Raw genomic sequence first — 288,358 nt, forward strand, 5'->3', positions numbered from 1 at the left:
GGGACCACAGGGGCCCTCTATAGCTCCTTACACACTTCACGGTTCTCCTTTGCCCCAGCCGCCCTCACATCACTACACGTATAATACACAGTTCTTCCCTACGTTTTCATCTTACTGAGGACAGGGAGATGCTTTGCTTTGTTCACTGTGTCCAGCTCCAAACTTGAAACTTACTTGATACTCAGCAAATTATGCTTGGATTAGAAAATAACTGGTGAGATGCCCAGTATGTAAAGGTGACAGCCTTCAAGTCTGACGACCTGGGTTCAATCCCCAGAACGCACACAGAGGAAGAACTGACTTCTTCACGTTATCGTCTGACCTCCACATGTGCACTGGTACCTGCACGTGTGCTCACATGTGTATATTTTATAGATAGATAGATAGATAGATGATAGATAGATAGATAGATAGATGATAGAGATAAATGATAGACATAGATAGATAGATGATAGAGATAGATGGTAGATAGATAGATAGATAGATATAGATAGATAGAGATGGATAGATATAGATGATAGGTAGACAGATACAGATAGATACAGATAGATAGATAGATAGATAGATAGATAGATAGATAGATAGATAGATAGATAGATAGATAGATAGATGATAGAGATAGATGGTAGACAGATATAGATATAGATAGATAGATAGATAGATAGATAGATAGATAGATAGATAGATATGGATAGATATAGATGATAGGTAGACAGATATAGATAGATACAGATAGACAGACAGATGGATAGATAGATAGATAGATAGATAGATAGATAGATAGATAGATGATTTTTTTTCTCAAATGGGGCATATGGGGATTATGAAGTTGTCTTCATAAGTTACCTAGTTTCAAGATTTTCTTTCTAGCAACTTAAGCCATGTAAGAGGATGAAGACTTATCAGTGTCCATTGCCTCCTGACCTGGGCAGTTAAGCTTCAGAGCATCCTCACCATTCAGTGCCCATCCTGAAGGCCCCAGCTCCCCACTTGTAATTGATATGCATGAGGAAGGTGTAGACAGTGGGTATCGGATGAATGAGTAATAGAAATTGCCAGAGTTGCCCCTCTGGTCTTATGCTTTGCCAATGTGACTAGGCAAGAAAGGCAAAGAAAGAAAAGAAAGGAAAGAAAAGTCACTATTCTAGTCTGGTCAAGATGTTTTAAAATCTGTCATTGGTCCTTTGGGTTCATAAAATCATACACTGATGTTGTGGTTTGATTGTGTTACCCAGAGTCTAAGTCCGTGCAGTGTTGAGAGGGGGTACCCATAAGAGGTGGTTAAGACATGAAGGCTCTGCCCTCAGATACTGTTGACAAGGGAGTGGGTTGGTTACCATGGAAACTGGTTCCTATCAAAGGAGCTTGCCACCCCCTCCCCATCCCACCTGCCCCTCTCTTCCCATTCCTTCCACCTTCTTTCTTAGGATGACTGAGCAAGAAGGTTCTCTAGAACAACTTGACCAAGGACTTCTCAGTCTCCAGAACCGGAGGAAATAAAATCTGGGTTCTGTATCATTTACCCAGTCTCAGGAATTCTGTTCTAGCCTCACAAAGTCAAGTAAGAGACTTGTTAACTTAATTGTTATCATAGCTTATTGCTCCATGGCCTGGGGCATCAACCTTTGAGCAGCCTCATAACACCATGTTCAAGCAGTCCCCACCCTGATGGCTCATCCTCTAACTAGGTCACTACTTGAAACTGAGACCACATGAGTTTCTGAAGCAATGGTTCCTCCATGTCTTCAAATTTTTTCACTCTTCCTATCCTGTGCAGTGGCTAGTCATTAAATGCCAGAGGGAGATATAAGCAGCTGAGATGGAGGTGACACTTTCTAGGTACTGTCTCTAGGCATGGCTGTGAGTTCTTTACACGTAAAGACAATCTTATCTAACCCTCATAACCAACTTTGGGTTCAAGTTAAACAAGGGGAGTGAGACTTCAGAAACTGGGAAGTAATGTCAGAGTTTAACTCAGGTACAGAGCATGGCATTCAGAACGTGGGTCTTGGGAACGGAACGCTGGTCCTCTGCAAGAACAGGATACACTCTTAACCACAGAGCCATCTCTCCAGCCCCATACTTTAATTTTTTAATTAAACTTGTGCTTCTTGCTATCACTTTATTTGAATATTTCAGAGGCCACAATTGAAACAAAATAAGATTCTAATCTCAGACTCTCTTCAGTATGCTCTGTTAGGAAGAGGGGGTGTGGGAACTCTCACTGGAGAAAGACTGGGGTGCTTATTGTTGGCAAGTATTTGCTTCTCAGAAGATTCATCACATAACTGTTTCAAGTTGCAGATCTTGCTAAATGTTCTACTATTCACTGGGTGTTCCCGGCTCTACCCCAGAGTAAGCTGATGGCTCAATTATCAATAGCTTCATTTTGTAGCTTTAATCACTTCTTATACCTCCCAGCTTTACAGGCTGGGACCTGGGGCAGGGCAGCTACACAACCATTTAGTTCCATGTGAGGTCCCTCTAAGGACTTTAACTGCTGATGGGGTAATGGCTTGGTCTGAAAGGTATAGAATAGCTTCGCCGATATTCAATCCCTCCAGGATGCTATAATAAAATAATATGGACTGTATGGATTATAAACAATAGAAATTTGTTTTTCACAGTTTGTCGTGGTTCACAATCAAGGGCTTAGCAGATTCTGTGCCTGTTAAAAATGCTTCATGGTTCTTAGATGATTTGTCACATGGTAGACAGGACCACTCTTGGATATAATCGCCTATCAACCCCCCACCTCCTCATGTTATCACATGGCTAATTACACTTAGGCATATGAATTTTGGAGGAATACTGTAACACGAATTGCTAAACAGTCTTATTAATAGAAAACTTGGAGCCAGACATTGGAGTGAAAGCTGAAAGATCAGAGAAACAGAACAAGCCAGCCATGTTTTGTTTTTTGTTTTTTGTTTTTTTTTTTTCTTGGTTTTTTGAGACAGGGTTTCTCTGTGTAGCTTTGCGCCTTTCCTGGAACTCACCCTGTAGCCCAGGTTGGCCTCGAACTCACAAAGATCCTCCTGGCTCTGCCTCCCCAGTGCTGTGACTAAAGGTGTGCGCCACCACTGCCCGGCTGCCAGCCACATTCTTACTTTTACGAAATTATCAGCCTCAAGACAGTGAGTTCCTGTTTCCTCTCTCCTTATATACCTTTTTCTGCCCTGCCATCTTACTTCCTGGGATTAAAGGCATGTGTGCCTCCCAAGCAAAGGCATGAGATCTCAAGTGTTGGGATTAAAGGTGTGTGCCATCACGCCTAGCTCTGTTCCCAGTCTGGCCTTGAACTCACAGAGATCCGTCTCTCCTGAGTGATAGGATTAAGGGTGTGTCCTATTACTGTCTGGCCTCCATGTCTAATCTAGTGGCTGGCTCTGTCCTCTGATCCCCAGATAAGTTTTATTGGGGTGCACAATATATCACCACAGAAAACACTCAGAAGAATGACATTCTACCGCTCCATTAGGGAAATCACAATGCCTTTTCATAATGTTACAATCCAATTCTTGGTTTTATTAAACACACAAAGAAAATTTCTGTTTTTATCTATTGTTCATGTACAAACAAATATCATCACTGAAGAAATTCGTAATGAAGACCAATAGTCATCCAGCAGATGTTGGATTTACAGAAACATTCCAAGCGATACAACTGAGAGCCATGCAAACTTCCCCCAGCCCATTATTGTCAGCAGTGCTTATGTTCAGCACTCAGGCTCTCTAGATCCAGCACTTAGGATTTAGGCAGCATCTTGCTGACAAGTGTTTATTAAGGATATAGCATGGGCGTTAGGGAGACTAAAGATTCCCTCAGCCATCTTAGTTCCTACTTAGAATCCCTGTAACAAAAGCAGATTAACAAGAGAGAAACACACACACACACACACACACACACACACACACACACACAGCGCGCGCGCGTATTAGTGTGTAGCACACTAAATATAAAACTTAATATAAAAATGTGTGTGTGCCATATACATATATATCCATACATATAGTGCATGCGCACGGGTGTGAAAATGCACACAATCACAGGGGAACATGAAGAGGGCACGGAGGGTCTTCCTCTCTTGCTCTCTGCCTCATTAGTGTGAGGCAGAGTCTCTCATCAAGCCAGAGACTTGATGTTGTGGCTGCCTGGCCAGCAAGCTCCTGGGATCTGTTCCTCTCTGCTCCTTGAGGCTGGGTTTGTAGTCACCCAAAGCCAGAGCTATCTTTTTTTTTTTTTTGTGGGTGCCTGAGATTCAAACTCGGGTCCTCACGCTTGAACAGCAAGCTCTCTCACCTACTGAGCCCTCCCGTCAGCCCCTGGCATAGCGTCTTCCACAGAGAACAGTAAATCTGTAGGGAGAGAAGAACCGAGGCAGGCCATGGCAGGTTTCCAAAGGTGGGAAACTGTGGCAAGGTGAGCCCGTGTGGGAAACCAAGCACATGGAGGTTCACTTCCAGGTGCCTCCTACACCAGCTCTGGGCTCACGAGTCTCCAATAGTCACCACTAGAGGAGAGTTCGTATCCTCCACTCGTCAAAAAAGCGGAATAGGTGAGCTGTCTCCCTGGTGCTGTTTGATTGCCCTGAGCTCAAAAACAACTAGTATGGCTCATTTTGGTATGTTTTGGTGTGGCATCTCCTGATCTCCTGGAATGCCAAGCAGTGCACTAGCACTGAGGAATTGAGGGTGAACATGGCGAATGTGGTCTTGGCTCTCCGTGTCCATAGAGCTTTGCAGTCTTCTGCTGGCAGAAACAGAAGGGATGGGGTGCAGCGTTGGGGGAACTCCAGGCGGTGGTGTGTAGCACAGTAGAAGAACAAAGGTTAACTGCCCATGAAAAGGAAATTAGGGTATGGTGCAGCAAAATAAACCCCTGCATCATAAAGACTCAAGTGCATGGTGGCTCATGATTTGCTCAGGGAGTAACCTCAGGTGGTTCCAGGTGTTGGGGGTGGGGGAGGGTGGGTTCTTCAGACACTGGGCTTGTGAAGGAAGGCTCTGCCACGGGAAGCTGCAGAGGGCATTAAGGGAGGACCTGTTGGCTCCCTGCCCACCTCCCTCTCCCCGTGACAGATGTATATGAGACTGGCACATTCATTATTTACAGAGGCCAGCAGCTAGGCCCACAGTCCCTAACAACTGCAAAGGAGGCATTGTGTGGGCACACGCCTTTAATTCCAGCATTCCGGATGAAGAGGCAGGTGGATCTTTGAAAATTAGAGGCCAGCCTGGTCCACACAATGAGTTCCAACCAGCCAAGGCTACAGAGTGAGACCCTGCCTCAAATTTTTATTTGTTTATTTACTCGTTTATTTATTAGTCTGTGAACCCTGTAAAAAGACAGCAGCAAATACAGCTACAAAATGCCTTTGAGGGCAAAGAAGCCTCGGCTGCCTCAGCTTTCATGGGCGCCCCATCTGGGACAGCCCAGACAGATGGGTTGATTTCAGTTAAACAATGTAGCTTCAGTTTGTATAAAAAGTCTGTTTTCTTAAAAACTGATCCTTTCTTACTTCTCTGCCTGGTTAAAGGATGGCGGAGAGTGTAGAGAGACACTGGAGCTCTCATAGGCAAGGGGCTGGTGTTTTTCATCTAGAACAATTTATTACCAATAAAGCTTCCTAGCCGGGTTATAATTGGAGGGGGACAGAGGGAATTGTGTGCGTAGTTGTTGTTTGGTAAGGTCCCTAAAAGGGCTAATTGCAATGGGGAAAGTAATTTGGCAAGGAAAAATTATCTTGGCATTTGACTGCATCCTGATTGCCTTGTAAACACACCAGCCAGTTATGTTTGTTAGTGTGGACAGTGGGAGAGATAACATTTCCGGGAGCTGAATACCTTACCTGTGCATCTTGGAGCACACAGAAAGGGGTTGTTGTTGTTGTTTGTATTTTGATTTTCTTCACTGTTGGTAGACAGGGAGCATCTTTTCCTGTTGTCACACTGAATCTTCAAGCTTTTCTTTCTCCTCAAAGGAATGTGCATGTTCACAGTGAGCCTGGTCTGTCTGGGCAATCTAGGCAGCCAGCAGGAAATGGGCACCCAGGAACTTCCGATTTCAAGTGGCTCTGCTCTCTGCCTTCATTGGCCAACTTCCTCATACTAGAGATAAGGAAAGCCCCAATGACCACAAAAGCAAATGCCAGAGCGGAGGCTGACTGAGATGAGGCTGTGCTGTGGCTTTGGAAGTCACACAAGTCTTGTATGAGCTGCCTGCTCGCTGTCTCCAGTCCTTCAAGCCCCAGTCTCCTCGTCTGCAGAGATGATAACACCCAACTCCCAGGGTCCCTGGGGCTCCACTGCTGGGCACTCACTGGGACCCTGATAAATAGTGACTAAGGTTATTAATGTCCATGCCCTAGATCTCTATTCAGTTTTGCAAACAGCACTGAGGAATCTCTGGGCACTTGAACACATGCTTACAACTGGCTTGCTCAAGGGCTGAAAAAGAACCCAGTCCTCACCAGGGAAGGAACAGCTATGGATAGATGTGCTCCAGTGCCCCGCAAAGACCCGCCTCAGGCCAGGACCTTTAGGAGAAGGATCCACACAAGGCAAGATGGCAAGCTAAAGAAACTGTGAGGTTCTGCTTCTCTTCTCTTCCTTCTCAAGCCAAAGCCCACCCCTCAGAGAATGCCGACATCCCCTCCAGAAACTAGAAGTAGTTGAAACATTTATGATATCTCTATGATTCCATAAAGAAGTCATACTGCAGTACTTATAGTAAGACATCCCCATTGGCCTAGGGATGTTGCCCTGTTGGTACAGTGCTTGGTTGGCATGCAGAAACCCCTGGGCCCCATCCTCAGCACCAAATAAACAATGTAGGAGTGTGGGCACTTGGGAGGTGGTGGCAAGGGATCAGGAGTTCAAGGCCAGCCTTGGCTACATATCAAATTAGAGGTAACCTTGGGCTACACGAGACCTTGTCTCAAAAACAAAGCAAGAATCTGAGGAAATGACCCAGTGAATAAAGTACCTGACATGGACATATAGGATGGGAATTTAGACCCCCAGCACCCACAAGAAAGCCGGAAAGAACACAGCAGCCAGGCAGCCCAGCACGGGAGGTGGAGACAGGTGCCCCAGGAAACCTGCAGGTAGTGTAGCCAAGGCAGCAAGCTCTGGGTCCTGCAGGAGAGGCTGCCTGGATAAATGAAGTGGGGTGTGACGGAGGAAGACAGTTCATCAACCTTTGGTCTCCACAGATCTGTGAACATGGGCAAGAGGGCACTGCCATGTAAACACAGGCCAGCCTGAACTACATAGCAAGTTCCAAGGTTTTATGGGCTAAAGAGGAGACCATCAGAAAAGAACAATACAGAACAACAAAACAACACAAAGGGAATGATGGAATCTGGCAAAACTGATTCTAGGCCAGAGTCCATACTGGAACTTTTGACTCCCGCCTGATAGGTAGATTTGGGATGAATCAAACATCTAAATATTAACTTCGGTCTTCGCCCTTTTACTTTCCTGCTGATTAAGATCCAACCATTCAAAATAAGTTGTTCCTTGATTTTTGCACACAGTGTTTTGTTTTGTTTTTAAGACTGGGTCTTCCTGTGGTGCCCAAGTTGGACCCCACTTCTCTATATAGTCAAGGCTAGCCCTGGACTCTCAGCATTTCTACCTCAGGATCCTGAACGGTGGGACCACAAGCATACAACATCTTGCCCAGCTCTTCAATTCTACGGAGTTCTGATAGTGACTCCTAGAGCAGCCCTGTGGTCCACTCAAGTGATTTACTGTGTCCCATTTTGATATTAAAGTACACTATTTTGATTGGGCTGATAGCACAGGCTTATGGCCACAGCAGTCAGGAGGATCAAGAGTTCAAGGTTAGCGTGCACTATAGCAAGACTCTCTCCCCAAACAAACCCAACAACAAATCCAAAACAAAATACTAGCCAATCAATGCGGCAGACAGACAAAAAAAGGCAAGAAGAGGTAAATGAGCAACCAAAGGAGACGTTTCTATGAATTCTAGACACTGGGTTTCCTGTAACGGCAGGAAGAAAGGTATAGCGTGGCCTTAGAGGGAACTCCAAGAGAGGAAGGAGTTGTAATCACTTCCTCTTGTTTCTAGTGATGACTCCACCATTTCTTGTAAATTGCCCCAAACTACAATCATGCTAGAATTAAAAAATCTGGGATAAAATTACATTTAAAATCTTTTATTATCCAATATGTGCAACAACCTAAAACATTTTCCTACATCACAGTTTGGAACCAGCTTCCTCTTTTATAACTTGTCTGATAATTCCCTATTATTAGGCAGTCTAGAAAAAGTGCTTTCTATGGCTCCCAGACAGGTTTATACGATCCTTTATTAAATGCCATCTGCTTTTGCTTCATTAATGTTTTATTAAGGACCATCTGGTTGTCGCTACAAATCATATAGACTCTTGGCTGAGTTGGTTATCACCATCAATAAATTATGTTTTTATTATTAGCAAGAGAACTTAAGCTGAGTAGTGGACTGGGCAGAGGACCAAGAGACCCACGTTCCCAACCTGCCCCCTGCTAGTCTTGTGGCCAGCACAAAACCTTGACCTGTCTGGGTTATGTGGTATTTCACCTCAAAATAGAGGGTCGGACCCGTTCCCCCAGTTACAGCAAACACAGCTCTGTGGGCCAACCACCCAGCAGCTCAGGGAGGGATGCTGTTGGGGAGGCTGGGGCTGCCGGGCTGCTGGGAACTGGTGAACAGACATGGGGAAGGGAAACAGCATCAAGTGGAGCATTCCAGACCGGAAACCAACTGGAGAGATGAGACCACTTCACTGGGAAGGATTCTCAGGACAATAGGATGGTATGGGGCATGGTTTAGGCATTTAAAAACAAACAAACAAACAAAAAAACATTTCTTTTTACTTCTCTTTTTTTACAACTCAGGCTGGCTTCACATTTGCTATGTAGTCAACGATGGCCTTGAACTTCTGATCCTCCTTCTCCACCTCCCAAGAGCTAATATTGTAGCCTCTGCCAGCATGCCCAGATAGATCTTTTCTCTACAGTGTAGAGTCCTGACCATCTTCCTCCCGTTCTTGGTCTTAGCTTGGCAATCTTTGGAAACACTCAGCTCGATCTGGCTAATGGATGGGTCTCTTCAGTGGGTTAAACACACACACACACACACACACACACACACACACACACACACACACACACTTCCTCTCCCTTCTCTCTCTTCCACTTTCCCCCTCCATTGTGTGTGTATGTGTGTGTGTGTGTGTGTGTGTGTACACATGTATGCACACGCAGTGCATACATGTGGAGGTCAGAGGACAACTTTGAGGAGTCACTTCTTTCCTTCCACCATGTAGGTTCTTGGGCTCAAACTCGGTCACCTGACCTGGTGACAGACACCCTTACCCACTGAGCCATCTCTCTGGTCCCAAACATCACTGTTGAATCAAGGTGTGTTTGGCACCGCACGTGGGTAGCAAATGAGACTACACATTGAGGCCTGAGGTCTTTGAGATGAGTCTTTGGTTGGTTACCGAATGAACACATTTTATTTTCTGTCTGTGATAGGAAACCATGGAGATGGAGAGCACTGCCATGGGGCAATCTAGTCTTATTTTAATTACTTATTAAATTACCACCAGTTAAAACATAGGTGAGCTTATACTAAATTCCATATAATAAGTTGTAGTGGATGATATTTTGTTAGCTCCATGGATGGATGAAGATAAGGAAGAAAAACCCACCCGCCACACTCGCTAGATCTTGGTAGGTGCAGATTCTCTCTTGGGCGTGGGGGTGGGAGGTGTGTGCAGCTCAGAGTTCATGTTCTAGTTGGTAAAATGACAACAAGGAGGACGAATAAAGGAAAGACATGGATGGCAATGGCTTGTAAGGAGCTTGGATACATTGCTTAAAACTTAACAAATAAGAATGGGAAAAATCCCAGCCCTTGGGAGGTAAGGTAGATGGAGAGTTCAAGGTCATCCTTGGCTACATAGTCAGCCTTGTACAGCATCATGTACCCAGGACAGTCTGGGTACATGAGACCATGCATCAAGAAAACAACCAAACAAAATCCCTATTCTACTACCATCAAGTAAAAAGCTGACTAAGGATCAGGGCATGGGCTCTGCTGGGAGAGTACTTACCTAGCATGCATGCATCCCTGGGTTCATAAACAGCACATGGTGGCATACATGCCTATGATCCCAGCACTTGGTAGGAGCAGAAAGGTCAAGAGTTCAAGGTGATCTGTGGCTACATAGTAAGTTGGAGGCCAGCATGTACTGTGTGAGACCCTGTCTCAAAAAAAAAAGAAGAAGAAGAAGAAGAAGAAAGGAAGAGAGAGAGAGAGAGAGACAGAGACAGAGAGAGAGGCTGGACAAAGTGAAAAATCATGTTTTCCTTGGGTCTCTTAGGGATCAGAGTTTCCTTGGGTCTCTTAGAGAAGAGGGATCAGTTTCCTTGGGTCTCTTAGAGAAGAGGGATCAGAGAGCAAACCTCTCTCCCAGAAGGACAGACAGACACAGAAAGGCACAGCTATCAGAACGGACACCCCCAGTGGGCATTAGCATGGCTTCGGGAAAGCGTCTGTTGTGATCATCAGTTGCCAAGGCTCAGGGTGCATCCTCCATGAGTTAAAACTTCCCCCACTACTATGATTTTCATTCTAAAATGAACCAGATTCTTTTTAGCAATAGGTTTTTGATACAAGGGCCCATTTCTCCCAGACTGGCTTCAAACTCATGGTGTACCCCATACTGGCCTTTAACCCCTGAATATCCCTGTCTCTGCCTCCTAAGTGCTGGGATTACAGGCCTGAGACACCAAGTCTGACCCCACCGAGGTGTATCCAGAGACTGCCCCAGAACTTCCCCCTTGTGTTGCTAGAGGAGAAAAAAAAAAAGGCATTTTAAAGACACCAGATAAATTTTTTTTTTTTTTTTTTTTTTTTTTTTTTTTTTTTTTTGGTTTTTCGAGACAGGGTTTCTCTGCGTAGCTTTGCGCCTTTCCTGGGACTCACTTGGCAGCCCAGGCTGGCCTCGAACTCACAGAGGTCCGCCTGGCTCTGCCTCCTGAGTGCTGGGATTAAAGGCGTGCGCCACCACAGAAAAGCTATTTTGAGACTGGAAGGATGTCTTAGTGGTTAAGAGCACTTGCTACTCAATCATGAGGACCAGGGTTCTGATCCCAGCTCACATGTCAGGTGGCTCACAAATGTTTGTAGGCCCAGCTCCAAAGGATCTGATGCCATCTTCTGGCCTCAGGTGCTCTTCAGGTACTGACACACACATGTGAGTACACACATAAACAAAACAAAATAAAACATTTGTTAAAAGAAAGCTATTTTACTAGAGCCAAAATCATCGAGGTCTTTTGAAATCACTGCTCAGTTCCATTGCCCCTGGGTCTTCTGCCCTTTTACCCAGGACAGCACCCCAGCTTGCAAGAAAAAACTACCAGGTAAACCAAACTACATCTCTTCCGCTGGCCTACCCTTGAGTTGTCTGCTTCATAACCGGGCAATAGTGAAAAAGGACTGTCCCGAGTTCTGTGCCAGCCATTCCAGGAAATAATTGAAAGTGAGGAGAGAGTTACAGGGACCCCCTTCCTCTTTTCGCCAAGAGACACAGAAGCACAGAGTCATATAAGGACAGGTAATTGCAGCTGCTGTCCGACATGGAGATGAGCTATGAGACTGAGCCCTTAGCCTGTGACGTCTGCACATGCATGGGGGCTGGTATTAAGATGAATTGAATGGTTGAATGCACAGCCACTGGGAGAGAACTGGAGAACAGAACTGGGGTCAGAAACTACCCCAGAAAGAATCCGAGACCGATGCTAGCAGGGGGATGAGACTCTCAGAGCTCAAAGCATGCTGGAGATGAAAGGCCCTGTACAGCCGTGGAGACTGCCTTTGAGGGCTCATTAGAGCACAGGACACAGACATCCTCCACGCTCGTGGATATGTTGATAAAAATGTAAGAGCCACAGAGAGAATAAGCCAGAAGAAATACCCAGAGCAATGGTGACTGAGAAATTCTCAAATTAATGCCGTCAGTTATAAAACCACAGGCCCAGAAATCTTATAGAACACTAAACAGGATAAATGGGGGCTAGGGAATGGCGGGGAGGACACAGAACACAGAAAACACACACATACACATCTAAGGCACGTCAGGATCAGGGGTACATAGAACACAGAAAACACACACACACACACACACACACACACACACACACACACACACACACACACCTAAGGCATGCCATAAGAACACTGCAGAAAGACAAAGATAAATAAACATTCTTTTGGAGTTTTCCTTCGTTTTGAGACGGGGTCTCACTTGCAGCCTTGGCTGTCCTTGAACTCAGAGATCTACCTGCCCCTACCTCCCCAATGCTGGTATTAAAGGCATGCCACCCTAGTTTCATTTCTTCCTGTAATTAAAATACTCAGACAAAACAAATTTAGTAGAGAGAGAATTTATCCCATTTATAATTCTGGGTCACACTCCAGTGTTTCCAGGAAGTCAAGGCAGGAACTTGAAATAGCTGGTCACATGCAGAGTCAGGGACAAGAGAATGAACTCCTGAGAATGAACGCAAGCATGCCTACTACTGGATTATCTGATTCTTACACAGTGCAGGGCCCCAAACCAGGGACGGTAGGTACTGCATCTTCTCTCAACCCAGGCAATCAAGACAACCCCACAGGCTAGCCTTATCTAGACAGTTCCAGGCTGAGATGTCTTCCCAGGCAATTCTAGGGTGTTTCACTTGACTATTAAAACTATCATGTGGCACTTTTATTCTTTCCACTCTGCCTCTTTCTTCCCCCTCCCATTTCAACCAAAAGACTTTCAGTTAAATTCAGATGAGTGTTTGAATTTTTGATAGCACACCAAAGCTGCTTTGGTTTCTTTGTGGTCTGGAACAGGTCCCTTGGTCATTTGAATCTGAGGACTTTGGCCCCACACCTCCAGAATATAACCCTAGTCAGTATTTACAGAACAATACAGGAATATGCCCTTAAAAACTTCAAAATGAGCATGCACATTGTCCTGGGAGATCTAACATGGAGGCTTCATGTTTTCTTGATGTCTAGATAGAGTTAAAACCATCCAGGAAGCCAGTTGGTGACGGTGGCGCACGCCTTTAATTCCAGTACTCAGGAGGCAGAGGCAGGCAGATCTCTGTGAGTTTGAGCCCAGCCTGGTCTACAAAGCAAGTTCCAGGACAGCCAGACTACAGAGAGAAACCTTGTCTCAAAAAAACAAAAACAAAAACTGTCCAGGAGCCTAGAGCTAGCTGAAAGGGGCACAAGAGACTCCCATAACCACATCGGGTGGCTCACACTGGGTTTGAAGCCCCCGCCTTGCTTCCAGGGGCACATGCACATACAAAGAAACACAGGGACACACACACACACACACACACACACACACACACACACACACACACACACACACACACACGCATGCACCCACACACGCACGCACGCATGTACACACCCAAACACAGACATTCACACTGGCAGATAAAAGAGATAAATCTGTTCTCTAAAAGGAGGAGTCTAAAGAGATGGCTCAGCAGTTAAGAGCACTTGCTGCTCTTCCAGAGGACGCAAGTTCAATCCCCAACACCATGGGGGCCAGCTCATAACCGCCTGTAACTCAAGCCCCAAGGGATCCAGTGCCTCTTCTGACCTCCACTGTGTACCTGCACTCAAGTGCACATACACTCACACAGAATCACATGCATACACACAAAAGGAAAATAAAACCTTTATAAAATAAATTTTATAAAAAAGGGAAAAAGCTATGAAGTTGACCTTAACAGATGAAGGATCTAATTGAAGAGGCTTGGATTATTCTGGACAACCATCACGCAGTGTGGAGCTATGTGGTAGGGCACAGACACATGGAACCCTGTGCTCTCGGACCCTGGGTCACTGTCCCAGCTTAGGGGGTCCAGACTCAAGGGAACATGCAAGGCAGAGCTCAGCAGTTAGCCTAAGATGCTCTTTCCCTCATCTTCATTTCTGAGGAATCTGTCCTGTGCATCCTGGAAATGCATCTGTGACTATACAGTTCTCCTATCTGCTTTAAAGACCTCAATTCCATCCGGGCTGATAGCCTTTGGGCTGTGAGGGAATCTGTGTTTACCCTCACATCGCTGATTCAGCTGGGCTCCAGTCCTGCCAGTGATTTAGGCATCTTCAACTCTAACTGGTGACATACCAAGTTAGATTTGACGGCTTAGGATAAAAGTGCCATTATCAGTGCACATTTCAGTCAAAATCCTAAATCCAAATACCCATGACCTTCATTTTAATGTGGCTCATGACTAACTCATTTTAATTGAATTCATATTTGATGTTGACGACAGTTCACATTGTTCGTCCATTTGCCACTTAGTAACTTCCTCTTTTTTGTGTTGGCTTTACATAGCCTCTCAGCTTCAGATACATTATGCATTATCTAGAGAGTTGTCATGGCTAATTAATAGTCTTAATCATGTTGGATTAATGGTCTTAATCATGTTGAACTTCTTAGTACAGACAGACCCCTCTCTGCCCATTCCTCTAAACGATTTTCCTAGTCTTTTGAGACAGGGTCTCAGTGTAGCCCAGGCTGGCCTCAACCTGGCTGTATAGCCAAGGACAACTCGGAACTTCAGATCTTCTTGCCTCAACTTCCTGAGAACTAGGATGAGGTTACTGGTCTGTGCTCTCATGCCTGGTTTTTTGTATCTTTCCTTTTCTCTCCCCCTTCTTTCTATCTTGTTAATTTTGATGGCACTGAGAACTGAACCCAGCACTTAGGAATGCTAGGCAAACACTGCATCACCGTGCCCCACCCCAGCCCTTCTCCCCCTCTTTTAAGAGTCTCTCTGTGTCTTCCAAAATCACCTGGGGTTGGCTGAGTGTTGTACATTACATTGGGCCCTGGTATATACAGGCCCTGAATCTGGGGATTTAACTAGACAAGAACAAGGAATCTGTGGGGAAAAACTGAAAAATTTTCACCTCCATGGAACATAAATAGACTTCTCCTTGTTTGCCCTAAACAACGCAGCATAACTGTCTACACCAAATAGTAGTTGTATTATGTTAGCCATTGTTATTTAAAGCACCTGAGAAAATACATGCAAGCTATCTGCAAATGCTGAGCCAATCTGGATGAGGGACTTGAGCATCCATGATTTTAGAATCTGTGTATACCCTGAAGTCAATGTCCTGTGATAGCAAGAACTGTGTACCATAAGCAATACATCCCTGAACAAATTTTCCTCATTCTATCACCTCTTTCCAAGCACCCTACCAACTAAGCCACGCGCCCAGTTTCCACCCTGCAGCCTTGAAGAAGTATGGGAAAACAGGACTTTTTGAGGGACTCTTTGTGAATGAGGATGGACCGCCAGTGTCCTTCGAACCCTTGATCTTTGTCAGCCCTGGGAACCTCTGCAGTTTCCCAGAAGACCCGGATGCCATAATCGCATCTTCCCTGAGTCCAGCACAATCTCTGTTAGTTGTCCATTCAGCTTTGTCTTTTCCATCTTAAATTCCCTGGGTTCCAGATGTGTGCCTGGGATGCACAGATGTCTTGAAATGGGAGATCAAATGTATGTGAGATCAAAGTGGAGAACAAACCATCCTGCAGGTTTTTTTTTTAATTAAAAAAGTGTGTGTGTGTGTGTGTGTGTGTGTGTGTGTGTGTGTGTGTGTGTGTGTGTGAACATGGGTGCCAATATCTACAGAGGCCAGAATCAGGTGTTCTAGGCAATTGCGGACACCCTATGTAAGTCTTAGGAACATAACTCAGTCTTCTACAAGAGTAGTACGTGCTTGCAATGACCAAGCCATATCTCCAGCTCCCGTTTATGATTTTGAGATAGGGTCTCATGTACCCAGGTTACTTTCAAACTCACCAAATAGCCAAGGATGGCCTTGAACTCCTGCTTCTCTAGTCTCTACCTCCCAATTGCTGGAAACTACAGTGAAGAGGATAAAATTCAAGCTTCTGTACATGTAGGCAAGCACTCTACTAACTGAGCTCCATCCTGAGGCCACCCTGCAGTCTTCAGGAAGAAGGGGACTCTTGGGAATTAGAAGGGACTCCCAGGTCTTTTTCATCCTTCATCTCCCCCATAACTTCATCCCACAGAGCTCTCTATTCCTACCGTTCATTTGCTGCTGAACACCAATGTGCCGAAGTTGGTGTTCCCTCCCTCACCTTTCACCTGGAACCCCCAAACTCACTTGTAGCTTTAAAACTGTGCATCCGCAAACTCGCCCATGCTTACTGTTGTGGTTAAGATGTACAAGGTCCCCCAGAGGCTCATGTGTTTGAACACCTGGTCCCCAGATGGTGGCGCTGTTTCAGAAGACTCTAGAGCTTTCAGGAGGTGGAGCCTCAATGGAGGACGTCAGTCACTAGATGCTGGCTCCATGTTGTGTCTACTCTTTGCTTCCTGACGGCAAGTGAAATGTCACCAGGTGTCACACACTCCTGCCACTATGCCTTCCCCAGCATGGTGGACTATACCCTCAACTGGAAATCCAAAGAAGCTCTCCTTCCATTGGCTTGACAAGTATGGGGTCACAGCAATGGAAAAGTAACTAGTCCAGTTGCTCAGTTTCCTTGGGACAGGTCCAGGCATGGAACCTAGGCCCTGGTTGACCTGTATACAAACAATACCAGGGAAGGCATTCTGTGTGGAAGGTGTCACTGAACCATTGGGGAAACAAGAAACCAAAGCCAGCAGCTATGTCTTGCACACTAGGTGGTCCTGGGAATCCATCTCTCAGGTTTCCTGTTGTTTTGAGCTTAAGATGTTATAGTTCATCAATGAGCACAGCCCCTTTCCTAAGGAACTATAAGGCCAGGCTTTGTGATCATAAAATATTATGTGCTCATTATATCTAGTCCTAAGAAGGCAGATAACTTAGATTCTCAACTTAGGAACATGGAAGAAGCTAAATTTAGATCATCTGCTATGGTTCCACTACATAGTTAGATTACTTTTTTTGTGTGGGGGGTTTTATTGTTTTTTTGACACAGGGTCTCACTATGTGAACCAGGCTGGCCTCCAACTCATCAATATCTGCCTGCCTCTGCCTCTTGAGTGATGGAGTTAAAGGTATGTGCCACCATGCGTAGCGTGCTAGGTAACTTTTTTGTTGTTGTTGTTTTTCGAGACAGGGTTTCTCTGTTGTAGTCCTGGCTGTCCTGGAAGTAACTCTGTAGACCAGGCTGGCCTTGAACTCACTGAGATCCGCCTGCCTCTGCCTCCAAACACTGGAATTAAAGGTGTGCCCCACCACCGCCCAGCTTGTTAGATAACTTTTGGTAAGTGTTATTTGATTAATTTCTAAATTATAAAATGAGGGTAGTTATATAATAGCATTATGGCCCATTTAATTAATTTGAAAAATGAGGCTCAGAAAGACACTTTCCTAGTAATCAGATTGCTATAATGCCAAATGGACACAAACTTGTAAATTGAGTAGAATTCTATGATACTTCAGGGCTGCTGGCCAGGCACATTTGCACAGGTTCCTCATCCCAGCACTTGGGAAATGGGGGAAGGATGGCCAAGTTCAAGGCTAGTCTTGTTGACATGGTGAGTCACAAGCCAGTCTGGGCTATATAGGACCTGTCTCAAAAAATTTATATTAAAGATTGAAAAGAGAGATTGGAAATTCCTGACACAATACTGGCCCCTCCTACTCACCAGTCCCAACTAGTTCTTAGCATCTGTGTTAAGGATGAGTTATGATAAAGACGCGTTGCTAGGGACCGGCCATGGTGGATATGGTTGGGGGGTATTTCTGAGTCCCAGAAACAGGAAGTCTGTGGAAGGGCACAGAGTCATGGTGCATCTACCACCAGGAGCCAGTTTCTGGGTCTAAGTGTTGTTTTAACTTTGTTACAAAAAAAAGTCAAAATGATATCAAAGACTGTAAAAGTCCCCTAAGTCCCTCTGTGTTCTTTTCCCCGTGTCTTGGTTAGCAGTGTGCTGGCCCTCCTGTGCCGTCTACATCCAGGCCCTGGCAGCACCAACAGTGCCATCCTAAATCTTACCCAGTTAATGACCAGGTCTTCAAGACTTCACCGACACTACTGTTTCTTTACTGAAAGACACAATTGCAATCAATGCCTTAGTGGAAAACCCCCACAGCAGCTGAGCCAGGGGCCAGGGGCCTTTGTCTCCCCACTCCAGTCTGATGCAAGGCATGCCCTTCTAGTTCTTAAAAGACCATAAATTCATGTGTGTGCACACTCATGCTATAGTCTGGGTATGAACTGCCTCCCCCATGGGCTCCTGTATGTGAACACTTGGGTCATAACTGGTGGCACTGTTTCAGGAGGTCATGGGACCTCTGGGAGGTGGGACTTGGCTGAATGAGATGAGTTGCCACCTTGGTCCCCATATGCCGTACCTTCCTCACCACAAAGGCCTAAGGGAAAAAAAAAGTCTTTCTTGCCTTAACTTCTATTGGGTATTTATAACAGCAATGAGAAAAGTCACCCATACACCACCTGGTACCAAACCTCAGTCTTTCTCCGCGTCCCCTTCAATGCCGGGACCTCCACTAGCACTGAGGCTGCCCCTTCACAAATGGCCTCAGGACCTCTCTACAGGGACCCCAACCCTGTCACATGGTGCCAAGCCTCAGCTGCTCTCTATGACCCTTTCATGCCTTCAAAACCAATACCCACGCGGGAGTCATACACTTTACCAAGTTCGGCTGTCATCTTGGGGTGCAGCATCGGGCTCCTCTGGACCTCAGTGTCTGTGTTCTGACCCTGAAGATTTCACCTCGGTGATGCTCACTCTGGTTGATCACAGCCTACTTCACAGGCCCCGACTAACCAGCCTCACAAGTCTTGGTGAAACACACATTTCCCTCCAGTGGTGCTGTTTCTCACTGACCACAGCTGATTGGTCAGCCCTGGCAACACACAAACCACGGATTCTAGGTCAGAATACGGTATGTACAGCTCTGGGAGAGTCTCTGCTTCCCTCTGGGACTTCCTAAGCCAGGCCTCCGCTGACTGCATTTCTCTCAGCACACTAATCCTCCAAGCTCCCACAGGACAGCCTATTAAATTTTGAACACTGAGTGACTTTTCCAGATCAAAGACCCAAATACTTCTACAATCCTCCTCCAAAACAACATGAGTGGATCGGTCACAGTAATAGGCTATGATCTTGGTGCCAATTTCTACCCATGACCTAAAGCAATCTGGGGAAGAAAGGCTTATTTCACTTACACGTTCTAACCCATCCCTGAGGGAAGCCAGGGCGGAATTTGAGGCCGGAAGTGGAAGGGCACTGGCTACTCACTGATTGCTGTCTACAGCTTGCTCAGTTTGCTCTCTTATACAACCCAGGAACAACTGCCCGGCATGCACCATGCACAGTAGGCTGGGCCCTTTCTCATCAATTATCCACCAAGGAAATGGCCCACACGCCAGTCTGATGGAGGCCGTTCCTTACCTGATGCTCACTCTTCCCAGATGACTCCAGTTCCTGCAAATGGACACAAAGCAGCCAGCTCACCCGGGGTGGCATTGACCTTTCAGTGGTCTTTCTGTCTCCGTTTCCCAGGAGGATGGGATGTAATTTTCCCATTCCTTATTTTATGTTTTTGCTTTTTGAGACAAGATCTGCCATGTGCCTGAGGCTGTTCTGCTAGTCACTATTTGTGTAGCTAAGGCTGGCCTCAAAGTTCATGGCAATCCTCCTGCCGCAGCCTCTAGAGGCATGTACCACCATCACCATGCCCAGTAAGAATTTCTATTTCTAAAACTAAAGAATGCAGCCATTTTATTGAATTGTTACACTATTTTACAATTATTTAAACTTTAGTTGTTTTAAAAAGTAATTGTGTCCAGGCTTTTCTCATGGAGAACCAGAGGACATCTGGTAATCACATTAGTTGTCCCGCTTCTTACATACAAGAAGTTGTGTAATGGTATACTTTTTTTTTTTTCTGTGATTAAAATTGTCAATAAAAAAAAAAGGAATTGTGTTAGTTATCTTTTCTGCTACTGTGACAGATTATCTGAGGTGCACAGGTTAAAGGAAGCAAGGCCCTGGCTCATGGTCTCAGCTTCAGTCCATGGTCTTTTGAACCCATCACTCTGGGGCCTGCGGTGAAGTTGAAAATTATAGTGAATGAGAGGTACAGAGCAGGGGAAGCCGTTACCTCTCGATAGCCAGGAAGCAGGCAGAAGAGGAGCTGGGGGGGTGTCTCCATATCACCTTCAAGGGCAATGACTTAGCTTCCTTCTACAGGCCTCACTTATAGGGGAGGACCCCCCCCCCCCCCGGAATCGGTACAGGACATGGCCAGACATCAAATTCTCAGCACAAAGGCGATTTGTTGCCCGGAAGGGGCAAGTGTGTGTGTGTGTGTGTGTGTGTGTGTGTGTGGTGTTGCTGCTGCTGCTGCTGCTGCTGCTGCTGCAAACCATCAAGGAAGCAAGAGAGCAAGGGAAGATGTTTTTGCAGGAGTGGGTTTGTAAGGAGGAAAGGGAGGAGTCTGTGCTAGGGCGAGCTGGTCAATCCTGGTCGGACATATTAGCCAAATAATGAAATTTAATCGTTGGACCTTGGTGTTTTTTCCTCAGGAATGAGGCAGTGGCCAAATATGGAGTGGACCTTGGGGTCCACTTTAGGGATGTAATCTATGGTTTTTAGAAGGGGGAGAGGGAGGTGGGGAAAAGGGCAAGGCCTGTGGGGTCTGCTAGAGCCTTTCCTGGTTTCTTGAAGGTCCCCCTCCTTCCCAATAGTGACACAGGCTGGGGACCAGGTCTTCAACAGACACATCTTTGGGGGGCATTTAGGAGGCAAGAAATAACAGTAACCATGCATCTTTATGACTCAGTAAATGAATAAGAATGTTCACCATGAACAGTACGTGGGTTCTGGAGTGTTCCTGGACTATAACATGCTGGTTTCTTTGTCAGCTTAAACTCTTGGATAAATGTGAAGAATGCTAAGTATTTTAATCAATCAACCAAAAAGGCAAAGACATGGGCACTCTGAAATTGCCCACATAAGTGGTCCTTTTTCTTGAGTGCCTGTGATGCTTCAAAGCATGGCCTTGTACATTATCTGAACTCCAAAGCACACAAATCAAGTGACAGGCTTTCAGGGACACTTCAGAGAGCAGGCGCAGGAAGTGTCATCTAGGAAGAGACTTTGGAACTCTGGTTTGTTGTTGTGTTGCTGAAGATTTACTTTATTTACACTTTATGTGTTTGAGTGTTCTACCTGCATACATGTATGTGTACTACATGTGTGACAACTCTGGGTTTTTAAAGACAGCCAGTTACTTCAGATGAGAGCTCTACTGGGCACAGCCAGGGTTCTGGGGGCTCACTGGCTTCTTTGGGGCTAGCCTTGCAGCTCATTCACTAATCAGCAGGACCCTTCCCAGTCAGTACCCGAAAGTGCTTCCCAGAGCTGCCCTGAACACACATCCTAGCAACCATCTAAGCCTAAATGTACTTCCTAGCTTTGATGCAGATCTCAGGGAGCTGATGGTGCCCACTTATTTTGGTTCAAACAATTTGGGGGGGGGGGAGTCAAACTCCATTTTCTCTTAAGAACATGTATTATGAGATTTTTTTAAAGAAGAAAAATCTGCTATGCCTTGAATCTTCTCCAGCTTCCCTCCATCTGTTCTCCTCAAAGGCTGTTTCTAAAAGACTGTGGGGGCTAGTGAGACAGTTCGTGGTCAAGAGTGCTTGCTGCTCTTCCAGGGGACCTGAGATCAGCTCCCAGCGACCTTGTCAGGCAGCTCACAACGGCCATGATTCCAGCTCCAGGGGATGAGACACCCTTTCTGCTCTCTATGGGTGCCCGCACACATGTGCCACACACACACACACCCCATATCATACACACACACACACACACACACACACACACACACACACACGTAAAAATAAAAGGCTGTGATGAGAGTGAGAGATTGGGTTCCAGACGTGATAGACCAGGCAACAGGCTGAAGAAGCCTGGCTGAGGAACTACAGAGCTCATGCTGTGACAAGAAGAAAACGGTCAGCAGGATCTCTGGACCAAAGGCATTTATTTGTGCTGATGCGACAAGGCGTGATGATGTAAACAAAGGGATCCCAAATGCAGTGGTTTAGTCAGGATGGAAGCTTTGTTTGGTTTTTCTCTTTAGCCCTGGGCCCAGTCTCTCTCTCTGGAGTTTTAATACATTGCCTAGAGCTGATAAGGCAGTTCAACAGTTATCTCAGTTTATCCAAGACCACAGAAGCTGGTTAGCAGGGCCCAATGACCTGGGCAGAACATGACGAGTTGTTGGCCTTCAGGGTTGGGCCCCAGGATCCATCTACTTTGTCGGTTTGCCAGCATGAGGTAGCATCCTTACAGACATCCTGGACACCAGGGAGTGGAGATGGGAAGAAAATGCCTGGCTCTTTGATTTTCAATGCACAACCCCGGAGATGCAGATCCCATTTCTCACAACTTTCCAGTCAGAATCTGGTCATATCATTACAACTACTAGTTTGAAAATGTCATAGCTAGATAAGCATGTGCCCAGCCACAGGAGAGACTAGCTTCGAGAGCAGAGCAGCTAGCAAAGGGACAGCAGGCTCCTCCTCGACACTTAACCCTTCTCAACACATCTCCTGAGTGATTCTTCCTGCGTATGTTCTCATATTGTGACCTTCCACCCAAGCCCCAGCTACTGGGCTGGAACTGGTCCTATGACCCAGTGTGCAGGGTTACCAGCATCTGTAGAGATGACCTATACAGAAGCCTGGCCTATTTGAATATGGGCCTTTCCTGAAAGAGTGAAAATGAGCATATTTGTACATTTGGCTAGACAAATGGAAAGGCATGCTGAGGGAAAAGAGGCATTGGAAACCACAAGAATGGACACAATGGGCCAGTAGATGGGAAAGGCCGTTGGGTGGGAAAGTTGTTAGTAAGCACACAATGGCAGATACAGTCAGAGAGGTGTGGTAGAGAGGATTAGTGTGGCCTTGAGGAGGAAAATATGACCTTAATGATAGAAGGGAGTGGAATACAGAACAATCTATGTCTATAAATATCTTCCAGTCTTTGGAGGCTAAGTAGTAAGGTAAGTAACACTCCCTGTGACACCCTTATTTCAGGCCCCAAGTCATGTTTTGCTACTAGCAGTACATGGTGTATGTGACTGTGCATTTCAGTGGCGGCACAGGTGTTCTTTAGATTGGAAAGGAACCCCCATGGAAAACAGTGTCCTAATGAATAAGAACATCTGCCACCTCACACAGCAAGACGTGCAAGAGGGACTGGCAAGATGGCTTAGCAGGTCAAGCCACTTGCTGCTGAGCCCGATTGATAAGCTCAACCCCCGGGACCCATGCAGAAGGTAAGAACCAACCCCGTAGTTTGAGTATACAGTTCACTATGGTGGGGACCATCGTGGAGCAGGGGCTCAAGGCCACTGGTCACCCTGCAGCCACAGTCAGAAAGGAGAGAAGAACGCTACTGCTCAGCTCCCGGTGTCCCCTCCATTCACTCCAAGACCCGAGCCCACAACTAGGTGGGTCTTCCCACCTCAACTAGCCTAACCAGAATTTCCTTCACAGATGTGCCCAGAGACTTGTATCCATGGTGATTATAAATTGACAAGATGAAGCATGCACTTAGTAAGCTTGGAGAGAAGCCTTGAGTCACCTGTAACGTCTCCCTTCCCTGGCGACGACCCCCCACCCCCTGCTCTTCCCTGTCACCGAGACAGCCAGACTTCCTCTAGATCAGTCACCAGTCTCGGGATGCTGCCATCATCTCTCCCTGGACAACGTGAGCGACAGAGCCTTCTGAGCATGTGGCGATGACTGACTTACCTACCAGCTGGCCACCAAAAGGGTGGCTTCTGAAGGTGCAGAAATGTCTAGGGTTAGAAGCATTCTTTGCTCCATAAATGTGTCCCCAAGACTCCATCCCAGCAGCAGCTGGGGCCGCCTTCTGTGCAGCCCTTTTGAAAGCTACTTAGAAACAGCTGGCCAGGAAGCACACACCTGTGGTGTCCATCCTGGGCAACAAAGAGACACTCCATCGAAATCAAAGCTAAGGTCACCTAGTCCCCAGGTTCAATTTCAAAGACACTATAAAACAATATACAGAATCTAGGAAAAGAAACTTGTCCTCAGTAGCATAACAATTTTAGGCAATTGTGTCCCAGCCCCATGGTGGCACTAAAATACTGATCAGCATAGTGCCTGGGCTGTCTAAGTCAGAAATACCTGGGGGAAATTGTGTGTGTGTGTGTGTGTGTGTGTGTGTGTGTGTGTGTGTGTGTGTGTTTATACACACGTGTAAATTACTCCCAGGACTTTAACCAAATTTAAGAATCTTTGTTTGTTTGTTTGTTTTTTCGAGACAGGGTTTCTCCGTGCAGCTTTGGAGCCCATCCTGAAACTCGCTCTGTAGACCAGGCTGGCCTCAAACTCACAGAGATCCGCCTGCCTCTGCCTCCCAAGTGCTGGGATTAAAGGTGTGTGCCACCACCACCTGCTCTTAATTAATGTATCTTTCCTGGTCTATGATTTTAAATGATGGCAATTAAGGAGCCTTTTTTTTTTTTTTTTTAGCTCATTAAAAACATTATACAAATGGTTGGTTTGAGACCCAGGCAGGAATAGCTCTTCCAGACTGTTCTGGGTTGTCTGGCAAAGTGGCACATACCTCAAAACCACCCTTCTGATGGTGTCTCCATTTTGGGAGCTCTAGCTGCCACTGAGGCAGTAATGACTTCCTCCCTTGTTAATCCTCCAGGCTTCACACTTGCTCTGAACCTTCCATCTCTTGACTGGCTTGGGTTGGACTGTGTTCCCTGGAAGGACTTCTGCTATGTATGCAGTGTATGAGAAGAACGCCAGCTGGGGATACAGTCCTGGCTTGCTCATTACTGATGACAGGGAACTACACTGTCGCTAGTATTTTATGGGGATAATGAGAACATGGCTAAAATTGTAAACTAATGGCTTGGTGAGTATGTATTCCTCCAAACTGTCTCCTCAATTGTTGGCATCTTTATGCTTTAATACCATCATGAGCAAACAGTGGCCAGTATCTTACAAAGTTGAGGACGCTCTTCAGATTTCCTTTAGCAACACATTATTCTGAAGGATGCTGGGACACACCACCTTGAACCAAATGAAGTCCCATGAATGCTCAGGGACGTGACTTGGATCGGGAAGATGGATCAGTCACTGTCTGTGTGACGGCACAGGTGTTATCAGCATGCTTCCCTTTCATGTTGTGACACACAGGAAATGCTATTTCCATAGCACAGGAAGTGAGCAGAGCCGGGATCCTGGGACTAGAGGTGACCTCCCCGGAGCTCCTAGTGCTTATTCTAATAGCTGAGGATGACTGGGAAACGTGGGGTGAAGACTACAGTGTTTCCCAAGTTCAGTATCTCAGGATCTGTCACTTTAGATGAGCAGGTGTATTCCTCTAGACAGACTTGAAGAAGATCTTGCTGTCCCCTTCCATCAACTGCCCACAACCAGGAAAGCAAAGACAAAGGTGGCCGTTGGTACAGTCTTTATTCTCAGTCACTGGGTCACTCGGGCAGGGAGACAACAAATTGAAGGGGCTTCTGGGAAGTCAAACAGGTGTGGGCAGCAAGGTACGACTCAGCCTTTACAAATGGTTACGCAGAAGATTTACAAGTATCAATTTTCCCCCCAGAAGCATATCCTCTGGCGGCAACAGAGGAAGATTTAAAAAAAAATTATGAATGGAATAAATGAGTCATTTCTGATTGCTGCATCCCCTAAAACTGGTCTTTAAAACAGACTTGCACTGTAGCCCACCATGATTTGCAGATACTTGTTCAATATGTAGGTTTTCAACAGAGAAAGATAAATACTCAGTCACAGATCGATACAACACAGAAAATTGAACACGTGAAAACAGCTTTAATCTGCTAGCAAAAATAGATTTATGCTGATGTTGATATCAAAACTAAAGGCATTCAGATAAATTCTGCCCACACACTGTAGCTGCTATTCCTAAGATCACGAGAGCAACTCACCGCTCTTATTGGTAGCTAAGAGGACAGTCTCTAATAGCCACAGTCCATCAGAGCTTGTCGTGCACAGTCAGCCTACATTAAAAAGCAAAGTAACCCTTACCTCTATTTTTGGCTTGACATCTTTAAGGGTAGAATAAAATATCTCATCACAAATTGACTCTGGCAAATGCAGATGAAGGACTGTGCTAGAAGGCTGAGCAAATGATTTACTGGAAGTAGTTAAAAATAGGATCTGAGGAAAACATTTAGCCTAAATGAAGTAAACATTAAAAAATTTAGTTTGTGTACTTTTCCTTCAGGAAGCCCCCCAGATGCACTGGAAGACTAGGGGACTGCTGAGGCATTCTTGCTACTTAGTAAGTAACTGTATTTATATCCTAAAGTTAACCTCTGTCTATTTAGTACAAGAACCCCACCACCACCACCACCACCAGTCTAAGGTGTACTGTATCTGTTTAGTGAGTACCAGACTCCCCCTGGTGTCTCAGAGATGCACCACATCTGTTTAGTTAGTACCAGAATCACCCTAGTGCCTTGGAAGCGAACTGCATCTATTTACTTAGTACCAGACTCCCCCTGGGGTCTGGACGGGGAACTGATCTGTTTAGTGAGTACCAGAAACATCCTAGCATCAGGATGTGAACTGCACTGAGGCTTTTATTACCACCTTTGAGGAGGGGAAATACCATCCTTCAAGTACCCAAGGACCTGTGGAGGAAACTGGCCCTTTTCCTTTGTTATCCTGAAGATGCTCATTCCTTAAGAATGTGTTGCAACTTGGGCACTAAAAAAAGGAACACACGAGGTGCAGTGCGTGGTTAGCAGAAGGTTCTACAGCAAGAGACCATCTGTAACTCATCATAAACTTGAACTAGGATCATTAGAATGAGAGAGGCTGAAACAGGAATGTCAAATGGAGCAGTGATTGCTATTATGGATTTGAGAAAGTTAAGAGTCCAGAGACTTAAACTTTACCTTAATTCTTCTCAAACAACACCATAGTTCTGTTTTCCTTATAAAATATGCAAGTCCTACACAAGGTTGGTGGAAGGGCGTGCTAGACAGGATGGAAGGAATGCAGCAGCCTCCTCCCTCCTGCAGAGAGTTAAAATTTAAATACCAAGGCTGTACCTCCAGACCAACTGCATGCCGGAAAGCCCTCATCCAGACACGGGCAGGGACTGAGAAAATTTACATATGGTTCTGGAACATATTTTGTTCATTCCTGTCTCTGATTCAAATAAGGTGACTACAGAGGTGACATAAAGCTAAGAATCACACCATGAGATAATCTAAGAGAATTTTCAAATAAGTGGTACCACAAAGTGGCATCCATTCCGGTGGTATTTTTTTTTGTTTGTTTGTTTTGGTTTTTGTTGTTTTCTTTCTTCTCCTTTGAGCCAGCCTCTGGAGCAGGCCTATTTAACAGTCAATATTATTAAAATTCCACATTTACACTCACATTGTGTACACCAGATTTGTTTCCCCACTGAGAGCCGTTAAATCTACAGCCCACTTCCTCAAGTCTGTGAGCAGAATGTGGATAATGCTTTAAAAGGAACGGAAGAAAAATGGGAACTAAAGAATCGGGCTGTGTCATCCAGCTGCTTAGAAATGGAAATGAGGTTCCCACTGTGTTCATCTTGATGTCTCCATAAAATGGAATAAATGAACCAATATTTAATGAGTTGTTTAAAATGACAGTCACTTGAAGACTCCAGAGACTATTGATTCACTTTCAACACTCCATTGTGAAAACTCTGCGCTGTCCAGTCGGCTACTTGGTATGACACACGTCAGCTCTGTGGGGTTGGTTCTCTCCTTCCACCTTCTATGTGGGTCCTGGGAATTGGACTAAGGCTGCCAGGCTTGTAGAGTAGGTGCCTTTACCTGCTGAGCCGATCTTACCGGCCCCCTCAAATTCTTTCTCTAGAAATCTCTTTACCCTACCATTACACACAATACTTCACAGAATCATTACAGACATGCAAGTCAAAGGCTCAGCAATCAGGCTTTGGTTTCAATGTGCTCTGGGCAGAAGTCAGACTTGTTCTGATAACACAATTCAGCTACTGCACACATTCTATTATCATAACGTGAAGTAAGACATTTACAAGAACAACCGCTTCGTTTTGGTAGCTCCTATCTGAGACAGATGCAGATGTCAGAGTATTATAAACTAGAAGAGAGTAGAGGAGAGAGGTAAAACCTTTGCAGCTTTCTCAGGACGACACAGAAGAGCAATGCTTGATGCTTATCTCTAAGGCAGATGGTCAAATGTCTACACACGGTTGAGAGTACAGATCTTAGTAAGAGGTAGATAACACCAAAGCCACATGGAAGAAGGATGTGCTGGGTTATTTCAACCCACCATGACTGCACTAACATGTCAGAAGGTCACACTGCTGCAGGCTGTTTACTGTATGTCTTGGACTACATGGGAGACTTTCCATCTGAAATAGGGGCTAGAAGGAGGGCTTGTGAGCCGGGGTGGGGCAGGAAGCTGAAAGCAGTTTCTTAAATTGTTAAGGATTCAGCTCTGAGAAAAAATGAAATGCCTTCTGCCTCCCTGGGATGCCATCAGGACACCGAATTATTGGAGATCTCTCTGATTAATCTAAGCAAGTGTGGGTGGGTGGGTGGGGTGGGGTGGGGAGTGTTGTATATAAGGCAACAGAACCACAGGGAGGGAAGGCTTCCCCTTCCAAACGGGCAATGCCCACCTCACATAAAAAAAATATGCATCCCACTAACCTCACACAGACGCTTTAACCACTAAAATGCAAATGAAAATGGTCTTGGTACTTCAGCACCAGCAGATTGTTCTGTATGAGCAATTCAAGAGCTGTCTGAGGCAGAAAGATATCCCAGCTACCAATTAAACCTGGATAGCTGGTGCACGGGCGAGCAACCCCGGGTGTTCTTATTTCTTAATGCACCTGGGAGATAGCTGTTTTCTCCAGTGTGGTTTTATAAGGCATACATTTAATTTTCCCCCTTACCTTTGGGAAATTAGTGTTAAAGCTTCATTTTCTTTAAACCCACGCATTAACATTCAATCTTTCATTTTTATTAAATAGTTTATATATAAAAGGAAATACCGAGGTGTTCTACATTCATATAAACAATCATGATAATACTTGAAATTGTAAAGAAACTTACTGAAGAAAATACATACTTCAGTACTTACACTGCTAAGCTAAGCACAAGTGATCATTCTAGATACTATCTTTTAGACGTACAGACACGAGTGTGCGCTGCTTCCAGAAGCAGATGTGAGGGAAGGACACTAACACATCGCTCTTGGCTTTTTCACCACAAGACGGGATGGTCCAGTCTGGAAAAGCCGAGGTCCTTCCTCAGTTCCAGGTAGGTCCCGTTGCTCACCCAAGAGTCGTCGCTGGACTTCCTGTGAGAGATGAGACAGCTTCTCGAAGACTCTGCTATCACATCCTCCCTTCCCTCCTTCCCCTGCTTCCCACCATCATTCCAGACACATCCACTATTCCCGCTGTTTGGGGATTGGGTATCAGAGTGGGGTCTGCAGGCTGGCAGCCATTTTTTACTTCTGATATTTAAGTTCTTAAGCCTGGAGGCTGGGACGGTGGTGATTCTGAGAGAATATCTCTCTCTCTCTCTCTCTCTCTCTCTCTCTCTCTGTGTGTGTGTGTGTGTGTACACACGTGTCTGTCTGTCCGTCCGTCCGTCCGCCTGTCCTCTGTATGCTGTACATCAAACAGAGCTAGGCTGACAGCCACCACACTGGGAATGACTAAATACTGCACAATCCACTAGGTTGATCAAAGTAAACTTAAGTTAGCAAGAAGCCAAAAAGAGAACAAACCAAAAAAGGAACCGGAACTGGACATCACAACAGTTTGGAGCGGGAACTTTTGGTCTACTTCTCTGGGAAAAGACAACCAAACCTGCTACACAGAGCCACACTCAAAAGGCGTTCAGGACACAGAGCCTAGCATTCTCGGTCAGCCCTGCCTCCCAGCCTGTGTGGGCTCCCGAGGCACTGACGTCAGCTTCATTCTGCCAGAGGAGGCTCCTGCACGTGCCCCCCCACGGCCTTCTCTCCCTTCCACAGCGCTGGGCAGTGCGCTATCCCCTCCATTACACCCCACAGTCTATACTGGAGATGGTTTCCATCCACACAGGAAGATGTGGACCATCCATCTTCACTCTTCCACGGTAAGTCAGCAAACTAAGGCCCGCGGACCCAAGGCGGCCTCCAGAGCAGTTGTGTCTGCAATGCTGGGGGTCAAGTCTAAGGCCTCAGGCATGCTAACTCTTCTCCCACCAAGCCACATGCACACCGTCGAAATACTGCCCTGCCCATTTCTTTAAATATTATCTATGGTTACTTCCTTGATGAACAGCTGGAGTAAGGGACTGCTGAGGCCTTACCGCCTGCCCAGCCAGCAACATCTACCATCTGCTCTTTATAGGCCAACTTGGTGACCTCCGTGATGGGGGTTTCCCACTCCTTTTTAAACAGTGGAGTGATATCCCCTTGTGGGGATGGATGACAGTTCATCTCAGCATTGCCCTGCTGACGGGCAGTTAAGCTGCCATTAACTCCACTAGGAATAAAGCATATGTTCTGGGTGCCATTTTAATCCTTTTTAGAGGCAGGGTTTTGATTTTGTTGTCCTTCTTAACTTGCCTAGGCTGGCCTTGAACTTGCAATCTTCTTGTCTCGGTCTCCAGAGTGGTAGGCTTATATGTCTGTGCCACCAGGACTGACATTCTCAATATTTTAAAAGACAGACGTTTTCCTGCTGCTAGGATTAGTCCCTACAGCCTTCTGGAAACTGCGTCTGTTGCCCATACTGACAAATGAAACCAGACCTATCCCAAACATCAGCAAACCACTGGCTGTAGGTCAGGAGCAGACCTACCAGGAGTGTGCATTCTCTACATAAGCTGCTGCCACAAATCCCTAACCCATGCAGAGTACTGGCCAGGCTGTCAGGAAAGGCGTGGCCCCATCTGGAAGATTCCACTGGGTCCTTCTTCAATCCCCTCTATTCTCTGGGCCTCTGTTTCTCCTCAGTTAAAATAAGGACGGGAGAGAGTAAGGGCTACAAGTGCTCACAGCCCTTTTACAATTTTACGTACATTGTAAACAAGACCCTCTCAACAAATCATCTAGCTGTCTGCCTGTCTATATATCTATCCATCTATTTATCAATATGTCTGTATGTCCGTCCGTCCGTCCATCCATCCATCCATCCATCCATCCATCCATCCATCCATCCATCCATCCATCTTGTCTATCCATCCATCTGTCCATATGTCTGTCTATAGACAGGGTTTCACACTATAGCCCAGGCTAGCCTCACACTCTTACCAATCTTCTTGCCCTCATGCTGGGATTACAAGTATGATTCCAAGCCACCCAGCTCCAGAAAGTTATTTTAAAAGATCAATCAGATGCACAAACGCATCGGAACTGCTGATTCTAGGCATAGGTACTTTGAATTCTACGGTAGGGCGGTCATCAACAGCCTGTCATGTAAAATTCAGCCATGCCGGCAACCAGCCTCAGTTACAGATGTAACAAGATGGCCGGGTGTGAGGAGCAGCTCTGACAGTGTCCTTCTGCAGGGGTTGACTGAGAAACTCGGTGGCGGTGGCGGTACTGCTGAGCCAAGGGAGGAGCAAGGGAGCGGCGAGGGGGCACCAATCCTGTTTCAGGACAGTGACTCTCATGCAGATGCTATTTGTCTGCTGTCTGACCAGCATCCAGAAGGTCTGCAGGACCTCGCCCCCCCCCCCCCCCCCCATGCACAAACCTGAAAAACCGGGGCTGGTGCTCCAAGCTGTTTTCCTCCAAGACCCGCCTCCGCTCCCTCTGCAGCTGCTCGATCCGCTGCTTCTGCACCTCAGCTTCCTCTATGTTCCCTTCTTCTAGAAGCCTGGGCATTGAGGGGAGAGAGCAAGGAACAGTCGCTGAAAAACAACAACCAACCACTTCTCTGCCCAAGGCTGGCCCTTCTTCAGCCCATGATTAGTATTCTGATAGTATTCATGATAGTATTCTGGGCCAGAAGAAGATAAAAATTCTGTGGACGGGTGATCTTTGTAGGGTTCAAAAACTCTATCCAGAGAAACCTGAGCCAGCTTTCTACTTCCCTCAGCCTCCCATGACAGGGAACTCCACACTTTCATTTCTTGGGTACGTTTTTTAAATACAAATACAGAGATTCTTATTCCACTTTAAGGGCATAAATGGTGGCAAGACTGCTTTGCTTTGCTTTACCTTTTACTTAACAACGTGTCTCAGAGAACTTTTCACAGTAGTGCCCAGACACCTTCATTTTTAATAGCTGTATAGTATTCCATTTTGTGTACGTATTTCAAACATGCTCTACATGTAGACGTTGGGTTGTTCCTACTATTTTTGTGTTACATTTAATGTTGCAATGAATGACTTTGGACAACCACCATCTACACATAAGAAAGTGTATCTGTGCAAGGAACTTCTAGACTTAGGAGTGTTGGACAAAAGAGTGAGTCTGTAATTGATATATTATAAAACTACCCTTTATAAGGAATTGAAGCAATTTATATTGCCCCTCTTTATATTATATATTTATATATTTTATAGCATGTTGTCGCCAGCCACAGGTAGTTGTTGGCTTTAATAAGTGCTTTTACTCAGCGAGGCAAAGTCACGAGGCACAACAAAACTCACTTTCAAGAGTTTTATCAGAAGGAGAGGGGAGGAACAAAAGATAGTGTGATCAGGTCTGTGGAAGACAAGTGCAGGGTGGGGGGAGGAGGAGGAGAAGAGGAAAGGGAGGGGTCCATGTCCGCCTCTTATGGATTCCCCTGCACATGCGCATATGGGCTTATGGCACGCATGCGCAGATTGTGTGATCACGCAGCACACGGATTACGTAGGACGCGAGGGATGACTAATCATTTTGCCAGCGCAAATGTGGTCATGTGGCTGGGGAGTGGCCAGTGGCCACGAACACCAACAACAGTGTTTTTTGTTTTTTTTTTTTTTGGCCAATCTAAGGTAATGATGCTGTTTTCACCTGGATTTAAAAATTAGCATTTTAAAGGCGTGCAACACCACCACCTTTAATCCCAGCACTCGGGAGGCAGAGGCAGGTGGATCTCTGTGAGTTCGAGGCCAGCCTGGTCTATAGAGTGAGATCCAGGAAAGGCGCAAAGCTACACAGAGAAACCCTGTCTCAAAAACAAACAAACAAACAAAATAAATAAATAAAATAAAAATTAGCATTTTAAAAATATTATAAGCAAAACTGAATTTCTCTGTATGTTTAAGGAATATCTGAGCCTCTTATCCATGAACTGTTCATTTCCCCAATTCCATCTTCTCCCTACTTAGTGACGTGTTACTGATTTCTAGACCAAATCCATAGTGTAAGATTGTAAATACAGATTTATGTTGATCAATTGGCTTTAAATTTGGTTATATACTCATATTTAAGGCTTAAAAAAAGTTAAATCGAACATAGCAATCTTTCCTTTCATGTGGCCCTTAGATTTTGAGTCTCAATTACAAAAGGCTTGGGGGAGATTCTTCTTTCTGTCTTCCAGAGTAGGAAACTGAGGCTGGGAAAGGGGAAAAACCTTGTCACAGACCATACAACTTACTATAATCATTTCAACTGGAGGGTTAGGAGAGCTAACTAGGAGAGGGTACTTTCACTATTTCAAATAAACATTAAATTCCTTATTACTACACACAGTGAAATTCTTCAAAATAACCCTCCCCTCTTTTCTGCATTTCGATAGAAATGGGGCCCCACAGATGTGTGGAGGATGCCCCACAGGAGGATGGAAGCACAGGCCCCAACCCCTCAGAGACAGATGTTTCAAGCCTCCACTTTGTCCCTGTACACCTGATGGTAGTTCCCACCACAGGCTCCGGGTAGCCAGGCCGTTATGCATACCACTTTTTGTAGATGGTTTTAAATGTCTCTGGAGAGAAAGTTCTTTGAAAAAATCCTTACCTTTGATCTGGTCTAAACCGAGTGTCGGTGGGTGGTAATAAAGACCTTGACAATGGATCCATTTCATTTAACTCTAACGCAAACTGTGTGAAACCGTAATACTGCTCGTAGCCTTTCGGCATGGGATCTGAAAGAGAGACAAACTGCCCGCTCTCATTTGCAATTCATTCCTGTTAGTTAAATTCCTTCACCTTTTTCATCTCTGACTCTGAACTGTTCCATTTCTATTAAAATATTCTGACCAACAAGCAGCTGCCAAGCATTTCTCTACAGATTTTCCTGCCTGAGTTTTCTATCCCAGGGATATGGTCTCTTTGCCTTGGTCCTTTAGTGAATTTATTCAGCGCTGAGGAGCATCTGTACTGTCTGAGCGATCACAGAATGTGTTATTCAAATACACACACCAGGGGCCCAGTGAGATGCCGCTCCAGGCTGAGGAGCTGAGCTCAGAACCTACATGGTGGAGAGAACTGACTCCACAAAGTTGTCCCTTGACTTCCACATTCCCACGGTGGCAGGCATAGCCCTGCATTCATAACATCTCACACACACACACACACACACACACACACACACACACACACACACACACACACACAGTTTTAAAAAATAAACCCACCAGGCCTTTGCTTAACTAGCCAACTCCCGCCGCAGAAGACCCATGTTCCTGCAGAGATGCCGAACTCCCCAGAACTCCACAGCAGCTCACAGTGCTGAACTCCCCAAGGGCTATCAGAACACGCTGTTCTTTCCTTCCCCTGTCGCCTTTCATTTGGCCAAGTCTCAGCCCCTAAAATCTCACATCCCGGTGTTAGAACATAGGTTCTACTTTGCCCTAACTTTGATCTCAGCTAAGAATCAGGTGTTCACCAGTGAGAGCCAATGCAGACTAGGGGAATTCCCAGACAGTCCTAACACTTGCTGGTCACACACACACACATAAAAACGTCCTCCCTGAACACTGCCACAGACCGACTTTTTCCATGTCCCACTGGCAGCTAATCCCACTACCTGTGTACCTTATCTTAAGCTTGCACACAGGAGCCAAGCTCCATGCTGTGCTTACTCTGAGAGCCCGCCCACCAGAGTAAAGATGGGGGTTTCCTTCAGCATGGCCCAGGAGAGCTTGAGGTCCATGTGGAGGCAAAGTCAAGGAAGAATGGTAAGGATGTAACTGCTGTGGAATATTAGTTGAAGATGTGTTACATTCGTTTATGCTGTAGAACATCTGTGTGATGATGCAAACATGTGTTGCATCCCTTTATTTTACACTTGTTTAACTCTGTGAAGCTGTGTTACTGTGCCTGTCTAAAACACCTGATTAGTCTAATAAAGAGCTGAACAGCCAATAGCTAGGGAGGAGAGAGGAAGAGGTGGGGCTGGCAGGCAGAGAGAATAAATGAGGAGAAAGGAGGGGGATCAAGAAGGGGAGATGGAGAGGAGAATGCCAGGAGATAGCCACACAACCACACAGCCACACAGCCAGCTACGGAGTAAGAAGTAAAGAAAGGTATACAGAATAGAGAAAGGTAAAAGCCCAGAGGCAAAAGGTAAGTGGGATAATTTAAGTTAAGAAAAGCTGGCTAGAAACAAGCCAAGTTAATGCCAGGCATTCATAAGTAAGAATATATTGCCATGTATTTATTTGGGAGCTGAGCTGAGTGGTGGGTCCCCAAAGAGCTAAGAGTAAACAACAACAACGACAACAAAAAGCAAAACCCAACTACATTTTGTTGCTCCAACATGAGGCCCGAATTTCCATGTAGGGCCTTAGAAAGCTGAAAAACAAAAACAAAACAAAACAAAAGGACGTGGCTCCTTTAAGAGTTTCTGCCTTACAGCAAGCCCTTGAGCAGCCAGTAAGTTAAAAAAAAAAAAAAAAAAAAAAAGCGCCTAGGTAAAAAATGCCTGGAGTAGTGCAAGCATTGGATTCTAGAACTCTGGGGCATTGAATGCAGTTCTTTTTTTTTTTTTTTTTTTTTTTTTTTTTTTTTTTTTTTGGTTTTTCGAGACAGGGTTTCTCTGTGTAGCTTTGCGCCTTTCCTGGAGCTCACTTGGTAGACCAGGCTGGCCTCGAACTCACAGAGATCCGCCTGGCTCTGCCTCCCAAGTGCTGGGATTAAAGGCGTGCGCCACCACCGCCCGGCCTGAATGCAGTTCTTGACCAACTCAGCCAGACAGGAAGCTTAAGGCTTGGCTTTCAGGGACCTGGGAAGCTGGTGGAACCAGCTGTTAAAGCCACGGTGGAGGTCCTAGCCATGCCACTTAGCAGTTTAAAGGCTTACGTGGTCCAAAAAAGACTAGAGATATCCAGTAAAAGAGGTCCAGATTTAAAAAAAAAAACTCTAAACAGGTTCTAGTGTGTTTTACAATGTGCATAGGTTTAAGAAAGAAAGAAAAAGGATGTAGACAGTCATAGAAAAAAATAGTTTAGAAATGATAAATTCTTTAAGGAGACAGTAAAAATAATATAAAAGAATAAGCCACATAAAGATAAAAAAATACACAGGGAATCTGGATCCTGTATGTTGCTGTACTGACCTTAAATTTGTTGATTGCTGATAAGCAAATGACAGCTAAGAGACGTGGAATTCAAAGAGGGACTGATGAAATAAAGCAGCCTAGACATTTTAAGAATGCCTCAACTTTAAAATGGAACTCAAAAAATATATTGCTTTGGAGAAGACGTTTGGTTTTTATTTCCACAGGAAAGGAGAGGCTGTGGATTCTTTCAGGGTGGATATGGATCAGGTTTGATCATGGAGACCTCCTGAATCTTGACAGGTGATATATATCAACAAAGGTTACCACTGGTCTTCCCAGGACGTGGCCATTGTCTCAATTGTCTCACAGACCCCTAAAAATGCCTTTGCCCACAGACAACAGGAAGCAGTCTGGAGAGCACAATGCCCACATTCACAAGAGATAGGGTGAGTGGGTATTATTTGGTAGGTTATGGATGTTTGTTATCATTTAGGGGAAAATAAGAATATAGGATAAAAGGCAACTATTAATCTCAGATATTTTGCACTGGCATGGATTTTGCTATATTGATACAAATTTAAAGTTTTTTTTTTGTTATATTGGATATATGTTTTTACTCTTGTTTGGGGGGGTACTGTGCTTATGCAGCTCATTTAAAAATGCACTGTATAAGAAATTAGGTTAGTAGTTAATCTATAAAAATCAAACTTATAGTCACATTAGGCATATTTTCAAGGTTAAACAGGTATTTTAGACAGATAGATGATTTTCAAACACTTCAAAGACCTACAGAATGTAGATTTTAGATGTTTAATAACCTAAGGTTTTTCATGATGATGAGACACATCTGTTCCCGGCAGCTACTAATTTACTTCATAAAAGGATGATGGGCATCGAAGAAACTCCATATGGAGTTTGCTTTCATTGTGGCGAAAACACAAGGAAAAGATTGTTGAACTTTGCAAGGCTAAATAGTCCTTCAAAATTCCTTCTTCACAGAAGAGTGTGCCAGATATTCCGCAGGACATAGAGGAACGTGACTGACAAACTTTGCCAATATAAGGTGGGACAGTCCTTCACATTTTCTGCTTCACTGAAAAGTCCGCCAGATATTCTAGGCCTAATAGGCTGAAGATGGATGCCCCAACATCGCAGAGGAACTTTTGGGTGACTGTCCAGGCAGCCAGATGTCTCTGTTATTAGGTAATATTACATCCTTCTGGGGTCTTTGATGGAATTAAAGACTAAATAGTTAGAGTTACAGTTTTCCTTAGTTTATGATAGAAATTAAATTAGGTATAAAATTTTAGAATCACTAAGATAAGATAGATAGTGGAGTATTTTATCTGAATTTGCTAAATACAAATGGACCAAATATTGTAAATGTAATTCTTACTTGATAACTATTTTTGTTGCAAATAGTTTTACTATGTTAAAGTTAAAAATCTTTTATTTTTATTTAGGCAAATAGGGGGAAATGTTGTGGAATATTAGTTGAAGATGTGTTACATTTGTTTATGCTGTGGAACATGTGTTTAATGACACACAAATGTGTTGCATCATTTTATGTTGCGTTTATTTAATTCCGTGAAGCTGTGTTATCGCCAAATGTAACAGTGATCCATGGGCAGCTTTCAGCAAATGAGAGACTGTCCACGTGAACAGTCTGCTATTTGCCTCAAAGCTAGGAAGGCGTTCCGGTTCCACGGCAACCTTTGGGATGGAGGAAGACGTGGCTGCAATTGACAAAGAGACACCGCTGGCCCTATGGTCCCATCTCGTCCTCATGGAACACAAGCCCAAGTTCGGGTGAACTGAGGCTTCCTTGTTACCCACATTTGGCATGGGGATGGGCTGGGACCCACTTCAGGCTGATGTGCTGTTAGGACACACTGGCTGGGAATCCTGGGAAATGCTTCATTCTTGAGGAAAGGGAGGTACAAGATCAAAAGCTCTCTAGTCCTCCCTTTTCCCCCTGCTTGGCATTCGGCTATGAGGTGACCTGATACTGAGTTGTGACAATCATCTTCACACACGGGAGGAAGCACGTGTAGCACAATGTTTTCCCACAGACCCGTGTCTCTGACATGAGTAGGCTGTGGAGATAACAACAGGAAGCTATCGCCTCTCAACTCAGTATTAAATCATGGCATGTAGCCCCATGCCTTAAATGATAAACGGAGTGGTTTTTCTTTTCCCTTCCTCCCAACCCCAATCCCCAACCTTTCTCTCCCTCCCTTAACCAGACTAGACAGAGGTTTAATAAAAGGACTCTGACTTTTCAGTCAGAAGATTAAAGTGTTGCTGGGAGGCTGGGCTTCCATAGCCTTCTTGGCATAGCTTCTCCAGGGGCTGTATCTTCTGGGATACAGTGTGGCTTCTGGGGTTGGGCCAATTGGAGGATCCTGCATGCTTTGGGAAGCCCAGGTCACTGTTTTTCTAGTGACACTTTCCTCTTCATCTTTGCTCAAGAATGACTCTTGCATTTCACAGGCATACTTCACAGGGCTTGTCATACTCCCATGTGTGACAGGAACCTAAGAACCCTTCAGGCCACCCTTGGATTGACAGCAGCTCCTTTCTGAGGTCCTGAGAACCCAGAGCAGAACCTAGCAGTCAAACTAAGATGCTACTGTAAGCATGACAAGGACTGGACAGATGGGCCAGTACTGCTAACCTGCTAACAAGCAGGGGGTAGCCTAGAGCTATGGAGTAGCACTCACCCCTCCCAGCTCCCCTGCCCTGACCCAGACACTCATCCGGTCCATGCCTAGGACCTGGTGGACACTCACTTGCTCTCCAGACACATGTGGACGAGGAGGCACCGCCACAGTAGATGCTCTCATGCCATTTTCCAAACAGCCGGTGCACAGCCTTGCCATCACGGTCGAACACTGTGCCTTCGATCTCGTGGGCATTAGTGCTCCAGTACTTTGCCTACAGTGCAGATGACAATGGTCTGGGTAAGACTCTGGCATTTGCTCATTACAGGTATTGGCTGGGGGGCAGGGAGGGGGGGTAACAAGAGAAAGAACTAAGATAGGGCCCAGTGGTGCTCTTCCACAAGGCAGGCAGGAGGATCGGGAGTTCAAGGTCATCCCCAGCTGCAAATTGAATTTGAGGCTAGCCTGGACTACATGACACCATGTGTAGCTCAAATCCTAAATTGGTCTTAATAAAAACCTGGAGCCAGACATGAGGGTCAATGCTGAAAGATCAGAGAGACAAAGGAACAAGCCACAGCCACCTCTCACCTCACCAACTCCTCAGCGGACAGACTGAGCTCCTGTCTCCTCCCGCCCAGCCATATCACTTCCTGTCTCCACCTCCATAGTGCTGAGATTAAAGGCATGTGCGCCGCTCAAGTACTGGGCGCAAAGGCACGAGATCCCAAGTGCTGGGATGAAAGGTGTGTGCACCACAATCCCTCAGTATGAGCTATTCTAAGAGGCGGTGAGGTGACATCTCACGGGGTTTTTAATTTGCGTTTCCTGGATGACTGATTAGATGAAGATCCATTCATCTATCTGTTTGCACTTTCAGAGATGTCATTCAGGCACTTTGTACCCCTGTTCTAGGAGGCAGGCTCTCTGCCACCGAGCTCTATTTGCCTTTGTTGGACACACTGGCTTATGTGTGTGTGTCCTCGAGCACGCTACGGCACACACGTAGAAATCGGATGACAACTTCCAGGAGTCACTTCTCCTACCACGTAGGTTCTGGAGACCACATTCAGATCCCGAGGCTTGCAGCAAGAGCCTTTAGCCTCGAGCCTGGCTCCTGGCACTTTATCTAGCATTTATTGGTTCATCTGTGTATAGACTGCACTTTATTTTTTGGATGGGCTCTTGCTGTATAGCTCTCACAGTGATCCTCTTGCCTCAGCCGCCTGAGTTCAAGTATTGGTCTTACCAGGGTGCACGACCACACCCAGCTCCCCAGTTATCCACTGTTTTCTTCCAGTTGAGTTCCTTTGTATGTTTTGCATTTTAACACCTTGTCAGATTGCAAATATTTCCTCTTTTGTATGTGGATATCCAGTGATCCCAACAGCATTATTGAAGAAACTGCCCTTTCTCACCATGTCATACTGGGGTTCTTTTTTTGAAATCAATTAAGTGTAAACATGTGGATTTATTTCCAGATTTTCTAGCCTGATCCCATAGCCTGCCTAGGATCTGGATTTAAAAAATACTGTTAGCTATTTAGTAAAATTTACAGTTAATCTCCTATTTGCAGTTTGTAACCCAATAACAAATGTGTGTGTAGGTTATTACTTTTTCTACTTTTGCTTCATGTAACATAGGAACACAAAACGCAGCTCTTAGGCATTTGCCAAGTACCCAGTGCATTAGCTAGTGCTAACTGGCTAGTGTGTTAGCAGCTGCCTCAGGCATGTCACTGTGATTCTAAAGGCTGAGAGTTATTGCTATTACAATTTAAAATGAACTCATAATTCTTTTTACCTGAGGAAAATAGTCATTTGCATACTAGTTAAGGAGGTTGCTTAAAACTGCAGTTTCTACTATTCCCCTTTTCTAGGCCTGTTCCAGCTGCAGGGACCTCCTACAAGCCACTTTCTCAGCATGTATCAGTGGTCTGTGAGGCAACCCTGACTGTGGGTTAGCGTGTGCTCAGCTCTGCTCATGCCAGCCCCTGAGAGCACAGCTCAGCTCAGCCTCGTTGACACAGTACCGCTCTCCAGCCAGCAGAGGGAGTGCCAACTCCCTTGAGGTGATGCTTTGGAAAGCTCTCAAGTACCTGGCCATCCTTAAAGACTGCCAGGGACAGAAGGCATTTCTACATAAATCAAAAGTCCTGGCACTATTTTCAGCTGAAACTGAAGCCATATTTGGAAATTTCGGTGGCATTTCCAGGTCGTTTTCTGCTGGTTCAGTTTCCTTCCTTCACAGCTTTGGTAAAATGCAAAGGGAGGGTGGGATGCAGCAGCGCCACAGAGAAGTGAATGAGAAATTACTGAATGAGTTCTCCAGCCATGTGAAGGTGGCAGGAGAAGAATGGATCCCAGACCCGTCAGTTTATCAGGAAGCAGGGGTCAGACTTTTGCCCTTTACAACAGTCATCAACAAAGCCAATGTTGATGACTGGATGGGAAGCCACAGAGGAGACGGCCATGCCCCACACATGCCTGGCATCTACTCCCAGATTCTTTCAACAACCAAAGCTCATCTCAAATAACTACACCATCTCAAATAACTACATGCATATTTCCTGTAAAGCCGTGTGATGGTGGACACACTGAGTAATCTCAGGACTCAGGGCTGATGCAGGGGGACGGCTCTGAGTTTGAGGCCAGCCTTCTCATTCTTTCTCTGGTCCTGGGTAGATGAGAACAGGTTAGATGGTAGACAAGGGAGTGAACACAGTCCTTTGAGGAGATGTGGACAGCTGGTTTACCTGGATTAGGGGGATACATTCTTGCCTCAGTTGCCTGGTCAACCTCACAGATGTCCCCCATGGATTACAGGTTGTACAGAGAAGAGTGTATAAAGTTGCACTCAGTTTGTGATTTTGATCTTAGTTAAATACAAACATTCTTTGGCAAGGGCTATACCTTAAAGCCACTTTAAGACTCCAATTTGCAGTAAGGCTCATTAAGGAAGGGAATGGCTCAGTTGCCTTTAGCCTACTGGCTATGGGTGGGATAGGACCTCTGTTGGTCTTTTCTGTGTCGAACACACAGATTGCAAGCCCAGTGCCACTTTGAGATCTTTGGCAGCAGTTAACTCTGCAGCTCACACATGACTGAGCCGGTATGATAATGAGTATTCAGAGATGGGTAATTCCTGGGGGGCGCTCATCAACCTAAGACAGAGCACCTGTATGGCCTGGGCAGGCGTCTCCATGACGGGTAAGGTGACCCACTGATGACCCACTGACGTCCCACGCAACCTAAGTCAGAAGCTCAGGGCCTGTAGGGCCCTGGCCCCTGTTTTGGGTAACTATTGCCTTGCTTGCTGATCTTGACCTTGATATCCTCCCTATGCTAATTCCCTGCTGGGTTCCACCCTCCTGAATGCTTAAGGGAAGTTCCTTGTCTGTGTATCCTGCATAATGGGCATTAACAGCTTAGATGCAAGATTGTAAAACATCTGTAGCGAACTTCTGCCCTCCAGGGTTCTCCCATTGTGCTGTAAGCCTGTATTTAAGACCTCTTCCCTCCTTCAATAAACAGCATTTGGCATAAAAAAAAAAAGTACATGAGGTTTTAAGAAGTAAGACGCTTCTAGGAGGGAGAGAAAGGAGTGGGACTCAAATTAAGGAAGTCGGAGAGACCCCACATAGTTGCTTGCACCTGGTTAACCTTTCCATTTGTCTCTGAATGTTCTGAGCCTCAGCTGTTGGCATCAAGGGCCAGTCAGGGCTGTAGGAAGAACAGGACCAACCAGGCCTTTACTCCTTTACTCTTGCAGAGCTGGGGATGGCAAGGAGGAGGGTGAGGAGGGCAGAGAGACAGATGGGTAAAGAAAGAACGAGGAAGCCAACTTCAGTGGTAACAAAACCCTTGAAGAACATCGAATGGGGAAATCGAGTGGATGACAGCATGAGGCGGTAACGTCAGGACCTGGAGGAAGGAGGCCAGTGGGGAGGGAGTGAGGAAAGCAGGGCCGGTGTGCTCAGTGGCTGGAGAGGCAGACAGCAGTGAGAGGGAAGCAGTGAGGGGGGCGGGGGCTGGGGAGGGGTGAGGGTGAGTGTGTGTGCACACGCGTGTATGTGTGTGCACGCACTACGGATGCATGGGCATTCCAAGGGGTGAGAGCTGCCAGGGCTGATGGTGCAGAGCCTTGCGGGCCATTGGCAAACTGCAGACGTCTACTGGAGAGGATGGAAGCCAGTGGAAAGCTTTGTTAAGGGGACGGCTGGTCACGCCTTTCCTCAAAGGGCATAGCTGTCCCCGCCCAAGTCCTCTCTTTCATGACAGAGTCTCCTGTTGTAGTCCAGATTGCTCTCAGACTCACCATTCACAGCCTCAGCCTTTTGAGTACTGCAATTACAGGAACATGCCACCAGGCCTGGCTTCATTTCAGCCATTTATTAATATATATATATATATATATATATATATATATATATATATATATATATATATATATATATATATATATACACACACACACACACACACAGAATGTATAACTGCAGGCCAGTAGAGGGCACCAGATCTCATTACAGATGGTTGTGAGCCACCATGTGGTTGCTGGGAATTGAACTCAGGACCTCTGGAAGAACAGCCAGTGCTCTCAACTGCTGAGCCATCTCTCCATTCCCCAATTTCAGCCATTATTAAATGCATAGCTCAAAAATATGAAGTACTGTCACAATGGTGTACAACTGTCACTACTTTCTAGTTCTAGAACTTTTTCCTTTTCCCAAACAGAAGCTCCAAACCCATGACACACAAACTATCCTGCCCTCCACCCAGTTCCTGATGACCCCTGCTCTGTTTTCTTTCTCTATAAACTTGGCTTTTGGGGTACCCATGTCATTGGGACCCTATGGCATACATCTTTTCACATCTGGTTTATCCACTGAGCATCATGTCTTCACGCATCTTTGTGCCACAGTCTGATGGCATCTTGTAAAGAGTCCCCCAGGCTCTGCACTGAGGGCAGATGGTAGGGGAGGCAGGCAGGGTCGACGTCCCAGTCAAGGGACAGAGTGGAGGACAGCCTGTGCTCTGGGCACCCGGCGCCGCCTCCGCCCTCCAGCCCGGGAGCTGGGCTCCCTCAAGGTACCTTTATGAAGTTCACTTTGCAATGGCAAGAGTCGTCCGTCAGGTTCTTGATGACGATCTCGCCATAGTGCTCGATCCACCGCTGCCCGCTTAAGATGTTGTGGATGCAGGAAGTCACTTTGTTCCACTCAAAGTGATCTCCAAAGCTGGAAGAGAGGAGCGGTCAACGACGGCTCCCGGAAGAGCCGGCCACAGATGCGGCAGGCATCCTACTGCATACAACGGGGCAGGGGACGAATCACTCAGGCCTCAATCGCAGACCCTGCATCAAATAAGGCTCCAAGGGACATGTGAGCTGAGGCTCTTGAGCCAGCAAATTGCCCAACTACGGGAGAGAAAAGGGCAGAAGGGCGCAACTGGGGGGGAAGCCAGGCTCCCACACTTCAACAATTATGCATTATTTACACCCTTTCATGAGAACTTAGGCGTTGCTTACAGAGTTAAATAGCAACTATGAGGAAATAGTAAGCAACATTTTAAGTGCTTTATGCATAACACGTGTCTATCTTCCCACATATCCTATGAGGCAGGTGAGGACACTAGAGACAAGGAAGGTATGGTGGCCTGATCAACAGTCACAGGAGAATGAGGCACAGCAGCACGTGATTCCCCATAGCCTGGCCCCGAATTCTGGATTCACTATCCCTTTGCTTTAAAAACACCTATTGGTGATGCCTGCATCACCAAAGCCATGTCTGTCTCTGAGGGAATTCTGTCAGCGAGGCAGGACCACAATGATAAAGAAAAATGACCCTTTATCTTTTAGGGGAGTAAAAATGAATTTTTAAAAGCTTCTGTGCAGAGAGCTATTGTCTGCAGGGGGCATTTCCACCCAGTGAGAGAGAGAAAACACCAGACTGTGAGCCTGCCACTACCTGAACCCACTGCTAGATGGAGTGAAAAGCATCCTCTCCAAGCCAGGGGCAGGGTGGGCAGCCTGGACAGACCACTAACGTGGACTGCAGGCCTGAGAGCTGACATTCCTAACACAGAGGAACTTACGCTGGCAGCGTCACGTGGGTTGTGCCGATTGGGACGATTTCCATGGATTTACCCCAGAATTTATTTTTCCATCTCACATCTGAAACAAAATCCAAATATCACATGTTCAAGCAAGACAGCTAGAGGACCAGAGGTCTGAGGCTCGACAAATGACAGGTCATCCTATAACCACCACAGAGAAATTAGTTCTAATGGAGACAACTGTTCATGCCCTAGAAATGGGTACCCAACGGGGTCCCCAAAACAGAAGCAGGAAAACCAAGCTGTAAGACAAAGTCCTCTTGAAAGAGTCAACAGCACCAAAGCGAGATGAAGACAAGGTGAAGTCCCACAGACACAGGCTGTCCCAAGGGTGCTGCAGCCTCCAAGAGGCTCGTCAGAAAGGGCCATGTAAGCAGGGCTCTGCAGAATACAAATGAGTCCATGGCGCATAGAGAAATCAGCATTGAGAAAATAAATAGTACTTAAAGGGTCAGAGGTGTAAGAGAGCCGAGTGTGGCTCTGACCTGTAGGTCTGAGGTTATCTAAGGGGACGAGGAGAAAGTCAGGCTGAGGCAACAGTGGGTTCTGCAAGCCTGGCTAAGAAGTCGTCTTTGAGTTGAAAAGAATCAGGGAACCAGTGTAATTAGATAAAAACCTTGCAAAAAATGTCACAGCCGCACAGAGAACCGAGCCTGGGCAGGAGGCGTTTAAAGCGAGGGGTTAGGAGATCGGCTGCTGCGGCTGCTCAGGGGATGAGCAGGAGGAAGCTAGTCAGGCCAACCGCTGTGGGGCAGTGGCTCACGAGGAAAGAAGCAGCACACAGACACAGGCTGAGAAAAGGACGGGACATTTACAAGCGGCGTCAGCTGTCCTGATTTTCGGATGCCACCACCAAGAGAGAAAAGGGAGAGCAAGATGGGAAGCGGGCCCTGTCTAGTGGATGCCCTGAGGCAGAAGAACTGTAAGGGTGAGGGAGGCCGGCAGACGCATGGCTGTGGTCCAGATGAGAGAGGCAAGTGGAGTCCTCTTATGAAAGACTGCAAAGGTGGATTTAAAGGAAGCTATGAGAGCATTAGCTTTAAAAAAAAAAAAAGCTGTTTTTGGAGTGATGAAACTATTTTAAAATTAATTGTGCTAATAAAAAATAAGAGTTATATATTTAAGTGGGTAAACAATACAGTATGTGAGTATTTCTCAATAAAATTGGTAAAACTGAAAAAGGGAGACTTGGAGTTCGGCAAAGATAACAATGCATTGCTAAACTTGTAACACACATAAAATCTCACAAAGGTTGGGGTTACTTTGCCATGTTTCTTACTACATGAAAACTGATATATAACAATGCCAGTTGATGGCAGACTGCAACACCTTAAAGATGTATAATCTCAAGGTAACAACTAAGGTACAAAATAAAGAGCTATAGATATAATCCAACATAAGAGGTAAAATGGGCATACAGAAAAGTATTCAACTAATTCAGAAGACGGCATTAAAAAAAGGAATGAGGGGGAGCAAGGAATAGATTTGACTAATTAGAAAACAAGGCACATTTAAATCACCTACATCTATAATCACAATAAATGTAAACAATCTAAACAACCCAGTTAAAAGGCAGAGAAATGTGAGATGAGATGAGGAAAAGTTGAAGATCCTGCACCAAGGGAACAGGTGGAATCACCCCAAACACAGCGAGCAGGAACGTGTACAACAGAAAGAGCGTCAAGGGACTATTCTGAGAAGGTTCTCTTGTTAAAAACAAAAACGCAAAGTTTTATGAAAACAATAAAGAAGCACTTACAAGGCCAATGAGATTTATCAGGTAGGAGCTAAGGAGCCTTATGAGAAACATTTCCAGAAGGTGTTGTGAGATATTTGATTACACTGTGTAAAGATATATCACTGTAGCCGGGCGGCGGCGGCGGTGGCGGCAGATGCCTTTAATCCCAGCACTCGGGAGGCAGAGGCAGGTGGATCTCTGTGAGTTCAAGGCCAGCCTGGTCTACAGAGTGAGTTCCAGGACAGGCTCCAAAGCTACACAGAGAAACCCTGTCTCAAAAAAAAAAAAAAAATATATCACTGTGATTGGTTAAATAAAAAAACTAAATGGCCAATAGCTAGGCAGGAGGTATAGGTGGGACTTCCAGACAGAGAGAGCTCTGGGAAGAAGAAAGGGGTGGGGGGTCACCAGCTGGATGCAGAGGAAACAGGACATGCAGGAGGAGAGGCAAAAGCCACGATCCACGTAACAGCACACAGATTAATAGAAATAGGTTGATTTAGGTTATAAGTTAGAAACAGGCCTAAGCTAAGGCCAAGCTTTCATAATTAATAAGAAATCTATATGTCATTATTTGGGGGCTGGCAGGACAGAGAAAGACTTGCTACAAGAAGGCTTTGGTGAAAAGCAGCGGAATCTCAGGTGAAGCTTCAATATTTAATAAAAGCATCAATAGCAAAGATTAAAGAAAAGAAACACTTTGCTTCTAACTTTCAACGGGTAAGATCGATTGCATCCATGCAGAGATAAGTGGATAATGGACAGGAGAAAGGGAAGTGTTGCAGTGTGCTCTCGGGTACTTTCAAATCTCACAGAAATATATGCCTATGTTCATGTGTATAAAGACAGCATGAGAACAAAATGGCAACATCACTCCAGGAAATGTTTTTATAAACTGATTAGGGGCTGGGGCACAACTCAGTCGGTAACTGCATACCCAGCATGCATGAGGCCGAGCTCAGTCCTCCATACTGTGTGAACCAGGTGTGGTGGGGCACGCCTGGACGCCCAGCATTTGGAAGGATAAGAAGTTCTGGGTCATCCTAGTCTATACAGTGAATTTGAGGCTAGTTCTGGCTACATGAGTCTCAGTCTTCAACAAACAAAACTTTTTCAAAAAATGGTGTGTGCTCAACTTCTTGAAAACCTGGGATACTCAGTTTCTCTTACTGTACTCCAATCTTCTGAATAAATGAAAACCTAACAAAACTCACTCACGTAGGAGAAACGTGGGGCATTATTTTTAGGACAACTCGCCATCTCCCCCATCTCCAAATGTAAGTTTTAGGAACATTGATTCCAAAACAACCCCACAAATGTAAAGAAGGGCCAAAGCTCAGGGGTAGAAGTGTGCCTGTCTTTCTCAAACCTTTGGGTGATGATCTTGAGAGTAGCAAAAACAAGGCCAGACAAAAGCCAAACAAAGCAAGATGGCAACAACCACACAAAACACAGAGGGAACCTCCAAGCAACCTTAAAAACAAAAACAAGGGGCCAGTGGCAGGGCGGCGGTGGTGCACGCCTTTAGTCCCAGCACTCGGGAGGCAGAGACAGGCGGATCTCTGTGAGTTCAAGGCCAGCCTGGTCTACAGAGTGAGTTCTAGGACAGGCTCCAAAGTCACACAGAGAAACCCTGTCTCGAAACACCAAAACAAACAAACTACAACAACAAAAATACCCAACCAACCAACCAAACAAACAAAAAACCAAGGGGCTGGTGAGATGGCTCAGGCTTATCACCAAGCCTGATGATAGGAGTTCCATCCTTCGGATCCACATGACAGGAGAAAGCCCAGTCTTCTTAGTTATCATCTGATCTCCACATGCCCCCCCCCCCACTAAATAAGTGAAATGAAAGCTCAGTAGGTTAAAAATGTTCATAAAAACAAAGATGAATAAAAGTCAGAGGTGTCAAGTGTAAGTTTGGAAACAGAATTTAAATTTTTAAAAAGCCAGAAGCCCATTGGCTGCCTACACTCTGCTGACCAGCCGGGAATGCCCAACTCCTGCGGTGTGAGGCATTTCCAGACGTTTAGAGAGTAAGATGGAAGAAAGGTTGCATGAACAGGTGACTCGGGTAAAGAGGGAGGACGTCTCTTAACAGGCAAAAAAAAGAAAAAATTGATCTTTGAATTCTGAGCATCCATAATAACAAACGAAATAACATGCTGTCAGTGAGTATGTGGTAAACGTCAATTGCTGTCAGAGGTGGGAGAAGCCAGGGCATCGGGTGGGCAGACTCTATGAAGAGCAGGTCTGGGGACCACCTTTGACCTTGGCAAGCACTGAGCAGTCCCCGGAGAAAATGACAACTTCAGTGCTGAGAGCAGAGGGCAAACGGATCAGCACATACCTTGCCAGAAAACGAAGTTTCCAGACTCGGCGTGGCAGGCGGAGATAGGTGGGTGGTGGCTGACCTGAGGGAGACAAGCACCAAAAACGTAACTTGAGGCAATGCTGTTATGCCTGGAAAGTCATTCCTTTTCCGTGAGCGAGCTGGGACCACAGGAGCTGGAACAAGTGTGTCCTCAAGAGGGCAGGCTTGACATAGCCAGCTCCCCTTTTCTCTGGGTGGGTGGGAAGGAAGCTGGGAATGGAAGCCTCCAGAAGCTTTCCTGGGAGCACGGCCCGCCCAGCCTCAAGTGGTGAGACACAGGCATGATTTGAACAGTATCAAATAAAAAGAGGGGCGCTTGAGGACTGCATTTCCCCAGCCAGCATGGTGACTGACTTGCTATGGAACAACCTGCAAGCATTTTAACTAAGCCGTCAATGTCACCCCTTCCGGGTGCTACATACATACATAAAAAGATGTCCCCCTAGGGCTCAGGAAGCTGAAGCATGAAGTCCAGGCTCTTAAGTCACTGATATGGCCAATCCAAGATAGCGCTTTTTCTTAGTTTTGAAATTTATCCATTCATTTATTATGAATGTGTATTTGTGTGCACACACATACACATGTTTGTGAACCACAGCTCACACGTGGAAGTGTGAGAACAATTTGTGGGAGCCAGTTCTCACCTTCCACTGTGTGAGTTCTAGGGATGGCGCTGAGGTCCTAACTAAGTCTTGGCAGCCTGTGCCCTGACCAGCTGGACCATCTCACTGGCCCCGGAGGTAATTCTTAGAAATAATGTGTCTGTGAAGCAGAGCTAGCTGTAGACCGTAGACACTGAGGAAAGTCCACCAAATGCTAGGGGGGAAATGTGTTGGGACTGTGGAAAAGGCTCAGACCACGAAGCAAGCCATTGCCGTACAAGTATGGGGACTGAAATACAGACCCAGAACCCACATGGGGGGGGGGGGCTAGCTGCGTGCGCTGGCTGGCATTTGTAATCCCAGCGCTACAGCAGAGACAAACAGGTCCTTGAGGCTCACTGTCAGCCAGCCTAGCCTACTTGATGAGTACCAGGCCAGTGAGAGACCCTGCCTCAGTAAAACAACAGAAACATGGCAGATGGTACCTGAAGAACATTTTCTTTTGGCTCCCTACATGCACCTGCTAGCACATGAACACACACACACACACACACACACACACACACACACACACACACACACACACACACACACAGCACATGCTCGCAAATAAAACGTGTTTGTCTATCATCAATATATAAAAGCAATCTTGAATGAATAAGTAATTACATCCTAGAAGGGATGAACCTCGAAACAGAGACTGCCACTGGGGGGCGCCATTGCTTGTTTTACCCATCAATTAAGATGCTCAATACAAAATGGAGGCTGTATTCCATCTCTTCATCTCAGTATCACTCAGGACCCTGTGCTGTTCTCACAGATCAGTGCTCGTTAAAAACAAAAACAAAAACAGCCATGCTGTCAGTACGCTTCCAGAAATTTCTCCGATTTCAATGGCTGTTAGCAGAGGTTATCTTCTATTTGGAATGTCTACTTAAAGCCTTTCCTAGGGACAACATGGAGGCGGAAACCAGAAAGGTCAAGTTTCCTAAACCACAGCATTCAGGGAGTCCACAGAGCAAAACTGAGTATCGGTGGTTTACAGACTTCAGGAAAAAAGAGTTAGGCAGATGAATTGTCCTCAAACCCATCCACTTCACACTCAGCCCTCAGTACTGAGCGCCCTCTGGTACAGGCGCTTGTGTAAGGAGACAGGAGGGGAGAGGGGCTGACAAGTCCACAGCCGCTCACTGACTTCACTCGGGGCTCACCCACGCTGGGGATCCTGCTTTGTAAACCACCCCCTATGTGGAGAGCTGCAGGGCTGAAGGATCCCCAGGCATCCTGCCACAGCCTTAACTGACAGACTGCGGAGCCAGGAAAGCAGAGAAAAGACAGGAATAGCAGCCACACCTTCGGATTACTCAATGAACTGAAATCCGCTATGGGAAGCAGGAGGCGGAACCCTGCTGCGGCTTGACGTGTCTTAGTTCCCGTGTGCTGGCTGACGCCACAAGGCCCCGGCTTTTCTCTGCAGTTTTGGGGAGAAATTTTCACTGTCTTAGGGCCCCAGCTCCTACAGTCAAAGCAACCGTCTGCTTCTGTTTAAAAGTCCAACCACTTGGCGATAGTTTTATCACAAAACGCTCTATCAACCTCCTTTCTCCCATGAGGGGGCTCTCAGAATAGGCTTGCTGAATTTTAAACCACAGGATTGCATACAGTTAAACTGGAATAAGGCTGCCTCCTCCAACCACAGTTCTCTACCTACCTGACATGTCCCACTGGACAGGGCAAGGAGCCATGCAATATGGGAGGGAGCAATACAGGCGTCATCAAGAACTTGGTAAGTTTATGGGGCTCACCAAATATAAACATCAAAGCAAATTACTGTGTATAAACACCATGCGCCTGCTCTGTAATTATTTTAAATCCTGTAAAATGGAGAAGCATACTGCGCACAGGAACTAGAGAGATCTTGTGATATTAGAAAGTATATACACATTTTATAAGAACGCAGGTATGATCTTTTAAGACCACTATAGCAGATTAACAAACAGTGTTCCACCAACTGCCTTTAGATAGAACCCAAAGATGGCTGTGGATTTTATTTTATTTTACATTTATTTGTTTGTTTACTGTGTGTTGGCATGTAGAGGTCAGAAGACAAGTTGCAGGAATCAGTGTGGTCCTGTGGGTCACAGGAATGGGGCTCATATCGCCAGGCTTGGAGGCAGGCACCTTCACACCCTGTCATTTCCGGCTGGCCTGGAGAGGTGGAATTTTAATTGTTTCATGAAGACGCAGTAGTCTCATGTCTTCATTAACCTTCTTTTATAAAGTAGGAAACGGTCTTTCTGCACAGAACCTGCTGCCCAGTGCTCCCCAAATGATGTGCAGCATCTCACCACAGATCCAGCGCTCTTTCTGCGCACCCAGAGGAGACTGCTTTCAAAGATGGCTCTCGCGCCTCCTAAGGCCGCAGGGCACCATTAAAGCCTTTTCAGGGCCACTTTAAAAAAAAAAATCTTTTGAATCTGACCTTTCTAACTTCTCTATGTAGCATTTATTTCTTTGCAGAATGAAGTCACAAGTTTTGACTTCAAAATGCTGATGCTAACATCTGCTCTCACTATCTTCAGATGCGAACACCAGGCAATCTGAAAATCTGGTTCTAGGGCTTGTAATTTTGAACGTCCCCAGAAAGGGCTCATTCCCAATTGATACTTAATCTTTGGGGCTGGCAGCCTTTCCACAGTGTGAAGAAGAGGTAGGGCCAGCTGCGGTGTCTTTGCTAATCGTTTAGTCTTGATGCTTTTTTTTTTGAAACAGGATCACTAGGTAGCTCAGGCTAGCCAAGCTTGTGATCCTCCTGCCTTAGCATCCTGAGTACTGAGATAACCCGGTCAGTCTCTAATTGTTACTACATCTTAAGCCAAGAAAAAGAAAGATTGTGTGTGAAGGGGGCTGGACTGAGGGGTCAGCAGCTAAGAGTACTTGCTGCTCTTGCAGAGGACCCGGGTTTGGTTCCCAACTCATAACCACTCTCGATTCCAGCTCCAACAGATTCAGTGCCCTCTCTGGTTTCCGAGGGTATCTGAAGACACACGAGTGTGCGCACAACACACACACACACACACACACACACACACACACACACACACACACACACACAGTAAAATAAAAAGCAAACAAGCAAACAAGCAGTAGATGGCTTTGAATCTGACCTGATCTGGCCCCAGAGGAGACAGTGCCCTCCTGGATAAACACAATTTAACCTGGTCTCAGTACTCTTGCCTATCACTTCCTCTCCAACCAAGGGGCAGCAGTCCCTCACTAGTTAGAATTCCCAAGTGTGCAAGAAGCCAGTGAATCACATTTACCACAAGTAGGTCTATATAGTCTTTTCCACAAGTCCCAACACGGTGGACATTTTCTATAATTTATGCTTTATTTGTATATGTAAGGCCTTTATTCCCACTGACAATCACTTTTTATTTATGCGTTGCTTATACTTTGTATAGGAGGCAGATGGGCACAGAAGCAGAAGAGGAAAGTGCATTTCAGTCGTTGTGGGTTTGCACTTTTAGAAGTGTATCCCTTACTTAAATAACACCATTTCTCCCCTGAAACTGCCAGAGACCAGCTACACACCTCCCAGGTCCTGACACCATTAACAGTGTAGGGTAACACACGACACAGAGAAGTACTGAGATCAGCACTACCCGAGAGGGGCCAAGGGGCCATTCTTTCTACATGTCACTCATCAAACACTGGCTAAGTGCCCGTGATGTGTCAGAGTGGAAGCTGTGAGACAGACAGACAGACAGCACACAGGATACCAGTTTGTCAGCAGTGGTTGTGTTAATGGGGGCACAGGGGCGCCTGAAAATGGGGCCCCAGGAGGGGTGGAGGTGGAGCCATTACACAAAGAGAGATGGTCGGGCAGGAGTCTGATAATGGAAACCTACCTGGCTGGGGGAAAAAAGAAAGCCAAACACAAAGTCATCTGGGGAAGGTATCACGGGCCGAACACAGCAGGAGCCAGGGCCCCGGAAACAGTGTGACCCCGCGGCTGTAGCTGACAGACAGGGAAGTAGAAGCAGGAGGGTGGGCAGGCCTTGGATGGCTTTCGGAGTGTGGCTGGGGCTCCATATTTTATTCCAAGTGGCCTGGGAAGCTACTGGAAGACACACACACACAGCAGTCATTCCCTTTGCTTAAAACAATCACTCTGTGCTAGGTCCTCCAGGAATTGGCCACGGACTCGAGAGCACAGTCCAGTCTGGTGCAATAATGCCAGCCACTGCTTATGGTGGCTTGGGCTGGTGGCCAGCACTAGTAGAAAAGTGGAGGCTTCTGAAGGGAAATCCTTGGCCTTGAGGACTTGTTGATGGACCGTCAAAGGATGGTGCCCAGCAGAGTGGCTGATGTGTGTGGAGGTGATGGAGGGACAGGACATGACAATTGCTCGGTGTTCGCAGCCCACAGTTTATACTGGAAACATAGCTTCTTGCAAAATAAACCCCCAAACACCTTAAGTGATTACATGACCTAGAAACACGGAGGGACACAAAGCCATGACTGAGCAGCATTATTCTCAAGTTATCGATAGCTTTATTTGAACAGCTTGGATTTCCCCTCTGATATAGTCATTGAAGACAATGCAGTGTTAACCAGGAGTAGACAACTGGCCACTATTGGGATAGGAATGATTCCGAAAAGGGACATGAATGAACCAGGCAGGAGAGCTCTTCTCCAGGGAGCAGCAGAGAAGGAAGAAGGGCCGGCAGGAAAGACAGCTGGCACTGGGGTCATGGGAGTGGGAGACCTAGCTCTGTCCCTCACCAGCTGCAGCACAGTACAGCTGTTCCTGCTGTCTGGGATGCCGGTGAGGCAGCCCTGAGGGCATGAGAACAGGAGAGCTGAACACCCCATCCCCATGCCAAGAGAGAGAGAGAGGGAGGGAGGGAGGGAGGGAGGGAGAGAGGGGGGGAAGGGAGGGAGAGAGGGGGGAGGGAGGGTGGGAGGGGGGGAGAAAGGAGGGAGGGAGAGAGAAACCTTGCACCTTGCTTGGGCAAGCCAGTGGAGCTGGCCCTGGTGGTGTGAGTGTGGGTGAGCCAGACCCAAGGGCCCCTACCACCCAGGCCCAGAAGCAGGGCTATGAGTTGGCCCACCTCATCTATGAGCTGTTGGAGCATGTGAAGGGAACGAACCTACAGATCTCCATGACAGGATCCCCATGACACAGGACAACAACAGGATATCCAAGAGGAGCCCGTGAGAGTCCATTATTGATAGTGCAGTGGATGCCAGAGGCCTTGAACCAGACCAACGACTCCTGGCAATGAACACTTGCAAGTACAGATGAATGGACTAAAGGTTTGACCATGGTGTAACTCAATGGGCCACACTGCAGCTTCCATGATGAGATTCTTCTCCCTTTTTTGTTTTGTTTTGTTTTGGTTGGTTTTTGGTTTTCCCTTTAAATTGTGATAGGGAGGTTGCAAGGGTGGATGGCGGGGGTGTGGGGAGGTGAATGGAATCGGGATGCATGATGTGAAATCCGTAAAGAATCAATAAAAGTAGAAAAAAAAAGTGTCGAGCGAAGAGCAAGGGGAAAACTGACTTTCCTGGACTTTCTTACTGCAGCTTTTAGGTCTTATGTCTTAATGACTTCTTCATTTTTCTGATGCAAACTCTCCTGCACCTGATCGTTTGCAGATGCTCTCGACTCTGAGTCCCACGTGAATAGAATAGCAACTTCTAGAAGTGACCCCCTGTGCAGCATCCTTCCACACCAGGCCTTGCTCAAAGGCACAGACAGCCTGCAGAGCTGACTGAACTCACTCTTCTCTCCCTTGGGGGTGCCCAGAGTCAGTGTGTTCACCCCAGGCTGGCAGTGGGCATAAGGAGATGAGTCCCCAAGTGTGAGAGCCCAGAGAAGGAGGAAGGCCTTCCCTCCCAGACCCCTGGTCCAGTGCTCATAGAAAGCCATGGCTGCAGCAAGCTTCCTGCACCAAAGGCAGACGGGCCACAAGTTAGAACATAGATCGGGAGCACCGATGACCTACTCCTGAGCATCTCTCACTCACAAGGGCCACACCCCACGACGAAAAGGCTAAAATCCTTCATGCACTTGGGACATGAAAGGTTTGTGAACACAAATTCCTGGAAAGAACTTGGCCTTACATGAAACCTTCTACAAGGCAGCTAACTGGTTAGAACTTCAAAGATGGTGGAGGGGTTGGAATGTTGCAGGTTCAAAGACTCATTGCAATTTATCTTGGGCATCTTCAGCCCCTTAATAGCCATTCCTCATCTATGTTTGTGTCTGACTTACTAGCTAACACTCTTGTACCTAGCAGGTAAAACCTTATAGAACATATTAATTTAACAGACCACTAGCTTCTACCAATCAAAAGGCTAAGAATGTGGTCAGATAGCATCTGAGGCCCCTGGTGGGATTTCCCCACTCTGCTGTAAACCACTTACCTAATGCACTGGCTTAGGACTTACTTGCTCTGTTGCTACCAGACTTGACCCTGTTGGAAAATGGGATTTGGGACAGTCTAATTCTGTGTTCTCAACACAAGGTCACTCGTATTTGGTTCCAGAATAATCTCTCTCTCATTCCTTTTGAGGAAAGAGTGGCGTTGTTTTTGTGGTCTCAGGCCTTGAACAATACAGACAAAAGCTATTTTCACATCCATGGTCAGCAACTCTGCTATCTCTGGGCCTAGTAACTAAACTTTCAAAGGACCCCAGAAGAGTGGCATGGAAAGGAACCGGAGGGAAACGGGATCTGGAAACACAGGAAGCTCCTTCAGCCTCGGTCTCCTGCCTGAAGCTACCCCTGGGTGGTCTGCCACTCTGGGCAATCTAGACATCAAGTGTGACCACACACTTGAGAGGCAGAAGGCACTATGCAAAACTCCCACTCAGTGGTGGTCAGGACGACGTGAACTAGAAACGGCTTCTGACCACAGGAGTCATTAGGCAACACGCTGTCGTGTCTTCTCGATGAGCAACAATGCAGAGGCACAGGCTGTGACCTAGCTGAACTCTGGAGCAGACATCGCTTCACCCCCTGGGACTCACCGACACGAAGAGCCACATACCCAGCACTGTACTAACTGAGTCACAGGAGTGGAGGAACAGACCACCACTCTTCCAATGAAAGACAGCTAGCTAGAAAAGTTAGGAGAGGCAAACTGTCACGGGCCGTTAGCTGGGAGCTGTGACTTCCATCCATGTCGATTTTAGGATAAAATTCCATTCACATGCACATACACATGCATGCATTCGCATACACATGCAAAGACACACACACACCTTAAATTGGGACCCCCATTCATTTCAATACTATGGTCCTTCAGATACCTGTACTTATAGAGAGGTGCAGGAAAGCACAGAAACCCCCAAATTCTAAAAGCTTGTCACCTGCACACACCGAACAAGTGCAGCCTCGTGCTCCCTCCATGGGGAAGACTGTGTCCTGGGCCAGAAGCAGAAAAGTCACATGAGCAGGCATGAAGGTGAAATGAAATGGGTGATGCTCCTTTTCTTCTCTCTTTCTTTTTCTTTCTTTCTTTCTTCTCTCTCTCTCTCTCTCTCTCTCTCTCTCTCTCTCTCTCTCTCTCCCTCCCTCCCTCCCTCCCTCCCTCCCTCCCTCCCTCCCTCCCTCCCTTCCTTCCTTCCTTCCTTCCTTTTTTTTTTTTCCCCCCGAGTGAGGACCGAACCCAGGGCCTTGCACTTGCTAGGCAAGTGCTCTACCACTGAGTTAAATCCCCAACCCCGGGTGATGCTCCTTAGACATGCTATGGTAGAGGGCTTCACGTAAGTGAGCCATCTGGTGAGGGTGAGTAAGGACAAGAGGAAGGTAGGTGTGTGTGTGTGTGTGTGTTTGTGTAGCTATGTGCCCAGCATCCCAGGAAAAGGAGACTCTGACCCCAACCCTGACCATTTCTAGGGCGGATGGCAGACACATCTTCCCATTCTCCTGTGATTATAATCTGCTTCCCAAGTAACCTGCTAATGGGTAACTTTACCTCAGTGCCAGTAAACAGTGGTAGCATCCTGAGAAGCTCAGCCTTTCTTTGGTGCACTAAAAGCAGCAGCTATTTGAGCCATAAGGCTAAAACCCAGACAGATGAACGGCTCCATTGCTGTCAGGACCCGTGGTCATGACGACAGCAAAGCCAGCGTACGGCCGCCTGAGGGCTCACCCGGTCCCACTGAAGGCACTCGGCCTCGTGCGCTGGCGTGCAGATACAAGGCATCTTACTGTAATTCTGTGCTTTCTTCACTCCTCTTAGCCTATTCTTAAGACTCTTTAAAGGCGTTTAAAGTCCCCTCTAGATACAAGAGCGATAACCACTAACCACGTATCCTTCTGCGTACCTGTGTAATTGCCACGGCATCCTTTCACTTAGGCCTTCCCACAGCCCATGAGCCAGGCACTGCCATTCCCACTGGGTAAAGACAGAGGCTCCAAGGACGTAAGTCACTCCTACAAGGCTGCACTCTGAACAGAGGACACGGCCCGTGCCGCAGAAAATGGCCAGATGCCTTTTTTGCTTTTTGCCTTGGGATCCAATTCATGTAACCAAAGACTAAGCTTTCTGGAACTCTCCGTTGATCTCTCTGGGTACTTGAGCACCTGCCCATGGGCCCTGGTCCTCCTCACCAAGTCCCACAGTGGATGTGCTGGCAGAGCCTGTGACTGGTGCCACCCCTTTGGGGATCCTGGGACTGCCACTCACCTCTCCACAGCTCACGTCAGTCTCCCCTTAGAGGCCTTCCTTCCGCTCTGATTGTCAGCTGGAGTCTGGGGCTATTTCAGGCCTTCATTTTTTTTTTTTTTTCACAAGAGTGCATACAACACCATGGTAACCAAACCATGTTTTCATTTCCTCTCATTCCATTTTAAATTCGGTATTTAAATAACCCAGCTGAATCTGAATCAGACAGATGACTGGATCCCGTAACTACCGATTTAGCTCCCACCTCCCCTTATTAAGGAATATTTACCTCTCCGTTTTCACCTGGGAAGCCACTGGCCATATGCCTCGGGGCTTTTGTATATTCCCTTTCCTCTGAGTTCCAGGGAACACAATTGCTCTGGGTTTGGGTTTTTGCGTTGTCAGTTTTGAGAAAGGGTCTCACCACCACACAGCCTAAGCTGGTCTAGAACTCTCTGTGAATCTAAGACTGGCCTTGAATTCCCAACCCTCCTGCCTGAGGCCTTTGAACAGTAGGATGGCAGGCAGGCACGACCACACTCAGCCTGTATTGCATTGAGACAAGCACCACAGTCATCAGTTTCTGGGGAGCTGGGTGAGGTGGTTGTGAACTTGTAACCTCTTTACTGGGAGGCGGAGCAAAGAGGAGTGCATGTCTGAGGCCAGATGGATATGTAGTGAGACACTAATCTCAAAGAAAAAAAAAGACAGAAGGGTTGGGGAAGGGGGAAGGCAGGAAAGAAAAGAAAAGAAAAGAAAAGAAAAGAAAAGAAAAGAAAAGAAAAGAAAAGAGAAGAAAAGAAAAGAAAAGAGAAGAAAAAAGAAAAAAGAAAAGGCAAGCTCGCAGCACCTTCTCTCCCAGTCCCCATAATGCAAATCCATTGACAAAAATAACCAGAGGGAAAGAATATTTAGCAACCCACACTCCTTCTTTATCCTCAGTTTTCTAGGAGCTGGAAGAGAAATCTATGGGAGCAATGACGAACAGTCTCATGAAAGAGTGCTTTCCATCTTTCTAAAGGTTACACATTCTATTTTAGCTGAGGGGTGTTCCACATCGGCAAACACACGGGACGTTCATCCTCCAATGCACGCTGCACAGCCACACTTCATAGATCAGACCTTGCTCTAGGACCACAGAAGACAGAAATGATGGTGTCACCTCCACTTGCCCCGAGCCCTACCACCTCTAGGAAACAGAACTGTGCTTCAAACGGGAGCTGCTTGGCTCCTGAAGCTTCCACGCTAACTTGTGTGGAAGGACCCAGTGGACCTCAGGCCACGTAAGGACATGATCACCCATTGGAGAGGGACTCTTGTCTATCCCCCCAGCCTCCCCATACCACTGCAGGGTCGGAGCCATCTGCAATAGTACCAGGCACACAGTAAACATTTAAGAAAAAAGAGAGAGAGAGATACAAGTTGTTGCTCTGAATAATAAATACATACACAGTGATTCCTCTTGAGTTAAAATCTAGACCACGGCACAACGCCCACTCTGAGGGGTAGTCAGGCTCCAGAATGGTGGTGGCAACTGTCTGGGCACACTTTTTCTCTAAGTCACACTCTGGGCACAGGCTTGTGCCTTGGCACTTCCTTTTGCTAATGATCTGCAGGGAGCTAATGCTGCTGCATTGTAACCAGGCAGGTGTGCAGAACTACCAAAGCCTGGGTGCTGTGGGGAGCAGCTGAGCTTCCACGGAGAGAAAACATATCCCAGCTTTTATGCTGCCAAGCCTGTAATTATCTCAGTCCCTTTGAAGCCAGTGAAAGGAGGAAAATAAATATTTCAAAAGCACATTTAAGAGCAGACACAAACAATTCTCTCCACAAACACAAAGGGCGCATATCACCTGCTCGGCAAAAAACTGGAAGCCCTTGTCCTGCCGGATGCATTCGTATGTTTCTCCGAGGACGGGGTTAAACGGCTTGCTGCCCGCTCGGAAGTAGCTGGATGCGTATGCGGAGATGGCGAAGGCTGCCACGTATACCTGTGAGCGGAAGGAAAGGACTGGTTCACTTCTGTGACACTGAGAAATCTGTCACGAGGAGATAAAACCTATGCTGCCTTCAGAAAGACAAGGCTCTGAAAGGCAATTCAACCAACTCAACCAACTTAGGTTTACAGTTGTAGGTTTAAATAATGTTCATTTGGGCCTGAAGACAGCAAATCAACCTGTTAAAACTGCCTGCTTATTTTGATGTCAGAAATCTGGAAGGGGTGATTTGATGGAGGTGATAAAATTCATCCAACAGCATGCCAATGCTGAATCCTCTACATGCAGCCAGCCAGGGCCGGCAATCCCAACATCGGGGCCTCGGGGCAGATGCTGAAAGAGTACAGAGAAGTAACATGGTCCCCCCACCCCACCCCAGTTCAGAAACACGCACAATACGTTCAACTAGTCACCGACTGGTATCGTAGAAACCTGCAAACTTAAACTCACATTGGCCAACGGAAGTGTGAGAGTCACTGCTGCACTCTGAGAAGCAACAGGCCAGAGGCCCTTGAAGTTCTGCCTTTCTGGGAGGAAAACTGAGAGGTAGGGGGTGGGGGAGAGGAGGAAGGTGTGAGAGGACAAGGGAGGAGGGGGAAGAGGAGGAGGGAGAAGGGAGGAAAGAGGAAGAGGAAAATGGGGAGGAGGAGGGAAGAATAAACTACATGTCCACACGGGATTAGCAAAATCCTTTTCTGAACGTCACCATGTGGATTCCAGCCTGTTCTTCAGCGCCTCTTTCAGAGCATCAAGGGAAACAGATTCTCTCGTTTGTATTTTGCTTTCCCCCTCAAAGTTAGATGAAAAGTAATGACCTGGAGATTTCTTTTTGATACCAAATAGAAACTGTCTCAACGGTCTCCTTTGAACATCTTACGAGGTTTGCTACACTAAACTCAGTGTCATCTATATCTGTGTGTGTGTGTGTGTGTGTGTGTTTGTGTGTGTGTGTGTGTGTGTGTGTGTGTGTGTGTGTGTGATGTGCACTTGTGTCATGTATGTGTGTGTAAGCATGCATGTGGAAGTGAGAGGTCAATGTCAGGTATCTTCCTCAGTTGCTCCCCACCATATTCTTTTGGAGGCAGGGTCTCTCACCGAACATGGAGCTCACTAATTGGGCAATACCATCTGGCTGGCAAGCTCCGGATTCACCTGTCTTGCCACCCTCCACTGCTAAGGGTTTCCTACTCTGTCAGCTTTGACATGGGGTGCTGGGGATCGAACTCGGGTCCTTGTCCTTGCACAGCAAACATGGTACTGACTAAGCCATCCCCAGTCCATGCTGCATTCCTGAAACTCGGATACATGCTTCTCTCTCTGCCTCCCCTGTTTCTGACACACCAAACAGGAAGCTCACACTGTCTCTGTGGAAAGCCAAACACCTTGAGTCTCCTTTAAAAAGGTGGCTCACCTTTTCAGAGCACTTACTGCTCGGGGAGAGAACCAGAGCTTGGTTCCCAGCAGGCACATCGTGGTTCACAACTGCCTAAATTCCAGAGCCAGGGGACCTGACATCCTCTCTTGGCCTTTGAGGGCTCTTACACACACGTGGTGCATAGAAACTCACTCAAGCACACACTCCTACAAATACATTAATAAATCTTTTGGGAGAAAACCAAAACCTCAAAATACAGCAGACTGAAGAACCCAGTGCTATCCATGACGCTGGGCAGTAAGAACAAAATCTCCCCTTTGGCAACACCAAGAACCTACAAAGGAGAATGTGGTAACTGCAGAGCAGGAACAGACACCCTTGGGCTCTGTGGTTGTGCCGGGGTCACTGGGGCTTCCCTAAAACTTTCTTATTCTCCTTTTGTTTCGGAGACAAGGTCTCATGTTATAGGTCAGGCTGGCCTCCAAGTCAATCCTCCTGCCTCAGCTCACCCCGTGTTGGGATTACAGGGGTGTACCACTATGCTCAGCTTCACCTCTTGTCCAAGGTCAAGACTATTGGTCCCAGATGTGCACCAATCCTCCTGCCTTGGCTTCCTCCTGTTGGGACTACAGTTGTGCGCCACTGCGCTTTCCCTTTTATTGGGACCAAGTGCTGAGGATCTTAAGGGTTCTGAATTGCCACAGGAGTTAAAGACATTTTAGAATATTTTCTCCCTTTCTGTTTTAAATTTTATTATTTTATGTGTGTGTGTGTTTTGTGTGCATGTATGGCTGTGCACCATATGCATTCAGTGCCTGGGAGCCCAGCAAGAAAATGATGGTGGATCCCTTGAAATTGGAGTTAGGGATGACTGCAAGTCATATGGATGTTGGGAATCTGCCTCGTGGTGGTGGTGGTGGCGGCGGCGGCGGCGGCGGCGGCGGCGGCGGCGGCGCACGCCTTTAATCCCGGTACTTAGGAGGCAGAGGCGGGTGGATCTCTATGAGTTCAAGGCCAGCCTGGTCTACAGAGCGAGTTCCAGGACAGGCTCCAAAGCTACACAGAGAAACCCTGTCTTGAAAAACCATAAATAAATAAATAAATAAATAAATAAATAAATAAATAAATAAATAAATAAATGTTTCATGTTCAGAGTGAATGGTTTTCTTTGAGGCAAGGCACCATAAATGCTGACTTTTACCACTAGATTTAAAGCTTCCTGCCTCCCTATCTCCAGCAGATATTGTCTAGGGAAATTCAACAAAAAAGGCAAAAATCACAGTTTGTGTTTTTTGGCATTTATGATCATTAATATCAAGAGAGAAAAATCTCTCTGATAAGAAGGTCCCAGAGATCAGGCAGAATGGCAATGGGGTGTCTCTTCAGCCAGGAGCTGAGGTTTGAGGTTCTCATTCGTTTCCAAATCAAGGCAGCCAAGAAGCTTCCTTGAGCCTGAGAACTGCAGGCTGTGTGGAGTGTGAAGGGGTCTGCCTCCTGTCACGGGGGTGGGGGCTGGGGAGGGGTGTGGCTAGTTCTGTGAAGCCCAAGGGTGCACTCCTCTCCAACCCAGCCCGGCAGCCAATGAAAGAGAGCTCTGCACTCAAGTCCCAGCCCCCACCCCCGTGGTGGCGGGCGACTGATCACCAGCTCCCAAACGAGGAAGCCAGGAGAAGAGTTTCCACAACAAATCTTCTCAGTCAAGAGTTTTGCAAACAAAATTGCTTATTTAAATAGCTCTATAAGAGAGAGGAAAAGGTGGCGATGGTGGGGGGGGCGTTTTCTGGTGTCATGATGTAAAACACCCTCTGTGAATGATACTTTCCAAAAGCGTAGGAATGAATGGGACAATTCCAGAAATAAACAAAAACATTCTCAAGGGAAATTTACTCTGGATGAGAGAAACTGCTCAAGAAATTAAATTCTGTCCACCCAGGGTAGTAAAAATAAACACAGCCAGCCAGCCTAGAGCATGTTTTCCAGCCGAGCCTATGAGAACCATCCGATGGAAGCTTCCAGAGAAAGAGCAAGCCCAAAAACAGCAGAACCACCCGCCCCCAGGCAGGCACCAGCTGCAGAAGGCCTTCCTTTCCCACTCCAGATTCTGATGAGGTAACTGCACATAGCCAGGAAGCGGGGGACTGAGACTCTTCCGAGAAATGACCGTCTCTAAGGAGCAATCGGAATGGGGACTGGGCTTTAAGCCTCTGGGCTCCGAATGGCTCAGAAGAACAGTGCAGGGGGTGGGGGCCTCACCATCCTCTCCAGGGCACTGGGCATGCGCGCAGCCTTGTCCAGAAGCTCGCTGTATTCCAGCTCCTCACAGAGCCGCTGCAGGGTGTTCAGCGGCTCATTCAGCTCCACCGGCATGGCTACCTTGGACAGGTCCTTCCCGATGTTGTTGCGCAGGATGCTCCATAAGCTGACACTGCTGGTGTTGGGGCCCTGTGCCGGCAAGCAGGTCCGCCTTTTGGACCTGGCTTCCCCACCACTTTCGAGAACAGGCCCTGCAAGGAAAGAATTCTGGTCGACTCCAGGAAGCTAGTCCACGAAAATAACCCTAGCAAGTACTCACTGTCAAACCTAGTTATGCAGTGTAGGATGGAAAACTAGAAACTAGCAACAGAATGCTGAGCAATTAAATACCAAAACTAGGGTACAGCTCAGTAGAGGAGCACGTGCTTATGCACCAATCCTGGCACTGCTGAATAAAGAAATGCCCCAAACTGTATACACTAATAGCCATGCACTTCATTCCTGGGGAGACTTAGGAAGCTCCCGCTCAAAAGCTAGCTCCTCACAGCTTCAGACTCAGAATAAGAACGGAAATCGGGTTTCCATGCCAATAACAGGTTAGACTGGTATAAATTTGAAAGCTTAACCACATCAAATTCTGAAAATCAACTCTGCATTGTTTGAGATGTGGTCTTATTCTATAGCCCAGGCTAGCCTCAAATGCACAATCATCTGCCTTCACATCTCCAGTACTGGGATGTTAGCTGTGCACTACCTACTGGCTAAATTGTATTTATTCTAGAAAAATAAGAAAGAAATAGTTTCCATCAATTATTCTACCAACTCAAACAGTGGCCCTTTACATTTGGGACTATCTGTAAATTAGTGTATTCTCTACCTATATTATTCATACTGTAGGGGCATTTTTATGTTCTGCTTATTCAGCTGTCTAAAGCATAGTTCTGTTATTTAAATTCTCCAATAATAACATTTTTAGTGACTGTAAAAATACTCCATGGTATAGACACATCACAATGTATTGGCTCGCTCATTACTGTTGGGCCATTAAGTGTTTCTAGATGTTCAGCTACAATTCAAAAAATGCAAAGAAAACCCAACAGCAACCAACAATATGGACTATCTACACATCAGGATACTTGCTTGGTCCTCTGATCATTTTATCAGCACATATGGTTGAGGACTGTCACGAAAGGCTGTTAGTGCTTTTGGTTCATATGATCTGAATGTTATTTAAAAGACAAGTGAGTAGATGTGGGATGCCCCACACCCACCACACACAAAGCCCACGTATTGAAGAGCGGATTCCCCAGCTGACGGATCCAATTCCTGAGACCTGGCTGGATCAGGAGCTCTCTGGCCCGACCAATGGGCTGGTCACTGACTTTTGCCTTACAGTGAGTGGACTACGGGACAGGAGGGGGTTGGAGAGAGTGGTCCCTCGGGGCTGCTCCTTTCTCCCGCCTCTGCTTCCAGGCTGCCATGAGGTGAGCAGAAGACACTGAAGAACTTTTAGTATGTTCTGGAATGCTTTTGTGATCATTTCTTCTTCATCCTATACACATTGACTCCCTTCCTTTCGTTTTTCTGTCTATTTTACAATTTCGTCTGTTTTTACAATTTTATCCCAAGTTGGCATTTACGTTTAAGCTTGGCCCACGGAGGATTTGATGAATGAAACGTTTACAGTCGCATACATAAAACTGCCCACCACTTCTGTCTCAGACTCTGATGTCTCTCTCCTGCTCTGTGTCTCTTTTCAAATGGCATCTTTTCACTGTACGGATGAACAGGTAACACACCACTTTCTGTGTGTTTATTAAACATAGACACGTAGCATTCACTCATTACATAACCGATAGCTCTGAATAAAGAGGCAGCTTTGATGAACAGAAACGTCTGAAATTGGGGTCATGCTGTGCGGTTGCAGGCTAACTTAAGCATCCAGTTTAGTTCCAAATTTACTTCCATTGGTTATATGGGCGAAATCTGGCACAGGCGCACAGGTGTAAATGGGGGCATCTCTGGCAACAGCTCTGCGGGCAGTGGCATGTTTCCTTTGGTCCACTAGTCTAACATTTCAAAGACTGCCACTCTACCACCACAGCCACGCTACTGACGCCACACGCGCCCTCTTTTCACTCTGCGGTGCCGGTCGCCTCGGCCTCTGACGTGTATTCTTCTTCTTCCTCTTTAGGGTACTTCTTGAAGTAAACAGTACTATTATCTCCGTTTTATAGATGAAGAAAGTGAGGCAGAGAGGGGGGTCCAGCACACATAACCAACAAGGAATAGAGTTGGAGCTGGTGCCCACGGATTCCCTTCAGTCCATAGTCTCAGCTACTTAACTTCTGCGGCATTCAGCAGGGCAACAGGTCCTGCCACGTGACCTGTGATTTCTTTTGGGCGAGAAACTGATAGGAAATACCCAGAACACCAAGTGTCTGCCGCACACTCTGGGAATCCTAGTTTAATAGCCGGAGAGCTCTGCTTTAGCTGTTTTCATTTACATTTTCTTTCCTGACACAGAGTCTCATATATCCAACAGGCTGGACTCGAACTCTCGATGTAGCCAAGGATGCCCTTGAATTTCTGATCCTCCTGCCTCTACCTCCCTAACCCTGGGATTACAGGTAAACACCACCATGTCTCATTTTATGTGGCGCTGGGTATAGAATCCAGGACTTCATGCATGCTAAGTAAACACTCTTCCAACTGAGCTACACCCACAGACAGAGTGGGTTTAATTCTTCTTTTCTCAGTAGGCAAACTGGGTTGTAGGACATGAAGGTTATCTCTGAAGGCGTCTTTTCAAGATGTCTAGAAACCCTGTCACCATCTGAGAAAGTCTACAGAGAACTGGGGACATCTGATTCTGGTATTCAAGGAAGGTCCAGCCAGTATGTGCTGAGTTTGAGCTGAACAGTCACGGACTAAGCAAGAGAAGCAGCCTGACCACCTCCACCTCCATGCTCATCTCAGCTGCTGTTAATGCAGCATGGCCATTGACGATGTCCTGGACCAATCCTTTCTTCCTTACTTCAGCATCCTGTTTACTCCGTGCTCTCCTGACTCCCTCACTCAGGCCTCTGGGAGATGGAGGAGGGGCCTCAGCCTTTTTCATCTTCCCCGCTCTGTAGCTGGAGCTCATACCACTCACTGCTCACTGAGGGAGCAAGTGATGTTTCTTCATGAACCTGTTCATTCTTTGTTACCCGCCTGCCCCTGGAGTCCTCAAAGCAGCAGCTCTGGAGTGTTTGGACAATCCACCCGCATAGTTCAAAAACATTCGCTGAGCTGAGACACTGAAATAGAGGGGTCTGGCATGGTTCCAGTCCTCTGTGTAGATATGATAATGGTGGTGGATGATGCTTTGAGTATTCAATGGGGGCAAACCAGATGCCAAGATGGGGAGTGACTGACTGATGTTCAGGGCCCTGTGCAGAGGACCGTGAACTGGGAACTCACTCTATGGGCATCTTCCTAACTTGACTGTTCTGCTTCCTGAAGTCACAAGCTGCTTGGGATTAGACACTCCAGGGACCCCACAGCTCAGACTCACATAACGAAATACCTTTCTTCAAAAACTGCATTTATCTATTTATATTTGGCATTCATGTGCCACAGTGTGAGGTGTGTGTGTGTGTGTGTGTGTGTGTGTGTGTGTGTGTGTGTGTGTGTGTGTGGCCAGAGGACAACTTGTGGGTATCAGTCTTCTCTTATTTTGTGGGTTCCAAGGAATGAATTCAGATTGTTCAGTTTGGTAGAAAGTACCTTTACCCACTGAACCATCTTGCCAGTCCCAGAATATCTTTCTTGGTCATCATTTTCCTTCTTAGGATTAAGCAGTAATAAAGGGGCAGCTTAGGAGACCCTGAGAGGAGGTAAGAGTATATTCTCTTGAATAATCTGAAGCTGACTATCACTTGGACCTTTTAGTTACATTTGCCCTATCAAATTCTTAAATTATAACAACATTTCAGTATCTGAATACAGAATACCATATCCTATATTGTACTTGCAGAGAAAATGCATGACTCATAAGGGACACCCTTGTTTAAAAAAAAAAATCAGGCCTGGTGGTGCACATTTGTAGTCTCAGCATTTGGAAGGCAGAGACAGGAGGATCCCTGGACTCTCAGGCAGCAAGCCTAGCCTGATTGGAGAGCCTCCAGTGCCAGTTAGAGACCCTGTATCAAAAAATATGATGGATAACACCAGAAGACTGACACCCAAGGTTGACCTCTGACCTACGCACGCACGCACACACTCACACACACTCAGCTGCAGGCTTCCAGAGATCCTGTAATGTAAACACTTACCTAAGGTCTGTAATGTAAACACTTACCTAAGGTCTGTCTTTCATTGTCTAAGTCATTACTGAGGTTGTCTAAGGACAGATTGTCACTTATGTCACTGACATATGAGTCGTCATCAGAAATCTGTGGGAAAGAAGAGATAATACACATGAGAGGGAGGAGAGGGAGAGAGAGAGAGAGAGAGAGAGAGAGAGAGAGAGAGAGAGAGAGAGAGAGAGAGAGAGAGAGAGAGCGCACCAGCCTTTCAGAAAACCCTACTCCAAATGACCAAGCATGCCACGTCTTACACTACAAATCCACAGAAATCATTTGGGGTACTATTTTCATAGAACACCCCCCAATTTACCTAGGTGATGCTCACAGCAACAAACTAACTGTTAGGGCTGGGGGTGCAGGTGGACTGCTTGCCTAGGGTGAGAGGGACCCAATTTTGGGCCCCACCAAAGGAAGAAAGGGACAGAAGGAGGGAGGGATGGAAGGAGGGAGGGACAGGAGGAGGGAGAGAGAACATTCTTAGATATTCTTGGTTCTCAAAGAAAAATAAACAAAAACAAAAAAATCTCCAGTGTTACTGCTGTCATCATAAAAATTCTTATTTTGCAGTATTTCCAGATCATGCTAATACTTCAGTAAAGGAGTTAGCTACTTATTTTTGAACTCTTTGTGAAAAACGACTCTTGCATGGGAGTTAGTACATAAACAAAATTACATTTTATATACTACATAATATATATATTTTTTTATTATATTTCTCTATATTTAATGGATAAAAATCACACATAGTAACGCTAACTGTGGGGCTTGCCTATTCCAGAAAGTATATTTTTTATGCATCAATTTAAAGCAATGTTTATAAATATAAATTAATATAATAAACATATCAGACAGTAATGATATAAAATGTCTAACAAATTAACATGATTGAGAAACACACAGGCTATAAAGCAGGCATATGAACAGGAAGAATTCACAACTAGCAATGAGAAGTCTAAGTAACAGAAACATGAGGGAGTCCAACACCCTGAAGTTCACATTTTCTTAACAGATAGAATCATCTTGTGTTGTGGGTGGTGGTGTGTTACAAGCAGGCCCTCAGAATGTAGTGGTGTGGAGGAGCCATGGAGTCTAAGATTTTTGTTGACAGATCTTACTGAACAGTTTGGTGAACAAAGTCACAAAGGAGATTTGGGGGGCAGCTGACTGAAAACAGTATTCAAACCTCGTTTTCTGACGAGCTAGGAGAAAGCAGAACTTCCTGGGCATCAAAAAACTCAGAAAGGGAGTCGGTGATGGACAGCCTGCTCTCGTTGGAGAGCTGGTGCACCAGGGCTCGGCTTTCGTCCCCTGAGTTTTCCTGGAGGAAGAGCAGAAAGAAGATTGCATATATTTAGAACAGCCTCAAGAGAAACACAATCCACAGATGGTTGACTCGCACAAACACTGGGTCACAGGCCCATGCAAACAGGCAACACAGAGCAGAGGTCAGCTTCAAAGGAAAAGTGAGCCTCACGAGAAACAAAACGAGAAATGAAGTTCCCTCCCAAAAGGATGCTTCACTTACGGGCATGAACATTGTTCAGACACGTGCGTGCCACAGATCTCAAGCACAAGCCAATTTTGTTCCCTTGAGGAGTAGGAAGGTTCCAACACTGAGTTACATCCTCTTACTCTCTACCACTCAGGAAGCGTCTTTCTAGTCTAAACTCCCCTCAATGCATGGCTGATTTCAAGCAGGGTGTCCCAGTGTGTATTCAGAGGCCAATATCCTGCTTCCAAGGACTCGCTTAACAAATAAACTCTGTGTTTTGGTCCAGAGGTACCCATGATGGTAGATCATTCCTTATTCATGGGTGAGTGGGATTAATTTCCTTGTCTCTCTTCACCCACATGACTCTTAAGGGGAAGGAAACTTCAGCCCCCAAGGATGGCGCCACAACTTAGCAGAGTAACACTGCTTTTTCCTCGTGTTCCTCCATTCTCCACGCCACTGAGTCCAGATTCATTGAGAAGGATCCCGGATACTCAGGGGATGTGCTTTCTAGTCTATCTGCAAGTAAAATTTCAACCCCACTCAATGAATCAAGCAAATATTTGCATATTGTCCTCATCCAATCATAGATGAACATGGACCTATACGAGGCTTCTGACCTGTGGGCATGTACACATTAGACGAGAACCACCAACAGACCCTGGGCTACAGGAAGTGGGAGACAAAGTTGACCTTAACACTGACTCTTGCAACCCAGAGCCTGATTAGAACAGATTTAGGACAAGATAAGTCCTTGGACTCCTGAGTCCCTGGTCAGCTCAGACACTTCACTGGCCTGCTGGGGTGGCTTCAGAATTGTCATGCATCTGATAAGTGAGTCACAGAACCAGATGGAAAGAAGTTCAGACAGATGTGTCACGCCCAAAGGTCTCATGAGTTCAGGATGTCCCTGCTCATCTCATCAACAGATACTGTGCCCAAGGAGGTCCACTGGGACAGGAGGCCTCAGCAGTTTCCTAATTAACACACAGCAATGAGTCCTTTGAATGTTAGGAGCAGAGGGAATTCTGCATCTCTCCTTTTGGAGTCTTTCTACATCAGCCCAAGGTACGGGTTTAAATACTTTATACAGCCTCTAAAGGCCAGCTTTCTCTATCCCCTACAAAGATCTCCATGTACGGCAGCTGCTTTCTTTCTAATTTGACTTTTTGAAATTTAACATATAATTACACCATTCCTCCCTCTAACCCTTCCATGTATTTCCCTGCTCTTTCAAATTCATGGCTTCTTTTTCTTTAACTGTTACACACACACACACACACACACACACACACACACTTCTACATATAGAAGTACTTCATAACGTTACTTGTATGGACATTTTCAGGGCCGACCATGTGATGTTGGATAACCAATGGAGGGGGGGATCTTTCCTGGGAAAGACGTCTGCTCTCAGCACCTCTTAGTAGCCTAAGTTCTTTGTCTAGGGTTGAGGCCCCCATGAGATTTCCCTCTGCCATGTTATCACATCTTTAGGTGTCCCATTTGTTCGGGTCTTATGTAGGCAGTCATATTGGTGAGCCTTCACCCATCAGTAGCAGGCGGTTGCTTTCTTAAAGGAAATAAATGCCTCTCTCCTCCGAAGACCCAGGCACAAGGCTATGGAGCTGAAGGTACCACAGTGCCCAGCAGGCAACAGAATCTTCCCACGTCTCCTGTGGGCCCGACGTTCGGAGAGGCTCATGATTTATTCACTTGTGCTTCTCATTAATTCATCACCACACCTACCTGCTCTAGATTCCTCCTCCCAGACTGACAGGTCAAAAGGATTTCCTGACTTATCAACACTGAAAGCAAGACATGTTGAAAAATCATTACCTAAAATAGTTAGGCGCAGCTGTGTTTTGGATTTCACTTTTAAAAGGGATTTCTAAAAATATAATGAGGTATCTCAGGGGTGGGCCAAAGTGTCAACATCAAGTTCCTTACATTTCCTATGTACTTAGGCATGAAGTCTGAGGGTAAGGTAGGGTATTTTTAGGGAACTGATTTTAGACGGACACCTGTCACATGAGGTCAGGTATGGAATTTTCCATGTGTGGTAATATGTTGTTCAAAACGTTTGGGCTTTGAAACATTTCAGATTTGGGATCCCAGCCCCTACCTGTTCTTGGTGTCCCATAACTTCAGCAACAGCTTACGATCTCATACTGAAAACACCAGGACACCTGCCCTCCAGCACAGCTTTTCAAGGATCACAGGGTCTTATTTAAAATAGGAACACAGTTCAGCAGTCACTTCCCTCACTGCAGCTCAGGAGTGGCTATCTACCTGTTGTGCATATTACAACGAACTAAACATAAAAAAAGGAGGGGTGGATAACACCCCAAATCCCATCACACTGCAGCAATTGCTACAAGCCTTTGGACATTTTCTCACCAATCTTATTATTCACATACTTTTGTTTTGTAATAACTATAATCATACAATTTACAAACATAATTAAATTTTCTCAGCCAACAATGCATTAAAATAACTTTTCTTAACAGTAATGTGTTCTTAGCATAAAAGCAGTATGTGTTTGAATAATAAAATACACAAAAATGCAAATAGAGTAGGTACCTCTCAAAACACCCATCACTCATATCTATTAAAATACTGGTGTACCTGGGCATGGTGGCTCATTATCGTAACCGCAGAACTCAGAAGGCAGAGTCAGGAAGACTGCCTTGAGTTCCAGGTTTGTCTGGTTTACATAGTACATTTCAGGCAACCAGAGATACATAGTAAAACCCTGTTTAAAACAAACAAACAAACATACACACACACACACACACACACACACACACACACACACACACACACACGTCTAGAAAAAAGTTGTGTAGTTTTTGTTTTTAAGCAGGGATCAAACTGTCCATGTGTGTGCCTTGTCCATTACATTACTTGACCTTGTGAATAGGTTCCCAGGCCGGGAAGAAGTGTCTGAGAGAATGAACTCCAACCAACAGGTGTTTTATTCCACCTGTGTGTTACAGAGGGGCAGTTCAGTTCTGTACTGGAAGGAAGGGCAGCTGCAGACTGCAAATCCAGGGAGCATCATTGCATGTCTTTACACAAATCTCATTATTTCTTCAGAATCATTTCCAGAAGTAGAATTACCAAAACTGTTTAAGACTATAAACATGGGATTACTAGTTACTTCGATATTTAAGAAACTCTTTTCTCTACCACCACAACTTAAGAAAATGTTGTGCTGATCTGATTTTCATTTTCCTTAGACTGATTGTTCTTTATAAAAAAGAGAGCTGTAGAATGTTGCTGTGGGACAGGCCAGGAAACGTGGTGCAGGGGCTTCCTTCTGAACACCTGTTTGCCTGTGACCTTAATAGTTCAACCACGTGCCAATGATATTTCTAACCAAGTGTCACAAAAGATTATCTAGAGCTAGAAAATTGCTGTCCCCTGGTGATGTCACCACAGCAAAGGGTGAGGTGACTCTCTCTGTGGGGATGCTGGAGTGGATGAGTCTGCTGAGGCTCGCTGTTGAACAGCACAGGAGATGGAGTGATGCCCAGTGCACAATGCTGACCTTAGTAATAATACACAACTACTGGGCTGTGTCGTTGTCACGCTTTCTAGGCAGTATTTTAGACTGCACTCTACAGAAGGAAAACTGGTCAACAGTGAACCAGCCACAGGCAGTCCTCCAGGAGGTGTCCAGGGGAACACACTCCAATCACAAGAGAGGAGACTCTTGCTCAGAAGCACTGAAGTGGGACAAAAAGCAGACAAAGATGACACTCATGTTCTTTGTTGGTTTATAGCAAGAAAATGCAATGCTGTGAGCATTTTTATAGTGGCTTCTAGCATAGAGACTTGGTGTCTAGTCAGCTCTACCATCTAGGCTGTGTCCACACGCTCTACAATACTCACTCACCAGTAAGATAACCTGATGATATCCCTGAATATATCTAAGTAGTTAAACCCCTCAAGACAGACTTGGAAAATGAAAGGTTTTTTTTTTTTTTTTAATCCCTCAGAAACAAACCCCAGAAATATGTATGTTATGCCTGGACAGTGTGAATTATGTATCTACTGTTTGTTGATTTCTTAAGTTACTCAGTATATTAAGATGTTGCACATGGTTTTTTTGTTTTTCTTTTTTAACCTATGCAGTTAATTCCCCCTCTAGAGATAGCATTGTGTTTAATAGCAACACTTTATACATATATGCATGTTATTTTTTTTTCTTTTTGGGGGTTTAAAAGACAAAAAAAAAAAAAAAAAGAAAAAAGAATCAGCTTCCAGGGGCTGGAGAGATGGCCCAGCGGTTAAGAGCACTGGCTGCTCTTCCAGAGGACCTGGGTTCAATTCCCAGCACCCACAGGGCAGCTCACAACAGTCTGTAATTCTAGTTCCAGGGGATTTGATACCTTTACACCAATGCGCATAAAACAAAATTTAAAAAAATATTTAAAAAAATCAGCTTCCAACACATGAACTATGAACCAAAGGCTGAGGGGCCCCCAGCTGGATCAGGCCCTCTGAATAGGTGAGACAGTTGATTGGCTTGATCAGTTTAGGAGGCAACTAGGCAGTGGGACCAAGTCCTGTGCTCATTGCATGAGTTGGCTGTTTGAAACCTGGAGCTTATGCAGGGACGCTTGGCTCAGTCTGGGAGGAAGGGACTGGACCTGCCTGGACTGAGTCTACCAGGCTGATCGCAGTCCTCGGTAGAGGATTTGTCCTGGAGGAGGTGGGAATGGGGCGTGGGCTGGGGGGAAGGGGAGGAGGTGGGAGGGGGGAGAACAGGGGAACCCGTGACTGATATGTAGAACTGAATGGAATTGTAAAATAAAATAAAATAAATAAGAAAAAAAGAAAAAAGAAAAAGTTACTCAATATTATTTGACCCTTGTCCACAGATTAAAAGTATTGTCATTGATTCAGTATTATATAAGGCTGTCATTTCACTGAAGATATTTTTCTTTGTTTTTACTTAATGTGCCTTCTTATTTTTGAAACATTTTCTCTATTTAAAAAAAGTCAAGTTTAGTTAACATTTCTTTTGAAAATTTTTATTACTCCCCAGTTTAGGAGATCCTTATTCTAGCAGTTTGATATATATTCAAATTGATTTTTGTCTCAACTTATATTTAACTTGGATCTTAGCACACAGTGGAAGAAAACCTAAGCTTCTTTTCAAATTGCTTTGAGCTGTGCGGACCTAATTTATTGAATAATCTGCCTTTTTCCACTGGATTTAGATGCCTTTCTTATCCACGTATTTCCTTCTTTTAGAAGGAGGAACAGAAAGCCACGTCCACGCCCCAGACAGTAATTCCCCACCACACCACCACCCACTCGAGGAGGAGGAGGACCCTCCAGGAGCACTCTGTCTTCAGGATCAGTCGGTTTTCTTCTTGACACAGAGGTGGGAAACTGAGGTGAGAACACACATTCTGGCCTCATGAGTTGTGAATTTAAATCCTGATTTGATTTTATTAGCTGTGTTTCTGGTGGAAGCTATTAAACCACTCTGGGCTTTACTTCTCCTGTTTCTAAACTGAAGCTACCATCCCCTACTCTGCAGAGTCAAGGTGAAGGAAGAATTTGTACAATAATGTCCAGTGGTTGTTTGATCCCAACCAAAAAAAAAAAAAAACCAAGTGAGGAAACCCCATATATACATAAAATAAAGGGATTAAGTATCTTAAGTTTGGTTTTTTTTTAAGTTATAGATGTTTTAAAGGTGATTTAAACGGGATTTATTAATTTGTTTGGACCGGGATCTCACTATTATCTAGACAGGCCTGGAACTCACTATCTAACCTTGGGCTGGCTTCAAGCTGTCCTTTTGTCCGGGTCTTCTGAGTGCTGTGATGACACTTGTCCCCATCATGCTCATCCTTAAATGCCACTTAGATATTAGACATTACTCCCACATATCTCACTTGACCTTTGATTTCTAATCTAAAATATATAAGATAATCTATAATAATAATACAATCTTCAATATTGTCCTGGTGATATTAAAATGCCACATTTAGGAATCCATAATAGGACTGTCTTGAGTAAGTTGAGGGGGTCATTTCTAAGAAGAAGGGATCTTGGGGTTCAGTATCTGGGCCCAACACCAGCAGCAGCTCCTTTGTACAGCCAAGAGGTGGCAACAGGAAGGAGATAAACAGCGGGAGGCCAGACAGGCAGAAGCCCGTGGACTGAACCTATCGTTGGGGACCGTCCTTCTGCTGTAGGGTGTCTGAGGCTCCTGGGAGTCACCTACAAAAGGTACCTCAGGGGGCGTGAGGTAGCTCAGTCTATAAAGGCACCTGCCACCGTGACCCAGATTCAACACCGAGACCCCACATGGTAGAAGGAGAGAACGAACTCCTGCAAGTTGCTCTATGACCCACACATGTCCTGTGGTGCATGTTTGTATGTGCACTTGCACACACATATACACACTAAATAAATGTTTTTAAAAATTTTAAGTACACACACACACACACACACACACAAACAGTTTAGGGGCTGTTTTTTTTTCCAGTCTATGTGGTCATTCTTATTTATTTCTGCTCTTATTTCCTGAAGGCAACAATGGCTTTTCTTTGCTGGGAAAGTTAGCCTTGAGTCACTCGGTGGGAAAAAAAAAGTCTAAACCATGGGAAACAGAAGCTGTCTGAAAGAGGAAATAAATGAGACAAGCACATAACCAACCCAAGAATGCTGTGGAAGGACAAGTTCAAGGCTGTGGTAGCACCCTTCTGAACAGTTCAGCGTGTTTCAGCTCTCTGGTTATTCCTTTTTTCTTTTTTTTTTTTGTTTGTTTGTTTGTTTGTTTTTTGAGACAGAGTTTCTCTGTGTAGCTTTGTGCCTGTCCTGGAACTCGCTTTGTAGATCAGGCTGGCCTCGAACTCACAGAGATCCGCCTGCCTCTGCCTCCAGAGTGCTGGGACTAAAGGCATGTGCCACCACCGCCCAACTGGTTATTCCTTTTGGAGACTGGTCCCAAAATGTGCATTTTTGTAGACTTGAGCTTTGGGTTTTATCTCAAAACACAAACAGCTTGAGTGATGCACCCTGAACACTGGACACGGGCTCACAAATGCTACGTGAAGGTTATCTATTTAATCATAAAACATATAAGTGTGATTTATATGATATTATGTATTATAAACGGTAAGAAGAGCCTGGAAATCAGTGTGCGATTGGAGATGCCACAGTGCCTGCAGCAAACGATGCTCAGTGACGGCCAGACCCGGGAAAGTCTGGGCCTGTGTCAGCTCATGTGCACACCTGAAAGGGCCTGAAGTGCCAGGCCCTCAGGGGAGGGTGCAGGGCTGGTCTCCTGGAGGTCTCCATCCTCAGCTACCGCCATGAGGGTGTGGCTCTGGCCTGGAGCATCATGGGGCCTGTCAGCAGGTGTGTGCTGCATCCAGGACAGGTGGCCCGGTGTCTTGGCCTCCACTTCCTTCATCCTCAGCTCACACACAGAACTGGGACGGTGTGGGTCTTTTACAAATGTATACGCGAGCCCTCTGTGACCTCCCTATGTGTGTGAGTGTGGGGGTGCACAGTGTGTGAGAGACATGTGGGGGAGAAGACACCTGTGGGTGTCGTTCCTCAGGCTCTGCCCACCTTTTTCTTCTTCTTTTGTAAACTATATGAGGAGGTCAGAGGACCACTTTGAGGAACTAGTTCTCTCCCTCTGGGGCCCAGGGATCCAACTCAGCTGTCTGGGATTTGAGGAGAGAGTCTTTGCCCACTGAGCCACATCACCCTGTGCCCACCTTTGCTGGAGAGTGGTGACAGCGTTTTGCTGGCCTGAAACTCAGCATGTAGGCCAGGCTGGCTGGAGAGCATGTCACCCAACTGTCTCTACCTCCCCATCCTAGGATCCCAAGAATGCACCATCACACCTGTATTTTTTTATGTGGGTTTTTGGGGGTTCCTTGGCATTTTATTGACTGCATTAGCTCCCCAGCCTGCTTCCCTATCTTCATTTTAAATCTAGCCAGTTTGTTAATGGAAAATTTTGCACATCTGAGTTAGACATCTGAATACCAGAGACACTTATAGACAGCTGCCACCTTTCCTACCCATTCTTGTTTTGCAAGGCTCACAACGTATTTTTCTGAAATTGCTCATTTTAAACACATTCAAAGGACCATTTGGGGCAAAAATCCCAAGCCTTGAGAAAAGACCTCATTTTGTGTGTGTGCATGCATGTGTGTGTGTGTATGTGTGTGTGTCTGTCTGTCTGTCTGTGTCTCTGTGTGTGTGTCGGTGGTCTGTGGGTTGAACTAGGGCCCAAGAGGCAAATGACCACTCCATTGCGTCTCAGTAAAAGGCCTTCCGAGTATGAGTTTACTGACAATAGATTCTGATGGTAGTGCAGTACTTCTGCCCTTAGGAGTACAGAGCTGTGTTATGAAAGAGGAAAAACAAAACAGGAAGGAGGGGAAAGGCACGGTTACGGTAAAGACGAGCATGGCTTTTGCAGAGCACAAGAAGCCTGCAAGGACCTGGACACTCTGGGTCACAGACATGGAGGTTTCTTCAGAAACGACAAGGAAAAGCCCCTGTCTTTCTCTGGCCCCCACTCAGGTGACACACGGTGAAAGGAATCACACTTAGCGGGAATGAGGTATAGAGACACGGAAGGACTCGCGGAAGAGACAGCCGACCAGTGTGCTGAGCAGCATTCTGCCGGCACAGCTTCGAATCCCACGTGCTCAGCCAGAGCTGGGCTGTGGCATCGCCAGGGGAGGCCAGGAGCATGGCCGCCACTCAAGGGGGTGGAGCACAGAGCGATGCCACTGGACAGAGGGCTCTGGGGACTGGGTGGCAGTTGCAGAGAACAGTCATCAGAGGAGACCTACCCACCTCTGCCAGGTTGTCCCCCGACTTGGGAACAGCGGGAGAGTCGAGGAGCAGAGTTTCCGCATGGATTCTGCGTAAGCGTTCTTTAAGATCTGTGTTTTGTGCTAGGGCCTGGAATATGTTAAAAATAGCAGGGCTTTATTAGTAAATGGACAGTTCAGGAAAACGCAGCAGCGCGCTGGGCACAAGCAAGTCTAGAAGCGAAGATCCCCCTGGACAGGACCCCCTAGGGGTGTGTCCATCCAGGCTTTTCCCATTGCTCTCCAGCAGGAGGCTGGGAGGTAATAAATGGGTCCGGATCCTCATTGTTAATCTCGTCTCCCAGGTGGGAAGAGGGTTAATAAGGCTGCAGAAGGAAGCCGTAGACACCATCAGCTTTTAAAACTGGTGATTCACAGGATCTTTTCTTCCTGCCATGCTGATCTGTGGAGCGGCCCCCCAATCTCACCAAACCTAGTGATTCCTAGTCCCTCCTGTCCTTGGCAAGATGCCAGCGGACATGACCCAGTGTGAGTTCATTATCACGCTGCTGCACTGGACCAAAGGCGAATGCTGGTGACTTACTCATTTGGGGAATAAGACGGTATACTTTTCAAACAATAAACAAGCAACCTTACTTACACATCTTAAATGCTTACAGACCATGGTGCTGGGTGTGAGCCATGAACATAAAACAAACTACCCAAGACCTCTAGTTCCTCCTGGGACTGGCCCAACTCCTATCTCAACCTCCCTGCCAGGACCCGGCTCACGGGAACAGGAAGCCGTGTACTTCCTTCCCTTGGCACCCCTGTGCATCAGGACTATAGGTCTAACTTTAGGAGGGGCAGACTCTCGTCACTGCCTTGTCTACTGCCTGCATCTCCACAAGGACTTCCTTTTTTCCTTTCTTATCATCACTGTTGAATGTATGAAACATGGTCCTCCCTCTGTAGCCCAGGCTGGCCTCTCCTCCCAGGAGCTGGGATTACAAGGACACCAGGGCTGGCTCTAGTTTTACTTTTCAGTGGCCACAGAGGACAGAGGTGATTCTAAGAACCCTTAAATCATTTGAGAAACTCTGAACAAGAACTAGGGTCATATAACCACATATAACAACCCCTTTGGGGCAACACATCACTGTTAAAGTGGCTAGAATCTTAGCAAAGCCTAGAAGTTGTGGTAATATCTATTATATTATATATATTTCAGTACCTGTATATTCATCTATCCATTGTAATAGTTCTGTGATTATTCTAAGAAGAAATAGTTATGAAGAAACAAGTCGCCGGGCGTTGGTGGCACACGCCTTTAATCCCAGCACTCGGGAGGCAGAGGCAGGCGGATCTCTGTGAGTTCGAGGCCAGCCTGGACTACCAAGTGAGTCCCAGGAAAGGCGCAAAGCTACACAGAGAAACCCTGTCTCGAAAAACCAAAAAAAAAAAAAAAAAAAAAAAAAGAAACAAGTCTTGGGCTAAATCAGAAATCTAAGCCAAAAGGGAAAGAAAGTATCCTGTGTTTTATTTTACTTTTTTCTAAACTGTTAATGTGAGTGCGAGTGCATGCCTTAAAAAAGGTGATGCAAATCTGGTCTGGAAACTGTAGTCCAGTAAGTGTAGCCAAGCAGATTAGAAAGAAGACTGGACCTCTGTGAGAAGGGGAAGGGAGAGGAGGTCCAGGGGAAGGAACTTCAGGGACCCCAACATCAGAGGGACCTTCTATAAGCATTAAGAGCCACACAGACAGGAACAATGAGAGTGTGTACCAGCAAGAAATAAACCTCAAAGAAAAAGTGGAAGAACAGCTGGCACAGCTGTTCACCAAGTTCCAAAAGATGTCTCTTTCTCTCCAACCTTAAGAAAGGGATTCGGAGAGCCAGGCATGGTGGTGCACGCCTTTAATCCCAGCACTCGGATGGCAGAGTCAGGTGGATCTCTATGAGTTCAAGGCTAGCATGAACTACAAAGCAAGTTCCATGATAGCCAGGGCTGTTACACAGAGAAACCCTGTCTTGAAAAATAAATAAATAAATAAATAAACAAATAAACAAAATTTAAAGATGGAGACTCTACATATGAAGTGAGCCAATATTATTTATAAATTTTTCTTTCAAAAATAGCATAATTGGGCACATGGCTATAATTTAAACACGTGGGAGGTGGAGGCAGGACCACATGATTCCATGAGGCCTACTGGGCTGATATCCTGTCCTAAAAAAAACAAAACAAACAAAAGATAGCACAGTTGGAATTGCCACTGAATGAAAGCATCCGAAATATCTCCAGCAAGCCAGCAAGTACTGTCCATCATAACATTACGTTGTAACAATCATTAGTTAACAGTACATTGGTAGCATTGTTTTTCTCAGCAGCATGACAAATTGAATATCTCCAGCAAGCCAGCAAGTACTGTCCATCATAACATTACGTTGTAACAATCATTAGTTAACAGTACATTGGTAGCATTGTTTTTCTCAGCAGCATGACAAATTGAAACCATGAATGGGTTTTTTTTCCCCTCTGTACTTATGTTGGTTTCTGGTCACATGATCCTAATAGTCATTCCCACCTGACCCAAAATACAAGTCAGTGGTGCTTCATACAGTAGTGCTACATGTGCATGCATTCTTTCTTTTCTTAAAGCAGGAATTCCAAAGCACAAGCAAGGAGCAAAGAGCAAATTCGTTTGCTGTTTCAAAGGTCCTCTGGCTTCTTGACAGAAGTCAAGGTTCAAGTGTTAGACACCTTCAGCTGCTCAGGTAACATAAGGACACAGCGTATCAACGGAGCCCAGCCATTCCGAGCAACAAACGGAAGCTGAGAAAATAATCATGAGTGACAATGGCCAGCTGGAACTCACCTGAGGCCATGGCAGTGGTCTGCCTGACAATTCCTTCATGACTCATCTCTGTGTCCATGAGAGGAAAAGCTGAAGGTTTTGTACTATTTATTCAAATAAAATATCACTCACATATTTGGAAGAGCATTAAGTAGGATCAGCACTTTGCAGTGGAGACAGAAAACGTGTAAGTTGGAAATTTCTTGCTGCCATGTGTTATTTGTTAAGATGATCTAAACTTATGATGCCTCAGAGCCACAAAATCTCCCAAATGTCAAACTTTGTAATCATTAACCAACAAATGTCTGCAAGACTCCCAGACAAAACATACAGTAAAAGCTTGATAGAAACAGAAAAATTCAGAGAAACTGGAAGAAATCAAACTCAGAGAATTGAACATTCAAGGAAATCCTGGCTACTATGGTTTGGGATTCTTTTGAATGCAAAAGAATCTTTCTGAAGAAAGGCTTGAATATCATTTGGATAATTTGTTTGGTTTTTCTCCCCAAGATTCAACTCAACCATGAAAATCATCCATTTTCAATGCAGCCATTGGAAATGGAAAGTATTCGTAGTTCACAAGCCCAGCCGCATTTGCAGACATTGATGGAACAAAGACACATACATCACTTACAGATGACAGAGCGTGTTTCAGCCCGACGACCTGAGCAGAAGGCGGGGAGGAGGCATCCAGCTCCATCAACTGCTTCAGCTTGTCTCTCTCCGTCGATATGCTATTAAAAGCCGACCTTAAAGCGAAGTAAACTATAAAGATAGAATCATTACAAGAAGGAACAAGGAAGAGGCATAATTAAAAACGAAATGCAGAAAACTGTATTTCTTACACAAGACTTTAGCGAGGTATTCTGAGTTCGGTAAATATACATTCTACATCGATTTTTAAAAGCACATTGAATGTGTGGGAGCAAACCCTAACAGAAACTGCAGGGTCCAGTGACAACATGTAGCAACATAGGTTCTTCAGTTTAACCTTCCTAATCCTGTGTAGGATGCTGAGAGCGGGAAAGGCCTCTGTAGGTAGCAAGGGACACATGGGGAGACTGTGGGGCTCAATTTTGCTGTGGACTTAAAACTACTTGGAAAAATATAATCTATTAACATTGACATACACTTGGCAATCCTAAGGCCTGTGCCCGCTAAGGCACTCCATGATTTTATGACTTAGAGGTTTAAGACCACCAGTATTTACGTCCTTAAAGGCTAGAAATGGTTAAGAACAAGGCTTGCTGGCTATAAGGGAAAGATGCTATCACTACATCAGAAAAAATGAGACCATAACTCAACCAGGTGGTCAAAATCCACCACCAGTGAGAGTCGGGCAAACGCTGGGTACCTCTGTCTACAGTGCCTTGGAAAAGTCACACTATGCCAAAGGCCAGTCAGGGATAGGCAATCTTGGATTTAACCACGAGGGAACCACAGACAACCGAACATCTGTTTTTAAAAACTGGCCCGAACTCTTCAAAGACAGTAAGGTGTCAACTCTATAAAAAATTGCCCCCAACTAAACCGTGCTGAAGAAACAAGGCCATGAAACACGATGTAAGCTCAGGGGCCAGATCCTGTACCCAATGGGAGAACAACATTGAAAGGCATTTTGTTAGAAGCTGACATCATGAATGGGAGACCAAAGTGTCATTTCCCAGGGACAGGACCTGTGTTAGAAAACTACACTGTGCCCAGGATATAAAGAATAAAGCCTCAAAGAACGGCATAATGACACAGGAATCCTTTTCTCCAAAATTTCAGTGAAATAAAAGTGTGTGTGCAGAGAGAGCTGGGGAGAAATAACTGTAGAAACTAAAAAAAAGAAGAAAAAAGGACAGTCTGGGCAGAGGGTTTATGGGAGTCTGTAGCATGAATCTTCAAAGTTCTTATTAATAAAATCAAACCTGAGGCCAGTTTTGGGGTGAACACTGGAAGATCAGAGAGACAGAACAAGCCATAGATAACCTCAGTTGGCCAACTTCTCAGCTGGTCTTGTTTCCTCAGACTGGAAGCTTCTGTGTCCTCATCCCAATGGCTCTCAGCTGAACTGTGCTGCTCAAAACCTAAAGGCTTAACCAGCCAAATGCTTCTAGTTTCTGGTCCTCATACCTTATATACCTTTCTGCTTTCTACCACCACTCCCTGGGATTAAAAGCTCGCTTTCTGGGATTAAAGGTGTGTGTCACAATGCTTGGCCATTTCCAATGTGGCCTTGAACTCACAGAGATTGAGAGGGATTTCTGCCTCTGGAATGCCAGGATTAAAGGCATGAGTGCCACCATTTTCTAGCCTCTGTATCTAGTGACTGTTCTGTCTCTGTCCCCAGATAAGTTTATTAGGGTGCACAATATTTTGGGGAACACAATACCACTACAGGAGTCCTTTGTTCTACACTTGCAGCTTTTCTGTTAAGGTCAAAATGAGGCATCGCCCCATTTGTTCCGAGTTTCTTCTGGCTGCACTAGAGTCCCCCCACCTCTGATTTTGGCATTCAGCCTCTCTGCTCACTTTGGGGAGCTTTGGGGTTCAGTGGGAACCTAGAACCAGTAATCACTTCAATTCCCAAACTGGCGCTTTCAAAAAGCTGGGAGCTGTGGGGCTGCCTCCGTGGGTAAAGTGCTCTCTGTGCAAGCACAAGGGTCTGAGTTCGAGTCCCAGGACTCACGGAGAGCCGGGTGCAGCACTGGCCTCTGCAATCCCAGTGCTGCTGCAGTGAGGTCGGGTGGGAACAGGAGTATCCCCAAAGCTCAGCTGCAGGGGCATGCCCAGCAGGGGGCAGCAAGGAGACCCGCTCTCCAACAGCAGAAGTGAGGACTGACACCAGGGGTGTGTGTACACACACACACACACACACACACACACACACACACACACACACACACACACACAGACAGAGACAGAGAGACAGACAGAGACAGAGAGAGAGAGAGACAGACAGACAGAAGACAGGAACAGCTTTGACAAAATATCTTTTAGGCTCTGATCACACAGGGTCTAAGCAACTTCCTAAGGATAAGGGAATGGCGACCTAAAGAACTGATCACCGAGACCACACTAGATATTATCTTTCCATTTTCTTCCATTACAGTTTGTCACAGGAGGGCAAGAAGGAAGGGACTGAGGCAGGCTTCTCCGGTGACCTGGTATTTTATTAAATTTCACAGGCTTGCATTTCCAGAGGTATTGTTATCCAAGAATGGCCTATTCAATAACAGAAACCAAATACTCACTGCTGACTTGCTTCCCTCATTTATCAGCGAGAAGGAAGGTTGTCCAGCCTGTCCATTGTCTCTATATGCTGTTGCTGGCCATCCAGGGCACTTAGTGATAGATAGATCCAGAGAATCCCCATAACATCCTAATGCAAACAAGCAATTTGTGTTCTCTCTCTCTCTCTCTCTCTCTCTCTCTCTCTCTCTCTCTCTCTCTCTCTCTCTCTCACACACACACACACACACACACACACACACACACACACACACACACACGAACTTACAAGCTATGGTGCTGCTTCTATGGCCAGAAGGGAGGGCCCATTATCATTCTATGACCTTGGGAAAGTGTCTGATGTGCCTGAACCCTAATGGAGATACTGCTAGCATTTACTTTATAGCCTGTAATAAGGATTAAGTAACACAATGCAGGCTGAGTCCTTAACCTAATGCACTACATAATGGATGTTACCGAAAGGATGACAGTCACCATGACGAAAGAGATGCGTGAGGGGGAAAGTGATGCCTGCATTCTCTCGACACCTGCGGAGTAGGCGAGTGCGATACTTAGCTCTCATCAGGAGGATGACTATAAATAAATGCACATACAGTAGAGAGTATATGAATGAGGACTGGCCAGAGCTCGCTGAGCCCAAGAGCGGCAGCCTTGGGTGGAGGGCAACAGGCCGCACAGGGGCCTCACTGCATTTTATGCCCGGTTAGACATCTCCCCTCCGCTCCCCAGGACACCCACAGCTGTCCCAGTGGGCCCCTGGGGGTTCTTCCTTCCCATGGACACATTTATTCCTCCAAACACCACGAGCATGCGCCTGGCTGGCTCTGCCTTTCAGCTGCCCTGCAGCCAGGAGAGACTCTCCACCAGACTAGACGATTCCTGGTTATGCTTTTTAAAGGACAGAAGGGGCACTATCTGTTTCAGAGTGTACAGCTCAGGAGGCCAACCACAGAGCGCACTAACAGAGTGCTCGGCCAGCAAGAGCCAAGGGCTCTGCCGTTGCCAGCTCCCTTATCTTCAGGAGAAGGAATGTCTACCTAAGACCACAGCGGGCATGAACAAAGAGTCATATTTCACTGTCAGATATAAAAACTCTTCCTCAATCACCTGAAAAGAGGATGAGAAAACCAGGTCCCCTAAATTCATATATGATAACTAAACGTGTGTGTGTGTGTGTGTGTGTGTGTGTGTGTGTGTGTGTGTGTGTGTGTGTGTGTTGAAACAGGGTCTCACTATGTCACCCAAGTTGACCTCAAATGTGTGTTCCTCCTGCCTCAGGCGCCCAAATGTTAGGATTACCTGGGTGTTCTAACACACTTGGTCGAATTTCTCAAATGGCCTTAGACCCACCCAGAGGATATTGAAGTGGTCACTCTTGGCCAACTCAGGATTCCTCACTCCCAGCAGTGACTAGATGCTGCTCCCAGGAGACGGCAATTACACTGTTAAGACTGCGCTGCCTAGTCAATGTCAACTTGACACGAGCCAGAGCTATTTGAAAGGAGGGAACCTCAACTGAGGAAATGCCTCCGTAAGATCTGGCTATAGGGCATTTTCTTTTTTTTTCCTTTTTTCTTTTTTGTTTTGGTTTTCCGAGACAGGGTTTCTCTTGTAGCTTTGCGCCTTTCCTGGAACTCACTTGGTAGTCCAGGCTGGCCTCGAACTCACAGAGATCCGCCTGGCTCTGCTTTCCGAGTGCTGGGATTAAAGGCGTGCGCCACCACCACCCGGCCGGGCATTTTCTTAATTAGTGATTGATGGGAGAGGGCCAGGCCCATTGTGGGTAGGGCCACCCTGGGCTGGTGGTCCTGGGTTCTATAAGAAAGCAGGCTGAGTAAGTCACGAGGAGCAAGTCAGTAAGCAGCACCCCTCCATGGTCTCTGAATTAGCTCCTGACTCCTGGTTCCTGCCCTGCATGAGTTCCTGTCCCGCCTTCCTTCAGTGATTGACAGTGCTCTGGAAGTGTAAGCCAAAGACATCCTTTTCCCCCTCAACTCCCTTTTTGGTCATGGTGTTTCATCGCAGCAATAGAAGCCATAACTAAGACAGTGACATTGGCTCACAAAGGTTAGAGGCATTTCCTGTGTCAGGAGTGTCTTCTTACTATTTCTAATGTCATCCAAAACTTTTATTGGAGACTAAAAACCTTTAATAAAAGATATCTAAATAAGTGTATTGCACCTTCGGATATGTTATCATAAAACAAAGAAGTCTGAGATGCACAGAGCTACAGAGAACCTCAAAAGTCGTCCAAGGCACCCACCCCAGAGGATGGCCCACCCTCTCCAGGCAGCACCCCCTTGCCAGATGATCTTTAGCCCCTGCTGTTCCAGCCCCGCCTGCCTCCTGCGGCAGTCACAGTGCTCAGAGACCTGCTGCAGCTATGCGAGCTGGCCTGGGTCTCCTCACACTGTCCCCACGGCTGCTGGTCTCCTTGGGGAAGCCAGCTATCAGAAGGCAGTCTCAGAACCTGCTTTGAAATCTCACTGTCCTGCCCTCGGCCTCGCTGGACGGGGACAGTGGGACACGGCTTGGGCTCTCTTGGGGAGAGAGAGATTCAGGATCTTGCCTGGTTGGTCTCACGCCCACAATCCTCCTGCCTCTTCCTCCCAAGCCCTGGACTTACAGGTAAACACTGCCATCCATACCTGGCCCCCGGAAGCCTTTGGCTGTCAGAATGGACACTGTAGGTTTTACCCAGTTGACTCTTGGCCCTCCCTCGCCCCTTGCTTCAGGCTCCCATGACTGCATGAGGTTGGAGAACCTCTGAGACTGGGAAGCCATGCATGGATCCTGAGCGGGAGCTCTCCCTCTGCCCATGCTCCCTCCTTAGCACTTTCTTAACTTCAGGAGAGGCCACAGTTACCAACAGCACCAGCACTGTGTGGTTCAGAGGGAAGAAAGGGTGTCGTAAGGGAAATTCAGTCCCCGATGCTCAGCTATGGTTTAGGCTTTGCAGGAATCAGTTTCCAACCGAAATGGACTGAATATGTGGGAAATGCTGGCATCTCACCGTGCTTTAAGGAAACAGTGAGAAAGCACATGAGAACACAAGACCCAATACAGTAGGATTCCATTTCTCCTTCCTTCCCTTCACTTTTGCGTGTGTGTGTGTGTGTGTGTGTGTGTGTGTGTGTGTGTGTGTGTGTGTGTGTGTGTAGCATGTGAGAGAGACAGACAGTCAGAGAGCACATGCATGCTCAAGGAAGCATCCTTTTATGCCTTGGACTTTTTTTGGGGGGGTGCAAGGGCAGCATCTCTCAATGGACCTGGAGTCTAAGGTTTTGTTTTGTCCGCTGGGGACTCTCCCACTAAGTTGGAAGCTGGCGGGTCCAGAGAGCCTCCGGTCTCTGCCTGCGTCTGTGCTGGGGTTGAGACTACACCCAGGGTTTGTATGGTGCTGGGATCTGAACGTGGTCCTTGCGCTCTGCAGCCAGTGCTCTTCATCACTGGGCCATCTCTCTTCATCACTGGGCCATCTCTCTTCATCACTGGGCCATCTCTCTTCATCACTGGGCCATCTCTCTTCATCACTGGACCATCTCTCTTCATCACTGGGCCATCTCTCTTCATCACTGGGCCATCTCTCCAGCCCTTCTTTCTTTTGAACGGAAACCATGTGAATTAACCTTCAGAAGACTAACATTCCTATCTGGATGTTAGGTGATCTGGGATGATTTGGTGATCTTTAATCTGTCTCTTTTAGGTTTCAACTCTTCCATGGTGCCCATAGCTGTAAAATATGTTCTAACTGGTATTCCATCTGAACTGATTTAGATACACTGGTGAATTGTGCTAAATGACCTTACTCTTTGCTGAGCATGTACATGGACCCAACTGCTCAACACACGTACCGTGAACTCTACTTGTGAACAATGCACGGACCGCCCTTCCCTCAGGTTATGAAAATCTCTGGTATCGCTGCTACAGATGTGGCTTTTCCTTCAAGGTTTCTGCAGCTCAAAACAGTTCAGAAAGTGACCGTTCAATTCCAATTGAACACTAGAAAACACTCCAGGCACAAAGGAATACAGAGGTGGACTCTGTTCTCATCTGAGTTTTCATATCTCTAACTGAGGATTTCTCTCATCAATAGGATGCCAGGACGTCTGTTTCTCTTCCATGCCAGAAAGTAGATGTCTCCTTCTGTGGTGGTTCGAAGGAGGATGGCTCATATAGTTGAAAGTCTGTTCCCCTGTTGGTGGACTGTTAGGAAAGATTAGGAGGTGTGGCCTTGTTGGAGGGGGTGTGGCCTGTCCCTGGGGGTGGCCAAGTACTGCTCTCTGCTGGGGGATAGTGGAAAAGATGTTAAGCTCTCAGCTACTGCTCCAGTGCCATGCCTGCCTGTCTGCTGACATGCTCCCCCCCACCAGATGGCCATGGGTCAATGGGGAATTTCACAAATAACACTGACAATCAACACTTAACAAAACTCACAGGTTTCCTCGCTGCAGGCCTTTTTTGGAGATGTCCCTACCTACAGTTCCACATGTAAAACCCAAACCAGCCACAGTCAGCAGCATTTTCCAGGTGTTTTTAATCACAAAATTTGTTTTGACTTTTACCCATCCTGTAAATTAAGAATCCCATAAAATACATTTTGGGAAACGTAAAAGCTAATGTATGCAACAAAAATTGTGACTTTAAGAGTCAGTGAATTCCATCCCACTTGCTTCTATGTGTGTTGACATACACAAAGCCAGAAATACGAACCATGGGGAGTTCAATGCATGCCTAAAAATGAATGTACAGAGGAACTCTTACAGCTGGGCTGGGTCTCTGCTGCCTCTCCTGCGATCTACAAAAGCATAATTCAGATGTTTTGTGCCACGTTCAATGGTCCACAGGTTATATGACATGGATTTTCAACTTTAGCCCAGCTGTGTCAAAACAACAGTCAGGAGAGTCCTGCTGCAGCCACAGGACAACAGGCAAGGTCTGTAACAAAACAAGACCCTCGCAGGGAGAAAGGCATGGCTGAGTCTGAATACACAGATGTATGAAAGGACACGGGGTTCTAGGGCTCAGGGCAAATCTGTGCCCGGTCTTTGTTCCACGAGGCCCCTCTAGTGGTGCCGAAGAGGCGAGAGGGAGCTTGAACAGATGCAAGTAGAAATGAATGCCACAGCAAGGGAGAAGAGCTGGCTGAGCTCCTGTAAACCCAAGGGACTGGCTGTGGCTGAACAGTGTACCTGACCTGTTCCTGGAGCACAAACCTGGATCTCCGTGACATAAATGATATAAAGGGCAACTCTACAGCCTTCTGGGTTCACAAAGACCCAACAGCACAGCTGGAGTGTGTGTTGGGGGGGGGGGGGGTCGGGGGAGTGGGGATTACAGACTTGCAAGGAAGGGGAGACCACTGCAGGGAGCCAGGATCGATGCCTACACTCAGGATGGATGGCAACCTCTACCCTGCTGACAAGCTGTTTCAACAGTGTAGGTAAAACCCAGACGTCTCCCTGTGGGAGAAGGGCACGTCTCCTCAGCCTTCAATTGGCAGTTGATGTTATTAAAAGGTAACAGTGTTTTATAGAGGCCTACTCCCACAAATCCCAGAACGTCCTCATGGCAAGGACCTTCTAAAGGATGTCCATGAGGCACTTGAAGAGCTGGGAAGGAAGGGCCAGGCAACACCTCAGCTCTCACAGACATGGGACAGCAGTCCTGCTGGCCACTGAGAGGTGACAGGGTGGCCAGCAGAGGAGGCTGAGGGAGGACTCTGTCCCAAGCATGAGAGGAGGCTGAGGGAGGACTCTGTCTCAAGCACGATAACCAATCTCACAACCAAATGGATTTGAGATGTGTCAGGTGAGAGAAAGAAAAATTATATATTTCTCTACACACACACACACACACACACACACACACACACACACACACACACACACACACACGGGAGTATTTTCTGCGGGAATCAATAATATGAAGCGAAAGAAAAAGCCTGTGGCTAGAAGAGGAAGACAGCACTAGTGGGAATGCCACTTGAAATATCTTAGTTCACGTCACTTGAACGGTAACAGTCAATATATGAAGGCTGAGGAGAAACATTAGCAGAGGGAGCTGGCCGGCCCTCGGAGCTTCAGTTTCTGCAAATAAAATAATGCTCTGCACATCCTAGATATTTAAGTATACTTACACATGCCAGAAATATTTGTTATTTCTAAAAAATGACTTCATACTTTTTTGTACATAGTGTTTTGTAACTTTAATAACTTTGTAACTAGATATTGGAGACTTTCTTTCTTTCTTTCTTTCTTTCTTTCTTTCTTCCTTCCTTCCTTCCTTCCTTCCTTCCTTCCTTCCTTCCTTCCTCCCTCCCTTTCTTTTTTTTTTTTTTTTCTATAACATTTGGCCTCCCATCTGTACGGACAAAGAGTGCACCCTGGCCTGGACCAGGCTGGAATTCAGCCCCAGGCTTGCTGTCATGTGACCCTCGGATAGTTTTGCTACCCTCGGTTTCCCTGCAGGCAGTGAAGACTTCGTTCCCCACCCACGTTTCTGCTAGAACGAAATGAAGTGGGGCATCTGAAGCACTCAGCCAACACCGGACAGCACAGCCAGGGCTCCGTGCGAGGTGCGATGGTTGTGTGACATTAAAAAGCCCAGTCCCCTCTCGTCGTCGTCGTCGTCGTCGTCGTCGTCGTCGTCGTCGTCGTCGTCGGACACCTAGACTCTTTCCAGCCAGGCACTCTACTCACCCAGCCATACACAGCCCCGGTCACGGTTACTTATAATTTTTACTTTGAAACTGTTACGGACTCGAAGGAACTGGCAAGCAGTGCGGAAGTGCCCTGTGTCCTGCCCCCAGTTCTTCCCCATGGTGACATTTTCCTAGTTAACCACAGTACAACATAACCCCAGGACGGGGATGTTAGGGTAACGGAGTGTGCTCAGATTTCTTCAGACTTACATGCACTCAGCTGTACATATGTGTATGGCTATGGGTCAATGTGATCTTATCACATTGGCAAATTCCTAAAACCACTGCCTCAATCAAATGCAGAACTGCCTATCACCACAAAGGTCCCTTTAAAATTACATCCATACTCCTCACTGCCCCACCCGTCCCTAAACTCTACACCTACTAATTTCTTCTTTCATTCTATACCATTTACAAAGTGAAACCACAGAGGCTGTAGACTTTACAAATCAGCTGTTTTCATTCTGCTAATGCCCTTGAATCTATCTCGGTAGCTGTATCTATCCATGCCCAATTTATTTCTGAGTAGTATTCCACTGCATGGATACTACTGTTTATTTAACTGTTCATCTGTAGAAGGACATTGAAATGTTTCTAGTGTTTGGCCAATACAAATTAATCTGCTCCTAATATTATGGTTTTGTAATGCTTAACATGGAGGCTCTACCACTGAGCCACAACCCAGCCCTGCCCTAAACATCTGTAACTAGTTGTCCCCATAACTGTTTTTACTTTTCTGGGTTAAATGCTCAGGAGCACTGGCATTGGGTTTTATGGAAGGTACACGTTTAGTTTTATACAACACTGCCAGGCCACTCTCCAGAATCTATCTTCCACGGTCACCAGTCATAGATGAGAGATCCGGTTCCGGAGGTCATGACTCCATTAAGAGACTTCCCTTCAGACAGTGCACAGTGAGGCCTCCATGCAGTACCACTTGTATTTCTGTGATGGCTAACAACGTCACACACGTATTTCTAAGTTTTGATATGAGGAATAATGCTAGAGTGGGTATCTTTACATGGATACATTTTAGTTAATCCTACAAATGGATTCTTCAAAGAGGAACTGTTCAGTAGGGGTTGAAAATAGGTGGAATAAATGCCATATTCATTCCCGAAGTACCAATTTATATCCCACCACCAGCATAAGAACGCTCCGATTGTAAAGTATGGTGGGCCTGCCGTGTCGTATTCTTTAATATGTGCCAAATCATCTTTCGATGCGTAAGTACCTGTACATGTAAGAATCGGTGAATAGTTGCTCTCCTGTGTTGTTTAGGGGCTAAGGACAATGACAAAAGCCTGTGCTCAAAACAGATGCAACCTTGAAAACCATTTTCAGCCTTCAGTTGGCTGAATCGTTGGGTTGTCAGCTAGATCCCAAATCCTCCCTGTCTCTTCCAAGAGGTCCAAAGAAAATCTTTGCAACAACATTTACACTACCAAAGAAATAAATAAAAGTGAGGCTTACGAAAGCCTTATTGGAGCAGGAAATGAACCAGCTGAGACAGCTTCTGTAAGGACTCGCCAGATTACGTCATGCACTGGACATGTGAGCGAGAATTCCAGAGAGGAAGCTGTGTCTGCAGAGATGGACTGACTGCTTAGAAATGCAGTGTTGTGGAGAGCCTGGAATGCTGCCGATCCACAGGCAAAGTGCCCTATCTTCGGACGACTCTAGCCCTCTCGAACATTTCCTGCCAATCTCTGTGTCAAAACTAACATCTTGTTACCAACAGATTAAAAAACAACAAACAAAAAAATTTTAGAATCTATTAACTTAAAAGATCATAGGTTTCCACCAACCCACAAGCTAAGAATGTCATCAGAGAACATCTTGGGCAGATGGAAAAGTTTCCCCCATCTCTGTTACCACCTCTCTGGGGTATCCTCCAATGTATTTTAAACATGCCTTGATTTATGACTTTCTTGTTCTGTAAAACTATAAGACTTCATTAAACTGCTTCCACTTTGGAACTGGGAAATTGGGGTAACCTAGGTCTGTGTTCCTGGGCCACGGTCACTCAAAATTGGTTCCGGAATAAACTATCTATTATTCCCTTGAAGATGATAACTGTAGTTGTGTGTTGACAGACATTTCCATCCAATATGTTGGGAGGAAGGGAACCTCATTTACCTTTATGGGCAACGTGGCACAGATCTTCCTGCATCTTGGAGAACTCGGATGAGGCTTCAGAACCATCGGAGTAACACTTCTCCTCACCCAGGTCCAGTGTCGACAAATTAGGATTGGAAGAGTGTAGTCTCACTGGGCCAGAAAAAGGTTTAGGGACCTAAAGTGACAGAAAAGGGAGGGTTTCTATTCAGACTAGAGCCTTCATGACTGGAACCGACTAAGGAGGCATCTTAGGGGTGCATCTTCCCACCGAGGGATAACTTTGAAGAAAAATGAAAAAAAAAACCCAGGATGATGCTCCCCATGGCCACTTGCATCGAATGAACTTCAAATGGGCAGGAAATCCCATGCAGCCTCAGACATGATGACAGCTTTAGAGTCATGGGCTGAAGTGACAATGAATGTCACCACATAACTAGGCTGTCAGAGCAAATCAGTTCCCAGATGATTTGTCTTTACTTGCACCTGGAGCCTCTGGAAAACAAACCCTCGGCTCACATTTGCACGCGCAATGTTCTTTACTCTGAAAGCATCCAAGTTCAGCCCCGGACGGGGCGCGGGGAGTTTGAAGAAAAAGGGCCTGGAGAGCAGAGGCCCAGGCCTGTGGACTCTAGGAGAAGATAGGCCCACTCCAAGGGATGAGAGCAAGAAAGGCAGCAGCCGCCAGGCCAGGCACACACAAGAGCAGGGAGTATCACAGACAAGCTGGATGTTAAGGAAGGAAAGACCCCAAATCCTCACAATAGCGGCAGGCCATTTTCCCTCAGGAAAATGTCCCCTGCCCTAGTATCCTCACGGCCTTATCCCTGTAACCAGAGGGTCTCCGGAATAGGAGTCATTGCTCCTCAGGGTAAAGAGACCAGCTCGGGAACCTTCACTTTCCTGTCCCATTTGAGTCAGGGGCCCCGCACACTGTGGTGTGCAGCGTGGCGCCGTGAGGAAAGCAGGCCGGGCGGCCAAGCGAAGGTTACCTGCAGCGTTCCTTTGGCGTCTTTGCCAATAGCTCTGGACCTCCACCTCCTGTGCGAGCGCTTTTCCTTTTTGGGACTTTCAAAAGCTCCACCCTTCATTTCAAAACAGGAAAGAGAGTAGAGACAGTAAGGGTCCCCCCAAACCCCCGGACAAACGCGCAGGGAAGTCACGAAAGCCGCCCCCCTGAGTTTGGCTAAAGCAACCGGATGGACAGCATCCCACTGTTAGTCCAATGCAGGGCCCCAGAGAGGACCGGGAAGGCAGGAGGTGAACGGAAGGGCAGGCAGGCCAACCTGGATGGCGTTGATGGCTGGTGCCGAGTATGTCCGATGCAGGACGTCCATGCTTTGTAAGAGCTGGCTCATTTCCAGCAGATAGGCGTGGCAGTGTGCCAGGTCTGTGGGAGGGAGGGCAGATGTTCACGACTGTCCACTAGCACCAGGGAATAGGACCAGGCTCTGTATTTCCATGTTTGATTTCCCTCTTTACATTTTCCCCACACAGGAAAGGCCATAGATGATAGTGGTTTAGGATTAAACCACTTTGGTGAACTGTACCTCAGTTTTCTCACAGGGGAGACGGGGATAATTACACTTGTAGCCATAGCGCTGAGAGTTAAATGATTTTGACATATGCAGAGTGCTCAGCAGTGGCCTATGGCAGCAACTGAAAACAGCAGCCACCCCCACACCCCAGCAGCAGCACCCCTAATCCAGCAGCAAGAGGCTCTTAGTATCTGTACTAGTATCTGGGGCCCTGCCTCAGGACAACAGTGAGCCTCTGCAGAGGGTCCTCAGATGACAGAAGAGCGCGCTTAGACTAGACCCCAGTCACTGACTCAAGAAACAGCCCGCTCTACCGCTGGCTGCCAGCGTGCACTGGATGCGGATGGTGTTTCCGCTGGGCCATGCAGACCCGCATGATTCAACATCATAGCTCTCAGCCCTCCAGTGCAGAATCCCCTGCCATGCTTGTTAAGTTCACAGATTGTAGGCTCTACCCCCAGTTTATGATTCACACAAGTTGTCTGGGCCTGGGAACTGGCATTTTTAATATGCCCAGGCCAGCCTGCTGATGATGGCCCAGGAACAATACTCTGGGGACCATTTTGCCAGAGCTAGTCAGTGGAGCTAGTCAGTTACGGGAGGGGCAGACGGCATGCTCAGTGGGGACCACACCTCATGTGACACAGGGAAGGCTGCCACTGAGCACTTTCTCTACCAGTGCCTCAAAATCAGGGACAAAGACACACTTCAAAAACTGTGTGTGTGTGTGTGTGTGTGTGTGTGTGTGTGTGTGTGTGTGTGTGTGTGTGTGTGTGTGTGTGTGTAGACCAAAGGGCAACCTTTGGTCTTCATCAGGAGCTATAGCAACTTTGTTTTTCAAGAAAAGGTCTCTCACTGGCCAGAATCTTCACAAGTAGTCCAAGCTTGCCTGGCCCCAGGGATCCATGTATCTCCAGCTCCCCAGGCCTGGGATTACAAGTGCACACTACCACATCTGACTTTGTGGGTTCTGGGTATCAAACCCAGATTCTCATGCTTGCATAGCAAATACTTTATGACTGAGCTCCCACCTTAATTTTTTAATTAGAAAATTTTAAAATTCACTTGCTCCAGGCCTCACTTTAGACAATTAAATCTGAACTCTCTATCCCATTAGAAATCTCAGTCTGGTTCCCTAGATGAGTTTTAGCTGATTAAGGTTGAGAATACTGGGGCCAGGGAGATGGCTCGGCGGTTAAGAGCACTGGCTACTCTTCTAGAGGACCGTGGTTCAATCCCCAGCACCCCCATGGCAGCTCCCAACTGTCTGTAACTCCAGTTCCAGGGGATATGGACTCCCTCACACAGACATACATGTAGGCAAAACACCAATGCACTTAAAAATAAGTCTTGGAGGGGAAAAAAATAAATAAAACATACAAAACAAAACAAAAAAAACCCCACTGAGTTGCTTTATGTAGGAGTGACCAATCCTGCCTCCTTGTCAGAGTCCTTCAAGGAATACTGGGTTCAGGGTCATTACGGCCGTACCCCAGACTAATTTAAATAGCTCGTTTGGGACAGAGGCATAGGCATGGGCACCCCCATGCTTCACATGCTTTAAAGGGTCCAGATGGCTCAGCAGTTAGGTTAAGAGTGTAGACTGCTCTTCTAAGGGAACAAACTTCACCCACACTGAGCAGCTCACAAACACTGGTAACTCCAGCTCCAGGGGACCCGATGCCCTCTTCTGGCCTCTGTGGGTACCTGCACTCACATGCACATACCCCTCCCCTCAACACAAATATACATAATTAAAAACAAAATCAAATCTTCCAAAGCTCTCTCCATCATTCTAGCATACAGCCAAGGTGGAGGATGCTTAAGAGGGCTTTCCAGCTGGCCACTTACACTTAATCGGTGGACACTGACTCCTCATCTTGGGTGGGCAGCAGAGTCATTTTGGGCACTTAAAAGACTGTGAAGTGAGCTGACAGTCCCCACGCATGGAGATATGATTTATGGCCCCTGGAGAAATTCATGCATCCATCCCAGGACTAAACTAGGAAGTCTGTCTGCACCCAGGTGAAGACACTAAGCTCTGTGGGGAGGGCAGGTGGGCTAATGATGAGGAGACCTTCATTAGCAAAGTAAGGGACGGAATACAGATGGGCCGCAAATGCACGTGAAGGCAATACCAAGCATGCATCACCTCGGAGCCACGACGGAAAGCAGAGACACAGGAGTCAAGCCGCTCTACCTTTTGAGCATTTTTCCATGTCCTCTGATGACTGCAGCCAGAATGGGACTCGTGTGTCACCACTACCACAAGAAAACGACAGGTTGCTTCCCGTTTGAAATGAATTCTGCTTTGACAGACTGCTGCGCTGCTCAGGGGTGACAAGAGCAGGTTAGAAATCAAAACAGACAGTGGCGGGACAGCTTCTAAGGGGAAGGAAAGGGAAAGCGGGCTGATTTGGGAAGAAGATTCTAGCAAACTCCCCTAGAAGAGACTCTATCACCCCGGCTAAGCCACACCGTGCTCCACGGCCTTGGGTGACGGTCCTTATTTTCTTCTATGACATGGTGGTACCACAGTAAAGATGTGTTGGGGAAGGGTGGGCAATCCTGTGCTGCTGTACACATGCTTAATGAGCTGCATCCAACAACCAGGTAGGAAAACCAGCATCAGTGTGGCTGAGAGGGAGCCCAAGACTCCAGGAAATCTCCTTGCCTACGCTCCCTACCTTACTCCATGCTAGTTACATCCTGGGCCAGACTCACTGGCCAAGAGACTAATTAAATACCACCCCCCACTTACCCTGCTCCACCCACAGACTCACTCCCAGAATGGGCCTCTCTGTTCCCAGACTCATAATCATTACCTTCCTACTGGAAATGGCCTCGAACACTCCTGGGGCGGAATCTGTGACAGTGGGCCCTGGGAAAAAGTGACTGACATCCCGAGGAAACATGGCGATCTCATTCTGCCGGTACATTCTGTGGTGCCGGAGCTTGGATACCCACTCATCAAAGACGTCGTCTGACTTCACCTGCAGGGTGTTAAGTCGAGAGCCATCAAAGAGAGCCACTTGCTAAAAGGATCGATTATTCATCAACACGAGGCCACTCCTGGCCTGCTTCTTTTGAGCTCACACACATGAAAAAGAAGAAATTGCATTTACTGCCTTGGTTTACATTTTTGTGGTTTCGGAGAATACATATTCGTGTTTCCTTTGAGACATCCTAACTGCCACACAACTTTTAAGAATGCAAAGGGGGCCAGTTTTATTAAACAACAAATAAACTTAAACTCACATTTGTCTCTTAAGACAATTCCAAGTTCTCAAGCCTGAGTCTGGCCCATGTCCATATCAATTCTGTTCTTCATTTAAACACTTGTAACTCAGACTGTGCAATCGGTCTGAACTGGAATGCAGTAGCCTGAAGCACTGGTCTGTGTTCATCTTACCCTGACAAAAGATGCATGGCTGGCAGTAGCTGTTAACATATGTGAGCATTAACCAAAAGAGCATTTTTGCCTCTTGCAGCAAAAAGAAAAATATCCGACAAAGCATTGCATTGCTGTGATGTTATTATACACAAGTTTATTCATTCTCTCCATAAATGAGGAATTGTGAATTTCTACTTTCCAGGAAAAAAATGTTAATAATTAGTAATTTTTATTTAAGAAAGAGTTTTGAGACAGTGTATTGCTATATAGCCCAGATTGGCTTCAAACTCACTATGTAGCCAAGGTTGGCCTCAGACTTAATACATAGCCCAGGCTGGACTTGAACTTAGGAAAAATACTTCTGTATTAACTACCTGAATGCTAGGATTACAGACATAACACCATGTCTGCTATAATAATTTTTATTAAGAAACAGTTCAAATGCTCATAAAAGTGTTAATAGGACTATAGCAACCACTTCTATTTATTTATTTATTTATTTATTTATTTATTTATTTATTTATTTATTTATTTTTATTTGTTTGTTTGGTTGGTTGGTTGGTTTGGTTTTTCCGAGACAGGGTTTCTCTGTGTAGCTTTGGAGCCTGTCGTGGAACTCACTCTGTAGCCCAGGCTGGCCTCAAACTCACAGAGATCCACTTGCCTCTACCTCTCGAGTGCTGGGATTAAAGGCGTGCGCCACCGCCTCCCGGCGTGCAACCACTTTTATACTACAGACATTTCTTAAATCAATATTTTTGTGTATATGAGAGATATTCATAATTTCAAAGTGATACTTAGATGTTAGGACATAGACTCATAAAGCTGTAATGTAAAATAACTCAAAAAGATGTCCGATAGGTCAATGGCCTGCCAGGCTAGCACTGTGGCTGACTCAGGCTGTGGCTGGGAAGGAAGTTGTGCAGATGGACAGCGGTGGCAGCAGAGACACGCTGAATCTGACTCTGTCAATTAGAGGTACCTGAAGATGGAGGCTCCCCCTTAGCACATGTCTGCAGGAAGCCACAGCACAGACAGACACACATCTATTTGTCTCCTCTGCACAGTGAGCCCCTGAACGGATTTCATTCCCCAGATGTCGTTAAGAGGAATTTCATAAGAATCTGTGTCATCCTTGCACTGATCTACTCCCAAAAGCCCTGAAAAGCCAGTGCCCAAAGCGTTCATCTTGACTCATCTTTTATTGGTTAAACAAGGAGAGGAACAAGGCACTTTATTAAATAACTAACCACGGGTCTATCACAGGCCCTGAAGTCATTCCAGGACTGCGGCTGGGTGGTTTCTTAACTGCTGTCCTGTCCAGACTTCTCAGGTATAAAATAAGAGAATCAAGCCAGGTGTGGTGGTGCATGCCTTCAATCTCAGCACGCAAGAGGTTTGTGAGTTCAAGGCCAGCCTGGGCTATACATTGAGACTTGGGGGGGGGGGCACAGATGACGGGGGTAGAGATCAGGGATAAAGAAGGGGTGGGGAAACCATAGCTAACAACAGGCCCACACTACAAGTCAGAGCTGATACTAAGGATGAGCAAGAAACCAAGCAAAACTTACAGTGAATCACTGAGAATCACTCTGTCTCATGCTATCAAGTCCAATGCATCTCATTCTAGGTCTTTAAAAAGTAGACATGAGTGATCAATCACTTCATTCTGCTAACTAGAACTGCAGATAAGCAAGGATTGTGAAAACACAGAATAAAGAATCACAGGACCAATACAGGAAAACAGCGTCAGCTCTTCCAGAGAGGTTAACCACTGACAGCTGGCAGGGGAGCAGTATATTCTCTTAAATATTTTTATATAATTTTCTTACATAATTAAAGCTTTCCCCTCCTTTATTTTGCCATGGTTATTACACGAGGGAGACTTTTCTCTTTCAGGAGACAGTGGGAAATACTTGGAGACAGTGTGGGTTGTTACCACTAGAGAAGAGACGACACTGATGTCCAGTGGTAAAGGCTTAACCATAACACTTGGGAGACTCTCTCAGCAAAGGATCATCAGCCCACAGTGTCAGCGGGATGGCTTTATACACCCAACTAACCCAGAGTGGAGGGTTAGGTTAGGGAACAGACAGGGGACCTACACTCCAGAAAGGGACAGGGACAGGTGAGAACCTCTGTTTTCCCAACCCTCAGCCCCATTCTCCAAAGATCAAGCAACCTGACTAAGCAATTCTCAATTTATCGCCAACATCCAGGCACTGCCTGATAATTACAAACAGTAATTAAGCTCACTAAACTTACTGACCCCACACCACCCCCAAGGAATTATGGCAAACCTTATAAATCTTACACATATAGCCCTGCAAATGAGCATTGGAATCACTCTTTTTATTATTATTATTATTATTATTATTATTATTATTATTGTTTTTCTTTCTTTTGGTAAGCTAACAAAACAAAATCAAGACCCTAAGATTTTTCAGATGACTGGTCAAAGTTGAACAGCTAGTAAGCGATCACAAAAGAACTGATGTTGCCCTGGGCCTCAAGCGCCATGCTTTTATGACGTCACCCACCTTCAGGAGAAAGACAAGTGGGTAAGAAGCTTTGAGATGTAAGATGTGCAAACTCCTATGTTAGGGGGAAAATTGACATTTCACTACAATATGAGGATTTTAATAAAGTCTTTATAAAACTGGCTAACGCTATAAGTCAGGTCTGCACACAGTAAATGCTATACTTCAGGGAACATACTTTAGGGTAGATGTTCTATATATACTAAAGACACACAGCCTGGGGGAAAGGGCACATGAAGGTGCTTTTGCTATTGATTGCTGTTGCTGAGGAGGGGTGGTGGGGCATTTGGGGAATGGTGATAAGGACATTAACTCTTCAAGCAATGGGGGAGACAGTCCTGCACAAACAAGGGAAAAGCTGGCCGATCCTAACATCAATAGTACCCCTTAGGGACACTTTAGTGACCAAGACTGCCCACATGGTGAATAGATGTCCCAAAGTCATCACCAGCAGTGTGGTAGTGGGCAATCCCATGGCCACAGAAAGCCCTCTACACAGCCAAGCTGGGAGAGCGGTTACCCAGGAAGCTGAAGCTGGAGACTACTGGAGCCCGAGAATTTGAAGCCAGAGTGGGCAAGATAGCAAGACTCTGCCTCAGACAAGTCCACAACCAACACAAGCCCTGGTGGCAGCGCCACGGTAGGACCCCAGCGGCACGGTAGGAGCCAGCGGCACGGTAGGAGCCGGCCCTGGTCGAGTCCTCACCTTCAGGTGGTAGATGTGCTCCTCGGTGTCAAGGTCAATACACTTGGACGACTTCTTCACAGACATCACAGAAAGCCCCACATCAATGCAGCCATGCAGCTTCTCTCTCTCGATCTGCAGGAGCAGGGAGAGGGCTATTTGAGAGTCACAGTGGTCGAGGTGGTTGTCACAGCCTCCCTGGTCCCCTCCCACCTCATCTTGTACATCCACCAATGGTAAACCCGGACACTGTGACTGACAGAACCCTCCATGCAGGCAGGACCCAGTTAAGACCTGCACAGGTGCGGTATTCTCTCTGTGAGGGAGAAGCACTGGCCTTACTTCACTGAAGAGGAGGCTGGAGGGCAGGAGGCTAAATAATGAGTTTTCATCATCGGGATGCCCGGAAGTGAAGAGAAAACCCCTGAGCTGTCTCCAAGGCAATCCAAGAGCCATTCCCCTGAATTAGTGTCTGTTGTCTAAGTTCATTCATAAGTGACTCAAAAGGAAGAGTACAGACAAGAAACCAAGGAGGACCAGAAGGACTGGGAAAGAGGAGATAAGCATCCTACGAGGCAGGGCTGCTGGTCACTCGGACCCTCCAGGACAAACTCTTAGGGTTAACTCCAAGAAGAAGTCCACCTTAACCATGGCATTCTCCATGAAGCCCCTCGGTCACCGTAACAGTGGGAAGGACACTTGTCACACGCACTGTCCCCGTAATTAGCTAAAACCAGAGCAGGCCTGTGATACCGATTATCATCTTCTCCTGGTGGGGAACGGAGCCCACCTAGATCCAGAGCTAAGACAGTATGTGGAGAGGGAGCTTTGTGCAACCTGGAAAAACTATTACCCACAGAGCCCTGCCGCTCTGGGCTGACCTCAAGCCCCCCTGCACACTTCTGCAACAGCATGCCGGGCCAAGAAGAAGACTTACATCAGTTTGGCTCTTGGCATACTTCAAGATTCCTTTGTCCAGGTAGAAGAATCTCTGTAGGGGAAGCAAACAGAATTTAGCAAGATGTACACGCTAACATCCCTCCTCGTCTCCAACTTCAAATAGAGCATAGAGCACAGAACTTGGTACTGAGTGGCTCGAGCGTGTGCTCACAAAGGAGCAGCCAACACTGATGTCTTACCTTGTGCCAGCCTTTTAGGGGCCACTTCCTCTTTTTCAGCAAAAATCCTTTCTGCACGGGTGGCTCCTGGGTGTACGTCATCTCCCCCCTCAGGCCCTCCACCACCTCCCAGCTGTCCTGTTCCAAGGAAAGAATACAGGCGAAATGTCACTCCTTCAAGAGACAGTGACATGAAACAGCAAGCTCCTGGAAAACCATCCAAGACGGGGAGCCTGGCTAGATTTGACAGGAAGGAATTTAAATGGAATCCCCATACCTCCCTCGGACTTTATGGATTCAATGCTGTAGTTTAGTGGCATCTTTTTTTTTTTCTGAAGGACTGTTTCTCTTTTTTCAGTCTTTGAACCTTGACAGCACAGCTGGAGGGAAAGATCTTACTAGAAAGATCTATTTTTGCTCACCCTGATGTCATCACGCGGTGACAGTTCAGTCGGCAGACATCAGACTGAATGTTAACCGAGAGCCACGGCTGTCAGGATGGAAGTGTGCCTGTCTGTGCACCTGTGCATATGTTAGGGGGTGCCTAAGGAATGGCTGGAAAGTGGGGGCTGGAGAGATGGCTCAGCAGTCAGGAGCACTCGCTGCTCTACCAGAGGACCCCAGTTCAGTTCCCAGCACCCACACAGGCAGCTCACAACTGCCTGAAACTCTAGTTCCAGGGGACGTGACCTTTCTTCTGGCCTCAAGGCACTACATGTGACACACACTCACATGTGACTCGAAAATGTAAATAAAAAATAAATCTTTTAAAAGGAAAAGTCTGTAAAAAATGGAATTGGATGCAAGCTCGTAAATCTTACAGGCTGACTGGAAATACTGGTTCAGGATAACTGCCTTCAAATTCTAGGGGTCTAATAGCAGAAACGCAGAAACATCGGAAAGATAGTTTGGCCATAAGTATTTTCACCCTTTCCCCCAGAAAATTTTTATCTGCCTTCCCCTTCTTATCCAAAAGATTTCTATTTAAGACGTGCTACAATCCCAGAACTTGAGAAGCCGGGTTGGCCTGCGTCATACGGCAAGACATAAAAACAAGTAACAGGAACAGCAGTAAAATCCTTGTGGTTTTGGCCCGAGTTCTTTTTAGTTTTAATGAGGCACAAATGGCTGCTGGAATTGATCCTCCATCACTAGCTATTGCGGTTATAGATGGAAAACAAAATTCAAAAAATATAAAGAGAAAAACACCAAACGTTCTGAAAATTTCTTTTAAAATACTTAAATCATTGCTAAATCTGCACAAGACAACCCCATACTGGTACTATCCTTGTAAATAGGATAGACAATGATGGTGGTTATTAATTAGGTCATAATAATACACAGAATACACACAGATTGGAATACAACTTGAAGAGTCTAAATACACACACTAAATATTACATATAAAAAATTTCCCACATTGGGTAAGATAGCACACATAGGATTCTTACTAAGACTTCATGTAGACACTTTGTCTGCTTTGAGAGAAAGTTCCAATCCCTGGACTGATGGTACAAGGCAGAGGCCAATAAACACGAGGAGTCAGAAAGCAAGTCTGGGCCAGCCCCAGGGAGCAGGGCAGGTAGAGGTCCCACAGGGTTCTTTTCCATGTTTCCCAGAGCTCAGCAGGTCATCTCTAGCAACCGGAAATTGAACTCTTTGGTAATCTGTCTTTTATCTGAGTCCTTTTCACTGTGAAGGGAGATGAAGATACATTCCAGATTTTTTAAATAGCCACTGTAGGTATCTCAGAATCTGGAGTTGTAAAAGGGGTTTCTTCCATGGAATAAAAAGGAGGGTGGGGATATGTAGTGTTTCATTTCCAGAAACTTTTTGGCATTGAACGAGATTTTGTTATAACCACCATCAGCTGTCCAGTCAGTCAGTCACACCCGGACAATATCTGGAGAATGTCTATTGAGTGATGAGCCGCACACAGCCTTCCATGTAAACACCAAATGATCCTGCTCTCCTTTGCTTTGGCGTGGGAAGCCACCTTGCAGTTGCAATGTGAGTCTCTAAGGTCCTGCAGTAATGACCCTCCTCCAGAGAAAAGTAAGCCTTCATCCCCACAACTCCATCACGCCAGGCTTCTGCCATTCTTGCCAATGGCTTCCCTTTACTCATGGTAACATGTACAAGGCTTCATTATCCCTCGAGGGCAGGAGTCCCTTGAGAGCACAAAGGGTCTCGTCTACTTCACACTTCCTCCTGTCTTGTCAACAGCAGGCACCTGACAGATAACTTCAATCTTGGAACAAGTCTATGAACTCATGTTCCTGGAAGACTCTAATGTGGAACCAATTAAAACGTGCCCGGTGTCCCTGGGCCAAATGACTGTTTTCAAATTAGATCCAAAAGATCCATATTTGTGAATGATGGGCATGTGTGGTATCATTACATGAAAATCTACGGGCCCAATCCTCTGGAAAGGGCTCCAGTGGATCAGTCTTTTGGAATTGTTTGTCTTCAGACTCCCAAGCAGAAGGCTTCTTGTAGAGCACTAATGCCAAAAGAACTGGCACATCTGCTTTGTCCCTTCAACTGTGCTCAGTGCAAACACCAAGACGGATTAACCATTACTGCATACTTGCCAAACTTGGGTGGGAGGGGTGGGAGAAGTAGACAGGGTCTTACCTGCTGCTGAATGGGTAAGAACTGGATTTCAAAAGTGGATTTACTAACTCAGGTTAGAACTTGAAATGCTCCACAAATCTAGAGCTATGGCTTATTTCTCCCAACCAGCCAGCACAGAGGCCAGGAGCCTAGAGTAGGCTCCCTTGTCCTTCACGCCAATGAGCCAGGAAGGGTTTGCTGGTTTTTTTCCCCCTGATTAATGACATCTGCTTTCCTCATTTCATCTTCCTCCTAGGTCTGAAAGTATTAGCAGGCTGAAAAAGGCAAACTTGCACCATGAAGAAAGGGCTGGCTCCCCGTGGCTCAGGGGGAAGGCACAGAAGAAGTCTTCCCTGGGCTCCGTATTCACTCAAATGCTTGCTTCTTCCCAAGTCACCAGTGAGCCATCAGGGGACACCTAAGAATCAACCTCTAGCTCTAAGGCTCTCAGTGGCCTGAGGCTGCTCCCTCGGAGGCTGGGAAGCCTGGGGCACTTGGTGGTGGTTAACAGTGTTGGGAAGAAGTCTCTAGCAGCTTGGCTTCAGGTAACAAGGAGAAATTTTCTGAATCCTCAGCTTTGCACAAGGACAAGATTGTAAGGACCTGCTTAGTGTCACTTGACCAGAAAGGGCTGGGCTATAGTTCAGCTCAGCCAGAGAGTCATCTCAGCGGTAGGTAGTCAGTTCAATGGTAGCCTATTCACTGTGCATTACCAGACAACTTACCATTCAATTAACTCGTAAGTTGTTGCTTTTTCATTTGGGCCTCAGTGCTTTGGTGCTTTCTTCCCAAACTACTACAGAGACCATCTTCTTCAACTCACATACAACTCCAGCAGTTCAGGAGCTAGGCAAGGGGTCTTGCATCTTACGTCATCAGTGTGTGCTGATGATTACATACGCCTTAGTCACACAATCTATGCCCACCTGTGCCTTAAAGAGCTGTGACTCAGACCCAATCCTCTCTCTCTTCTGTTCTCTCGTCCCCCCACCATCTTTCTCTCTCTCAGCACATTGCTCCTTCCCCAGGCCTGGTTCTCTTTCCCCCACCGCCCTTCTTCCTCCTAATAAAGCTCTGACACTGATACTAGGTTTTGTCGTGGGCATGTCCTTTCCGTGAGGTAACCAGCACCACTTATCATTCTTACACACAGTTCAAAACATTGCCACCTGAATCACAGAAATACTAAACAGTAGGGGCATTTGAAATAATACATAAGGGAATGATAGAACATCACCACAAAAGGATTGGAGAGCATAATCATTAGCCTTTTGTCCATAGTAGATATTAATAAAGGCGATGAGAGTCAGGGAAACTGAGTGGTTAATATCATAGTCTATATACAGTGAGTTGACGCACACTTAGATTATCATGCTTAACCCTTGTATACCATTTCAAGATCTTGTTTATTATGATGTTTATTTTTTGAATGTAAAAAATGAAGAGAATTGAATAAATTCTCTGATGCAGTAAAGATGTCAAATGGTACCCCATGGCACAGCATATTTTTTATTATTCTGCTATCATTTAAATTTTTTTTCTATACTTTAGATGTGTAAATTCCAATGATGAACAAGGAATAAATCTTAAGGGGCAAGGGGACAGGGATGGTGGTAGGAAAATCCCGGAAATGGCCCACCTCTTGAGAAGGAGTTAAGAAGCACCAAGCCTGCTCAGAGCTCCTAGGTCTCTGATCTTCCAGGGCGATCCAGTGTGTAAGAAATCAGCCCACGCATTTAATGCTGCTGATCCTTTGTCCCCTCAGGCCTGGCACTCCTGCCTAATCTCCTTCTCTGGTGACTTTTTTATTTCTCCCCAAACCTCTACCTCCCTGAAGAAAGTCCCCTCCTCCTCTGAAGATAGGCACTAATAATAAAACCCAATTTACTCTGCCTGCTTGTCCAGCTCCAAGACAGGTTCCTTGTCTTACTGTAACCTTGTTCAAGACCATCTGAGTCCTCTGTAAATACCAGCTGAACAAGTCTGAGAAGAGGAATGTATAGAAAGGGCCCTAGTGCCCACAAGGTGTGTGAACTGCTTTCCAGAGCAGGAAAAAAAATCAGATGTGGGCTGGGGCGATGGTTCCGTGGATGAAGGCAGTTACTATCAAGCCTGAAAACATGAGTTCGAGCCCTGGAAACTCACATGGTGGAAGTTGTCCTTTAATCTCCCCTCATGTGCCAAGGCAATGTATGTGTGTACATGTACATGCATGAACACACACGTATACAAACAAACACACACACACACACACACACACACACACACAGAGTAATAAAAATAATCTTGAGATGCCAGTGTTCCAGGCTAAAAGGACTGTAGGGAGCGGCACCGGATGCCCTCCACATACCATGCTGATTTTAAGGTAGGGCACATACCTTGAATGGAATGAATACCTGAGACACTGCAGGGCAGATTTGGGCCACCACAGAGATCAAGGTCCTGCCATGGCTACCTCTGCCGACTGAGCCCAAGCACGCCTGGGTTAATGTCCCATCCTGCATGGATCAGACTGAAAGGGCATCTTGAATATGAGATGGAGAGAGAAATAGAGCTGGGGCTTCTCAAGACTTCTGCTAAAGCTCAAACGAAGCCGGGCTGGCAGTCATCCGGCGCTGAATTCGGTCTATTCTACGAACATCTAAGTGCCAAAGATAGAAAACTGCTTTGTGATTAGTAAGGCGGCTAGGCGTTTATTCATGCTCACGAGTGGGCCAAGTTCATTTCCATAGTGCTGAGTGCACCAACTGCAAGCGCTTCCTTCCAGCACAGCTGTGTGCACGTTGCACAGCTCTCAGGCATGGCGCACATGCCCAGTTCTCAGCCATCCGAGCTGTGATGTCAGAAATAGAAATGACTGACACTTCCATTCTCCCTGCAGCTGAGAAGTGTGGGGAGGGAGCTGGCAGGACCGGAGAGCAGGTTGTTCTAATTAGTCTGTTATCGGTTCACCAGGTTTTTAAAAATCAGAGGGCAATGTCCGGCATTAAATCATGTGGCAGCTAATTACGCCCATCATTAACAAGTTTAAAGGCATTTGTGATCTTGTAAAGCCTATCAAGAAGGGCTAAAGATCGCCAACATCACCTTTCATGATTTTTCCATGGACACATGGAAATACTTGTCAGCACATTGCCAATTAATAGAACAACCACTTTGATGTCAGACCAACCCTGTGCGTAGACGGTCATCACCGAGAGCCCGAGTTGCCTTCCCTTAAATGCCTTTCTCTCAGCTAAGGTTTTATGAGCACCAACAGGCAATAGAGCAATAAAAAAAAAATAAAAAAATAAATTTTTTTTTTTTTTTTTAGAGAGAGAAAAAAGAAATAGTCAGAGGCAGATTGGTGTGTGAGGTCAAATAAAGTGAAAATCATTCGGAGATCCTGTAGATGCATATCTCAGTTCACAGGTGGGGGAGGGGCTGGGCTTTAGTCACTACTGCTGGATCCCTTCCAGAAGACTACGCTGTCTTGAAGAGTTCCAAGGGCATAGACTCCAGGGAGAAAAAAACAGGACTAATGAGTAGGAGTCACAAGACCCCAGAGTCCAGCTCTGCAGGAAGACCATCTGATAAAAAGTCAAAAGCGGCACAGCTACTCTGGAAAAGCGCTCTCCTCAGACCTGGGAGCGTTCCATCAGAGGCTAATGGCCACCAGGCCAAGGAGGACAGAATTGATGCTAGGTCTGAGAGGGAGTCAGAATAAATGCACTCTAAGATCTTGTCTAAATCTCGTCAGAAACTCACGCCCTGTGTGTGAGGCGCAGCTTTAGTGACGTCACCTCAGGTACAAACCACACTTTAGGGTTGAAGATTCAAAAAGGAGATGAGCATGGGTGAGCCCACTTTGATTCTGAAGGCTGTTTGGGGACCATCAGTTACCACACGCCAGCAGGCACTGGGCTTTCTCTCTTAGCAGAGAGATGTGGAGAGCTGGAAGAGTCAACACCCAGAGGCTCCAGGCCCCCCAATGCTCCCAGGCTTATCACGGGACCAGCTAGAGGACACAAACACCTGAAGTACTTCCTGGAAGAATGCTACCCACCCAGTCCCTTCAGAAATCACGGAGTCGCTGCCGACCACAGTGGGGGAGACACCAGGGAAGCTGAGAGCTGTCCCACTGTTCCACCTGAGACCACCTTGGGTTTCTAAATAAGGGACACGAAATGCTTATTGTGACTGTATTGACCACAGATGGTTTTATAATTAAAATACCGTTTAAAAAAGCTTTGGCACACAGGCAATGACTGTTTCTAGCCTGCGGGTGACTCACTTAGCATAATTATGGCTGCAATTACTTCAGCACTTTTTAGGCTCCTCAGATATATTTGGAAGTTATTGATACTGCTAAATATTCCTCTCATAGTATCAAAGCCCTAACAGCTACGAAAACATCCCCTATGGATTTCCTCTTTCCCCACAGTGTTGCTCTGTAAGAGGTGTGGCTACTGTGAATGATGGAGACATCCCTGAACCATTCTGCCCAAAGGCAGCCCACCAGGGCGTGGTGGGGGTCCACAGCTCTGAGGATGGGGGTGCTGACAGTAATAAAGGGGGTGATGTGTCCTGTGGTAGGTAGTTCTGGCATCGAGACACTATCATCACCCTCATCATACAGAGACAAACACTGAAACTCCAAGGTGAACTGCCCAGGACCATTAACTGCTAAGAAGCAGCAGGACACATTTGTGGGCTCCATCTGCAGCTCATACACAGAACCTTACAGCGGACCATCAGCTCTGGACAAGGGCATCCACAAGCGCAGCAGGACCCTTCAGGGTCACCCTTCCCCCCTCCTCACCCCAAACCCACCACACACCCAGCAAGAGCTCCCAGCCTATTCTGACCTTCTTTTGTTTTGTATTTTTGTCTTTTCTTCTCACTTCCAGGGAAATTGTAACCAATGGCTTTTCCCCCAAGCACAGAATAGCTGTTTTGAAATCCCGAGTTTGAAAGAGAATGTGACAATCACCTTCTGAGTTCTTTTGCCTAAGATATGAGGAATCTAAGTGAAAATTAATTACCTGAGGATCACAAAATTAAGAAGCTTCTGGGGACCAGGACACAAACCTTTTGCATCCTTTCTCCAGCTCCTGTCTCCGAATGACTTATTTCTAAGGCAGCAGCCAGCCTGCCACAGGGGAGTCTGGGCTAACTCACCACCCTCATGTGGGATGGAACTCTCCTCCAGAGCCCATGGGAATGGGCCTGGGCCTGCGGTAAAAGCGTAGGACATTTTGGTTCCTTCTATGTTGCAATGCAGGAAGCATCCTTTGTTTTTCTTTTCTTTTCTTTTTTTTTCTTTTTTAGTTTTTCGAGACAGGGTTTCTCTGTGTAGCTTCGGAGCCTATTCTGGAACTTGCTCTGTAGACCAGGCTGGCCTCCAACCCACAGAGATCCTCCTATTAACTAACATCCTTTTGTATTTTATCTTTGTTACCTTTTGTTTTAAAAACATCTTCTGTGGCACATAGTGCCCTGTGGTGTCTGAGCACTGGAGGAAAAAAAAATGCAAACTCTGTACTCAGATAAAACACCGTCATACTCAATGTACTCAGATAAAACATAATATTCAACGTCAATGCTTGCTATCTCTCAAGAAAACCCATGTCCACGCTAGATACCGGACTGATGTCTACTCTCCATCTCAGTGTGCTCAAAGAGCTAACGGAAGTATGTAATCAAAACAGAGGCACTCTGGGAAATGTTGCATGTGTGACATGGAATCATAGGCATGAGTTGTAGACATGCAACACGACAAACCCTTCTGAATACAGCGGTCTCATATTTAGCACCCACACTGGTCTCATATTTAGCACCCACACTAGAAATGCCAAGACACACCACCAGGCAGTGAGACTTGGGGAGTTAGTACACATGAAAAATGAAAAGGCATCGATCGCAGCTTGAGAATCTATAGGTCCAAATGAGGACCTCGTGTGCCACAGCAGGCGAGCTCAGACCAGCACTGTCCCCAAGGCGTGGCTCTCTTGGACTAAAGGCTTCCCTGGGACTCTGGGCAGAGAGAACTAATTTTCTCAGGCTATCCTGGCAAATGGCCACAAACTTGGTGGCTTAAAATGACAAGCAATAAATCTCTCTCCATTTTTGATTTTGAGATGAGACCTCACCATATAGCCCAGGCTGCCCTCAAACTTACGTTCCTCCCTCTCAGCCTCCTGTGTGCTAGCTAGGATTATAGAAGTGGGCTCTCCCACCACCCCACTCAGAAGTTTAAAAATCCCAAGCCCAGTTTTAAACAGAGCCAGGCTCCCTCTGGAGGCTCCAGGGAAGAATCTGTTTGGGGCTGTCCTGGTCTCTGGAGGCTGCAGCTTCCCTGCTGCCCTGTGGCTTGTTGCTACAGACCACATCTGCCTCCATCTTCACATCGTGTTCTCTCCCATGTTTCTCCCATGTGGATGTCTTGCTGATTAACTCAGGGCCCATCGGGACAACTCAGAGTGCCCTGCCCTTCTCAAGGTCCTCACATGAACCACATCCACTAAGGCCCCTTCCCAAACAGTGTCACCGTTCGCAGGTTCTGAGGGTGAAGATGTGGATCTGTCTTTTAGGGGGGGCCAGCATCCAGCCCACCACACAAGGTAAATGAGACAGTAAGCTAGAAATATGCCAGGACCTTTGACAGGCCTGTGAATGGTATAGGGGGGTGAGGGGGGCGGGGAGACAGTGATGGACTCGGTGCCAGGGCCAGTGCCCACAGGCATACCGGCTTTTTCTGTGCCCTCTGGAAGGCAGGGAATGCTCACTACTCCACCACTGTCTTGGTGTCTTCTGCTTGACCCTGTCTTACTTCCTGCACTGTCACTCCTGGGCCATTGGAATCTTTTATTTAGTGTGTGTGTGTGTGTGTGTGTGTGTGTGTGTGTGTGTGTGTGTGTATATGAGTGTGTGTGTCGTGTGTCACAGTGTGCATGTAGAGGTCAGAGAACAGCTCTCAGGAGTAAATTTCCTCCACCTTGTTGAAGCAAGGTCTCTCTCATATCTAACGCCCTGCATACACTAGGCTAGTGGCCCTTCCAACTTCTGGATGATTCTCCCGTCTCTGCCTCCACTTCCCGGTAGGACAGCAGGGATTACGGATGCTGAACTCCACATCCAGCTCTTTTACCTGGTTCCCAGGATTCAGCTCAGGCCGTCAGCCTGGGGTGGCAAATGCTTCTAGCCACCAAGCCACCTTGCCTGCCATCAGCATTTTGGCACGACCAAATTATTGAAGTAGATTTTCCCTTCCCCGAGAAAGAACGACTGGGCCAGCTCAGCTCAAGGTTGTATCTCAAACTTCTCAAGAGTGATCCAGGTGCTATACAGCTGGGAAGACATGCTGGAACACCTGGGGTCCGGTCCATCCTGCCTGTGACCCGAACTATGGCGACTGCCAATCAGAGGGAGATATATTCATTTTCTTAAGGCACCTCAAGAAGCTTTTATCAAGGCAGTGACTCTAAAACACAGAAAGCTATCTCTGCTGTTTATTTCATGTTTAACTTCATGTATGGGTGTTGGCTTGTATGTATGTAAAACACAGAAAGCTATCTCTGCTGTTTTTTATTTCATGTTTAACTTCATGTATGGGTGTTGGCTTGTATGTATGTTTGTTTGCATCATGTGTGCTTGAGAACAGAGGAGGGTGCTGGCCCTGCTGGCCCTGGCGTTACAGTTGGTTGTGAGCTGTCATGTGAATGCGGGGAACTAAATCCAGATCCTCTGTGCGAGCGCCCGGCGCTCTTAACCACGGAGCTGTCTCTTCGGGCCCTACTTGTTGCCTTTTATTCCAGAGCTGCAGATTGGGACAGACGGGTCGGGAACTTCGGAAGGGTTTAAGGTTCAGTTTCTCCTGCTCTTTTGATTAGGTGTGGAGCAACAGCCTGTCCTCTGTAGACACGGAGAGGAGCAAGAGCCCCGACAATGGTCACTTTAGCTGATGCTTTAACCCCTTCCTGTACAAATGTTTGCTTCTCTGCAAGATTCAGTGTGAACATTTCTTGTGAATTAAGTCTTATTTTCTCACCCTTCCTACATCCAGAACATAACATTACAACGTAGTTGTGGCTAAAAAGCTGGTAGGAAAGAGCCCAGAAAATAAGCCTGGAAAATAAAGATAGAAGTAGACAGCTGGGTCTCTTTTCTCTGCTGGTCCACATGCTACTTCACTCAGCCATCCTGTCCTGCCCCTCACTCACAGAGGTGCTGGCTCAAGGAGGCCTTTTTAAACCATCATTTATACAGGACATGTGGACCTTGAATTGACTTCTAAAGGCGCCTCTAGCATCTAAAGACAGTGCTTTCTAAATAGATGGCCCCTTGGTCACCTGACTCTGGACACAAGCGTTAACATGTCTGAGCCGTATTTTCTTTCCACAGCAAATACAAACAGTTTAGACCTCAGGAGTTGTTCTGGGATTTCAGAGGACAGTGTGAAAAGATACCAGAAGATGTAGAGATGCTGCTGGGTGGTCCTAACCTGCAGCATCCCTGGCTGACTCCTCCTCTCACTGTGGTCTAGATATATGCTAAGCCTCTACATGACCACTACCCTACGGCTCGAAGAACGAGGCAGAGAAGCAGTCACCTGTGGGGCACCTTGAGGGTCCCAGGGACTTCCAGGCATGTAGAAAGAGAGTGGCCAGGCACTTCCACACAAGGTCCTGAATAACCAGGCAATTTTCACGACTCAATAAGGAACTTAAGGCACAGAGCGGGTGTGACCTGTCTTAGGCCAGAAGTGTTATAAATTGTCCTAGATCTAAGCTCAGGCCCTCTGGCTCCAGAGCTAATTCCTGCTGCCCTTGATAGTCTATGACTATTCGCTATTAATATATAGTTTGATCCCCTGAAACGCATGTTGAACTTTTTCACTGTGGGGTATGGGGAGGTATGGCCTTTCAGAGGTGGTGAAGCTGAGGCAGGAGTTAGCGCTCCCTAGGCAGTAACGTGGAAAAGGCTCCCGGGAAAACAACAAGCTGGACACATAAATGTGAGAACAAAGGAAGAATATTTCAGTTATCAGCCAGCGAAGGTCAGAGATGAGCAACATCTGAAGAGCTGGTGACTAACCAGGCTGGCCAGGGCTTGCGGCCAATAGATGAGCCAAGGTCAGCAGCTAACAAAGAAGAAGTCAAAGGCAGAGAGGTGGGGGCTTTAACGTGAGACCACCACCATAACCGGGCGAGCAGCATGTGGGCAGTGCACGGTCGTCTCCCTGGTTACACCAGAGGAATATACTCAGAGTGTTATGAGGCCCCATAGCTTGGCCCATGAACGGCTCAGAGGATCACCCAACCCCAATATAAATGACCTCAGTTTTCTGCTTAAATCTTACAAAAAGCCCCTGGGCTAGCTCAGAGTGTGCCTGGTTTGTTTTCTGCTGGGACCCCTCCCACTCTCGGGAGTCTCTATTGTTTTTCTCACATTTCTTTAATGAAGCTTGCTTTCCTTTGCTCACAGCCTCAGGGTACCTCTGTCTTTAACCTTCATCAGCATGAAATACTGAGCTTGGAGCTACTGTCTCAAATTGACCCCATGGTGGCCACTGATTGCCCAGCACCTAAGGCCTTGAGTCACACATATCAGGACCCAGAAAGGTCCCATTGCTCTCAAAGATCTGCAGGAAGCCATTGAAAGGGGACAGCTGTCTTTCTTTCTGGAGTGACTTCTTGATGAGTCACCCAAAGCATGCTGTTACAAGGCTGTTAGAGGCTGCCCCCGCGCTCTGTCTCACACTCTCTGCCATGAGTTCAATCGGCACAATATCATCGGGATACACCCCATGCCAGCATCCTGCTCGCCTTTGGACTTCCCTGACTCCAGAGTGAAATAAACTATTTTTTATTCTTTAGAAACCATCAGTCTGAGATATCCCGTTATAACAATAGGAAAGGAATCAAGACGCCACCAGAAGACAGACAATGTGACGTGACAGGAGGGTCCCACGGTCACACCTCCTGAATGTCTTAGAGTGCTGATGTAGTCCACACTTTTAAAAGGAACCTGATCGAATTCAGTGCCTCTAAAGAAAATAAAATCAATGGACTGAGCAAACTTTCCTCCTCTTCCTCCTCTCTTTTCTCTTCCTCCTCCTTGACAGAGTATAGGGCTCTGCCCATCCTGGCACCAAACTTGCAATCCTCCTGCCTCAGTCTCCCAAGTGCTGATTATAGGTATGCACCACCACACCTGGCTTGAATCGCAGGAAGTTGGAAACTCAACTGAAAATATCAACACCTGGACAGTGTACTTGAATTCACCGTGCAAAACTTGGCAAATTCTCCCCCAGCCAACCTATCCTATAGATTCTGGCACTGAGCCCAGGTTGGTTGTGATTTCTGAAGTGTAGCAGAATCTAATAGCCTGCATAAATTAACTTGTGGTGAGCCACAAGAATATGATACATATATGCTATATGATATATATGCTATACCTTGACAGACCAAGGGTCCTTCAAGTGGGAAGCCATTTATCACGGACTATTTGGTGTTATTCAGCTTTTAATATTCAGCTGCTCCTCGTTATGAATTGCTTGTGCTCATAATTTCCATAGAACATGTATGTGCGAGCATTCTGCTGGAGCCAATACTTGGACAAGGTCACATAGGCAGGGCCTTCAGCCTCTGAGCTCCCAGCTCCCTTTTTAGCATTTGAATTGGGTATTGTCTTTTGAAAATTTCCCCTTTAGCTAGGGCCAGCCCCAAACAAAGCACTGAATGACTACAGGGTACAGAATAGCTGAGACCATCCTTTGCCTTCAGCCCTAGTAGTATGCCAGAGCAATTGACCGAGAACAAAGGATGTTTTTGCATATCCAGGTGGAGTGAAAGGTGGAATAGGAGTCCTGAGAGATGGAACCACATAGCCAGAGAGAAGAGAGGAAGACAGAGATTCTGTAGAGGGTAAGGCAGATCTCTTGAGTTTTCTGAGAGCCAGGAGTAATGAGCTAGGAAGGAGAGATGGAGGACAAAGGAACAGAGGACAGAGATGAGGTCAAAAGCATAGGAGCTTCCTAAAACTATGAGGACAGGAAAAACAGGCACAGAGAGGAGCTGAGTGTGAGGACAGAGCTGAAGCTGTACAGATAGAATTCTGCTGTAGAGGAATAAAGTAAACGGACGAAGAGCTCGGTGTATCTAGATTCATTCCCCTGCCATTGGTAGCCTTCTTCTGGGCCCCTGGGAAGAATATTATTAAGGCTGGTCCATTAATAATGTTCAAGATTAACTCTCATCAGGTGACCTCGAGGGAGCTCAAATGCCACCAAAGATTAGCCCAGGGATAACAGGGTGACAAGAGCAAGCCGAGTCACCGTGGGGAGACTCATCCAGAAATAGATCTCTCTTTCAAGTCCCAGGCTGAGGCCGGTGCAGTGCTTGTGAACTGTTTCAGCAGAACTTACTTTCTCATTTCTGATTTTCATGCCAAATGCTAACAACTCATTCAAGAATGGAGGCTGTGCCCTCTTTCCACCAAGGGCTTTGCAACCACTGGTTTCTTATCTGTGATGTTTGTTTGGCTCCAATGTCCTTCCATAGCTTCACATCTCCAGCTCAAGCACATCCAGTAGCAGCTTCTCAATAGAAGTGGTTGAAGCAAAGCAAAACTTGGCTATAGGGCTGCTCTTCTAATAAAGACAAGCCACACCCATTCATTTTGTCTAGCCCTGCCTGGCTTCTAAAATGCAGTATTTTGAAATTCCTAGGCAGGAATGGAAGAGGGCAGTGGGAAAAAGACAAAGGGAAATTGGAATTGCTCATATTTTATAAATTTAAAAATAGGCAATTCTCTTTCCTACTTACATATCCCTTCGCCTACTTCATGAATCCACAGAGCAGTCTGCACAGGAATCTTTCCACCCAGCAACTGCATGCTTATTCATTCATTAACTTAATCCACATGCACTGAATGTCCCTCATGAGCCAGCCCAGGCGCTTCCATGTGCTATTTCCTTCGTTCTCCTTTTCTCCTTCAAGAAAGCAGGTACATTTAACACTGATACATGAATGAACAGGGGAGTATCTATACAAAATGAGAGACACATGGATGGGCAATCTATATGGAAGTGAGGTACACATGGATGGGGAATCTATATGGAAGTGAGGTACACACAGATGGGGAATCTACATGGAAGTGAGATACATGGATGGAGATCTACACGGAAGTCCATGGCTCTCTGACATTTTACACATTCAAGTCTGTTATAGAAAGAACAAGTTCAAGTCAATTCAAGAATCAAAGACAGGAAAATTCAGCTGAAGGAACAGAAAGCAAGTCCAGAGACTCTGAGCGCCAGTTGGCTGTGTTGGATGAAAACTTAAAAGGATTCAGAAAGGCTAAGGCTCATGAACAAGAGCACATTTTATTTTCTACTTTAAAAACTTGTGTGTATGACGTATGTGAGTGTGGTAGGTATGTATGTGATGTGTAGTGTGCATGAAGTGTGCGAAAGGTGTGGTATGCATGTGTAATGTGTGTGCATATGCATCTGTGTAAGTTGGAGTTTAAATTCAAGCTCTTAGTGAACTCTTTCTGCTGCCACCCAGACTCCAAGCAGAGTAGTAATGTGTAAAGCAAAAACATCTAGGATGTCTTATATTCATCTAGTAAAAAAGGAAGTCTCCAAAGAAAACGTAGCATGTATACACATTTAGTCCATTTAGTATGCACACACATGCATGTGCATACATGTGACACATTTTCTCATAAAGACATAACAATGTAATTTTTTTGGAAAGAAGTATTATTCTGTCTTTAAAAGGGATGAATTCTTCATTTGTGACAACATGGAAGAAGCTGGGGGACACTACACCGGGCACTGATAGCACACTGGGCGTCTTCTTACCTAACATGTCATCTAGAACTTGTACTCTCCAAAGCAGAAGGTAGGATTATGGTGCAACACACTAGCAGATTAGAGAACGGGGTTGTAGGTTCAGAGCTCCAGTTATGCAGGGGAAAGAAAACCTGAAGACCCAAGGAGCAACATGGGAAGAAGAGGTGAGAAAATCACACCGTCCACCCCTGGGTCCTGCCCTCCATGGAGTCAGCCAACTGCAGACTGGAAATATTCAAAGAGAGATCGTGCCCAAACATGTAGACTCTCCCTCCTGTCATTGTCCCCTGAAGAGAGTGCGGCTAACACAGTGTTTCTATGAGGAATCTAGACCACTTGAAGAACAGAGGAGGGTGGCCTAGTTGACAGATGAAAGCTATTGCATTTCACACAAAGGGCTTGTGCATTCTTAAATTCTGTTATCAGTGGGGCTCCTGGAACTGATACCTTTGTGAATACCATGGGGAAACTATATGTGACATCTGTCAGGAAAGTAGGTCTCTATATGTGTGCATGTTCACAAGTGTGAGGTGAGGCCAGAGGACAATGTTCACAGGTGTGAGGTGAGGCCAGAGGACAGTGTTCACAGCTGTGAGGTGAGGCCAGAGGACAATGTTCACAGCTGTGAGGTGAGGTGAGGACAATGTTCACAGCTGTGAGGTGAGGCCAGAGGACAATGTTCACAGCTGTGAGGTGAGGCCAGAGGACAATTTCAGATGTTGCACTTCAGGAGTTGAACACCTTATTTTTGAGACAGGGTCTCTCATGAGCTTGGAGCTCACTCACTAGTAGAGGCTGGCCAGGGAACCCCAGAGACCTGTCTGTCTCTACTTCCCCAGAGCTGGTTTCATAAGTGTCTATCTCCACACCCAACTTTACGTGGATTCTGGGAATTAAACCCACGTGCTTGAACACTGTACACTGAGCATCTCCCCAGGCCAGGAGAACAGATCCTAAATGCTCTTGTTATCCACACTCCACACATAACCAAGTAGGATGATTGGTACATTTGTTATCTGGCCTGTGTGTATCATTCATGCCACATGCAAATATCAAAACAGCACAGTATAAACTATAAATATATATAATTTTCAGTTGTTAGTTACATCTCAATAAAGCTACAGGGATGGGGGAGATTATGTTTTTGAAGGTTTGAAAATCTCCATGGATCGGAAACAAAGTAAAAATGTAAAACCTACTGTGTGCAAAGGTGTTTGTTGGCTTACGTCTGTGAGCTAAGGGAGCTGAACCTTCCCTACCTGAGCCAGGCTCAAGATGACTCAGAGGGAAGTCCTCCCAGCACAGCGAATGGAGGTTTTGCCATCTGCTCATGCAGGGAGGTGGAAGGAGGCGGCTGAACCTGGGCCAGGTTACCTGCTGGCCTTATGGGGATCTGGGACATTCCATTCTCACCATGGAAAAGGAGTCCCAATGCAACGTGACACTTGCCCTGGACCAGAGTCCCCGGGAGCGGAAGTAAGCAACAGCACATCCCACACCAAGGCAGGTGATTTAGATCTCACAGGAGGCATACAAGATGAGGCTCTATCCACAGTCCAGAGCACACAAGGAAAACTAGCACCAGAGATAATGTCCAGTGACGTCAACAGGGGACGAGCACAGCGCAACCTGAAAGGGGATTCAAGGTGGCACCTTCAATGCAAGGAGGTAACCGTTCACGTCTTCACCAGTTAGCGTTTTAACATTCCTCCAGTCCAGCCTGTGACTGTGGAAATCTTGCCATTTTAAGCATCTAACTTGTACTTCCTGTGATGAGGCTAGAAATGCACTGTGTGCTTTATTTAGCAACTGACAGATGCAATGGGAACAGCTGAGTCCCCAAAGGGCCGGCAAGGGAGAGTGAGCTTCCAAGGCTCCTGAGACCCAAGCAGTGCCCTGGCCAGTGTGTGAGACAGATGAAGATGGATGACAAAGCCATCATGGGTGGGAAGGCCGTGCCATCCTGGTCAGAACACTTTCCTCTGTCTGAAAGTGGGACAGTGGGGAGACACAATACACGGTGGTCCCCGCAAATTAAACAGGTTTTATAACTAAATTCAGAAGAGATGTAAAATAAATACATTAATTTCTCTACGTTCTCTGTCATAGAGGAAATACAAACGTTTAAGCCAATAAGGTGTTCTGGTTTGCTTTCTTTTGCTATGATCAACACCAACAGGAGCTTGGGAAAGCAAAGGTTTATTGGACTTACGTGTCCTGATCAATCCATTCCCAAAGGAAGTCAGGGCGGGAATCCAGGGAGGCTCCCAGAGGGACGCTGTTCATGGGCCCGCTCCCCATGGCTTGATCAGCTTGCTTTTTCTTATCCCATCCAGGAGCACCCGTGCAGGGGTGGCACCGCCCACCGTGGGCTGGTCCCTCCTACATCAACCGCAACAAGTTGGTGCCCCACAGACCTACCTACAGGTCCCTCTGACAGAGGCAACTCTGCAGTGGAGGGTCCCTCCTCCCAGGTGACTCTGGTCTGTGTCAAGTTGACAAAAACCTGACCAGCACATACGGCAACTGTGTGTGCTGACCACACAAGTTCAAGTGGAAGGTCTTAAATATAAAGGACGGCCGTGTGCTGAATGGTCAAGGAAAGCTGGAGCAGGGGGTAGCGATCCTCTTGCTGTTTTTATGGAAATTGGGAAGGAAAAGAGCATTGTGAAAACCAAACCAACCAATGTCAATGAACACGCTCGAAAGAGTTCCTGTAGCGAGGACGGAAATGCCACAGCTCCTCTGGGGCTGTCACACTTGCTACTTCACTGGACCCACCCTCCCTGTGGCGCAAAGGAGGACAGAATAAGACATGCTGCGTGGAGTAAGTTGCCAGGGTGGAAGGACAAACCACACTCTTCTCCAGTCCAGAGTGCTGGCCGAAGCCGGCCAAGTGGGCAGGCACAGTCACTGCCAGGAGAGCAGATCTCCAGGGACCCATGGTGCATTAGCATCAGCCAGCAACAAATTTAATCTTAAAAAACAAAAAAATCCCAGAGGCAGGGGAGTTAGGTCAGTGGGTAAAAGTGCCTGTCACGTGTTTTAGTTTGCTTTCTTTATTGTGATAAAAAACCACAACCAAAAGCAACTTGTGGAGGAAAGGCTTTATTTGGCTTACACCACCTGATTACACTGGAGGAAACCAAGGCAGGAACTCAATCAAGCCTGGCAGGAACCTGGAGGTGGGGACTGAAGCAGAAACTATGGAGGAGTGCTGCTTACTGGCTTGCTCCCTGTGGCTTGCTTGGTTTATTTCCTTAAACAGCCGAGGGGTAACTGCCTGGGGGTGGCCACAGTGGGCAGTACCAACAACAATCATTAATCAGGAAAATGCCCCCACAGACCTGCCTACAGGTCAACCTATGGGAGCATTTTTCTCAGTGGAGGTTCCACCTTCTCAGATGACCTGAGCTTGTGTCAGGTTGGCAGAAACAACAACAAAAAGACACCTAGCCAACACACCACACCACACACCACACCACACGAGGACCTGAGTTCTTCACTACAGACGCATCATAGCACAAGCGTCTGAAATGTCAGCATTCTTACAAGACGAGAAGCAGGGAAAGAGTCCCTGGAGGTTTATGGGCCACTGGCCTGGTGTAAGCATTGGAGGAACAATGAAGAGACCATCTCAAACAAGGCAGAGGGTGAGAATCTACACCTGAGATTGTCCTCCAACCTCCATGTGGACGTCACAGCACAGGTGCAGCCATACTCACAGACACAAACGCGAGAGCCCATGCACGCGCGCACGCACGCACGCGCACACAGGCATGCGCCAGAGATAAATACTTAAAACACAAAACAAAAAACACACTGTTTCTTAACTCTCAAGAGATCTTAAAGGACTTCCTACACGTCAAGCTCACGGCAAACTTTAATTTGCTGAGAATCATGGACTTGTGGGTGGCAAGCTCCCTGACTGAGACCAACGTTCAAGCTAAGGGACACTTAGTTGAGTCACCACTGTACAGTGTTCCCAGGGTGGGCCACTGCTTAATTGCTGCTTCCAAATCGGACAAAAGCAAATTCTTAGGCCAGAGCTTCCCACAGGGCAAAGGCGATGCCCACAGAGCCAGTAAATACTGAACGGCTCAAAGTCCTCCTGGGTTGAAAAATCTAGCTTTCTTGCATATACCCCCTACCCACCCCCACTCCCGATATGGTGAAGCAGGATGGACTGCAGTGATTAATATGCCCTGATTGCCATGATTGGACACCAGCAGTTCTGCCAACAAAGCCGTGTCTTCCTTTCCTTGGCAAGGAAACCAAGAAGTCATACTCATAAACACAAACATGCCAGCCCCCACACACTGGCGAGTGACCACAGCCAGTTACTTAGGAGTTAATTCTACCCATGTTACTGTTTTCTTCCGTCACTATTTCCCATTTACCAGCTTCCCTCATCCCATCAGAAAAGGAAAGCAGGAGAGGCCTTAGCTCCTCACAGGCAATCTGGAGGTACATGCTTTCCTCAAAAGTTTGGCGACAAGAAGGAAGTGGGGGGTGGATATTTAATTACTGAATACGTAATTGCTGCTTATTTTGGTTAATAGGGTATAAGGAAAGGTGGGAGGGGCTGGAGAGATGGCTTAGCAGTTAAGAGCACTTGTCATGCTGAGGACCTGGGTTAAGTTCTCGCACCCACAATGGCCACTGACAACCAGCTATAACAACTCCAGTTCCAGGGGAACAGATGCCATCTTCCAGCCTCTGAGTGCACTACACACATGTGGTGCACAGACATACGTGTGTGCAGGCAAAACACCTATCCGCATAAAGTAAAAATAAATAAATCTCTAAAAAAGAAAAGGCAGGCCCTGGAGCAAAAGAGGTGGAGCTTTAGTGTGGCATCTGGTCCTCTCTGGGGCAGGTAACCTGGTCTGTACGATTCCGCTTCCAGGGAGGGAAAATGGGACCGTTAGAGCCTATGTTAGTGGTCAGTTGCAAAGGCTAACTAAAACAATACCAAGAGCCAAATGCAGTTCTCAGTACCCGGAGGAACAGGAATCGATTCTCTTCAGGTAACCAGGGATGAAAACAAGTGCTTGCTCTTAAACTGGGAGCTGGAGTCTCCCAAGTGAGCACACGTCTTTATCTGCAAATCCTTGTGATTCGATTTGCATTTTAAGAATGACAGGAGGTCAAGGGTTACCTGCCGGCTCCCTTGCTTGGAGGAACAGCTGCTTGTACTTCTTGAAGGTGAAACCAATTTTTGGGACACGCCCAGGTTCTTCTCATCACTCATTATGAAGAGCTGGTCACTTGGGCTCAGTGTAGTCAAAATGCCATGAGAAGATGGTGGAGCTGAGAGGGTGGGGTCCACACAGGCAGGTGTCAGCTCTTATCCAGTGTGTCTAGAAACCATCCTGGATGTCTCTGAGGAAATCCCTAAAACCAAGAGGAAAGTACTTAGAGAGGCTGGAGAATTATACAGGTTAGAGATCACCTCTGCTCAGCTACACAGGGGCAAAGCCACAGCACACATTACAGACTCCAGTGGTCAAAAGACCCTCTGCACCTCCACCCATGGGGGTATATATATGGTTTTTCATATGGCTTTGAAATGTGACAGGTTTAAGAACATTAATATGGTAATATGAATGCAGATACATACAAAACCAGTACTACAAAGCATTCTCAAACCACGGTGAGGCGCTATTTCACATCACTATGACAACTATAACAATAATAATAATAATAAGTAACCAACATTGGAAAGATGTGGAGAAATTAGAACCCGTTGTTGATGTGAACATAAAATGTACAGCATGGCAGAGGAGTTCGGCCGTTTCTCAAAAAATGTAAGTACAAAATATATCACACGATATACAATTTTACTTCTAAAAGAGTTGAAAACCGGTATTCAAAGGAAAAGTTACAAACTATTGCGCATATCAGCAGTATTAATAACAGCCAAAGGTGGAAGCTTTGAAACTTCCTAAACTGATGAATGTATAGACTAAATGTAAGAAAACCAGTAAGAGATTATCATCCAGACATGGAACAGAACGAAGGATTTACATAGCATGGGGGAACCTTGCAGACACCATGCTAAGTGAAAGAAGCTGAACAGAAAAGACCACTGTTATAATAGTCTGTGAATATGAATCTACAGAGTCAGCAAACAGGCCACTTCCTGGCTGCCAGGGGCTGGGGTCAGGGAGGGAATGGATGTGATTGTTTAATGGTTATGGGTCCCTTTGGGGGTCATGAAAATGTCTGGAATTAGACAATAGCAACGGTTGTATGACACTGTGAAACTTACAAATGTCACTGAAATGGACATTTGAAATTGTTGAAAAGATGAGGTCAATGTAATGTGAATGATATTCTTTTGTTTCGGTTTTTTGTTGCTGTTGTTGTTTCTGTTTTTTGTTGTTTGAAAAAGGCAGTGGGTTTCTTATCCCAAGGGATTTCACTTATTTATTTAGGTTTTTTTTGAGATACAGTTTCTCCATGTAGCCTTGGCTGTCCTATAACTCTGTGGACCAGGCTGGCCTCACACTCAGAGATCCACCTGCTTCTGCCTCCTGAGTGCTGGGATTAAAGGCGTGTGCCACCATGGCCCAGTTTAAAATACATGTTTCTTTGTGTCTTATTTATCTATTTGGGTTTTTTTGAGACAGGGTTTTTCTGTGTAGCCCTGACTGCCCTGGAATTTTCACTTGTAGACTAGGCTAGTCCCAAAGGATATTTTTAAATTCCTTCTAAAGACATCTGTAATGCAATGTAACAAAAACTGGAGGGGAGAGAGACTACAGAATTTCCCACATCTAGGAGCATACTGGTAATTAAAACAGTGAATGGTGGGTAGGGTACACGCTACTCGCTGCCAAATGCTATAACAAGGATTCCCACAAGTACCGTCTCAGTCTTGAACAGTCTGACAGGAGGGTATTATCTCTATTTTACAGAGAAGACCACAGAGCCTCTGGTAAGTTAAGTCACTAGCCATATCCCACAGATAGCCTTTAAACACGGAGCTGGAAATAGGTGTGCCCTAGTGGCCAGGTGCAGCCGTAAGAGCTATTACACCATCTCTGATGCACTGGACTCATGCATGGCAAAGTACTGAGGGTCAGGGAAAGTACTGACCATGGCCTAGACGGGCACCCCCACTTCCAAGTAGCTATTGAGGCTGCCAGCTGCCACCAGTTACAGGCAGCTATAGGGAGTCTTACAGTGAGGGAGAACCCCCTCAGACTTCATAGAGAAGTCCCAGGAAGCATCATCTTCATGCAAAGCCTTGGGTTAAGGGGCAATGGATGTGCTTGGTTTGGGCTGCAGAAGGCCAAGACCTTTCTAAACACACTGAGTTCAACTAAATTCTACAACTTCCCCACACATGTTGACAGTGAAATATATTTTATTCAATCCATCCAGTTGGAGTGTTCACATAAGTCCAATTTTTAAAAAAAGGCTATTGTATTACTGTCCAGGAACCAACTAGTCAGGATATCAAATGGGATTGATTATTAAATACTCAAACCTTGTAATGTCTTTCTGGCACTTTGTTCTCTAAACACGATTACATTAAAGCCATAAGCTAAAATCAAAACCACACAGTGAGATATCTAAATCTTGGAAAATAAATTAAGGGACTTAGAGCCATAGAAGTCGAGTCCCACGTGTAGTGGTTTGAATGAGACACCCCACCGCCACCCCAGGTTCATGTATTTGAACACTTGGTCTCTGGTTGGTGGCACTGGTTTTGGAGGTTTTAGGAAGTGTGGCCGGATTGAGGGGAGTATGTCACTGGGGGTGGGCTTTGAGAGCTTAAGGCCTCTCCTCCTTGCTGTTCACTCTCTGCTTTGTGCTTGGGGGTCAAGATTCCAGCCCTTAGCTTCCTGTCCCTTTGGCCACACCCACTCCACCACCATGGACTCATCCCTCTGGAACCATAAGCCCCCAAAGCACTCCATCTCTAAGTTGCCTCTGTCATTTTATGTTTAGTCATGGCCATGGGAAAGGGACTAACGCCCCATGTTACGCTCGCATGCTCTCCATCTCTGACAGCATTACAAGTGGCTCCACCAGTGAATAAGCCTGAAAGTGAACACTGGCTCTTCATAAAGTCAGCTCTACTTACAGAGCATGACTAAGGACAGCTGAGTTAGGAGCAAATTAAAGTAGCTAAAACGTGCCAAGAGAAGCCATAAAGACATCCTAATAGTTTATTTAGGTAACAGTGTTGCCTGTTGTCTAAGAAAGGGGAAAAAAGAACCCAATGGTATCCTCGGTAACTGAGCGTGTGTGTGTGTGTGTGTGTGTGTGTGTGTGTGTGTGTGTGTGTGTGTGTGTGTGTGTGTACAGTCATCACCATGGCAACATGTCCACAGTGGACTAGGATACGAACAAAGGATTTCTGTCTGTGTGTGCCAGGTTTTGTTTTCCTAAGCCTAAGGTTCTGATAAAGGAGAATATGGGAGGAGAGGTATGTGCGAAGTATGAAGGAGGGAGAATGCCCTGGGCAATAAAATGAGTCATGGGAGTCATGAAAACTTTCCAAATGAGAAGTCCATACCCCAACTCGAGCAACTGATGAAAGGATCACCTTTATCTCCCGACTTTGGCAATCTCACTTTGGAGGGAATATTAAGTAGGCCAAGGCTCTTAGTGGGCTAAAACCGATACTCACTGGGGTGGCACTTAGGGTGAAGGCCTCTGCCAGCACCACAGTCCTCTCTCTTGCCCTGTTTCCTCCCATTACTAAAGCAGCCTGAGAGGACGAGGCAGGAAAACACCATTCTGTTCCCCAGGATCTTACTGCCCTCTAAAAGACAAATGAAGCTCATTGTAGGAAGAGGAGGGGTTTAACTCTCAGAGAAAAGAACAAAGGAGCAGCGCCCCAAGTCTAAGGGTCAGTCAATCTACAGGGACAAGCACCACATCCACTCTCAGGGACTCTGCAAGGCTAAGCGAGGACTATCGGATAGGAGGATGCCTGCACCTACTCCCAAGAACTCCACAGGGCTGGGATGGGCCCACTGTAGGAACGGGTTGGCTCAACTGAGGACATCTCTACTTCAAGCTGTTCTCTTGATGATATTGACCCAGGAATGCCGTGATGATAAATTCCCAGGAGGCACGTGGGGCAGGAGCCTGAATTGATGTCTCAGAGATCTCTAGGATGCTGAGAGGAGGACAGACCCACAAAAGACCTTCGGGTGCTCGCACCTCACCTATATGGAGTCTCCATATTCAGAGTGAAAGCCAGATGCACCCAGCCAACACAAAGAACTTTACCAGGTCTCTGAGCTGGGCTGGGGCTTTTCTCACTACTGTTCAGCTTCTTTAAAAAGGTGTCAGGTCAACCTGATGAAAAAGAGCTGTAGCTACAAGTCCAGTGGGCATATTTATGCAAACATATGCCATTTGGGAGCTTGTACTAGGGAAAAGAGGATAGAGTCCAATCAAAAAAAAAATGGGGAAGAGGCCTGGAGAGATGGCTCATCAGTTAAGAGCATGCATTGCTGTTGCAGAGGTCCTGGGTTTGATTCCCATAGGGTGTCTCATAACCAACCACAATAACTCCAGAGGCTCACACGACCTCTTCTGACTTCAATATAGGGGCACTAGACAGGCATGTGATACACAGCCATACATTTAGGCAAAATGCTCATACATATAAAATAACTTAAGTCTTCTGAAAAATAGTTTTCAATGGGTAAGAATAAAGCCCAGTGCATTTACAAGATGATCCCAAGAAACGTCTTTTAAAACTCCCCATGAAAAAGGAGATGCTGTTTGGAAAAGAATGGAGGGAGGCGTGCAGACCACAACAGACCTCGGAAGGAGCCAACCTCGTTTGCACTGGCGCTCTCCTACTCCAAAATGTACCTTTGAAAGGACTTCTTGGTTTCTGGTGGAGGGTTTTCCCCATGCAAAACAGGAAACAGCACTATCCACCTCTCAGGAGGCCATAAGAAGGAAATGAGGAAATGAGGCTAAGGCATCTGGTTTGGACAGAACAGACAGAGCTGAGTCCCATCCCTTCCTCCCCTTGGCTTCTGCAGCCCAAGACCTCTATGCCTCTTTCAACCCAAAGCAGTAAGGATTGTAAAGAAATTCAACGGTTATCATTTCAACAAACCACACACAATTGAGGACGTACTGTCTGTAAACCATTAAAGCAGCGTACTTCCTCTGGAAGAAGATACACAGAGAAGGGGCAAGTCGCACATTTCATCACCACGGGCTGTCCCCTAAAGCAGGATAAGGAGGGGCAGATGGCTCAGTCTACCATGGACTTGCTATGTTAGAAGGAGGACCCGAGTTCAGATCCCCAGCACCCACACAGAGGCTGGGAGAGGTGGTGTAGGCCTGCAATCCCAGCACTGGGGAGATGGAGACAGTTGGGTCCCTAGGGCTTGTTAGGCAGCCAGTCTAGCTGAACTGGCTAGCTACAGATTCGGTGAGAGGTCTTGTTTCAACAAATAAGATGAGGAGTGACTGGGAAGGCACCTGACCTCAACCTCTGGCCTCTACATGTACACATGCACACGCACACACATGCACACACATACACACCAGGTTAATGAGAGATGGGAAAGCATGGCATATAACTCTGCTACTTGTTCAGCTATCAGGGCTGGGGTCTGCACTCAGACACTTGGCCAGGTTTGGCTTAAAAAACAGGTTTTCCTTGCACAGCTGGAAATAACACTCAAAAAGACCAGAAGGCATACAGTGCTAGTTAATTTGCAATATCTCAGTAAAGCAGATAAATTGTGCCCTAAACTGGCACCAGAAACCATAACGGGGTACCCATTTCTATGCTATGGTAAAAGAAACTATTCTAACATAGGCGTGGGCCTTTTCAGAGAATACCTCACAACACCTCCACTTCGGACACATCACGTGATCAGAAGGACAGATTTGGTGATGTGACTTAAAATGCCTCAGAACAGAAATTCGGGATCCGAAGTGTCTGGAAGCTGGTTTGACGTGTGGTAACCTCAGACACTGATAAGTGGCCCTGAACCTGTGTGAAGTGCTTGCTGATCTTTCTGAACTGTCTGGCAGGAACAACAGTGTCTGACTGTCCCTGGGGTGTCTGAAGCTTGGAGTCAAAGTCTTCACTCTGGCACCGGAAGGGCAGCTCCTGGCAGAACATGGTTCACTGTAGCCTCTCCCTCCAGGGAAGACAGGGGTCGTGAGTCTACTGAGCCAAATGCCTGCTCCACATGGCATATCCAAACAGAATGCCCTTTCTGCCACCTGCTCCTTCCTGGTCCTTCCGAGGCCACTTCAGCAAGGCCCATGTGCGAAGCTGTGAAACAGGGCCCAATGCTTGGCCGTGGTGCCCAAGTCGGTGTCCGAACCACTCATTTGCCGCTATCGCCTGAACAAAAAGTACAAACCCACCACCACCAGTCACCCACAGAACTGTGGAACCCGGGGTGAATTCTCACCCAAAGCAAGCATTCTTTCTACAACCACTCCCATAACCTCCGCTGCTCCCTCCCACGATAGGAACAACATTCTGACTTATTTGCTAAACTACAGTTTTCCACCGTTTAGAAGTGAAATTTATCTCACTGTCATGTCCACACACTGCTTCTCATTTCTCCTCTGTAACTAGAGAGAAAAGGTTTAGCCAGCTTCCCTCCATAATCTACATCAGACAGACCACCGCTTTCACCTCCCACCCCGCCACTTTCACCTCCCACCCCTCAAACTAACAGCCGCATCTTTTTAAATATAGGTTTACTTACTTCGTGTGTATGTGTGTGCCTGAACGTATGTATGTGGCCCATAGGCATGCAGGTGCCCAGGGAGGCCAGAAGAGGGCGTCAGAACCCCTGGAACTGGAGTTACAAGTAGTTGTGAGATGCCCTAAGCAGGTGCTGGGAACTGGACTCTGGTCCTCTGAAAGAACAGCAAGTGCTCTTAACCACTGAGCACTATCTCCAGACCCTAAGCAGCCACATCTTTATTGGTCATTTTCCACATGTCTTCTCCAAGCCTTAGTAACACAGATGTGAAACTCTCGTCATCTGCCTTCCTGCTTCCCTTACTAATGGACAAGATTCAGTGTTCAGACAGGATATAAGGCTACAGTCACGCCCTTGCCTTGAGCACACTGAAACTGTCACTGTTGTTCATAGGTCTGCATCTTGTTTAGTTCTTAAGACAGGGTCAATCTATGTAGCCCAGGCTGTCCTGAAACTCCTGCCTCTGCCACCTTGAGTGCAGGATTCTAGGCATGTGCCACTATTCTTAGCTACTGGGCCCTGACTCTAGAGACTCTCACATCTCTCTGTCTCTGGCACCAATGTCCTTACAGTTCACTAGGACTGGCAACCAAGGGGAAATACTGAGAAGCTGGGCTTGCTTCTCCTGAACAAGTCTCTTTTACTTCCTTTAACCGACATCTAAGAGTTCACCATCTTCTCATGCCACTGTCATTATTAAATTCCACTGTGCTAATGTTGATCCGCTTCTGGAGAGTTCTGAGAGTCATGGTCATTGTTTAACACATTCCCAGGGAGATTTATGTATGCACTCTTTAAGACACATGGCTGGTATTCTCAAGCCTTCTTCTCTTACTCTGGACCGAGACTTTCCTTTCACGGCTGTGAGATGGCAGGTGTTCCTGTGTTCTATCAGACATGTGCTTTTCAAAGGTCGGTCCTGGGACTAGCACCATCAGCCTCGCTCTGGAGTTTACTTGAAATGTACAGTCCCAGACCCCACCACAGCCTACAGAATCTCAAACAAGGGTAGAACTCAAGGGCCTGGTCCACCCCGTCCTCCAGCTGGTTTCGATGCACAATCAAGCATCACTTGCACAGACTGACATTACCTCTTCAGCATAAACTCCTAAGTATCTGCTATTTATTTCTCAGGAGGCGGGAGGAGACCCTGGACACCATTCCAAGGCACATCATTCTGGCTGCCTGTTTATCCACTCTCTAAGCCAGTGGTTCTCAACCTTCCTAACCCTACAACCCTTTCATATAGTTCCTCATGTTGGTGACCTCCAACCATAAAATCATTTCATGGCTACTTCGTAACTATAATTTTGCTAATGTTATAAATTGTAATGCAAATATCTGATATTCAGGATATCTGATATGCAATTCCCAAAGGGGTCACTGCCCACATGTTGAGAACTACTGCTCTAAGCCATGGGTAGAAATATCAGTTCTGTATGCTTCCAACACCTGTTCGCTAAATCATGAGGCAAGCCTTCCCCAGAAAACCAAAACACAGAATTCTGAGATGGGCCAAGGCTACTACCTTAAATCCTCCCTCCCCGCCTAAGTGACACACTTCCTCCAACAAAGCCACACCTTCTAATCCTTCTCAAATAGTGCCATTCTTGATGACTAACCACTCACATATATAAGGCTATGGAAGTCTCATATATAGGAACCATTCTTATTCAAATTCCACAGTACCCAATCACCTCTATGGTACTGAGAAATCTTTCCCTCCTGGCCAGGGAAACAGGTCTCCCCCTCCAACCCTCAGGTTTAAGCTTGAAGAAATAAGAGTCCTGTATCTGTGGCATTTTGATGACTTAATAACATAACCAGATAACGAAACTAGGTTGACTGTGCACATCTTAAGCAATACCCAAACTGATCCCTGTCCTAAGTGTGAGCAGTTGGCCTGCTGAATTAGAGTACATTCTTCGAAATGGATGGACCGAACTCTGTGCAGTTAGGATTCACCCTTGGATGCTGGCCAGTGTCCTTGGAAGCTCTAGCCACACCAGCCACTCCTCCAAGGTGAAACTGAGGTAGGAATGTCTTCTTATAAAATCTCTGAGGATCCCAATGCCCAGCCAGGGTTGAGAATAATTAGTCTGGGTTTTCAGAAAGTCCCTTTCTCTAACAATCCTCCCTGCAGCCATCTACATCAGGGCACCTGGGACCAATTTCAATCACCGTTATCCAGTGGTTCTCCATCCAGCTCCCAAGAAGATCAGGGGAATCCTGTCCTCTGCTGTGTGTTGGGGCCAAACTAACTCTGGATCCCTTGACTCCGCTGGGCACCTGCCTCCTGCTGCCCCAACATGGTGGGTTCACAGTGACGTTCCCCATGCTCAGCCTGTGCTTTCCAATTAGCTCTCCTTAGACAAAAAGATGGATAAAGAGGGAGGTTAGAAAAACCTGATTCACTGTTTTGTGAAGAAAAGGAACCCAGCCCGGAAGCTTTTGTTTATGGCCTGGGTCTGGGCTGCAGGCTTGTAGAACTGCATTCAGACTTCTCCTCTTGTGGGCCCAGCTCACTGCAAACATTAGCTTCACAGATATGATTCTAGCATGCCTGTACAACGATCCCGGGATTTTCCCAGATTGTGTGCTGGGCAGGGGATTTTCCAGTTCCTCTTAAACACATATTTGTATGTGTGTATAATACCTAATATGTTTTGTGTATTTAGTTTTATTGTGGTCAGAATACTTGATGTGAAACTAGGAGGCCCGAGGTGTACCACACAGGCTTATTAACTATAAGTACAAGGTTGCACACCAGATCTCCAGAACTTACCTTGCAAAATCACAACTCTGTAGCCACCAGTAACTTTCCCAGTTACTTTTTTTACGCCTCTCGGGCCCTGGAAACCATCACTTCTATGAGTGCAATTATTGTACACATCTTACGTTAATGGAGTCGCCCAGTATTCCTCCTTCGGTAACGGGCCAATTTCACATAACACACGACACATTTTTGCCTACTATAAGACTGTTCTGTTCCTATGATAGGCCACACACCAGCACTGTGTTCCTGATGCATTCACCTGCCTCTGGGTCTTAGGTAGTTTCTACACCTTTGCTATTGTGTGCAATGCTGCTGGGAAGTAGAGGTGACTATCCTCTTAGAGCCAAGCAGCTCTTCCTGTGGTTCCTTTTTTTTTTCTTTTCGAATCACGTGGGCATTTACTAAAGTTTTGTCCTAATGAATTCTTTCTATAAGATTCCACTCTTGGCAATCTTACGTACGCCCAGAGTTTCTGAGAGGCAGCTGTCACCCAGCCCTTTCCCTTCCATCCAGAACACTGCCTGCTGAGTGACCATGCATTGATTCCTCCACCATCAAACCTCCTGACTTCCCAAACAACCACCCCTCCTCACCCCAACAAACTCCCTTTCCCAGACCCCCCAATACCATAGAGTACAGCTCTCCCTGACACTCACCACCTCCAACTGGCTTCATACTCTTTTATTCTCAAAACTACCAATCCATTTTTGACCCCCATGAGGCTTTGCAATTGACTCAACTTTTTCTCTCATTACTGCATCTTATAGCCTGGTGTCCTATTCACCTTCCAGGCTTTCTCTCCTGCTCCAATGCACAGAGGATGAGTAGAAATTGCAAGGCCACCATGTAAAACTTGTCTCAACACAGCTATATCGAAGGCTTTGGACTCTCGGTCTTGGACACTGAATGGACACTACTAAACGTGTGGGTTGTTTTTTGTTTTTTTTTTTTTGTTTTTTGTTTTTTTCCACCTGGAAACAGGTATTGACCACAGGAAAGCATCACAAGGTTCTAGGATAACTGAAACACCAAGCCTGGTCTTTGGCAGATGCGAATCCACTATATCTTAGCTGCTCTTACCAAGACTCCATCTACAGAAGCTCACACTCATAAAAGCTCATGGTATGCAATCTTCCCACCATTGCACCCTTTATCCTCACTCATCTATCTTCACGGAACTCCTCCTCACCCACTTGATAGCTCCCATCTGCAGAGATATCCTCCTCCTCGGACCATGTGAGCCAGCACCTTCTCCACGAAACCTTCCATCCACCGCTCCCTATCCCCAAATGGCTTTGTTTCCCTTTTGGACTCCAGATTTACTTTTGGTCTATGAAAGTATCAGTCATGTTTCCTGTACTTTGAGTCACACTTTGCATCCTGACTGCTAGATGCTGGTGTACATCCCACTTAGAGACTGCATTTTATTTGTCTTTACACTCTGTAGAAAAGTTACTTACAAAGATGGGTATCAAGACTCGCTGAGCGGGGAATACATCCTCCGTGCGGGCACATGTATTCCCACAGGCGCATGCCCCACTTCCTGTCCACTGGAATCCTTCCAGGTTAGACTGGGGATTAGAGAGTCTCGTGGATATGTCTTCCTTTTCATGCCCCCTTTCCTTTTTCTGTGACCTCTCTGAAATGTAGAGTACTCAGCCATGTCTAAAGCATCTTTCTTTACTGAGCTCATCATCTCTCCCTGCCACTTTATGTCTCTGGTCAATGCTTCTCTGTGGGGCTGAAATGCAAAGACGTAGCCCCTATGTTATTTTCTCAGTCTTCTAAAGACACAAACCAGAAAAAAAAAAAAAAAAAAAAAAGCTAGGAGCTTCTCAGGAATTGGCAGAATGAAACCTACAGTGGGAAATTAGCAATTGACCCTCCTTCTCGCAACCCATCTGACATTCATTTGAGATCTGCCGTCTCTAAAACCATCTACATCCTGCCTAGGGATGCACAGCTCCCAGGACATCTGCAGTCCTCTCCTTCCTTGTACACATTATTCTCCACTCAATCACGTTTGAATGTCCTTCCTCCTTCTTACCAATTTTCCACTCAGCTGATCAGGTCAGCAAACCTCCTGGCAAGCACACTTGCCCTTTGATGCTCATGGCCTGTCAGATGCTACGGACTACAGTTTCCTGCACACCCTTCAGGGCAACTTCCAGTCCACAGTCTACTGCGGTAGAAACCACTCGGTGCCTCTGGTCCATCCATTTCCTACCAGGACACAGGGCTAGGTCTAGAAATGAAAACCATTGCCTCTGGTCACCATCCCAGCACAGAAGTAACTGCATCTGGACAGTCAATGAGAGAGAAACAGAATTCAATCCTATTAAAGCCACTTAAGTTTTGAGTCTCACAGATTTAGCACAAATGATGTCAGCCCTATGAAGGTAAAGCATCCCTTAAAATTAGGACTCGAGTTACCTCTGTGGCCCTCAGTTGGAAGTACCAGCCACTTTCTCCCTAATTGGCTTCTAGGCCATAAATAGGATACCCTGGGGATGAGATTATTTGAATAAGAAAAATTTTCAAGTTCTAGGTGTATATCATGCTTGCCTGAAATAATCCCACATTTTCTGAATAGGGCTGACAGTGGAGATCTACTCCTCGGTCAACAGTGAAGATCCATCCCTCCAATCAGATGTGTTCTCCAGTAGACCAGCATCCTTCCTGCTGCATGGATCACCCACGTGGTCCCAGGAGCCAGAACAGATGAGGATGATTAAACATTCTGATTGGAGGAGAGGAGTCCCAGGCTGAATGACGGTGCCTCTAACACCTGAATGGAAGAGTCAAGACTGGACCATTCTCCTCTTCCTCCTAATAATTTTGGTTATTACCCCTTGTTTTTCCATATCTCAAAGGAAACATTTGTGAAGCTGGGTGGGATGGCCCAGCCTATAGGCCAGGCCGTCTGGTATACCAGGAGGATTGCTCGTTTGAAGCCATGCTGGGCTTCACAATGAGACTGTCTTCAAAAACAAAACAAAACAAACAAACAAAACAAAACAGGATCTGTGAAGATACTGCAATGAGTAACGTGGAATAAGCCTTAGCTCGGTCCCCAGTGTCTATGTTAAGAATCACAGCATCACACCCCTGTAAGCCTCACACTGGGAAGGCAGACAGAGAAGGACCCCTGGGTCTTGTGAGCTCCAAGCTCAGTGAGAGACTCTGTCTCAAAACAATAAGGTATGGAGTGCTTGAAGAAGACACTCAGCACTGACCTCTGGGCTTTACATGCATGTGCACACATACCTGCACACACACAAACACACAACACACATACAAAGAAATAAACAAAAGAGGTATGTATGGGGCACCATGGAATAATAAAGGATGTCACGGTAAAAGACAGGAAGGCGAAAGAGAGCAACCACCCTGGGAAAACATCCATCCATGGTGCATGGAGCAAACACCAGCTGGGGCACACGGCCACACTCAGCCCTCGGCATAGGAAAGTAGCTAATACAAGTGCAATTCCAGGGTGAGACCACTCTGATGAAGGAAAGAAGCTGCGCATGTGTGAAAGAAAGCAGAGCACACCGGCTGCTGGCAGGTGTTCTAGGTGGAAGTCTGGAAGACGGGGTGGGACCTAGCTAAATGGAAAAGAATGTGCAGGGCAAAGGCGGGAGCTGGGCCACTTCCTGTGACATTTCTCAAACCTGGCTTCAGGACAGGGTCATCGTGGTAAGCTACAAGACCCCTCAAGTCTGGCCACACTTTATATTGATTCTTCCAGATCCCCTGGGGATGGGATCGAGAGCAAGATGAGCTTGGCAAGCTCCCCTGGCTGTGTCTCAGGTTCCCAGAGGGCTGGGCTGCAGGCTCACGTGGTCTTCCACATAGAGGGGATAGACTTACTCACTGAGCTGCCTTCTCTTCCCGGGGTGCTTAATTTCACTTGCGTGTCTAATGCCAGACCTATGCCTGCGGCATCTAATTTATAGCAAATTGAAATGCAAAGCAGGATGTGACTTAGCAGTTTAAAGGGTAAGAAGAGAGAGCACCACCCAAGGACCCAAAATAGCATCTGGTGGTTTGAACTGTATCAGTGGGTGGCTCTGCCCTCCCTTTACTGGTGCCTGCTTAGGGGAAGCAGGACAGGGTTTTAACAATCGGCAACTGCAAGCTGCCTTTTATTAGTTAACTTACAAGAGTACCAACGGAGTCACTACAAAGAAGGAACATACATACACTTTTGAAAACATCTCCATCACCTATGAAAACGTCCTTATCATCTTTGTGGAGACGTAAAAACCTCAATGAGTAATCCTCTATTGCAAGTGCTCAAACGGGAAACTAGATACCCCAGTGGGTCACGGATCAGGTATACACATTTCACGTTTGTTCTCCGCCCACCTGAGACTCTAAGCTCGAAGCAAACTCTGGGAATGGAAGCTCCTGAGCTGTACGGTGCAGGTATTGCTCCGATATTGCCAGGGCCATAATAAGCCATACCTTGTGAAGGCAACACAACTGTGTTGAATGTAGGTGGCGAGAAAGAGCCACAGAGCAAGTTTTACACTCAGCAGAAGGACAGCTGAGAAGCGATGAACAGGAGATGCTTTTAAAGTGCTCAAACTGGGGTGGAAGAAAATGGAAGGAAGTAGAAATAGAAGGAAAAGGCGGAACAAAGCAGAAGAAAAACCTGGAGTGGATTTTGGCAGCTAAGAGCCAAAAAGTTAAGAAGACTCTAGAAGCACCTTCCGTTAGCGCCGAGAGTGCAGCTGGTGACGCTCTCCTCTCTGCAGTGGAGTGTGCGAGGTGCACGGTGCGGGTGCTCTGGCTCCCTTTTCATTTCGTCTTGGGTTTCTACACCACGGCACGGGCTTGGTAGCCAGCGGGTTGTTTGTATAGCAACCAAAACACACTGCGGTTTGGTTTGGTTTGAGATGGCCTCATTATGTAACCCAGGCTGGCCTTGAACCTGCAGTCTTTCTGCCTCCCACATGCTGGTGACAGGGATATATGCCACCTCACTCATATGATGTCCCCTTGATCCTGGTGTTGCTAGAAAAGCAGGAGTGATGATACCCTGTGACCTCCAAGACCTTGTTAGGAATGGCAACACAGTTGCCATCTTAGACCAAGACGCTTTGCCTTGGTTACTGTGTTAACTGTAACTGGTTACTTGGTTACTGTGTTAGTTTCACTCACTCCTTGCTAGCAAATACCTGATGGGGCAGGGCCAGAGGACTAATCGGGTGTGAAGTTTACTTTGGCCCATGATTTCTGAAAGATGTCAGTTCATCACAGTGGGAAAGGAAGAGTGGCAGAAGCTACCGTCCACACGGCACAGAAAGGAGAGGAAGTGATGGCTGACACGTTCAGAGGCCCACCTTCCAAGCCCTACCCACTCCCACCAGCCCTCCTAAAGGGACTTCACCCTTCCTAATAACACCACGAACCAGGGACCACGCATGAAACCCCGGGCGGACACTTCTGATTCCAGCCACCGTGTATGGGGTAGCCAGTATAAAGGCAACACAAGGGACGGTCCATCTGGAAACGAACCGAGACAGCCCCAGCTCATGCCAGCATCAACCCCACACACATGTGAACATGTGTGAATGAGCGAGTCGTCCGATGATACAGTCCCTAGCCGACCCAGAGTACCAGCGGACCCTGAATGGCACAGAACACAGCCCTTCTGAGTCCTGCCCAAATTGTAGATCCGGGGGCGAAGGAGATGTCATCACTCTTGTAGCTTACCAACCTGTAGGAAGCGACCACAGAAAGGAGAATATTCATCCCGCCATACCCATCTAAAACGGCACCAAGAGGCCACGGATAAAATGAGTTCCCGCCAATTGTTCCAGGAACTGCCCTGCTACCGCACTCCACCACAGAAAACTGGGAGTTTGTTTTGTTGGAGATAGAGTCTCATTATGTAACCCAGACTGGCCTTGAACCAAGAACCCTTCTGCCTCCCACACTCAAGGTTACAGGAATGTGCCACCACACTCAGCTTTATCTGAAGACTAACGTTTTACTCATCACGTTGGTGCATACTTATAATCCCAGCAGCATTCAGGAGGCTGAGACCAGCCTGAGCTACATAGTGAAATCTGTCTTCAAAAAAAGACTCTTGTTTCCTTAGCAGCTGGTAATGGAACTGTCAATTCCGACCTTAAAACAAGCTTTATATTCTGACCATTACTACCTGCCTGGCAGTGCTTATCAGCTCCTCCGGCATTGGAAATACATATAAACTTCCTTTCAAACTAATGTACTTAGATTTCTCTGTCCTAATCAAACTTCTAGAATAGTTACTTTTCCTATTGCTGAACTAAACACCTGACGAGAAGCAACTTACAGGAAGAAGGGCTTGTTCTGACTTACAGTTTGACAGTACAGTCCATCAAGGTGGAGAAGGCATGGCAGCTAAAGTGGCTGGGTCCATGGCAGTGGGAGCCTGAGGCTGCTTGCCTGTTCACATCTCAGAGACTCAGCTCAGCGGGCAGCAGAGAGGCAGGCTGGAAGTCACAATCGGCTACAACCCTCAAGACCTCAATGCCCAAGCAACCTACTTCTTTCAGCGAGGCCCCACCTCCTAAAGGTTCCACAACTTTCCAAAGTGGCAGCATTGGCTAGGGACCAACTGTGATACATGAGCCCATGAGGGACATTTCATAATCAAATTGAATCATCCTGCCACCTTGCCTTTGTTCTCTAGACATGCCAGAGGCCACTCTGACCTCCACATGTGTTGATGACTGCAATTCTAAGTCCTATTTACTCCAAAATAAAACATTTTGCTTGGAGATTCATCTCTATGTAGCTTTGCCGAAGTTCTGGGATGTTTGTTACACAGCACTATCTAGTATCAGGCCAGCATCCCTGGCAGGCCTCTAGGCTGGGCAAGTGGAGATCATGAGACTCTGGAACCATACAGATTATATGTAAGTGGGCAGCTACGCCCACTCTCTTCACCACAGACCATCAGGCTTCTTCCACCAGGAGCAGCCTACTCCTGCCTTCTGGGTCAAACTCTGAAGAGAGCTCCTTGGCCATCAACCACAGGCCCCACTTCTGTCCAATATAAGTCCCTTAGGTGAAGAAGCAAACATGTTTCAGTACATGGACCCATTGGCAGATCAAAGTGAGCATGTTCTGATAGTGACTGACAGACCACAAATTAAACTGAAATTCAAGACTGGGTACAACGATGACGTGGAAAGCAGGACCCTTAGAGCTATCTTTAGACTAGATCCCACGTCTGTCAAGTGCTACGTAGAGATACCTCCACAACAGTTTATGTCCCAACTAGCAACTGAGCCTTCGAAAAAATGTCTTAAGACATCAGGGTTGGTCAGTAAGGGGACAACAAAGAAGAGAACCCAGTTCTGTCCTTCCCAGTAAGGACTAAAGTCACAGGGAAATACGGAGCGGAAGCAGAAGTTCTAAGTGAGGACTGCATTTAAGTCACTGTAAAGAACAATTCTATTGTGAACTCCAGTCAAAATCCCCATTCCACCCTCTGGGAAGAACATGCAGGCCTTGGCTGAGGGTTATCTAGTAAATCCTGTACTGCAGTGATCTAGTCCCACCCCCTGCCAGGAAACCCTGAAGGCTGTATGTGCCCTGAATTCAGAGGATGCCAACAGGGCCACAGGGAAAGCAGAGCTTCATGGTGTCACCCTGGGTGGAACAGATGAAGCCAAGGGAAGAAGGGAATTGATGGAGAGCCATTCGTCAGAACAGAGCGAACACCACACAGGCTAGGAAGCCAAGCCCTATGTGTGGGCCAGGGCTACCCAGCAGGACCCCAGTGATGCGGACACTGGAGCCTAGAGGCACCCTGGCCATCCACTGAGCTCTGGATACGGGGCCTATGCGACGACGCACTACATTTATGTTTAGTACAATTTAAAATCATTTAAATTCTAGGCAGACAGTTTTAAAACAGCACTCTAAGCCAATTGCCGACTCTCCTTTTGGGTTATTTTTTGTTGTTGTTGTTGTTGTTGTTGTTGTTTGCACAAATGAGAACACAGGGACACCCCTGCAAGCTTCTACCTCTCTCCCTCTGACACAGCCAATGGCTGAGCACTGCTGAGTCACGGCCAACTCTAATGGCTCAATCTTCAAGTGTTAATTCACACCCAGGCAATTTTCTTTCCCATTTACTTTACTGGAGAGTTCAGATGAAATAAAGGGTAAAACATGATACTTGTTTTCCGTGTGGCAGCCAGAGATTTTAACTAATAAGTCCCCCAAACACTCACAGGTACTTCTAGCTCTGTCAACACAGAGATAACAAAAGCTATTTAGAAATATTTAAAAAAAAAAAAAAAAAAAAGCATGGCATTCACGGGCCATTTCAGAATGTTCTCTAAAGAGCGTGCATAATTAAGACAACAGCTTGCAATCCAAGGTGCAAGACTGTGTTCCAGAACAAAGACAACAACAAAATTTGTCAGTTGAAACCATAATTACCAGCTGCCAACGTGGGGGTGGATGAAAATATTTACCCTTTTCCATTATCTTCAGATGGCAACAAAAACCTGCCCTGGCCAGCCAAGAGTCTTTACAGCAAGGAGAAGGGCAAGGTGCCCGACAAGGATCCCTAGGCACTTTACATAGTCCTGGACACCCAGAAAGCTGCCCAACAGGCATCATTTGATGTGGCAGACACAAATTCACCAAGAAAACAGCCCGTTTCCCAACATCCAAATTTTTCCATAATCTGGTGCCCAATTTCCAATCCAATTTTCTTTTAGCCACTGCTCAATCTATATTCCACTACTGACTCTTAGATGTTTCCCCATCAATGGACTAAGGATATGGCTCAATTGGCAGGGAACTTACCTTTCGTGCACAAGGCCCTGGGTTTTGTCTACCCACATACACATATATTCCAGGCTATACCAGGCATGGTGGTGCATGTCTGCAATCCTAACACTCTGCTGGAAGTGGAGACAGGAGGATCAGAGGTTCAAAGTCACCCTCAGCTACATAGACAGTTCAAGACCAGCTTGGAATACATGAGACTCTGTCTAAAAAATAAAATAAAATAAAATAAAATAAAATAAAATAAATAAAATAAAATAAAATCTCATTCAAAACAGGCACCCTATAAAAGAGGATAAACTGTCTTTAGAAGACAATCTTTCCAAATATGGTCAATAAAGGATGGGGATGTGTAGTTCAGTGGTAGAGTACTTGACCAGCATGCCTGTGGCCCCTGGGTTCCACCCTCTACACTAAACAAATATGAGTGACTATCCTCAAAAATGAAGAATTGGCTGGGCGGTGGTGGCACACGCCTTTAATCCCAGCACTCGGGAGGCAGAGGCAGGCGGATCTCTGTGAGTTCGAGGCCAGCCTGGGCTACCAAGTGAGTTCCAGGAAAGGTGCAAAGCTACACAGAGAAACCCTGTCTCGAAAAACCAAAAAAAAAAAAAAAAAAAAAAAAAGAAGAATTCACAAACTCAGGGAATAACACAGTCAAAAATTCTTTTAAAAAATGAAATCCACCAAACATCAAATTAGTAAACTAATAAGCCATGGTAGAAAGGCCAGTGGTTAACAGTGCATTGATTGAGAATAAGAAGTAGGAGGTAGCTAGGGGTAATTAGAGCCACCGACATCAGCAAGACATGACATCCGAACAGCACTAAAACCAACAAGTAGCAAACAGAAGAAAACAGGCGGGGATGGACACGAGGGCACTGGACTGTTTATCATGACATCCATGGTCTCAGGCCATCCTGCCCCCCACTGGCTAGGCAGTTTCCATCCCTTCTGAACCCAAGAGAATGCAGTCTTATAATAAAGAACTACTTCACAGAACATCAGGCATTCTTTCTCTTTTGTTAAATTCAAGTAAAACAGACACACACACACACACACACACACACACACCAGAAGTTTCATTTTGGATCATAGACTTTGTCTAGAGTCAACTTTATTTCTCCGTTATTTCTCCATTCATCTCTCTATAGAGAGGTGTGCTTCGGATACATATTCACTGTGGTGATTTGGGGTGATATTTGACATTTTCCTTGAAACCTTTGCTTCCTATTGATCTTTCAAAAGTAAGGGCAGACCACTGAAGTGAAAACAAAAGGGAAGTCACCTTTCGGAGCTGTGAGGCTTCTCCTGAAATGTTTCTCTGATGCCCCATCTTGTTTCCCCCCCATCACTTACCAGCCTCGGGCCCTCACTCAGCCGCCTCACCAGTCTCCTCACTGGCTCGCTCTCTGTTCTGATGACTGCGTCTCAGTTGTCAGAGAAATGTGACAGGCCACATGACGAGGTGTGAGAGGCCGCCCAGCAGCACTTCTGTGGCTAAGCCGTCCAATGCAGTGATGCAGGTGAGTGTTGATAAGAAACACAGTGGGAGTTGACTCTTCTGACTGAAAGTATAAATGCAAAACTGCCTCCCCCTGGGAATCCCAACCACACTGCTATCACATCACAACGGTGTCTCTCTCTCTCACACACACTCACACACACACACACACACACACACACACACACACACACACACACACACCACAGGCTAGTAGATTTACGGGAAGTGAGGCAGCCAGACCACTAAGACATCTTGTTGCTGTCATTTCCATTTCCTCCTCTCCCTCTGCCCCTCCCCACCTCCTTCCCCTTTGTAACTTTTTTTTTTTAAATAAATAGCTCCTATTAGAAGAGAATGGGTGTGGGTAAATGGAGAGAAGGGGGAGGAGTTCTCAAGAACTCAGAGGAGTCTGTCTGTCCCTACTCTTGAACTGGACATGGCTTTCTCTGTGGTAGAACTCCAGGAGGCATTCCAGTCATAGCACGCTTATCGGTCCCCTGAACTATCGTTGGTTGCCTGTGTTATATGGTTCCACGGCAGAAGTCATCAGTTTGCTCTTCATGGGTCCGGCTCCACCCGTGGCTGCCCTCTCCCCTGAACTCTTCAGGAGTATCAGGACAAATGCTGTAGGATCTTTCGAATGCATTACACTGGCAGCTGTCAGAGACCAAACAGAACTGGCTTCCCAAGCAGCAGGTCAAAACCAACGGTAAGGCTAGGTAGGTGTCACGGCCCATGCCCATAATCTCAGCACCCAGGAGGAGGAAGCAGGAGGATTGCCATGAGTGCAAGACCATTCTAGGTGATATAGGGAATACCAGACAGCCTGGGCTACAGAGTGACACCGTGTCTCAAAAACAAAAACAAAACCAAGTATTTATAGCCTAGAAATTATTTTACAAGTGTTATGTGCACATACCCAGAGTTAGATCAGTTTGGTCCCAACTCTTTTTTTTTTAATACTTTATTTAACTTTATATGATGTGCATTGGTGTGAGGGTGTCAGATCCCCTGGAACTGGAGTGACAGACAGTTGTGAGCTGCCATGTGGGCACTGGGAATTGAACCCAGGTCCTCTGGAAGAACAGCCAGTGCTCTTAACCACTGAGCCATCTCTCCAGCCCCACTGGGTGCAACTCTTAATTTAAGTTCTTAGTGAGACCTAGACACAGTCAGCTTCAATAAAATGTACTATCACAAATGACCCAGTCTAAAAACAGCCCCCAAAAGACCAAGAAACCAGACTCCATACTCAAAAACAGAGGTCTTACCCTGCATGGTGATGATTTAAAATGTGCCCTGCTAACTGCCAGTCCTGGAGGGCTTTGGGTGAGTGGGGTGTCCTGCTAACTACCAGTAGTGAGGGGCTTTGGGTTGAGAGGGTAAACAAGACCCCAGTGGTACCTTTGGGGGCTGCTGCTCCTACCCACCCTCTTGAAGATACCGTGTAACCCATCTTGACACACTACAGGCTCTCAGAAACCTACAGGAAAAACAGCAACGATAACCACAAAACCCAAACGGCTAGTTTGGATGAGCTCATTCCTAAACTATTCGATACTACAATCCGCTCTTTCAGGTAGCACCCACTTCGCAACGTGCCTTCAGCCCGACACTTCTGCCTTGCTTTCACATGCAATTATCCTGAGTCCAAGGACAACTCGGTCCCTGTAAAGGTAGGTGGTTTGCCTGTGACGACCATGATGGCTTAACAAGCAGAGGCACCATTGCTCGGCCATGAGTCAGGCTCACCTCCGCCAGTAATAACTCTGGGGTAATCTTTGTCCCGAGTTTCCTGTCTAGACTTGAATGGAGAATCAAGGAAAACCCTGACTATTGCATGAAGTCTATCAGCGGTGTTTGGAGACGGGGCATGCTTCGCTGTGACCACGCCCTCCCTGAGCATCCCTCTCTCACATCTTTGTCCCTATCTAACTTCCCTACTTCCCATTTCCCCATGTATTTTAGAGTTTATTACTAAGAGCCAATCCTTTCTAGTTGTCCCAAATTGCCTTAAAAAGGACATATCCGGATGTCGTAAATGCAACACCATTTGGGGACAGTTGTGCCACTCAAGGAAGCTAAAAATGTAAGTCAGATGGAAAATTATCCCACCAAATTTTGTGAAAAATACCCTCGTACTTAAACATTCATACAAATGTTAGTGGGCTTACTTAGAAGATGTACAAGCAATCAGCATTATATTTCGTCAAGCAAGTAAGAAAATAGGGTCAACATCTGGCATTCACTTAACAAAAGTTCACCAAGCAAGCACTTACTAAAGGTCGAGCAAGGTGCGATGGTTAACCAATCCTGATTGTCAGCTTAGTAGGCTTTGGAGTCACCCCAGGAGACAGGCCTCTGGATGTGCCAACCTGGGTGTTCCCACGGAGATGTACCTGAGGTGGGAAGACCTACCACAGTGGGTAGTGCCATTCTTCATCCCAGACTGAATAAAAGGGGGACATAAACAAAGTACCAGCATGTGTCTCTCTCTGCTTCCTGACTGCAGATGTGATGTGGTCAGCTGCCTCCTGTGCCTGCCGCCACGCCTTCTCTGCCGTGATGGACTGTGCCCTCAAACCGTGGGCCAAAACAAACACACCTTCAAGTGTCTTCTGCCAGATACTTCGTCACAGGAATGAGACAAGTTAACTAGTCCACTCGGTTCCAGGCACCGCTGACCAACTACCACCACACCCCAGGAGAGGTACAGATCCCTTAAGACTTAGCCATACCTTGGAGAAATCGGCTTCTCTGTGGAAAAAGGCTGGCGTTGTGCCAAGCATTCAGAACCATATAACAAGGTAGAAGGAAAGTTTATCTTTGAGAAGGGGACAGAAGAGGCAGCAGGCACATGTCTCATGCCTAGCGGGTCTGGGCACCATGGTAGATGCTCTCGTGTGACGTTCAGGTGCCAGCGTTATCCTTTGGCCTGTGCTTACGCTTTGTCTTAAGCTTAAGGATCCAAATGGTCAGACCTGTAGAATACATCCAACTCCATCCAAATCCACACCATTTACAGAATAATGAGGTCGGACCTGAAAGTGAATTTATGATCACTTCAAAGTACCATTTCTACTATGACTCACAGAGACAGAAAAAGAAAAAAGCCTCAAAACACGCGGGGGTTGAAGAACGGACATCAATATCACATCAAAACGTAGCCCTTCCCAAACCAAAGGGCTCACAGTTCTGATTCTGAAGTTACTACAGAGCTGCAGGAACCAGAACCGTGTGCTGATGTAAGGTGGTAAATATAGATCAATAAGACTGACAAACCATCATATTTATGGTCCGGCTATTCTTTTGTTGTTGCTGCTGCTACTGCTGCTGTTTTTGAGACAGGGTTTCTCTGTGTAAGGGTCCTGGCTATCCTGGAACTTACTCTGTAGACCAGGTTGGCCTCAAACTCACAGAGACCTGCCTGCCTCTGGAGTGTGGGATTAAAGGCGGGTGCCAACCCTACCTGGCCAGCTAGTCTTTTATCATGAAGAAAAGAGGTTTGTTATGATGCCTGGCTGCAGAAGTACCAGGCAGAGGCCCACCTCTGGTGGTGACTTTTGATGGCCTAGAGGAACACAGGGCAAGAGATGAGAGAGTACTTAGGCATGTCTAGGGCCAATTAAATGTTGTCAGAAATACCAAGACAAATTCAACAAATGATAGCTGGACACTGTAAAACTGCTGGACATTGTGAAATCTACAGACAGAAGGGTGAAGTCAAATGGAGTTAAAATATTATATAATAGCATATAAAAAATTAACTCAAAATGGATGAAAGACTTACAACTAAAAGCCGAAACTGTAAGACGCTTCCTGACTTTGGATGACATCTTAGTCACCGCTCTATGGCTGTGAAGAGACACCATTGCCAAGGCAACTCTTAGGAAAGAAAGCATTAAATGGGGGCTGGCCTGCAGTTTCAGAGGATTACTCCATTACCATCAGGGCAGAGAGCATGGAGGCATGCAGGTAGGCGCTGGAAGAGTAGCTGAGAGCTACATCCTGATCCACAGTAGAGAGATCCTAAGCTTGGCACAGGCTTTTAAAACCTCAAAGCCCACCCCCCAGTGACACACTTCCTCCCACGAGGCCACACCTCCTGATCCTTTTCATCTTTTCAAATAATACCACTCCCTGGGGACAGGAGCTTCTAGGGGCCATTCCCATTCAAACCACCACAAATGAGGGGAGCTTTTCTTCACTGGGACACCTAAGTACAAGCAATAAGTGGGGGATAATGAATTAGAGTCCGTTAAATTAAAGACCCCAGTCTTCCAAAGGGTGACATCAAGAAGCGGAGTCTAAATTAAAGACCCCAGTCTTCCAAAGGGTGACATCAAGAAGCGGAGTCTAACCCCAAAATGAGGAAGTTGTAGCTCATGTGTTGATGAAGTTCAGGGATCCAGAATGTACTAAGATAAGCCGTGTTGACAACTCAGCAGTGTAAGTTCAACTTTGAAAACTTTGGAATAACTACAGTAGACATTTTCCCTAAAGAAGATACAAATTGTATAGACACATAAATAAATGTTCGGCCATTAACAGCCATAAGGAATATAACTCCAAACCACAAAGATATAGTGTCTCTAAAGTGGCTATAATTTAAATTTTTCGCATTTAACAGACAAACATGTGTAATGGAGGAAAGTCAAGAGAGGCTCCTGACTTCTGAGTGGGACTATAGCTTTGTAGTCCATCAAAACACTGAAAACAGAGTTACACATGACCCTGCAATTCAGCTCCTAGACACATCCTCAATCACATGCAAACATATCCACCCAAAATCTCATACAAGAACATTCACAGCAACATAATTCGCAATACCCCCAACGTAGAGATTAGATGTTCTTAAAATCCCTTGAGAGTTTCAATAAAGCTTTGAAAAATCCCACCAACATCACTTTGAAAGAACATGCTTAACTTAGAAAAGGATGAACTTCAAATCAACACAGAAGCCTATGACTTCTGGTCAGTCTGTACAAAGCTCAGCATCTCTGCCATCTGGGAGTCTGTGGAAATGAGGGGTGAAATAACAGCCGTCAGAGGTCAAGTCAGCTTCAACACACGAGCAGGCCCACACAAATGACCAGGCCACACAGTCATCCTGGGACTCTGCAACTCATCCCCTCTTGAGAAGCAGCTCAACAGTCACACAGAGAAACTTGGGGTTTCCATGATGTCAAAGGCTTGCTTCTGTCTTGAGAGGGACAAGTGCTTAGATCTCTGCAGGTCTAGTTGCATGCCATCAGGGGCCCAATCAAAACCCTTACAGGATGACTAAAAGCCAAATTTGGAAGGGATGTTAAATGGATCTTGCCGCTCTGCAAACCATCGGTGGACCTCTGATCTGTACATTTGCTTTACGTTCAGCAGCAATGTTAGTCAGCATTTTAAAAGGGGAAAAAGTTACCACTCAAATTCTCAGAAATACCACCAAGTAGATTAAAATAGATACACAGATGCACAGAGATTCACACAGGCCAACCCTTCACTAGTCAGATTCATGGTACAATTTAATGAACTCTGAATTCTATCATCTCCAGTCAAAAGCCCAAGATAAATAGAGCAAGCACTCATAATTCCAACTTTTGAGAATCAACTGTTTGAAACTACTTATAGCACAGTTTTTTCACAAAAGTCCACTGGCTTGCGGTCACGTGCCCAGGCCAAGGCCAACCTGAGCAGCTGCTGAACTGTACTTGAGAGAGAGAGATGGCAATACCTCTTTTAGGGGAAAAAACACCTTCAAGTTCAACTTCACCCTGCTCAGAAGTGGGATTCTGGCCACGGCTTCAGGAGACAGAAAGAACACACACCCTGTCTGGTCCCAAGAACTCTAGGCTGAAGGGAAAGTGAGGCACAGCCCTTGCTGGAAGCCCCCCGACTCCTGGTTCAACCTAGAAAACTCCACAAGGGATCTTCACTGGCAAAGGCTCATGGCTTTGTACAACCACCATAGTTCTAATTTCAGCCTATTTGGAAATGAAAAGAGACAAGACTTAACTAAACGGGACTTTAAACTACAACATTCATAGAGCAGGGCAAACTGCTAGATTTCTCAAAACCCGTACAAATACTCTACCATAAGTTATGAGAAGTTCCACAGTGTCACACAATAAAGTCCCCCTGTGTTAGGACAGTTCACGGTAGGCTGGATGGCGGAGAGCTCAAACTTTGATGTTCCAGAGTCAGGCTTGCCCTGGCCAGCAATGTGACCTTGAGCAGACCTGCCTCCTGGGGCCCTGATTTTCTCAACCAGAGATCACCCGACTTAGTAACCAGGGTGGGTGGGAACTTACCTTTCGGGGGACACTCAGACTTTTGGAGTTTGTTTCCATAAACATGTATGAACTAACTCCAGGCGCAGGCTGGGAGTGCATGGCAGCAAGGCCAGCCTCTCCCAAGGCTCTCTCCCCCATCTCCGGTTTCCCCTCTTCCACTGCACCACCAGCTCTGCCCCATCCCCAGTCTGACGTCACCTCAGCCTGACCACCTGCTTCTGACTCACAGCCTTGCTGCCAACCCTAATATTTGTTCCAGATTCCCCAGCCTGGCTTCGGTTTCCAGGTCAAGGATTTTCTGCCCACCCCTTGCCTCCATCCCACCGTTGGAGTGAAAAGGAATAGCAGCTCACCCTCCTCGGGAGAATCACAGGGCTCGTGTGGACTCCAAAACCAGCCAAGGCTGAAGGGGGAAAACAGGGAAGCAGTGGAGGGAGAAACAAAAGCTGGAGACCATGAAGCGGAACCCGCACCTCTCGAGGGGCACGGGAGATGGGGAGGACTAACCTTCCTCACTCCACTCTCTGTGGAGAAGGTGACCAGGTGGCCCAGGTCTTCCCTGAGCTCTCCTGGCCGGGCAGGAGGCAAGGGTGGCTCAGCAGTCTTCTCCCCTAGTCTCTCCCCTAGCAGGCCCTGATGGTTGCTGAGCTTAGTGACAGGTGGAACTGAGGGGTCACCATTACAACCCAAGTGTGGAGAAAGGAGGGACGAGCAGTGGCAGAGAGGGAGGGACACGGAGAGGGACAGACAGAAAGAAGACAGATGAGAGGCTCAAACAACCACAGTCAGACAGACAGACTGACATGCTGGCACATGTGTGTGTATGTGAGTGCGTGCGTGCGTGCGTGCGTGCGTCTGTGTGTGTGTGTGTACTCACATGTGTGCATACCTGCATGAAGAAACAATGAGAAAGACAGAGACAGACAAAGCAGCAAAGGCCGAAAGGCAAACTGGGCCACCCAAGGGTGGGTGAGTGGTCTGGTAGGACGGGGGGGGGGGGGGGGGGGGGGGAGTTCTAGACTTCTTGCCTGGGGGGCGTGAGTGAGAACCCCCCCTCCCCACCCCAACCCCTTTGCCACCCCACCCCACTCCCGTCACAGCCAGGCTCCATGCTGCTTGCCTGGGGAGCAAAATATCTGGCCAGCCTGCTCAGCCATCACTATCAAGAGTTTATGAAAACAGCCTTCCCTTTGCCTCAGTCTTTGCAATGGAAGAAAAGTGTATACACAAACTCAATGAGCAGAGGCAGAAGGCGAGTTAAACAAAGACCAGACGGCATCAACTCATACAGCCAATAATGCAACCTCCAAAATAAATGCTCATGGCTAAGAACAGGGCATTAAAATATAAAAATGTCTCCTGCCCTGGTTTTTTTCCCCCCATTTCTCTTTCAGAGCACCTAGATTGCACGGAACTATGAAAAACACATGTGCTTATTAGTGTCGGATAGTCTGGGAAGAGGGGACTCCAACTGAGAAAATGCCCCCATCAGAATGGCCTGTAGGCAAGTCTATGGAGCATGCTTTAAATTAATGATGGGCGTGGGAGGGCCCAGGCCACTGTAGGCAGCCACATCAGGGCAAGTGATCCTGGGGTGTAGAAACAAGCAGTGTGCAAGCCGCGGGGAGCAAGCCCATGCCCAGTGCCTTTGCTTCCCTGGATGATGGACTGTGGTGTGGAAGTGTAGGTAGGCTGAATAGCCCACACATTGCATGTGATGATGGTGTTTTATCACAGCAGCAGAAAGCAAACCATGCACACCAAAAATAAAGGACGCAAGAAAACATCCAAAGACATGAAATGAGGCTACACCCCATTTCTCCCCTTGCTTACTGCCTGCATTTTCAAGGTTTGTATAACAGCTGATTCAAGACTTTATGCCCAGACAGGTAAAATTAAAATGAAGGGGAAATACTGTGAAACTGTATCCCCTGCATGTTCATTTTTGGGGGTGGGGGTAGGGGTGCTAGAGATTTAATCCAAGGTCTCAGGCACGCCAAGCACACAATCTACCACTGACTGACGTTTGGGTCTCATGTAGCCTAGGAGGCATTGAGCTTGCAGTGTAAGGGAGGATGACCTTGAACTGTGGTTCTCTTTGTCTCTACCTCCCAAGGGCTGGGATGACAAGCATGGACCTCTACCCTTGATTCCCATACACATTTGTATTTGCTTTTATGAAGTTGGGAAGTTGGGTACCAGGATGGGTTTCTACACAGAACTACTGACTCTGGAGACAGCAATCACTCAGTGGAAATTCTTTCCTCCGCCGTTGCCATGGTGACATTATTTAGTAAACATTTCTTCCATGCCTGCCCACTGTGTATAAGGCTGAGTTTACTCTCTGCTGGGTAACACTTCACTTTTGGGGGAGCGAATTCCATTTTTAAATGTTTTGTTGAAGTCAGTTATCTCCAGCCTAATCAGCTCTCCTGAGGCCCAGATGAGCCGCTGGCCGACCTGACCATGGCCAGGAGGCCGAGATGCCACGGGCTCCTATCCTCCTGAGCTCTGGAGATGTGAAGATGCTCACACTGCTGTCCTGGAATAAGTGTGCCCTGCTCACTTGTTCTCCTCCTGCTATGAGCACCCCCTTCTGTTTCCATGTGTGAGCGCAGAGGAGCAGGCCCATGGTTCTGCCCTTTATAATATGAGGAACAATGCAACTATACATATATCTGACATTAAAAAAGTGAGTGAGGCTTACTAAGGGGCGTGCCACGGCATTAGGCGTTGTAAATACCACACTAGGACGGGGGTGGGGTGGGGTGTGGGAATGGCTCCGTGTGCAAAGGCACTTGACATGCAAGCGTTGAGTACCTGAGTTCACTCAGATCTGCAGAACCCAGCAGGACTCAGTAGCACACGTCTGTAATTCCAGTGCTCCTAAGACATAATGGGAGGCAGAGGCAGGGGAATCACTGGGAGCTCATGTGGCCAGCCAGCCTGCCCTGCACAGCCGTGAACAAGAGGCTGTGTGCCAAAGGAGATGAAGGGCAAGGACTGACACTACTCAGAGGTGTCCTCCCAGTGTGCTGTGGCACATGGACACACACGCACACAGAGTGGGGGTGAATTTTTATTTTTAAATCCCTCTGCATGCACAGTGTTAGAGTGAAGGGAACCGCAACAGAGACAGAAATCCTTCTGGGGTGGTCTTCACTGTGCCCTGGCCACTAAGAGATGCCTCTCTGTGGACCCTTCAACACAAATCCCAGGAGCCCTCTACAGGGCAGGCCATGAAGCTCTGAGCCAACATGGATGTGCATACCTGACTTGGTTATTTATTGTCCAATCCTTGGAGCACTGAGGATCATGTCTACCTGTTGTAATGCAGGCTGGTGCCTTTTCTAGAACAGAAGAAATACCCCATTCCAGCCTAAACACCCAAAGATTAGAAGAAGTATCCCCAGGCCCTTGCTGGCCCTCTCATTTAATGATAAAATTCACCTTCTCAATGGCAGTGGGCAGGCCTCATAGGGAGAGCAACAAGAACAGCTTTCCTTCCAAGTTAAATCAAGGAGAAAAATCCTTCAGCAACAGTCTCAGCTCCTAGGGCTTAAAATGTGTCTGGCATTTCCTACTCCGGCTGGCACATTTCAATGCCAGCCTCTGTCTCTAGCGACAGCGAACAGAGTCATGGGTCTGTATTAGAGATGAAAGCAGAAGTGAGACGGGTCTTCCTAACTGTGACCGAGCAGGCTTTCTTCTTCGTTTTTTAATGTTGGTAGAGTTAAGAGAGGGACAGCTTCACAGCTACACTTCCTTGGCTACCGCTTTACCATTTTTGCAGGCTTTCTTCTTCGTGTTTTAATGTTGGTAGAGTTAGTTAGGAGAGGGGCTGGCTTCCCATCTACATTTCCATGGCCATGGTTTCACCCATTTTTGAGCATGGGAAGAGATGACTTAAACTGAGACTCTGGTTTTCACAGCTTACTTCTGAGGCAAGATGGCTTATCTGAGGCTAGAAAGACATAGATTATTGCTTCCTTCAGATGGTCCTGGAAAGACTAGAGGGAAGCCTTGCCAGCCTTCTGTCAAGGTGTGATGAAGGCGCAGGCACAACCCGCCAGCAGAATGGGCTCTGAAAACGGGCTATGGTGCAGTAACTGGGACCAATGTGTGTGTGTGTGTGTGTGTGTGTGTGTGTGTGTGTGTGTGTGTGTGTGTGTGCGCGCGCGCGCGCACGCGCGCGCACAGGTATGTGTCACACATGTATCATACATACAGAAGCCAGAAGAGGACACCAGGAGCCTACCTTTACTGATCTCTATTCCCTTGTAATTGGGTGAAACCAGTTTTGTTTTGGTTAGGCTAGCTGTGGGCTCCTTGACTCTACCTGGTTCCACCCCAATACTAGGCTTACAGGCTCGTGTAGGACCATGCCTGGCATTTATGTGGATGCTGGGGATTCAAACCCAGGCTTTCACGCTTGTACACCAAGTGCTCCTAGACCTTTAACAATTGCCTACTTGGTACTCTGAAATGAGGCAGCCTACAGTGAGCTCTTTGCACCCACAGGGCAGTGTCGATAAGGTAGATGCCACTTCAGACAGAGCTCTCCCAGCTTCAGTTTGAGCATGCCAGGTCCTGGCAGGCAATGCTCAAACTCCTTTCCTGGACACTCATTATACCCGGGCAGCAGGTGAGCTGGCTGCGTGTAAGAAGCATGTATGAGCATTTTCAAGAGAAAAATCCTGCTCTAGTCCTCTTTCGGTGGAGTCCAGTTCAACGGTCCAAGGATCTCCAGATGAACTTTCTCATATTTATCTTAGCCAATGAAGAGCACGCACAGCACTTGAGGGCATCAGCTTAGAAGAGGGTGCCCGGAACCCCTCAGACACGTCTCCGTTCCCATAACTACACAGCTCAAACTTAACCTTCCTGCAACACTGATCTGAGCCACCCACAGTGCCCAACCCGGTTTCAGAGCCTCTGAAGCAGCAACTCTACCCACCAGGTGGGCACAGAACAGGGGCCCCATTCAGAGTGCATACTCTTGCTACAATAAGACATACCTTCCAGGTCTTAGAGGACAGACCGGCTGGTTTTCACCTCTACACCCTTCAGCCTGGCCAGATGCCTGAGGCGGATTGAGAAGTCCTCAGGACACTTCTGATTTGTTTCCCATGGAAACAGGGCGTGGCCATTGTTTTCTCTTAGTTAAGATTAAAAAGGTCTGAGCAGCTATGGGCACTGATGGTTGTCCAATTAGCTTTTCCACGGTGAGGTTCAGGTTCTAAGAGGGTCTCTCAGCCTCCTCAAGCACAGGATGGGGGGGGGGGCGCTCCTGAGGGGAACCGCTCTTGAGGGAAATGATCACCCTGTTCTCTCTATGTTTGGGGACTCACATGCCTTCAACCCGAGTCCTAGACGTCCCTGAGAAAGCCCTGAAGCTAGGATCTGGAAGGAGAATTGACAGAAGGCAGATATATATATTTTATCTGCAGTTTAAAGTTTTCTGAATAGCATTTTCCTAAGCTCCAGGCTTACAGGATTTACATTTTATGACTCAGAATACTAACTGTGATTGCCAACGTTCTTATTTTTAGACTTTATTTTAGCAGAGAATATGACAATAAATTCTACCTCCTCTTTCTACAAACCCTCTTACTTCCTCCAGAGAACCAAAAAAGCACTTGGCATTTTCTGGGTGTTATTTTATTTGCATATACAGGTACACGGTAAAATTTGTGGTAACTGAAGAATTAATGACTGGACCTGAAAGTGATTCCCACAATTGCTGCTTAAGTTGGCAAAATGGCCCAGTGGGCACAGAAATAACTTGTGTGCATGGGTGGACTGCTCAGTTTCCTCAGTGTGCTGGCTCCTGGTTCTGTCTGTCTGTTCAGACAAGCGGCAAGGGGGCAGAGACAGAAGGACCACAGTTTGAGACAGAAAAGGGAGGCAGAGAGGAGCCCATGAGATCACAAGAGTATTTTATATATGCTTCGGACCAACAACGCTTTGCTCTCCAAGGACTTAGCCGCTCTCTGTTCTTTTTTAAAAAACAACCTGTATTAAGGTATAACTTATATACAGTAAAATACGTTCCTTCTAAGTGTCAGTTTGATGAGTTTGGAACAAAGATACCCGCCTACGTAACCACGGCTGCAGTCAAATCGGGAACATGTCTCATTCAAAGACTCCGTCACACTCTGTGGTGTGCTGGCAGTTCCAACCCTCGGGCGTCTGATTTCGGTTACTGCTCTTACGTGACTTGTTCTCAGACTCCATCTCCCTGAGATGACTCGATATGCCAAGCTGGGGTCCAGCTTCTTTCTCTCAGTGTTTATGTAAACAACAAATTCCTTGTATTAGTGGTTCCTTACTTTTCATCGCTCAGTAGTATCACAGCACAATCTATCTGATCCCAGCTGATGAATACAGGAAGTGTTCCTAGGTTTAATTAGCAACATTAACCTGCTACAACCATGTGCATAAAGGTCCTTCTCGAGAATAAATGTGTAGGTGCCGAATCTAGGCCACTGGGTATGCTTAACTTTACAAACGTCAGCCTGCTTTCCAAAACGGCTGCACCTTTTCATGCTCCCATCACCGAGGCCAACACTTGGGGTGACAGGCTTCAGTTTAGTCACGTGGGTGGATATGTAAGTGAACTTCCCTGAGTTTAATCTGTGAAATTTGAATGTTTCAAGTATGAAATCTGTTTTGTTCACCCTCATGAAGAAAGCCTCATCCCTGGGGAACTTGGGGAACTTAGGTCTAATGAAGAACATGGGTCAGGACCTAGGGGCTCGGATGCCATCAGCAACTTTGTCACTACATAGTTCTTCCCAGATGTCAGAAAAACAAAACATCATCTCATTTCTTGTTCCTATTAATAAAATAATTAACCAGGGAGCCAGCTAGGTGGCTTAGTGGAGGGAAGTGCCTGGTACGAAGCCTGATGGCCTGAATTAGATTCTCCAAAGCCCACGTGGCTAAAGAAGGAAACCGAGCCTCCCAGTTGCCCCCTGACCTCCACATGCATATCCTGGCACAAGCACACATCCCCATCAATAAACAAATGTAGGATAAGTAAGATGGGCCACACGATGCTGAAGTTCTGGTCACAAGTCAGTTCAGCTGAAAGCACCACAGTCCGGTCACAGTTCAGCATTATTCTGCACAGCTCCCCATGGTTTTCAAAGAGAGTTCGCACACACCGTAGTCCATGAGGAGGGGCTAACTCCCACTATACATGCGCACGGACTAAGAATTTATCCAGAAAAGAAGCTTCCTCCCATGTCTGACTCCCCCTCTGCCTGGGGCTTTGAGCTGCATTGCTGATCCCTGAACGTTAATGTCCTCCTCCTGTGGACATCTGAACTTAATTTCAAATGACACCTTCTTCTAAAACCCACTCAGAGTGAAAAAGCATCAGAGAGCACCTTCCAGCCCTTCACACTGTCCTTCCGGAGCCCTGACCACTCAGAAGGAGGCCGGCACCAGCCTTCTTCTCTGCTGTGTGCCTCTGTAGATGGGGTAACCCTCAAACGTGCAGTGTGAGAACCGAGCAAACGCCAGCTGCTACCCTCACCTCTCGGTTCCCATTCGGAGAGGTGAGGGTGAAGGAGCAGGCATCGTTGAGGAGAAGTCAGGAGCCATGCATTCTTTACAAAGGGACAGGTAAGTGGTGGCCAGAAGTGGGAGCAGGTGTGTGGCACACCACCAAAGGAGATGAGGTTTTTTTGGTTTTTTGTTTTTTTAGTTCCAAAGAAGTACATACTAAGGAAAATATATACATATAACTAAAACATCTGGTGTTTGGGGATAGTGGAGAAGAAACCTTGACATTCTTTATCTTCAATTCCTGTCTAAACAAACAAATTATATATTGCCTATCCAAGATTCAGATTTCACTTAACAAAGGTTCCCCATATCTCATTCTAAAGATAGCTCACAATATGCCAGCGGAAGCTGAATAAGCCTTTTATCACTGACAGCAAAAAGACATGGGCTTCACGGGGAGGGCAACTTCCCATGAATGGGGACGCTCACTGGCTGCTAAAAGAGTATATATTAAAAAGAAATATGCATACACTTCCAGGGGTCTTTACACAAATAAAACTGGAAAATAATCTACCTGCTGCCAACGCAGGCAACCTTTAACCTTCCTTAGATCACTGACTTCTCGAAGATCCAATGAAAGTCAGGGCCCACTGTTTCCAGAAAAGTGATTATTAGGTCAGGTCCCCTGAAGGTCTGGTAATGTCTCTAGGGTTTAAAGGACCTGGATGTATATATTAACTCTGAAATGTCATCTTTCTCTGCTGCCCAGGCTGTCCTCAAATGCACAATCCCCCTGCTTCAGTCTCCTTGCAGCTAGGATGGACTATAGGCCTTATGCCTCTTTGCCAGTCTTGGGACCTAGGTTTAAATGAAGGACCCCTTGGTTAACTGAATTTGCCAGTGAGATTTCACTGGACAATATTTCAAACATAACCAATATCTGCAAACAAAAGAAACTTCCCTCCAGTCCAAATGCCAAATTCAAAGATATGGAGATGCTTTTTTTTTTTTAAATTCCAAAACGGACTTAACATTCATTCTCTCAGGAAGTACATGTTCAGAGACAGAAAAGGAGCCATGGGAAGTCCGACTGGCCCCAGATGTCTATCCCCACCATCGCCCCTTCACGTCTGGGTGAGCTGGCTCATCTGTAGTCACTGGGTACGTGCTATCAGAGTCTCCATTTCTAGAATAGACCTGTTCTAAAAGGGGCATTCACTATGGGACACCACAGGAGGAAAGTGTCTGCCCAGAAACATGTACAAGTACAGTGTGACTGAATTTGAAAAAAAGCTCAGAATGGAAGGGGAAAGGGAGAAATTGAGAATCTGGGTTGTGAGGCGGGTGTCTATTTATGCTCTACAGACTAACAGCCTCAAATATGTCTGGGTCTCCATCACTTGACCCACAGAACTTAACCTCACATGGCACAAGGGGCTTGGCAGGCATGGCTAAAGCCCTGGGGGTGTGAAGATTCTCCCAGACTAGCCAGTTGGGCCCGACGTAGGGAAAAGAACCCTTTAATGGGGAAACAGGATGAGCATTAGACAACGCAGTGACTGAAGCAGAGGAACAAACGCTAGAGTGAGACGAGGCCATCAATCAAGAACAGCAGCAGCTGCCCCAAGACGGAGAGAGCAGGAGGTATGGCCCCCACCAGAACCTACCTTGGAAGACATCATCTTGCCCAAGCTTGACTTCCAGCGCTATAGAAGAACAGTCTGTGGGGTTGACCCGTCAGGGCACCAGTAGGAAATGTATACATTGCCTACATCGAGTTTCAAGGTGGTAAGTGAAGAAAAGTGTGAAACAACACAGAGAAAAGTAACTTCCGCTAAAGAGCAAATCCTCCCATCAGCCAGGTGGAGTGGCACGCCTGTAATCCCAACGCTCGGGATGATGAGGCAGGTAGATGGCAAAGGCCAGCTTGGCCTACGCAGTAAAACCTCGTCTTAAAAAGAAATTTGTTTCCATCAGTGGGCCTACAGTAACCCAACTATGAGTCTGAGCCAGCAGCACTCAGAGAGCTACAGCCCTTAAGGATGATACTCTGGGAACTGGAAAGCCTAGATTTGGTCCTCATTCCTTCATATAAAGTGATGTGTTACCAGGTAAACATGACCTGTTTGTTGGTCTCAGTGAATAATCAGTCAAACAAAACATTTAGTGCAAATGAACGAAAATGCCTCTGAACGATGCGGGCAGTCTTCCTCTGCAGTTTAAGTCTAAGCTGTGGTTTGGTTGGTGTCCTCATTGACCAATGTCTCCTCTCAGGTCTTAATGCTACTGTGTAAGACTGGGCACGTTGTCCACAATTTAATGCTCTGGCCACCAAGCTTAATAGGATTCTGTCATTGCCTCTACGATGGGACTTGAAGGCACGTCATCTTCTCATCACTGACACTGTGCTGCTTTCCTGACAAGGCCACGCTGGCCCTGAGGTAGGCTTGCATGCATGAGTGAGCAGACACCACCAACACATATGAGGGCCATGAGTAGGCAAAGGAAAATGAAAGGAGAAAGCGGGTGCCGGGGTCTCGATGCCTATGTTCCCCTAACTTCATAGGTAAAATCTTATCACCAGTCTGATGGCAATGGGAGGTAGGTAAAGAATAAATTCGGAGGTAGGTTAAGAATCATTTAGGAAGGCAAAGCTCTTAAGAATGAGATTGGCCGGGCGGTGGTGGCACACGCCTTTAATCCCAGCACTCGGGAGACAGAGCCAGGCGGATCTCTGTGAGTTCAAGGCCAGCCTGGTCTACAGAGCGAGATCCAGGACAGGAACCAAAATTACACAGAGAAACCCTGTCTCGGGGGGAAAAAAAGAAAAAGAATGAGCTCAATAACCCCCAAAAGGGGGCTCCAGAGTGCCACCTGCCCCTTCCACCCCACAAGGACACTTCAAGAAGGTGCCACCTATGAATCAAGAAACACTCTCTCAGGAGATGCCAATCCGGCTGGCACTTGGATCTGAGGCTTTCTAGTCTTTGGAACAATGAGAAGTAAATTTGCGTTCATTTTAAGCTCTGCAGTCTGTGGTATTTTGTCTTAATGGTCCAACTGACAAGCTGCCTGTACAGCCAGCATTTGAGACGCCACACGCACGGCAAGAATGGCATTTCTGACATCGCTGTTCACAACAACAGAAAAAATTCAAACACAAAGCGGCCCCTGCAGGCAGGCAGCCCACTGTTCTAAGGTGAGATGCCTTCCCTGCACGTTCAAATTCCACACGGGACCGATGATGCTGCAGCAACTCCAGGCTTCACGGGTCACGGGAGGAGAATGGACAAGCTGCTGCCCAAAATAGTTTAATAAGGCCAGCAATGATTCACAGAATGACAGCAGGCCGAGCCAACAGAGGCCTGCGAAGTGCAGACCGGCTGAGAGGGAGGCTCGTGGCACAAGGTTAAAATGGAGACTCAAGAGGGCAGGAGCATTCAGTTACAGACCAGGAGGACTACCAAAGCCCTCTGACAGAGTCCAACAGGCATTTCAGCTTCTTAATTTATTAACACCATCTTGATGTCAAAAAGAATAGACCCGTGAAGGTCAAAAGTAACTACACAAGCCTTCTGAAGAATGTTTTCCTTCCCCGGGGACTCTGATTTGGTCCCCAGATTTATTCCATAATTGTATGTGTATAGCATTTTCCTTAGCATATGAATAATGATGAAGAAGATAAGGACAAAACTCCCAGGCATCAACAAGGACTGTGATGGGCACAGGGTAGTCTAATTCCCAGAGCAGACTCACCCACAGTGTGTTCACACACTTGGACCACGGATCATAGTTCCCATTCTGCTTCCATTTCAGAGGAAACGAGTCACTGCATAACACTGTGAGCTTTTTAGAGAAAAAAGAAATGATGGGCCAGTGAGATGGCTCATGAGTAAAGTGCTTGCTACCGAGCCAGGCAACCTGAGTTCGATCCCCAAACCACACATGGCAGAAGGAGAAAACTGAGCCCCACAAGTTTCCTCTGACCTGCACACAAACAAATATGTCTACATAAGATCTTCATGAGTATTACGTATGGAATAAATAGAAGCCCTAAAACAATAAATAGTAGAATTGTTGGCATGAGACCAGCTCGTTCTATAAATGGCCCCATGGATAAGATGAGGAAGGCAAGTCTTAGAAAAAGAAAAGGACAGAATGTGACAAGTTGTACAGGGTGCACACACACACAGCTGGACCTGATGTGCAATCGTTTTAAAGTGGAAATCTGTGAGAAAGTAATTTTCTCAGCTGGAACCGAACTTGGGATCAGAAATTATGGAAAACAAGGTCATCTGGGAGTGTTGTTTTTATATGAAAGTCAAATCTCACACTTCTGGCCAGACCTCATTTGAAAGGCACCTGTAGCGATCATCTTAGTAGATTTTTTATTTTGAAAATCACATAGATAAGCACAGCAGGCTCACCACTGATCTTACGGCCAAGTTTAAGTCTCCTTTGCTGGGTGTCGGGGAAGCAATAATCTTTTCATTATCATCCGCTTGTGTGTCTGAGTCATAAGCGTTAATAACAAACAATCAAAGACAGAATTTTCTGTAAAAGAACAGAAGTGAAATAAAAGTACTTGTCAATAAAGCAAAACCCCTTCATCACCTGCTGGAGAAGAAGCTGCCTGCTGTGCCCAGACAGAAAACAGCTCTTATAGAACACACACATATACCAAAAACAGCCCTATCTTTTTGTCCCAACCACCGGGGGTGGGGTGGGGCACACAAAGTTCACTACAGTGTTAGTGGTGTCCAGACTGGTCTCAAAATTAAGTTGGAAATCATGAAGATCAATACCAGGAAGACTTGGCTAACTGTTCAAAGGCCTTCCTCTCTACATAGAGACTGTACACCCGAGTTTTCCTGACAGCTCACCCAAATGGATGGTTCCTAGGTGTCTGTCGCCCTTGAAGAGCAATATAATGGTATACGGTATGAGTTGAATTAAGTCAACTCTGTCTGTCGTCTACTCCTTGTCCATCATTTGCCACTTAGACTTTTCCAAGCAAGCAGGCAGAAAATCCATCAAAGACAACTTTTCTGACTCTATTCCTGTTGTCCAGTTCATTTTATTTCATGCAATGAATTATCTTCAAACTGCATCAAGCCATTGGAGGACAGTCACAAGGACCTTACAGTGGTCTTTTCTCTTTTTTTGTTTTGTTTTGTGTTTTGTTTTGTTTGAGACAGGGTTTCTCTGTGTAGCTTTGCACCTTTCCTGGAACTCAGTCCAGGCTAGCCTTGAACTCACAAAGATCCGCCTGCCTCTGCCTCCCAAGTGCTGGGGTTAAAGTTGTGCACTATTACTGCCCGGCGGTCTTTTCCCTTTTAAGATATCTGAAAATTACAGCCAAGGTTGCTTGTGGGGGGGGGGGATAAAAACACCTAAAAAAATCTATAGAAAAGTGGCTCAATGGTTGATGGTATATTTACACCATAGCCTGTACAATACCCATTAAAATAATAAAGCAGCCATGAGAGAGTTTTCACAAGAAGTTGTGAAAACAGTACAGAGCAGACCAGTGTCCCCTTTAACCAACACATGCCAATGGCAGCATCTAATCTGGAACTGTAGCTCTAGATGGAGATTAACACCGGGTACAGCACAGCTAACTGGTGCAGGGTTCACAAGATGTTCACTCTGTGCTTCTGAGCCTCAGAAACCCATCCGGGTCCTACACGCGCTGACATCTGTCTAGTGTGAGTGTGCTCGCACATTTCAGGACATTGTATAATACAGGCAGACTGGGTGACTTCCGATGCAGCTAAGACACTCTTTCACCCCCATGAAGAAACCACACAACCTTTTGCGCTGCTAAAAACAATGTGTCTCCTGATCTGGAGGTCGCTAGGCTGTCTACCTACGTGTTAGACAATTAAGTCACCATTCTGCCTGAATTTGAAAAAAGACAACTACTGACTGACACAATACATAGGTTCTGTTTTGTTGGAGCATTTAAAAAATGACACCTTTTTCATGCAAGGAATCGCTGTGTTTGGACACCCTCCCCGCCCCCCCCCCCCCCCCCGAAAAAAAATGACATTTAATTTTCTTCAGTAAATTTTATTTCATGTTTTCTGGTATTTATCTTGCAATGAACAAAAATAGCATTAGTAAAGCAGAGGGGGGAAGAAGAGAGAAAAGGAAAGGTAAGAAAGATAAGGTGTGGTAGCCAGGCCTATAACCCTGCTACTGGGAAGGCTTCAGCCTGAAGATCCCAGGTTCAAAGCCTGTTTGGGCTACAGAGGGGAGTGAAGGCCTGGGTTCTTAGGAAGACCCTCTCTCAAAAGTTATAAACTGTAAAGAAGGGACTAAGCAACAACTCAATCGTGAGTACCTGCCTGGTACTGGGTTCAATCCACAGTGGGGTGAGGATAGTCTCATAGAAGCAATTCCTTTGTTTTTACTTAATTTACTTAGATTCCGGCTGGCTGAGGAGGGATCTAAGGAAGAGGCTCCAGCATGATTATTTTCACTGTTTCCCTAACACACAACCAACCTCTGCCAACTTTGTGATGAAGGGGTCCTAGCTTGTTGTTTTCCTCAAAGATGAACTTGAAAAGTCCTCCTTATGAGGCTCAGTGTCTGTAAGAAATTTTCATACTGAGCCCAGAGAAGGAAAGAAAACTATTCATTTAGGGACAATTATTCCTCTCACCATTTGTAAGAAATGCATGCAATCTTGCAATGCAACCTTTAATGTGCAATAATCTGGCAAAGAGCCTCGGGGCCCTCAAAATGCCCTTGACAACACTGCCCTTTAACAAGGCCAAACTGCAACAGCATGAGCCAAGTTCTTATACCTCCGGTGAGAATAAAGTTCTGCAGATCTGTGGGAAAGTAAACAACCAATTCTGACCCAAAAGGGACAGTGAAAAGTTCTAGAAAAGGGGAAGCCTGGCTCTGGGCTTTGAAGATTTCTATGTAGGTTTCTGCAAGATGAAAAAGAAAAGGCACAGTAAAGAACAATCGCTCCAGCCCCCGATGTTGCCTTCAGGCATGAGGACGCTGGAGGACCACTGGAAAATGGGCGGGTACAGGCTCTGGAAGACGTGAAGGGAAATGATTCTGGAAAACATGCTGCACGCCATTGACATCAGCCTGCATTGACCCACATGCAGCAGGAAACCAGACTGGTACTAAAGTGAAAAGTGAGTTGGAAAGACTAGAACAGAGGATAAATTATTGAGCTCCTAACAGCACACCCAGTGCGAGTTAAAGAGGCCTACGGTAGGGGCGGGACCAGCACTGTAAGACACCTGTGAATAACCTTCATTTTAACTCATGACTTCATACCATACACAACTGACAACGTCTTTTGTACCTCATTCTTCCCTTTTGTCCATTATGACACCTGTAATCCTGGTTGTTTCCTGTTAGCTACCCTACAGAATTTTATTGGTGAAATACACGGCTACTGCCCCACCTTGTTCCTAGACATTTAGGTTGCTTCCAGTGCCGGCTCAAACAAGGCAGTGGGAACACGACACACATGCCGATACATTCACACGCCTGTGGGTCACTTCCTGCATCTGGAAGCAGACTGCTGGGTTTACAGCGCTACAGACTGTGAAGCATCCCCCACCAGCTACTTACTGCCACGTGGCTCTCTAAACTCGCTGGTGTCAACGATGTTTCCACCAGGACAGCAGGAGCTTCCACTTCACGTGCTGCCCAGGCTTCCAACAGCCACACTATTCACCGAGAACACATCTGGGGCTATACAACAGTACATCTGTCGTTTTTGATGTTTCTAGATCAAAAGATATTTCCAAAGTATATCTAGCCCGTGAAATAGGCTGTGGATGATGCCATGCTCTGCTTGGGTTAACAGGGGCAGAAGTATCTGTGAGGACGTGTATTTGCCTGAAATTAACAGAGATACCCACCTACGAATGGTGGGCGAAGTAAACCAGAGCTTAACTCCTGCCGTGGTCTAGGGGCCTGTGTCCCCCGTGTTCACCTCCAAGTTCAGGGGATGACACCTAATCACCAACGTGATGGATTACGTGAGACCTCTCAGCGGTAATTAGTTCCTGAGCAGGATTAGTCAGATTTTAAAAGGCCCCCAGTATCCAGTCCTGTTCTGCCATCCTATGTAAAAACAGAGAGAGCACCATCTGTGAAGCTCCACCAGACACCAAACCTAAAACACCTTGATGGGGGACTGTCCAGCCTCCGAAATCAGGAGTAAGAAACTTCTCATGTTTATAAATTGCCCAGTCTGGGATAATGTGTTATAGCATCCTGAATTAAATCACTTGTCATATAAAAAGCCACATGCTTTTTTGTGGAAAGATAGACTTTCCAAAATTGACTGGTCAGGTTCGTGGGCTTAAAGTGCCTAGCTTCCTTCTAAGACCTCCACAGGGTCCAAGATAGATTCTGAAACTCTGTCATTTTCAATTTTAAGGACAGATGAAGGAAAAGAAACCAGCAAAGCTAAGCTCTCAGCTGAACAGCTTTCTTCTGGAAGGTTCCTACGTCAGTTTGTTTCTGTCTGCTCTCCTTCTCTGTCTCTGACTCTCTCTTGCATGCACACATATCCATGCATGTGGGTACACGTGTACACACACACACACAGAGGCATATGCGTGTGCCAGCTTTTAGTCATATAACAGTACCTATATGCAAGAGAAATTAGATAAGCTGTTTGTTACTGTGATATTTATTTTTTGAGATTATGTGTCCAGGAATGAGAGAGAGAGAAAAAAATAAAGTCCCATACTTAAGGGAAAGCACATAACATGAGCAATATTGTTTGTCATTATAAATGAACTGACTAAGCAAAATGCCAAAAACAAGAACAAATAAGGGAGAAAAAACACAACAACAAAAGACCAGAATGCCAGAGTCAGAAGTCGATAAGAAATGAAGATTTAAGAATCCTGAGCAGAGGGCTATCAGATGAAATCATAGTAATCACCAGGATGACTCAAGGTCACTGCAGAACCAGAGCCTGTGAGGTCGACCAAGCAGGGAAGGCAAGATGTGAGAGGAAAGGGGGCAAAATGACTGCAGCAAGTGATGGAGAGCAATGGCTTCAAGGGGGGCCGAGCTGTGTGTGCAAGGCACAGCAACAGCCCAGCAGCCGCTCTCATGGGTGCCGTCGGTCCCAATGCACGCACAGTTACTGGGAATAAACACATGCATGCACGCACGTGCCCACATTATACTAGAAAGACACACGCTTGTGGGGATCCCAAGTTCACTCTCTTCACTCTCAGCCTCAGGCTGTAAATCTGGATGATTCTAAATCTCTGAGGTCAGCCTATGCCTCTTGCCCTAGATGAGCTTGGGCAAGCTCAGAAGATAACCCCTGGCTAAGGAGTCTCCACAGGCAATGTCTGGAGGGACTAAAGACTGAATAAATGTGGCCCCTCAAGACAACAAATGGAGCCACCGAGGAACTCCCCAGCTTCCAGAGTTCATCATGTAGCCACTTCCCTTTGGTTTTTCTGCTACTTTCATCCAAAATCACCAGACAGGAGGCCTTGGAGGACGGGGGATTTGGGGTGTAGTGAACCAGTCCAGTCGTTGAGAGTCTGAAAGGTGACAGCCGCTCTGAGGGCTGGGGCTACACAAACAAGGCTTGGATGGTTTCTCCTAGTAACCTCAGGTCCAGAGAGAAACGAAGACAAATGCCAAGGCTGAAGGCGATCGGAAAGAAGTCTCTACTCTTGGAGATAATATGCAGGTGTGGTATATAGCAGTGAGTGGGTGGGAACGTAGGATCTGAACAAAGATTTTTCAAATATTGTCAAGGAGTTCTGTTAAAAACAACTTTTGATAAAGGAGCCAATTATCAGTTCAAGAATGAATTCAGGTACAGAAGTAAACAGCTGGGCTGCCTTTGAACTGGAGATATGAGAGAGAAATTCAAAGCGGGGAGACATTATTGGTACCCCATGATAGGTCATCAGAATGGCCGGCTGTACAATCTTACCACAGGAGAGAAGATAAAAGTGTGTAGATCAAGGGACTCAATCACAGTCTGAAGAAGGGTTCGAGGAGAGAAAGCAGATAGGCAGATAGGGAATCCTGAGGCTACAGTAGAGAGGGGTATTTCAGAGGTCACCATCACAGAACTGAGTGCTAAGCTGTAGCCACTGAGCGGGCTGCTAAGATGGGGGCGGGGGGTGTCACTAAACCAAGCAGATGGGGAATGGTAAATGAGCAACTCAAGTCCCCAGCAAGGTCACAGCAGAGAACAGCCACCAAGAGGTGAAGGTAATCAGGGCTGGCTGGGAACTGGAACACTTCCCACACCAATCTTAATACTTCTTTAGGGAGACTAATAATGGAATAGCACAGAGTCTCCAGCAATAGGCAGACAGCATATTGTAAACCCTAGAAAACCCAGCCTCTATTTCTAGGCAACGCCTCCTCACCCGGTCCTCCTCCTTCCTAGCTGAGCGGTGCCCACGAGAAAGGAACGAAGACACACAGGAAGGAATTCACGGCATCTAAGATGCCTCTCGTGTCCGCCACCGGCATCTGCTTTGTTCCTGTCCTGGCTCAGTGCCTGGTTCAGGGTGAGGCACAGAGCGGGGTGACAGGTTACCTGCAACAGCTCCAGCCTGGCTTGCCCACTCAAAGCACCTCACACATTACCAAATGCCCTCCCAGAGCCTTGACCCACTCGAATCATGCCCGTCTGCAGTGATCCACACCCAGCCCTCTCAACCCCTCAGCCCCAACTGGCCACAGCGTTCCACCCCTGAACCACTTAGTGGCAAACGATCCTCAAATGCCACACGTGCTTCTCCTCCACTCAATTTTCTCTCCTTGGAAGTTTCTCAGCTTTCGGCACCTACTTCTATTTGTAGCACAAGAGATAGCTAGTACAGCCTAGAATAATGCGTTCATATATTTGGCATGTAGCGCACTACAGCATGGGATTCTTCGTGTAAAACTCACCGGTAAATGATGTATAAAATGGAGATATTGCTAGTGGCAGAATGGATGCTTAGCATACCCACGGCCCTGGCTTGATTTCTAGCACCCTACCAATTTTCCAAAATTTTAATTGAAATAAATGTAAATGACAACACTCAAAGACCTCCAAAATTATGGCTCAACTTTTCCTTCCTCCATTTTCCTCGACTTGGAAATTCAGTGTCAGCTCCACAGTCAGGACCTGCCCTGTCGTTCCCGGGAGGCAGAGGGCTGTGACCCGTTCAGTTTTCCTCATAGCACGCAATGCACCAGAAGAAAAAGGCTTCATTCCAGGAGCTTGCCATGGATCGGCTCTACCTACTCACTGTGAGCAGCAAAACCATGTACATCAGGTCCAGAGACCCAAACAGCCTTTCCTCCACAGTAGCCCCCAGAGGTGTGAGGGCGTGTGTGTTTGTGTGTTTGACAGAAAGCACAGAGTTTCTGGGCCTCGGTGCTGCAAACATTTTCCTTCCTGTTTGGTGCAAGGTTTCAGATGCTTTTCTGAAAACTTAGAAGCCAGAAAGAGCTAGCATTGTGTTCTTTAAACTTTAAAGGGATGATTCGGCATGCACCATATGCTTTAGAACGCTGCCTCGGGGCCTGGGGCAGCAGCTCACAGCCGTGCAGGCTAATAGCCCTCCACAGATGAGCATCCTGATTAAGTGGGATAAAGATGTTGCCATTAAAGGAGCTTAGATAAGTCACAACGACAAGCTATTTCTATTCACAATTATGGTTCACAATTGTCCTGCAAGTTAGCTGTGCATGCTGGAGCTTACGGAGCTGGGCGGCACCATTGCTCTTCCTGGATTCAGCTATGACATTGCCTGTTTGGAAGGCTGTGTGGTTCCAAAGAAAACGTCAACCTGGAGCTAGAAGAAACTTCCAGATAATGTGTAGGCTTTCAGAAAGCTTCCCCTATTAACTCATGCCATGTCACTAATTCCTTACAGTCCCCAAGGCTGTGGCAGTCCAGGGACCTAGGATTCAACAGCTTACACCCCTGCACGGCTTCTCCAGTGAAGCACCACACCCAGGGCTCACTGGCTGTGTTCAAGCTGAGAAGCTGCCCTCTGTCTGTCCCCAGTACTGTGTCAGACCACAGGGAGCCTGTGGAAGAAACAAGAGCACCCAAGCTACAGAGGCAGTCTGCACAGCTGCTTTTATCTCAGAGGTTTCGAGAAAGGAAAAAAAAAACAACAACAACAAAAAACCTTTCAGTCTGCTCATTCAGTCATTTCATTCCAAAACAGAAAACACAGCAGTTTCCAGCTTTGGGGCCAAGCCCCCTTCCAAAGAACCTAAAGCTGGAGAAGATGACCATTCCTGATGTCCAGCTCTCAGGTCCCTGGGCCTCTGGGAAGGCTGTACTGGGTGTCAGTAACTAGCAGGTTCGTGGCCATAAAATTTGAAAACCAAAAGGAGCCAGACAAAAATAAACTGGAAGAAAATGGGGGCATATGCCTCCCCACAGATGTGAATCAAGTAGGCTGAATCCACATTTGTTGAAATGCCTGACTCCAGACGGCAGCCTGAAGACTACAAAAGCAGTTATCCAGTGTTCCTGTGAGATCTGCCCACCCTTCCTATAGATAACTGTCAGTGTGTGTTCCAGAGATGAGGCCTCTGCAGCCGACTGCACACCTGCCCTGGGTGTGCTTCGGAGGGAAAGCAGATCGGTCTTTAAAGAAAAGATGGTTCATCTACAGACACCTTTGTGAACAAGGCTCTGTCTCGACTTCCCTCGGGTCTTCAGAGTTTTACAACTGAGAATGCAGAGTCGTTTCTCCCTAAGTAATACACTGGGAATGTCAGCCTGTGCCTGCTCTCTTCAACGGTGGTATACATAGGCTCCTGAAATTGCTGGGCATAGAGATCAGAATCTTCCCAGGTACAATGGTCCAGTCTCCTTTGAGAAACACACCCGAAATGACTCTTGAACATGCCACCATTTCCTCTGTCGCCGCCCCCCACAACTTCAAAGTCAGTCCATAATAAAGCAGCACCCCCCAGGCTGAGAGGCATTGCACACCCCACCTGCATCGTGGCTTTGTTTGTTCTGTAGGGTTCCTTAATAACTTAAGAAGAAACCCACCTTTCTAAGGGTTTCCCCTTAACTACTTGAGACCAGAGTTAACATTCTGACTAAAACTGGCTCTGTAGATGTCTCCGAGGAAACCTATCGAATATTAGTGTCATGCTAGGACACAGATTCAATTATGAAACAAATCACACAAGTCAAATTTAATAAGCTGGAAACACAGCTCTAGGAAAGCGTTCGTGTTCCCTGTGCCAATTATATCTTCACTAGGACACAGTAAGCTGGGGTGGACTGATGATGATGTCAGAGTCCTGAATAAACATTGTAATCAAATGTATTTGGGGGCTCACTCATGTCCATCCTGCATCTTTCTTATCACCACACTCCACCCACCCCAGTGTGTGAAGTCTACCTGGAGTTTCAGAGTAAACACAACAGAATACAATGATAACAGAATAATAATAGCAATAATTGAACTAACAATCTGTTAATCATCAATCCTTGTATAAGAGGAAACTGTAAGTGCTCAAAATATTCTTTTTAATGGATAAAGAAAATCAAGAAAGAAATTTAAAACTTCCAAGTATAAAGACAAGGATAATTCACCCAGGAGAAGCCAAAGATACAAAACGTAATCCCAACTTGATGATGGCTGGGGTTCCTTGGACCGGCAATGAGGTGTGGCACTCTGCTTAAAGAAGTGGTCCTAAAAACTAAAAAACTCACCAGCCAGAGCATCTAGTCTCTCATTGCATCAAATGCAGCTTCAGTTACTGAGGCTACTGAGGGTGCTAAGAAAAAGTCACCCCAGAACAAAACCACCATAACAACACAGAAAGATCAAACCACTCCATAACCTGACTCTTCCTCTTCCAAAGAGGAGGAATGTAGCTTCTCCCTGCACTGTTTTAGCCAGAGGTTTGTACCACAAGACAGCTTTTATTTGTGCTTTTATTTGGCAAGGCTTAGAGGTATGCCATGAAGTGCCCCTTTTTCTCTTGACTGCTGCATAGAAACTCATTCACTCATTTCCACTCGTCTTTGCACTTAGTTTGTGTTGAATTTATTCCAGTGCCATAACTTTTCTTTCTTCAGAGGCATCTTTTCTGTGCAGCCCACCCCTCTAACTGATTTGCTCCTTTTCGGTGAGGATCATCCAGCGTGGCCAGGGGAATTCACCTCTGCACTAGTCTAACTGGGTCCTTGGTCAACCTGCGTCTTCTATGACCAGGAACCCACATCTGCACCCTGAGTTCAGCAGCACTTTGATGCACGGGCAGAAAACTTCAACACGACTTTTAGGCCGCTTTGGCCTGGCCACACCGCCAACTCCAGCATGACATTGCCAAATGTTAGTTCTTTGAAGTGACAGCTGTCAGATACACGGTGGCTTTTCAGATACTCATCTCCTTACCAGCGAGGCTCAGGCCTCCTGACTTGCATGCCTTTGTGAGGTTTTCTGGGTTAGGAGAGGTACTGCTTTTCTTCTCCTCAGGCCACTTCCAGGAAGGGGAGCAGTGACATCTTAAATGAATTAATAACCTACACTCTGCAAAAGTCTAAAAAATAAAATAAAAACCACAAGAAAAAAAAAACACAAAACAAGCAGCAATAATTCCAGCCCAAAGGGGTCAACATCTGATTTATTTTTCCTGACAAATTCCAAGGTGAGTTTTTTTTCTTGTATCTGAGTAAGTCCAAAACCACACTGAGACTCGGTTACTCTATTTCAAAGAACAAATGAAGAGGAAACACACTATTTCAAGTATCAACCCTGTTTCCCATGGTAATCCTTCACTAGAAACCCTTCTTCCCCCAGGAGGAATAAACACCATTGTCTAAACTGGGAGTGTGCTTCACACTATAAATCCAGCAACTTGGGAGGCTGAGACAGGAGGATGGCTGTGAGCTACAGTAGTGAATAAAGCCTGAGCTATCTATAGTGTTAGAGCCTGTCTCAAGTTAATTTAAAAAAATAAAGTAAGAGCCGGGCGGTGGTGGCGCACGCCTTTAATCCCAGCACTTGGGAGGCAGAGCCAGGCGGATCTCTGTGAATTCGAGGCCAGCCTGGGCTCCAGAGTGAGTTCCAGGAAAGGCGCAAAGCTACACAGAGAAACCCTGTCTCGAAAAAAACCAAAAAAAAAAAAAATAAATAAATAAAAAATAAAAAAAAAACAAAGTAAGAACAAAGGCATCTCCATGTCATTTTACCCATTTTCCTGGCTAATAGTTTCTAGGTCTTTCTCCACCCCAGTCAGTCTTTTAAGGACAGAATCTATGCTGAGTTTTGCTCCGGCCACCTCCCACAGTATCTTTACATTTCTTCATTCAGCAGAGACTGAGCAAACACGAACTATTATTCTCAGAACTGGGGACACAACAGGTGACAAAAACCACTGCTTTCTTGAAGCTCGGTCTCACCTAGCACCTTGAGCAATGTCAGACACAGAATCTGCATCCACCAGACACTCGCTGAGGTGTTCTGCACGAGCTGGGGAGCCTGGACATGAAACGGTGTTCCAGATGTGGTTTAACATGTAGAAGCACCACATTCGGATACAGTGAAATAATTCCTGGCGTCTAGGGGAAAGAACAAATCCAAAGTACAGGGAGGATCCACAGAGCATCCAGAGTCTCTGCAGGTCACCTCATCCTTTGAAAGCATAATTCTATTAACCACGTGGTAGGATGCTTGGTATTTGGCTAAAGATGCAGGCCAGTAACAAGCACCTGTCTAGTGGCCAAGAGACCTGGATTCTATCCTGAGTACTGAAGGGGTGGGGATGTTCATTAATAAAAGGTTCAAGTAATGTCTAGACTGCTCAGAAAAGGGTAGGGGGCACAGAATATGTCTTAGAGAGATGTACATACACCATATTATTTTAAACATTTTTATTTCTTAGCATAATATGTCTTTCAGTTACTAAGTAGCAAAGTACCTTACTTAAAACATAGTAGCTTGAAACAACCACTTTACTTGGCTCCTAACTCGAAGGTCAAGGATTCAGAAATAACTGGGCTGGGCAGTGCTGGGTCAGGGTTTCCTGGGTGACTACAATCCTTCTCCAGATATGGTTGGAGTCTTCCACAGGCTCAAGTGGGTGGGTGACTGAGACGGCTCCGCTCGACCTGCTGCTTGATGATGTGAACTGGGACCTCAGCCTGGCTAGGGGCTAAAGTGTCTTCATGTGGCTTCTCCTGCACGGGAATCTCTGGGAAGTTGCAGTCCTGTATGGCAGTTAGCATCCCCAGAGCTAGTGTCCCAAGAGCAGTCAGCAGAATTCAGAGAACCTTTTACAACTCAGAGTCACATACAGCCCCTCCTGCCAGGCTCTCCGGGCCAACTCTGAGGCAACTGGAGTGTACGCAGCCTCCGCCCAATCCTGGGAGGGGACTCCTGGGCTTATGTTTTTGTTTGGTTTGGTTTGGTTTCTGGAGCTGGGGATTAAACCTAGAGCTTAAACATGTTTACCACATGTTTTTCTACTGGCCCGCATCCCTACCATGGCTATTTAAAAAATAAAATATAAAATGCCAACTGAGTATGTGAAGCAGTAAGTATCTATTAGTTTTAATATAGGTATGCTTATATTAAACTTATTATATTGGGTAAAAACTGTATTGTAGCTATGAGTCCTTAGGAGGGAAATAGGCTCTTTTTGTTTTGTGCAAATACTATCTTTAATTAAATTAGCTAAGCTTAACTAACTGATTTTTTTTTTTTTAAACAAAAGAATCAGAGAACAGTTGTTGGACTTTGGACTGGTAAGCAACAAAAGACCAAAACCAACCCTGCAGGTTGCCTGTGTTCTAGGAGCTTTTAGGGTACACAGGGCCCCTCTTCTGCTCAGCTCCTGGATGCTCACATCTGCTGTGGGTTCAAGGGTTGGCAGGAAGTGGGAAGGTGTGAAAGACAAGAGAGAAAGGAATGGATTCCATCTCTATATTCAGCTTTATGAAGATCCAAAATGTCTTCCTGATTTCTCTTTTCCATAACATCAAGCAACCGTCCTCCAAAATGGGCTCTTTGCTTTGTTCTAAGTGTTTGTTCTACACATGGAGATGGCCCAACCCTGTGATGGTCAAGCGCTTAGAGGAGAGACCGCACCCAGGCTCCCTTAATAAGTGTCTGTAATTCTATGAAAAAGAATTTAGAAAATAAAAGCAAAACTGAAGCATGTGGGATGTTATTATTCATTACCCCCCTTCCAAAAGTAAACTAAAACAGGAAAAAAAAAAAAAAAAAAAAAAAAAAAAAGACCACTATGGAATTCTGAATGGTGAATTCCAGGGTAAATCCAAGGTCCACAGAAGATTCAGGTCCCAGATCTGTGGAGCTGTACTCCACTGAAGCTCACAGACCTTGGGGTACCTTCCCAACTGGCACCCTCGCCAATCCCCCCAAGCTTCCAGGACGGTCCCCTGGAAGGTCACCTCCTCTCTCTTCACAGGAGTACCTTCCACAGTGACTCACGTGGAATGACTCCCAGAGTCATACTTGAACATACTGTTTTATCTCTGTCGGAACACCGTCCAAGAATGGAGTTGTATGAGAATTCTGAGTGCCTGAGAGAAAACTCCAAGAAAACAAGACAAGAGTCTTATGACCTCAGTGTTTTCAAAACCATAGACTTGTTCTTGGAATGTGCTTCTATGCTCTTCCCAGGTGTAGTGGATAGGAGTGAGTTTATTCAGCCGCTGCTATTCAAATGCCTCTATGGGAAAACATGTTTTTGCCATGTGTGGCTCGTCCTTGTGACCAACACCTTACTCAGGTGACTCTTCTTAACCCATCCAAGTATTAACTGTCTGATGATCTGGGTAAAGCTGGTTATTGCATGAGACTTTGGTCTCCTTCATTTTTAGACCCTGCTCTCCCAGGTTCACACCATCAACGAGAGCAGTCAACACTTAACCACATAACTTCCCTACCTATCCATGGGAGGGAGAGGGCAAATGTCATCAAAAGTATCGAGGAATCACTATTTCTAAGTAAAGAGCAGAACGCTGCCTAAAAGTTGAACATTAAAAGTAAGTTATATGGGGGCTAGAGAGATGCCTCAGAGGTTAAGAGCACCTGCTGCTCTTGGATGGGGACCCAAGTTCAGTTCACAGCACCCACATGGCAAATTACAATCACCTAAACAGAAGTAATACATAGGTGTCTATGTATGTGAATATAAATGTATGTGTATATATATATATGTGTGTGTGTGTGTATGCATATATATGTATATATAAATGTAGGTGAGCACATATATATGTATATATGTGTGTGTAATGTGTATGAGTATATATCTATGTGTGTATATGTGTTTATATGTATGTGTTTATGTACATGTATGTGTACGTGTACGTGTGTGTGTGTGTGTGTGTGTGTGTGTGTGTGTGTGTGTGTGTGTATGAACATGTATGTATACAGATTCACTTCCTGTTTCTCTTGGGCCAGATTCTGGAATGGGTACTGATGATTCACAGCAGGTATACCTTCCATCCATCAAGTGTTTCAAGATGTAGGAGGTTATATCAGATATTAAACACTAGGAACAACTGTCTTTTAAAATTCAATGCTCAGTTCTAAATATTTTACTATAAATAAAAATAAACTCCAAATAGCACCCAGCAAAGTCACAGACCCTTAGAGAAACCTGAGCCGAGACAGACAGCAGCAGGATGGGTAAAGGTCACAGCTTCCCTGAGTGCTACGGGCAGACATGCATACACACACACACACACACACACACACACACACCACCTTTTCTTGGCTTCATGGATGGGAATGTTGACCTAAAAAAAAAGTCTTGCCAGGTAGAGTGGCGCACGCCTTTAATCCCAGCACTCGGGAGGCAGAGGCAGTAGGTCTCTGTGAGTTCAAGGCCAGCCTGGCCTACAGAGTGAGTTCCAGGACAGCCTGGGGCTATATAGTGAGGGGCAGCCTTGAAAAACTCCCCCCACCCGGCAAGAGAGAGGCTGCCGTTCAGATCCTGTGTTTCTGTGGACCCGAGCAGGAGAAGAGAGAGAAGACAAAGTTGCTATTTTCAATTATTTGAAGTGTTGCTGAACGGAAGACACTGACCTCCCCTGCTTCAGAGGAACTGCTGATCCACGCCCACAGAGAAGACATCTGACTTACACTACTTCAGACAGCAGGGCTAAGGCTGACGGGTAGCCATGAAAGCCCCAGACTTAACTTTATCACTAATAAAAAGACCACAGCTGAGTCACTGAAGAAATGATGTCTGCCATCGAAGTTGTGGCCTTTGCAGCCAAGGCCTGGGGCACTCGATGATCCTGATGATCCTCTCTTCCAACCCGAGGGGTTGACTATTTATTATCCATTCCATGGGATGGGACGTCTTCGTTTTGTACGAATTCCCAGGATCTTGATTCTCTGTACTGAGTGCACGTCTACCTGCTCTAATGTTGAAGATGGTCCCACTCAGGACTACCTCCTCAGTCATCAAGGATGCAGGAAGACGCTAGAAGCACTGTGATTGAGAGGACGGATGAGGATCAGTCCCAGGAAAAGTATTATCTGTGTATACTGAGTGTATGGCTGTGTGTGACTCACTGAAGAAAGCCGGCTGTTCTAATGACCTGTGTTCTGCTGGGGTCCCCAGAAACACAGGCTCTGAACGGCAGCCACCAGGTTTACACCTGACCCACATACCTTGTCAATGGTTCACTAAAAGGCTTGATAAACTGTGATTTCTCCCAACGTCTACTTCTTTCTCAGCTTCATGGTACCATGCACACTGTCACCTGTGAACACTGTTAGCAAATCCACCATGCAGGGGAGAATTCACGTCTGCAATATGGTTGTGAATCCACCTACAACTTACCAATGTTACGTCACATGAGAGCAATCGTGCTTTACACACTATGATAAAACACTTCATTCATTTCCAATATCTTTCCACGACAAGACAGGCAGGCACGCAAGCACAGTGTCCTATCACCTACCCTACGGCACGTTTCATCTGTTCTCCAATCTGCTTTTTCCACATCCTAATATTTGATATGGGGTGTGTCACACCATTAATGGCTACCGTGGCTTACTAATCAGCATTTCTCTCATCTGAGGTTGTGTATTTCCTTTCTGAGTGGTACGTGAGTGGTGGTCTTCTAATAAAGACAGTTTGGGCTCCGTGGAATGGTTGGCTGTACTGCACACACTCACCCTCATGGGGGTTAGTGAGAGCAGATACTCAGGGTGGCTCTTATCTTATCCCATCAGCCAGGCTGATTTCCACCGCAGCCATAGTGAGGGGATCCAAGTAGGATGGCCTCGGCCAAAAGCTCTCCCCACAGGCAGCACGGCTCTCTTTTTTTCTTCTCTGGGACAGAGTTGCCAACCTAGCTAGAAAGCAAGCCCAGCCCAGAAGTGCGGGAATGCAGTGGTCAAGAGCACAGCCCGACTGAGGGCTACGGTGTGGCTGGAAATGCTCCAGCTCCCACCAAGAAGAGAGAGGAACCCAGGGGCAGAATCGCAGCACACTCTGCTGTCAACGGTTCTCTGTCCCCTCCCCTTCACCCCACCTTCCTGGGATCATTTTTCAAACAAAAACTACCTGCACTCCAACCCTCGCTTTGGGCTCTGTTCTCAGGAAACCAAACTAGGGCACACTTGAGGGAACCAAGACAAAGCCCCAGCCTCCATCAAGACCATTTAACAAGCAATGCCTTATGAGTCAAAGGTATGCTTGCTTGCAAGTCAACGGCCTGGAGTGTGAGATCTATTTTCCACAGGAATTCCATTGTCAATTATTAGCTTCCTATGCCAGGCCAAAAAAAATCATTTACTCTGTAACAGTACAGAGAGCCAGCACAAAAGTTCCTAAGGAGATGGAAAACAACTTTGTCACATCTTATTTCTTTACCAGGAAAAAAAGCAAACACCTTAAAACATACACACACACACACACACACACACACACACACACACACACACACACACACGGTGTGTGTGGGGGGGGTAGTCATTTAAGTCATAACAAATGAAATCCAAGGCAGACAGAAAAAAAAAAATTAAACTCACCAAAGCTCCCAAAAAGGGAAAAGCAGAAACAGTGAGTTCAGCAAGAAAACACATTCAATTCCTTGGCTGACAATGATAAGGACACCAGGAAAGAGAGCGGCAATGTAGAGCAGGTCTACTCTGCTGGGTTTTGCAAAGTCATGAAATCTGGTCATCACAAAGCACAACTTAAAGTCAACGTGAAAGCTAAAAGTCAAGTCACACAATCACAGGAGCACTTCTGAACCTCCCATTAGACAAAGCTAAGCCTTAAATTTCTATTTTTGGGGGGTCTGAACCTGGGCCGCAGTCCCAGCCCTCTTAGGACTTCATTAGTGAAGTTGTATGTACATGGCCCCCATAATTACCAGCTGCTCATTTAATATTCAAGTCAATAATTTCTCTATGTGAAACCCCAATTTAAAGATTTTATTATTTATTCCCAGGGCTTGTGGTTCCAGGAGGTAGAACATGGAGAAGATAGAGATGAAGTCACCTGTAACTGGGAAGAAGTCAAAATCTCACGTGGACATCCTTTCTGATGTCTGACTGTAAATTCACCCTCAGGCTGTTTACTTCTCTGGTGTCTAAACAAACAAAAGGCAACTACTCATTCAAGTAAAAAGCAAAAATACATATTTTAGTAATGAACAAAGAACTTACATTGAACCTCACGTATCCCTTATGGTTAACTAGTGGGTGTGGACAGTAGAGGCGAACCAAGTCACACTAACGTCAAATACATGCATGGGAGCCCATTACTAGGAGTGTGCAATATAAAATTCAAAAACATCATGAAAGCTGGGAAAGAAATTTGCCCTACAAAGGCCAACATGAGCACTTATTATGGAGATTACACATGGATACTCCTTTTTCTTATTCCCCAGAAAGTGTTGAGCTCAGAGAGGAAATGTTCTTTACTTTTCTTCCAGGTAAAAACTGATTTTAAAAAAAGCACCACACGGGGATGCCTGGGTGAATAACCCTCATGGTTCGCAAGAGAATCTTCCTATTAATTTTGGTCTAAACAAACAAAAGGAAGCAGGGCCATACACTTTAGACACAGGCCTGATGTGGATCTCCAGAACCAGGTGGGACACCCACAGCACAGTCAGCTGCAGTGAATGAACCCCGCCAGAGATCTCAAATGTTTTCACTTCATTCTGACACAAATAAGGATGGAGGGAGCTTTGGGACCATTGATGGCCACGCTTCTTCAGGATTCAATTAAGTGTTCTGTATCACAAAACAATGAAAAGGAAGGACAGGAGAGAATGTGGGAGGGGGGGGTCCTTCTCTGGGCTACTTGTTCAAACTCTGAACAAGGAACTCCGAAAGGACTGATGTATTGGAGAGACACCTGAACCACTCAGACACTAGACTGATACTCACGGTTCTATTCAGCAAGGCTAGTAAGGGGTGAGCTAAGAAGTTTAGCAAAACCTAAGGGGTCCAACCTTTGGCTTTAAGGATGGGGAAGTGGAAGGTGCAAGATTTAGCCAGTGTCCGTAACCACTAATCACAATAGCTGTTATCAAGTGTTGGGATATTCGGTCTAAGACACTGGCAACACCAGATAGTATAGCCTAAGTTTTCATGTCCAAACTAATTATTGTTAGTATCTTTGAAGAATAATCTGAAATTGGATGAATTGTGTTCTTCCATAAGCCACCTCAGAACATTAAGTGCTCAAATTATTCCCCCAGTTCAATGCAATTCATGGAGCAATCCTACAATGTTCTCCAGTCTGGGCATTGCATCTACAAAATGGAGACTAATGCTAGCTCACACCAGGGTTCCCTGGCCCTGACAACACACAGTCATTAGATGGAACCCTAAACACACCGACCCCTGACCCCCTTCCCTGACCTCTGGCCTTTCTAGATATCATACCCCTGGAGTACTTTCCCTTCAACATTTCAATTACTTAGGCAACCATCTGTGACAACATTCCTGAGATGCTGTGACAACATTCCTGAGATGCAGCCCTTGTCAGCTCTGCTGGGGAGGTAGCACCTAGCCCTCCAAACCAAATGACTCTTCCCCCATGCTTCTTTACAGGAAAACGATGCCAGCAGGTCCTTATTTCCATCTCTGCAGGAAAGGCTGCTCAGAAGTTGAGTTTAAAGGTCTCCCATTAAGGCACTGAGTGTCTGCTGAATGACAGCCAAACTCTTAATATTCCCCTTAAATAGACATTTACTAAGCAAGTGCTTGCTATGGCTCTCAGTATGAAAACAAAATAGATTCTCAGAAGAAAATAAAAAAAAAGAATTAAGCACATTAGGAAACAGCAAGCTTGCATCCTGACTAAGTGGTTCAGAGCCAAGAATGTATTTGGGGGAAGGGAGGGTGCTAGGGACTAACCCCACTGCCTATTGCAGGCCCCGCCACAGTACAAATACTCAATAAATGCTAAAAACAACACAAAGATGGATGGGATGGATGAAGGAAGGAAAACTCCAAGTCACTTTAGACCAAGGCAATGAGGCTTCATTTAAAAAACGGCCAGTGCTGCCGGACACCCCTTTAAACGTTCCATGACCTGACCTAGGGCCCAGCATGGATCCAGGCTGGAGACAAAAAGCCATGAAGAAATTAAGAGCCAAGAAAGAAAAACCGTCCCGGTGCTTCCTCAGATGCTGACCACACTCAGGGAAGGGGAGTGGGGACAGGAAGGCTCACACAGATGCATGAAGTTTCCCTCACAAACACCGTTCTTCCACGTTCACAGCGTTTATTCCACTCTGCTTCATCCAAAAACCACAGGTTTCGTGGGAAAAAAATGAACAACAATGCTCAAACACACAGTGACTCAGGTGAAGCACATTCCCCAGCCCCAGGAGTCCATATACTGCTTAACGATCTGTGTATCCAGACAGTCGGGTTTGCCATTATTATTATTATTACTCAAATTCAAGTATCTCTAGACACGAAGTTATTATTCTCTTCATCAAATGACAGTTACCTTTTAATCCTTTCTCCATAAGGATATCGTGTCCCAAGGTAAGTCATCAACCAAATAGCTCTAAAACGTCTGTGTAATGATGGAGGCTTTAGAGCTATTCATCTGCCGAGAACTATTTACATGCCTTGGATGCACATAAACAGTCACTAGAGACACACTTAGCCTGGGCATATCAGCTGCAAAGAAATTATTTAGACAGGTAAGTACTCTCTCCACCCCCACTCCATGAACTCAGTACTTTTAGCCAGTCCCTCACATAGCTCAGCAATTCAGCAAACAAAATTAGAGGATGTGTTATGGTTTGATATGAAATGTGGCCGGGCAGTGGTGGCGCACGCCTTTAATCCCAGCACTCAGGAGGCAGAGCCAGGCGATCTCTGTGAGTTCGAGGCCAGCCTGGGCTACAGAGCAAGATCCAAGACAGGCACCAAAACTACACAGAGAAACCCTGTTTCTGAAAAAAAAAAAAAAAAAAAAAAAAAAAGAAACGTGGCCTCACTGGGTCAGAGTTTGAGCAGTTGTCTCCAGCTTGGTGACACTATTTTAGGAAGTCAGACACCCTCTGGGGTGTGGTACTGTAGGCCCCTAAGGGATGGGGTTGGGGTAGAAGATTTTGAAGGATGTGCCGGCCTGATTCCAGGCTAGAGCTCTCTGGTTCCTGGTTAGACGGAATGTGAGAAATGTGAGAAAGCCGCCTGGCATACTCTCACCACCACGCCTTCTTCTCCAGGGTGAATTCCCTCTAAAACCAAAACAAACCCCTCCTCCCATGAGCTGCTCTGCCATGTCCTTCATCACAGCAACAGAAAGAACTGTGGGGGCCTGGGGGTCCCCAAAGCTCCAGGCATTTGGACCCTTGGTCTCCAGCAGGTGGCACTATCTGGAGTTCAGGAGGTGCACAGCATGTCATGGGCGGAGCTCTTTGGAGAGTTCAGAGCCTTGCCCCCACATCTAGGGTGCCCTCTGCCTCATGTTTTCAGTAAAAGCTCATAGCTCCCTGCTCCCACCCCATACCTGCCACCTGCTACATGCCTCCTGGCCATGATGGACACTCACTGGTACCTGCTCCATGTCATGATGGACACTCACTTGTACCTGCTACATGCCTCCTGGCCATAATGGACACCCACTTGTACCTGCTACATGCCTCCTGGCCATGATGGACACTCACTTGTACAGAACCATGAGCCCAGCTTCCTCGGTCATGGTGTTTTATTACAGCAGCCAAAAGGTAACTGATACAGGAACAGATATAGGGCTAGCCATTCCTACACACCTCTTTGTCCTACCTCCTACCAAAATAAATAAAAAGAATAATAATACCTTAAAGTCTATCTTACAGTACAGTATAAAGAAGCAAAGGTTGAGTTTGAATATTCTGGAACAATCTAGAAATTCAGGTTACTGTTCTTTGAAGGCAGACTACAGAAAGGCAACTGGGGTTGGAGGAGGTAGTAAGAGTTACTAATGACCGCATAAGAAGAGAGAACAGCCCTACTGTGCTTGTCCTGACCTGCTATGAGAAGCTCTCTGCAATGTTATGATACAGCAAGAAGATCCTGGAAGAGATGTAGGGGACCTGGATTTGATTCCCAGAACCCACATAGCAGCTCACAACCACCTGTAACTCCATTGCCAAAAGATCTGACACCTTCTTCTGGGTTTGCAGACATCAGGCACACATATGGTGTACAGACATACATGTAAGCAAAACACCCATGCATATTAGAAAAATAAAAGTCATTCTGTGTCTCAAAACTGGAAAAGTTTAGCAGGAACATAATAACCGAATTATGTTTCTAAAAACTATAAAGGTAGAGTCAGGCATGGTCGGCCAACATTTGATTCCAGCACTTGGGAGGCTGAGGAAGGTGGATCTCTGTGAGTTCAAGACCAGCCTCACCTACATAGAGAGTTCCAAGCTTGTGCGGCTGCACAGTGAGACACTATCTCTAAATTAATAAATTAATTTTAAAAATAAGACTTATAAGAGTAAAAGACACTTTGAAGGGTCTTTGGCAAGACCATAAGAAGCATCACACAAGTCCCTGCTAAGGTGCTAAAGGATGGATCTGAGGAGAGAGAGGAGGGTATGGCCACACAGCAGGTAAGGAAACGTGACCTAAAGTTCTGCAATGTGTCTTACACACAGAAAGCCTTGTGGAACAGGAGTGTTGTGGACTCATATACACTGCCAGCATTTAACAATACCAGACACAGAGGATGCTTCTAACAAGTTATTTTTAATTAAAGTATTGTTGTAACTCTTATTCATAATTCTTAACTCTTATTCATAATTCTTCTTAAAGCCAGTTGCAAATTTCCCAGCTGATGATTACTACCAATAAGGTAAAAAACTAGAATTTTCCCATGATGAGAATGTGTACTCATATTCCTGTGCCATTTTGGTATTCATGAACTTCATCAACAAAAATATAGTAAGTCTTGGGATGTCATGTTAGGGACATAATGTTCATCAACAAGACAGATGTAGTTTCTTTCCTTATAAACATTATGTTCTAGTCAGTGTCCCTGGCTCTGGGCTGGAGCGCAGGCCTTTGGAGTGGCCTTGGGGCTTGCATTTTTATTTCCTCTACCAAATAATCAGACATTTCTGAGACATATGATTGATCTCTTCAGATCTCTGCTTAAATAGCCCCTTAGTAGAGAGACCTTTGACCATCCTGATTAAAACTGAATGTCAACGCTTGGCCCTCTTTTCTCTAAAGTCCTTCATAGCATTTATTAGACCTGACACACACACCTATTCATTTATAATGTGAAGGTCACACACCCCTGTTACATTCCTAGGACCTACAAGGGACAGGGCACAGAATTCACAGACATACGATAAATATCTACAGAATGGATGTTCTTTAAACATGCAACCACAACATCATTTAGCATGTCCACTGCTGGGCAGTTTCACTCAAACTAACTCCTAACCCTACTGAGAAAATCCTGCACTTGTAGCTATGACATCAGGCAGTTTCCCAACTGCCTCCAACTTACCCACTGGCTTCCCCATCGGCAAATACCAGAGTGTAATTCCCACTTCACATTCTACATCACTAATGTGTCCACTTCTACCAAGACCAGGAGCAGCCTCCATGATAAACACTTTCTGATCTTCCCGGGATAAGAGTGAACCACAGTCAACATCCGGACATGAAGCTGGGGGGTGACTCTCATCATCACCCAGGAACCTACTTTGTAGTGTCACACACTGGATCTCAAGGCTTCAGTAAAACCTCCCTGGAAGGGAAGGAGGGTCAAGCCTGTCCCAGGCTGATCACTGGCCCGGCCACACCCCCAGAACACCAATCCTTTTCCATTCTTTCCAGACGCAGCCACGTCTGGGCACCATATAGCATATAGAATTATTTTGTTACCTAAACTATCCAGCCAATCAGACTAGACTACAGCTAAGTTTTAAAATATAATCCTTCATCATTTTTCTCCACCCTGGCTTTATCCCCCACCTGCTCATCTGATGTAGTCATAAAAACTAAAGGATAAAACCATAGCACCTGCTTGCTCACCATTTCGCAATCACAATCCCACAGACAGTCACCAATACATGATAAGCTCCCACTGAAGGCAAGGCTCACGGAGACTTTCAGACACTCTGCCCATCCCTTAAATCTTAACTTTCCTTGCACTTTGAGACCTTAGCATCTATCTTTAAACTACTTACAGAGCTTCCTCACAGGAATGAAAATGCATTCTTCCCTACAGATACACTATTTTGTTTCTTTTTTCTTTTTTTTTTTTTTTTGGTTTTTCGAGACAGGGTTTCTCTGTGTAGCTTTGCGCCTTTCCTGGAACTCACTTGGTAGCCCAGGCTGGCCTCGAACTCACAAAGATCCGCCTGCCTCTGCCTCCCGAGTGCTGGGATTAAAGGCGTGCGCCACCACCGCCCGGCTTATTTTGTTTCTTTAGAGGGAAAAACTTTGATTTTCTCCTCTTAGTTCTTCCAGCCTCCAAGCATCACTTTCTCCTCCTGGTGGTCCTCCGATTGGCTGAAATCCATTTAAAAGAGGTTCCCTTTGTTCTATGCATTTCCAGTCCCTGGTTCATGATCTGTTTCACCAGTGAAAGTGGTAAGCTGCTGAGCACCTCCCACAATTCTGGTTGCTCATTAGTATAATTGAAATTAATTACATTCTATCCGCTTTGCCCAGTGCTGTTAAGGTCAAATACCAAAGTCAGTAGACCTGCCATTAAAGCATTCTAGAAAGTTCCAGTGACCATACCTGAATAAGCTCGGTGCTTCTGAAAGGGGGGGGGGTGTATCAATGTTGCATTAACCTCTTGGTCTTCGTTGAGACAGAGCAGACCTGAAAAGGAAAAACAAACTGTCACCACTCTAGGGTTTGGGGAAGAAACCCAGTTGTCCCCTTTCCCATCAACAAAGATTAGAGTTCTAAGGAGACCCCCGTCCCCATCCACACACTGCAGTAGGCAAAAAACCATCGCACCTTCAACCACTTCTTAATGAATTCCAAATCTGCTGCTTGGTGATAATGAGGGGGAAGCCAAGCCCTAATGTAGGCTGAAGAGCTGAGAGTGGGTCGTGGTGGTAATAAGGTGAGCAGACATCGATCTAGAGAAAATCGTTGATAAGCCTCCGACCGTTCCTATCAGTTGGCATGAGTTCACTTGACCTAAAAAGTGCTTGAGAATTTTGCCTTTTATCCCTTAATACGTCCACAGTAAATGAAGTCACCTCCTGAACAGTCCACTTAATCTCCTCAGTTATAATATCGGCCACTGAACGACTTCATGCAGATTGTTTTAAAAACTGGGTCTGAGATAGCTTCTCTGAAAAGCAGCAGGAACTGTTGCTTCGTCCAGTTATTGCGGTGAGATCGAGAGACAGACCGCGCTCTAGGGGATGTTGTGAACGCTAACAGATCAGTGGTTGGACTACCATTCAAAGTCCGCGGCAATCTCCTCCCTTCCGTGTGGGGAGGGGCAGGATCTCACTCACATGGTTCAAAACTCCACAACTGTACAAAGACAGAGTGACACCCCAACCCAACTCCTGTCCTCCCCACTTCTCTCCTAACCAACGCCATCTCTGTTTTCTTTCCGATAAAAAATTACAGTTCTCCTAACTTCTAAATAAATGCCACCACACAATGCACTGTTCCACACATTCATAGGCTTGAACCATAAAGAGATGCCTGAGACAGGAAACTGTCTTAAGCAATTACGAGCTCTACGGGAAGCCATTGAAGGAACGGACTTCCTAACTTACAGTCTCTACTGTCAGCCGTCCTCACGCTGAGCACAGGGTAAGGCACAATGCACACTCTGAACGGCTGAGTCAGAAGGATGCGCATCTGCAACTTGGAAGAAGATTTCCAGATGACCCTCCAGAGAGGCCTGAAGCACGTGACCCACCACCAGCCCAGAGCAGGCTGTCCACACACTTACCCACAGTCCCTTCAAAATGGAGGCCAACTCTCAGCCAACGGGAGAGTGAGAAGTTGTATTTGTGTATCTCGATTGCTTCTCCTAATGATACCTTGAATTCTATTTTTTTAATTACATAGACTGAGCAGGTTGTATTTATGTATATAACAACAACTAATGGAAAAGGGGACCACAAATTTGAGAAGTAAGAAGGAGTATACTGGAGAACCGGTTTGGAGGGAGGAGAAGGAGGGGAGCAAAGGTGTGATTACATGATAATCTCAAAAATTAAAAGAAATTTAAAAATTAGCTTCTCAGGGTTACCGAGCTGGCTCAGTGAGTGAAGGGCTTGCCACACAAGTGTGAGGACCTGGGGTCAGATCCTCAGCACCCACACAAACGCCACACAAGCATGGTGGCCTGCTTGCAACCCCAGAGGTAAAGACAGGAGATCCACATGGCACACTGGGTACTTAGACTAGACAAGTCAGTGAGCTCGGGTAGAAGGGACCCTGCCTCAATACAGAAGGTAGAAATGATGGAGAAAGATCCCACATCGATCTCTGCTCTACACACACACACACACACACACACACACACACACACACACACACACCACACACCACACACAAATACACATCATATACACACTCACAAACATACACATACTCACAGACACACACACTCACAAATACACACACATATGTATACAAGCAAAATAATTAGTTTCTCTTTTAACATTACTAAGACTGAGTCTGGTGAGATGACCCAGCAAGGTAAGCACTTGCCACACGAGCCTACCTATGGGTATGAACTCATCCCAGGCACCCAAACAAAGGCGGAAGAGAGAACAGACTCCACCAAGTTCTCTGACCTCCATACACACCTACACACACACACACACACACACACACACACACACACACACAAATAGCAAATAAAGATACATCTTTTAAAGAAAACTCACTTTCTTCCTCTAGATCCCCCTACACAGCAGCCACGCTGCAGTTGTTACCTCCTAAGCGGGGGAGACGGGGGAGGGGGGAGCACGACATGGACGGATGCACTTCAGAGAAACTCCTTCCTTCCACTTACAAAACTGTGTGACAATCAGATGCAAAGGCATGTCAGTGCTCAGGAGAGGCCCCTGTATCCTCGCCTTCCTCGGATGCCCAGGGCGCATTTCCTGAGCCTTGCTCCAGCATCATCACATGCTCCTCTGGGCCTCCTGGGATGGAGACTGTTTCCTTCACCTCTGCATCCTCCACCATGTCCATCATTCTCACTCCGGTGTGGGGCGGAAGATTTGAAGAATGAATGTATAATGGTATATATGTTCTTTTTTTTAGAGATTTGTTTTATTTTTGTTTGCCACATGTGTGGGGTACATGAGGAAGCCAATAGAGGATGTCAAATTCCTGGAGGTGGAGCTAGCAGGCACCTGGGATCCTCCTGACATGGGTGCTAGGACTGGATCTCAGATCCTCTGGAAGAACAGTAATGATCTTAAGCCCCTCTCCAAACCTCTTGGATATGTGTTCTTAAATGTCCCAAACAACATCACAAATCCAGTGCTGAGAAAACTAAGATCAAGATCTAGAAACTCGTGACACCACAACTCCATAAACACCAATAAATCTTCCATTGGCTGTGACTCAAATGACTAAGGGGCACAACTGAGATTAAAATATTTTTTTAATCCACTGAGCTCAGGCCCAGCAATTCTTCAAAAAGATCACGAACATCTTTACTAAAGCAAGGTCGGGCAATTTAAAAATAACAAGCTATTGCTAAACAGTGACTAGATTGGCCGAAAAGAAATGACAGCAACAGCCACGGATGCCGGGCCACGGAAACACTCACGTGCTCCTAGAGGAAATGTCTGCCAGCACAACCACCTGTGAACCCCGTTCAGAGGAACATATATGAACCTGTGGCTAACAACTCTACTTCGAGCTGTGTGCTTGTGTGGTGACCAAAGCCATGGACAGGAGCACTCACAGCAACACGGGCCACTGCCACCCCCACCCCCGCCCTCACCCCCACCCCCGCGAGGGGAAAACCATACATATATCAGAGGTAGAATGGATACATTTTCACATAATCAGACAACAGAATTCTAACAGCATCAAGAATGAACAAACAACAAGGGCACACCGAGACAGAGTGAATCTTCCAGACCAGAATAGCCTACAGCAGATCCAATTTACATCCCTATTGCCCGGCCAAGCAGAGCTGATCCGATGGCACTACAGCTCTGTGGGACAGGGAGTGGGGCTTCTGAAGCATGATATTTGGTTTCGCACTCTAGATACTGGCCACAGAGATGCAGCCAGTTCCTGAAAGCTCTTTAAGCTATCTGTTAAGTTCTTCATGCTTTTCTGCATGGGTGTTACAGTTCAATGAAAACTTTACCTAAAATAAAGGGAAATGGGCTAACCCTCTAGAAAAGAGAACGTTCTCTTGGAAATGGCTTTCGTGAATAAATGCTTTTTAAATGCTGTGGTGACTGTCACCCACCTGCAAAACCCAATTGGCTCACACTGGTTTGACCCCGGAGCCCACTGTCAAGAGATGTCACACAAAGCAATTTTCTACTTCTGAAAAAAAGTAGGAGTCACAAATAGCATTTTTTTTTAAATTAAGAAACAAGATGAAGAAAGAAGGTGGGCTATAGAGGTAAGGGTGATAGAAAAAGATGAAAAGACAATATTATACTACCCTGAAAATGGTACTTAAATAGCTTTTACTCTTTAGAGGCATCTTTTTTTGAACTACCAGGAATAAAAAAAAAAAAAAAAAAAAAAAACAAAAAACTATTTTTTCTGGTGTAGATATATGCCTCTGCACCCAGCTTTCCCCCAATATTGTTTTAAAACACTGCCCAACAGACAGAGAAAGCAAGAATTTGAACCACGGGAGTGGTAATTATTGGCAAGCGCAGGTGTCTGAACAGAGGGAAGCTAAGGGAAATGAAACACAAATCCTTCCGCCTCATTAGGTTTCTAAAAATATTCTCAAAATACAAAGGCATGGGTGCTGAATAAATGAATGAGAGATGTAATCAAAGGGGTTTTTGTGAATCTTGACCATAGCCCAGACGCAATTATTTTGAAGACTCAAAAAGAAAAAGGAAAAAAAAAAAAAACAAAACAAAAAGACATGATGTTATGAACCAGGCCAGCGGGGCTTAAAATAAGCAGAGAAATTGGATAAAACAAAATCAATATGCAGGGACAGTGAGGACAGACTTAAAAAAATATTGTCCATATTTAGCTAAGAAATATAAAAATAACAGGCGCTCTGAGGCCATGACCAGACCCAAAGGCTTCTGTTCTGAACTGGGTGTTAATTCATTTTGAATTTGATTCCCACAGGACTCAGGAGGAAGGAAAAGGAACAAGCTTGTGCACCCAGGCAGCCGCCAGGAGGAGGTGACCCTCCACTTCCTGCTGTACCAGGAGGTACCAAGCCTAAGACTAACTGGAATCCACACAGGATTCCTTTCAGCTCCCATCAGTCAATGGACCAAACTCGTTTTACATGGATGCATCCTCAAGTAGGTAGGTGTTGCTCCACGGTGAGGAGAGAAGATGCAGCCATGTTTTTAGTCACATCCCTAGATGTCTGTCACTAAGAGACAGTGACGTTTGCAGAAGGCGAGTAACAACGAGGAAAAGCAAAGCATTCATTCATTCAAACTTTACAATATTTTCAAATCCTGAACTAATAGTTCTTGATTTGTGCAAATTTTTAATCTAATGATCTATGCTAAGCATGCTATGTAAGAAAAGGGGAAGAGCCAAAGTTACATCCATTTGCCCAGTAGTAAAGGATCTGTCCTAAAGGGGGTCAGAATCAATCAGAAATGACCTGCCAACTCCTCCTTTTGATACTAGCGCTTCAATCTTTCCGTAATTCCATAGCACACGTCTGACCCTTGCCTGGCCAGTGCCTTCCCTGATAATCCTGGTCTGGATGAGGTCCATGACCCAGGCAACAATCAAGAGCCCCCCAACAAGTATGGATCCAACGCTGCTCCCTGGGCAGGACTGCTAAGAGGCACTCCTCCGGAGAAAGCCTGTCTGAGAACAAACCCAGATGAAAACAGACAGACTGTGTCAGTAAGCCGGGCAGCAGAGCTGGGGCACCCAGAACCTTCTCTACCTGAAGCTGATCCCTACTGCTGTGAAAGCTTTTTTTTTTTTATTGTTCTGATACTAAATGGTTGTCTTTCATTTACAAACAAATGGCCTCAAACATTATTGCTTCCTCATTCCTTTCAAAACTTTTAAAGGATCGATTCTTCATCCAGATAGTCCACCCTTGATTATAAACATAAATAATAAAAATAAAAGACAGAAGTCTTCTGAAATGGAACACTCTGAAAAATCAATATCAAATAAGCTTGCCTTGTGTTAGCCTCTGAATCTAAGGAACTTTCGGGTGCCGATATTATTTCCTCACTCAAAAAGAAAAACGTCAGGGGCTGGAAAGATGGCTCAGTGGTTAAGAGCTCTCCCAGAAGACCTAGGTTCAATTCCCAGAACCCCCATGGCAGCTCACAACTGTGAGTAACTCCAGTTCTAGGGGACCTGACTCCCTCTCCTGGGCTCTGCCAGGCACTTAAGTGATGCACAGACATACTTTCAGGCAAAACACACATACAAATAAGATCTAACTTAAATCTTTAAAAAGGAAAATGTCCTTGGTATGAGTGAATATGTATGGCTGATCCTATTACCAAGTTGCTCCAGGTTTGGGGACACTGAAAGTCTACCTGCTCAGTTCAGCGTTGGTGGCTACCGGAAGTTCGCTGGATGAAGTCAAAGGGTGTATTCACTGCCTGCATTCACTTCTCTCTCAAATTCACCCTCTTTGGTGGAAAGGAGATGCGCTCACAAGAATGCGCTGGAATCTAAAGCGTCTCTTGGACCCACCTCCCCACGGAAGCCTGGCCAGTCATGTGGGTAATCCCGCCGCAGGTGCAGCTGCATCCGTACTCAGAGTCGGCGTGTTCGCAAGGTGTTCGCATTACAAAATCCTCTTCAGGCTAGAGAGCGCACATCTGTGTCGGCAGCCTCCACACAGACCGTGCCAGCACCTCTGTCTCTGCTGACCCTGCCCTGAGCACATGCAAGGGAGTTCCCATCTGATTGGCTCACACAATGACCTGGGTGGTGTGGTGCTATGCCGAACTTGGACCTCAATGGAAACACAGTTATATAAAGGGCCCAGGACTGGACATCGAGGACGTACTCCTGGCCACCTGAGAGTGGTCTCAGATAAGCCGCCTCTTTCAGAGGTCCAGTTTTCTTCTCTTTAACATGGGGATGGGACAAACAGATCAGCGATTGTCACTGTGGGTCATGATCCAGGTGATGGGTGGTAAGGTCGACTCGATAAACCAGGACCAACTTTACAGGCAGATGACTCCCGGGCAGAGACAGAGAGTGCACAAGGTGACCCTGGAGTGCCTGGTAGCCCCAGAAAGTACACCAGTAAGGAAAGTCACATGACAGACTTACATCAAGGCAAATGGGAGTCAGATGATGAAGTTCCTCATGGCTGAAACTTAGAAAACAGTAAACCCAGTGCCCCTGGATTATCAGTAGAAAATAAACACGCATGTGTTCACAGTGATGTGTAGCAAGTTCTGAGTGACAGAATTTAAAAAAAATAAATAGGAAAGAAAAGAGAAATCTTCCATACAGACAAATGCCAGGACGCTTAGCCAGATCTTCTGCCCTCTGGAGACAGAACAGGTCTCCACTCCGTGAGGCTGCACCAGGCAGGCACAGAAACACAAGTCACCGCAGCACATCCCCTCCACAGGGCATCATGAGAAAGCCACTTGACCTCTGTGAGCCTGCCTCCTCAAACACATAAGCAACACCAAATGCCCTGCAGTCATCCCATAAAGCACAGGCCAGCCTTCTCAAAGTTGGAGGGCAGGCTTGGGAGCTGTTTGGTCATGAAAACAGAGCCTTTGTGAACGGGTTTTTTAAAAGGGTTTCCAAGAGTAGACTCTCTGGATGGTCCTTCCCCTGTGTGAGGGTGCTGTAAGGCCCTAACAGATAGCAGCACCTTGATCCTGGGTATCCCAGTCTCCCAAAATTATACAAGGATAAATTTCTCCTCTTCATAAATAAGCTAATCTCTGTGTGTGCTCTATGTACCTATTTGTGTGTATACAGATGTGTGTACGTATGCACACAAGTGTACAGATCAGAGATTGATAACAGATGTCTTCCTTAATTGTGCGCCATCTTCATTTTTGAGATGGGGTACTTCACTGAACATGGAGTCAGTGGATTCAGCTAGGCTGGATGGCCAATAAGCCCCCGGGATCTACCTGTCTCTCTCCTCCAAAGCTCTGAACTATCGGCAGGTCTCACTGCACACAGCTTTGACAAAGGTAAACACCTATACAGATAAAGTAAAATTTAAAGTAAATAAATAAATAAAGGACCTAAGGTTTTCAGTTATAGCAGCACAAAGCACACTAGGACATCTGAGAACTGTCTCGGCCAAGAGGAGACACAACAACTTAACACAATATGGAAACCTGTAGGAATGACATTCAGTATTACGATGCCAACACCAGCTCATTGGTTAGGTAAATGGAGTGCACTAACATTAAGATGTTACTACCCAGAAAAACCTTGGCTGGGGCAGATAAGAGCTCTCTGCACTATGGCCACGGCTTTCCTATTACTCGTAATCCTTCTGAAGTTAAAGGCTAAGTTCTGGTGTTGGAAGAGTATAAGTAAAGCACACAAACATGGGTAAGGTCTACACGTATGCAGAGCAATGAGTGCTAAGTCTTTCTGGGCTGAAGGGCCATGTGGATGGAAGGTGTTACTGGCAATAACGAAGTCCACACCCCACATCTCAGCACGGCCATTCACCCCCAGAGTGAGTCATCCATCTGTCCTCAAGCCAATTTTCCTCACCTGTTCAATGAAGTTAATACCCGTCCGGTCTCAGGATTATTTTGTTATGAGTAGCTGTGTGTCTTAGTTAATTTCTATTGCCGTGATATAACACCATGGCCAAAAGCTACTCGGGAAGGAGTTTATTTCAGCTTCTAGTTCCACATTCCATTCCTTATCAACGGGAGTCAGGGCAGAAACTCAAGCAGCAACCCAGATGGAGGCAGGAGCGGATTCAGAGACCATGGAGAAGAAGCCCTACTTACTGGCTTCCCCCCATGGCTTGCTCGGCCTGCTTTCTTATACCATCCAGGAGCACAGGTCCAGAGTTGGCAGTGCCCTTTTGAGGCTGGGCTCACCTAAATCAATCATCCATCAGGAAAAGGCCCCACAGACACGCACACAGGCTGACCTGGTGGGGGCATTTCCTCATCTGTGGTTATTTGCTCCTGAATGCCTCTAGCCTTGTCAAGTTGACATTAAATAAAGAACTAGCAGCACACTGTTAGTCAATCTCCCGTTAATATGGGGGTGGTGAGAAAAGCAAATGCAAAGGCCGAAAAGTTTCCACAGTCACTGGGCACTTTTGCTCATGGGCCTGTGGCCGCGCAGTAGGTCCTGATGGTGGAAGTGCGCGGCAGAGGAGGAAGCCTGTTCACCTCCTGCGGGCCAGGAAGCAGAGAACAGGAAGCTTCCCTGCAGGGTGAACTGTTTCGATCTGGGAAGAAACTGTTAACACTCCACTCCTTCCCTCCAGCTCTTACATTCCTTCTGCCCCTCTTTGGCAATAATCCCTGGGCCTTGGAGGGGTTGACTACAGATGTCTACCTATGACTACATCGTACCTGGTTGTCTCGCCAATGGCTTTCCAAGTCTGCAAACCACTCAGAAGTTAGCCCCAAGTCTACACAACAAAAGCGTTTCCAGGGCACGGGCAGGACAAGGAACACCCTGAACCACCAAAGACAGCCTTGGTGAGGCATTCTCAAAACCTGTTCTCAGCGAGGGTCAGGCAATCCAGAAGTTCACAACGAAGACGTTATTAAAGTCGGAACATAAGCAAGCTCTAATACAGAATGGAAAGTTTTCATCCGTCTGTCTCAGTTGCTTCCTCCACAAATCAAGGCTGGCTACCAGCATGGATGCCGTCTTACATAGCTCTCTGCAATCCTCACTCCTTCCCTCTGAGGCTTTGTGTTTACACACCCTGGAGCTCTTCCTGGGAGCTTCCCTTCATTTCTCCACACCTGATAAACTCAGCGGGCCTGACTTTATCTGCTCAGACCTACCTGGGGCCAAAGGTGAATGTGGTCCTGTTTGACCTGCTGGCTCCCTGGGTCATAGTGGCCCTGGGTTGGCACCTGTACCCTCCCTGTTCATCAGACCTGGCTGTTGGGGAGTTCCTGACTGGGGCAAACCGTCTCCACCCCTCGCATAACCTTTTGCTGGAGGGAAATGTACCCTCCGTAGTCTGGGGGGATAATTACCCACCTCTGGGACAGGCTTGATCATCTCCCCCTGTATTGTTCTGTCATGGGTATCTTCTGTGAACTGCTCCTCAGGCAGAAGCTCCTTGGCACACCATGTGGCTTTCCATCAGCTTTTTCCTTAGGAACTCCAGCCCGACACAGATTTTGTCGAATTTGTCTTCGAGGAACCCCCAGACCACTTTCTTGCCTTTACCCTTTAACATTCTCCTCTAGGGGGCGCTGTCACTTTATGAACTCTGTCCACAGGTCCGTCTAAGTCACTGAGATCTGCCAAAGCCTTTCCTACTTTACAGAGGTCTTGCCCCACCAAAGGACTCAGCAAAGTCACTAAAGCTCCATACTAGTCTTGAGGTCCCTGCAGGATGAGCCTTTTCTAGAACTCCTCTGTGAACATAGTTCTGTTTGGCCCAGTGACCTGGGTTCAAACACAGCTTATCTCCTCATTCCTAGTTCCCTCAATAGCATTTATCTCTCCTCTACAATCCTCTACTACCTGGTATTTATGGGGAATTCTGACAGAGATAACTGAGTGTTGTATGTCTTTGGTAAGTCAGTCCTTTAGGGATTGATTTTCTTCAGACTGTCTCAGGTTATGCAGCCTTTGCCATAAGGAGAGATGGGAAGTCACATGACTCAGTTTTCTGCCTCCACAGCAGCCAGACTAATCTCATCCCCTCCCATGTCCCAGGCCTCTCAAGCCAAGCTGGGACAGGCTCATTCACTGCTGGTTTAAAAGTCCCCCAGATTCCAGCACTTCGAGTGCTGAGGATTTCTTGATCACACTAGTTTCTTGCCTTGGACCTGGCAAAAGCCCCCATCTGCACAAGAGACTACAGATTTTTCCTCTTTTTTTTTTTTTTCTTCCTACTAAAGGTCGGACTTGAGAGGTGTCTTTAATGGCTTTTGCTACCTCTCTCTCATCCGCTTCTTCATCTAACTTAGTTACCAAATCAGAGGCTAAGACAGAGGATACTGGCTGCACCTCCCCTTCTTGCTGCAATTGGTCCTTTGTACAAACAAGTTCCTGCTTGGCTGCCATCTCAGCCTCAGGTGCATTACGAACTTCACACAACAGAGGCCGGCCAACCTCCGCCGCTGCCTACCGACAGTCTCGACTCTTGTCACATAATCCCAAAGACTGTAAAATTTCCTCTAAACGTTTACCTGTTTTCAGGGCATCTCCATACTCACAGGAGTGGACCCCACTCATCCAGCAGGCATGCCACCCCATACCACACAGACAAAGACTGCCATCCTGTGAGACTCCTAATCCTGACGGCTCAGCCTTAGGTACATGTCCACTACCCATAGTAAGAACCATGCAAAACGCTGTCACAGCACACAGGCACAGGAACATACGCCCTACATGAAATGACAACTGTATTGGAATTTCCTCTGCAGGCGCTCCCGTTTCGGGGTTCTCAGCCTCAGTAGCATGCCTTGCTATCCTCATCCAGGACCACACACTCACTCCTCCCCCAACTCATCTTTGGTTCTATCAGATCCCTCCTCAAGTGCCAATTATGGTTCCTGCCCCACTAAATCCGACAGTCAGAGGTGGGGACCCTCTCCTGAGGAGACGCAACCCGTATGTCTACTCACCCCAGAAAGGAATCCTGTAACAGGCCAAAGTGGTGAACTAATGAGTTTGATTGGGGTTACTTACAGGAATATGGGTGAGGGGTCACTAGCAGGAGCAGAAATGACTCAAAGACAGCTGCATCACCAAGGGACACCCCAGTAAGGTGACGGCTCACAAAAGCTGAGAAGCCTAGAGCTTATAGCTCAGCCTGCAGGCAGCTCAGCAGACTGGAGAGTGCCCTTTTTTTTTTTTTTTTTTTTTTTTTTTTGAGAAAGGGTTTCTCTGTGTAGCTTTGGAGCCTGTCCTGGATCTCGCTCTGTAGACCAGGCTGGCCTCGAACTCACCGAGATCCGCCTGGCTCTGCCTCCCGAGTGCTGGAATTAAAGGCGTGTGCCACACCACCACCCGGCTAAGAGTGTCCTTTCCAAGAGACTCTGGTCTACACTTCTCCCAGGCAGCTGCTTTGGTCTCAGGGTCTTCTTTGCAGCTCTTCTCCTGTGAGAGTCTTCTTTGCAGCTCAGCTTTATTTCTATCCGAAAAGGACTCCCAGCTTTAATGCTTACTCTGGCAGGGAGGGGCCTAGTGAATCTGGTCAGTTTCAGGGACTTCCTGAAGCTAGTGTGAGTTGTTTGCCTTTGGCTTAAGGAACTTCCTGCAGGATGGAATCTCAGAGGAAAGTTACACGACAGGGCCCAACCACCAATATCTGAATTAGGCATTCCAGTATTGCTGGGGCTTAGAAGCACTGTAGTCAAGAAACCTATCTCTGTTTCCTAGTCATATGCTCCCCTCCTCTAGCTGGGTCCTTTGCCCAGCTTGCAGTCACCAAGTCCTTGTTTCCTATAGCTCTTTCACACAGTGGGCTAAGGAGAAGCAATGCTCAATGCCCACGGGGATGTGGGCAGGACCATGACTTGCTAAACCTCAGTGGATGCTAGTCAGCCTCTGATGTGGGATGGTCTGTATGGCAAATGTGTTGCTCTGATTGGTCAATAAATAAAACACTGATTGGCCAGTAGCCAGGCAGGAAGTATAGGCGGGACTAACAGAGAGGAGAATTGAAAGAACAGGAAGGCAGAGGGAGACACTGCCAGCCATAGCCATGACAAGCAGCATGTAAAGATGCCGGTAAGCCATAAGCCATGTGGCAAGGTATAGATTTATAGAAATGGGTTAATTTAAGATATAAGAACAGTTAGCAAGAAGCCTGGCATGGCCATACAGTTTATAAATAATATAAGTATCTCTGTGTTTATTTTATAAGTGGGCTGTCGGACTGCCGGGGCTTTGGCAGGACCCAGGGAGAAAACTCTCCAGCTACAAGCCTCAGCAAGAACCAGGACCTCACCTCCTGAAGCATGGATAGCCTGGGACACTCTGGCAGTGAATGGAGGGTCTCAGCCTCTGTTGCAGCCTCACATCCCATTTTACAGAGGAAATTCAAACACTGTCCTCTGATCCCAGCATTTGTAAACCAAAGTGTCATCCTCGGATTAGAAAAGGCAGCTATCTTATGCAAGTGTCCACCTACATCCTGTCTGCATTATGAAAAATGAGCCCAGCAGATGCTAGAGAATCTAAGAGGCTTCAGAGCCCTAAAAAGGACCACAGCATGCAGAACTGAGAGCGACAGGCAAACCCCAAGTCTAGCCCTGGGACCAAAGACTAGAAGAACGGGAATTTCCAGTCAGGAGTAGGCTACCTTCAGTTTCGTACCAAGAAGTCCTTCCTTGCACGCAGTCCCTTCTTCTGAATCTTGTTTAGGCTACAACCTTTACCCTTCCTGACACCTTATCACTGATAGGACCCCTTAATGACACATGTACAAGCTTAAGGTCACCCTGGGCTATGGAGCCTAAGTGCGACAGGTTTTACACTCTGTGTGTGTGTGTGTGTGTGTGTGTGTGTGTGTGTGTGTGTACATGCTTGTAAGATGAAAGAGTCACTGGTACCAGCCTCCCTCTCCTAAGGACAGAGGCAGTGAATGTCTGTGGAGGTGGGTGCAGCTTGACTTACCAGGCACAACTGATAAACAAATCATGCCCAGAAATTTGTCAACAAATCACCATTCACCCAACTTTGCTTATTCCCGTGTAGAGTGTTCTAGAGAAAGAGCCTCCCTTCTATAAGCTACTCTCAGATACAAACACAAATAAATATACTGCCACCTAGGCAAATCAAGCTTCCCTCAAACACCAAGAGACGAGCGGAGCATGCTGGCACACACCTTTAATCCCAGCACTCAGAAGGCAAGGGCAGATGCATCTCTATGATTTATAGGGCTGGCCTGATTTACCGGGCCAAAACGAGTTCCAGGCCAGCCCAGGCTTCATAGTGAGACCCAGCCTCAAACAAACAAAACAATACAACACCAAGAGACAAGATGTGTACAAGCCACCTCAGCATCCTTTGTTCCATGGGCCATTGCACCATCTAGCTCACTTTTTATGGTGATTTTTCTGCCTCCTACAGTCCCTCTTCCCCACAATGGACACAGGAATGTACTGTTTAGCCTTTGCAGCTGACTGCCAGCCTTATTGGCGAACACATAATTCCTTGTTCAAAACATATGGTGGGTCTCCAGCCAGTGGAGAATTGAACAGCCATGCACACCCTGGGGTTCCTTTCCATTCCTACCTTCCAGCTACAAAAGACAACTTGCTTTCCACGGTGGCTCATCACTCTCGTCACCTGAAATGTCTTTCTCTCCCCTTACTTCTCCATTTTCTGAAACTGCACCCTGCTCCAAGGTCCTGTGCTCCCGGCAACCACTCCAGCAGCTCTGTCCTGTTTAGAACGACCCTCCTCGACTCCAGAAGTAGCATGGAAACAATCCCATCTAGAAAGTGGCCATCAGAATTAAATGTGGCCGTCAGAATTAAATGTGGTCATATTCTTTCAGTAAACGCAGAGGGCAGCATCTCCTTTTTAGTAGCTACCCCACAAAAGAAATGACTAGCATCATGCTGCTGTACTCCCATCCGTGTGGCTGGTTCCCCTCCTCCCCGCCCCCCACCTTTTGGCTTTCAGTCGCAAGGTCCCATCATGCATCCTCCTTAAGCTCCTGGGACCTGCCTGAGGGTGTACAGGTTGGGCGGCCCTTAGAAACCTCCTCAGCTGTCATAACATCCACTCAACTGCTGACCCAGATATGGTTACTGGCTTGGCCTCTCTCTCAGGTGGCTACTGGACATTTCCATGCTGAAAAGGCCTCCAGCTAGGCCTGATACAACCAGAAGCAACCTTTCCCCTAAGAGAGTTTCTCTCTCTGCTTTCCCTGACAGGAACTCAGCATCATAAATAACATGCTCAAGGAACGGAAACGCTGCAGGTACTTTTTGGTTACTTTGTATACTCATTTCAAAATAAGTAACACATTTACTTGTAATAAAATGCAAAAGATACAATTCCAACCCCACCACCACCTTCCTGTTTCCTGCTACCCATTCCTGGGGGAGGCAGGCATTAGCAACCTCTTGTGTATCCTTCAAGATATTTTCTACTTGTATACACAAAGGGAATAAATATTTACCAACCAGCTCTCTTGAAGAACACCCTGACTTGCCAAGCTTGTTGATTTCCACGGTGCACCTACTCCCACCGTGATGGATTCATGTAGGAGCACAAGTCATCAGCAGGGACCTAGGAAGAGACATACATGCCCTGGATGACGGCTGCCCATCAGCTCTGTAAACGTGCACATGTGTAAATGCATGTGTACATATCTGCATAGGTACACATGAAATAAACTGCAAAGGCATATATTTTTACCCAATAGATAGCATGCAATCCCTTTGTTGATATTCTATGTACACCACACATCTATGTATTCTATATGTTGCCTATATTAAAACTGAATGATAAGTCTTATACTTTTACCAGTCCAATAAACTTCCTAGAACTGTAACTGCTAATTCAGAGAATGCATGTATTTGTGATTTTGGCCCATCATAGAACTGAGACCAGTTCAAACTTCCACCCAGTATTAGAGCTCCTCTTTCCTCAGATCCTTGCTGGTACTGCCATGCTGTGTGATATATGCCAGCCTGGCATGTGGAAAATAGCACATGATTACTAAGGTTTCCTTTTTGTGAATGCGATTAAAGTTTTAATGTGTTTAAGAGTCATCTCTGTACAGTTTTATGAACAAAACACTCATATTCTTTACCTCCAGAGTAACTAGCCTTTCTCTTTGTGTCTTTGTTGGAACTCTTTATATACTGATAAAAGCACATCTGTCTAGTACAATTTGCTGCTGCTTCTCTAAAATTTTTATTGTCTTTTGACACAAGTAAAAAGATTTGGTCTTGCAAAAAAATGAATGTGCATTCCAATGAATCAGCCTTTTATTTGATAGTTTCTGGGTTTGTGTCATGTCTGGAAAGGATTTTCCATCCCCATTAACTACTAAAGTGGGGTTCTACCACATTTTCCTAGTTGTTTTAGCAGTAAATTTTTGCTCCATCTGGAACTTATTTTGGTAGAAAATAGAACAAAGATTCCAGCTTTATTGTTTCCCCACAGAATCATCTTTGCCTTCTCTCTCAACCTCCACTACCAGCCCCTGTCCCCAGGAATTATTATACTAATTTTTTAAATATTTTGATAGCATTTCTTCACTCTTCTCCTATGGTGGCCACCATATATCTCTGGTCCCAGCTTTTGACCCGTAACAGAACCAAATGCTTTCCTCTGACACACAGTTCACCCACAGTCACCAGATGCCATTGGTGTCTGTTCTCTGTGGTCATCAGCCCCTTAATTGGCAGCATGGATCCTTCCCTAGTGACTCCCAAGCTCCAAAGGAAACAAAGCTGTTATGTCTACATATATAAGAAATGAGCTTAAAATGTTCTAAACCTGTGAGAACAAAACCAAGTAGGCTTCCTAATTAGATTTTCAAGCCTTCAAAGAAAAAGGAGAAAGTGAGCTGAGCACCAGCATCCATCCCTTTCTGACTCCTGACTGTGGATACAACATGGCCAGCATGCTCCCACCACCAGGCTTTCCCCAGGGTGATGGACTATATCCCTTAAACCGACAGCCAAAAATTAACCCTTTTACCTGAACTTGCCTCTGGCCAGGCACTTTGTCACAGTGATGAGAACCATAACTAGCACATACCCCTACCTCATCTCAGATCCTGGACTCACGAGCAACACTTGACTGAGAGCCAGCAACTTATGTGAAGCTACTGTGAGGGCCATATCCGTCCCCAGGTTGTTAGACCTGTTCAGATTCAGTTTCAAAGATAACAGAAACTCAACTTTGGACTCACTCCCCATTAGCAAATAAACAAATCTGTGTATAGCATCAGAAAGAGAAATCCAAACCCTTCTCCCCAGTTCCATGTGGCCTCCTGCAACCTGAAAGACACAAAAGGGCAGGACTCTGCACATCGCCTTCTCCCAGGAGGATCCCCCCAGCACACAGTCTCTTTTCTCTTCCCCAGGGTTCAGATCTTTGCGGCCTGGATCATGACCCACAGGAAAATAGAACTTTTCTCCCCAGGGTCCCAATTAAAATCCAGACTCTTTCCCTTTGAGCCACATATCACCATGGTAATTAATGAATTCTCCGTTTAATGTCTACCTCCTCTTCTAAACTGTAAAGTCCTAGAGGTAGCTTCTACTGCTAATTCCCTACCACATCCTGTTTCCAGTGTGGTGTCTGGTACTGGGAATGAGACTGACAAATGCTTATGAACTGAATGAACATAAAATCTTACTTCATGCTTTAACTGTAGAGAGGCATTTACTTCGAGTTTATTGATACTGGTGAATTAGAATTACATAGGTCATTGAGTTTTTGCCTCTAAGCATCGCAGCTCATTGCCCAATACTCATGAGGCAGAAGGAATGTTTGTTTTAGAAGACCTAAATTTTAATTTAAATGTCTTATGAACATTAGAATATTTGACAGAAACACAGGACACAGGATTGGAAATCTTTACTACATCATGCTTAACACATGAGTGGAAAAATGTTCTGCTGAGGAAGGTCTTTGGCCTGCACAACATTGCAAAAACTAGTTTCAGCATTTTAACAACAACAACAAAAAGAGGAAATAAAATAGCAACCCACAGATACTGAGAGCCTGCGACCCTCCTGGCTCCTCATAAGGATGATTTTCCCATTCAGGGCCACTCTCAGCAAGCGGATGACTCCTCTAGGGTTATTTACCGGCCCACACCTCCTCCAAGAACTGAATACATTACCCCCTCTCTCATTCCATGAGGAAACAGCCATCTAGACAGTGACAGCTTTCATCTAAATAAATTTCGTAGGAAAGAAACCAAGTTCTCAGCTTTATATCTGCACATTATTATCCTTTAACATCATATTCTGCTCATGCTCAGTAGAGGCCATTAGAAAGCAGGTCTGGGAAGCATCATCTCAGGAGTATAAAAAATGTGATCAAAAACTATGACATCACCAATTGTGTTCTTATGATCTTCCAAAACAAAGAAAATAGTTCATTAGCTTTGAAAGAATCTGGTAAATAGCCAAAGAAGCACTTCTAGCCTCTCAGGCTGCTAATTCAGGCATTCTAAAAGAATTTTCAAATTTTTGCATGGGAGTAGAAGACCATACTGCCTGCTGGAGGCCTCTGCAAAGCACCTGGAAATGAATTTGCATTCCCGGAACTTTCTACATATGAGGGATTTTTAGAAAAATATTCCGCTCTATGCTTTCTAAAACTTCAAATGTCTTTGGCTTTTCTTAACATATTATTATATTAATACGTGTGTTCAAACATAAAACTGCATAGCTGCAGCATACGAGAGACTATATATATATATATATACACATATATATACATATATATGCATATATATACATATACATATACATATATATGTATATATATAGTGGGAGCCCTATACATAATTTTAACTTAAGTCATCAATTAAAAAGAATAAAAAGAAATAGATGAGATTACTTTTGAATCTATATCCTAATATGCTTGGAATATTATTTGGAATATTATCACTTCAACATGTAAGCGATAAAAATGTTTCTGAGATATTTTTATTATTTATTTATTACTACATTCTTTCTTACTCAGTCTTCAGAATTCAGTATTGTTTTACACAAACAGCACATCTTGGTAAAGAATAGCCAGAACCCAAGTGTCCAGTCGCCACAAATGACCAATGGCTGCCCAGTGGACAGGGCAGACACCAAGAACACCCCCAGAAGCACACCGCCCAGCTTCAGAAGCCATCAGTCATTCACTGGTCACCTCATTCTCTCTACACTTCCTCCCCACCCAAACGCTACAACACATAGCATTGCATCCATGTTCACATCTTCTTGACTAGCTCTCTCTTTTAACCATGGGTTTTTTGAGTTGGTGTCTAAATAATCGAGCTGAGGTTTTTAAGGACCCAAAGGTCCTGGGTTAGGTCCCCAGCACCACAGGAGGAAACCAAAATTCTTTGAGGAGCTCAACAGGACAGTTTCAGTAAAGTGCTTTATTATCCAGATGCTTCTACGCATCCATCTCAAGTCACACAGTGTAACATCAAGACGCAAAGGGCATTGCCACTGAGTTACTAGTGTGTGAGCAGAGCCCAGGGGAGTGTTCTAAAAACCCGCCGGCTCCTCCGACTGGCAAATAGGTAAGAAAACATGGTATACACATACAACATGGTGGGGTTTATCTGTTTGAGAGAAGGTCTTCCTATGTAACCCTAGATGGCCTGGAACTTATCACAGAAATCCGCCTGCCTCTACCTCCTGAGTACTAGGATTAAAGGTGTTTTGCCTAACCTCAATATGGTATGTTTAAGCCGTGGGGGGAAAAAAAAGATGAAGTATTGACTCCTGCCAAGGGATGAACCTTGAAAACAAAATCCTGGATGAAAGAAGTCAGACACAAAAGGTCACTGGTTGTCTTCCTTTACAGAATAGGTGAGTCCACACAGATATAAAATAGGGGAATGAAGGGTCCTAAAATTAACTATGGTGATGGTTGCACAACTATGTGCATATACTAGGAGCCTTTACATTGTGTACTATGATGGATGAAGTGATGATACATGAATTATGGTTGTATAATCCATGATGTCTTAGTTAGGGTCTCTACTACTGTGAAGAGACACCATGACCACAGCAACTCTTATAAAGGAAAACATTTAATTGGGGCTGGCTTACAGTTTCAGAGGCTCAGTTCATTATCATCATGGTGGGAAACATGGCAGCATGCAGACAGACATGGTGCTGGAGGAGCTGAGAGTTTTACATCTTGATTGGCAGGCAGCAGGAAGAGAGAGAAAAAAACTGGGCCTGGCTTGAGCTTCGGAAACCCCAAAACCCACCCCCAGAGACACACTTCCTCCTAACAAAGCCACAGCTACTCCAACAAGACCACACCTAACAGTGCCACTAGGAGCCTATGAGGGCTATTTTTATTCCAAAACCACCACACATGAATGATGCCTCCACAGCTGTTGTTTTAAAAAGCAGTGGCCAAATATGTTCCTTACATACGCTGCATTTATACTATATTATCCAGATGTAACACCAAGTGACAAAACTGTTTAAAACACAACAACAATAAACTCCAGTCACCAGCTCTCCTCACTCCAAGGCACTTGATGCAGACACTCTCAGCAGAGAACTTTATTTGGGGATCCCAAAATCACTGTAACTGAAGCCACATGAGAAACGGTGGTTCAGATCGAGATTCCAGACAGGTGACTACGACTCATACAACAGAACGGTAATGGCTGTGCAGCGGCTGCACAGGCACTGGGCATGATGAGAAGAAGGCATGCATTCTCCGGCTCCGACCTGCAGGAGGCAGAGCAAGGCTTCCTGGAAGCTGTGCCAACACCCAAGTGGGACCCATGACTAAGCATGAGGAGGGTGAACACAGATGGGGAGGCATGACCGGGAAGATGAACACGAAAGATCCCTTTCCTGCTTCATGGCCCTTTTGTGGTGAGGTGCTGTCACTCAGTACTTCAAGTGAGGACAGGTGAGCTATAAGGTTGGACAGGGGCTGGCTGGACCTGATTCTGAGAGGCCTCAGAAATCTTACTAAACTCTGAAATATTCATTGATAGTAAAGTCCCACAAGAAGTTAGGATGATGCCGGGCGTTGGTGGCGCACGCCTTTAATCCCAGCACTCGGGAGGCAGAGCCAGGCGGATCTCTGTGAGTTCAAGGCCAGCCTGGGCTACCAAGTGAGTTCCAGGAAAGGCGCAAAGCTACACAAGAGAAACCCTGTCTAGAAAAACCAAAAAAAAAAAAAAAAGAAGAAGTTAGGATGAATTCCAGAACAGCTGTAAAATGTGTGTGTGTGTGTGTGTGTGTGTGTGTGTGTGTGTGTGTGTACATGCATATGGAAGCCAGGAGATAACCTGGGATGCCATCCCTCAGGTGCTACCCACTCCTTTCTTGACAGGGTCTCTCACTTGGAGCTCAATGGGTAAGGGAGGCCAGCCAGCAAGTCCCCGGATCCAATTGTCTCCGCCTCCCCAGTTCGAGGACTACAAGCACCAGCCACAGCACCCAGTGTTCTGGGAATCAAACTGAGGTCCTCGTGGCTGCAACACGAGCATTTTGTCAAACGAGCCATCTCACAGACCCTGTAATAGGCTTTTAATGACAAGAGCATTAGCACAGACATGAGAAAACAATGTATATCACATCCATGGTACTTATTCTACAGTGTTTGTTATACAGAAGAATTTATGATTCCCTCTGTGGCCTTTTTTAAAAGGGGGAGCGCTGGAACAGGTGCTTCCCAGGGATTTCACTAGCTGTCCTGTCGCTTCAGCATAAACTTAGAAAGGCATGAAAGTATTGGGGATCAAACATTAGAAAATAGAGCTAGGCAGGATGGCCCGTAATCCCAGCACATAGCAAGAAGAGGCAAGAAAACAGTTCAGATCAGTTCAGTTCTGGAGCCACATAACAACACCCTGTATTTAAAAAAACAAAAACAAAAAGGCACGTTCCAACTGTTTTTTTAAACATAATGTAATGTAACCAAATATAATTGTCTAATATCCTTTTTTAAATGAGTATTTTCTATCCAGAGGACACTAGATCCTTATGTCAAGAGTAGCAACAGGAAGAATCCACTCACCTTGCCTTCAAGACATTTAAAATCTGGAAAAGGGGGCTAGGGAGATGGTTCGGATGGAAATGTGCTTGCTGTGCCAGCATGAAGTCATGAGTTAGGATCCCCAGAACCCACAGCAATCGCAGCACTGAGTGAGACAGATATGTACATGCATGTGTACCTGCATGAACATACACAAATACTCCACACATGCACACAACAAAAATAATAATATGAATCAAGTCTAAAGGGGGCAATACATTTAAATATAAAGAGTGGGCCAGAGAGCAAGGGGGTGGGCGGGCCAGGAGCTGTGAAAGGCACAGAGTGCAGAGGGAAAGGAACCAGCAGTGGGCTCAGTGATCAGAACGGGGTGCTCATTCACACTTCAAAATGAATGTTTTGACAAGGCTAGTCATGGCGGCCCATGCTTCGACCCCAGCACTCCTCAGTAGACAGAGGCAGGTGGATCACTGAGTTTGAAGCCAGCCTGGTCTACACAAAGGCCAGCCAGGGATACATAATTAGACCCTGTCTTGTTTTAGTTTTTGTTTTATAAGTGCTCTGACAATTTGGGTTCACAGAGATTATGCTTCTGGAAGCAGTTTCTGAGCTGAGCCTTGAAAGATCTAGGTTCTTCCAGAGCGACGCAGTGAGAGGCTGCTGAAGGCAATAGGCATACATAGGCAAGACCAGACAGATGCTCTGGTGACGAGGTGCAGGTTACCAACACACAGGTTAGGAATGCCGACGTGAAAGCCAAGGCCTCTGCACTCTGTGCCTTTCACAGCTCCTGGCCCGCCCACCCCCTTGCTCTCTGGCCCACTCTTTATATTTAAATGTATTGCCCCCTTTAGACTTGACTTATATTATTATTTTTGTTGTGTGCATGTGTGGAGTATTTGTGTATTCTGAGTTGAGCCTAAGGAGTCTACGTTAACTGGGAAAGGGAGCTGGGGTTTGACTCTTGGCTCCAACATTTATTAGGAGCAAACTGAACTGAGTGTTTCCTAGACTCACCTTGTCATTGAGGTATAACTCACCTGCTTTGATGGGCCTTTTAAGACTGAGAGGTGATGCAGGCCAGCATCAGGACAGCACTCTCCGAATCTAAGTTCAAAGCTGGGCTATAACTAGTACTGTTCGTAACTATAAAAGCCACCCAAGGATTTTTAACAGTACAATAATGACAGTTCTTAAAAGAATCTGCCTTACTGCACATGGTAGACAGGAGAGAAGAAGGAAAATCCCTCATAAGCAATGTTAGGGCAGAGTGAAATCCCGGAACTAAGGCACTGCATGGGCAGAGCCCAAGAAAGATAGGGAGACAAGGGTGGAGGGAGGCAGGAATGTGGTCTGAACAGTTGTAACTGAGAAGGCAAAACAGAAGTTTCTGGAGGAGGCCACTGATGAATAAGTAGATTTAGACAGAAGAGAAACTACAGGAAACTACAGCTCTCAATTATGAATGGGAAGCGCTTTCAGGACTCCCACAGTCTCTGAGGCCTCACACCACCCCCACCACCACCACTTCCAGGGGCATCCTAATCCAGCCCTCCCTGGAGCTTGAAATGGAAATGTCAATTAAGAAAAGGTAGTCCTGCCAAGAAGCTCATTATAAATTAAATGATGGGTTATCCAGACTCTCCTGCAGGGAGAAGCATCTTACTGCCCCACAACCGGCTGGAAGTGGAAGGAAGAGGGAATGGATACCTGTGTCCTTGCTCCGGCCCTCTTTGCCACTGGCCCTTTAGGAGGCAACCACACCATCTCTTTCTGAACCTCTCCACACCCTCAGTCTTATGCAAGGATGGAAAGAGCGAAACTGCCCTTATTTTAAGGAAAAGTCGCTGCAGAGCCTTCTGGGATAAGTGGTCTCTGCATTTGAGAAAAGAGGAACTACCCAAATTCCATCGCTTTCCTACCAAGATGGAAAGCATCACTACTCAGAGCTCACTGACCACAGTGGGTAAAAGCAGTCTGGTTTCTTTTTGGATTTGGATAAAAGGATGATTTCCTTTCCTCTCCTATTAAAAGCCCCCGATTGGTCAGGCCCACAAACCATATACTCAACCACAAAAATCCATGGCAGCGAGAGCCTCCACCATTCAGAAACAGGATACCTGGTGTATTTGATCCGGCACCACAAAGCTTACAGCCCAGTCTCAGACAGCATTTGCACATTTTACCAGTGAGCTCCATCACTAGGTTAACGCTGATTAAACGGTGAGACAAGAGACATCAGAGCAGAGAGGAAGGGGCAGAGGGTTTAGAGTCAGAAAGACAATGAAGACCTCTGGGAATTACTACTGACCCCAGGCAAATTCCAGCAGTTCCCTCGGGTGGTGAAGCCTGTCAAAACGGTGCAGATTAGGACATAACACTCCTGTGCACTCCCCTAGTATCTGGCCTACAGCTATTAGTCATTACTGAAAACAGATCTCAGGGATCAAACAGCACCTCTTTTAGCTGAACAACATGTCCATTGGCTGTAAAAGTGGAAATCATATTTTCATCGCTTAGAAGTAAGCCAACACAAGGGAAAGACAGGCTAGAATCATAGTACTGCCCAGACAATCTTGGGGCAACTGGTCAACCCACATGAGCCTTAATCTCCAATTCACTAAAACTGTCTAGCTTGGGTCAGGGAGATGGTTCAGTGAGCAAAAGGCAGGTGTTATCGAGCCTGATTACTGGAGTTTGATCCCTGGACCCCACAGTGGAGAGAGAGAGAGAAAGAAAACTCACTATTAAAGTCCTCTAACCACCAACCTGTATGCACAAACACAGGTTTGTGAGTACACACACAAATAAATATAAAAAGGAGACTTTAAAAAAATCTAGCTAATCAAACTACTGTCGTGTTAATGATGCAATCTATACAAAGTACCCAGCCAACGCCTTGATGGCCAGTGGGTACTCATTAGCAGTAGTTATTGCTATTTATTCATTCTTCCCAACAAGAAAGGAAAGAGATGAAATAAATATTCGCATAACCACAAAGAAGTTTACATTTACTCATTCCATAAATGTGTATTGTGAACCTGCAGTGTGGTAGGCTGGGGTTTTGTTTTGTTTTGGTTTTTGTTTGTTTGTTTTTGTTTTTTTTTTCCGAGACAGGGTTTCTCTGTGTGCCTTTGCACCTTTCCTGGAACTCACTTGGTAGCCCAGGTTGGCCTCGAACTCACAGAGATCCGCCTGCCTCTGCCTCCCGAGTGCTGGGATTAAAGGCGTGCGCCACCACCGCAGGGCTTAGGCTGGGTTCTTAACACTGAGGCTAAAGTGAGGAACCGGACCAAGCCTCCGTCCACATACCCAGGACTTGCATCCTAGCTGCAGGAGGTGGGCAGCTGGGGGAAAAGGTAGATCACTCCAGGCAGCTTTAAGCTCTGTGAAGAACCCCAAACAGGACAACGTGGAGTTGAAGGACAGGATGGACATTTGGCTTGGATGCGCACTGCAGTCTGCCTGGTGGTCTTTGTGGCCAAAAAGAGGTCCTTTTTGTATGATACTTTGAGTGTGGGATGTGGATGGCCAAAACTCAGACCTATGCTTACTTGTCTCTGAAATTCATCTTTTGCAGCTACAATTGTAAGATACAGTACCCAAATGTCCTCTTCCAGTAATCAGAACCCTAGGGCACTGCGACATCCAGGGGGACTCAAATGCCCCAGCGCAGTTCCCAGACACAAGGTGACAGACAACTTTACATCCCTCTCAGCCGCAACAGTCAGGGAGGCACGCGGCTGGTTCAGAAGTGTCTGAAGGACACAAGGCAATGCCACGGGTGACACCAGAGGCAGCAAACGCCCGCTGGGCTCCTGAAGCCCCAAGGGGAGGGTGTTCTTCGTCCCCAGGGCAGACACCGTAGAGCGTGACGACCTGGCTTGGGAGGCCAAAGAGCGGGACGCCTGCACCGCCCGGCCCTAGCTCGCGGACGTGGAAAAGCCTCCCTCCTGGCCCAATTAAGCAGGTTTCCTGTGCCTCCCGCCCCGGCAAGACGCCAGACTGTGCCCGGGACAGCTCCTCCGCACGGCATCCTCCTGCACCGGCACTCAGGATCCCGCGCTCCGCTCCTTCTCCCTGTCCATTCCGGCCGGGCTGTCACTCAAGGGGCACAGCTCCAAGGTGAGAAGCATCAGGGTGCTTCCTCCCAGAAAACTGGCGCCGACACTGCGGGCGACCTCCGAATCTCAGGGCTGCCCGGTGAACCGGGGCTTCCCAGGAGCAGCAGAGACACACTCGGGACCCTAGACTGGCAGCGTGCCTGAACCTTCCCCGGGCCTCCACCACACCTCAACCCCAGCCGGGCGGGCGCCTTGCTGCTCACCTGAGCTTTCCGCAACTGAGGACACTGCTTGGTTCCCTGGTGCAGGCTTCAGACTGGGAAGGACGCAAACCCGGCTTCTCGGGTCCCTGCAAGGCTCAGCCGACGGCAGTTCCAACACCAGCCGCAGGAGACTGGGGCGCCGAGCGCCACTCGCCGACAGATGGTGGGCGGAAGCCCGCGCTGCGCACCGGCTCTCCTGGCGCGGGGGTCCCTGGTCCTCTGCCACCGGCCGGCGTACGATCCCGCGACCAGTTCTCAGTACTTTGCCCAGAACTTTAGGGCGCGCGCCGCGGGGCGATTAGCTGAGACGCTGGAGCGAGGGGAGGGAGCTAAGGGGAGGAGCCTGAGTCTTCCCTGGGGGCGGAGCAACGTGGGAAGGGGGGGTGGGCGCAGCAGAGTGGCTCCCACTCCCACCAATCAGGAGTCATCCGGGGAAAGGCGGTGGGGCGCTGCACTTGGAAGCTGCAGGCGGATTCCGTGACGCCACCCAGGGTTCAGGGCGTGGAGAGGAGCGGAGGGTGGTGGTAGGTGTGGCTGGGCGGGGCAGGAGCTCCGGGCGTCTCAGAGCAGTGTGCGCTGGGTAGGCTCTCGGTAAATGTTTATTGAATGACTAGGAGGAAGGTAAGGTCCGCGCGGGAGGAGCTGTTTTTAAGGAGATTCCAGGGGACTAAAGTAATCCAACAGAGGAGGATCACTAGACCACTGAAAAGCCTGAGGATAAATAAGGGCGAAATGTGTGGCGAGCCCAGGGGGTTTTAGGCACACGAGGTCGAGGAGATGAATTGGTGTGGGAGACTAGGTTCAGACAGTCCCCGTTCTTACAGTCCCAGTTCAAGAGCCAGGAAAGAAGATGCAATGTAGTTGGCGATTAAAACGCAGGAGCCTCGGGCTAGATGGCCAGACCCATCCGACTTCACGGCCCACTTGCTAGAATCCTAGCTTGGATGCCAGCCACTGATAATTAGAGGTCAATTTGCAGACCGCACATGAGTCTAGCGCCTCAGGTGACGCAGTGGGCAGGGGATGATGAATGCCAGAAGCAGATGCGACCCTGCACCTGCGGTAAAGGCACACAAGGTTTCTGCCCTCTCAGAACCTACATTTTAGAAAGGAAGGAGACGATAAACCAAAGAGAGCATACACATATAATCAAGAAAACGTTGGTGAACTGTTAGCCCTGAGACAGGGCCACGCAGAACACTGGAAGGAATGAGTGATGAGAGCAGCCCAGGTCCCTTAGGGCCTCTAGGAGGAGGCTCTGAAACAGGCGCCCGAAGGGGGAAGGGCGCTGCCACTCTTAGTCTGAGGAAGAGCTTTCCCAGGCACTAGGAACTGCAGACGCCATGTATTTTAACCTCTTTAAGATCCGCCTGGCCTGCCTCACCGAGCAGGGCAGTTTGGGTCTTTTGGCTCAGCTGCTGACAGTCTAGGCGCACCAGAATGCCAAGTACTCGCGCCAGCCGCCACTGATGGCACTAGACATTGTCAATCTGACCCCATATTAAGGTTCCTCAGGCGCCTTCCACAACTATATAAACTACGTTTCATTCACCACGCTTGGATATTCGCTCTCTGGAACAATCGCTGAGGCGGACTCCCTGGGGCTGTCTGCTTTGGCTCTGGCAGGTGGAGGGGGTTGGGGGTGTGGAATGCTTGGTTAGGACCTCAGAATCCCTAGACACTGTGAGCCTTAGCACTCAGGTTGGAGATTTCAGTAAGAATGACGCAGGTCTTCCTATACTACCCCAAGCCTGGCAGAGTACCAGCTGAGGAGCAGGCCTGATAGTCTCAGGGACCGCTGGGAACCCAAGGCAAACTTGCCCACACTCAGCTCATGCGCCCGAGCCTCTCACTTAACTTCTAGTATCTTCCCCAAGACAGCCTCCCTTTCCCTTTTCCTCTCCCCACTTCCAAACCACCTTGTTGCATCCTGATCCGCTTTCCTATCAGAGACAAGCCTTTCATCCCAAAGGAATGTCTTCGCCGCAGGGGAATCCGACCTTTGGACTTGGCAAACGGTGGTTATCATCTCCAAAGTTCACACTGGAGATTGTACAATCATATATAACTAGATACATACACATTTATATTGTGTTGGGCCTGATTCACAGCTACCCCGAGTCCAATGAAGCTGTAGCCTGTACCAAATGGCCTGGTAGCCACAGGTTGAACAGACAGCTATGGTTTTACTGCTGTTCAAACTGGCATCCGGTCCCTGGCTTCTTCTTCTGTTTTCTCCAGGCTGCCTGTGTGTTCCGGTTGGTCCTGGAGGCAGTTAATGAGACAGGGTGAGAGATTTGTTCGTATTCAAACTGCCTTGCCTCCGAGAAAGAGGAATCTAAGTGAGTCTCTTCGGTTCCACTTCCTCTTCTAAAGAAGCTTTCCAGGCGCTCCCGCTCCTACAAATCAAGAGGGGAAAGATTAAAGTTGAAACCCACGCAGAGTTAATTATCTTGCAAAAGCTCGTTACTGTCCTAAAATTAGCTTTCTCCACAGTCTTATTTTAGCGCAATGATCTGAATGTACTAGAGAAAGATCAATGGTTGCATAGTAAGTTGCTAGAGCTCTTTTCTGTGAAGAGGTGAACAAATACTGTTGATCCTTGTAGACGCTCCACCACCGTGGGGGGGTTTTCTACAGTTGGCTTAGTGCTTTTCTTTTTTCACATTTATCGATTTTGTGCAAGCATGTGTGTGTGTGTGTGTGTGTGTGTACATGTTTGCTGCTGCATAAATGTGGAGGTCAGAGAACAACTTGCAGGAGTTGGTGCTCACCTTCCGCCGTGTGGGTCCTAGGAATCAAGCTCACTTTCAGTGCCAAGTGTCTTTATCCCCCTGAGCCATCTCTCGCTGGTCTGGCTGAATGTTTTTAGCCTCTGAAACTCCTCATAGGCGAGCAGGTGCTTGCCTGGTTTTGCATGTTTTCATAGTAAAAAAAAAAGGCTGATCAGACTGGAGTGTAGGCAAGAACTACATGGGCTTCTAGAATCGGACCCCCAGCTTCTTGTCTTGTTGTTACGACTCCTGGTTAGGTGATCACCTTTCCTACTTTGAGAAGTGGAAATAGTCATTGTATTTATTGGGCTACTTCAAGAGTTTTGCAGTCTGAAAATAATTGCCATATAGACTAAAACAGAGTTCCCAGCCTCACTGTGATTGACATTTGGGGCCCAACAATTTTCTTTGTTTGTGGGTAGGGATATCTAGTACCTATAAGCTGCATCTCTACCCTCGACCCACCAAACACAAAGAACATTCTGTCCTACCCAGAGGTAGCAACCAAAAATCCCCCAGACATTGTCAAAAGACCCCTGGAGGGCAGAATTGGTCCTGGCTGAAAACTACTTGCTTAGCCCATAACCTATGCCAAAGATCAGGAGGTAGCAGTACCTGCTTCAGGATAGGATTCCGGCCACGAACCTAGGGTAAATTTTGCTTTCCTAAGCCCCATCTGTACAATGGGAATTGAAATAATGCCATCTCTCGAGGCTGTCTAAGGATTAAATATAATTGTGTAAGAACCATTTGTACAGTGTCTCGGCATGTGTGCACTACAAAAATAAGCTTCTGACCTCACTGTCTTCCTGGGGAGCAGGCCTTGGCCTGTATGGCCTCCCTGTCTTCCTGAGGAGCAGGCATTGGCCTGTATGACCTCATTGTCTTCCTGGGGAGTAGGCATTGGCCTGTATGGGCTCACTGTCTTCCTGAGGAGCAGGCATTGTCCTGTATGACCTCACTGTCTTCCTGAGGAGCAGGCATTGGCCTGTATGGTCTCACTGTCTTCCTGGGGAGCAGGCATTGTCCTGTATGACCTCACTGTCTTCCTGAGGAGCAGGCATTGGCCTGCATGGGCTCACTGTCTTCCTAGGGAGCAGGCATTGGCCTGTATGACCTCACTGTCTTCCTGGGGAGCAGGCATTGGCCTATATGGGCTCACTGTCTTCCTAGGGAGCAGGCATTGGCCTGCATGGGCTCACTGCCTTCCTGGGGGAGCAGACATTGGCCTGTATGGGCTCACTGTTTTCCCAAGGAGCAGGCGTTGGCCTGCATGCTTTGTTTACAGCTACTCCTGTCCCTGATTCATGACAGACAACAGGAATCAGTCAAAGCTGGCTTTATCACCAAGTTCAAATAGGGTTCAGAATTCTTTTTTGTTTATTTGTTTGTTTGTTTTCCTGGAGCAGAGGACTGAACCCAGGGCCTTGCACTTGCTAGGCAAGCGCTCTACCACTGAGCTAAGGTGAATGTTCAGAATTCTTAACACTGTGTTCTGAGAAGCTATTACTGACAGAACGCACAAGTCTGTAAGGGGTGCTGAAGGATCATTCCAGGGCTAAAGGGCATGAACATCCCCATCCCGGGGCTGAAAGAGTCCTAACAGCCCCAGTCTCCAGTGGTGACCACATGCAGGAAGGAACAACAGTTGATTGATGATGTCAGGTCTCATCTCTTTTATAGAAGGGGAGGATCCCAAGACCAGAGTTTCGGCATCTTTATCATAATCGCACAGCCCAGAGGCTCAATCTCCTGATCTCTTAAATTCTTTTTTTCCATACCTGTCATCTAAGGAAGCTGAAAGCATTTTCTTGGTCCAGCACTTGAGGCAGAGGCAGGTGGATCTCTGTGAGTTTGAAGCCAGCCTGGGCTACAGAGTGAGTTCCAGGTCAGCCATGGCTACATAGTGAGAATTTGTCTCAAAAAAGGAAAAAGAAAGGAAGGAAGGGAGGGAGGGAGGGAGGGAGGGAGGGAGGGAGGGAGGGAGGGAGGAAGGAAGGAAGGAAGAAAGGAAGGAAGAAAGAAAGAAGCATGTCCAAAGCAGTGACGCTAGCCTATTCCTACTCATCACCCTCCTTCACTTTAATGTGAAAAAATGAATCAAAGTATTTTTTGTTGCATAGGATCACATCGGAAGCTCTCTTTCAAAAGTGTTAGTAAGCTCATCACACACAAAAAGAAATGTGCAAGAACTCATCTATTCCTTGATTAAATATAGATCATGTACCACCCTTGTGTAAGAGACCATTCTTAGCAGGCACTTTGTGACATACAAAGATGGATCAGAGGGTGTTCCTTCCTTTATTGCTTCTTACAGTTACCTCCATTGGGCAGATCAAACATGTATATAAATAACTACAATACAAGCTGCAAACTGGAAACTGTCCTGAGAGAGGCACCAAAAATATGTTCAGAAAAAAAGATGAATTTTTTGAGAATTAGAAACAGAGAGGCACTTCTTCCGGCATGGTTTTGTTGACACTTTTAACTTTTGATTTAAAATTTGGGCTTATTACAGTAAAGCTATCCTTGTAAAGGCAGTTGCTAAGTTGTTAGAGTTCCTGGTTTAGCTACAATTCCTGCTTAGTGGACTTAGATACCATCTGTGCAACTTAAGGTTAAGGTTCATTCAAATTCTAAATGAGTCATTTGTTAAATCAGATGTTTAACATTTCTGGAATGTTCTGGCTTGTTCACCTTTAGCAATGACAGCAGAGCTTTCTCCCAAGCATTTGGCAGAACCAGTCTCTTAAGCTTGTTATACTGTGGGAACACACATAAAAATGAACATCACAGGGACAGAGGGACAGAAAGGGACAGAATTTCTTTCAGGACTGAACTACCCCAGGGGCACTGAATGATCTCTAAGTAGCAACTTGAGAACACACACATCTCAGTTATCTACTGTAAATACTAGGAACAGCCCCACGTGAATGATAGAAAGCACTGTTTGCCAGGCTCTGCCAACCTGAGCTGCCAAGACTGCTGCTGCCCCTGCCACCATCAGGAGTCTGCCTGTGAAATCAGAAAGATTTGGCAGAAATGCCAGGACACTCCTTCTGTTACAAGCCACACCAGCAGAATGTGTGCTTCAGATTCTGCTGTTCTTCTTGTTATATCATTTCTAAGGCCTGGCTCTGTAGGAATGCTCCTGACATATACATTCCAAATCACATCTGCAAATCTAGCTGCAAGAGAGGCCTAGGAAGGAATGCAATTCTGTTCTTTCTGGTTTCTGTGCTATTAAAAGGCACATGAGAGGGAAGCTGGGTCAGAAACTGAATGAGTTAGCTAGGGATGTAACTGTTGGAAAAGCACTTGGCTAGCATGTACAAGGTCCTAGGTTCAATCTCAGTTCTACAGGTTGAATGAACTAAGCCACTGCACCTTTTATATGCATATATATGAGAGAGAAAGGAGAGAGAGAGAGAGAGAGAGAGAGAGAAGTACAGAGCTTTGTCTGTGAGTGATGGCATGTATGTGGAGGTTAGAAGACAACTTTGAAGAGTTGATTCTCACCTTCTACCTTGTTGAGGCAGGGCCTTCCTTTGTGCTGTGTACTTCAGACTGGCTAGTTCCTGAGCTTCTGGGTTACCGCCATGTCTCTGTCTCCCATCTTGTTATAGGAGTGTTGGGATTATTAATATGGGACAGCACATGGGCTGGAACTCAGGTTTGAGCAGCAAGCACTTTTATCCCCTGAGCTAAGTCCCAGGCCCAGCTTCCTCCCTCCCTCCATCCTTTCCTTCCTTCCTCCTTCTTTCGTTCCTTCCTCCCTCCCTCCCTTCCTTCTCTCCTTCCTTCCTTCCTTCCTCCCTCCCTTCCTTCCTTTCTTCAAGGTCCATAGCAAGTATATTAGCAGAAAAGGGTTTTTATGTGATACATCCTCTCTGATGAGTTTCAATCTATACTAAGTAACCCAACGTGAATCCATAGCACTTTATGAGTCTCCTAAATTCTCATCTCCATATCTACCATTTATTTCCTGGAAAACTGTAATGGATCAGGAATTACCTTTATTCTTCTTGTGGTGGTGTGAATGTAGGCTCACATATTCAGACACTTGGTCCCTAGTTGGCAGACCGTTTGGGAAGGATTAGGAGGTGTAGCCTTGTTAGAGTAGGCGTGTCACTGGGGGTGAGCTTTGAGGTTTTGAGGTTTCTAAAGACTGTACCATCCCCAGTCTCTCTCTGTCTCTCTCTGTCTCTGTCTCTGTCTCTCTCTCTGCTTGTAGATCAAGATGTATGCTCTCTGCTATCCCAGTACCATGCCTGTTTGCCAGCTGCCATACTCCTCACCATGATGGTCATGGACTCCTCCTCTAAAACTGTAAGCCCCAAATAAACTCTTTCTTCTATATTGCCTTGGTCATGGTGTCTTATCACAGCAATAGAAAAGTATCAAGACACTCCAATACGCCATTCTCTACTCTAAAGCAAATGGTTTAAAAAAAAGGCACCTACCAAACCTCTGGTCATAGAACTCTGCCCCGGTTTCCTATTGCTCTCAGGGTGAAGACACAACCTCTGTGAATGGGTCTCAGGACTCCACATGGCCGGGCACCCTCCAACCTCATCTGTGCCACCTGCCCCTCCCCTCTTGGGTTCTCCACACTGGCCTGCCTCAGTGTTTGTTCCTTCCTGACATGAGTCCTGCTGCATGGTGTTCCCTCTCTCTTCCCAGCATGTGCTGTTCCTTCCCTTCCCTTAGTTAGCGGTGACTCATCCCAGGCCTCCCCCAGTCATCCCTTCTTCAGGGAAGTCCCCCCACACAGTCATCGCTCTGGTTGAGACTGGGAGGTTTGTTGTGTTTGGGGGCTGTTTGTTTATTTCGATAGCACCGGCCGCGGTGGAGATTATGTTCACTGTTTTCTGATCAATTTCTGCCTCCTTGAGGACTGTACACACCACAGTGAGAAGAGACTTTATGTGTTCATCTTCCTGTGCCTGCCTCAGCAGCTAGCGGCAAGTTGGCCTTCAAATACTTGTTACAAGCATGAAAGGAATCGCAGAGAGTGAACATTAACAGGGGTTGCCCACGTCAGGCCTAGTAGACATGACTGCTCAGGGCCCAGTCCTAGAAAGACTCAAACAGCCACCTGACAGTAGAAAGATGCTGTCTCCTTTAAAACTACCAAGTTGCCAAGGTTACAAATTATGTGACTTTTATTTTATCCTTTTTTTTTAAATATATGTCCCAGTTCCTTAGAGTCTCATCAGCTCCACCAGAATATAAGAGGAGACTGAAGAAGCGGCCTCCTTTGTCTATGCCCATCCTGCTAGGGCCCAGGTCCCTTGACCTTTCTCTATTTACAGGAATGAAAACTAGAAACCTACAGAAGGGTGTGTGTTTGCCTTTCTTTGAAGTGAAAAGTCTCTTCATCTCTTCACAGTATTCTTGAGACATGGACCATAGGGTTCCATCAAAAGAAAGTGCTTTGGTCCCAATCCCTTGTTGACCCCCAGCAATCTGGTGCCATGTTCGGAGGAAATCAGCTCTTCAGGGAAAGAAACTGTGATGCTCTCACTCTTGTAGATGCTTAAAACAATGGAATGAGTGTGGAACTGCAAATGAAAGTGTCTGTGAAGAGTGTGTACTTAGTATAAAACAGCAGTTCACAACCTGTGGGTCACGTATCAGATATCTGCATATCAGATATTTACCTTATGATTCATAACAGTAGAAAAATTACAATTATGAAGCAGCAACGAAAATAATTTTATGGTTGTGTATGGTGATATTTTGTTTGTACTCTAACAAATAAAGCTTGCCCAGAGATAAAGTGCAGAGCTAGCCACTAGAGGCCAGGCATTGGTGGCACACACCTTTAATCCCAGAACTTGGGATCTCATACCTTTGTTCCCAGTACTTGGGAGGCACATGCCATTAATCCCAGTACTTAGAGGAGAAAACAGGAAGTGATATGGCTGGGCGGAGAGAGGAAGTGATAAGGCAAGTGGAGACAGGAGCTCAGCCCCTTTCAGTCTGAGGATTCCTAGAGGTAAGAAATCTTTCTAATGGCTGGCGGCTCTGCTTCTCTGATCTTTCAGCTTTCATCCTGACTCCAGATTTTTACTATTAAGACCAATTAGAATTCGCACTACAGTTGGGGGTCACTGCAACATAAGGAACTGTGTTAAAGGGTCGCAGCATTAGAAAGGTTAAGAACCACTGGTGTAAAGCATATCAACACCTGGAGTCCTTTTCTTTAAGAAGTAAGAGTGGTTTTCTGGTGCTGATTCTGAAAGTATAGTTTCGCTGAGATTACATGCACATCAGTCAGTGCTCACACGCAGGGACTGGTGCACACCTCACCTATGGGAGTGTCAGGCTCTTTGGAATCTCAGCTGCTTGGGAGCCTAAGGCAGGAAGGACAAAAGTTCAAGGCCAGCCTGGGCAATTTACAAAGATGCCACCCCAAGCAAAAGTGAAAAGGGCCTGGGAACAATGATGAATGAAAAGATACTTGCCTGCAGTGCACAGGACCCTAGTTCAATTCCTAGCACTACTACATGTGTATTTTTCTTGCTGGAAAAACTGTACAGCAAAATAATAGCAAAACAACAATAAAACCAATACATAATCAGAGTTAAATAGAATAAAATTGCCTATAAATGTTACCTTCTAAAAATCTGTTCCATTTTTTCATGTAGCTATAATGTTATGATAAATACATATAAATAAGTTCTATTTACTTTGATATTATGTGTGTTTTCCTAATTGTTGTTCCATGATTATTAATATAAAATCATGAATTTGCCAAGGTGATCATTGTGAAAACTATGAAAAGTATGAAAATGAGCATGATCTTAACAAACTTTTGCTGCTCTAGAAATAACTGCACTTTCAATACAAGGAAAGAAGTTGGAATATTGTCTCTCCCACTTAGTAGCTCTTTCCTAAGCAAATAGCTTCACTTTTTAAATTTTTGCTTCTTCATTAAAAAGGTTATTTTATTTTATTTTATTTTATTTTATTTTATTTTATTTGCATAAGTGTTTTGTCTGCATGCCTGAATGCATATCTGGGCACCACTTACATGTCTGGTGCCTGAAGAGGTCAGAAGAAGGCATTGGATCCTCTGGAACTGAAGTTACAAAGGGTTGTGAGCAGCCTTGTGGGTACTGGGAATCAAACCTGGGTCCTTTGGAAGAGCAGTTAGTGCTCTTTAATGCTGAACTATTCCCCCCAACCCCTAATTCTTCACTTTAAAATTCACTCTAAAGTTCACAGTAATTAACTCATAGTTATTAATGGGATTGAAAGTAGCAATACCATCAGCTAAGGTAAGTCCTAAGGAGATTTAATGGATCTCTATTTTAATGATTTTCCCACTCATACCTTTTAGAGAAATTCCGAGAATGAAGTTATGGATTTAAAAGACAGAGCGTGTCTACAGAGCAAAAATTGCTTTCCAGGAGCCTGGCTCTGTTGGTGTGTGATGTGGCAGTGTGGAAGCCTGTGGCCTATCCCATCCTCTCCCACACCACACAGCAAAATATCTAATTATACAGTGAGCTAATGGATGTCAGAAAACCTGCTTGTTTACCCCATAGCAGATCTGCTTCTCCTTTAATGAGGAGGTAGCATACACACCTCCCAGCTAAGAGTGAAAGGAAGTCATAAGAACTCTGCTCAAGGTCAAGAAGGCTGAATGTGCTTCTTTGGGCTGCCCAACTGTGTCCAGCACCTTTAACCACAGCACTCCCAAATCGTCAGCAGCCATTACTTTAATGAGCATGAGATTAGAGCCTCTCCAAAAGACCCAGACCTTTCAAACCACGTTCTGGTTGCATCTAGAGCCTCACTGGTTCATGGTGGGTGTTTTTCTTTGGTGGTGACTGCTCTAAGCTTGAGTGAGTGTGTGCCCCAATTCTGGACAGTGGGATGTGGAAGTGACTCTTCTGGAGGCTTTGAAATAACTTGTATCCCATATAACATGAGCTCGGAAAAGCATTTGTATAAAAAAACTCATCTAACACCAGCGCTATGTTGTAGCTTCTCCGGTGACTTGTCATGCTTCATATAATATTTACTTAGGTATCTATTTTATATTTCCTTTGGAATTACAAACTCTGTTTGAATGTACTTCTTTTCTATGAAATACACTCCACAAATGATTTACTGAAAAATGCATAAATACATTTTTCTCAAAACTATTAACCAAATTCACTTGGCAGGTAGTACACATATTTTCCTGTTGTCTGCAAGGATTGTTAGTCTGCAATGAGAGAAATTTGATTCAAAAGCACTTAAACGATTGCTGTGGGATGTTCTGTATATTAAATGTGTTGCTCTGATTGGTTAATAAATAAAATACTGATTGGCCAGTAGCCAGGCAGGAAGTATAGGTGGGACAAGGAGAGAAGAGAATTCTGGGAACAAGAAGGCTGAGTCAGGAGACGCTGCCAGCCACCACCATGAGAAGCAGATGTTAAGATACTGGTAAGCCATGAGCCATGTAGCAACTTATAGATTTATAGAAATGGGTTAATTTAAAATATAAGAACTCGATAGCAAGAAGCCTGCCATGGCCATACAGTTTGTAAGCAAAATAAGTCTCTGTGTGTTTACTTGGTTGGGTCTGAGCTGCTGCGGGACTGGCAGGTGAGAGAGATTTGTCCTGACCATGGGCCAGGCAGGACCAGGAAAACTCGAGCTACAGCAACTCTTATAAAGCAATCATTTAATTGGGGTGGCTCTCTTACAGTTTCTGATGTTCAGTCCATTATCATTATGATGGGAGCATGCAGATGTGGTGCTGGCTGTATCTTGACCAGAAGGAAGCAAGAAGTTGACTGAGACATTGGGCAGTATCCTGAGCATAGGAAATCTCAAAGCCCACCCCCACAGTGACACACTTCCTCCAACAAGGCCATACCCACTCCAACAAAGCCACACCTCCTAATAACGCCACTCCCTGAGATTATGGGGGCCAATTACATTCAAACTAACACACACACACACACACACACACACACACACACAAAGTGTGAAATGTGTCACTATAATGACATTAATGCTGCTTTACATCAGAGCTCAAATATGTCATCAAAAATTCACATGTGTCTTCTTGCTCTGCCCATTTCACCCAGGGGATTTCCTCCTCAGTCTGGATGTAGGGCAGATATAGCAGTTACCATAGTAATATCCAGAGAAATAAGACAAAACCAAAACAGCATTCTTTGAATCACATCCTACCAGCCAGACTTGTTCTGAAGCGCTGAACCAAGTTATGGTCATGTTTCATTGATCATGATTGGGGCCCATGCCCCTGCATACTCAAAGCAGTTGTGAACCAAGACAAAATTTCTATGGCACATGCTAGGGTTTGGATCTGAAAGGCAAAGAGCAAAGAAACAAAAAGCCTGGTATTCACATAGTAGACGCAGAAAGGAGGCAGATGTTCAGCATGAAGCACATCATCTACAGAAGCTCTCAAGGCTGCTCTCTCAGCACTTAGGAACTGGAGGAAGCCTCCCTGCCTCTGGGTTCACAGATGCTGGCAGACACCAGCTGTGCAAGTGGACCTTCGTAAGGGCAGCAGGCAGAGGTCTGCCACGCCTCTCTGCTCATCATCCCCAGAACTTGATGTGCATCTCATCTACACACAAAGCCTCTTTAATAGTAAATTAGTAAATAGTAAATTAATAGTGTGTTCCTGTCTTCTCAAGAGCAGGCTGAGTAGGTGTGTTTTCAAGGTCCTTAAGGTCTGGGGTACGTGTGCAAGGCAGGATTCTCAGGGCTTCTTCCAAGCGATGTCTTGTTGGGAAATGTGTAACTAAGGGAGCTGGTATAGAAAGTAAACCCAAGACATGTGTGATGTTTTGGATGTGTGTGACCCCCCCACAAAGATGCATGTGTTGAAAGCTTAGTCTCCAGTGAGCCAGTGTTAAAAGGGGTGGAGATTTAAGAAGGGATGTCCCGTGACAGGTCCTCACATCATTGGGGACACTGAAGAGATAGATAAGCGCTTATGGCCCTAGTCAATCCCCAGGCTCTCTTTCTAGTTCCCTGTCTTGCCACATGATCACTTCCTCTCACTTGTGCTCCCACTATGATGTCATCTGCCACGAGTCAATGAAGCCAGGGATTGTGAGCTAATAAACCTCTTTTCTCTATGAAGTACCCAGTCTCAAACATCTTGTCTTAGTAAGGGACAGTACAGTTAGTCAGTGAAATACCAGTCAAATCAAAAAATAACCCATGTATTTACTTATGCTTTTGTTTCCAATTCTAAAATTAATGTATTTAATTTGTGGTGGGGCGACATGTGTGGGTCAAGGAAGGAATGTGTGTGGAACTACAACATGCAGTAGTTCAGCCTTTCCGTGCTGGGCACGGAGGTGCACGCCTTTAATCCCAACACTCAGGAAGCAGAGGTGGGCAGATCTTTCTGAGTTCAAGGCCAGCCACATTTACATAGCTAGTTCCAGGCCAGCCAAGGCTATATAGTGAGAACCTGCCTCAAAATAAATAAATAAATAAATAAATAAATAAATAAATAAATAAATAAATAAACAATAAACAGATGAATAAATATTTAATGACATGTTTTACATAAGAAAATACACCCCAAGTATCATTTTAGCATGTTACTAATTAAACATATTGATTAATAAGAAATGGTGAGTTTGGATCCCAGTGTGTGTTTCACTTCCAGGCCCCTCTGTTGAGACTAGTGATATCCCAAGTGCTGGGTATTTGCTATCATATGAGTCCGTGCAGAGCGCTCATTCTGATTTTTTCAGAGCAGCCTGACTTTTCAATGGTATTTGTTCCTTTTCCATATGTCTTGTCAGAACTCTTTCCCTGGTGGATGGAAATTGAAGTAGTTATGCATTTTAAAGTTCTTACTCATTTATTAGTAATAAGCAAGAAAACAATTCTACTGTTGTCTTGCATCCAGGAGAAAGACTGCATCTGCAAGCAGTGTCCATACTGGAAAAACAGAGTCTGTATTGCTGGCAAACCTGCAGAGATGCACACACAGGGGCATCTCGGGGGCCTTGGCCTTGTCAGCCCAGGAGACATAGTCCCTAGTTTGGAAAGCGATTATGGCAAAATTTAGGGAGACCAGGAAACCAGTGGGCATTAGGGGTGAGAGTGAATGGGCCAAGTAGAGACCCTAAAAGATAAAAAAAAATTCAAAAGAGGATGACAATATAATAACAGACAAAATGGACAGGCTTCATAGTTAGGTTTGGGCCAATTTCCAATAATACTATACCACTTAGTTTTTTAAAAGAGAAAGCCTGCTTGCATTTCTTTTTTATGTTAATCTGTGTGGGGAGGGTGCTGACCACACACTCTGTACTGAGCCGTACCCGCTGCACCTGGCCCTGCCCACCACACCTCCGCATTTCTGTTTAAAATAAAGGAACCATGTGGTATATGTGAGCAGCCACACAACTGTAGATGGTCAAGGGCTTTGGAACCAGAAAGGCTAGATTTTCGAAAGTACTTCTTTTCCTAAGATCATTCTTATCCCCCATAGGAGGCATTTGGGGTTACAAAAATGGGGGGGGGGGGGAGTATGTAAGTAGGTGTTGCTTAACATTCTACCATGCTCTCCCACCACAATCATTGGCCTAAACTGCCAATGATGCCAAAGTTGAGAGATGTTAATTTAAATACTGGTCACATCACTGGCCATGGGCCAGAGAGATGGTTCAGAGAGAAGACCTGAGTTTCAACTCTGGAGCCCACATAGTGGAAGGAGAGAACCAACTTCCTCAAGTGTCCCCCTTGTTAGGATCCTGCCCTCACTCCTGCACATGCGCAGCTTGGGGTCTTGCGTTTTATGTCATCAGGGTGCGCTAGCGACTGCGTAAGCGGCATGGTCACACAATCTGCACCTTAAAAGCCGGATGCGGACCCCACCCTCTCTCTCCGCTCCCCTCTCCCCCCACCCCACCATCTTTCTCTCTCTTTCTCCAGGCCTGGCTCTCCTATCTCTTTTCCCTCCTAATAAAGCTCTGAAAACTAACACTGGGTTCTGTTGTGACCATGACCTTTCCACGAGGTAACCAGCGCCGTGTGCCACAGACCAGTGCGGCAACCAGCGCCGTTTATCATCCTTTCACCCCTGACCTCATATGTGTACCTAGGCATGTGTGCACCTACATGCAGACAGACGCACAAGGTTAAAATGGTAAATGTAAGAAAGCATCGGATCGTGTACCGGCCTTGAGCTTGGCCTCTCTGAATCTCATTCCATCCTTTCACGTGAAGAGGGGGAGGAACCCCGTAAGATGGCACAGCTGGTAAGGGGAAAGGCACTTGCCACTAGGTTTGTTGAAGTGAATCCAAGCCCGGCAACCACCATGGTGGAAAGAGAGAATCTCTACCACCAGTTGTCTCTAACCTCCACAAGCACGCACGCGCACACACGCACATGCACACACACGCAGAGTAAATAAATGTGATAAAAGGATAGGGAAAAGAATGCCTTGCTGCAGTAGTGATGCATATGACACTGAAGTGTCACCCTCGGGGAACAACACAAACAAGCTGACCCTCAGAACTTGCTGCAAAGCGGGAGGGTGCCTGCAGGGTTAGGATATGCAAACACTGCTCCATATGTGCGTCGGAGCCTCCGACTTGAGGGTGTTGGACTCCCGTGACCATTCAGTTGGATGGGTCACTTGGACACACAAATACAGAGATCCCTTCCTAAGAACTCATCAAAATCCAGTAGATTTATGGGCCACAGTTTGCTTTCTTGGTTAAACTGAGGTGTCACAGGCAGCTAACTGGAAGCCAAGACTATGATGGGACTGGTGGCCCAGCATCTCCAGAGAGCTCTGACAGGGAGGATAATGGCCTTACTGGATGTAATGAACCATCTAACGTCACTCTTCCTGGAACAGAAAGCCTGACTCTGGCTTTCCAGAAACACAGGATACTTAAAAGTCCCCACTCCCTTGGCTGTTGCCAAAGCATACAGCTAATGTGCCAGAAACTCCTTCATCAAATGCTCCTTCTACACATGCGCCAAAGGTCCTGTCTTTTTCTTTTATAAACATATTTTCTTTGCTTTTTTTCTTATATCAAGAAAATTTTCATAACTATAATGTAAAAAAAAAAACCCAATCAAATATGGATCTAAATGCCAGACAAACAATTCCATTTTCCTGGGTTCAGGATTTTGTATTATTTACAGATGATAAGTCTGAGTTGTAACTAAAAATAGCAGGCATTTATTACTTAGGTATGTTGGCTGGGTACCTTATTCCCATTTTACAGTTGAGAAAGTGAGTCCAGAGAGGTCAGAGTGTCACAGAGATGAGAAAGAGACAGTGCAGATTTGAAACTGCAGCTCTTGGGATCTGAAGCCTGACCTGATGTGGCTCCCCCCAGCACTGCGGGGAAAGGGGAGATTTAGGAGACTAAGGATGTTGTCTGTGATTTTGTGATTTTTGAGGGCTTTGCAGGAGACAAAGAGTACTCAGGTAGAGGAGCAGAGACTATGGGATGTAATTAGTCAGAATCTCACGCCTGATCAGCTCACACAGCCTCGGGCACTAAGTTGTTCTCCTCCATTGTCAGAATGATTCTTATTTGGATGATTATGTATCTACCTCCTCTATATTGGATTAATGGATTTCTCTCTCTTCTTCCTTCCCACTCTCTCTATCCCTCTGTCTCCCCATCCCTCTGTCTCCCCATCCCTCTGTCTCCCCATCTCTCTCTCTCTCCATCCCTCTCTCTTATAAGGGTCTTGTCATGTAACCCCAGGCTCAACTCAGACCTGAGATCCTCTTGCCTTAGCCTCCTGAGGGCTGGAATTACAGGCCCCCTTCACTGCCCCAGACTGAATATTGATTTTTGCTAAATTTATCTTCTATCCAGGACCCAGTGCAGAGGTTGACATACACAAAGTCCTCAGAGATACTTTGTTCAAAGAACAGGTGAGGAAGCTGGGCTCAGGGAAAGTCAAAGTGTGGGCTCAGCATCCCCATGACCAAGTTCCCCAGACCAAGTTCTCAGCACAAAGGAGATTGATTTGCCCCAGAGGGACAGAGGGCAGGGACTAAGAGACAAAGTCGGGAGATAAGGAAGAGGGAGAAGGGGAAGGGAACCAGGGAAAGAGGGCAGGGGTATGTGTCCTGCAGGACAAAGGATTGTCTCTGGATAGAGAGGAGACAGATGTGGCTCATAGGAAAAGGGTGGTTTATAAAAGAAAAATGGGAAACCCCCATGGTAGGATGAGGTGTTTCATTTTAATTGGGCATGTTAATTAGGTGAGCCAAAGGGGACTTTTGATTGCTGGATTTCAATCCTTCGGCAGCTGGCCTTTGGTAGTCAGCCTCAGGAGGAGGGAGTGGTCAATAAGGGACTAGACCTTGGTGGTTAGCTTTAGGAATGTGACCTAACAGCTCTTAGCAAGGCAGGGAACGGGGACAGAAGGGCAAGACCTGCCGGAGCATGTTTGCCAGGCCTGGGCTGGCCAGAGGGAATGTGAGTTAGAGGACAGCCCAGACAACACAGTAAGATTAAAAAAAATAAAAAAATAAAAAAAAAAAGGTAGAAAACAAAGTCCTCAGTTTTAAGTTTAGATAGTCAGTTTTAAAAAGCTCTGAGCCAACATTGTCACGGACTGCTCACCAGACATATCATCATTTCTCCTTGGCCAGACCAGAAGAAGATACACTGTGGGGTGTTCAAATCCCATGGCTTCTAGCACAACCCCGGCACAGAGAGGCACTCAGGCAATAGTTACTTTAGAGAAAACGGAACTCCCATGCAGTTTGCGCTGTTTTCATGGGGAAGGGGTGAGAGATGTCCATGGAATGTGGAGGGGATGGATAAAGAATTGCTTTTCCTCAGAGACTGAAAAACCCAAATCCCTGTCCGAAAAGTTATCTTGTTTTTGGCCCCCCCCCTTTTTTTTTGTTGTTGTTGTTTAATTTATTTATTATGTATGCAGTGTTCTGCCTGCATGTATGCCTGTAGGCCAGAAGAGGGCACCAGACCTCATTACGGAGGTTGTGAGCCACCATGTGGTTGCTGGGAATTGAACTCAGGATCTTTAGAAGAGCAGCCCATTTATACTCTTGGAGAGTATCCGAGAGCTCCTGTTTCCCCGAGTTCTAGAACTGACCTGTTACAGATAGTCTTCGGAGCCCCCTGAAGGACGGGTGGGGCCAAAGGCACCTTAGAAAAGTGGCAGCCTCATCTCTCAGCCTTCACAGTTCTGTGGCCACAATGTGATTTCTCTCTTCTTTCCCATATCCCAGAGAGTTTTCAGGATGCATCCAGGAGCCTTCCATGCACGGACAGAAAGGCCACTCAGTCACCCAGGAGAGCTGCCATTTCTTCTCTTTTGCTCTGTCTCCTGGCACACCTCTGGGGCTACCTGTCCTTGTCATAGCTGTCAATGTGAACTGTGTCCTGTTTCTGGCTGCCATGCGCTGTCAACCTCTCAAAGGGCTTTGACTGAAAGAGTGCCTTCCGTATTGTATTATCATTCCAGGCTTGCTCACAGTGAGACTTCCAATCCAGGGGGACACGGAATAGAAAGCCCTTCAGTGAGTCTTTACAAGGCTTTTTAATTTACTTAAATATTTGTATATATTTACATTGTATGTATTGGTGTGTTATATACATACATACATATATATGTGCATGTGTGTGTGTGTATCACTCCAGTTTCCCATATAGTGCAGTCTATGTATAAACTTCAATTCAAAAACATATAATCTATCCACAAAACTTTCATTAAAAGGCATTCCGATTCTTATACACCCCCACTTAAAGGTGACTCCCCACCATTTGCAATGCTTCTTGAGCTGTTTTGAACTTTCCACACGAGAAGTCACAAACCTGTTCCTCAAGCCCAGGTCTATGCCTTTGCTGTGCCTTTAGGAACTTGGCTCATGTATATTCTCCTGATTCAGCAGTTAAGAGAGGGTGAGGGGAGGCAAAGGCTCACCTTAGTGTGTCAGAGGGAAAGGGGAGAGCGGGGGAAATGCAGAGAGCAATGCATCAATAAATCTCTATCGGCCTAGCATATATTTTTATTTTGTAGGGGTTTCTTTGTGTGTGTGTTTCTTTGGGAGGGGTGCAGGCACCTGTGTGTGTGCATACATGTGGAGAGCAAATAGCAACATCAGGTGTCTCCCTTGATTGCTCTCAACCTTATTCTTGAGGCAAAGTCTCTCATGGAACCCACAACTTTCCAATTGAGCTAGACCGGTGACCAGCAAGCCCCAGTGATCCCCCGGCTCCTTCTGCCCAGTGCTGGTACTGCAGGTGTACACACTGTTTGGCTTTTTGATATGGGGGCTGGGAATCTGAACTCAGGCATTTGGTCAGCTGAGCTATCCCTGTAGGCCCTGTGAGGGGTGTGTGTGTGTGTGTGTGTGTGTGTGTGTGTGTGCATGTGTTCATACATGAGTGTATATTCCTACTTCCAGTACCGTACTTGGAGATTTCTTACATTTTAGCTCGGAGTGTTGCTTCTTAATGCATAGCTCCTGCAGTAGTTACCTATTTCTACCTTGGTTACAGCACGATTGCTACAAAGAGACACCATGACCAGGCAACTTTTGTAAGAGGAAGCATTTATTTGGGGGCTTGCATACAGTTTTAGAGGGTTAGTCCATGATCATCATGGTGGGAAGTAGACAGGCATGGTGCTAAAGCAGTAGCTGAGAGCTTTACATCCTGATCTGCAGACAGCTGGCAGAGAGAGAGAGAGAGAGAGAGAGAGAGAGAGAGAGAGAGAGAGAGAGAGAGAGAGAGAGAGAGATTGTGCCTATCATGGACTTTTGAAACCTCAAAGCCCCACTCTCTGTAACACATCCCCTCCCATAAGAACATATACACCTCATAATCCTCCCAAACAGTTCCACTGAGAACCAATTATTCAAACATTTTCAAAATGGGAGCATTCTTATTTAAATCACCACAATTGCTATCTAAAAAATTGCCCCAAACTTAGTGGTTTAAAGTAGCATTTACTACCTCTTGATTTCTGTGAATGGCTTTCAGATGCCACTTCCTGGACCACCCTGAGTCCAAGTTTCATAGGAGGCAGCCAAGCTACTAGCTGAGGCTGAGTTCTTTTCCTAATGCTACTGGAAGTGAGCGGGTCTCTTTCAAATGCCCTTATGTGGATGTTAGGTGCCTTAGTCCTTTGTCCCATGTCCATTGACGCCTCTGACCCCCACCATAGTGCTAATCATGGCATAGTGATTAGTTTTCCTCAAAGGAAATGGGGGAGGGGCGGGGCAGAGGGTGAGGGTAAGGGTGGAGGAGATGGGGAGGAGAGAGCATTCCCCAAGAAGACGTCCAAAACCTTTCTGTAACTCCATCTTGAAAGTGATAGCCTTCTGCTCCCATGTTCTGTTTATCACAGGAGAGGCAGTAGGTTCAGCCCATCCTCAAGAAGAATGGATTACACAAGGTGGTAAATGCCAGTGCGTACAGGCCATCGGGTATGAGGCATTGATGAAGTCTACTGCCATCACCTACCTTATTCTTTTTAGCACATGGAATTCTAGCACATATACTTTTTCTTATCAGTCATGGTTTCTAATTTATTTCATCCTCATGTTTTGCATTTTATCTGATGGGTGTGCTCTTTTCTCTAATGTTTTACAATGATGTTTAACACTTTGTCAGGACTTTTATCTTGCTGCCACCTCACCCAGAGAATGAGACGAGGTAGTATACTTTCTTCCCTGCCTACATCTTCGTGTTCTCAAAGACATCTGAACTCCCAGCCTGAGATACAGGTCAGAAACAGACACATGTGTCTTTGGACCATGCAAGATTTGGCTGGTCTGCTTTTTTGTTGTTGGTGGTGGTTTTTCAAGACAGGGTTTCTCTGTGTAACAACCCTGGCGGTCCTGGAACTTTCTCTGTAGCCCAGGCTGGCCTTGAACTCACAGAAATCCACCTGCCTCTGCCTCCTGAGTGCTGAGATTAAAGGAATGAGCCACCACTGCCCCGCTGGCTGATCTGCTTTGAGATATGCTACAGGCCTTAAAAACACAGGGATTTCAGAGGCTTAGTGTGAAAAAAAATTTAAATCAATGGCTTATAATTATTACATTGGTTATGTTTTAAAATGATAATATTATGAATATACTGGATTAAATATAGTATGTTATTAAAATTAATTTTACCTGTTTCGTTTGGTCCTTTAAATATATCTACCAGAAAAATTTTGAATCGCACATTTATTATTACAATTTACACATTTACACTCATGTGTGGCTCACAGACATTGTTTGCCAGTTTGCCTTGTGAGTCTGTCTACTGAACAACACAGCTGTGGGCTGTTGTGACTTGATTTTCAACATAGTCTTCATTTTCTTTGTAATAGTTTCTTAGCTCTTGACTCAAGCACCCTTCCACTTATTTTTTGCTATGGCAATGGCAACCTTAAATAATTCTTTATGTAAGTCAGTGCTGAGGATATAGTTTAATTGGTGCAATGCTGGCCTGGCATGCCCAAGGCTCTGGGTTCAAACCCCAGTGCTGGCAGGAACAGTCAGTAGAGGTAAGCTTTCTAAGTCCTTGCATGTCTACAATTATCTTTATTTTTCTCCTCTTGATTGATATTTGGATAGGCAGGTACTGCTTCAGTTTATTTGATAATCCATTGTGGCAGTTTTGATTCAATATTGATAATCTGTTCATTTCTTCCCTGACTAAAGCTTACAGACTTCTCTTTTTTTCTTGCAGTCCAGACTTTTCAGGAAGCTACACTGAGGAGTGTTTGCTTGTTTGTTTGTTTGTTTGTTTGTTTTTTATTAATTATGTTTGGTATTCAGGAACCCTCCTTATGAAGGCTTCCTGAACTAAAACTCATTACTTTACTCTGAGATTTTTTTTTTGTTTTAATTCCACTGATTGCTTTTATCTTTTCTAAATCTCTGGATAACCCAGAACAACACTGTTGGAAACTTCAAATCTCCCCATGATGACTTTTATCTGCTCTTTTATTTTCCATCACTCTGGGAAAACACCAAAGCTCAGTCTCCCCCCCCCCACACACACACACAGGTTTTGTGTTGAGTCTATTCTTCTGCTGCTGATTGAGTTTGTGTTATGTTATCTCTTAGTTATCTTTGCTGTGGAATTCTGGAATCGAGGAAGAAAGATAAACTGATACCTTCCAGTCTGCCCCTTCCAATGTTTGCTTATTTATTATTTTTGTTTTGGGGACACAGTAGGATTCACTTGGCCTGGGTAAGAAGAAGATAGAACAAGAGAAGCCTTCATAAGTGTGGAGCTGACTACACATTCAGGGAACCAGGACTGAAGATACTTTGGACTTCACAATCACCAAGTTGACTGAGCCACTTCTCAGCCACCAAATTCATGGGCGTCACACTTGCAAAGCTCCATTCCTTTGACACAAAGATCTTCCTGCACCTGAGGAACTGGGACTTGGTTCTGAGAGACACTTGTTAAAGGCTCCTCATGCCACAGGTTGGTACAGACAGAGCTGGGAACCCGTCCAGTGTCAATCCTGACCATTGTACCCCACAGTTTCACAAAGGCAGCTTATGTACCTGTCCAGAGCCTAGACAGAGTCAAGAGCAAACATGTGAATGTCCCTTGGAAAGGGCCATTTCTAAGGTCCTTTACAGCAGAACTTCTTAAAATTTTTTACTCACGATCTCAAGCCAAAGTCACTGGGTGGGCATTTTATTTTTAATGAAACTTAAGTCATCAATTCAAACAGTAATTTTAAAAATCAAATATTCTAATACAATATGACCCAAAGATGTACTAATCTGATAGCTACTTGATTGGGATGATGTCTATAATTGAACCACTATGCTTCTGTAAGAGCAGAAAAATCTGTGTGGACAGCAAAAACACTATTGTTTATAGTGCAACATAGTCTGGAATCTGAGCAGAGTTGTTGAGGACAAGTGTGTTGTTACTGTTGGCATAAGAGCAAGCTCAATGCAAAGTATGTATATTGTGTGTTCAGAATCAAGACTGCACTAAAGTCATTAGATTCTGCCAGAAACACCTCACATTCACTAAGCATTTGGTTTTGAATTCATTTTTGGGTTTTGCACACTGAGAAACGTTCTACAGTTGCCAATATTTTCCAGCCCCACATCCAGTTACATGACCCCATATGGGTTTGCAAATCACAGGCTTAAGAAGCTGTACCTCAAAACGTCAGTTGCCACATATGTAGATCATAGCTTCAAATTTTTGAATTTGTGTATTTAACTTTAAATGTCTGTAGAGATCTGGAAGCTAGGACGAGACTGTGGGGCAGAGGGAGGAGGAGGAAGCCTAAAGAGGAGTGGAGACTGCAGAGCACATGCGATGTGAGAGTTGTGGTTCCACTGAGAAATGTCCCCCGTGGGCTCATGTATTGAACATTTGGTACCCAGTTGGTGGTACTGTTTGGGGAAGTTACCAGCCCTTTAGGAGGCAGCACCTTGCTGGAGGAAGTGCATCACTAGGGGAAGGTTTAAGTGTTTATAGCCCCACCCCACTTCCTGTTCTCACTCTCTGCTTCCTGTGTGTAGATGAAACCGTGATCGACCAGCTTCCGGCTCCCACCACCACATCGTGCTTTCACCTTGTGATGGCATCTGTTCTTCAAGAATGGGACACGAGCCGGGCGGTGGTGGCGCACGCCTTTAATCCCAGCACTCGGGAGGCAGAGCCAGGTGGATCTCTGTGAGTTCGAGGCCAGCCTGGGCTACCAAGTGAGTTCCAGGAAAGGCGCAAAGCTACACAGAGAAACCCTGTCTCGAAAAACCAAAAAAAAAAAAAAAAAAAAAAAAAAAAAAAAAAAAAAAAGAATGGGACACGATCACGAACCCTTTCATTCCTAAGTTGCTTTGGGTCATGGTACTTTATCACAATAACAGAAAAATCACTAATACAAAAGTAGAGGGAGAGAATGCTGGAGGGGCAAGGTTTAAACAGAAATGGGGTAGGGAAGGAGGATTAACTAAAATAAGAATATATGAAGAAAACATATGGAAACTTAATTGTAAAACTAATTTAAAATATAACTCGCCGGACTATAGTGGCGCATGCCTTTAATCCCAGCACTTGGGAGGCAGACGTAGGTGGATCTCTGTGAGTTCGAGGCCAGCCTGGTCTACAAGTTCTAGGACACAGAGAAACCCTGTCTCGAATATATATATATATATATATATATATATATATATATATATAGAGAGAGAGAGAGAGAGAGAGGGTTTAAAGAAAGATAACCTATGTGGGTAGAAAATGCTGAGCCCAGAAGCCATAGGGTCCTTTTCCTGTGCCTACACGTGTTATTATTATATTAGCTACATGTCTGCTGCTGTGGTAAAACATCATGGCCAAAGGTGACTTAAAGCAGGAATATTTTAGTTTAGTTTATGATTATGCGTAACGGCAGGGGAGGTATGGTAGCAGGCGGCCTGCAGGAAGCTGAGATACAACATCCTCAAGCACAAACACAGAACAGAGAGACAATCAGAAGCAGGTGAGGCTATGAACTCTCAAAGCCCAGCCCAGTGATGCGCTTCCCCCAGCAAGGGCCCTAAGGTTCCATAACATATGCCACGCAGCGCACCACGTGTTCTAACACCTGAGCCTATGAGGCATAGTTCTCATTCAAATCACCACTCTTTTTTTTTTTTAAAGATTTATTTATTTATTATGTATACAGTGTTCTATCTGCACATATCCCTTCTGGCCAGAAGAGGGCACCAGATCTCATTACAGATGGTTGTGAGCCACCATGTGGTTGCTGGGAATTGAACTCAGGACCTTTGGAAGAGCAGTCAGTGCTCTTAACCGGTGAGCCATCTCTCCAGCCCCAAATCACCACTCTTTTTTTTTTTTTTTTTTTGGTTTTTCGAGACAGGGTTTCTCTGTGTAGCTTTGCGCCTTTCCTGGAACTCACTTGGTAGCCCAGGCTGGCCTCGAACTCACAGAGATCCGCCTGTCTCTGCCTCCCGAGTGCTGGGATTAAAGGCGTGCGCCACCACCGCCCGGCCTCCAAATCACCACTCTTATCTTACATAATTATTGCAAATAGAAGCAAAATTCATTTTTCTGCCCAAGGGGAAATTTAATTAAAATAACTGCTTTATAAAATAGAATTTGTATATCTACCAATTACCTGCAACTTAGAAACACAATGAAGCTTCTCTAAGACAATTAACATAATGGAGCTGATAATGTAGACAGATATGCTGTAGATAACACATTTTAACACTGAAATGGAAAACCACTACATAACCAACATCATATGGTTGTTAGGTATTTAGCCATAAAGGATTTAAAAAGGAAGGGTCTGTGTTTAGAGCCATTATTTTTCAAACAAAACAAATAAATCTTTAAAGAGGTTAAAAGCCATCGCAAAGCTACACAGAGAAACCCTGTCTCGAAAAACAAAACAAAACAAAAAACAAAAAAAAAAAACAAAAAAAAGAGGTTAAAAGCCATATCAGACTCAAAGTGGCACTGTGGTGAAGAATTTGCCCAAAGTGAAAAACTGCAAAGTCGAAACCAACTTCTCTTTGAAAAAGCTCCCCCACCCAGGGTAAGTCTGGGTTCAGCCAGGCTTCCAGTGAGCAGGTAATGGAATCTAAGTAAAACAGTTGGTGGAAGTCAAAATGGTTAGGAGAAACCAAAAAGCACTCTGGGACCCAGCTCTTTGCTCAGGACTTATTCCAGATATATCTGTGAAAATGTTGGTTTTTGTTTGTTTGTTTGTTTTGTTGTTATCGTTAGTTTTGGTTGGTCAGTTGGCTGTTTGGGGATTTTTGTTTGGTTTGGGTTGGTTTTGTACACAGGGACTTATTGGATAGCTCAGGCTAGCCTTGAAGTTGTAACCAACAACCTCCTGAGAATAATTGTTTGACTTGTGAGCTGAAGGAGATGCTTTTTCTTGGAATATTATTTTTACTTACAAGATGAACAACAGGTATTTGTGGGTATAGAGTATAGCTAAAGAGTACCCTATTCTGAGAAGGCTAATCAAACACTTCTTTGCCAACTGTGTATCTAAAGAGACAGGTTGTCTACATACAATTCTTCAGACAAAATAACAGACAGAAACTAAGTGAGTCAGGAAACATGAAAATCTAGTTGATGTCCATCAAGTCAACCTTCTAAAAATGTAAAATAATGCCACTCTTAGTTTTTTTTTTTACTTTGTTTTGCTTTTCTTTGGAGAAATATAGTTAGTATAAAATGTTGTTTATATAAATATTTACCGACTTTGCTATTGTTGTTTTTACATGAATTAATGATTATTAAAAACTTTATTAGCTTTATTATCCAGTGTGATGAACATATTTAATCTTTATAAATAGAATTTCTTTGGAATATTCAATAATTTTTAGAATATAAGGAAGTCTTGTGACCATAAATTTCAGCACTCTCTTTCTGAATTTAGAGTAAGTAGTAGGTAATGAGTAAGCCAGTGTCTGGAAAGCCTTGGGAATTTTTTATTTGAATGCATACTACTAAACTCATTGAGGTCCTTTTGGTACATCATCTATGATGGTTGATTTCATGTGCCAGCTTGGGTAGGCCACAGTTCCCAGATATCTGATCATATATTATTTTAGACACATCTATGAGAGTACTGGGGTTTTTTGTTTATCCATTTTGGTTGGTCAGTTGGCTGTTTGGGGCTTTTTGGTTTGGGTTGGTTTGATCTTTAGAGACAGGGACTCACCATATAACCTTGACTGGGTTTGAAGCTGCAATCCACAGCTTCCCTAATGCTGAGATTACAAATATATACTACCACACTGAACTTAAGAAAAACATTCTTGTAAGTGAGAGTAACATAAAAATTGGTAGACTTTGAATAAAGCTTATCACCATCTATTCTGTCAATAAGGCTCCTGCAAATCAGCTGAAAGTCCCCATAGGATAAAGACTGGTCCTTAAATAAGAAGGAACTCGGAGGCAGACAGTCTTTGGACAGGAACATCAACACCAGCTCTTCCTGGTTCTCAGCACAAGGCCCACCTTATAGATTTAAAATTTCTCAGCTTCTATAATTCTATGAGTCAATTCTTTAACATCAAGCCTTCACTCAAAATACATACATGCAACTGTTCTGTTTCTCTAAAAAGCTGCCTAACACATATTAGTCTTATCAGTAGGAGATATATACATACATATATACTTTTTTCCACAACACATTTATGTATAACAATAATAATTAAGAAAAAGTCATGAATTTGAGGGGGAGTCGGGGGGGGGGATGCTGGGGGAGTTGGAAAGGAAGAGGGAGGGGGCAGGGAAGAAAGGATGCAAGAAAGGAATACTCACAAGTGAAATTCTCAAAAAAATTAAATTTAATTAAAAATACATAAAGAATTCATAATAGCAGCCAGTACATTCTTGATGGACTAGAGGTTAGAAGCAAGGGAAGAGAAAATTGTTCTAACTAAGTATATAAAATACCTTGAAATACACCAGTAAACATAGATATGGCTATGTGAAGTAATAGTGCTATACCTAATGTCCATGCCTACAACATCTGGAAAAGCACAAAATAGTTTCTCCTTGACCCTCCCCCTCCCATTTAAAGGACCGTCTCCATCCCTCAAGGCTTGAACTTTCATTTTCTCGGTTTCTCTAGTTTTGAGAATTCTTTGTAAGTAAGGTGTTAATGACTTCACACTTCCCCAAACAATTTACACGTTAAATGACAACTGAAGAGGGAAACAGGTGTTTTGCCTCGAAGTAATTAATCTCTACTATGGGTAGAGAGACCCAGAGCACCTGAGTAGGGGAGAGCTAAGACAGGGGCCTTTCTGAGGCCTACCAAACAGGCTCAAGAAGTCGACTACCTACCTACTCCACCTCTGCCTCCACTTGCGTAGAGGGCACTCTTATGGAAGTTTCATGGGTGTAGTTGCCTGAGCATGTTGTTGATACATCCTGACACATCACAGGAGACAGTGCATGGGTAATGGTTATGTGAGACACAGTGAAGGGCTGAGCTGGGCACATTGTACAGAAGAGCTAGTGGCTGCCATCCCACATCAGCTCATGGAGCCAGATGTCACGGAGATACTGTCAGGAACTGCACACATGTCTAAATAATTTTAATACGTTTTTTATTTCATTGTATGTATATGGGTGTTTTGTCTGCATGCACACCGTGTGTGTGTGTGTGTGTGTGTGTGTGTGTGTGTGTGTGTGTGTGTGTGGAGTGTCTGTGAGGGCATCAGAAATCCTGGAACTGCAGTTATGGGCCTCCGCGTAGGTGCTGGGAATTGAACCCGGGTCCTCTGGAAATGCAGCCAGGGCTCTTAACTTCTGAGCCATCTCTCCAGCCACATGTCCAAATAATTTTTCTGGAGCAAGAAACTTACAACCACCCATGATACAAACAAAGGTAAATCATACAATGTAGCTGTTTAAAGTCCCCTGTATGTGGCCATACATAGTAATGCACACCTGTAATCTTTGCATTCAAAGGGCTGAGGTAGGAGGATTCTGAGTGTGAAGCCAGCTTGGGCTACATAGTACAACCCCATAGCAAAAAATTAATAAATTAAAAACAGTATAAGCTTCACTGCCAAATACTGTAATATGCAGCCATAACACAATAAGTAGGATTCAAAGTTTTCAGCTGTATAAAAATATGATTTGAATTACTATAAGGGTAATAAAGTGACCATGAGACAATGGCAATAGGCTTTTTCCCCCCCTGCTTGCCCATTTAAATCTGATCCCAATCCTGGTTTGGTTGCAGTTGCTCACTGTAGCTTGACTATCAATGGTGACAATTGTGGGTCCAGTTGGCTAAGAACTCCAGGACAGAGGGAAGTTCCCAAGCATTCCTTCATTGGCTGTCTTCCATTCTATTGATCTAGCCCAAAGTCTAGACTGAAAACAGCCTCTCAGCCTTCCCCTGCCTGATAAGGAATTGCCCCCAGGAACTTCATTTTCACAAACATTCAACAGGGAGTAGATCCATGGCCAAGTAGCAACTACATAACACAATCTAAAATCTATCCACATTGTCACTACAGTTTTGTTTTTATGTTTTTCATGTATGTGGTGTGTGTGTGTGTGTGTGTGTGTGTGTGTGTGTGTGTGTGTGTGTAGAAGCCAGGGGCCAGTATTGGCTGTCTTCCTCCATCATATCTGTTTGAGGCAGAGGCTCTCACTGAATCTAAAGCTTACTGACTTAGTTAGAGGAGTGGCCAGCAGCTCTGGGCATCCTCCTGTCTCAGCCTCCCTGGTACTGGGATTCTGGGCACGTGCTGCTGTGCCTAGCATGGGAGCTGGAGAGGAAAACTCATACGCTTACGCTGGCACAGCAAACACTTCTCTAATTTTTATTGTGGAATATATTAAACAATAAAGCACATGCAAATGAGAACTTTAAATAAATGGAGAGTTGGATAAAAACAAACAGAACTCCAGGATGAAAGACCACAAAATGAAGGGGAAAGATAAACCATTCTCCACACGCTAATTCACAGATTCGAATTATTCTAACTCAAAATCTCACAGGGCATTTTTTTGAGGAATGCAAACAAACGAAAAAGTTCTAGAATTGATCCAGCAGGATGCTATAGCCAAAACAATGTTGGGAAAAGTTGGAAAATGACAGGAACACATGCCTAACCTAAAAAGAAACTAAACAAAATAAAACTGAACAAAGAAAAAAGCTACATACCCCCCCCCCCGGTGTGCACCAGGGACTCTGCATCTCCTAGAGACACCTGCATGCACAGACTGTGTGCACCAGGGACTCTGCATCTCCTAGAGACACCTGCATGCACAGACTGTGTGCACCAGGGACTCTGCATCTCCTAGAGACACCTGCATGCACAGACTGTGTGCACCAGGGACTCTGCATCTCCTAGAGACAGCTGCATGCACAGACTGTTCATAGCAGCTCTGTCCACAGTAACCAGGAAATGGAGTCATCCCTGATGCCCAGCAACTGATGGATGGAACATAAAAATGTGGTTTATATACACAATGGAGCTTTATCCAGCTATGAAGAAAAATGAAGTTATGAAATTTGCAGGTAAATGGATGAAACTAGAAAAAAAATTAAACAGTGTGAGGTAGCCTAAGCTTACAAAGACAAACACCACGTGTTTCTTCTTATATTCTTATATTCTTAGCCCTAGCTCTTGAGTTGTATGTGTTTAACCTGGGGTACCAGGAAGGTAGGAAGGGATTAGTAGGAGAGGATTATCTTAAAGGAGGGGGTCCAGGGAGCAGCACATAGGTGAAATATGGAAAAGGGTGAATATCGGGAGTAGAAAGGTTCAAAAATAGAGAAGGATAGGATATGAGAGAGTCAAGGGAATGAATGGGTGGGAGGTTCGTTAGGATGAATGGGGTGTGAGCAAACACTCAGAAACCTGCATATCTGGTTATGCTATTAAAAAACAAGCAAACTGTGAAGGTCAAAAGTGGTACCTCTACTGTGCTAGACAGTGTCAGTCCTAGAGGTAATGAGTCACTAACCCAGAACTCCAACGCCAGGTGTGATGCTCCTCTATGTTGTTGGTCATGGGTGAGGGGGTGCTGGAGATGCGCTTGTGGCAGCATGGATGGCAGAGTGGCTGCCATTCTGTCCTGTGCAGTCGTAGGCTGTGGAGCTAGGCTGGGCTGAACAGAGAGAGGTCTCCGGTTGGGTTGCTTAGGTCACTAGTACTGGACTGACGACGTGGAGGACCACGTGTTTGCTGACTGCTCACTGGCATGGCTTCCCGCCTCACTGTGCCCAGCCCTCTGAGACTCACCCATGGGCCTGTGTCACTGACATCTTGGGTAGAGGCAGATGTGTGGACAGAAGATGGTGGTACCCCCAAGTTAAGCTGTATGATCACAAATGCTCTGGCTGAACTGGGCCTGGGCCTTGGTCCGTAGGTAATGTTGGGGACCTGAGAGTACACAGCCCAGTTCTTCTCAGTGCTTTCTGTCATGGGGTGAACTGTGCAGCAGGCCCCTCTTCCTAGGCTTCCAGGTGAAAGGCTGCCTTCTGTGATCCAGGAGGGACAGTCAATAAAACAAAAACTCCTAAATATGGGAAAGAGATCCGTAAGAAAGAAGGGCACTGGCTGTGGTGGGAGAGATGTAAGAACAGTCAGGGAGAGTAACCGGCATGCATTATATGCAAAAAGAATCATCAAAGAACAAAATTTATTAATAAAAAAGCCCAACTAAAATCTGTATCATAGCAAAAGAGTTGAAAGGCAAGTCAGATATCAGCATACATACCCATGAAACAAATTATAACATGGTATTATAATATTTACTTTTAGTATCGTAAATGAACTCAGTCTATAAAGGAGGCATTATAAATCAATTAGAAAAGGAATTGCTAATCAATAAAAAAGGAAATTGGTCTAGGTAGTAAAAGGATTCTAGGATTCAGATTCCTGCCTCACAATAGCAAACCAGTTCAACCAGAATGAAAGAGCTAAACATAAAAAACAGATAACATCCAAAAGACGAGCCAGGCCTGTATGGATCTGTAATCCTAGCTGAGGATAAGGCAGGAAGATTGGCTGTAGATAAAGTTCAAGTCCAGCCCAATCAACTTAGTGTCAGCCTTTTTTGTTTGTTTGTTTGTTTGTTTGTTTGTTTGTTTTTCAAGACAGGGTTTCTCTGTGTAGCTTTGCGCCTTTCCTGGAACTCACTCTGTAGCCCAGGCTGGCCTCAAACTCACAGAGATCTGCCTGCCTCTGCCTCCCAAGTGCTGGGATTAAAGGCATGTGCCACTACAGCCTGGCTGTGACAGCCTATTTTACATGAAAACAATTATCTATCTGTCTGTCTGTCTATCTATTTATTTATTTATTTTGATGTCTAGAGACATAACTTAGTGGTAGAATCCTTGTGTAACATGTGAGGAGCTCTGGGTTTGATTCCCCAGTACTGAAAAAAAAAAGTAATTAGAAAAAGTTATATTTTTCCATAACAAAAGATAAGACTTTTAAAACTTGAAATGAATGGGGGAAAAATCATTAAAGACAGTATGATTCGACTATATAAATGTATGTTACAAGTAATTACAAAGCTAACAAGTTATAAAACAACCTAAGACCAAATATGCACATTTCCCCCTAAATTTCTGTACTGTTTAAGACACCAACCAGAGCCACTTTGGGAGGTCAGAGAGAAGGCAAGGCAGGAACTTAGAGGCAGAGACTGAAGCCGGGAGAGCGCTGCTGACTACTGGCTGTTCCTTTGCCTGCCCAGCGGCTCTTGCTCTGGAGCTCAGGCCCACCTGCTTAGAGATGGCACCCCCACAGCGGACTGCGCCCTTCTGCAGTCAAGAAACCAGCCCACCACATGCCTGCAGGCCACTCTGTCCTAGGCAATTTCTCCATTGAGTTTCCCTCTTCCCACGTGTCTCTTGTTGGTGTCAAGTTGACAGAAACTAACCAGCACAACTTTTTTTTTTTAGGAAACAGCCAAAAATGCCCAATAGCGTGTTTGTAAAACAATAAAATGCCTATAGAACAGGACTAAATAATGAAATTATAGAAGAACAAGAGAATTTGTCTTTAACTTTTTTACATTGATTCATTTATTTATGGTGTGTGTGTGTGTGTGTGTGTGTGTGTGTGTGTGTGTGTGTGTACTTACATATGCATATGAGCATATATATGGAGGTCAAAGTAGTTGGTTTTCCTCTTCCACTTAGTGAGCTCCAGGGATCAAACTCAGGGTTCAAGCTTGGCAGCCAGCACCCCTACCTGCTAAGCCATCTCATCAGCTCCTACAAGAATCTTTTAAAGATAAAAATTCAGGAGGGGAAATCTATTAAAACAGACTTTGACAGGATACACCATACTGATATTTAATACCTTGTGCGCCAACTTTACTAAACAAGATAAAAGAAGCAAAGAAAGAAAACCTAATTTCACTGGATGCCAAAGGATTCACATTTAAGGAGAAGAGACTATGTCTAGGATAAGCGTTATGGCGAAGAGTAAGCTGGGGAGAGGGTATTCTGTTTAGCTCACAGTTCATAGTCCATCTTGTAGGAAAGTCAGGGCAGGTACCTGGAGGCAGAACCTGAAACAGATGCCGTGGAGGAACTCTGCTTACTGGCTTGTTACCTGTGGCTAACTCAGTCTGCCTTTTGTTGTTGTTGTTTTGTTTTTAGAGTCAGAGTCTCTCTGTGTAGCCCTGGCTGTCCTGGAACTCACTCTGTAGACCAGGCTAGCCTTGAACTCACAGAGATCCACCTGCCTCCGCCTCCAGAGTGCTGGGATTAAAGGCGTGGGCCACCACCGCCCCAGCAGCAAGCCTGGTTTCTTATACAACACAGGACCACCTACCCAGGGGTGGCACCACCTTCCTCATACCCCCCATGGGTTGGCTCACCTATATCAGCCATTGTTATACTGGCATCAGGAGTTCCCCCAGAGACCACCAGAAGTCCAAGTTCATATACAGAAGCAGAGAACCTTTACTGCAAGCTTAAGCTTGGGCTTCCTGTCCATTCTGACACAGCAGTTGGACCAGGGAGAGGGAGCATTGAGCTCAGTTATGGCAGGGTTTTTAAGGAGTAAAGGATGGGGGAGTAGGGGAATTCTGGATTCAGATGGGGGTTGAATTCCTGATTGGGCAGCAGTGAGGTGACAGAAGTTTTGTCACACGGGGATTGGTACTGGCCTTGCTGCAAGGAAACTGGCAGCCCATATACAAGTGATAGAAGCTATCCTTAATGTTCTAGAACATCTATTACTTACTTGTCTCAATTCTGATTGGTCTCCCGCAGAGTGCAGTTTGTGGCTTTTCCTGGTTATGGTAATGGTGAGGCCTAGTCCCAGTATTGCTAGTCTGCAGCCTGTCATGGCTGCACTAATGCTAAGTTAGGCCTCTTCACCATTAATCAGGAAAATGCACCATAGACTTACCCACAAGCAATCTGGTGTTAGCATTTTATCAGTTACGGTTCCTCTTCCCAGATGAGGCTAGCTTGTGCCAAGCTGACAAAACAAAAACAAACAAACAAACAACAACAAAAGAGGACATTTGACTCCTCATCAGCCTGACACATCAATAGGTCACTATTTATTAAACCTTAACCACCTTTCCTTTATTGTTTATTCCCAAGATCTCATATTAACGTCAATTCCACAATGTAAAACATAAATAACTTTAAAAGTCCCATCGTCATAAAAAAGTCAAACTCTTTAAAAGTTTAGTCTCTTTAAAACATAAAGTCTCTTTCAAAGTTTAAAAGCCTCTTTGAAATGTCCAAAACTTCTGTAAAATATCCAAAAGCCACTCTAAAATCTCAGTCTCTCCAAAATTCCAAAGTCTCTTAGTTGTGGGCTCCTGCAAAATCAAAATCAAGTTACATACTTATTACTTCACAGAGTAAGGGCCAGGACACGGTTGAAATCAGATCAAGGCAAAACCAAAGGCCAGCAGGGTAAAGCTCAGTGTTCCTTCTGAGACTCAGCACTTTCTGGAGTCCTGTCCAGCTCGGCCACCCACAGGACACACACGGCTTAGGCTATTCCCATACCTGCTGCTGTCCTTGTTAATAGTTCTGTAGACATGGATATCCAAAATGCCCGGGTCTCTGTGACCAGACACTCTACCTTCACCCATAGCATCTTCTGCTCTCTCTTCAGGAACTCTAACCCTGCTCCATGGTGTTAAGCCTTACATCTCTCCGTGGCCTCTTCAGTCCCGGGGCTTGTACTGCCACTGAGGCTGCACCTTCACCCATGACCTCTCCTGGCTTCTCACAGGGCCACGCCTCTGTCACTCTCCATGACCCCTTCATGCCTTCAAAACCAGTATCATCTGGGAAACTCTTAGGCGTTGCCCAAGTTCAGCTGTCAGCATAAGGTACAACCTTGGCGTCCTCTGGATCAGAGCTTCTGTTGTGCTGACCCCGAGAAAACACTTCCCAGAAAGTGTGGTCTAATGATGTGGCTCTCTTCTTAAGCACAGCTGACTCTTGAGTCCCAGATGACCAGTATCAACTGTCCCAGCAAAGCAGAAGTCTCAGCTTTGTGCTTATGGCCTCTTGTTAGCCACAGCCCATTCTTCAGCTCCAGCCCTGATGGAATCTTTGCTTCCCTCTGAACTTCACAGGCAAGGCCTCCGTCGTCGTCGGCATCACTCTCAACGTTTTTATCTTCCAAGCTCTCACAGAACAGCCCACCAGGCTCTGAGCACTCAACAGCCTTTCTACCCCAAAGTTCAAATGTCACCACAAATCCTCCCAAAAGCACATGGTCAGGTCTGTTATAGCAACACCTCATGATCTGGCTCCAATTTCTGCCTTAGTTTGCCATTCTATTGCTGTGGTAGACACAAGGACTACAAGATGAGCGTTTATTTTAGCTTATTGTTCACAGGCCATTGTCAAGAGAAGTCAGGACAGTAACCCAAGACAGGAACCTGGAGGCAGGAACTGAAGCAGAAGCCATGGGGGTGGGGTGCCACTTACTGGCTTGTTCCTCAGAGCTTGCTCAGCCTGCTTTCCTATAGCACCCAGCCCCACTTGCCCAGGGGTGGCACCACCCACACACCCCTGTGGGCTGGGACTTCCCACATCAATCATTAATCAAGAAAATGTTGCCGGGCGGTGGTGGCGCACGCCTTTAATCCCAGCACTCGGGAGGCAGAGCCAGGCGGATCTCTGTGAGTTCGAGGCCAGCCTGGGCTACCAAGTGAGCTCCAGGAAAGGCGCAAATCTACGCAGAGAAACCCTGTCTCGAAAAACCAAAAAAAAAAAAAAAAGAAAAAGAAAATGTACCACAGACTTGACTACAGGCAATCTTTCTCAACTGAGGTTTCTCTTCCCAGATAACTCTAGTTTGTGTCTAGTTGGTAAGAAAAGAAAGGAAGGAAGGAAGGAAGGAAGGAAGGAAGGAAGGAAGGAAGGAAGGAAGGAAGGAAGGAAGGAAGGAAGGAAGGAAGGATGACAGAAACCAACTAGCAGAGTCTCTAGTAAAGGACCCAAACCTAGAATGTTAAACTTGCTTATACAATTTAATAAGAAATGAACAGCTCAATGGGAAAAGGCTCCTTTTACAAGAGAGGATTACCTCCCAATGACCGGTGAACAAGAGAGGATTACCTCCCAATGACTGGTGGACAAGAGGGGATTACCTCCCAATGACCAGTGGACATATGAAAACTTGTCCCCTACATCAATCACTAAGTAATGAAAATTAAAGTGACAGTGTTACAGTGTAACAAGCTGGCAACCAGCTGCTCTGAAAAGACAAGAGTATCAGAAGGTAACCAACATTCCATGAAACGAGAACCTTGTTCTAATACCCCTGGGAACGCCTAGGTTGAAAGACCCATTCTGGAGATAGTTCTTTGGTGTCAGCTGATTGTAGACATACCCTGTGACCCAGCAAGTCCACATCTAGATGTACACCAGCAAAAATGCAGCCACCAACTGGTTAACATAGAAATGTTCATAATGCACAACTGAAAAACGTCCAAATGTCCAGTAACAACAGAATGGAGTATTCATATAGCATGCCAGATTTCTAAAACAGTCCTGTAAAGGCATGAAAACAGAACTGTCTGTCGCTGTTAGAAGTGGGAGAGCCATTATTCCTAAAGAAGTTGTGAACAGGGGCTGGAGGGCATTTCTGAGGATGGGAAATTGCTGACTTTCTTGTTTTTGATAATTTCAGCCGTGTTTGCTTTGCGAAAAGCCAGACACTTCCTGTGTGAATCCCTATACTTCAACCAAGATCTTGAACACTATCAGATGGTATTTACACAATTTCTAAATTGTCGATCCTCAACATTGGCAACGGTACAGACAACAAATATTTTTATATACTGTTGGCAGGACTGTAAATTTAGTCAACCTTCTTGGAAAGCTGATAGCAATATGGACCAAAAATATTCCAACGTTTATGGTCTTTTGCCTACTAATTCTGTGTATCTGCATCTATCTCAAGGTAATAATCCACTTGATAAAATGACAAGGAGGGGATACAAAACCATGTATGTTCTATGCAGTCCAAACCATTTAAATACATTTATGAGAGGCTGGAAGAAAGTACATGGAAAATCATGACTGCTGTGTCCCCGTCCCCAGTGAAGCCACCATCCCAATGTGATGGTGTTAGGGCGTGTGGACTTTGAGAGCTGACTGGGTTTACAGGGCTTGTGGTGGGTTTTCTGGTAAGGTTAGATCCTGTCAGAGACGGGAGACAGATGAGCTCTCCTCCTTGCTCCGGTCAGAGGCCGCTATAGTAAAGGAGCTGTTATGAGTCTGGGAGAGAGACCTCTGCAGAGCCAAGTCTTGCTGGGATTCAGACCTTGAAATTCCTGGTATTGGGAACTGTGGGAAATAAATGTTTATTGCTTCTGCCAGCATATGGCATCTTGTTACAGCCGCCAAGCATATAAGCATAATGATCTGAAGTCACAGCTGAAAGTATAAATGATTTCAGCCTATTTATTGCACTGTTTTTGAAATTCTCCACCAACCGAATTACATTTTAATTTAAGTTGGGGGGAGAGGCACGCTGCGCCATTGTATGAGTGTGTGTGTTTGGGGGGGGTGACTTATGGGCGCTGGCTCTCTCCTTCCACCATGTGGAACCTGGGGGTCAAAATTGGGTTTTCAGGCTTGACAGCAAGTGTTTTTACCCTCAAAGTCATCTCAGTAGCCTTATTTTAAGTTTTATAAATGTAATTCTCACTAATTATGACTAAGTCCTCCTACGTAAAGGACAGAAAAAGAGAGAAATACAAAGTAAAGGCAAATATTTCTTTTTCATATATTCTGGCCCCACCCCAGTCCATTAGTTTGGTTTTTCACAAATGAGCATCAATATCCACTTGCAAATCTTTTTATATATTTTGCTTAGCATATAAATCATGCACACACAGGTAAGGAAATGTACATTTACAATGTTTGGGGTGTGTGTGTGTGTGTGTGTGTGTGTGTGTGTGTGTGTGTCTGTTTTAACTAGTGCTTTAAAATAAACACCCACAGGGGAACTGGATATTCCCATTTTATTGTCTGCCCCATGCCATGATTTAAGTGTCACAAAGCTACATAAGCAGTACTTTCCTGAAACATAAGCCACTTAGTGCCTGTGGCCACATGCCAGGTCCCCACCTGCTTAATACCTGCTTAGCTTGCGACAGCTCCTGTATTGCCATGCTGGATCCCTCTAACAAACACATTGTAAAATGCTTTAATGACACACACCAAATAATTAGCAAGTTTGCGTGGTAATCTGTCTATGTCTAGACCAGCCTTTTAAAACCCAGTATTCAGGACTACCGATAACTTTTATAATCAGGAATTTGAGAAGTAAACATGATTTTATTTGAAAGGACTCTAGAAGCAATTGTCAATTGGGTTCCGGTTTCCTGGGTATGTTCTTGTTTGTTCGTTAGGTTTGAAGCAGGAAGTCTCATGTCTGTTTAATTTTTTATCAGAGATCGCTTGCGAAAGGTGCCTCACTGATCTGGACCACATCGTTACACTAAGCACCATATTTATCAAGACTGCTGTTTGCATAATAGAAAAGACAAATTACTTTGAAATACCTCGAGGAAGCTTGTGTTTCACATGGAATGCATTATTTGTCCAAATACCAGAGGGATCCAACAGCTTTCATAAATATTCCCCATGCCCTGAACACATGCCTCCAACAGCAATTGGAGATGTTGTGAGCCATGCATCCCTCTATCACCCAAGATGTGGCTCACATCTAGTAGGCTCCCTCTGCTATGACTGTACACTGTCCCATGTTCCATCATCCTGTCCCTTGCTAAGTCTTTAAACCTGGCAGCTGGTAATTTTATGGAGATTTCTCCATCTATATGCACACACTTGTATGTGGATGAAATAAAACCTGGGCACCCACCTGGCTCCATCTCAGCAGGATTTTTGCATGTTGATTCCAGCAGCCAGGGGTAATTAGGAGTAATTCCAATCTTGGTGGCATCTCTGGTGTCATTAAAGAAGATGCACTGCATTGCCCGTGACAGCAGCTCTTTGAATGTCCCTTCCTTAGTCCTCTTCACAGCAGTCTGTCCCGAAGCTTCCTTCCTCCTGCCTCGCTCCGGTCTCTCCCTTTTCAGTGTCAGTTCCCGTCCTAGCTTCTCTCTGCTTCCCTGGGTGTTGCCTCTAACCTGCAGTTTAGCACCCTGGAAGGGGGCAGAGGTGCAGGAGGAGGTAATGGGGAACAGTCTTATTACTCAGTAGGAACAGGAAGAGAGTGATGGAGCACGATCTAGATGCTTTGCCCAATAATTTATTGTAGTTATTAAATAGACTCACACAGACTGAACCTCCTACACGTGAGGTGAGATCTAGAAGTGGGTGGACTGGAGATAGGATTACTTTGGAAAATCAAGTGAAGGAGTCTTGCTTGTTGGTTGGTTGGTTGTTGGTTTTGTTGGAGAAGGAAAGTAACCTTTATGAGTGCAGAGTGTTCTGCAATGTCCCATTAATGCTTTGCACTTAGCTAGGACAGCATTGGTAAGAGGGGTTCACCATGGCCTCTGTGTTAGTCCTAAGGACTAAGCATGCTCCTGTGGCCAGGTCTAGTGGTGCGTGCCTTTAATCACAGCACTGGGGAGGCAGAGGCAGGCGGATCTCTGTGAGTTTGAGGCCAGTCTGGACAGCCAGATCTACATAGTGAGACACTATCCCAAACAAACAAACAAAAAAGCATGATCCCATGTTGTGTCCAACTCATAAGCAGCAAAACATTCTTAGGGAAATTATTCTGCCATCCCCAAAAGTAACCGTCCACATTGACTGGGGCTGATTGGACCGTTCGTGCGGCATTAGGTGAGGCAATTATATTTCCTTCGAGCTTCCAGGGTAGCAGTGAGAGCAACTGTACCCTGTCAGAGTCGGAGACGAGAGCACCTTTGCGGACTGATTCTCACGGTAGCATGATGCTGCTGAGTATGCACACTGGCTAGAGAAGCGAGGAGGAAGCCTACTGCCCTCGCTAAAGATGAGGCTGAGGTATTTTATATCATTTGTGGCTATTGTAAATGGTGATGTATCTCTGATTTCCTTCTCAGCCTCTTTGTCCATTGTATATAGGACAGCTACTGATTTTTTTTTTTTGAGTTGATCTTGTATCCTGCTATGTTGCTGAAGGTGTTTATAAGCTTTATCAGTTCCTTGGTTGAATCTTTGGGGTCACTCATGTATACTATCATGTCATCTGCAAATAGGTAAAGCTTGACTTCTTCCTTTCCAATTTGTATTCCCTTAATCTCCTTATGTTGTCTTATTGCTCTGGCTAGAACTTCAAGTACTATAAACAGGACCCCAAGAAAGACACAGGGATCACCCAATGACAGAGAAATGGATGAGATCTACATGAACAGCCTGGACGTGAGTGGGGGTAATGGAGGGCTAGGGTCGAGGGAAAGAGAGCTTAGGGGAGGGGGAGATGACAGCTGGATCAAGAACAGACAGGGAGAACAAGGAATAGGAGACCATGGTAAATGAAGATCACATGAGAATAGGAAGAAGCAAAGTGCTAGAGAGGCCCACAGAAATCCACAAAGATACCCCCACAATAGACTGCTGGCAATGATTGAGAGACAGCCTGAACTGACCTACTCTGGTGATAGGATGGCCAAACACCCTAATTGTCGTGCTAAAAACCCCATCCAATGACTGAGGGAACCGGGTGCAGAGATCCACGGCCCCAGGTGGAGCTCCAGAAGTCCAATTGGAGAGAAAGAGGAGGGTTTGTATGAGTGAGAATTGTTGAGACCAAGGTTGGAAAAAGCACAGGGACAAATAGCCAAACGAATGGAAACACATGAACTATGAACCAATGGCTGAGGGGCCCCCAACTGGATCAGGCCCTCTGGATAAATGAGACAGTTTATTAGCTTGATCTGTTTGGGAGGCATCCAGGCAGTGGGACCAGGTCCTGTTCTCAGTGCATGAGCTGGCTGTTTGGAACCTGGGGCCTATACAGGGACACTTGGCTCAGCCTGGGAGGAGGAGACTGGACCTGCCTGGACTGAATCTACCAAGTTGAACTCAATCCTCAGGGGAGTCTTTGCCCTGGAGGAGATGGGAATGGGGGGGGGGGTAGGCGCGGGGGCAGGGGGCGGGAGGGGGAGAACAAGGGAATCTATAGCTGATATGTAAAATTAAATTAAATTAAAAAAGAAAAAAAAAAGATGAGGTTGAGGTCCAGAGAAAGGCTGGTGGGTTAGGTGGGGCCCGGGAGCAAAGGAGATGATTTGCTTGGGGGTTAGTAGAAGAGCCGCCCCATCAGAGGTGCTGCAGGGGAGATCTGAAGGGGCGGGGCATTGGAGGAATTGACCGAGGAGCATGCCGGGTAATCTCTTGTTGCACTGTTTGTCCTGTGACTGCACATTCGATTTTAGTCACCCTCCCTTAATCCCTGTAATTATTTTTTCCAGCCTGGGAAACAGAACCTCAGTGGCAGGCAGTGCCTCTGTTCTCCTGATAACACATGGTAAACCACAAATGGCATCTACTGTGTTCTGGGCTTAATATTATTTTGGAGGTCTGTTCCAAAGTGTGGTGGTTTGAATGAAAATGGCCCCCATAGGCCCATAGGGAATGGTACTATGAGGAGATGTGGCCTTGTTGGGGTAGGTGTGGCCTTGTTGGAGGAAATGTGTCCCTGGGAGTAGTTGGAAGATTTCCTATGTCCCAGCCCGCCACTCACCAGATCTCTCCCACTCCCATCCCCCAAGTAAACACAGAGTCTTATGTTAATATAACTGTATGGCCATGGCTCAAGCCTTTTGCTAGCCAGCTCTTATATCTTAAATTAGCCCATAACTATTACTGTATGTATCGCCACATGTTCCATGGCTTTACCTGAGTCCCATTACATGTTGCTCCTTGGGCAGCTCACAGCGTCTCCCCCCACAGCCCCTACCACCTCCTTCTTCCTGTCTCTCTCTTTGAATGTCCTGCCTGCCTCTAAGCTGCCTTGCCATAGGCCAAACGGCTTTATTTATCAACCAATCAGAGCAACACATATTTGCATTCCCCCGTCAACTAGGGGCAAGCTTTGAGGTTTCAGAAGCTCAAGCCAGGCCCAGTGTGGCACTCTTCCTGCTGCCTGCCAATCCAGATGTAGGACTCTCATCTACTCTCCAGCACCATGTTTGCCTGCATGCTGCCATGCCTCCCACCATGATGACAATGGACTAAACCTCTGAAACTATAAGCCAGCCGAAATCAAATGTTTTCTTTTATAAGAGTTGCCATGGTCACGGTGTCTCTACACAGCAATAGAAACCCTGACTAAGACACGAAGGGATGTTCACTTTTATTGGGCTCACTGTCCCCAGTCAGCCTGAGTAGGGTTCTGGCCAGCTGTCCCCACAATTGTAGCACACTTATAAGGGACTTGGTATATCCAAGTCATGAATGATACCTTCAGAAGGTCAGAAAGGATGGGCCAAGGGAAGAGGTGAAGGAAGGGGACACACTCCCACTGAAGGCGGCCTAGCATTTGAAATCAGACCTTTTAAACCTAGTGTCTCTTTAGGGGTGTCTTTTTTTCCCCCTGAGACAGGGTTTCTCTGCATAGCTCTTGCTGTCCTGGATCTCCTCTGTAGACCAGGCTGGCCTCGAACTCACAGAGATCCACCTGGTTCTGCCTCCCGAGTGCTGGGATTAAAGGCATGCGCCACCACCACCCAGCTGAGGGGTGTCTTTTGAGATTCTGCCTCCCTTGTAACCATGGTAGTGATGACTCCTCTAGTTACACTAAGATGTGTTATTGGTCTCATGACTTCCGACAGTGGGTCACCAGGAGTGGTGGCCATGCCAGCAACCCCAGTACCTAGGAGGTGCAGGCAAGAGAATCAGGAGTTCACGTCATTCGGACCAGTTTGGACTGCATGAGACCCTGTTTGGTAAAGCCATGCCCACAAGACCAAAGCAAGAAACAGACAGAAAACCAATGAGATAGTGAAAGCGTACAGCCTGGGGTCAGCACAAAGCGACAGCGCTGTTGGAAATTTTAATTAAAACTGAGTAATATTAAAAGGCACTCTCACAGCACTCTCTCCTATTAACTTCTTCACCCTCGTGGCACTTGGTTTTAATCATTGAGAAACTCTTACATGATTAAGTGGCTGAGCCTGGTCATTCAGCTAAGGGACTGGCAAGGTCGGAACTCAAACTCCAATCCCCATCGGTTTGGGGCCCTCCCCGATGCTCTGCCTCCCCAACTCTGCATCTGAAAACTGCCTTGGCTATATAAATTACTTTCTATGACGTTGCTACATGGCTAACTGAGCAAGGTCCTTAGGAGTCACAGAACCAAGCAAGGCTAAAGATAAATCAGTTCCCAAAGACAGACAACTGATTTTTTTTTTCTGTTGTTGTTTTGATAAATCACAACACAAAGTCAGACATTTTCTCAAGGTCAATGATTGTTTTCTACCAGACCCTGTCTGGTGGGAAGGAAAGACACAGGGAGATTTATTGCCAGCCATCTCCTGGCCTGGGGAGACCATGCCTGGAGTCCCCCCAACCAGCAGGTGCAGTCCACGTCACTAAGTGGGTCAGCCTCATGAATGGCAAAGTCACTTTGTCCCCTGACTTGATCCTGCCCAATGAAAAGCCTGGTTCAAGGGCTGCATTGGCTGACCAGATGCACCCCTCAGCTCCTCCTGCCTGGAGGCTGCAGTACCCCTGACTGATGCCCACCTGACTGAAGCCCACCTGGATAATCCCCGCCTGGCTGACTGCCCACCTGGCCGATTGTCCCCCTGGCCAATGCCTACCATCTGGAAGCATATTCCTAATTCCAGCCCTTCCCTCCTCCCCTCAGTGTTGACACATGAAGGGAGTCCACGTTTTCCTTGCCTGGGCACCTTCTGAAAGGAAGGAGTTGCTTTACCCCTTTCCTCTATGCTTGGCTTAACAGTTGAAGAACCTGATGTGACCAAAGAGAGGAATAGCCCAATGTGCAGAGATGTGAAAACAGATGGAGTGGCAGAGGAGAGGTTCCTGGCTCTCCCCAGAGCTAGAGGAAGAATAGCCCGAGGCAGGAGATGTGCCGTTAACTTCCACTTTAAAAGTCCTGTGTAATGTGGAGATTCTACCCCTGGGAATTCATCGGTATGTCCCTTGGGGTCTAACCTGAAAAGGGGCCTGCCTTCTGAGTACCCCTAACAGAGCTCAAGGGGTCTCCAGTGGAAGGAACACACAGCCCTCCTAAGAAGCCCCCAGCCTGGCTCCAGGGATTTCCATGATAGGTAGTGTGATCAGTGCAGGTGACAAGGTCACCTGACAGAAGCTGGAACCTTTTTAGACCAATCTGGCAGGGGTGGGACCATGGAAAAGAGACAAGTGCTACACACAGATGTCCCTAAGCTTAAAGCAGGGAACACTGAAGCTTGAAATGCTCAGCCTGGGGAGCTCGTATCCAGTCCTTAGAAATGGAGCAAAACTGGAGGAGGGCAAGACATGTAACCCAGGGAAGGAGCCAAAGTGAAATAATGCACATTTCCATTAGTAAGAGCTTGCTTAAGTCCTAGATTCTTATACCTGATCATAAAGACTGAGTTTGGATTCAAGAGGTTTGAAGTCACTACAGGCCTTTCCAGAAGGCAACAAAACAGAAGGACCCTTGGGATAAAGTTGTTGCTTTTCAATGTATTAGTAGATCATCATGCACTATTTAAGCTCCCTGCGAAGCTGGCTATGGAGTTGGGGTTCCCTCTTCTGACCCAACCGTATTTGTCTTAGAGTGTCCTCCAAGACCCCTTGTCCATGGATGAGCTGTCCCTACCCCTGCCCTGTGCAAAGGGGAAAGGCCTGAGAGCTCAGGAGGAAACACCACATCCTTGAGAACAGAGGAAGAGTCAATTGGGTAAAAACAGTGTCCTTGAACACAGCTGGGAAGTGAATCGATGCCAGCACCAGCCCAAAGCTAAAGACTAAGATCCCATCCAACCCATGATAGAAAGAGACCTGTGGTGGGAAGGGCTAGTTAGAAGTCTCACCCAGGAGCAGATGCTCTGCCTGGGACCCTCTACGTGGAGCGGAAGTTTCACCTGACTGTTTTGGTTCCTGGACTTGCCCAGTCAGTGTCGCCAGACACCGGACATGTCTGGTCTGATGCTCTGCTATCCTTCTGGTGCTCACCATGTGTCCCAGTCACTGTTCCATTGCTGAGAAGAGACACCATGACCAAGGCAACTCTTATGAAAAAAGAAAAAAGCATGCAATTGGGGGCTTGCTTGCAGTTTCAGAGGTTTAACCCATTATCATCGTGACAGGGAGCATCGCAACCCACAGGAAGGTGTTGGAGCAGTAGCTGGGAACCACATCCTGATCCATAGGCAGAGAGAGAGGGAGTCTCTGGGCTTGGCATGACTTTTGAAACCTCAAAGCACAGCCCCCTGTGACACACTTCCTCTAACGAGGCCACATCTACTAATCCTTCTAATCCTTTCAAATAGTGACATTCCCTGGTGCCTAAGCATTCAAATATATGAACCTATAGAGGTCATTCTTAATCAAACCACCACCCTCTACTCCCTGGCCCTAAAGGCTTGTAGCTATATCATAATGCAAAAATGCATTTGGTTCAACTTCAAAAGTCCCATAGTCTATCACAGTCTCAACATTGTTTAAAAGTCCAAAGTTCAAAAAGCCTCTTCTGAGACTCATGGCAATCTCTTAACTGTAACACCCTGCAAAATAAAAATAAAAAGGAAGATCTCATATTTCCATCATATAATGGCACAGAATATGTATTACCATTCCAAAAGGGAGAAAATATTAGACAAAAGCAAGACCTAAAATTATCAGTGCAAACTCCAAACTCTGCAACTCCATTTCTGACATCAAGGTACTCTTCAGGTTTCCAGCTCATTTCAACTTTGATGACCGCAACACACTTCTCTCTCTTGGGCTGGTTCCATACCTAGTCTGCAGCTCTGCTTTGCAGATAACCTATGACTCTGGCATCTCCAACATCTTGGGGTCTCCAACACAATCCAGGCTTCACTTCTTGGCCTCTCTAGGCCTCCATGAAGAGACATTCCTGACATATTCCTGACCTCAGTGGCTTTCCTTAGATGTGGAGGAAGATTCTACAACCCCTTTCATGTATCCTTGACTCTAAAGCCAGAACCATGTAGCCAAAGATGCCAATTTCTGCTGCTTGATGGGGCTGAAACTTGGTCCCTTCCTTCAATTACATTTGCATTAGTTTCCTATTGTGATTGTTTCCTTCATTGCTTAAGATTTTCTTTCATTCTTTTTCATAAGTTAGAAGCTTGGTGGGTTGGGTCTTGCCCTGAGGTCATCACTCCTTTTATTCCATTTTGCATCGGGCTTTTCTTTAAATTTTTATCTCCTTGAGCACTGGACATGGCTCTGTTACACTTCTTGGTGCTCCTTTTCTCCTCAAACTGTACATTTCATATTTCTCCTTGCCCCACTTGCTCTTTTTCCTTATAGATCTGCATGAGCGTGCTCATTAATAACCAGATGACACAGTCAATACTAGGCTATCTTGAAATCTCCTCTGTCAATGCAATTAATCCAAACTCTTCAATTTAGCTTCAGGCACTTTTTTTTTTTTTTTTGACAAGAACAGAAAGCAGCCACATTCTTCTCCAAAATATCATAAGAGCAGTCTTTAGGCCACTTATTAATAGTCTTCTTCTCTGAAACTCTTGATCTGGGCCCCTACAGTTAAATCACCCTCAGCACCACTGTCTTCTATGCTTTTACAAGGATGGCCCAGTAAGCCCTGCTTAAAGTGTCCAACTGCTTTTCTAGTCCAAATTTCCCAAAGTCTTCCATATTCCTCCAACAAGCAGCATGGTCATGTCTGTCACAACAATACCCCACTCCTGGTACCAACTTCTGCCTTAGTCACTGCTATATTGCTGTGAAGAGACACCATGACCAAGGCAACTCTTAGGAAAGAAAGCATTTAGTTGGGAGTTTACTTACAGTTTCAGAGGTTTTATCCATTATCATCATGATGAGGAGTATGTTGGCATGCAGGCAGGTGCTAGAGCAATAGCTGAGGAATATGTCCTGATCCATAGGCAGAGAGAAAGAGAGAGGGACAGACATGGGCCTGGAATGGGCTTTTGAAATTCAAATCCCTGCTCCTCCCCATGACACACTTCCTCCAACAAGGCCACCCCCTTTAACCCTTCTATTCCTTGCAAATAGCATGGATCGTCCCAGGAAAGGGAAAGGGTTAAGATCTGGACAAACTGAGAAGGGAGAATAGAAGGGAGGGGAGGGGAGAGGAAGGGAGGTGGGAACATGGGGGAAAGATGGGGACAGAGAGCAATAAAAGAGATATCTTGATGGAGTGTACCATTAAGGGGATGGGGAGAAATCTGCAGTTAGGGAAACCCCCAGGAATTCACAAGATTGTCCCCAGCTAAGACTCATAACAAAGGTGGAGAGGGTTCTAGAACTAGCCTTCCCTTGCACTCAGATTGGTGTCTACCCTAATTGTCATCATAGAACCACATCTAGTGACTGATGGAAGCAGATGCAGAGACAAGCACTTGGCCAAGATCCTGGAGTTCAGTTGGAGAGAGGGAGGAAGGATTATAGGAGCGGGGGCGGGGGGTGGGGGGTGGGGGTGGGTGTGGCTCATAGACTTTGGACTGACAGCTGAGGAGCCTGTATGGGACTGAACTCTGAATGGGGGTGAAAGTTGCATGGCTTGATGTGTTTGTGGTGCCTTGGCAATGGGACCAGGACTTACCCTGGGTACACAAATTGGCTTTTTAGACCCTATTCCCTATGGTGTGATGCCTTACTCAGCCTTGAAGCAGGAGGGAAGGGTCTAGGTCCGGCCCCAACATGGTATAACAACCTGTGTTGACTACCCAAGGGAGGCCTTACCCTCTATGAGGAGGGGATGGAGGTGGGATGGGGGTATGTGATGGGAGCAGGAGAAGAGGAGGAAGAGAACAGGGGTTGGTATGTAAAAGGAAAGAAAATCTTTTTTAAATAAAAAATTATATATATATATATATATCCCTCCCCCAAATTATGTCATTTCTCATCAGGTTTCTCCATGTGTCCAGTCACAAGTTCGAGTCCTGAGGCCATGGAATCCCTATCTGTGGTGATATATTGTGTACCCTAATAAACTTTGGCTGAAGATCAGAGGACAGAACAAGCCACTAGATTAAACATAGAAGCCAGGCAGTGGTGGCACATACCTTTAATCCTAGCACTTGGGAGGCAGAGATCCGACTGGATCTCTGTGAGTTCAAAGCCACCCTGGACTACATGAGATTGACTTAGTCTAGCCAAGACACGGAGCCAGGCAGTGGTGGCACACACCTTTAATCCCAGCACAAGGAAAGTTGAGACAGGAAATGATATGGGTGTGCTGTGGATATCACTCTATACAAATAAAACACTGATTGGCCAGTGACCAGGCAGGAAGTATAGGCGGGACAATGAGAGAGGAGATTTGGGGGAACAGGAAGAAGGAGGGGGAGAGACTGCCTGGAACTGCTGCCAGGACAAGGGAGATGTAAAGTACTGGTAAGCCATGAGCCACATGGCAAAGTAAAGATTAATAGAAATGGGCTAAATATAAGAGTAAGAACTAAACAATGATAGGCCTGAGCTAATGGCCAAGCAGTTTAAATAATGTTAGAGTCTGTGTGTTTATTTTATAAGTGGGCTCTGGGACTGGCGGGACTTGGTGGCAGGAGCTGGAGAGAAATTCTCCAGCTACATGGGTGGGCAGAGAAAGGTGTATAAAGATGTGAAGAGACAGGAACTAAAGGCTTTTCAGGCTGAGGAGTCCTAGAGGTGAGATGTGGCAGTGGCTTGTTCCTTTGTCTCTCTGATTTTTCAGCATTTACCCCAATATCTGGCTCTGGGTTTTGTTTTGTTTTTTATAAGACTGTCTTGAATTCATACAACACAGATCCTCCTAGATAGTTGGAAGTAAAAGATGAAATTGATGTGGTCATAGAGAAGTAGTACAGAACTTCCCTACAGGGATGATCAAATAAAATTTAAAGATTGGCAGGTCACTTCAAGAGAAGACCAACCAAGGACCATCTAATTTTCACTTTGCCAAGGAAAGCCTAAACATACAAAGGCTGTGAGTTACAAATATCATACATGTGATATAGAAGACAAAGCCCTAAATGTGACATCTCTGTTAGCCCCTCCAAGTCTTAGGGAGCATGGGGACAGTGGCGTAAGAGCGAAGAATGGGGAGTTCTGGGAAACTCTTGTCTTCTGGACATCACATGGATTCACAGCACCTGAAAAAGATGATGTGGCCCATCAACATTCCACCCTGAGTGTGGGAGGGCCTCATGGGGCCCCACCTCTCCTCGAGGAGCTCTTGGTAGGGGGTGCTTGCTGGGGGAGGAGGAGTCGTTTTCTTTAGTGACATAACTATTGGTGTATTGCACGTGTTCTAGAAAATAACCCCACACCCATGCTCAGAAAAGCGTTGACGTTGGAGGGTCACAACAAAAGAAAACAAAACAGCAACACCCTGAAAGACTTGAAAGTGGTAGGAAGGGGTTCAGTGGGAGTAGAGGTAGATGAGGAGGGTAGAGTGGGTGAAAATGGCCAAAATACTTTAAATGCATGTGTAAAATTATGAAAAAAAAAATAAAACAGTAGAGGTTAAAAAGAAGAAATAGAAGGCAAAGTGTTTTGAGAATAAGTCCAGATCTTTAAATTGAGTTCATTTGGACAAAATAAAATTCATTTCATGTCCTTGCTTTTCTCCTTGGACTTCATAGTGGTATTTTATGACTATTGAATTTTATGATTCCTGAATTGCTTCCTATTCCCGAGATTCTGGGATCCTGCCCTGTTCTGTGCGAGCAGTTTCCCATCTGTCAGTCATGAGCTGATGAGATGGCTGGGTTAAGAGCATACTTAACTTCAATTACTATCCAGCCAAGCAATTGGATTTCCAGCGGTCACCAGCGAACTCTATCGGTTGGAGGAAAGTCAGTCTCATTTGCCAAGCAAGAGAAAGCCTATTGGCTACGGCCTTGGTCCCAGCAGCCTCTTCCTGTGCCTCATAACCAGATGAACTTAACTCATACTGCCTGAAGCTCTTTGGGTCATTGAGACCAGGATTTCTAAGCAGTGCATCACAAAGTTACTCAGAAGTACATGGGCTAGACATGGCCTGACACAAGGTACCCTGTCCAAAACGCACATCAAGGCTCAGCAGACTCATTTTACTGTGGGATATCTGTGGGAGAACTGGGCTCTTCATTAATGCTAACAGTGGTACTGACTGGATGCAGACTTCCTGGCAGCAAAGAGTAAGCAGAGTCCTTGGAGGCCTGCTGAGTGGTCCCTGAAAGCTTAGTCATGAGTCTCTATTTCCCCTTCTCTAAATGGTTCTTCCTGCTTAAACTGGCTAGAGGATGTCCTAGTGAGCTTCCGCTGTACATTTGATACAGTGTAGAGTCATCTGAGGAAGTCTCCGTGGAAGGACTGTCCAGTTCAGATTGGCTTATGGCCATGTGTCTTAGTAAAGGTTTTTTTTATTGCTGTGAGGAGACATCATGACCACGGCAACTCTTATAAAGAAAACATTTAATCAGGGTAGCTCGCTTACAGTTTCTGAGGTTCAGTCCGTTATCATCATGATGCGGAGCATGGCATCAGGCAGGCAGATGGTGTGATGAAGCTGAGTGCTACCTCAACCAGAAGGCAGCAGGAAGTTGGCTGACAGTCACATTGAAGGAAGCTTGAACAAAAGACCTCAAAGCCCGCCCCCACCATGACACACTTCCTCCAACAAGGCCACACCTCCTAATGGTGCCACCCCCAGATTATCTTGACTGATGATTGATGTGGCCCAACCCATTGTGGGCAGGCCCATCCCTAGGCACGTGTACCTGAGCCATGTAAGAGAGCTAGCTGGGCATGAGCTAGTGAGCCAAAGTGTGGGTCAGCAAGCAGCATTCCTGTATTTCTGCTGGAGTTCCTGCCCTGACTTCCCTGGATGGATGGGTTCTAATCTACAAATATAAGTCAAATAAACCTTCTCCTCCCCAAAGCTGCTTTTAGTGAGGGTGTTTTATCACAGCAACAAGAGGAAATGAGAACAGAGGGACTCTGTTCCAAACTGACCCCTTGCTGATCCAAGTGTAATTCCTGAATTCGAGGCACTGCAGGTTTGGGGAGAGATCACAAAACCAAATGCACATCATCCAGTCACACAGACAGGAACCTGGGTGTGTAGTAGGATTTTTACTTGGGCTACCAGCTCACAAAAAAGTAACACAGAGACTTATTCATTATAAAAGCTCAGCCTGTAGCCTAGGCTTGTCCCACTAGCTCTTATAACTTAAATAAGCCGCATTTTCATCAATTTACATCTTACCATGCGGATTGTAGCTCTCTCCCACTCTGTGTCTGACTTGTTTTGCCTCTCCAGGTGTCTCTTGCATGCCTGGATGAGCTCCTCTTCCTCTCTCTGCCCAGAAGCCCCTCCTGTCTCTCCACTCAGCTCTTCATTACACCAATCCCAGCAACATATCTTCACACAGTGTACAATGATCTGCAGCATGGGTGCACAGAGGAGCTCCCAACCTGGAGGAGACGGGATGAACGGCTCTGAAACTTGAAAACCAACTGGGAGATTGGGGAAGAAACAAGGGCAAGAAATTGTTCAAAGCCTTGGGAATGGCAGAGGCAGAAAAGATCAGAGAGAGGAGAAGAGGTTGGGGGTCAGAACTAGGAGAGAGCCGGGAATGTAGCACAAGTGGTACAATGCACAAAGCCTTGGGTTCGGATTTGATCTCCAGCACTGAATAAAACACATGTAATGGCACATGCTTTTAATCCCAGCACTTGGGAGATAGGGGCCAAGTTCACGGTCATCCTTGGCTTGGCTGCATAACAAGTTTGAGACTCAGTCTCAAAAAAAAAAAAAAAAAAAAAATGGAGGAAGGGGGAAGTCAGATACAAGATCAAAGATCTATAACGATCTATTGTAGCAGGCTTTCTTGGACAGACAGCCCCCAAATCATGACACAGAGACTTATTATTAGTTGTGAATGCTCGGCCTTATCTTATGCTTGTCCCACTGGCTCTTATAACTTAATTTAACCTGTTTCTATTCTTCTACATTTTGCCTCGGGCTTTTTACCTTCCTTTCATTCTGTATGTCCCTTTTTTGCTTCTTCTGTGGCTGGCTGGCTGGCAGCTGCCTGGCCGGCCCTGGGCATCTCCCTCTCTCTCTCTCCTCTTCTCTTGAGCCAAGATTCCTCCACCTACTTAGTCTCTCTGCCCACCAGCCCCACCTGTCCCTCTACTGCCTAGCTATTGGCCATTCAACTTTTTATTAGACCAATCAGAAACCTTAGGCAGGCAAAGCAACACATCTTTACATTGTTAAACAAATGAAACATACCTCTACATAGTTGAAGTAATATTCTGCAACATAAACAAGTGAGACACATCTTACATAGCGAAAGTAACAGTCCACAATAGTCTATAGACACGAGAGTTGCAAATAGCTCTAGGTATAATCCAGCCTTGCCCATTTGGGCTACATGTGCAGACACTGGAGCCAGAAAGATGACATAGAAAGCTTGTAACTAACAAATGGCTTCAGGGCACAAGATTCAACTATCAAGCTTTTGATTTCCAAGTCAATATCCTTTTCAGAAATGTCCACGAACATCTAAATATGTCATGTGGTGGTAAGTGTTATAGCAGAGCAGAAAAAGAGGGCCAGTGAGAAAATGAATGAGCAGGAAGGGGGATGGGGAGAGTGAGAGAGAGAGAGAGAGAGAGAGAGAGAGAGAGAGAGAGAGAGAGAGACAGAGAGAGAGACAGAGAGAGAGAGAGAGAGATCAGATGAAGCTGTCTGGGAGGGCTTATGACAACCCCCTACTGAGATATGAGATAGACATACTTCTGTTATCACCATAGTCTCCAAGGTGCTATGGTTTGGATCCCTTTGCATCAACCAGCTTTCTCTCACTGTGACAGAGTATCTGAGATAATATATTTTTTTAAAATCCAGAAGCGGGACGGGGTGGGCAGATGGTACAGTAGGTAAGGTGCTGCCTTGTTGGAGGGCCTGAGTTTCTAAAACCCATGCTGAGAAAGGCCAGTGGTGATGGCACACTTGCAGTCTCAGCACGGGAGACAGAAATGGGTGGGTCCTTGGGGCTCACTGGCCAGCCAGACTAGACGACTTGGTGAATGAGAGGCTAGTGAGAGACCTTGTCTTAAAAACAAAAACCAGCCGGACGGTGGTGGTGCACGCCTTTAATCCCAGAACTCAGGAGGCAGAGGCAGGAGGATCTCTGTAAGTTCGAGGCCAGCCTGGTCTACAGAGTGAGTTCCAGGAAAGGCATAAAGCTACACCGAGAAACCCTGTCTCGAAAAACCAAAAATAAATAAATAAAAAAAATAAAAACCAAAACCAGGGACAGGACAGTGCCTGAGAAATGACAGCTGGGTTGTCCTCCACGTGTGCCATGCACACACATGCACACACATGTACACAAGCACAGAGTCAGAACGAGGCTGATGTTCCATAGTTCCCTTCAAGGGCATGTCCCCAATGGTATAAAGTTGTGGTGATATTTTATTTGTGCTGAAATGTGGTAATATTTTATTTGTGCTTTAATAAATAAAGCTTGCCTGGAGATCAGAGGAAAAGGTCAGTCATTATAAGTAATCAAAGAAGTCAGGCAATGGTAGCATATGCCTTTAATCCTATCACTTGGCAGACAGGGATCTGTCTGGATCTCTGTGAGCTCAAGGCCACACTGGGAACAGCCAGGAGTGGTGGCACATGCCTTAAATTCCAACTAGTTAACCATGGAGGTCTGTACAGACAGACAGGAGTGACAGAGCTGGGCAGGAAGAGGAAGTGATGTAGCTGGACAGAGAGAGCAAATCAGACGGCAGAACCGCAAGGCATATAGGCGTGGGTAGACAGGAAGTATCTCACATTTGGAAGCTGCGGAGTTGGTGAGGTGAGGTTAGCTGTGGCTTTCCCTATTTCCCTGACCTCTCAGGTTTTCACCCCTATATCTGGCTCCGTGTTTTTTATTTAGTAAGACCATCTAGCAATTCATCTACACAAAAGCTTCCTACTAGACTCTGCCTTCCAAAGGTCTGTAGCTCCTCCCCAAAGTGCCACCCTGGGGACCAAGTTTTTAACACATGGACCTTCGGTGGGCATTCCAAACTGTAATTAGAGTGACCTTAAAGGGCTGGGGGCTGGAAAATTGGTTCCAAGAGGTGGCGAGAGGTGATGAGGCACCTGGGGCTACTGCCCTCATAATGGATTGGTGCAGTTTTTACAGCACCCTTGAGCTCCCTTGTGAGTGGTTGTTCTAAAGCAATGCCATTCCATGACTTTAGGACACATGTGGACTCTGCCCTTCCAGCTCTTCTGCCGTGTTAGACCTATGGGTCTGCAAGGAAACCCTCACCATAGTTTACACAAATAAATAAGGGGAGCTGATCTTAGAGTTTCCTGTGTGTGTTTGTCTGTGTGCACATGCACTTGTGGAGGCCAGAGGTCAACCCTGGGTGTCATTCATCTGGAGCCACCAACTTGCCATTTTGGAGACGGAGTCTTTCACTGTAGACCGGGGATTAGGCTAAACCAGTGGCCAGTGAGCCCCAGGGGTTCCTGTCTCTGTCTTCTGAGCACCAGGATTATAAGTGCATGCCACTGCACCTGGGCTTTCAGGTGGGGGCTGGAGGGTGAACTCAGTATCTCGATTCTGCATGGCAAGCACTTTACTGACTGACCCCTCTCCCCAGCCCCTGATCTTGGCATTCAACCTCCAAAATTGTGAGCTAAATAAACCACTTTTCTCCATAAGCACCCAGCCTCCAGGATTTTGTTACAACAGAGAACAAAATCATGTGATCTGGTTGTAGCATGTTCCTATCCCTTCACTTACTTCCTGTTTCCACTCATGACAGAGGTCCAGTGTAAGTCACTGTACCTTCATCCTAGGAAACCAAGAGCAGCTTTACGCTGGCCACTAGGCATGAGGAAGAAGAGAGAGCATGGGCAGGTTTTCTGAACCTGTTTTTTTTTTTGGGGGGGGGTGCCTTCGTTACTGTTCTATTGGTATTGTAACACCATGGCCAAGGGAACTTTTTTTTTTTTTTTTTTTTTTTTTTTTTTTTTTTTTTTTTGGTTTTTCGAGACAGGGTTTCTCTGCGTAGCTTTGCGCCTTTCCTGGAGCTCACTTGGTAGCCCAGGCTGGCCTCGAACTCACAGAGATCCGCCTGGCTCTGCCTCCCGAGTGCTGGGATTAAAGGCGTGCGCCACCACCGCCCGGCATCCAAGGGAACTTTTAAAGGGAAGCATTGAATTGGAGGTTGCTCACAGTTTCAGAGGGTGAGTCAATACCCATCCTGGTGGGGAGTGTGGCGGTAGGCAGGCAGGCATGGCACTGGGGCCAGTAGCTGAGAACTTACATCCCGATCTGCAGACAAAAGGCAAAGAGAACGACTGGGCCTGGAGTGGGCTTTTGAATCCTCAAAGCATACCACCAGTAATACACCTCCTCTAACAAGCTACACCTCCTAATCCTCCCTAAACAGTTCCATATGAGCCTATGGGGGCATTCTCATTCAAACCACCACAAGGTGAGGAGATGGGGGGCGGGCAACAAAAATTGCCTTCAAGAACCATGCTTCCTCCTTCATCCCCCAGATCCAATATTCACTTATTCTTTGCCATCCATTTTTCCCTTCCTTTTCCCATTACTCTGTTGGATTTCTTCATTTACTCCTGTATGTATCAAATATTTATCTAGTGCCTATTATGTGCCGAGCAAGGATTGAAGTGCTTTATGCACATATTACCTCTGTTGATGTGGTCCTTGGGACAGTCTAACAAACTCAGTGTTTTTTTAATCATATTTTTCAGGTGAGAGAAAGGTTGTGTCCCTGGTCTAAGGTCACACCTTACACTCACCCTTCCCTGTTCCTGAAGAGGGCTGTTCCATCCTTTGGTCACTCAATCTGTTGCTTCTGTTTCCTACACACCTCCCAGCTCTCCCACTCACACTTCCTTTCATTCTGGTTCGTTTGCTGCAGGCTCTCTCCCTGGCCACCAGCACCCTTAATTTGGAAAGTCTTCCAGCTTCCCATTTCGACTTCCCTTTCCTGCTCTTCCACAGGTTACAGCTGTTGCCCAGGCCCAGGCAGGGTGATCTTTCTACAACAATGTTGAGGAATGTCTAGCATGCCCGGCTTCAGGCTATGACACAGAGATAAAAGCTTCCAGCCATTGTGAGAAACAGAAATGCCTGAGATAGTTGAAATGCATTACTCCAGACCTCTGTTGGAAACGCATGAGCACATATGCTATCTCTCTTAAACCTTCTTAAAACCCTTCGGCGAGTTGATTTGGTGTGTTATTTATTGGTCCCTCCTCATGCCAGGAACTGGGTTAGGCAGCAAACAGGTAGTGGAGTAGGTCGGTTAGCCCCTGTCCTCCTGAAGTGTGATGTCTAGAATGGGTGGGAGAAGCTGAACAGCCGCTCTCAGCCTTGTTCAAGGTTGCAAGAGGAAGTCCGGACAACACACAGGCCCCTGAAGGGTCTAAGACAAGCTTCCTAATGCTGCAACCCTGTGTTCCTCACGTTGTGGTGACCCCCCCAACCATAAAATTATTTGTGTGGCAACTTCATAACTGTAATTTTGCGACTGTGATGAATAATAATGTAAATATCTGTGTTCTCCAACGGTCTTAGGAGACTCCTGTGAAAGGACCATCCACAGGTTGAGAACCAGTGGTCTAAGGTTTCACGTGACCCTTGAAAGATGAGCAGCAGCCAGCCGACCAAAGTGAGCAGCAGAGAGAGGCTATCTATAAATTCTGCTCAGAATGAACAAGTGAGCATGGCTCTCATGAGGCAGGCATGTTAAATCCTGCAGATGCAAGAAATATAGTGAGGCTGGGCACCGTGATGAGGATGGGACAGCCTCAGAGGAGGCAGAGGTAGCCAGAAGCCGTGCGGAGTCTGTGGGCTCTGCCAACCATAGTGATTGCCATCCCACGGCAATGAGAGGGGCCTGATTGAAAAATCAGAATTACCGTGGAATAAAGCGCTATTAAGTTATTCCCTTGTAAGTGAGCAGCTTGGGAGAGCCGCCACCACCACCGTCAAGATACAACACCCTCTGACTGCTCAAAAGTTCCCACCTGCTGCCTCGCATCTCTGGTACCCGGCAACTGAGCTCTGCTTTCTTTATTGTTACAGTGTGGATGTGTCTGCTCTGGATTTCTAGGGCTGTAGAGTGGAGAATGAATTGAAGGGAGCAAGACCAGATGGGAGAGTGCCACTGGCAGGCTTTTGCAGCACCCCGGGTTCTGCACTGTGATGATGGCTGCAGGGATGATAGAAAGGATAGATGTAACACACCGTAGAACCCAGATTCTCAGCATGGTCTCCAAGGCCCTGTACCCAGGAGCCGAGCTCTCCGTGATGCTTAGGTCTATCCATACATTTCCGCTGCGGAGAACTACTTCTATCCCCAGGCTCACCAAGGTCTTCCGTGAATCCGGCTTTTTTATGTGCTGCTGCTTGTAGCTGAAGTTTTCTCCAGTCCTGCCCAGCCCCACAGACCCCACAACGACTTATAAAATAATCACTCAGGAGCTCATATTAATTAAACTGCTAGGCCATTAGCTCAGGCCTACCACTGACTAGCTCTTACACTTAAACTCAGCCCATTTCTGTTCATCTATATGTCACCACGTGTTCCGTGGCTTTACCTGTTGCCCTTACATGCTGCTCCCTGGATGGCAGGCTGCCATCTCCTGACTCAGCCTTCCTGTTCCCAGAATTTTCTTCTCTGTTTGTCCCGCCTATACTTCCTGCCTGGCTACAGGCCAATCAGCATTTTATTTATACAGAGTGATATTCACAGCAACTACTATCCTTGAAAGTGTCGCTTTTCCCTACCAGGACAAGTGCAGTTCTTCATGATCCAGCATAAAAGGCTTTTCTTTGGGGGAATGTTTCCTAACTCTGCCTGGTAGGTCATTCCTTTCTCTACCATTGTATTAAAATGTGTAGTTATTTTGTATTCATGCTCCAACACAGATTGGAAATTTCTTAATGATAAGGACCACATCGCCATCGGGTTTAGATAGCCTTTCACATGATAGGTGCTCAATAAAGATCCGCTAAGAAGATCTTTACCTCTGTTTCTTTTTTCCTTGCCCTCTCCCTTTCCGCTGCCCCCCTTCTCCCTTCCCTTCCTTCCTACAGCTGCTGTGATGTCATAGAAATAAGTGCTCGGTGGTAAACATAAGAAAGCAGGTAGATCGATGGCTTTTCCTCCGCCGGTGGCTTGTTTAGCACCTTCCAGCATTAAGTACACGTCACTAATGGCGAAGCTTCCTGTTGAGTACCAGCTCAAGTTCCCCATGTTCAATGACATGGACATGCGGTATCGTCAGCCATGAACCCCAAAGCTGCAATAGCAACCTGTCTGCGAGACATACCCACCGGTGTCATAGCGGCACAAATGTTATACATGTAACAACCACCTTTTGATTGGATTTAAGGCCTGCTCTGTGAGGTGGGACCCATACCTGACATGGTTAATGAGTCCAAGAACCTGAGACAAGGTAGGTCATGGCCCTTAAGGGAAAACCTACAATTCTTCTGCTAAATGAACAGAGCAAAAAGCTCCTAACAGCATATTGCTATACCCATAAATCAGATCATCACTGAACACATATCAGGGAAGCTTCTTCTTGCAGTAGATGGTAATTAACAGAGACCCACACTGGACAATGTGCAGATGGTGAGAGACTTTGGAGCACTCAGCCCTAGAGGGGATGTCTGTGTCACACACCTCCCCTCAAGGCTCAGGGAGCTGTGCAGAGGAGGACTGTAAGAGTCAAAGGTGGTGGACTGCTCCAAGGAGACAGCGTCTTCCAGACACAACAGGACTGACACACATATGAACTCACAGAGGCTGTGACAGCATGCACAGGACCTGCACAGGTTCAACCCAGACAAACATCCCAGCACCGGAAGGGGAAGTGGGCACAAAGTCCCACCTCCAGCCGAGAAGCTATTGGTACCTGCTGGAAGAGGGAACAATCAGTTTTGTCAATGGAGTGACACTAGGTATGATCAACCACATCCCATGGCAGGCTGAAGGCTCAGGAGTAGTTGGTCAACATAAAATGGACTCCATGTTTTTATTGTTACTTGTTTGGGGGTAGATTATTTTTTTGTTTTTTGTTTGTTTGTTTTTGTTTGGTTTTGTGTTGGCCTGGTTTTGGAGGTTTTGTTGTTTTGTTTTGTTTTCCCCAGAGAAAGAAAAAGTATGAAGTTAGGTGAGTAGGGAGGGAGGATCTTGGAGGAGATTGAGGAAGAGAAAGGATGCAGCCAAAACATATTGTATGAAATTTTTTAGAAAATACGTTTTTTAAAAAAGAAAGCAGGGCTTGCAGTAGTGGCACATGCCTCTAATCCCAGCACTTGGAGTGGGGAATGGGGGGTGGAGGGGCAGAGGCAGGCAGTTCTCTGAGTTCGAGGCCAACCTGGTCTATAGAGTGAGTTCCAGGACAGCCAGGACTACACAGAGAAACCTTGTCTCAAAAAAGAAAGAAAGAAAGAAAGAAAGAAAGAAAGAAAGAAAGAAAGAAAGGAAGGAAGGAAGGAAGGAAGGAAGGAAGGAAGGAAGGAAGGAAGGAAGGAAGGAAGGAAGGAAGGAAGGAAGGAAGGAAGGAAGGGAGAGAGAAAGAAAAAAAGAAAAGAAAGGAAGGAAGGAAGGAAGGAAGGAAGGAAGGAAGGAAGGAAGGAAGGAAGGAAGGAAGGAGACAGATTTATTCCCGTGAGCATGGTTTAAGCGAACATGCTCAGCCTTCACCTGTGACAGGCAGGACTCTGCTGAGCAGAGCTCAGTTTCCTCCCCGCCGCTGCACTGGGAGCCACTTCCCTGGCTGCACACAGAGAAGACCGGAACACAAGTCTGGGAAGACTGCTCGGTATGCTCCCAGTCAGCTGGAATCCCTCTCCGTTCTGGTCCACCTCTCTGGTCCACCTCGTTTGGACTGGATAGAAGCTCACAGCCTCCCAGGCACCTTACCCATGCGCCCAGGCTCATTTCCCTGCACTGTGTCCACCTCTTATGCTCTCACGACAGAGAAAGACCTCCCTGCCCACCCTGTGAGATAGTGGAGGACACAGCACACAGCCATGCAGATCACCCTGACTGCGGCTTCCTGACACAGCATATAACTGTGACCTGGCCCCGGCCCGGTCCTCTGGGAGCAAAGACGCCCTCGAGGAGCTCATCTGCACTCACTTTCTGGAAGTTAAAGAAGGAGCTGGCATTTCCTGGTGCTGAGTTCTCTCTCCACTTTGGCCTACTCTTCCCCCGAGTCCCATTCTCCACCCTTGTTTGCTTAGAACAACCAGGGTGAGTAAGGAGACAGGGAGCCCAGAGAGACGGGGAAGTAGATGTTGCCACATGCATGTCTCAGCAAGTCCTGTTGGCAGGGATTATTCTTTTGCTAGTCACTAGAGTGTCCTTTAAAGCACAGAAGCACACATTTACTTCTTGTGTGAAGAAATCCTCAGGTATCTTATATGTCAGATCTTTTGGCCTTGGCGGGGTTCTTGGCACACACACACACACACACACACACACACACACACACACACACATACACACACACACACACATACACACACACATACACACACACACACACACAAAACAAAAAAAAAAAAAAACAGGTAAAACTTTAGCACCCACACCGTTTGAGTCTCGTCACCACACACATCACCATCTCATATTTTCTACTTGTGTCCTTTACATGAAATATCTGCTATCCGTAGTTACTACAGTTAATTGATTTTTCTTTAAGATGTTCTTTTGCCGTAGCCCAGACAAGCCTTGAACTTTCGACTCTCCTTCGTCTACTTCCTGTGTGCTAGGATTACAAGCATGTGCCACCATACCTAGCTGTTTAATTGCTTTTTTAAATGGTCAGATATGCATTTTGCTGACACATTATTTAGCAATTACAATAATAATAATAATAATAATAATAATAGGTCGAAGAAGTAAAGAAACTAAACTTGCCACAGATCCTTTCCATTCAAAAACCTTTAAAAATCTGTACCTTTTGTGTATCAGATGTTTTTCCAGCTGCTGGGAACTGATCAGACTATTAACATGCCCACACTAAATGATGAGACAGAGAGTGTGTATAAGGAATTGGGTAATAATGAAGGTGAATAATGGTCTCTGGAGGAGATATTCCAGAAGGCTTATGGTGCAGCCTGATTCCATCATCGGGAATAAGTGGGCGCAGTGTTCTCCAAGGGAGAAAACAGCAGCCTGCTTCACAGCACTTAGTGTGCGGAGATCACTCAGGTTTGCTAGCCTGTGCACACCTCGGTTAGCAGCTTTCCTGCTCAAAATCCATGTAAACTTGAGCAAAATGCCTGGCTTTCTTCTTATTATCTGAAAAGGAAGGGTTCTTATTATCTGCAAAGGAGCTTTTTAATATTAATGAAACAGCTCATAAAATGCCTGGCATTACATACCTCCCAATGAGGGAAACTTCCAATAGCAATTCTTAATGGACATGAGGATTTGCAGCTGGCAAGGGACAAGAAAGGCTGTGCAAGCCTGCTCAGGAACCCCAGGATGTTTCAGTCCACGGGAATAACAGTAGATCCACACCTGGACACCATGTGGGGGATAGGTGGATAGGAAGATGGGTGAGCCCAGAGGGGGACGGGGGGGGGGGGGGGGCAGTGCTTTAAATATTCCACAAAAAACAAAGAAGACCAAGACCAGGCGGTAGTGGTGGCAGATAAGTTAGTGGAATGGACCTGACAATTAATGAAATATTAATATAGTATATAATGTTAATCATAAAATTGATTTTTCAGCTCGGATCCGAGATATATTGAAGGGGTCAGTTTCACATGGGTTGGTGACTAACTAGATGCATGAGAGATTGGCAAGGGTCTGGGACCACACCCAGGGCCTGGCTTGGTGCAGTAGCTAGAAACCCAGATCATGTGAGAAAGGAAACCGCGGTTGGGCGGGAGCGTTTGTTTGTGAATGTGAAGATCAACAGCACACTCAGTGTCAGACCGGAGGCTTTAATGTACCGAAGACTCTGAGGAGCGAAGAATAATGAGGGAGTGGGTACAGACGGGCAGAAGTCCAAGAGGAATTCTCATTTGCTCACGGATTTACTACACTTACGTATTGTTTTGCAGAGGCAAATATGGTTTTTACTGTTTCTAACCATCTGTCTTTTGCTGGGGGTGGGAGGCAGAGTCAGCTTCAGCTGGGTTTCAGGAATAAGGGAATGAGACTTAGAAACCTGAGCATATTGTAATCAGAAAGAAGGAGGCAGAGAGAGGAAGAGGTTAGAGTCTGAGCCATTGAGAAAACTAAAATTATGAGATTTGCAGGAAAATGAATGAAACTGGAAAGTACTGTATTAAGTGAGGTGACCAAGGCTTGTGAAAACAAATCCTGAATGTTCTCTCATATGTAGATTGTTTTTACATATGTGTAATCTTATCATGAGTAGAGGTCAGGAAAGGGACCAGAAAGGGACCCTGAGAGAGAAACTAAGGTCAAGAGAGCAATGGAATAGATGTGATATGAAAATAGAAAGAATACTGGGTGGGGGGAGGGTACGAGCAGAGACAGGACAGAGAGACGAAAGGGAGCTAGTGAAGAGATCCGTCAAAACTAAGCATAAGGAAGCCCCTAACTTTGAATGCTAATTCAAATAAAGTTAGGGTCAGCAAGAGGGCTCCTCAGGAATAGGTGATTGTGGCCAAGCCTGATGACTTGAGAACTGGATCCACAGGGCCCACGTGATAGAAGGAAAGAACTGACGTGCACAAGTCGTCATCTGACCTCCACATGCTATAGGATCCATTCGTGCATGCACACACATACAACAAATGCAAACAAAGTAATTTTATAAAATTTTAAAGATGCAAGAGTAAGGGCGTGGATGGAGGTGTGGATCAGAGCAGGAGTCCCCAGCTGGGTCTCTGGGAAGTCTTGGTGGAGAAATGATCCTGCCGAGCATGCTGTCCCTGCAGCTGGGACAGTAGCATGGGAATCGGTTTTCCTCAGTCTCATCTCAGACAGGAAGCAAGTGAGTTGAGCCATTCAGTGAAAATCTGGTTGGCCTCTACCGTCATCAAGCTGAGCTGTGGTGACCCCTCACATCTCCTCTTTTTAGGATAATTGTTTGACTTGCAATTGATGGCTCTTAATGGCAAACATAGTCTGCCAGGACAGGTGTAGAGGTGCGGGGTGGGCAAACCAAAGTCTCACACCCCCGCCGCCACCCCTTGCTCTTGCTCCAGGATCCCCAAGGACAATGTCTGGCAATGCAGACACTGCCTCAAGCATGGATAAGCCGGTCTCTTCTCCGTGGGTTACACAACAGCTCTGCAGCTGTGGGGTTATTACATGTGGAACGCTGTATTTCTTACACATGATTATGATGCCGTTGATATCCATGTGTGAGGCCCCCAAATTGTTTTTTTTTTTTTTTTTTTTTGGTTTTTTTTTTTCGAGACAGGGTTTCTCTGCGTAGCTTTGCGCCTTTCCTGGGACTCACTTGGTAGCCCAGGCTGGCCTCGAACTCACAGAGATCCGCCTGCCTCTGCCTCCCGAGTGCTGGGATTAAAGGCGTGCGCCACCACCGCCCGGCCCCCAAATTGTTTTTAAAGAGAGAAAGTCACCATCTTGCTATCCCACAGCCTTTTGATAATTTACCTATCATCTTAGTTAGGGCTCCTTAGTTATTGCTGTGAAGGGATACAGCTTACTGCCTTGCTTCCCAAGTCTTGTTCAGCCTACTTTCTTTTTTTTTTTTTTTGGTTTTTCGAGACAGGGTTTCTCTGTGTAGCTTTGCGCCTTTCCTGGAACTCACTTGGTAGCCCAGGCTGGCCTCGAACTCACAGAGATCCGCCTGCCTCTGCCTCCCGAGTGCTGGGATTAAAGGCGTGCGCCACCAACGCCCGGCCCTCAGCCTACTTTCTTATAGAACCCAGGACCACCTGCCCAGGGGTGGCAGCACTCCAGTGGGCTGGTCCCTCCCACATCAATCACTAATTAAGAAAATGTACCACAGATTTCCCCATAGGCCAATCACGTGGGGACATTTTCTCAGTTGAGGGTCCCTTTTCCCAAATGACTCTGGCTTGTGTCAATTTGACGTAAAACTAGCCAGTGCACCTATTTATACACTTACCATATTGTATTGATTTTTCTTTTTTTTTTTTTTTTTTTCTTTTTTTTTTTTTTTTGGTTTTTCGAGACAGGGTTTCTCTGTGTAGCTTTGCGCCTTTCCTGGAACTCACTTGGTAGACCAGGCTGGCCTCGAACTCACAGAGATCCGCCCGGCTCTGCCTCCCGAGTGCTGGGATTAAAGGCGTGCGCCACCACCGCCCGGCTGTATTGATTTTTCTTGTTCATGCTAATTATCCACACAATTTAAAAATTTTTTTCAGGAGTAGAAACTCAGTACTATCCAACTTCCTATCCTCCATTCCAGACTATTCATTCACAGTAGGTGCAGACGTTATTTATTGTTCAATGAGTGAGTGGTTTAAAGAGGAGAGGGGAACACCCATTCGCATAAATTCCATGTAATTGTGTACCAACAAGCATGGATTTTAGCAAAGCGTCAGAAGAGCACTTGGGAGTAATTCATTAAAAGTTCAATATGCTATTGATTTTTCCCAATAAAGTTGTGTTCATCAAGATTTCTTTTTGTCTCTAGAGCAGTGTGTGTGTTGGTATAGGGTTATAATTCAAGCTACTGTGAGGGTCGAGGCAAGAAAATCCAAAGCCCGAGGCCTAGCTGGGTTGCAGAGTAAGTTCAAGACCTGGATAACTTAGCAAGACCCTGTCTCAAGATATAATGGGAAAGGCCAGTTGGCGGCATAGTTAGTCTAGTGTCCATGGGTTCAATTCCCAGCACCTCTTAAAATAAGGAGCATTCACTGGACGAGAGGTCTATGTGTGGTTTTGTCTCGGTGAAGTTCAAAAAAGACAAAGCAATCTGTGGTAGCAAAACTCAGAGCCAAGCTACCTCTGGTGGGGGTGCTGCCGATTCTTTCTTGAAGCAAGTTTAGGCCTGTAAAAGAATTGTTAAAAGTCTCTATCCGCCGGGCGGTGGTGGCGCACGCCTTTAATCCCAGCACTCGGGAGGCAGAGCCAGGCGGATCTCTGTGAGTTCGAGGCCAGCCTGGTCTCCAAAGTGAGTTCCAGGAAAGGCGCAAAGCTACACAGAGAAACCCTGTCTCGAAAAACCAAAAAAAAAAAAAAAAAAAGTCTCTATCCCTGTGGTGGTTTGAAAGAAAATGGCCCCCAAAGGGAGTGGCACTATTAGAAGGTTTGGCCTTGTTGGAGGAAGTGTGTCAGTGTGGAAATGGGCTTTGAGGTCTCCTGTGCTCAAGCTACTCCATGTTGCAGACCATTTCCTGTTACCTGCAAGATGTAAGACACTCAGCTACCTCTCCAGCACCATGTCTTCCTGCATGCTTCCATGTCCCACCGTGATGATAATGGATTAAGCCTCTGAACTGTAAGCCAGCCCCAGTTAAATGTTTTCCTTTATAAGAGTTGGCTTGGCCATGGTGTCTCTTCATAGCAACAGAAACCCTAACTAAGACAATTCCCAAATACTAACATCTTACAAAATTATAATTCCATGTGAAACTCAACACACTTACACAGGCTAAATGCTGTTAACTGTATTATGCATTCCACCTGTTAATGAATGTCCTTTTTCCATTCCATGATCCCACATTGCATCTAGATGTCATATATCCTTAATCTTTTTCAATATGTGACAGTTCCCTAATTGTTTTCTTATCTTTTGTGTGTGTGTGTGTGTGTGTGTGTGTGTGTGTGTGTGTGTGTGTGTGTGCGCACATGTGGAATACAACCTGTGGGAATCAGTTTTCTATACCCTGTGGGTTGCAGGGATTGTGTCATCAGACTGGATAGTAAGTGCCTCTACTCCCTGAGCCTTCCCACTGACCTTTACGACCTTAGCTGTTTGAAAGGGTAGTGGCCCAGGGTTTTATGGACTGTCCCTGTTTGGGTCTCATCTGACGTTTAATGTGCTTAGATTGAGGCAATACATTTGGGGGATAAACAGCATGGGGGTGTTGCTGAGCCCTTCTTTGTACCCTGTGCCAGTGGTCTTTGACGGATGCTGTTAAACTTGATCCCTCAGGATGTGGCATCTGCTGGATTTCTTCATCATTAATCGAATATCCAAAGTGCAAGACTTTGATGCTATGTTTATATATTGATTATTTTCAAACTTTTACCGATTTTGGCTTTGGTTGGTATATTCTACCTGTAACAGCTATCACTGTAGTACTTGCCTACAGTTTTTCCCTCTCTTTTTTCTTTTTCCTTTGTAAAAATATTTAATGTAGCCAGGCAGTGGTGGCACATGCCTTTAATCCCAGCACTCGGGAGGCAGAGGCAGGCGGATCTTTGTGAGTTCGAGGCCAGCCTGGTCTACAGAGCAACATCCAGGAAAGGCGCAAAGCTACACAGAGAAACCCTGTCTCGACCCCCCCCCAAAAAAAAAATGTAATGTTTTTGGTTTTTTGAGACATATTATCAAATAGCTCTGGGTGGCCTGGAACTCACTCTGTAGACCAGGCTGGCCTCTAACTCACAGAGATCTGCCTGCCTCTGCCTCCCAAGTGCTGGGATTAAAGGCATGCACCACCACTGCCCGGCAAGAATGATTTGGTTTCACACTCACTGGCAAAGGTTCATGGTAGGAAGGGTGTAGCAAGGCAGGACAGCTCAAGGACAGCTCACATCAAGGCAGCCAGGGGAGAGCGGGGGAAGGGAGGGAGGGAGGGGGGATGGAGGGAAGGAGGGAGGGGGAGGGAGAGAGGGAGAAGGAGAGAGAGAGAGAGAGAGAGAGAGAGAGAGAGAGAGAGAGAGAGAGAGAGAGAGAGAGAGAGAGAGAGAGAACAAGAGAGCTCGTGTGCACAGACTTTCTGCTTCCTGTTTTATTCTATCTGGGATCTCAGCCTATGAGATGGTGCTGTCTTCATTCAGGGAGGCTCTTCTCCCTTAGTTAATTCTCCCTAGAAATGGCCAAACGGATTGTATTGGCTGTCTTTCTGATGGTTGTGACTAAATACCTAACAAGTATCGCTTAAGGAAGAAAGGAATGAAGGAAGGGAGGGAGGGAGGGAGGAAGGGAGGGCAGATGAACTCATCTTGGGGGTACAGTGCATCGTGGCAGGGATGGCGTGGTAGGAGGAATGGAAGATGGGTGGTCACAGGTGTCTGGAACCAGAAGCGGACAGTGATGGTCGCCAGTGCTGTGGAACCGGAAGCGGACAGAGATGGCCTCACAGACACACTGCGATGGTTTTCTTCTAGGTGATTCCAAATTCCATCAAGTTGATCAGCATTAACTACCACAAGGCCATCATCCCTTGCCTACTTGACACCCAAACTTCCGTTCCTGGTCCTCATGGGCTCTTGGCCGCCTCACAATGCCAAATGCGTTTTGTCCATCTCCAGAATCTTAGAGCCTTAAGAGCCTCCAGAATGTTAGCTATTTTCAAGACTTCTGAACACATCATCAGGAATAGTCACCAGAGGACCCCTTTTGGGGTGCTGATTTTTCTGTGTTAGCCAGTTTTTCATTGCTGTGACAGACAACCAACCTAGCATCTTAAAAGTGGGAATTACAATAATATTTGCTCGTGGACTCAGAGGTTTCAGTCCCTTCGGGTGGGTAAAGAGCAGTGGAGGCGGGAGGCGGAGAGTCTTTTCTTTCTATTTTAAAATGAACGTATAGAGTCAGCATACAAAGTAGCAGGTTTCACTACGGCATCTTCATACTCGGTGCCATCAGACTCTTCTCATCGTCCTCCCCATCCCGCACTCTTTCCTCTTTTTGAAATTAGAATGTTTCAGTAAGAACAAAGTGTCCCTTTCTTTTTAAAGTTTAATTGAATATAAACTTTAATTAAGGAGGCATGGTAACTTGCTTTAGTTTAAGAGTGATAATCAGTTCCATAACTTTTTACTCTATTTCTAAGACTTATCCCACAGTAACCCCTTCTGTTTGGCTCTGGGTTTTTGTTGTTGTTGGTGGTGGTGGTGGTTGGTTGGTTGGTTGGTTGGTTAGTGTTTTTTGGTTTGGTTTGGGTTTTTGTTTGTTTGTTTTTGAGAAGCCTCATCTTCTTGAAAGCACCTTTAAATTTTTTTGGCATCATAAAATGTTTCAAGCTCTTTTTGATTTGTTCCTGCCAAGCTCAAGAATCAGTTAGTACTCCAAGCAGCCTTTTGTTTGATATCGAAGAAATGGTCATTAAGAAAGCAAGAACTGACTGCTAAATTTTGATGGAGCTGTCTTAATGTGGTGTCTACTGCTTCAATAAAACACCATGACCAAAATCATCTAGGGCTGAGGAGTGTTTATTTCCACTTACAATTCCACACTACACTTCATCCCCAAAGGAAGTCAAGACAGGAACCTGGATGCGGGATTTGGTGTAGAGGCCATGGAAGAATGCTATTTACTGATTTGCTCCTGTTTAAAAAAAAAAAAGTTAAACACTTTCTTACTCCAAAGGGGAAGAATCAGGGTGCAGTCATACTCAAATCCAGGCAAAACTAAATTCAATGACATAAAAAGCTTAACATCTGGGACTTACCCTTGATCCTCTCGGCTCCAAAGGGCCTTGGCAGTAGCACATGTCCGGCTCTGCCATCCACAGCACACACAGCTCATATTCTGGCTACACTATACAGCTGCTGCTGTCCTTGGTGATTGTCCCACGGTACTGGCATCTCCACACTTTAGGATGTCCATGGCAACAGGGCTGTACCTCCATCAACGGCCTCTCAATGGGCTCTCTTCAGAGACTCTGACCCTGTCACATGTGCCAAGCCTCTGCCTCTCCCCATGATTCCTTTAATACTAGTGTTTCCATGGCAGCTGAGGCTGCACCTTCACCCACGGCTTCTCCTAGCCTTTCTTCAGACACCCCATCCTTGCCACACAGTGCCAAGCCTCAGCTGCTCTCTGTGACCTCTTTGTGCCTACAAAACCAGTGCTACCTGGGAAACTCTTACATGCTACCAAGTTCAGCTGCCAGCACAAAGTACGGCCTTAGAACCCTCTGGACCACAGCTTCTGTGCTGACCCTAAAGAAACACTACCCAGAAAATTTGCCCTCAGTGATGCTGGCCTCTTCTTCTTCTTTTTTTTTTTTTTTTTTTGCTTTTTCAAGACAGGGTTTCTCTGTGTAGCTTTGCGCCTTTCCTGGAACTCACTTGGTAGTCCAGGCTGGCCTCGAACTCACAGAGATCCGCCTGGCTCTGCCTCCCGAGTGCTGGGATTAAAGGCGTGCGCCACCACCGCCCGGCGCTGGCCTCTTCTTAATCGTAGCTGATTCTTCAGCCCCAACCAACCAGAATCAGATATTCTTCTATAAATATCAAAAAATGGCCACAGTTATGAGACCTTGGACACTTTAGAGAAACCTTGGATAGATACCAGCATGGAGTGTGAATGTGTGTGTGCGCGCGCGCGCATTACTTTTCTTATTTATTTGTTTTTTTTTTTTTTTTTTTTTTGAGACAGGGTCTCACTACATAGCTCTGGCTGTTCTGGAACTCACTATGTAGACCAGGCTGTCCTTGAACTCACAGAGATCCTCCTGCCTCTGCCTCATAAGTGCTGGAATTACAGATATGTTCCAGCTCGCCAGCTTTAGTTACTTTTCTATTGCTGTGATAAGACACCATGACCAAGGCAACTTATGAAAGAGAGTGTTTACTTGGGGCTTACAGTTTCAGGAGGTTAGAGCCCATGACCATCGTTTAGGAGAGCATAGCAACAGGCAGGCGTGGCGCTGGAGATGTAGTTAAGAGCTAGCAAGAGAGTTTTTAGCTCTTAAAAAGAGAGCTAACTGAGGATAGTGTGGTCTTTTGAAATCTCACAGCCCAACCCCAGTGACACACCTCCTCTCACCAGGCCACACCCCCTAATCCTTCCCAAACAGTCTCACCAACTGGGCATGATGTATTTAAATATATGAACATATATGGGGCCATTCTCATTCAAACCACCAGTGTGTGTGTGTGTGTGTGTGTGTGTGTGTGTGTGTGTGTGTTTGCAGGTGCCTGGGGAGACCAGAAGAGGGCATCAGATCCTCTCAGATCTGGAATTACAGGTGGTTGTGAGCAGCCTAATATGAATGAAAGTATCTCAGGTCCTCTGCAAGAGCAGTATGTGCTCTTAACTACTGAACCATCTCTCCAGCCCCCATCGAGAGCATTTTGATCTTCAAATCTGCAGTTGCCTCCACCCTGCAGCCCTAGTTACCACTGTTCTACCTTCTGTAAATCTGAGAATTTTAAATACTTTGGATAAATACAGCTTTGGCTTTCTTTTCCTCTTCAACCATAGACTGATACAGCAATGGGGTCCCCATTAGAAGTCAGCAATGGGGCCCCCATCAAACACCAACGCCTACAGTGTGGGCTTCCCAGAATCCAAAATCGTAAGCCAACAAATCTCTGTCCATCATAAAATCTTAAAAAGGGAATCACACATGACTTATCTTTTTGCTTCTGGCTTATTTCAATTAACATATGCAGTGTCCTCCAAGTCCCTCAGGCTAGTGTATGCCAGAATGCCCTTCATTTTAAAGGCAGAACAGCATTCTCGGGCATAACCACACCCTATTTCTTTATTCATCCACTTGTCAATAGGCATTCGGGTTGCTCCTCCCACTTGCCTGCTGTGACTAGTGCTATCTGGGAACAGGCCAGCTCGTGTGTTTTTGAGACCCTGATTTCAATACATGCACAGGGATAACTTTTCCAGAACTGGTGACTGCTCATTTCCCCTTATTTTCCAGAGTTTACCAACAGCCAGGTCCTGGGAGCTTTGTTCCCGTCTATCTGTGCCTCTCTGGCAGGGTGACACCCTCACACACAGCTTTTGCTCTTCAGATGCCACCTGTTTGTTATGATTGTGTGTTTCATTGTGGGCTCTTCATTATTCTCTGCTCTTTCTTGCCTGGTCTCGTGCATGTACAAGTCCATTGCCTGGATGCTTTTTCCTCATGATAAGTTTCTTGTCATTAGCCAGACAGACCCAGCCTGGCTAGCAGACCTCTGGGCTCCGGCTCCCGCATCCCCGCTAGAATGCTGTCTCCACCCACTTCCTCTCTGTAGCCATTTCTATACGGTAGCAACAAGCACAGTCCATTCTATCAGTTACTTAATGGCGTATTGAAAAAGAACAAAATGTCACTTTAGATGGGTTCCAGAAACCATTAGGGAGAGAATTGTTTTTATGTCCTCTTTTATGAACCTTTTTTTTTTTTCAGACTCTAAAAGTAGGGTGAGTCCACAACATCAGAGGTGTTGGGGATAGATACATTTTTTTTTTTAACTTGCCAATGGATGGTGTGTTCCCTGACAGCAGGGACTAAGGCTTTTCTCCCTTGGTACACAGTGGGTATGCCGTAGGCTTTCAGCACTATTGGGAAAGAACGTACCCTCAATGAGCTAATACAGCTCTGTCATTCTGATCTGATGGTGATGGATGCCAGACAGAACATTATTTTGTCATTGTTACTATTATTATTATATTAATTATCATCAGATTGGGGAAAATTTCTTTATAAAAGACCTCTATGGTGGAAACTAACCCCATTTTAACTTAGTGGTAGAACCTTACTTAAGAGCGAATATATCATCCCTGCTGTAGGAACACGGGTCTGAAGCAGAGGAGGGAGAGGGCAGTGATGGGTTGTGCTTGTGTTTGCTGAGCAGACATGGAGCTGACTGGGGCCGGAGGTTTCCAAGGCTTTGGGAAATAGCCACCGGTGGTGGTGGTGGTTTTCAGACTGGAAATCTATCACTGAGAGGAAGGAAAGGTTAGAAGTTGACCTTTTTTTCCCCCTGAGAATGAGAGAGGGAGAGAGAGAGAGAGAGAGAGAGAGAGAGAAAGAGAGAGTTGTCAGTCACATATCTTTGGCAACATACTAAAATAAACCTTCTGAAAAGAGAACTAATGGTACTTGCTAGGAGATTATTATCTAACGATCTACCATCTATCAATTTATGTATCAGCTATCTATCGTCCATTTATCAGTCTATCATCTATCTCTCTACCATCCGTTTACCAGCCTATCATCCATCTATCTAATCTATCTATTATTTATCTAAAGTTAGCCAGGTATGCCTGGTCAGTCTAAGGAGATGGTTTGTGAATTATATGTGTCTGGGGCACATCTGGAAAGTGTCACATAGACTATACAGTTGTGTGACTACAAAGTTGACAAGCTTTCCAAGTTGCTATTTTGGCATCCCCTCACTGGAACACAGCCTAATATCACAAGAAAGGACCCGGGAAGCATCTTTGAGGGTCCACGATTCACAGAACCTTCATTGTGACCTGTATCCTTGCAGTTCCCACAAGGACTTGTCATTGAGTGCAGAGGCTGGAGCACCTCACCCCTCTCTGGGCAATGTACATTAGGCACGTGATCCCTAGTGCAATAGTGCGAGAGGGCTACTGAAAAGTGGTGAGGTTAGGTCCTGAGGGCTTGGCTTTCCTGAGTAAATTAGTGTAACAGATGCAGGAGTGACCTGGTCATCCCCAGAGTGGATTTACTATGGGAGAGAGCGTGGGGCCCCCTTTCTTTTTTGCTCCTCTTCTGCCCTGCCCGTCCTGCCATGGATAGCAGGGCAAGAAGGCCTTCAATAGGTGCTTGACCCTCAGACCCAGACTTCCCAGCTTCTAGAACTGTGAGACAACAAATTCCCATTCATTATAGACTGCCTATCCTAGCCATTGTTTCAGAAAATTGAAAATGGACTAAGACACGGTTTAGACATCCAACCCTGTGAGTCAGATCTGGTCAACAAGTCTGATTTCACTTTGGCATCAAATGCCTGGAGGAAATCTACATTTTCATTTCAGGCTTGGGAACGCAGCTCTACGAGAGTCTCCACGAGCTTCCTTCTGTGTATGTGATGCGTGACAATAAAGCATGCAGTCGCTGTTAGTTAGCATGTCCCTGTCACTCCTCAGAACCCGGAACCAGCCTCTGCCACAGAATGCAAGAAAAAGGTGGTCGCCACAGGGCAGTGGCATGTAGAGCAGAATTAAGATCCATATTAATGTGTTCCTACCAGATTTATTCTTAAAAACTAAATTGGAAATGTTCCAGATGTCTGTCAGTGGGTAAATTTTACGTGCTTCATGCGATGGAGTACCACTCAGCAATAAAAACAAATGAATTTTGAAAAGAGAGATGAATGGCTGAGAGATACAAGCCACTGGGCCTCCGAGTCTAGAAAGATGGTTCAGGACACATCTGGGCCCCAGGGGAGTGGGTGGGTACACTGTTGCTGCCCTGTGGCATTCAGTTGGCATTGTTAAAGCTCTTGCACGTAGCTAATGCCCTTTAGGTCCTGGCACCAGAGCTGTGGAGAACCAGCATGGTGGCCTTGGCTGTCTTCTGCGATCCGTTTTCCCAGACACTCTCTGTGGTGCCTCTCCATCTCCATCAGGCTCCTGTGATGGCTTCCAATCTAGCCTGGTGTGCAGAAGATCAGTCACCTTGCACACAGGGAACAAGCAGACAGACCCCAGGAAGCAGCCGGGTTCAACGCTACCTCTGTTTCCCTGGCATCACCCCCTCCAGCTGCCCCCTGTGCTCCAGCCACCGGGATCACTTATTTTCTGCTCAGCTATTAGTCCATCTTTTCTCCTTTGTAATCCGGTCCCCTCCTAGACACCTGCTCTTCCTCTCTCCCAAATCTTAGTAAGAACACACCGCTTTAGGTTTGCACCACAGTTTGTAAGTTAAAGCACCCTTTAGCTATACGACCAGATCTCATTTCACCTCTAAAGAGCCTGGAAAAGCAGACAGTGCAGAATCTGGTGTGCAGTCTCATCATGGGAGTGGCTTGTCTGAGGTCACAGGCAGCAGCCCCCCCAGACTGTATGAACATACAAATGCCTACAGTCGGAACATGAGCAGCCCACACGTGGATCTCTCTGAGCTATGTTCCTAAAAACCGTCCGATGAAGAACCAAGTTTTCTATATGAAAATATCATCTTTGAGAATGTGGTTGCTCCCTGGGGACCAGTGTCAACTGAATTGAATTAGAATCAATGAGTGTTGGAAAAGCAACGCTGTATCAACCCGAAGCTTGCAGAGTTATTTGATTTACCACTTCAGATGGTAGCTAATGGAATTTTACAGCAAGAAGGAAACTCTGAGATTGTCTAATTCAGTTCATTTGTTTTGCAGCTGAGGACCCAGGGACCCAGGGAGGTGAAGTGCATCCTGCAAGGCCAACGGATATTGCTAAGTCAGGGTGGGAACTGAGAGCAGAGGGAGGCCACTGCTTTCCTGCCTGCCTCCCGCTCCATCACTCCAATCACTATGTGAAAGTTCTGATTCTCTGCACTCTGTTCAAAGAACCCCAGGGCTGTTTTTCTTCCTCTGATTTTCTTTTTCTTCCTTTTCCTTCCTTCCTTCCTTCCTTCCTTCCTTCCTTCCTTCCTTCCTTCCTCCCTCCCTCCCTCCCTCCCTCCCTCCCTCCCTCCCTCCCTCCCTCCCTCCCTCCCTCCCTCCTTCCTTCTTTCTTTCTTTCTTTCTTTCTTTCTTTCTTTCTTTCTTTCTTTCTTTCTTTCTATCTTTTTGGTTTTTCGAGACAGGGTTTCTCTGTGTAGCTTTGCGCCTTCCCTGGAACTCACTCTCCAGCCCAGGCTGTCCTCGAACTCACAGTGATCTGCCTGGCTCTGCTTCCTGAGTGCTGGGATTAAAGGCATGTGCTACCACTGCCTGGCTCTTCCTCTAATTTTCAACTCCTACTTCTCTTTCCAAAACTGGGGAAATAAATTACATAAAAAGATTTAAGCAAAAATATTTGATGAGCTTTTGTAAGTGTATCTACCCTATGGAATCATCACCTTTATCAAGAGACAGAGCATTTGTATGATTCTAGAAAGTTCTCTGTGACTCCATTCTAGTTGTCCCACCCCTGTCAGCTTCCCATCACTGAAGATCAGTTCTTCCCACTGTAGTAATTCACAAAAAAAGGGAACCATGCAGTATGCAGGCTGTTGAGTTTTTCTTTCATTCAACACAATGATCATGAGAATAATCCATCTTGTATCTCTCAGCCATTCATCTCTCTTTGAAATCCTTTTGTTTTTATTGCTGAATGGTATTCCACTGCATGAAATGAATTTACTCAATGAGCAGACAATTGGATCATTTTCAATTTAGTTTTTAAGACTAACGCTGGTAGGGGACAGTCAACTGGTTCCTTCTTTTCTCTTATCGAGTTACCGTGCCAAGCAGAGATGGTCAGAGGATGCCATCAGTTATTCTTTCTAAGGCAGCTGTGGCACTTAAATGTTGGACTGTTTGAAGAACAATGGTTAGAAATATTTTAAGGAAGTGGAAATGGGATGTGGGGAGAAATACAGGCTTTGAGTCACAGAGCTAGGTGTAAATTCTGGCTTACCAGTGACTGACAGGTGTTAGTTTCTTGTCCATAAAAATGAAGACAACAATAACTATACACATTCCTTGTTGGTATTCCAACAACTCATCACATATGGTGGCATAGAATGAATAGGCATTATTTTAGAGTTCTGGACGCCAGGGGGCTACATTAAAGATGCTGCATTCCCTTGCATTTCCCCGAGTTCTCCAACTTGGAGAGGCGACGAGCTTTCCTTGGCTAGAGCCCTCCTTCCTCCTTCAGAGGCGGTCGCTTCTTTCCCATCATGTCTTACGGACTGCATCTTTGCTGCATGCCCTTCTCTGGCCATGACTCCTCTGCCTCCCGCTTTCACTTCTAAGATCCTTGTGATGGCATTGGGCCTAGCTGTCAAATCCAGGAACTCCTCCTGTCCCACAGCCCTTAACTTAATCGTACCTGCAAACTCCATTTTCCCATTTAAGGTAACACATGGTGGAGTCTGAGGGTTAGGATGTAGACGCCTTTGGGGGAGCATGCCTAGTGTCCTGTGAGGCACGGCCGCTTCCTAAGGCTGCTGTGAGGAAAGCACAGATATGTGCTGCTCATGGAGAACGTGCGGGCGATGCAGGCGGATGCTATCACGAGAGCGGGGGAGCAGCGCTCAAAGCACTCCAAGTCCAGCAATCGCTGTCCCTTCCCTTCTCCCCTTGGGAGAGTCTGGGGACAGCGGCGTCTTGGATCTTATTGTTTGCTACTTTGCTGTAGTTTGATGTATAGAACCCTGGTGATTCAAGATCATTTGCTGTTTTTTTTTTTTTTTTCCTATGCACACCACTAAAGAACCCTGACCAGAGAAAAGAGGACCAAATGGACCACTCAGAAATGCTGTGGAAGAGATGGGGAGAAGTGGTCATGCTCTTTTCTTGGCGTCGGTGAGGGCCATTAAGTGAAGTGCACTTGTGACTTAACAAGCCCAAGTCTTGGGCGTACAACTGGCCACAGGGACGGCAATGGAACACATTCTTCTGGCTGAGACTCCGCCCTGCAGAAGTACAGGGGTCCTGACTCTCCTTGACCCTATAAGAGCCTTCTTGTCCCAGCGGCATCCGAGGACAACTCACAAGATGGCCTGGCTAGAGACCCCATGTTTCTAACTGCTCCCCAGAAGGGAGACCCCCCCCACCTTATCCACAGTCCCTTCCTTCCCCCTCCATTACTATGCCAGCAGCCTCAGAGAAACCTGTGACCCTGGGGCAAGCCCTCCACTGTCACCCAAGAGGATGCTTAACTTTTTCCAGGTCACCGTTTTCGTTACCCACTCTGGACCCCAGGGACATTTTTACTGTCGCTGACCATGTGCCAGATCTGCAAGACTGTGTGTAGTTCCCAAGTCTGTCAGCAAAGGTGTGTCTCCCAGCTGTCCCTTCCTTCACCTCTTCTGGCCGCACTACACAGTCTCAAGGGTGCAGTCACTAGTTCCTTTACCCTGGAGGAAGGGACAGCTTTCCTAATGGACAAAAGGATACCAAACTGTCCCGCAGCAGGGGACCGCCCCTCCATGGCTGCTCTAGATGCCATCCCAAAACAGAGAGTTCAGAGACAAGGTCCTCACAGCTGAACCCCAGGGGCCCGGGGTAGAAGAAGGAAGCCCCCTGCTGTGTTGCCCACTTCCACCTCACTGTCCCTTTATTTTCGTCCCTGTACCTTCCTTAGAGGGGAAGGCCTCTCCCAGGAAGCTGTGTGCACGGCCTCCAGTCACTCTCGAGCGATTGGTCCTGGAGGCGCCATCACACAGATGTGTCTAGACCCAAGGGGGAAGTCACTGCTGAACAGCAGCTCCTGCTCTGTGATGTGCTGCAAACAGGAGGGAGCCTGTCCAGGCCTGGGAGACTGACGTGCAAAGGTCCTCAGAGGGCCTTGAAGAAGGGCAGAGTGAAGGGAGAGGTCTGAGGAAGTGCAGGCTGCCTGCTCTTATGGAATGGGGCAGCAGTGACCGCGGACTA

General features: G+C 46.1%; 1 protein-coding gene and 1 long non-coding RNA gene across 14 annotated transcripts; one reads left to right on the forward strand and one right to left on the reverse strand.

Moving 5' to 3' along the window:
- The first annotated feature begins 22,742 nt into the window (after positions 1-22,742).
- Positions 22,743-24,167, forward strand: LOC143272344 (uncharacterized). The gene is made up of 3 exons (XR_013049827.1): positions 22,743-23,118; positions 23,210-23,394; positions 23,615-24,167. It is a non-coding gene; the product is annotated as an uncharacterized LOC143272344 (long non-coding RNA).
- A 1,393-nt stretch (positions 24,168-25,560) lies between these two features.
- Osbpl3 (oxysterol binding protein like 3) lies at positions 25,561-211,418 on the reverse strand. Of its 13 annotated transcripts, XM_076566783.1 has the most exons (26): positions 211,088-211,418; positions 200,217-200,322; positions 185,509-185,592; positions 161,704-161,830; positions 123,822-124,057; positions 103,225-103,341; positions 103,023-103,076; positions 102,107-102,220; positions 98,292-98,459; positions 97,667-97,793; positions 95,215-95,318; positions 94,921-95,013; positions 93,950-94,106; positions 82,505-82,635; positions 79,057-79,164; positions 69,895-70,029; positions 68,705-68,798; positions 64,360-64,610; positions 60,588-60,725; positions 49,425-49,488; positions 45,313-45,391; positions 44,312-44,456; positions 39,347-39,491; positions 34,071-34,197; positions 31,875-31,997; positions 25,561-29,479 (listed from the first exon to the last, which is right to left on the reverse strand). In XM_076566783.1, the coding sequence occupies exons 5-26, from the start codon at positions 123,912-123,914 to the stop codon at positions 29,383-29,385; spliced, it is 2,664 nt and encodes an 887-aa protein (XP_076422898.1). In that variant the 5' UTR covers positions 123,915-124,057; positions 161,704-161,830; positions 185,509-185,592; positions 200,217-200,322; positions 211,088-211,418; the 3' UTR covers positions 25,561-29,382. The 13 variants fall into 13 exon arrangements, with proteins under 13 accessions (XP_076422898.1, XP_076422897.1, XP_042129257.2 ...); XM_076566782.1 differs by lacking the exon at positions 200,217-200,322; XM_042273323.2 differs by lacking the exon at positions 161,704-161,830.
- Between the last annotated feature and the right edge of the window lie 76,940 nt (positions 211,419-288,358).

Source organism: Peromyscus maniculatus, chromosome 3 (genome assembly GCF_049852395.1).
Source record: "Peromyscus maniculatus bairdii isolate BWxNUB_F1_BW_parent chromosome 3, HU_Pman_BW_mat_3.1, whole genome shotgun sequence".
Lineage (NCBI taxonomy): Eukaryota > Metazoa > Chordata > Mammalia > Rodentia > Cricetidae > Peromyscus > Peromyscus maniculatus.

Bases quoted from the DNA above. Each gene is read 5' to 3' on its own strand.
- Osbpl3 (XM_076566785.1), bottom strand. From the start codon at position 123,914: ATGAGTGATGAGAAGAACCTGGGCGTGTCCCAAAAATTGGTTTCACCT. The intron at 79,165-82,504 runs GTAAGTGATGTA...AACATATTCCAG, and splicing joins TGAAACACGCTCTGTCATCT to GCCCTAGCACAAAACACAGA. The intron at 45,392-49,424 runs GTATGTGCTGAT...ATTTTGTTTCAG, and splicing joins AAACTTCGTTTTCTGGCAAG to ATGTGAGATGGAAAAATAAA.